Source organism: Balaenoptera ricei, chromosome 6, assembly GCF_028023285.1.
Source record: "Balaenoptera ricei isolate mBalRic1 chromosome 6, mBalRic1.hap2, whole genome shotgun sequence".
In the NCBI taxonomy this organism is placed as follows: Eukaryota; Metazoa; Chordata; class Mammalia; order Artiodactyla; family Balaenopteridae; genus Balaenoptera; species Balaenoptera ricei.
In genome coordinates, this window is record NC_082644.1 from 47,699,149 (window position 1) to 47,987,506 (window position 288,358).

General features: G+C 36.6%; 5 protein-coding genes, 1 long non-coding RNA gene and 1 pseudogene across 11 annotated transcripts; 3 read left to right on the top strand and 4 right to left on the bottom strand.

Annotated features, from left to right (window-relative positions):
* Positions 1-1,057: 1,057 nt before the first annotated feature.
* IFT74 (intraflagellar transport 74) lies at positions 1,058-79,843 on the bottom strand. Of its 5 annotated transcripts, none has more exons than XM_059926365.1 (20): positions 79,728-79,840; positions 74,826-74,964; positions 71,377-71,512; positions 69,137-69,185; positions 67,536-67,634; positions 67,309-67,369; positions 65,321-65,380; positions 64,081-64,142; positions 47,083-47,221; positions 45,604-45,666; positions 40,359-40,502; positions 38,991-39,031; positions 35,949-36,028; positions 18,689-18,742; positions 17,260-17,357; positions 16,314-16,440; positions 7,275-7,438; positions 6,234-6,359; positions 2,684-2,744; positions 1,058-1,335 (listed from the first exon to the last, which is right to left on the bottom strand). In XM_059926365.1, exons 2-20 carry the CDS (start codon positions 74,943-74,945, stop codon positions 1,217-1,219), a joined length of 1,803 nt encoding a protein of 600 aa, XP_059782348.1. In that variant the 5' UTR covers positions 74,946-74,964; positions 79,728-79,840; the 3' UTR covers positions 1,058-1,216. The 5 variants fall into 5 exon arrangements, with proteins under 5 accessions (XP_059782348.1, XP_059782349.1, XP_059782350.1 ...); XM_059926366.1 differs by having other exon boundaries at positions 74,826-75,120; XM_059926367.1 differs by lacking the exon at positions 79,728-79,840 and adding an exon at positions 79,556-79,721.
* LRRC19 (leucine rich repeat containing 19) lies at positions 49,581-60,344 on the top strand. Its single transcript, XM_059926364.1, has 5 exons — positions 49,581-49,639; positions 55,264-55,353; positions 56,377-56,890; positions 57,559-57,747; positions 58,271-60,344. The coding sequence occupies exons 2-5, from the start codon at positions 55,273-55,275 to the stop codon at positions 58,597-58,599; spliced, it is 1,113 nt and encodes a 370-aa protein (XP_059782347.1). The 5' UTR covers positions 49,581-49,639; positions 55,264-55,272; the 3' UTR covers positions 58,600-60,344.
* A 2,009-nt stretch (positions 79,844-81,852) lies between the features above and the next one.
* PLAA (phospholipase A2 activating protein) lies at positions 81,853-119,499 on the top strand. Its single transcript, XM_059924636.1, has 14 exons — positions 81,853-82,372; positions 88,653-88,846; positions 96,751-96,851; positions 96,939-97,059; positions 99,318-99,485; positions 100,253-100,388; positions 102,455-102,624; positions 106,206-106,363; positions 107,050-107,269; positions 109,126-109,197; positions 112,066-112,134; positions 114,666-114,767; positions 116,320-116,484; positions 117,524-119,499. Exons 1-14 carry the CDS (start codon positions 82,035-82,037, stop codon positions 118,087-118,089), a joined length of 2,580 nt encoding a protein of 859 aa, XP_059780619.1. The 5' UTR covers positions 81,853-82,034; the 3' UTR covers positions 118,090-119,499.
* A 6,905-nt stretch (positions 119,500-126,404) lies between these two features.
* LOC132367030 (uncharacterized) lies at positions 126,405-128,739 on the bottom strand. Its single transcript, XR_009503644.1, has 3 exons — positions 128,628-128,739; positions 127,516-127,722; positions 126,405-126,713 (listed from the first exon to the last, which is right to left on the bottom strand). It is a non-coding gene; the product is annotated as an uncharacterized LOC132367030 (long non-coding RNA).
* A 7-nt stretch (positions 128,740-128,746) lies between these two features.
* Positions 128,747-182,746, top strand: CAAP1 (caspase activity and apoptosis inhibitor 1). 2 transcript variants are annotated; one of them, XM_059924637.1, is made up of 6 exons: positions 128,747-129,141; positions 134,248-134,448; positions 135,290-135,374; positions 136,275-136,350; positions 163,703-163,776; positions 181,320-182,746. In XM_059924637.1, the coding sequence occupies exons 1-6, from the start codon at positions 128,836-128,838 to the stop codon at positions 181,664-181,666; spliced, it is 1,089 nt and encodes a 362-aa protein (XP_059780620.1). In that variant the 5' UTR covers positions 128,747-128,835; the 3' UTR covers positions 181,667-182,746. The 2 variants fall into 2 exon arrangements, with proteins under 2 accessions (XP_059780620.1, XP_059780621.1); XM_059924638.1 differs by lacking the exon at positions 128,747-129,141 and adding an exon at positions 129,165-129,238.
* Positions 132,342-132,909, bottom strand: LOC132367780 (large ribosomal subunit protein eL21). Its single transcript, XM_059926371.1, has one exon. The coding sequence runs from the start codon at positions 132,870-132,872 to the stop codon at positions 132,390-132,392; it is 483 nt and encodes a 160-aa protein (XP_059782354.1). The 5' UTR covers positions 132,873-132,909; the 3' UTR covers positions 132,342-132,389.
* LOC132367029 (MICOS complex subunit MIC26-like) lies at positions 156,668-157,394 on the bottom strand (annotated as a pseudogene).
* Positions 182,747-288,358: the final 105,612 nt, after the last annotated feature.

Below are 288,358 nucleotides of genomic sequence, written 5' to 3' on the forward strand. Positions count from 1 at the left end.
AGGAACTCAGGATCTGAAGGACACACTTTATAAATGCCACCTAAATGAATTTATCACTGTTCAAGATCTTCAGCCATACTAGTAACTCAGAATTAATCAAACTCAAAAATGTTCACCCCTCTACCTAAACTCACACAGAACTAAAGTTGAATAATTTAATGATAAATATTTACTTCAAGAAAGCAACATGCATGGGTATTTTTATCGTATATAAATTGTATCTCAATAAAGCCTTTTAAAAAAGAAACTAATAGGCTTGTGTTTCATGAATACTGAGAAGAAGAATAACTTGATGAACATGAGATCAGAGCAAAGGAAGGATAGTTTTAAGGAATATTTTATGCCGGCCAAGGTGACTCATTCCTGCCCAAAAGAGAGGATACATCTTTAGTTACCATAATGTCTCCCAGATTCCTATAACACAATTCTACTTCTTCCACCTTTTCCTTTCAAATGTTCTGGCAATGCTTATAAATTAATCTACTTAAGTCCTCCTATAGTACTAAAGAGTGAATGCATACTCCACGGTGGAAATGAACAGCAGTAGCCATAGTCCAAAAGAGCCGACCATAAGTACAACATTTCTTTAAAATTTCATGTTTTTCCTAGCAAATATTTACATGTGAGAAAGTATTTTAAAAATGCAAAGATTAAAAGTCTTAATTCGAAATCTTTAGGAATAACTGATATATAAAAAATGTTATATATTTACATGTGACTTATGTCTTAAAACACATCAAATATACCCTATTTGAGAAGTAAAGCTCAAAACTAAATACCTCCCTTCTATTCTTACTTTTTCTAGAAGCAAAAATTGGCAAGGTTGATAAGTGTTAAATCAGAATCATACTCCATACACCCCTCCTAGGCTTGACATATGAAAAGATGATCTCATGTGCTGCCATAAATGTATTATACCAACTAAATGAGTAACAATGGCCACTTTTAGTTTGTTTATCTCCTGGTTCTTTGAGACATTTTATCACCCATGCAAAACAAATACAAATATAAAAGGAGACGATACTTTTTTATAAGTAAACTATTTATTAAACTATTATACTATTTAAAATTTCACACTTCAAAGAGGCCACAAAAATTGTAACATTCAAAAATTTTAGGTAAAACTCTTCAAGGGTAAGCTATTATTTTTCATCCGGCATGTATGAAGTTTGGCAGCAAGAGGATATTTCTATAGAGACGTGTAGTTGGTTCAGACTCAGTTTCTGCTCATGCTATGTAGAGCATCCATGATGGTTTTATTATACTCTGCAATCTGCTTGGTCACATTCTTCATAATTGGCCGGTAATCACTCTCTTGACTCTTGGTTGCTATGACTAATTACATGAGTTAAGGGGAAACATTATCAAAACAAATATTAATCTAATTTTGTGATTCAGGAAGGACCCAAACTGTACTAGTATTTTTCTTATTGAAAACTGAAGATGGCACAAAAAAGCACAATTAGAATAGTTATTAAAAAAAACAGATTAAGCATCAATTGAAACCCAAAAGGTCAGGCAAAACTTGTTTCAAAAAAGTTCACCTATGGTATAAAATCTTTTTTAGAGTTAACATGTTATTCATCTCAATCTTAATCTGGTCGTAGAACAATTCAACGTTCAGAAGAACTATGTCCTTTAGAGTACCACACAGAATTTCAGGCAAGTCTCTAGACTTCACTCTGTTTCAAAATCACCTACTTTATGTTGCACAAAACCAGAATTCTGGACTTTATCATACTGTGAATGGGAATCTTCTGCGTTTAAAATAAGTTGCACAACCACTGGGAATAAAGCCCTTAAAGCATCTCATCTGGAGGTAAGCTGGGGTCCATGCTGCCCTGAGCTGATGTTCAGTAGTGTCCTAGAGGAGAACCTATGCAACCAGTGAGTCAGGATCTAGTTCTCTAAGCAGAGATGTCCGTAAATAGGTCAAAAAGGGACTAGGAAACAACCTTTGGGGAAATGTTTCTTACAACTCCACAATACTTGTCCTCAGCAGCTGCTTCCTTCTACGTCCATACAAAAAGACAAGCAAGAAGATTGAATATAAGAACCATCTTGATAGAAATAAGATGGGACATAGTACTATCTTGGTAGATGAAGCTGAATTGGCTGAAACACAGATGAGCTTGAAGGTCAAATTTCTCATGACACTACTTGGTTTATCTCTCCCTTTGCTGCCCAGATATCCAAGGTACAGCATTAAAAATAACAACAAATGACTATACATACATATATACGTATATACATATATATGGTTATATGTAATTCTCCCAACAATTCCATGAGAAGGAAGTATTAACTGTATCTGAGATGATAAAATTGAGGTTTAAACAATTAAACTGTCCAAAGTCCATAACCTATAAGTAGTAGAGTCAATATTTAAAATTAGATCTCCTGACTCTAAAACCTGTGCACTTAGTCACTATGCCACACTATGGCTCTGTACAGTCTCCTTTCTATTAGTTTGGTGTACACACAAACACACACACACACACACACACACACTATCATAGAATGGAAACTAAGTCTTATTCATTTATTTCCCACAAAGTTTAGCCAGTGTTTTGTACATATTAGGTATTTGATGTTGAACTGAATTTCATTTCAGTCTTTAAAGAAATTCCTAAAAAAAAAAAAATCACTCAGTCAAGCTCATTCGCAGTTTTTTAAAGGATACATTCTTTCATCACAAAATTATTTTGCTCATGGTGTTGCCACTTCCTCTCCAAATTTGTAAGCTAAAAACACAAAAGAAAAATGTTAACCAGTGCCCATATTCAAAACAATTATACACCCCTTTGAGACAATAAGAAAAAAAACACCCCCAATTTTAAATCTTTTCAACTCCCTGCATTTTATTGAGATAAAGCCATGATAGACAAAAAAGAAATTAAAAAAAAATTAAATAACAGTAAATACAATAATACAATGCTGAATTTGACAACAGGTTTACTCTGTTTACTTAAATTGGAAATTATTTATTATACCAATGAACATACCAACTGAAAGACAATTTATGATTTTTCCCTTTCCTAAAAGAACTTAAAAAAGAAGAATGGGACATGATAGGAATCTCTCCTTGAAACCTGAAGGTCTAATGCCACAAAAGTACTATATATTCTAATACTGCAAAGGTTCAGCTATATAGGAGAAACTTCCTTATTTCCAGGGCTAAATTTCCTGTCTAATTCCACAGGCTGTGATAAGAGCAGAGCTGCAGTGTGAAGATTATAAGAGGGCTGGTAAAAAGCTGGCACTGTTACAATAATTTCTGCATCAACAGGAAGCTAATGTGGATATTATATTGATGGTTGCTTCCTCCAAAGACAATTTTACTGTTATAGAATTAAATTGTTTTTCTGATTTAATTAACCTTGTAACTCTGGGTTATGGTCTTTCTTTTTTAAGATGCACATAGTTTTTTTCCTAAACAAAGGACAGTCTGAAAAATGAAACATTAAAATAATGTTGTGCCTGGACATTTCCAAGAAGTAATAATCATTTTAAAAAATCTGATAATTGAAACAGCATTATTAATATTTCTTTCTAATCTCATGTTAAAATTATTTTCAGGGCGTTAAGTTCAGTCTTAATGTAGCATCCATCCCATTGTTTCCTCCAAAGAGATAAATCTAGATATTAGGATGAATCATAACTAATTAATTATATGAACTGTATGTGCTGTGACTTAATGCTACTAAATCAGATCTAGCTTCCCCTGATAGAGCCTTGAAGTTAAGATGGACTTAAGGAAGCAGTCAGCACTTTTTGACAATAAATCTCTAATAACCTTTTGCAAAGTCAAGTACCAAATTTTTCCTCTTTGTTTCATACAAAGGGGTGGCCTTATAATGCAGCAGACCCCTTAAGTGCTACATGAATAATGATATAAAAGCAACAGTGTCAGATGGTCAAATTCCTTCTATATTATACATCTATTTCAGTTACTTGCCTTTAAAGCTCCAAGGATGTCATGAAGCACACATCTGTCTTTTATTTCCTGCAACTTATTTTAAAAGTCTGTTATGAGTTCTTTATATGTTTTGGATATTAACCCCTTATGAGACGTATGACTTGCAAATATTTACTCCCATCCTGCTTTTTCATTTTGTTGTTTCATTTGCTGTGTAGAAACTTTTTAGTTTGATGTGGACCCACTTATTTATTTTTGCCTCCGTTGCTTGTGCTTTTCATGTTATAATAAAAAACTTGTTGCCAAGACTAATGTCAAGGAGCTTTTCCCCTATGTTTTCTAGGAGTTTTACAGTTTCTTCCAATATAAATGTGTTTAAATGATTTCAAATCAATAACCACTCAAAAAAAAAGGTCTATTGTAAAAATTACAGATCTCAAAAGCCAGTTTTTGAGTAAATAACTGCAAAAGATAGAGAGACCAGGATGTGATTCAAACAGTTGGGATTCACAAAAAGCAACAAATAATACAGAGAAGCATTGTAAATTGTGGTTTATGTTACAAATTCCTGTACGTGGGGTTACGAATAAGATTAGCACTTAATGTGGGAATAAATGAGGTAGCCACTGACTGGCTCTAAGAAATTGTGTTTGTCAAATGTTTTCCTCTTTAAATCATCCATTCAGTGGAAGAGGAGGGCCAAAAATCCATATGAAATATCAGTATTTTTTCCTATGAACCATAAAACAATGGCCTCATAAACTTTTTCTTATGTTTCTTCTCCAGTATCCATTCCCACTCTAAACAGACTAGGATAATTTTGCTATTCACAAGTTTATATCCAGGCCTGTATATTACATAGTAGAGACAGAGTAACTGACGAATAAATTTGAAATATGTAAATTAGTGACTTCTAAGCTTTTAGTAGTTGTGGCAAACTTTGATGAGAGTCCACCCCTTTCAAGAAGAATATAAGGTTTATCTTATTTTTAAATGGTACATCCACACAATGAAATAGCTGATGCCATAAAAATATCATCAAAAAAAGCGCTTGAAAACACTTAAGAAAACAAATGCTTAAAGAGCATATGCATAGAATGATTTCATTATTTGTAAAAACAATATAATTAAGGGTGTATAACTGCAAAGGAAAAAAAATTTACAAGGATATTATACCAAAATGTTAATGATGGTTGTCTATCATCATCATATTAGTACACGAAGGAAGAAAAAATTTAATGCATTTAGCATTAATAAATCATAGTTGCAAATTGCTAACGTAGATAATTAGATGTGAGAATGACCAGCCTTTATCAGACCATAATTTCTGATTTTGTATATGACACGCATGCTTCATTTAATCCTCCAACAAATACTTATTGAACACCTATTACTTGCCAACCACTAGCACCGTGCTGGGGAGAAAGTGAGGGAAAGAGACATCATTTCTGCCCTTAGAGAGAGCTCTCAATGTAGAAGACCTTGGACCTTGTTCAGGTAATTATCAACAGGATGAGTGATATGAAAAGGGGGCTTGTCTATGCATCCTGTGTAATAATCAGAGATGTAAATAAAGAAATTCAGGAACAGTACTGCTCTTTATAGCATTATTTGAATAGTTTGAAAATGAGAAATAACCTAAATGTCCAACAATTTGGAATTGACTCAGTAAATTATGCTATATCCATATAGTCAAATATTATATAGAATCATATTTTAAAAAAATCTGCTGACAAGGTAAAGTATTTATGATGTATAGTTAATAATGAAAAACAAGTTTCCAAAGAATAGGTACAACATGGTACCATTTCTATAAATATACAGAAATAAATGTGTATGTATGTATATGTATAAACTAAGTGTACACATAACATAGTAATATAGACTAGAAATATCTGTCTTCATATCCACAGAATCATCTCCTGGGTGGTGGGATATTAGTCATTACGGCTCATTTTTGTTATCTGCAGCATTTATGTACTAAAGTTTCTGCATTAAAAACACTTTACTTTTGAAATTTTTAAAAGCCATTACCATAATGGCTGTGCCCAGAACAGTGCCTAGCACAGAGCTGGCCTTCGATATAGGTTTATAGAAGTCAGGAAAGCAGGAGTAAATTCATTCTGAGTGGAGACTATACAGAATCTAGTTATCTTCAAAGCCAGAAAATCTGGAAGGTAAATAAAGCAGGTGAAAAAAAAAAAAAAAAAAAAAAAAGGAATGGATTACTTTGGGAGTGAAAATATAGATCAAGAGAACAGGCCAGATAGCCTAAAAATAGAAATGAATTTCAGTCTTTTCTTTTTCTTTTTACCTGAGAATGTGTCTCGTTTTCTTGCAATTGTGTTTTTAGTGTCTCATATTCTGTGTCTAGTCTCTGAATTATTTTTTTAAAGGCATTTCTGCGGGTTGATAATACTGTTCTCTCCTGATGCAATTTCTAGATAGATCCAAACAGAAGTAAATAACAGGCTTTAGCAGATACCTAGTAAACCGATATAAACAGCATTTGACTTAAACAATTTCAATAATATTCTGATAAAATTCTACCAAGGCTATAATTACTCTAAAATCTGTTTGTAAAAATATCCTTTTAATTATAATAAACTAAATTATTATTAACTATATTAATAATAACTCATTAGGGCTGTCATATGTGTTTGTACTCCACCACCAGATTTACTTTATTTTTTAATTTTTTTGTAAATTTTTAAATTAAATTTATTTATTTTTGGCTGCATTGGGTCTTCGTTGCTGTGCGCGGGCTTTCTCTAGTTGCAGAGAGCCGGGGCTACTCTTCGTTGCGGTGCACGGGCTTCTCATTGCGGTGGCTTCTCTTGTGGCAGAGCACGGGCTCTAGGTGCGCGGGCTTCAGTAGTGGTGGCTTGCGGGCTCTAGAGCGCAGGCTCAGTAGTTGTGGCGCACGGGCTTAGGTGCTCCGCGGCATGTGCGATCTTCCCCGATCAGGGCTCAAACCTGTGTCCCCTGTATTGGCAGGTGGATTCTTAACCACTGCACCACCAGGGAAGCCCCAGATTTACTTTAAATTAATGTAAATGGCAATGAAAAGCCACTGAGAAGTCTTAAGTAGAGAAATATCGTAATCAAATTTGCATTTAACAAAGTTTATATTTGAAGTACCCTATTGCTTGCTTTTCAATGTTTGTCTTTTGTTTTGAAACTTAAATCACTCTATATTCCTACTATATATGTAAACTTCTTTATTTTTTCTTAGATTATATATCAGTCAACTGAAAATAATAAATTTTATAAATTAAAAAAATACATATATTATTAAAATTAATCAAGAAAAAACCAACTTGAATTACAATTTCATAGAACTGTTACCATTTACCTTTTTCTTTTCTTCACCTGATGATTTTAAAGCTGGCAAATCATTATATGTTTCCAGATCAGTTATCATTTGCTTAATTTTGCTTTTTAGAGACTGTTGTTCCTCAGTCATTTTACTTTCCAGTAGCTCCATTTTTTGTAGATCCAACTGTAGACGCTGACTATCTGAAACGCAGGAAGATTCAAGGCCATAATTAGTCGAAATTTTATTCCTTACACAAAAGGAAATGCAATCATTAAAAATCATGTTTTACAAGAGTATCTGCACAAGAAACATGCGTTCACTGCAACTAGTGAGACAATACAAAGATAAATTTTTAAAAAATTACTCACCCCCCAGGTAACCAACATAACCTGTTGTATATTAATCACATTTGTCTCCATTCTCATACAAACATGTAAGAACACACATAGTTCTTTTTCTTACTTAATAATACATGAGATAAAGATTCATCATTTTTAATATGTGCATACATATACACACAGTTATGTGGGGAAAAATTCAAGTTATGAAACGTTATGAGCAAAATTTTATAAGTACATATACAGTCAGTTCTCATTATTTGTGGTAGTTATATTCTGTAAAGTTATTGTAAACATTGAGTTAGCAAATACTGAACTCCTATGGGAAATACAGGATTAGGTTTCTGTGAGTCTCTGGTCACGATACTTTTATCAACTTTGATGATACTTTTATCATCAAACTAATACATAACCTTGTTTTATGTATGTTTCTCTTTAAATATCTTATTTAATATATTATTGATTTGTTAACATTGAACTCAAGGCCAACTTACGCCTCAGTGAAGCTTACCTAACTGACATATTTTCTCTGTAAGGCACATCACAGCCTTGCGCTGAGGAACACTAGCCAACACTTTAGCACTATACTTGGGAGCCATTTTAAATAGCAAAAGCACTAGCAAAAACACACAGAAGTGTGGTTAAAAAAAAAAAGTGACATTAAATAATATACCATGAAAAGGATTCTTGTTTATAGTATGAGAACTAATGCAGGAAGGCATAGTGCTGCCTTAATCAACCTCCACTGGGAACTCGAGCATTCAAATTTTTCAAATTTGAATTCCAATTTTTCACCTCTGCGTGTGTTCACAAATGACCGTGAAAGTGCTGCAAATATGAATTTGGGGTTACAAATTAATTTCAGTGAGAGAGCAAGTTTACAAATACACAATCCATAAATAATGAAGATTGCCTGTGTGTATGTGTATGTGTGTGTGTGTTTCTTTCTTTCAAAAGTATTGAGCATCTACTATGTGCCAGGTGCTGAGGATATAATGGAAATCAACAGAGACATCATTGTTTTCACTCGAGGAGCTATATTCTAGAGGTTAAATTAGGAAATTGAATAAGCATTGACAGTAAACTGCATAACTACTATGAAAAGAGTAATACAGGGTACCACAGAACATGTGGTATTGGTCAGAAGAATTCTCTGAAGACATGCCTTTTAACTAAGGCATTAAGGATTAGGAATCAACCATACAAAGGAAAAAGTGAGTGTTCCAGAGAAAATAATCAACATGTGCAAAAAAGTCTACAGGTAAGAAAGCATGGTACCTTTGCGCAAATAAGAGAAGTTCAGTATGACTAGAACCCAAAGTTCAAAGTGGATGGTGGTAGGAGAGAAAACTGAAAAATTGAAGGATTTCAGTTCATGAAGGGCTTAAGTCAAGATAGGGAGTTGGGACTTTATGCTAAGGGCTATGGCAAGTCATCAATGAGTTTCAAATCAGAGTAACATAATTAAATTTTAGAAAGTTCTCTCTAGTTGCCATGTGGACAATTAATTGAAATAGCATAACTATGTGCAGGAAGACCAGTTAAGTGTTGATTCAGTGATCTAGGCAAGAAATCTTAGACTGGTGGGGATTTTTTTTCATTAAACAATATTTAGGGACTTCCCTGGCGGTCCAGTGGTTAAGACTTCACCTTCCAGTGCGGGGGGCGCAGGTTCGATCCCTGGTAATGGAGCTAAGATCCCACATGTATCATGGCCAAAAAACCAAAACATAAAACAGAAGCAATATTGTAACAAATTCAATAAAGACTTTAAAAATGGTCCACATCAAAAAAAATCTTTTAAAAAACCCAATATTTATTAAATAAATGCTTTCTATGTGCCAGGCAAATAGAAAGGCATGGGGAATACAGCAACGAACAAAGAACTTATACTCCAGTGGAAGAAGACTATATATATAAAATATACAGTTATGTCAGATAAAAATAAATGAAGAAACAGTGCAGAAGAGATCTGAAGGGACTCAAGAAATATTAGGGATTTGGGATTAACAAAACAGGCAATTGACCGGATACAGTAGTTGAATGAGAGAAAATGTGGAATCCTGTTTCCAACTTGAATAAATGAGTGTATGGGAGGGTAGGCAGAGGGACATACAAATTTTATCTGTTGGAGGGATTTATGATACACTGAAGTCGATTTAGGATTTATTGAGTTTGAGATACCTCAGAAACATCCAAACAGAGATAAGTAAAGATGTCCATATATAGAAATATGGGTCTAAAACCCAGAGGGAAAAATGTGAGCTCTGAAGATACAGATTCTGAAACCACCAGCATAGAGATGGCACCTGAAGCCATGGGAGTGGTTCAGATCATCAACAGAAAAGGATTCATGACTGCACCTATAAGAATACCAAATTTTTAAAATAAATTAACATGAAGGATCCATATAGAATAAGAAATGACCAAAGAAATAAGAGAAAAATCAGAAGTCATGGGGAAAAGATATTTCAAGAATAAAGAAGTGGTCTGTAGTACAGAATATTACTTAGAGATTTAAAAAAAAAGATGGCAAAATATGTGTTGAATTTACTGACCAGGAGAACCTGGATGTATCTGCTGAGAACAGATTTCACAGAAAGAAATGGAATCAAGAGTGATATGAAGGTTTCAAGAAATTTGACTGTGAAACCTTTGAACGAGAGGGATAATAGCTGGGCAGAGAATATTCGGAAAAGGCTTTTTATTTTTTTCCAAGATGTGATAAAATATGGAAAAAAGACTAAAAAGATACCAAAATTTTAATAGTAATAAACTTTTGATAGTGGGATTGTATTTCTAGTTTTTATTTATGCTTGCTTATATCTCCTAAATCCTCTATAATGAATATGAATTGCATTTATAATCAGAAAACAGTATTTTAAAAAATATTCCATTCTGGTAGGATTATATAATACCTACCTTCTCTATTTCAAAGACTTCTTAACTTTGTGATGCTGGCTTTAAAAGTCTCTGTTTTAAAGGGAAAGAAAGGTTTAAGAGGAAACCAATATTACTGAGAACCTGGAATGTGCCTGGCTTTATATATTATCTGATTTACTTTTCGTAATAGCCCTGGGCGAGGGTAAATTTTATTATATGAGGAAACTAAAGCTTAGAAAGGTAATTATTGCCCAAGGTCAACAGCCAGTCAAGCTTTGGTGCTGAGTGATATTGTTATCACCTTTATGAAAGGTTCATTTTTTACAATAGCAAATGTTACTTTATGATCCAAAGATGCCTCAATGAGCAACAGTGAGTTGTGGGAAGAGGAACAGTAACACTTGGTCAATTTTGCTACTTCAGGCTTCTTTCCCCAGGCATCATCCTTTGTTCTGCTTTCCTTATAGCTACCAAAATAAAATCTGATTTCAGCTAACTCAAAAACAGATACTAAAATGGAATTGAAATATATATCCTGTATATTTAGACGAAGAAATCTGGATTCAAACCTGCCTTGGCCAGTTTCTTCTCTTCTGTGTTCCCAGGGATAGGCATGGGAATAATCCAATACATCCTGTAGTTACTTATTTGTAGAGGCATACAGTGATGCACTGTCATCTTAGAACATTTTACCTTCACTTTTCCTCTAGTTTAAAGTAGGAATATGAATACCCTCAAAAAAACAGTGGTATTTCAGAGTGTCAAAAGCCAAATATGAACATCTTCCTTAAATTACTTAGATTTAGGGGTAGAAGAGTTTTATATTAAAGTAACATATGTCAGAGTAAAATACAAAATTCAGAATGATTTTTATGATAAAATTTAATCTCATAGTGGGATATATTGTACCCTGTGTATACATATTATTTTTCTCTGGCTCCTTTCATTGTTTTCTCTTTATTGTTGCATTTCAGCAGTCTGACGATGATGTGCTTAGGTAAGGAATTGTTACATTAACCCTGTTTGGGGTTCAAAGAGCTTCTTAGATCTGTACAATTAAGTTTTTCATCAAATTTTCAGAAAATTTTCAGCCATTATTTCAACTATCTTTTCTCCCCCATTCTCTGTCCCTCCTCTCCTTCTGGGACTACAATTACATGTAAATTAGACTGCTTGAAACTGTCCCACAGGTCATTTAGGCTCTGTTCATTCTTTTTTCTTCTTCAGATTAGATAATTTCTATTTATTTATCTTTAAGTTCACTGATTCTTTTTTTCTGCTGTCCTCAATCTTCTATTAAGGTCAGTGAATTTTTCATTTTAGTTATATTTTCAACTCTAGAATTTTCACCTGGTTCTTTTTTGTAATTTCCATTTCTCTGTAGGATTCTCCAATCTGTTCATTTTTTATGATTTTATTTTCCCTCAAGCCCTTAAATATGTTTATAAACATTTAAAGTCCTTTTCTTTTCATTTCAACGTCTGTATTATCTCAGGTTCAGTGTGTAGTGACTGCCTTTCCCCTTCACTCACATTTTCTTCTTTTTTCATTTTTACTAAATGTAAATTTAGTAAATTTACTAAATGTGAATTTTTATGGTATAATGGACATTTTAAATGACATGTTGTAGAGACTTTGTATTTTGCTCCTTTGAAAAGTGCTGATATATATTATAAATAAGCAATTAACTTTGCTGAACTAAATAAATCTCTAAACTTTTCTCCTTTGGAGTGGGTAGCATCTTAAATCTCTGTACTCAGTTCTTTCAACTTCTAGCTGCTGCTTTTTCCTAGGTCCCATAAAGCCTACTCAATGCATACACATTTCAGTAGTCAGATTAGGATTTGGTTAGAGTTTATACATAGATTTTTGGCACTCCTTCTTACCAGGATGTCTCTCTTATACAGGGCAGGCAATGAGTAAGCAAGTTGGTTTCTTCACGTAAGCTTTAGCAAAATTTACTTGGACTTAATAAATTTAAGTTTTATTACCTATACAGATTTTCTAATGGAAAAATCAATACAAAGCTGCTATTAAACCTTCCTCTTCTACCTATGAAATCAGAAAGATTAAAATATACCTGGAAGGTGACATTATAATAAAAATATCATGTTCAAGAATCGAGCAACTCTCTACTTATGAATATAACATAGAGTATAAAATACCAAATAGTAAAAAAAAAAAAAAAAAAAAAAAAAAAAAAGCTTCAAAAGACATTGGTTTAAGAAAGGAGGTTGTTACCAACCAAATTTGTCCTAAGTTGGTATAATTAAATGTGAACATTTCCTTCAACCACATTGACTATATGTTATTTTAAAAGATGTATCAATATATGGACTGAAATGTTGTTAAGAGGGTTTTGTTTTGTTGGATTAATATTTCTACTAGGGTTGGAAATAGTTGAGAATCAAAGTGCTGAATCAAAGTCACTGAAGCTTATGGTGTTTCAATGCTCTAAATGGGAAATGTACTGAGTTTGTATATTTTGGCTGTTCGGTGAAAAGTTATATAAATCTAACTACAAGTTTAATTTAAAGATATATTAGGGAAATACATTTTTAAACTATGTATACTGCTTTTCCTAGAGAAAGGGAGAAAATGGTTGGTTGGTACAGGGTAAAGTTTATCTTCCTTTAACCGCAGGACCCCATGAAAAGCTAAAAGCTTCTCCAAGAGAAGAGACAGGAAGAGGATGCAGACTAGTTCCTTCTGATATGCTATGAAGTTGCAAAGTTTACTAAGTAGTGTGTACATAGTAGCAAAATCTCAGAAGGAACCACTTTGACCTGGGGAAATGTTCCTGAAATATTCTGCCATCAGCGCATTTGTTTATTCCCTGGAGTTTCCTTTCCAAAAATATAAATAAAAACTATTGCTGACAGGTTCCTTGTCTCTTTACTCATGCAGTTTATCAGTGTTTCTTAACCTTTTTTTTTTTTTCATTACTGTCCCCCTAAGGAGTCTTTTGTAGACTATTGTTTTCCCAGTCACCTCCCATGAATTGTTTATATTACAGATGTATATCTGTTTATGTACAGTGACCCTTTGGAGGGCCACACACCTTTATAGTTAGTATCTAAAATTTTTTTTACCCTCCCCCCAAGAAGTAATTTTGCCCCCTTGGGAGTGATATTGCTCCATTAAGAAGCATAGAGTACACTAAGAAAATCAGGTGAGTTCCAGTTATAACTTCAAGGGTCAAAGGGAGGCAGTTCACAAAAGGGGAATGTAAAATTCATTATCTCTGAAAGATGAACCAGAATATTATAAACCTCTTATGGTGATTTCCAGATAGAAAAAGTTTCTTGTGGGGGATGGTGTTAAGGAAAGAGAGGAAGAACAATTTATATGCTTGGCTTAAATTAACACTTAAAAATAACTGACTAAGTGAAATTAATTGTAGGGGTCAGATAATGCAAACTTCAAAAGGGAAATTTTCAGTAAAATCCTTATCAAAGTAACAAACCGGATTTTTATCTCCATTGAAGCCAGTTCTCATTCTTTTTTAATTCTACATCTCTGGAGAAAATACAATGACTAGGTTTTTAAAAGAAATGTAAACACAAAGTATAAAAGTATGAAAGGAATACAAAGTCCTGATTATTGAATTCATTTCCTGGTATTGATATTTACCCTTTTAAAAAAATGTATGTTTCTCGACAGCCATTATACAAAGATAGCTTAAAGGAGGCAAAAACTTGTTGAATTAATATTGACCTTAGAAAATGAAAAATTTTAAACTATGGTCTAAAACACAAAACAGAAGTTTCTTAGATGAAATAATTAAACATAAAATTCTTCAGCTTATAGAAAAAAGAAAATAAAGATGTAAAAACACTCATAGTTGTATACATCCAAAATAATTGAAAATGGGATCTTGAAGAGATATTTGCACACTTACATTCACTGCAGCAGGATTTCACAATAGCCTAGAGGTGGAAATAACCTAAATGTCCACCAACAAATGAATGAATAATGAAAATGTGGTATGTACATACTACAGAGTATTATTCAGCCTTAAAAAGAAATCCTGTCACGTGTCACAACACAGATGAACCTTGAGGATATTATGATGTGAACTAAAGTGGTCACAAAAAGGCAAATATTGCATGATCCCACTTATATGAGGTATCTAAAATAGTCAAACTTTTAGAAACGTAAAGTAGAGTGTGGTTAGCAGGAGCTCAAGAGGAGGACATGGGGAGCTGTTGTTCAATGGTATAAGTTTTTCAGTTTTGCAAGATGAATATGTTCTAGAGATCTGCTGCATAACAATGTGTAGATAGTTAACACTACCATACTGTACACTTACAGATAGTTAGGATGGTAAATTGTGTGTGTTTTTTATCACAATTAAAAAAATACTCATAGTTAAACCAACAGTAGGTATAAATCAAATTTAGAATGCACCTCTCTACTTACGTGGAATATAATTCAGATATACAAATAAAACTATGGCAAACAAACTTTAAGCAAATCTGGGCAGATAAAATAAATGTACAGTTTTCCACCTATATCATCAATTTAAATTCAACTGCATATTAATTGCGTTCAATATGCATTTATGGATTCACAATCCTTTATATAAAACTCCTAGGCCGTTGTGTTTTAGAATGCAGAATTCTTTGAATTTTAGAAAAGTAATATAGTGTATATACTGATTATTATATAACTTTCATGACAGGGTCTGAGGCAGCAACCCGACATCAGGTAGATGAATATACTTCTGCAGCAAAAAGTATGAACAGTCACACTAGCTAAGGTAATTAAATAGCCTCATGTCAGTTCAGGTCAGGTTAGGTTTTGCTGTAAAGAGCTTTTTTAGATTTGGGGATTCCAGATAAAGGGATATTATGGAAACTATTCCATTTTGGGAATCTTTCAACATCTTTAAGTTAGCAAATAGCGTCTTCCTTCTCCATGATCTCACAAACTGCCAGAGTAATTTCAAGTAGATAAATAAAACATAGCTAATTCAAAGTCACCATACACCGTCATAGTTAGAATCCGCCACTTCAAAAAACCAAAGATGCTATACAAATTTTGACTTGACTTTATCCTAGGCTCTTTAAGCTCAATTATGTATATTTGTTTCTAATCCCTGCCTGCACTATCCAAATGGCAGCCACTAGCCACATATGACTTTTGAGCACTGGAATGTGTCCAGTCCAAATTGAGATGGGCTGTAACTGTAAAATCTCATTGATCATTTTATATTGACTAAATGTTGAAATAATATTTTGAATACACTGGGTTAAATAAAATATATTATTAAAATTCACCTGTCTCTTTTTACTTTTTTAATGTGGCTACTAGGAAATTCAAAATATATATGTGGCTGGCATTACATTTCTTTTGGACAATGCTGCTCTAGTCTCATGTTAGTCATAATGGCTGAAACTATAATTAAAACATTACCACCTCTAGGATACCTCTCCTAACTACCCAAGACCACAGTGGATACGAGCCCTGTGCACGTACATTGCTCCTTATCCTTCTATCATAACACTGTTTCATTACACTTCAGTTGTTTGTTTGTCATTCCACCAGATTGCAAGTTTCTTGAGGAAACAGAGTGGATTTTTTTTTTTAATCCCTGTATACCCAAATTACAGCAAAGGCATAAAGCAAATACTCAATAAATGTTAAATGAGTGAGAATATGCCAGTGAATTACTATTAAGTTGATATGAAAAGTCACACAAAATTCTGAGCCTATGAATGACTGCAGCAATAGGCAATCATAAATTATATCCTCAGTCTTTCAAAAAAAATCAAAGAGAATAACATTAGATTTTAAAAGTTCCAGTTTGTTACAGAAAAAAAGGATATTAAAATCTAGATTGTTTCCTCACCTGAAGTCAGATTCCTAGCCGTACTTTGTGATTTCTGCATTTCAGAGGATTTAAAATTGAGATCATCCTGCATCATCTTCAGCTCTTGATTGGTGATAGAGGATATCTGTTTCATACGATTTATATTCTGTATTTGCAGAGACATAAAAGTGGAAAAAATTCCACTGATTTAACTTTCCAATAAAACTCTTGAAAATGCTGCCAAAGGACTGGATGTTTTGAAAGGGTATTCTTTTTTGAAATACATCATTCATTATATATATATTTTATAAAAGAATACAGTGAGATTCAAAGTCAGGTTTTCTCAATAAGGAGAGGTTAAATTAAAATTCAGAATTGTTTCTTTTACATTTGCTTTATTTTACTGCAGAAAAAATTCAACTATTCTATTTTAGGAACTGACTGGATTTTTAAAACACTTAGAATATTGAAAAGAGACCATGCATTTTTCCTCCTATGGTACCACACAATAGTAGCTGCTCAATAAACATTTTTTTAAAAAATTAATTAATTAATTAATTTATTTATTTATTTTTGGTTGTGTCGGGTCTTCATTTCTGTGCGAGGGCTTTCTCTAGTTGCAGCGAGCAGGGGCCACTCTTCATCGCGGTGCGCGGGCCTCTCACTATCACGGCCTCTTTTGTTGCGGAGCACAGGCTCCAGATGCGCAGGTTCAGTAGCTGTGGCTCACGGACCTAGTTGCTCCGTGGCATGTGGCATCTTCCCAGACCAGGGCTCGAACCTGGGTCCCCTGCATTGGCAGGCAGATTCTCAACCACTGCGCCACCAGGGAAGCCCTCAATAAACATTTTTTGAGGAAGCAAGATACTCATTAGGTATCCTGTACTCTTACATAATAGTGAACCACTGCAGTTTTTGAGTTGTATTTAGAAATGTAATCACAGTAAAAATAATGAAGACACTAAGACAGGCACATGGTACTTACTCGACTACAGTGCTCCAAGAGTGCAACAATGTTGGCTTCTATCTGTGCCTTCCTTTCCAGTTCCTGGTTCTTAGTTTCCTCAAAAGTCTCAATAAAGGCTGCCAATTGAAAAATATGATGAGATGCTACTGCTGATATAGCTAAATACTACATAAGCTCTGATTTGTAGGTCTGAAAAGTACTTTTTAGAAATTCAAGGCAAATTTTAAACTATCACTGTTTAATTTTTTATTAACCCAAGGGTAATTAAATTACTCAATAAGAACATTTCTACATACTTTCAGACTTTTAAAGTTTGTTATGACCTTAATACAAATAAACTAAAAATTTATAAATTCAGGCCCAGAAGTAACAGTTGATAAAATGGAGATGAGAATAAATCCTATGTTTTTACGCTAGGATCTCATTGATACATCTACAATTAACATCTAGAAATAGCCACTAAGTTTACTTTGGAAAATATTACTAACTACATTTTTAACCTGAAAATTGAGTATTTTATAATGCCAAATTAGTCTCAACTAAGTAAGTTTAGTAATTTATTGTTACAAATAAATATTCTAAGAAATCCTCCTTTTTCTTCTCTAACATAGAATAAGTACATAATTTGCTCTTATTTACATTCTTAAAATATTTCTATGGATCTTCCAAAAATTAACTTAAAATAATTTTACTATTAGCATGAAACAACAAATTAATTTTGAGATAATTTTTGGTACTTGCTGAGATTTTAAAGAAATCTTGGGACATCGTTAAGCCAGAGTTGGTAATTACTGCTTTATAACATGTTTCTATGAAGGTAACAATTGACCTCAGACCTATAAAAATGTCAGATTTTAGAAAAATTTAATTTAAAAAGGAAACCAGTAATCGTTAATATAGTCAATTTTGATAAACTTATGAATGTACAACATAAGTTTAAGTGAAGATCTATTTACAAAGTCAAATTCAGATTTTTTAAAAAAGTGAATGAGAAGCTACAATAGAAGGCTACTAAAGCTTCAGTTAGTGATAGAACCAAGAAACAAAATCAGAGGTGAGGGCTAATAAATAATGAGATAAGTACTATGAAAAGCTTAAAAAAAGGTGAAAGATATTAAAGGTGAAGCATGTAAAAGAGAACATTCAACAATCAATGAGTGGTCTATAGACTCTCTATACAGACTATAAATGTGCGTATTAGCTTTAGAATCTATCCCTAACATACAGTCATACACATACATACACATGTACAAAATCTTTCTAGAATTCTCTACCCATCTAAACTATGCTAGATATTTAGTAATACTTCAAGGCAAATGCTTTGAATGTCCACACTTCTGCACTTCTATTATTAGTCATTATATCTTCTCAAAATGAGATCTCTGATTCAGTATAAATGAACAACTGTCTGAGAATATATTTTCACATCTATAAGATTATCACTTACTATCCATATTTTCCTCCCTTTTTTTTAGCTCCTTGTACTTCTGATTCATTTCACCTATAAGAGATAAAAAATTTAACATTAGTTTCAAGAACTCAAGATATAGTACTCTAAATTAGAAATATCTCTTAGGTTCTCTATATGCCATTAGTCATTAAATATTCAGTATTTTCAATTAGGTGAAATTCATTTACATTGACTTACAGGGTCTTTCAAAACAGCTATATATATATATATATATATGTATGTTTGACTATTTGGAAAGAACAATCCCCTGACTGGAAAGGACTGAAAGACTCTCCAATGGTTCTCTATTTCACTTCCAACTTGGAGCTATTCAACCTACGCATGAACACACTGGTGACGGGAAACATAAGCTCCCATGAAATTTCATTTTTCTCTGAATAGCTCATAACAGCAAACAAGATAGCAGGGTTACTTCCCTCACAGAGCTTAAAGTCTAGAGATTTAACAATTAAAATGTACTAAGTGCTATCACATGAAAGTAAAGGGTGCTATAGCAGCACACAGCAAGGACAATTAATCTAGTTCAGGGATTCAGGAAATTTTCCTCTAAAGAAGTAATATTTAAGCTGCATTATAAAGAATGGATGAATAGGAGTTACTTGGTCAAAATATAGAAGGAGTTGAAAGTCAAAGCATTATAAGTACAGAAATATGAAAGTGAGGATGAATATGGTAGCACAAAAAACCGAAAGAGTTCAGAGGCAGAGAATGTGAAGTGAAAAAGTGGCACAAAGATGAGGCAGGTTATGAGAGACCTTACAAGACACATGTTATAAAAGTTTGGATTCTCTCCTAAGGGCAAAGATTACTGAAGGATTTTAAGCAGAGGAATAAAATTATCAACTTGCATTTCTGATCTGGAGAATAAAAGAGAAGTAAGAGTGGAGGCAATAAGACCAGTTAGGAGGTTGTCAAAGTAATCCAAATGAAAGATGAAGACTGCCTGGTGGCAATTAGGATGTAAGGGAGAGGATTTTCATTTGAGACGTTTAAGAGCCAGAGTGAGGTGAGGATTTTGGTGTGGGTCAGAGAGGGAGAAGTCAAGTATGACTCCCAGGTTTCTGGCTTGGGCAATCGAGGACATTGTGGTACTGAAAAATAAATAAATAAAAAGCAAATTGAGGAAGAAACTGCTTGCAGCAGTTTTAGACATGTTGCATTTAATATATGTGAAAGACATGATTAAAAGGGCAAAAATCCATGGCCCGTACAGATGGATGAAATCGGACACTTTAGCTGCATAAAGGGACCATTAGTAGAGGTGGATCATGATTATTTTAGAAAAACAGGATTTTCAGTGTAACAGAAATTGAGATTTGGAGGCCCAGGGCTATCTTCCTGAACTAGTGAGATGGCTGCAGTCCTGTGCTCCCCGGGCCCCAGGTAGAGAAAGCAGAATAAATTTGTGCTTGCTCCAATCTGTACAGTTGCTTCATTAAAGTCAGTTAGAGCTTAGCATTCTGGAGAAACGAAGGAAGCTTACTAAGACAATGCCCAGCAAAGATGGAGAGAATAAGAGATTCCTAAGGGTGTTCCTGGTAAGAAGCTGGCATTTAGAAGGACTTTAGGAAGAAGAGTTCTAAGAAAATGCGGGAGCCAATAGTTAAGAGTCCAGAGGCTAAAACCCATTGGTCAGCCTGTGTTCTATATATCCTCCTATAAGCTCTACGGTTTTGCCAAGTACCGGCTAGAGCAGCAATAACATTAGGGAGTGTAGGCAGATAGTCAGAATAGAGCCCCTAATTACATGGAGGCTATGGACTTCCAATCGTATACTTGCTTGGGTGGGAAGTGAGTTACGAGTACACAAAGGTGATGGCAAAGTCAGAGACCCAGGTCAGCAGATAGCTTTTCTGCTTTCTGGTCTGAAAACATTTTTCCCAAATTCACTGAGGACAATCCTTATACAGAGAAAACCTTGTCAAGGCCCCCACCACCAGTACTCGTAGTAAAAAGCTGAAAGCTACTGTATAAGGATAGTAAATACCCAGAGGTCATGAATTCCCAGCCAGTGAACACTCAGAATGAATGGGAAACATTTGGTTCACTCTAAGACTTTGGATGCATTAACAACTTTACTGATCAGTTCAGATGATCAACAATGGTCTCAGAGCATACTGACGCAGCATGATTAGTTGTAAGGGGAAGGGGAGAGATGTTTTTGTTTTACTAATAACAAAGTTTGTATATGATTAAGTTTTTTTGAAAAGTACACTATAGACAGATTAAGATTAGCCCTATAATGATGTTACCATTCAGTAATTTATGGCAATAGTTTTTGGGTGGGAAACAAAGAGAAAGAATATGAGCTTGCAGCATACATGATCTGGAATATCCTCATAGGAGGCTGATATGCTCGTAAATATTATATAACATATGTGAAGTAGCAGAAAAGCTAGTATCTGCTGAATCTGCCATGGCCTAGGTTTCTAAAAAAGTCCTAGTTCCTTGTGTGGCTGTCTGAGAAGTTGTCCTCCTGGGAGACTGGTCAGGCATTAAGGGATTAAGAAGAAGGCCTGCATCTTAGGCTTTATAGGCATTTAACTACCATCTTATCTTTCTTCTTCTAAACTTAAGAGAATTTCCTACACATGCTGTTTCCAGCTCCTCATCTTGCTATTAGACCTTACGACACTGCAATGAGGCTTCTCCTCCTGACATTCCAATGAAATTGTTCACAGTAAGATTATATGACTCCTTAATTATTAAATCCAAGGGGCAGTTTCAAGTTATCTTACTCTGTAATATTTGACACTATTGATACATCCTTTCTTCTTCCAATTTTTTTTCCGCTTATGTTTTTTGTTGCTTGGGGGTTGGGCTTTTCTGGTTTTTCTTACTCTCAGATCATTCCTTCTTTGTCTTCTCTTCATAACTTTCCCTTTCTTCATTTAAATTCTGGATTCTGCTCTTCGTTGACTTCTAATGCTACATTATATCCAAGGAAATCCCTCTCATTCTTGTGGTTTAAAAACTCTTAAATTTGACCTTTTTCCTAATTTTCAGATTGTTTTATCCAATTGTTTACTACATATATTCATGTGGGCACGTTTCATGACATCCTAATACACAGCATATCCATAATTAAATGCATCAGTCTTCCCCCTCAAAGTCTGTACCCCTCTGTATTGCCTATTATGTTTGAAAGCCCTTCACCATACATTTATCATCCAAGTCAGAAACCTGGGAGATTCCTCCCTCCTTCTCCTCTCAAATCCATGCTCCAAGTTGCCATCAGATTGAGCTGGAAGACATATCTGGTCAATGTCTCCCAGCTATACAGCTGGCCAGCTGGATTAGTTAGGACAGAGCTCCCATATATCTTAGCAAATTCCGAAGCTTCATAAAACCTCCTCCCATATCACTGTTGCTAAAAAGAGAAGAGATCAGGGCCCTAGTGAACTCCTCTATTTTGTGATTTCTCAGTTAGTGGATTAATATCTGAGCTTCTCAAGAGAGGCAATGTACAGATGTGGGCAGTCCTAAAGTAGGGTAAAAAATAGGGCTTGTTACCAAATCTATCCTTAGATTTAATATTATAGGAGAGGACAAGATCATAGCCCGGGGAAGCTAATCAGCTATCACACTGGAGGTGCAAAGCAGGCCAGAAAAAGGGTCTAATCATTGTAGAAAGATCAACAATGAAGAGACCAAAGGAGAAGGAAAAGGACATGTTCATAAAATGAGGGTTATTTTAGAGCTATCCTCAAACTCTGAGTATTTGCTGTGATCATAGTTCTACATAATTTATTTCTTCCAAATTTAGTGAGTACCTATTATGTGCCAGATACTATAATAGGTGTTGGGGATATCAAAATGAACAAGACAGTTGCCACTCTATCCTAGAAGGGTGTACAATCTGTTAGGTGAACAAAAGCAAAAAGTTACAATGCAACATAAGTACTGTAACTAAGCTATATATGAAGTACTACGATAACTAGATGGGTGAAAAGAGTTCAGGAGGCTTTTACATAGAAAGTATCATATCAGCAAGGCACTTTAACAGGTAACGGAGGAATTACAGAGATGAATAAGATATTTTCCTTCAAGAAATTTATGCTCTAGTAAGACAAGAACCCAAAAATTTCCACTATAAATTCAGGCCTCTTTCCCCTTATAAGGGGGAAAGAAGAAATGAGTACGGACTGTTACAAAAGACTTGGGCTATTGCAGAAAGGACACTATTGCTTTTTGATACTCTCAGCTATAGCCAGCCAGTGGAGTAAGGGAACTAGGTTCTTCTTCCAGCACTAAAGGGCTGAGTACCACCATAACCACCTTTCTCCTCACTTGTCAGTAAGGTCATCTGACTCTTTTACCTCTCTATCATAAAATGTTCTCTTGAATCAAGGCTTACAGAGCAATCTTGGCTTTTATACTCTGAGAAGGAGTTCTGACCCTGGAGAAGGGTCTGATCACCATTTTCCAGAACAGGTAGCTACCTCAATCTTCTCTCATGATCAGTGTACAACAAGGAACATGCTAGTGACTCCCCTGGCTGCAAGGCCCCCAAGTCAGCAGACCTACTGATTTTAGAGGTGAAAAAGTAGCAGATAGCAAATAAAATTAGAGAGGAGGGGCAAAAATAAACACCGAGGTACTTTTGCTGGAAGGTAGGATTCTTTCCTTTCTAGCACTTGGGGTCCTTCTGAGGCAAGCTAAATATCCCGGTACCTTCGAGCGTTCAGTACCTTCAAGTGTTCCTTATGTGGCATAGTTTCAGTCTTGTTATCATTCTGTTCATTCTACTCTTACTCCAGTTCTTCTTCATTCCTTTTAAAGTATGATGCCAAGAAACAGGATTCCAAGCAGACTATCACTTCTCATAGTCCACATATTCATCTTTTGTTAATGCAATCTAGGATTCCAGCTGTTCTGGAGGCTCTATCACATGAATTCACACTGAGCAGTTATCTAAACCCCCTCTAACATTTTCACATATTTTAGTAAGCTACAGCACTTTCTCCTCCCCCACTCCTGCTTCAATTTTAATTAGTTTTGGAGTCCTATTAAACTTCATCTTTTTACATTCAGTCTCTCTCTCACCTACTTTTCGCACATCACTATAGCAGTAAGTGATAAACTAATATATCAAATAATGCTAAACTGGTACGCTAAAATGAGTACATCTAAGTTTAATGTTTTAAACTAACTTTTAGCTTCAAGCTTCACCCAATTTATCAATTATACATTCAACAAAATGTTTTAAATTTTGGCAGGAAAGTTTCTTTACAGCTATGCAGACAAGGTCTGATTATTCTATCTACTAGAGACATTTAAAATATATACAATAAAAATTCTCTAAATATGTAAAAGTTAAATTATTGCCTAAAGCCTCACCATTTCTAAAGAAAATAAAAAGGACTATGAAGAAGTTTGTTTCAACAGAGTAATGTCCATAAAATCAGATGGTATAATGAGTAATACTTGGCATGTATACTAAACACAATGTAAGTTCTTAATTATTTCCTAAAGCAGTGGTTATCAAACTTTAGCATGCGTTGGAATCATCAGGAGGGTTTGTTGAAACACAATCTGCTAAGCCCTATTCCCAAGGTTTCATGTTTAGTAGGTCTGGGGTAGAGTCCAAGAAGTTTTATTTCTAACAAGTTTCAGATGGTGCTGAAGTGCCTGGTCTGAAGATAATACCACCATACTAATGAATAGTTTAACCAATCCCCAAATTGAACAATAAGCAATGATTCATTCTTCTTCATTGTATGTATATTGAGAAACTACAAAACAGCAATGTAAAGATGCCATTTGAAACTCAGATACCAGATGATAAACTGAATATATTATCTTGTACATCCTGGGGAAAATACTTTCCAAATATGTTTTGGGAAAATCTCCAGGAAAGTTATTGAAGTTTCAGTTTATAAATTAATAGCATTACATATGGTCACCTTATCTTTGATAAAGGAGGCAAGAATATACAATGGAGAAAAGAAAGCCTCTTCAATAAGTGGTGCTGGGAAAACTGGACAGCTACATGTAAAAGAATGAAATTAGAACACTCCCTAACACCATACACAAAAATAAACTCAAAATGAATTAAGTACCTAAATGTAAGGCCAGACACCATCAAACTCTTAGAGGAAAACATAGGCAGAACACTCTATGATATAAATCACAGCAAGATCCTTTTTGACTCACCTCCTAGAGAAATGGAAATAAAAACAAAAATAAACAAATGGGACCGAATGAAACTTAAAAGCTTTTGCACAGCAAAGGAAACCATAAAGACGAAAAGACAACCCTCAGAATGGGAGAAAATATTTGCAAATGAAGCAAGGGACAAAGGATTAATCTCCAAAACTTACAAGCAGCTCAGGCAGCTCAATATCAAAACAACAAAAAACCCAATCCAGAAATGGGCAGAAGACCTAAATAGACATTTCTCCAAAGAAGATATACAGATTGCCAACAAACACATGAAAGATTGCTCAACATCATTCATCATTAGAGAAATGCAAATCAAAACTACAATGAGATATCATCTCACACTGGTCAGAATGGCCATCATCAAAAAATCTACAAACAATAAATGCTGGAGAGGGTGTGGAGAAAAGGGAACCCTCTTGCACTGTTGGTGGGAATGTAAATTGATACAGCCACTATGGAGAACAGTATGGAGGTTCCTTAAAAAACTAAAAATAGAACTACCATACGACCCAGCAATCCCACTACTGGACATATACCCTGAGAAAACCATAATTCAAAAAGAGTCATGTACCAAAATGTTCATTGCAGCTCTATTTACAATAGCCAGGACATGGAAGCAACCTAAGTGTCCGTCGACAGATGAATGGATAAAGAAGATGTGGCACATATATACAATGGAATATTACTCAGCCATAAAAAGCAACGAACCTGAGTTATTTGTAGTGAGGTGGATGGACCTAGAGACTGTCATACAGAGTGGAGTAAGTCAGAAAGAGAAAAACAAATACCGTATGCTAACACATAGATATGGAATAAAAAAAAAAAATGGTCATGAAGAACCTAGGGGCAAGACGGGAATAAAGACGCAGACCTACTAGAGAATGGACTTGAGGACACAGGGAGGGGGAAGGGTAAGCTGGGACAAAGTGAGAGAGTGGTAGTGTATTTATGGACATATATACCCTACCCAATGTAAAATAGATAGCTAGTGGGAAGCAGTTGCATAGCACAGGGAGGTCAGCTCGGTGCTTTGTGACCAGCTAGAAGGGTGGGATACGGAGGGTGGGAGGGAGGGAGACACAAGAGGGAAGAGATATGGGGATAAATGTATATGTATAACTGATTCACTTTGTTATAAAGCAGAAACTAACACACCATTGTAAAGCAATTATACTCCAATAAAAATGTTAAAAAAAAAAAAAGGAGATTTCTAATCAGAAACAATGTAAGTGAGAAGACAGTGGAACAACATCTTTAAAGTACTGAAAGATAAAATCTGTCAACCTTGACTATACCCAGCAAAAATATCCTTTGAAAATGAAGGCAAATAGGCATTTTCAGACCTACAAAAGCTGAAAGCATTCATCACCAGAAGACCATAACTACAAGAAATGTTTAACGTCCTTCAAGCAGAAAGAGAAAGATCCCAGATGGAAATCTGGATCTACACTAAGGACTGAAGAACAGCAGAAATGGTAACTACATGGGTAAATAGTAAGATTTTGCTCCTTATTAGTAATCTTTTAAAAATATAATTGACTGTCAAAAATAATAGCTATGTAGTTATTACCTTATAAAATATGTAAAAGGAAAATGTGTGATGACAATACCACAAAGATCAGGAAGGGAGAAGTAGAAGTATGCCATTGTCAAGGTTCTTATACTATACATAATGAGGTATAATATAACATGAAGGTAGACTGTGATACGTTAAAGATATACGCAATATCCTAAAGCAACCACTAAAATAACAAAACAAAGAATTATAACTGAAAGACCAATAAAGAAGATAAAATAGAATCATTAAAAATAATTAATCCAAGTCAGGCAAAGAAGAATGAATAAATAAATTGTGGTTTATCTTCACAGTGGAATACTACTCAGCAATGAACAGGAGCAAACTGGTGACACATGCAATTATATGGATAAATCTTAAAATAATTATGCTGAGTGAAGGACCAGAGAAAAATGTGTACATAGTTATGATTCTGTTTATATAAAATTCTAGAAAATGTAAATTAATCAACAGTGACAGAAACCAGATCATCGGTTACTTGGGGAGGCAGGTAGGAGTGGGAGGGAGAGGCTGCAAAAGCATATTAGGAGATTTTGGGGACCGTTGGGTATGTTTACTCTCTTGATTGTGGTGATGGTTTCACAGGTGGATGCATATGTCAAAACTTATCAAATTATGTACTTTAAATATGTGCACTTTATTGTATGTCAATTAAACCTTTGTAAAGCTGTTTAAAAAAAACTAAAAATAAATAAATAAATAAATAGCATTAATAATAACAGCCAATCACTAACATTTATGTGCAATTTTTAAATTGCATGCTATTCTGAGTCATACACACACACACACATGCTCCATTCATCTAGTCCTCACAGTAACCCTAAAAGGAAGGTAGGTACTGTTATTATCCCCACGTTAAAGATGAGGAAACTAAGGTACAGAAAGGTCAAGTAGCACGTCTGAGATCAGCCAGTAAAACAGCACAGCCCAGATTTGAATCCTGGCATTCGGGTTGCAGAACCCGTGCTCTAAAACAAAACTATTCTGTCTTTATAAATTCTATTTTACCTGACATAATCAGAGAATAAAAGCTTCTAAGCTGGGCCTTGGAACTATGAGTAGGAAGAAGTATCCTACAGACAAACCAAAGAAAAGGGTTGTATTTTATGTTTTTACTACTCTTGAAAGCAGCATATAAATTATAGAGTAAATTGCAATGAATGCATTTGAAGTTTAGGACAGTAATCCAATGATCCTGTAGCATTTTATGCATACTTCTATTATGATACATATTTATCACACTGTAGCTGTTAGATATTTAGATGTCTGTGATATGCTGTATTAATAACCACATGATATTCTGTGGTTTTATCAATGCCATTTTATCAAAGATTTTATCAATCTTTGGGAAGATACTGTACTCTAAAATTGAAGGAATAATTTGTAGTGAGCAATAATGCCCAAAAATCCTTCTTGGTGAGAAATGTGACTGTACTTTGTTAACTGTGTTCCTTAAGCCTTGTCTGAGCATGCAGATATCCAGAAAATTAGCTCCACCTCGTGGATCATGGTAGTACTACAAATTCAGGCCTTTGAGAACAGTGAACCGTCAGAGAAGTAACTAGCACTGGTGAGGAAGCACTTTCACATACTGCTGCTGGATGTATAAACTGGTACAACCATTTCTGGAAAGAAATTTTCAGAAATAATCATAATTGTATACATAAGTAACTTTCTATTCAAAATTTTACTTCTAGAAATTTAGCCTATAGAAATATACAAATTAACAAACATGTATGTATCAAGGTTATTTACTGCAGCATTGTTCTTGGTAGTGAAAAACTGAAACAACCTAATGTCAATGTGGATACAGCTAATACTATTTAACAAGAATATCAACATGACTATAGCTAATAGTTTTTGTAAGTACTTAAATATATGCCAGGGACCATTCTTAGTCTGGCTTTAAAGCCCTGACATTGGCTACTATGCTATACTTCTTAGAATGAAGTATATACATCCTCATATGGAAGAATGTTCATTATATACAGTTAAAAGAGAAGACTCAGCTCAGAAGAACTGTATCACTCAATTAAATATATATACATTAAATATATATATATATATGCCATGTATAGAAAAAAGTCTAAAAGGCTATACATATCAAACTGTAAACAATGATTACCTCTGAAGAATGGGATGAGTATGAGGAGAAAGGAGATGATTTTTACTTTATACACTTTTGTATTGCTTGAATTTTCCACATTAAGCACACACCAGATTTGTATATAAAAAGTACACAATTAAAAAAATAAGTTAATTGGAGTCTTTAAAATAACTTTAACTACTTTAAGGAAAATTTTTAAAAAGTAGGAAGGGGTAACCTCTTAGATGCTGACTGATAATTTGCACAGTTAATGACAATACACGAGAATGGTCATTTGAGGCAACACACACACACACCCACACCCACCCATAAAATGAAGTATATTCAAGGTGATTAAAACTCTTCAGAAATTCTGGGTATCTTAACAATATAAACCAAAATTCCCTTAAGAATGTTTTATCCATGGCTTAAACACAGTCACTTTTCTAACAGAGCATCCCTGGCTCTTCCTTGAAAGATAACAAAAATTTACAAGTTTGAATTTTTCCAGGGCTTACAACCTAACTTGGGGTGAAAAACAATATGGTATTTAATATTGTCAAGTGGAAAAATTCTCAATTTATAGCTTCCTAACTGGTGGCAGCTCTGGCAATACCGGCAGGGCACCTGGTCTGTGTACAGAAAATCTAATAGTGTGTTGGGTTTTGGGTCAGTCTGACTGAAAGGGGTTATGTTGCATTTTTGACTGTCCAAAGCTTCCAAGCAATTATACTAGTTTTCCATTGAAATTTACCATCAAAGTACAAAAGTCAGTTTGTGAGATCAGAGAAAAGATAGAACAATGACGATAACAGAGCCTGAAGAATATACAGTGGACAAAAGACAGCCTCTTAAATAAGTGGTGCTGGGAAAACTGGACAGCTACATGTAAAAGAATGAAATTAGAACACTCCCTAACACCATACACAAAAATAAACTCAAAATGGATTAAAGACCTAAATGTAAGGCCAGACACCATAAAACTCTTAGAGGAAAACATAGGCAGAACACTCTATGACATAAATCACAGCAAGATCCTTTTTGACCCACCTCCTAGAGAAATGGAAATAAAAACAAAAATAAACAAATGGGACCGAATGAAACTTAAAAGCTTTTGCACAGCAAAGGAAACCATAAAGACGAAAAGACAACCCTCAGAATGGGAGAAAATATTTGCAAATGAAGCAAGGGACAAAGGATTAATCTCCAAAACTTACAAGCAGCTCAGGCAGCTCAATATCAAAACAACAAAAAACCCAATCCAGAAATGGGCAGAAGACCTAAATAGACATTTCTCCAAAGAAGATATACAGATTGCCAACAAACACATGAAAGATTGCTCAACATCATTCATCATTAGAGAAATGCAAATCAAAACTACAATGAGATATCATCTCACACTGGTCAGAATGGCCATCATCAAAAAATCTACAAACAATAAATGCTGGAGAGGGTGTGGAGAAAAGGGAACCCTCTTGCACTGTTGGTGGGAATGTAAATTGATACAGCCACTATGGAGAACAGTATGGAGGTTCCTTAAAAAACTAAAAATAGAACTACCATACGACCCAGCAATCCCACTACTGGACATATACCCTGAGAAAACCATAATTCAAAAAGAGTCATGTACCAAAATGTTCATTGCAGCTCTATTTACAATAGCCAGGACATGGAAGCAACCTAAGTGTCCGTCGACAGATGAATGGATAAAGAAGATGTGGCACATATATACAATGGAATATTACTCAGCCATAAACAGAAATGAACCTGAGTTATTTGTAGTGAGGTGGATGGACCTAGAGACTGTCATACAGAGTGAAGTAAGTCAGAAAGAGAAAAACAAATACCGTATGCTAATAACACATATATGTGGAATCTAAAAAAAAAAAGAAAATGGTCAGAATAACCTAGGGGCAAGATGGGAATAAAGATGCAGACCTACAAGAGAATGGACTTGAGGATATGGGGAGGGGGAAGGGTAAGCTGGGACAAAGTGAGAGAGTGGCATGGACATATATACACTACCAAACGTAAAATAGATAGCTAGTGAGAAGCAGCCGCATAGCACAGGGAGATCAGCTCGGTGTTTTGTGACCACCTAGAGGGGTGGGATAGGGAGGGTGGGAGGGAGGGAGACGCAAGAGGGAAGAGATATGGGGACACATGTATATGTATAACTGATTCACTTTGTTATAAAGCAGAAACTGACACACCATTGTAAAGCAATTATACTCTAATAAAGATGTTTAAAAAAAAAAAAAGAAATTCTGGGTAAGTTTATAACTGGTAATTTTTTGACAAAGATGGTAGGTTGAACATGCACATCTAACCCTAACCTGCCCTACCCCCCAAACTCCACTAAAATTATAGTAAAAAGAATTTTTAAAGGTCAAACTCCCAGCAATGAGGAAAATAGGAGAGGAAACAATAGTAATAAAATTTTGGAAGCTGGAAGCAGATGGACAAATGGTAACTAATTTAGCAGACCTGAGAAAGTCTAAACCTAAGCTGCACTGGGTAAAGCTGAGAATTAACCAAATTTCAAAAGGCTCAGGAGTTCTGCATAGACAATCACTTATTTTGTGTTCCTACACCATGAAAGGTTTTGTCGTGTCTTAAAATAGTAACATTGCTCTTTTTAGAATTTAACGGAATATAGTGAAGAGTACAGTAGAGGCCTGAGTTAAGTGGACCAATAAACACCATTTACTTTGAGGGACCTTCAATATGAAATATACAAAAATTAATTTGTGGTGAGAATAAATTTTCTTAGTCAACAATTACCTTATCAAAAACTAATTACTCAACTATATGTTAGAAGTAAATCTTTAGGTAAAAGAATAATAAAAATAATATCTTATGTTGAATGAGAATATAGGCTACTATTATCTTGTTGCCTTCACCTAGAGCTACAACGCCTTTTCCATTACTTTCCCTTTCTCATACAGAAGGAGCATTTTAAAAAGCAACAATTAAGTAAATATTTAATGGTTGGCACTTCAGCTGAGAAAGGAGAAATCAGGATGGATTCCAGGAGAAATCAGGCTTTTCTGAAAAGTAGCATGGCATCTGCCAATAGTGCTCTGCTTTAATAATGATGCAGATTGTAGCTGAATTCTGACCATATAACAACTTTCAATAGAGCTATTTCTCACTGCTTCTAGTTAGCAAAAATAGTAACAATTCCTTTCCTGCTAAAATATAGGATAGTACACATATTTAAACCTAAATATTTTTAGAACCCATATAACAAAATTACCTGATCCAGCAATAAAGTAAAAACTACTGTAGGGGTGAAGTCTAACAAATACTTAACATAATAGGATTAAATCCCCCAGCAGTTTAAAAAAGTAAAGACATCTTATTATAATGAAAATTCTCTGTTATGAGATTATTTCACCTTTAAAAATTACTTACAAAGACTAAATAAAGATTTGAGAGCAAAGAAGCCCACCTAGAATTGGTCAAAAGTGTAAGTGTATTATGAGGATTTTTTCTGCATTATCCAGATTGTCACAGAAACTGATAATCTAGGAATAATGAAGATTTTTGTAGAATAGCCAAATAACTGTTAATTGATTTTATCTAGTTAACTTTGAGACAATGTAACTTTTAGCAAATTATAACTTTAAGGACTTAAAAAGTGCAAAAATATGATGAACTTGAAGAAGCTGTTGGATTACAGGACCACCATTAATATCTAGCAGAGAACATAACTGTACCTAAACCAGTATCAAAGGATGCCTTTAAATTTAGAATGAATTATACAAACCTTTTAAAAGTTTATTTGAAAACTGAAGGGTTGGAGCAAGTGCTAACAAAGTCAGACATGTACAAACACATTTATGGTTTAAATGTTATGTTAACCAGAACCCCTACAAGGCAAAAGGTGGCCTAGCTGGATTACACACAGGTGCCATAAATGGAAGAAACCAGGTAACATCTAAGAAATTAATAAAATGGGCCAAAAGGAATAAAGCTGGGGGCAGAGATAAGTATGGACCAGAAAGTCAAAATAACTTGATAATCCTCCACATCTTAAGGAGCAGATTATCCACAATCTTGAGTCAAGGGACTGCTGAGAATGCAGATGTAGATAAGAATCCACCTCTTTACTGGAAATCATAAATCGAAGGTAGGAATCCTCTAAAAAGTAATAAAACTGTTGCTAACTAATCAAGCTCTCTCTGTAGATAAGAGTGCATTTGTATATCTTAAGAACTAGAGGGTCCAAAGAAGTGACTAGAGCCCAACTCTCACCTTTAATTCATTCTACAAATCTTTCCCTTCTAAAATACAGGACTGGGAATTCCCTGGCTGTCCAGCTGTTAGGACTCCATGCTCTCACTGCTGAGGGCCTGGGTTCAGTCCCTGGATGGGGAACTAAAATCCCACAAGCTGCACGGTGCAGCCAAAAAAAATAATAATTATTAAAAAAATATATAAATAAAATACAGGACTGTTTAATTCATTCCACAAAGACTTATTGAATGTTTATTTTCCCAGGCAGTGTTGATGAAAGAGGTTACCAAAGTGAACAAGACACAGTCCCTGCCCTGGAGGATGTATAGCCTAAGGGAAAAGACAAACACCTAAGTAGAAAGTGGTAAAGTAAAGTGGTCAATACATTTACGCCGTGTGTTCTGATAACGGAGGGGATCACTCACTTAGCCCAGCCCAGAAATAGGTCAGGGAGAGAAGTTAGGGTTACTATGTTGGATATGAAAGGAAACCTGAGCTAGATCTTAAAAAATGAGAAGTTAGTAAAGTAAGTAACAGGGAAAAGAACATTCAAGAAAAGGGAACAAATAATAGGAGCAAAGGATTGAGCATGAAACAATCCTTTGATGTATGATAAAGAGGGTGAGGTGTGAGGTACCACTGGTAGATTATTATTATTATTATTCTTAGAATGTAAGGATAGAGATGCTGAGGGGTAGGAGAGGAGGCTGACAATGTACAGGCCAGATTATGGAGGGACTAGAATGCCATACAGAGATTCTTAAACTTTATCTTGTAGGTCATGGGGAACCACTGTTAAGTGGAGAATGATACAGAATCACATTTCACATAAGTCACTCTGGCAACACTGTGGTGGATGAATCTGAGAGGGAGCAAGATTGGACATCGGGGGACCAGTTAGTCGACTATTGAAATAGTTCAGGAAAGAAATAATGAGGTCCTGAACTAACAAGTGACCTTCTAATAAAAACCCCTGTGCTGCTGAACCAATAATCCAGGATGATCAAAGTGTAGTAGAAGAACAAAAAACTAATGCATTGATATATATGTGAACATACAATACATAATATTTATATATCACATATATTTTTATATGTACATATATATATGCTTTTTTGCTACTATTACATTACATTATAGATTGTGTCTTTCTACATTAATCAAAAAGGACAGGGAATTCCCTGGTGGTCCAGTGGTTAGGGCTCCTCAATTCCACTGCAGGAGGAACCGATTCGATCCCTGGTTGGGGAACTGAGAGCCCACAAGCTGTGGTGCGGCCAGAAAAAAAGAAAAAAAAAAAAAAGGACAAAGAATTTACGAAAACAAAAAGGAAAAGGGAAGCTACAATTCAAAGCATTCTATTTATCGTAGAACTAGCAATTAATAATAAATTGTTACCCCCAAATGAGTTATTTTACAGGAAAAATAAATAGAATTCTGCTAGAAATTTAAATTTAGAAGGAGGAATATTATTTACACTGTATCCCATAAAGCATCTGAAATCAAGAACATTATCAGATTTCTCAGAATAATTTATTAACAAAGAAAATCTATATACTAGATCTACATAAATTAAAAGCAATAAAATAATTTAATAAAGAAAACAACATGACCTTAGTAACAATTTATTGTGAACCTACCTTTCCATGTGTACCATTTACTATTCGTAAATCTTAGTGAGGTAGGACCACTATATTTATTTTGCAGATGAGAAAATGAAAGCTCAGATAAGTTTACTTACCTAATAACCAGGACTTAAAAAGTTTGTCTGATTTTAGATGTCTTGTTTACATGTAGCCACATGTAAATAAGACTGTAAGCATTTCACAAGAATATTTTTATTTCACAAATAAAGCACTTCATATCAGAAAGCCAAGAGTAGGTTTGGGCAATAGAACTAACACTTTGGGGTCAAAGAGAACTTGGTTTATATCTAGACTTTACCCCTTACTAGCTGTAAGAATTTGAGTTAACTTCTCTGAGTTTCAACAAGCATAAAAGAGGTCAGAAGCCTTCAAAGTGTTCCTGCAAAGATCACAATGTAACCAGTCCAGGTAAGTAATCAATTAATAGTAGCTAATGCTATTATTCATAAATCAATAAAATGTATAAATAAAACTAATACACTGCATTAAAATTGAAATAAAAAATTAATTTAGGAAAAGAACACCCTTTTCCCCTGCTATGAATGTTTCTTTAGCCATAATAGGCATATTATTTACAATAGAATATCTAACTCATAAGAATATATAGTCATCTCTTGATAATTCAATAGCATGTTAACTGGTTTGCAGTTAATCTGTGATTAAAGTGCCATAGTAACCCAGCTTTTCCTCCCTTGTTAGAGACAAGCTGGTTAGGAACCTGTGATGCCCAAACTCTTCCCTCAACCACACATACTCTGTAGCTCCCAAATCCCCACCCCAGCATTTCCACCGCAAGTGCTCTGGTCCCTGCCTTGGCTCTTCAAATCCCACTGCTGGGGAAAGCTGAGAGAGGACTGGAATAATCAGTACTTGCCACCACATTAGTGGGTCCCCTAGCGAATAATTCTTCCTGCATTTTTTGTGATATTTGTGACTTGATCCTCACTCCCCTGTAACTCTACCACTTACCCCAGTTAATAGCTGACAATACTGAAGAAGTATAACTTAGAAATCTGTGAGCAACTTTAAACCATTTTACTTGATTAAAAAAAAAATTTCTTGCTGTATAGCCCAGGGAACTCTACTTCACTTCGCTGTACAGTAGAAACTAACACAACATTGTAAAACAACTATATCCCAATTAACAAAAAAATTTCTTTGCAAAACAAAATAAACTCTTGCCATTATATAACCATTTTAAGTTATATAAGTTTTTAGTTGGCTTAAATAATTCAATACTAACTATAATATTTAGTTACTATTAAAATATTTAGTTACTATTAAAATTCAATACTAACTATAATATTTAAAATATTACTTAAATGATTCAATACTTACTATAATATTTAGTTACTACTACTAAATATTTTAATAGTTTAGTATTTTAATAGTTAAACTTAGTGATATCACAAAGAATTAAATAATAAACCCCAGGTAAACAGTCCCTGAGGCCCAAGTTAATACTGTATAAATACTGCTATGTATCTATATTATACATCATAAATATATTTTAAAAATTACCTTGGTGTTCTTCTAAATCCATGTCAAGTTGTCTAATTTCTTCATTAAGCTGATTTATTTTTTCTTTTATATCTGTTAACCTGTTGAAAATATTATTTAATGAATTTATGGCAGACAATTTAGATATTCAGTAAAAACATTTAGTGATGATGTTACGAAATCTTAAATCTTTTCGAATCTGCAGAAACAATATCAATAAATAGTATGCTTTATTCTGAGGACAATACTATAAATTTTGAGAGAAAAATCTTTTTTCATGATTCGTATTTAGAGTACAAGTGTGTTCTGAGAATGTTGGCTTGCCTGACTTCAACAGCAGACCCTTCCCCAGCCTTCTTTTGAGCTTTACTTGTGATATTAAGAGAATAAAAAATCTTTAGCAACCTTCTTTTTGTAGGTTTATATAAACTAAACTAAGTTAGCAAGTTTGTCTGAAAAGTTAGAAAATAAGAGAAAATTTACCACTGAGAGAAGATTATATGGGTTAAAATTTTAACAAAAGCAGTTGTACTTACTACAAAGCTATAGTAATCAAGACAGTATGATACTGGAATAAGGACAGACATATCCTTTTAAGGACAGACAATGGAATAGAATTGTGAGCCTAGGAATAAGACCCTGTATCTATATACAATTGATTTTTTTTTTTAATTTTTATTTATTTATTTATGGCTGTGTTGGGTCTTCGTTTCTGTGCGAAGGCTTTCTCTAGTTGTGGCAAGTGGGGGCCACTCTTCATTGCAGTGCGCGGGCCTCTCACTATCACGGCCTCTCTTGTTGTGGAGCACAGGCTCCAGACGCGCAGGCTCAGTAATTGTGGCTCACGGGCCCAGCTGCTCCGCGGCACGTGGGATCTTCCCAGACCAGGGCTCAAACCCGTGTCCTCTGCATTGGTAGGCAGATTCTCAACCACTGTGCCACCAGGGAAGCCCCTACAATTGATTTTTGACAAAGGTGCCAAAACAATTAAACAGAGAAAGAACATTAAATAATATTTGTTGAAAGAATATTTCAACAAATGGTGCTGGGATAACTGGATATGCACAAGCAAAGAATAAAACTGGACTCCTACCTCATACCACACACAAAAGTTAACTAAAAGTGGGTCATAGATCTAAACATAAGAACTAAACTATAAAACACTTAAATAAAAAAACATAAGCATAAATCTTCATGAAATTGAACTAGGCATTGGTTTCTTACATATGACACCAAAAGCACAAACGACAAAAGAAAAAAATAAATAAACCAGATATAATCAAAATTTAAAACTACTGGGACCTGGTGGCACAGTGGTTAAGAATCCGCCTGCCAATGCAGAGGGTACAGGTTCGACCCCTGGTATGGGAAGATCCCACATGCCGCAGAACAAATAAGCCTGTGCACCACAACTATTGAAGCCTGCACACCTAGAGCCCGTGCTCCGCAACAGGAGAAGCCACTGCAATGAGGAGCCCGGGCACCGCAACAAAGAGTAGCCCCCGCTTGCTGCAACTAGAGAAAGCCTGTGCGCAGCAATGAAGACTCAATGCAGCCAAAAATAAATAAATAAAATAAATAAATTTATTAAAAAAATAAAGTCTTAAAAAATTAAAACTTCTGTGCTTCAAAGGACACCATAAAGAAAGTGAAAAGAAAACCCAAATAATGGAAGAAAAATTTTGCAAATCATTTATCTGATAAGAGACTTTATTTAGAATACATAAAGAGCTCTTACAACTCAATAATAAAACAATAAATAACCCAATTTAAAAATGGGCAAAAGCACAGGGAGATCAGTTTGGTGCTTTGCGATGACCTAGAGGGGTGGGATAAGGAGGGTGGGAGGGAGGCTCAAGAGGGAGGGGATGTGGGGATATATGTATGCATATGGCTGATTCACTTTTTTGTACAACAGAAACTAACACAGTATTGTGAAGCAATTATACTCCAATAATGATCTATAAAAAATAAATAACTAACTAAATAAAACAAAAAAAAAAGGGCAAAGAATGTGAATAGACATTTCTCCAAAGAATATATATATATGACCAATAAGTACAGGAAAAAAAGTTCAACATCATTCATTAATCATCAGGAAAATGCAAATCAATGATACCACTTCACACCTACTATGACGGCTACACAGTAATCAAAAATGACAGATAATAACAAGTGTTGATGAGGTCATGGAGAAACTGGAACACTTATACACTGCTGGTGAAAATGTAAAATGGTGCAGCTGCATTGGAAAATAGTCTGGCACCTCCTCAAAAAGTTAAATATAGAGTTACCGTAAGAACCAGCACTCCTAGGTAAATTCCACTCCTAGGTAAATACCCAAGAGAAGCGAAAATATATGTCCACACAAAAACATGTACACGATTGTTCATACCAGCATGATCCATCACAGCCAAAAAATAAAAACAATCCAAATGTCCATCAATTAATGAACGGATAAATTAATATGGTATAGCCACACAATGGGATTATTATTTGGGAATAAAAAGAAATGAAATACTGATACATGCTACAACACAGATGAACCCTGAAAACATTATGCTAAGTGTAAGAATCCAGCCACATAGGACCATATATTGTATGCTTTCATTTATATAAAATGTCCAGAACAGGCCAATCTACAGAGACATAAGGTACAGTGGTTGCTTAGGGCTGGGAATGGGGGATGAGAGGTGTGATGGTTAAGGGATATGGGTTTCTATTGGGGTGACTGAACTGTTCTGAAATTGACTGAGGTGGTGGTTGCACAACTCTGTGAATATACTAAAAAACTCTGAATTGTACACTTTAAATATGTGAATTGTATGGTATGTATTATAACACAATAAAGCTGTTTTTAAAAAGCAATTATACTATGTAATGGCTCTTAACTAAACATTCAAAGAATTATTTAAAGCTATAAATCAAACTGAAAGCTGCATCAATATTGTCAATGTGAATCACAGAAAAAATGACTGTAACAATATGCACCTCTTACACATTTAGAATGCAATTTAAAAGATGAGAAATGAATGTAAAATGTCCTAGTGTAGAAGTACTTACTGTCGCTCCATGCTGGCTATTTCCTGATTATCTTCTTTAACCTATAAAGGCATAAAGAGAAAACAGAATTTAAAGAATTACTCATTGTTAGGCTATCTTAAAGATTTTCCTTCTAGGGTGTGTACTAAAATATCAAATCTAGTCGCTTTGAACTTATTTCTTGAAATTCAACCGTTGAAGTTAAAAGGAACATCATTAGGGAACTATTCACAGATTTTTCTTTCCTCCTCAAAGGAAGAGTGGTGACTGATAAATATCCATACCTATCCACATGGCACCAAGAAGTTAACACAACTTCAGGCCTGGATCAATTTACATAAATATCTAGGATTTTTGAGCCTGTCTCCCCACCCCTGCTCCCCCTGCTCCCCACCCCCAACCCACGCACACGGTAGGGCTGCCAGATTTAGCAATCCCCATTACATTTGAATTTCAGAAAAACAATGAATAACTTTTGTGGTATGTATTTGGAATACACTTATTATCTTTACGTATATATTTATTCTAAAAGATTATTCACTGCTTATCTGAAATTCAAATTTAACTAGTCATTCTGTATTCTATCTAGAAATTCTATCCCAAGATCACTCTTCATCCCCTGCCTTCAATGATCTCTTTCCAAGGAACTTCAGAGATTCTAGATTTTGATATCTTTCTAGAATGATTCTAACACTTAAATAGCTCCTGAGTTGATCCCTAAGGTTCCTGCAAACCCACTGGATTCAATCTAAGACCACAAAGGAGTCCCATTTGTAGGTTCCTGACTAGAGGTGCTCCCAAATATATAGGCTCCTAAGGGCTGTATATTTAGGGTGTCTCAGGATAAACAATAGGCTAAATTAAAGCCAGCCTTGGGATAGTAAGAAAGCTACTGAACACATGTGACATAACATGGTGACATACTGTGATTTCACAGGACATTTTAATTCCATTCACTTCATGGTGGCACTGATAGAAATAACCACACAAAGTCGTCAGCCTTGGGGCACTTCATTTTCTAAATATGAGGCCCAAAACAAATAATGGAATACATCTTCAATAAGATTAATTATTTACTGACCAATAAGAAGAGTTTCAAGTTTTTTTTATAAGGATCCAAAACATGAAAAAATGACCAAAATATGCATGAAGACCATATAAAATAAGGATTTAAGTAAAAAAAAAAAAAAAAGTTTATTTGAGAAATGACTTTTACCTAGATCTTCTTGGTCAAGCAGTTCATATTAATTTAGATGGAGTTCACTTTTCACTGTTTTTTAAGAAAATAAGCTTATTAGCTTTCTGTTCAATTCATATGCCTTAAATAAAACATACTGATATATTTACCAAATCCTGACATATTAAAATAAGTATGTTTGTTTTTCCTACCTGCTTAAGTAATCTCTCTCTCTCTTCCATTGGGGATCCCATGCTTTTGTCTTCTGCAATCATCTGATCTCGATGGGACTCCAACTCATAAAGTTTTTCATGCAACAATACAGCCTCCTGTTTTACCTGGGAGTGTGCTATTTCCTGAAGAGAATTAAAATAATTTTAGTATTTTATCAAAAACTATTCAAATAGTTTTCAGTTTATAAGACTAAGGACAAATTTAAACTACCAGCATCTTTAAATAGAGATATCAAGAACCTAGAGTACTCAATAATGCTACAAAGCACGTTTCTAAACATGGAAGAATAAAAATAAATCCCTATATACTTTCATAAGCAATTTTCAGTCTAAGATTCACAAGAAGGTGGTAGCTTTAGTTTATTTTATTTTCTAAATATAAGACCTAAACAAAGATAAAGACATCTTTACCAATGGGAAGATAATAAAGAAAATGTAACGATGTATGTATAACTTTAACCACAAAACCCAATCCAAAGTCCAAGGAACTGATCTCTAGAGGGAAGATATTTTCCCCTGAATAGATCATATATATGCTTTCCTACAATGTTATGGGTTGAATTATGTCCCCCCAAAATGTATGCTGAAGTCCTAATCTCCAGCACCTGTGAACATGACCTAATTTGAAATGGAGTCTGTGCAGATTTAATCAAGTTAAGATTATCTTGAGGTCATTAAAGTGGACCTTAATCCAGTATTAACTGCTCTTTATTAGAAGAGAAGAGATAAAAACAGAGACACCTGAGGAGAATGCCATTTGATGATATAGGCAAAGAATGGAGTGTTGTAGCTACAAGTCAAGGAACAAATGCCAAGGATTGACAGCCAGCACCAGAAGCTAGGAAGAGGCAAGGAAGGATTCTACCTAGTGTCCCAGAAGAAGCAAGTCTCTGCTGATGCTTTGATTTTAGACTTTTAGCCTCCAGAACTACAAGAAAATTTGTTGTTTTATATCACCCAGTTTGTGATACTTTATTACAGCAGCACTAGGAAACTAATAGACATGAGTAGTAAAATTATCATGTATTCACCACTGTTCTACTGTTCACAAAGAGAAAATAAGGGATGTGATCATTTTAAATGATAACCAAAAGAGCGAGGGATGTTGGTGGTAGTGGTGATTATGATGATGAAAATGACATTTGAAGCTGTTATTTATTGAGCACGTATTCTGTGCCAGGCACTATACTTCATATTTTTTATACACTATCTCTAACACTCAAAGCAACTCTGTAAGATAGTACTATCATCTCTATTTTACAGATGAGAAAACTGATGATCTGATATCTAAATAATTTTTCTAAGTTAACAAAAATAAAAGTTAATCATGAAAAAAAAAAAAGTTAATGATATCTGAAACCAGGCCCACAGTATGAACAAGATTTTTAAGAGGGGAGACCTCCTCCTTTTTGAAAGCAAAAGAGAAGGAATCTTAAAAAAAGGAAAAAGTGAACAAAAGGAAATGTTTGAAAGTCCATAGGCAAAGGGTTATATACACAGCTTAAGTAATGTATTAGCTTCAGGTGAAAAGGCATGGTAATAAAATACCGACAGAAAAAATGCAGACATTTTGATGTATCCCTTTTCATAGTACCTTCCCCTTCCCTTTTGCTTAACCACCTATAGACATGTTCATTATTGCATCTTGATAAAACCACCCCTGAAGACTCAAGCTCATGTTGACCTTTCACCTGATTTTTTTCACACTCCTATGAACTGAATCAGCAATACTTAGCACAGTAGGGAGCATACAGCAGATATGCAATAAACACTACTTGATTGATACTTGACATGATGTTATCTTGAAGAACAAATCTCCCCCCGCACCAAAAAGACCTACAAAGGAATCCAGCTAAAGTTAAACAGAATTAGGATCTATATTTTCTTCATTTGAGAATACTGTAAATTTCTTTAAATTCATGTAATTTTAGGCATACATGTACTAATGCCAAAGTAGAGTGGCATCAATAGAAACACTAACTCCAAGGTTATACCCTACACCTCTTCCTGTGGAAACTAAATCTGCCAATGAAATAAGACCTAACTCTCTCCTACACACCCTAAAAAGATAGTGAGGAATTCTGAAAGCTGGCTGTATTAATACTATATAAATGCAGTCCTTATTCCTTGAAGCATATTTTTATTACCACAGAGATCAAAGAAAATAAAAATTCTGTGTACCCACATGTAGACAACTGGATATAGAAAATCGTCTTAATATTTTTAAGCAAACTAGTTTTTTCAATAGCAAATTTCCAAAAGAATGATTACAAAATACTCATGGTTTATTTCTTTTGCAAGCTAGGTGAAAGCAATCATGTCAATTTACAATTGTTACTAATCCTCTCATCGTTATAGCTACCTGAATACATAGGAAATCAAGAAAGGCAGGCAAGATTTGATGTACAGACAGTGGGAAGGTAGTTTGCAGAAAAAGAATACATTGGCCAACAAATATATAAAGAGATACTCAACTTTTTGTATAAATAAATGAAAATTAAAACAAGATACTAATTTTAAACTATTAAACAAGTAAAAATGGAAAAGGTGCATGGATAATGCAGCTGTTAATGAGTACAGGGGGAAATACGCACTCTCATACATTGAGATTAGGAGTAGAAAATGGAACATTTTTGGAAGGCAATTTGTCAATGTTACAACGTTTTAGAAGTTTGTACCTTCTGACCCAATGCAAGAAATTTATCTTAAGATACACTCGTAGTAACTTTGCATAAAATGTGTGTTTTCACTACAGCGTTGTTTTATAATCTCAAAAAACTATCAATATAAACAACCTAGTCATCTACAAGGCTGTGCTATATATAGTCATACAATGTAATACAATGCAGTAATTTCAAATAATGAGAAAGATATCTTAAGAGCTGACATGAATAGACATTCAAGAGAGAATGTTAGGTTAAAAAAAAAAAAAAGCTGCAGACAGCATATCCAGTGTACATCCCACTTAAGGTTTTTCTCAACAGTAAAATGAAGGTAGGATTATAGGATTGCTGTGAAGATAAAATGACAATGCTGGTGACATATGTAAAGAGCTCAAAAACAGCACATAGTAATCACTCAATAAATGTGAGAGCAGTTCTGTCTGGAAAGAGGGAAAAGAAATAGGCATTTTTACTTTCATCTTATTCAATTTTTTCATAAAAAACATGTTTTGTGAATTTAAAAACGCTTTAAATAAACAAATAATAAAACAAACGCAAGCTTTTACATCTTTAAAGTAATGAACTGACTTCTCCCTCTTCATTTGTTTTTAGTCTCTTGTTTGTATGTTTTTTTTTTAACATCTTTATTGGAGTATAATTGCTTTACAATGTTGTGTTAGTTTCTGCTATATAGCAAAGTGAATCAGTTATATGTATATATATATCCCCATATCCCTTCCCTCTTGCGTCTCCTTCCCACTCTCCCTATCCCACCCGTCTAGGTGGTCACAAAGCACCGAGCTGATCTCCCTGTGCTATGTGGCTGCTTTCCACTAGCTACCTGTTTTACATTGGCTAGTGTATATATGCCAGTGCTACTCTCTCACTTCATCCCAACTTACTCTTCCCTCTCCTTGTGTCCTCAAGTCCATTCTCTAGTCTGCGTCTTTATTCCTGTCCTGACCCTAGGTGCATCAGAACCATTTTTTTTTTTTTAGATTCCATATATATGTGTTAGCATACGGTATTTGTTTTTCTCTTTCTGACTTACTTCACTCTGTATGACAGACTGTAGGTCCATCTACCTCACTACAAATAACTCAATTTCGTTTCTTTTTACGGCTGAGTAATATTCCATTGTATATATGTGCCACATCTTCTTTATCCATTCGTCTGTCAATGGACACTTAGGTTGCTTCCATGACCTGGCTATTATAAATAGTGCTACAATGAACATTGTGGTACATGTCTCTTTTTGAATTATGGTTTTCTCAGGGTATATGTCCAGTAGTGGGATTGCTGGGTCATATGGTAGTTCTGTTTTTTGTTTTTTAAGGAACCTCCATACTGTTCTCCATAGTGGCTGTATCAATTTACATTCCCACCAACAGTGCAAGAGGGTGTCCTTTTCTCCACACCCTCTCCAGCATTTACTGTTTGTAGGTTTTTTGATGATGGTCATTCTGACCGGTGTGAGGTGATACCTCACTGCAGTTCTGATTTGCATTTCTCTAATGATTAGTGATGTTGAGCATCCTTTCATGTGTTTGTCGGCAATCTGTATATCTTCTTTGGAGAAATGTCTATTTAGGTCCTCTGCCCATTTTTGGATTGGGTTGTTTGTTTTTTTGATATTGAGCTGCATGAGCTGCTTGTAAATCTTGGAGATTAATCCTTTGTCAGTTGCTTCGTTTGCAAATATTTTCTCCCATTCTGAGGGTTGTCTTTTTGTCTTGTTTATGGTTTCCTTTGCTGTGCAAAAGCTTTTAAGTTTCATTAGGTCCCATTTGTTTATTTTTGTTTTTATTTCCATTTCTCTAGGAGATGGGTCAAAAAGGATCTTGCTGTGATTTATGTCATAGAGTGTTCTGCCTATGTTTTCCTCTAAGAGTTTTATGGTGTCTGGCCTTACATTTAGGTCTTTAATCCATTTTGAGTTTATCTTTGTGTATGGTGTTAGGAAGTGTTCTAATTTCATTCTTTTACATGTAGCTGTCCAGTTTTCCCAGCACCACTTATTGAAGAGGATGTCTTTTCTCCATTGTATATTCTTGCCTCCTTTATCAAAGATAAGGTGACCATATGTGCATGGATTTATCTCTGGGCTTTCTACCCTGTTCCATTGATCTATATTTCTGTTTTTGTGCCAGTACCATACTGTCTTGATTACTGTAGCTTTGTAGTATAGTCTGAAGTCAGGGAGCCTGATTCCTCCAGCTCTGTTTTTCTTTCTCAAGATTGCTTTGGCTATTCGGGGTCTTTTGTGTTTCCATACATTGTGAAATTTTTTGTTCTAGTTCTGTGAAAAATGCCATTGGTAGTTTTAAATTACCATTAGGTTTTGTGTGCCTCAGCAAGGCAGAATGATTTTTGTACAATAACTGAATCTGTTTTCTTACTAAACTAAGATATTTGCGGTCCTGAACAGGAAAAAAAATTATTACATTCCTATTAGTAAACTACTAGATAAATATGTACCTGAATGAGTTCCATTAATATATTTAACTAAATTTTCTTTTGTAGCTGAGTAATATGAAAACTTTTACTTGATTTTTACTTACAGATTCCAAGCTCTCTTTTTTCATGTTCAGTGAATCTAGCTGTTGCTGAAGTGTATCTAATTCCTAAGAAGAAGGAAAAAAAAGCAAATATATATGCGAATTACATTAAGAATAATTTCTTTCTCAACATTTCAAATACAGATGTGACAAAGTAAATTTTGTAAATGTTTTCAACCCATATCTTAAAATCTGACTAGAATTTACTAACATTCATTATTTCTATTTTTGCCAATTTATTTCATTATTACTAAAAACCTTGCCATGATCTACCTTTTAAAATACTTATGAGCTTTTTAAAGGGAGCCAGAAGTTTTCACAGTGAACCATCACTGTGTTCTGAGAATATCAAATATCAGAAGACTTCAAATTAATGATGGTACTGTTTAAAGTTATAATTTTTATTTGTCTTTTTAACCATATTTCCATATCTTTTGCCTATTTTCTTTTAAGGCCAAGACCTGTAGCCATTTATATGGCTCACTCTTAGGGATAAGACCCTTGAACTGTTTATAGTTGACCCCTGAATAAGACAAGTTTGAGCTGCATGGGTCCACTGACATGTGGATTTTTTTCAAGAAATACATACTACAGTACTACTCAATCCATGGATGGTTGAATCCGTGGATGTGGATCCTTCGATACTGAGGGCCAACTATAAATTATACACAGATTTAAACTGCACAGGGGTCAGTGTGCCTAACACCCAAGTTGTTCAAGGGCCAACTGACCCATTCAAACACCCCTGTGTGACATTAGCTATATTTTGATAATATTTTGGCATTTTTATAATATTCTTTCAACAATGTTTCATTATATGTTATAAATTCTGTCTAAAATAAAAAGTTATATTAAATTGTCAATAAAGGATTATCTGAGAAACTAGAACTACATTCATTATTGGCATTTGTGGGGACTAATTCTCTGTTAACTGGTTAAGGGATATCTGGGCATCAAAGGGCACTACCTTGCAAAGCGGAGTCACCACCATGACTGAATGTTGAGAGGATTCTCAATAATCCCTCAGCAGGCATCCAAATTGCTTATTTAAACACCATAATTAGGGGACAATAGCTGTTCAAATTAAGGACATAGCAAGTAAACGACTTGCTGTTTATTAGGCAGGAAGAAAAGGAAAGTAAATATCCATGTGGCTCTGGTGTAAGAGGACTTTTAATGTTTTCATTAAAAGTTCATTAAACAACAAGTGTTTCATGTATCTTTATGACCTGCAAAAATGAATGATGCATAGAGCTGAATAATAGAGTAAAAGCTAGGTCGTTATGCAACATAAGAAAACAAAATTTTCTAGATCAGTGCTTCCTAAATTCAAATGTCCATATGAATCATCTTGTTAAAATGAAGACTCTGATCAGTAGGTTTAGTCAAGCTCTCAGGGGATGCCAATGCTGCCCACCTTCAGATCACATTTTTAGTAGTAAGACTGCTATATGCCCAGCACAGAGTAGTAATTAGTATTACCTGCAACAATTTCTCATTCATGGTTTTCATTTCTATATACTTGACTTGTTTTTCAGGAGGCATATTTTTGATAATGCCCTCTGCTGCCTGTTTTTCCTGTTCAGTTTCTTCTTCTACACTTCTAATTTGTTTTTCCTTCCTGAAATCAAAAGTATACAATATTCCTCTTACAATATTGAGGGGAAAAATCAATTAACTTTTACTCAGTCTCAATTAAATAGGATACTTAAAAGTTATTTAACCATAGTTTGTGATCTAAAAGTCCTTATAAATGTACACAAAAATTTTATTTGACCTGTACAAAATTTGGCCCCATCAACACAGACTTATTGGGACTTCCCTGGTGGTGCAGTGGTTAAGAATCCGCCTGCCAATGCAGGGTACATGGGTTCAATCCCTGGTCCAGGAAGATCCCACATGCTGCGGAGCAACTAAGCCCGTGTGCCACAACTACTGAGCCCGTGTGCCACAACTACTGAAGCCCGTGTGCCTAGAGCCCATGCTCCGCAACAAGAGAAGCCACCACAATGAGAAGCCCGCTCACCGCAACAAAGAGTAGCCCCCACTCGCCGCAACTAGAGAAAGCCCGTGCGCAGCAATGAAGACCCAACGCAGCCAAAAACAAATAAATTTATAATAAAACAAAACACAGACTTATTTTACATCCTTCTCTTCTCAATCCCCAAATCCATGTATTTCCTTATTCTCCACTTTACTTTCTTATAAAAAAACACAAAGATTATCACAGAAAATCCTTAAAGTCTTATACATATGAGAAAGTATTTGCACTTTTTGTTATCATACCCTCAAGACAAACAAGAGAGTTAAATTTTAGAATAGTGGTTTTCAAGTATCTTTTAGCTATAGAATTCTTTGACCAAATGAAATCTTGTATGGAAGTTTACCACGTAAATCATCTCAAGTAACACAGCTCTGACTGCACTGGGGAGTAGGAAGACCAACAGTGCAATTTGATTAAAAAATTCATAGCTTTAGATTAATATATTTTGCTTAAATTCCCTTTTATCTACTGCTTTAATTAAAATTGGTATTGATATTTCACAAATTATCAACTGTACTTTAGCACTGCAAAATAATAAGCTAATTTCCTTGAAAATATAACAGGAACATTACAAGTCTAATCATGTAAGTAGTAGTAATGAAATTAATTACAAACAATAACCATCTTTATCATATAATCACAAGAAATACCAGTGATGTGCCACTTATTACCTATGCAAGATCAATTATAAATAGGGTAGAGAAAAATTCTGAAAAAAATAGAGGTAAGATGCTAGTTGTCATGTAAATACTTCAAGATTTACATATAAAAAGCTTGCTTGATGATAAATTCTCAGTCTCAATATTATAAATTTCTACTTTGAGTTTCAAAATATAATTATTCTATTCAATCTCTTTCAATTGTAGATATCGTTAACAGTTTTCACAATCACTAACTAAGCCTCATAGATCCACATATCTATCCTCCACACACTTTACACATTCATACCCTAGTACCAGAATAAGATAATCTAAACTCAGAAATTTTCCTACAGACAGCATCTCATAATAACCAAATAAAAGATGAACATAATGAAACAGACAACCTGGAATTTCTATTTATTTTTGTCTCATTATTGAACAGGAAGTGATGTCTTCACTTTGAGCCTCAATTACTATAGCATAAAAAAATGTGTCTGCTGCTGCTACAATTTATACGGGTATATGCGCTCATAGAAATTTCAAATAGAAAAGATCATCTATTTCAATCTCTTTGTTTCACAGATTAAGGATACTGAAGCCCAGAGAAGTTTGTTGGATCTAACTCACTCTGAACTCCATGGTTATTTACTACCAACAATGAATCTTAACCATGTTTTTGCCTGATATATCTACTACAGTTAGATGGGAACTAATGCTGTAAAGTAGTCCATTTTACAGAGGGGAAGTTACACAAGGAAGCACAAGGAAGGTAACTGATTTTTTGAAGCCCACATAATGGCCAAGGGTCGGGTCTTTTGATGCTTTGAGCAGTCTGCTCCTGTTATAACTTGGCAGTAAAACTACCAATGATGGTGTCATAAAAATGAGTAAACAACAAAGTTGAAACTCAGTGGAATACAAAACTTGGTGGAATCTTTTCAACTTGAATCTTTCAAAACACAAAATACCTTTAGGATCAACACTTAAATCACTTCAGCAATGTATCTTTCAAATTATGCATTCTCAATATTATATACTTTAACTCACAAAGTAAATTTGTTAATATGTAAATTTTTTAAGAGTAATTAAGAATCACAAAGGTTAAGCAAGCCACCTTAGTTGTTACACTAAAAAAGTCAAAGATGACTTTAAGAAATTATTCTTCTAGTCAATCTTTTGCTAAGGAAGTCTAGTTTCTTTCTTTCTTTTTTTTTTCCCACCTGTTCACTGGGTACAAAGGTTAAAACAAAGTGAAATAAAATCATATGACATACTTTTTTTTTTTTTTAATGCTGTGGAAGAAAGAGAGTAGACTCCTTACACACCAGTCTCAGAGACAAAAGAAAAAGGAAAGGTAAGATCTTATATATTTATAGGTTTGGTGATTATTGTTGAATTTTTTAAAATCATATTCAAACTTGTTAAGTCTATACAAAAATCTTTGTCTCTAATAACTGATGAAAGAGCAGAAAACATGATTGTATTTTTCACAAGATCTACCTTAGAAATATAAACCTGGGACATGGCCAAAAAATCTTTCCCAAATAAATTGATAATGTAATAAAAAGTAATTATTTTTCTTTTGGAAAAAAAAAGGTTTCATCTAGCCAATCAAATTTATAAGATCTTTTTATTTTGAAATATGTTAATCACAGAGCATTTTGAAGTGATATTAACTTAAAAACAACTTTGTAAGATGAAAAAAGACTGACTACCAGGTGATAATTGTTGAAACTGGGCAATGACTATCCTACTTAGAGGTTTTTTCTTGATAGTTTCCATTATAAAAGTTTTTAAATTTGAAAAAAAAAGTTCTATAAAATTGCAAGAGAGAAGTTAATTGTGAATTATTAATACCTTACTCCAAATACATTGAATTCTGGTATAAATATCTAAAATATTTAATGACAAAACTGTATTACAGTATACACATTTTATTTAACAAAACCAAAATAATTGCAGTATCTTTTTATTTCATGGTATATAATAGTCATATAAAGTACACGACCAAAAACTTCTCAGAAACTTGTACTTGAAACTGCACTAAGAAGAACACTGTTTCTTTTTCAATATCTACCATTTCCTTTTGTGAAAATCTTTTTTTCTGTAATATAGGTTATAGGCTATATAAAAGGGCACTTAATTTTGTAAGATAGTTTTTAAAAAAACCTGATATTCCATTTTTTCTCTATTTTTTAATCACTAAACTCAAGCCCACATATCATTTCAAAATAAATATCAAATTGAGAAAAAAATCCAAAGGGAGAAAAAGGCAATAATAACTGTTTCCTTTTAAATCAACTTTTTAAATAGGGTAAACTGACTCAAGAACAATTTCTGCATAATCTACCGGCTAGTTATTCTGCCAATCTGATGTCTTCAAGATAGCCAATAAAGCTAGCAAATGTTGCTGTCTAAGGATTTGTCTATTTAGTGTTGTGACGGTCAACATCCATCTACCCCGTCTTTCAATCTTTCCCCTCTCAAAACATGTACAAATATATGAAAAGCCCCATGGACCTTGCAGCTCAATCAATGCATTTCATAGCTTTAGACCTAATAATGGTTTAAATCTGTTGACTGCTTTCTTGTACAGAATCTACCTTAAGCTCTAAGTATATATAGTTTCTAACTCTAAAATTTATCAAATAGAAGGAAAAAAAAGATTCCTTTTCTAACCCTTACAATTTTATTCACTTTAGCACACTGGAGAAGACAATTATTAGTATAACGCAAATGATAAAGATAATAAATACAAGACAATCCTCTGTCTCCATTTTCACAAAGTCTCACAGTCCCATCTGACCTCCATTACCTTCTCCGGCTGCTTCTATTCCACATAAACTCTTTAGTTTAGTTAATTTTCTTTGTAGCCTATCTGCTTCCTTTATTCATCCTTATCCTATTTATTCCTGGGGAAAAAAAAAAGAAGCACTTTTCCCTTACCACTGCCCTACCCACATGGGCATCCTACAAAAACATCAGGAAGAATTTCACTACACCATTGAGAAATATTGAAACAAGCCACTGGGGAGGTTGCATACTTATTCCTAGAAATCACTAAATACGGGTAAACTACCTTTTATATATGATTTAGGGATCCCCTTTTGTGGGCAGTGGTCTGGAATAAGTGATAGCTTGAATTCATTTCTGACTCTAAAAGGGATTCTATTATGATCTACATTCAAACTGTAAAATCTAGGAGAACAGTGGCTTTTTCTTCAAACTTTGATTTAGCCATGGAAAGAAAGAAAGTGGAAAAGGAATAAACATAAACAGATCATCAGATGGAAGGCAATGAGGAAGTTAACTAGAATAGACCAGTACTGGCATAACAATAAATTCCTCATTGCTAATGCAGCAACAGACTTTAGTAACTTGAAATGAATCTTGCTCACCGAGTAGTTTCTTACCTCCTGCTCTCGTGGAATAAATTTTCCTAAAAAATCATAAGCAACTAATTGTAACAAGTGCTATAAGAAGGCTCAAAAGACTAAATTTTAACCACTAAGGATTTTAACCACTAATTGTAACAAGTGCTATAAGAAGGCTCAAAAGACTAAATTTTAACTACTAAGGATGATAGTAACAGGACATATTCATATCATTTCAAACAGATCATTTGTTTGCAGCAGTTTCTTATTTATTTATTTTATTTTTTAATTTTTTTTGATGTGGACCATTTTTTAAAGTCTTTATTGAATTTGTTACAATACTGCTTCTGTTTTCTGTTTTGGTTTTTTGGCCGCAAGGCATGTGGAATCTTAGCTCCCCGACCAGGGATTGAACCTGCACCCCCCTGCATTGGAAGGTGAAGTCTTAACCACTGGACCGCCAGGGAAGTCCCTATTTATTTATTTTTTAATAGATCTTTTTAAAATTAATTTTTATTGGAATATAGTTGCTTTATGCAGCAGTCTCTAATGTTGACTTTAAGAAAACAGAACTAAAAATAAGAAATATCAAGGTCATGAATAAAATGACTAAATGGAAAGTATTTAGTAAGAAGAATTACTGAAATAAATGGCAATTTCCAGTTAAACATGGCATGTTGAATGTACCCACTAACTTTGAATCCTGTCCAAAACCCTACTAAAATGAAAATAAAAGGTAATTTGAAGTATATAAACTCATAACGACAAAAAGAATGGAAGAGGAAACAACAGCAATAAAATCTAGAAACTAGAAAGCGAAAAGTTAAGTGCAAACTGACTGGGAAAGCAAAATTCTCCCAAGCCAGCAGTGGGGAAAGCTGAGAAGCCACTTAATTTACGCTGCAGAATCCCTAGATGGCCCACAGATTGGCAGTACCAGATATTCTGGAAGTAGAAAAGGAGGGGCTGAAACATAGTTGAAAGTCTTTCTCCCTGACACTGCCCAGCCAGGTAAAGGTCTTCTCCTACCTAAGCAGAAAAATAAGGCTTTTGTTTTTTTGCTCTGGGGAAAATAAAACAAATGGAATCTAGGCACTAGGCACAAGTGACTGCAGGGACGTTATGCCAAAAGCAGGGAGAGTAAGTTAAAGTTTACATACTAATTACTGAGATAAACCCACCTTTTCCACCATTGAGCTCTCAGAATGCTGGCTACTTGGCCTCACCTTTTCAGGCAGCAGATTAAAAATGTCATTTTGGGGAATCCAAGCAGCCCAAGAGGAACAATCTAAAGATAATGACATTTAGGGATTCCCCCCAAAAACAGTCCATTAGGGTCACTCTACAGTAAGATCTAAAGTTAATAAGAACCGGGAGTTCCCTGGTGGTCCAGTGGTTAGGACTCCACGCTTCCACTGCAGGAGGCACAGGTTCGATCCCTGGTCAGGGAACTAAGATCCCAAAGGCCATGCGGCATGGCCAAAAAATAATAACAAAGTTAATAAGAACCACACAAATGCACAGTTTCCCATCAGGTTTTTCATTTCCCACTCTTATATGTAAGTCCTAAACCAAATATTAACAGATACACAAAGTTCAAAAGAAAACCTCTAACATAAAGGATACTTACAAAAATAAACTGGAAAAGCACAACTTGAGGGTACAAAGGCTATTCAAGGAAAAAGAAAACAAGAGATACAACAAGAAAAAACAAGGAAAAAAATATATTCATACCACAGTATACTACAAAAGAAATTTTCAGAGAACAAAAAGAGCTTAGAATTAAGAAGATGACAGGAAAAAGAAAACTTTAATAGAAGAGTTTGACGATAAAGTTCCAGAAAGCAGAGCAAAAACACACAGAGATGAAATGTGGAAGAGTAAACATAAAAAATTAGAAAATCATACCAGGAGATCCAACACCTAATTAAAGGGGTTCTAGAAAGAGAAGTGAGATTTTTTTTTTAATGAGGAAGAAAATTATCAATTCCATCAATCAATTAATTTAGAAAATTTCCCATTGTTTCCAGATTGAAAGTGCCCACCAACTGCCCAGTTTCGTGAATGAAAACAGACTCTCACAAAGGATCATGAAATTTCAGAATATCCATATTAAGGCTATATTGTACAACTCAGAGAATATAGCCAATGTTTTATAATAACTATAAATGGAGTATAACCTTTAAAAATTGTGACTCACTATACTGTACACCTCTAACTATATATTATTGTAGAGCAAAGAAAAAGCTTTGGGGTTAAGAAACGGCAAGTTACATAAAAGGATAAAGAATTAGAACGGTATAGCATCACAGTTCTTAACAGTAATACAGTCATGGTTGGTTGAATCCACAGTTGTAAAACCCGTGGATACGAAGGGTCCACTGTATTCATTATATTGTACCATTTTATGTAAGGGACTTGAACATCTACAGATTTGGTATCTACAGGGACTCCTGAAACCAATCCCCTGCTGATACTGAGGGATGACTATACCAGAAACCCAAAGACAATGGGGCAACGCCATCAACCTTTTGAGGGAAAATTATTTCCTACTTAGAGTTCTATTTCTAGCCAAAATATTTTTCACGGTCTAAAAAAAATTCTCGTCTATGGACCTTCTCAGGAAGCTCCTACAGGAAGCTCCATGGAAAAAAGGCAGTAATCCAAGACAGGGCATTCTAGAAAACAGGAATCCAGTAACAAGGGCAAAAGGGAGTCTCTACAATGAGGGTGGAAGGAGAGTGGAAGTCAACGGCTGTGTAGAGGGCCTAGTGATCAGCTCATCTAGATCAGAGCATGGCAGCAGGCTCTGGGAGAGACGTCTTCAAGCAAATGAAACAGATTAAACTATCTAATATACATAAACTATTGAGTGATTTGCTAGCGAGAGTTTGGGTATAAATTAATGAGAAAAAAAAAAAAAACCCTAAGCGCATGAAAAGAAAACCAGGACAATTAATTAGAGAAAATAAGTGTGCAGGAACAGAATAATAATCCTGTTAACAGGGCTCAGTCATTGACAGCTTTATACATTCCTGACAGTATAAACACTGAGTACTCATCTAACCAAAATTACAAATGACTATGCTCGGAGAGTAAAGAGACAGTAAGTATATATTTGATGCATTGAAGATGAAGGTAGGGAGTGTTTAAAAGAAAGCTGAGAACTCTCATCTCCCAAACTGTTAAGTCAAAGGATAATATCAATAGATAATGCCTAAAATTGAAAAATCAAGAAGTAGCAATATAAGCATATACTTAAACGTGTATATATACATAAATATATATCCTTCTGGACTTTCTTTTGTGCACATATATTAAAATTTTAAAATGTACAACCACTTCAATTGTTTTAAAGTTCCTTTCAATAGATCTAGGAACTAAAGAGACACCCTGAAAATTACTGTCTTTCATTCTCCCCAAGAGCTCTCCAGTTTTTTAAGATTAGAGTGCAGGGAGGGTGAAGGGATATTTACTTGTTTCATATTTTATATATTTTAAGAAAAAATAGATTTAAAAGGAGAAAAAAGGAAATCAAAATGTCCTAAAAAATCTCTAATGTTCTAGTCTCCTAATGAGATATAAATACTCTCTTTTCTGTCAGGCTTGCAATATGAAAATCACAAGCATCACAATCTTGTTTTGGCCGCTCTCCATGCTATTGTTATCAGACGAAAGCCAGACGTCTAAAACCGTAAGTTTTTACAATCAAGCTAGTGAAAATATTTTCAAAGGTACACTTTGTGTAGATTGAGTAAAATATTGAAGGCAATAAAAGAAAGAAGAAAAAAATCAAGCTATCAAAACAAACTCTTTAGTTAGCTGTGTATATTCAAAACATGTGATCTCTGAGCCAGATTCTAATTTGACAAAAGCAGTCTTCATTTTTTAAAAAACTGAGTTCTTTAAAAGCTGACTAAAGGCGAAATACGTAAAATTTCACTACAAAACCGGAGATTAGTTAAGACATAAAAAACACACTTTAAAATGTAGGAAACTTTTTAAAAAACCACATATTTATGAGGGAAATTGCTGTTGTTACATTATTATTATTATTATTGGGGGACATTTCAACTGCAAAACCAGTCAAAACAAGAACGATTTCTTTGGATTTATATCCACATAAGGAAAGCACTTCTTCCTGTTGCCTGACTCTTTAAATTCAACACATGGCTCAATTTCTGTTACAAGATATTTTCTTTTAAAACACCAAATTTTGAGCTGTTAACCCTATAGAGGTATATATTGAATATTGTTTCTTAATTACTTAATAGTCCTAGATGTAGTGCTGGTAACTCCGATTTTTAAAAATTACATTTTTACATTATTTTCTCATTATAAATGTCAATCTTGCACACTGAAATACTAAATAAGTTAACAGAATTATTATTTACCATTTATTTCCACATATATAAATGGCAATATACCAATATTTTCTTTCTGTAATGATTATTTAATAACAGTTGGAAGATACTTGTATGACAAACTAGGATCTCCTTCCTCAATTATATATATCAGAATTCCTTAATCTTCAACATTCCATCCTAATAAAAAAAAAGTATTTGCTTTACCTTTTCCATATTTTAACATCAAAAGATTAGATAGTAGATTTTTTTCTAAAAGTATTTCCTTCTAATGTGTAATTGCCTGCATATGAAAATTTGGGAAATTCTGCTAGCATTTTTCCTTATTAATGCATTTCTAATTTTCTTTTTAGGAAGTCAAATGTGATTTCACTGCAAAGAATTATGCTTTGATTCCAGCAAATATCAATAAAAATGTTACTATACTTGACCTCAGTTATAACCAAATTACTCTGAATGTTACAGATACAAGAGTTCTACAGACATATTTTTTACTCACCGAGCTCTATTTGATTGAGAACAATGTCATTATCCTACATAATAATAGTTTTGGTAACCTCTCCCATCTAGAAATTTTAAATATCTGTAGAAACTCCATCCACATAATTCAACAGGGTGCCTTTACAGGCTTAGATAAACTAAAACAGTTATATCTCTGCCAAAACAAAATAGTTCAACTGAATCCTGATGTATTTGTGCCTCTAAAACACCTGATACTATTGAATCTGCAAGGCAATTTGATAAGCTATCTTGATGTACCACAACTGTTTCATCTGGAATTCATAATTTTATACGGAAATCCATGGAACTGCTCTTGTAGTCTACTGAATTTGCAAAACTGGTTGAACACATCGAATGTGACACTAGGTAAGCAATCATAATTTAAATTAGTCAAAACCAAAATGTGATTGATTTTGGATTGTTCTACCCCTGAAAAGTCTCTTGTTTCATGTCTAAAAGAAAAGGAAACTATTCCTGTTTAAGGGAAACAAGAAGAAACACTGAAAAGCAATTGCTGAATACAAGCTCTCCCTCTGCCTGTCCAGAAAAAAAGAAAAAGAAGAAAAGAAACTTAAATGTTCTATATATACATGAGATGAAACTGTCACTTTGTATACTAAGTTTGCAATTCCAGTATATAAGACTAATTTTTAAAAGCACTTCCTTTTCTTAGGATATCTTGTCAGAGAGTAGGTGAAAACAGGTGCCCTGCTTTCTAAACTACATGCCATGTTCCAGATGTTCACCATAATCTAAGTCATAACATTTTTACTTTACTAACACAGACAAACTAAACAATAAACAGATACTGCACTTAAGCTACAGTTATAACATAATAAACAGAAATGGGCATTTCCCTCGTTGTGTTTCTAGGCAAATACAACAGTTTCTTTTTTACAATATCTTTAATGACAACAGATAAATATGTCAAAAAATTCTAGATAAAAAATTATAAAATGTTGTTAACCATAATAATTTATTAACCATAATAATATTATTTTCCATAATAAATCTTATTCTTTCTAATTTACTAGAAAATGAGAACATCACCATGTGCAGCTATCCGGATATACTGAAGTGCTACAATATCAAAACAGTACCTTACAAGGCTGAATGCTACTCAAAATTTCCTTCATCTATAACTGAAGATCTTTACATTCATTTTCAGTCCATTAGCAATTCAACATTTAATAGTTTTTTGAACAACTTAACAAGAAATTCAGGTAATGTACTGGTTTTGAATAATAATATTGCTGAGGATAGCATACCAAATAAACTGAGATAGTTCTCATTATTTTTTTGTATTTTAAATTTCTAGAAACAATGTAAAAGAACAATTCCTCCACCCAAAAAAAGACTGACAAAACACTGGGTTTCTAAAGTAGGCTCTGCTAGTTATCAGTCAAATGCCCTTATGCAGATTATTGATATTTAACTTCTCTGAGCCTTGGTATTAACTAGTTAAGTCACAATTCTTAACAGGTATAAATCAATAATGTCCCTAGGTGAATGGATAAACAATACCTGCAAAGACAGGTAGATATTTTGAAAAAAGGTATTCTTTCACCACACTATGAAATATCTTTATTTTTGGCAGTTTTAGTAACTTTTGCTTAAAGAAGATTATGTACATTTATTTCTAATACCAATATTGGGGAGTTATTAGGACATGTAATTATGATTATTTTATTTTTGTCAATTTAACAAAACTACCCCCACCCTCTCTTTCTCGGTATTCCATTTAAGAACGTGAATCTCAAGGAAAAAGCTGGGCTTTTCTTGTCAGTGTTGTAGTCACTGTACTGATGACTTCACTCCTCATTTCAATTGCTATCAAATGTCCAGTATGGTATAATTTTCTGCTTAGTTACAATCATCATCGCCTGGAAGAGCATGAAGCAGAAACCTATGAAGATAGTTTTACCGGAAATCCAAGTCCTCCTCCACAGATACCAGACACAAGCTACGCAGAAACTACAGTAATATTTGAACAACTACATCAATTTGTGGTAGATGATGATGGGTTTATTGAAGACAAATACATAGATACTCATGAATTACGTGAAGAAAGTTAATTTCTTTCAATGTTTGATTCTTTAAAAAATGTTAACAGCTCACTCACAGTTCAGACATGGAGATTTTGATATATGACATACTGAACTATAGCTAGTAGACCATCATATTAATTGCAACACACATAAATATCACAAAATTATGCTCTTCTCATTGGCATTGTGCAAGTAGGTCCAAATACAGTAACTGCCACTCCTTGTTAGCTAACAGTTAAAATACTAGCATTACTATTCTCAGCAGTATTCAGGGGACCATACATAACAGTAGGAAAAGGCCTAAGGTAAATTATTCATTAATTAAAATGAACAGATTTTCATATTAGTCAGATATGTGATGTAATACATATTAAAGTTTTACTGATTGGAATCAGTAAAGAAATAAAGATTTTGGAATTTTATCACAAGTCAAAGTGAAGAACAGAGATAGTTTAAACTGACAACACACTAAGGTTGATTTTATGCCCATAGAATGAATTCATGGAATTGGAAAATGCTTTTTAAATTTTTTTAAATGCTTCCTGAATTGGCACAACAAATTTCTGAAAATTTAGTAGTGATTTAAAGCACAGGTACAATGTCCAGGCACAATCTCTTGATTTTTGTTACAAAGAAAGACTGTCATCAAAATGCATGACTGTCACAATTGAATAATATGGTGGCTTCCAAAGTGGGAATCATCTATGAATCTTGTTTTTAAAAATACCTATTTCTGCCTCTCTTTAGGAGATTTTTATTCAAATGATTCTGTGCTGTGGCTGAGGAATCTTCAGTTGGTCCGTGGTCAGTTCTTTGGGATGCTGTAGATAGAGCAATGTTTCCCAAACTGTCTTCTAGAACATTAACTTCCAGAGAGACATTCAGAAGTATTTACAGGGTGGGGGATTAAAAGGTACATGGTCAAACTACTATAGAATTACTAGGAAATACTGGGTTTAAACAAAGTCAAACAAGTTTCTTTACTATAGGACTTACCCAAGGCTTTACTAAACTAAACTGCTCTCTGCTCTTCAAGAGCAAAATATTAAGAATTTGCCAAACTTCTTGACAACAAAACCTTTTCTTTGATGTATAGCTACTAATAGCTCATAGGACAATAATGGTCCAAAGAACACTGGCCTTGAGACTATTATAGGAAGAGTCTAAAGTGAATTATTTGCCAATTCCTTATAAACAATTGGCTACAATCATAATTTTAACAACTTACTGCAAATAGTGGCATTAAAAACTGTAACAAAATCTATCATTTTTACCTTCCATATGTGGGAAAATTTAGTATACAGTATTTATACCTTTTAGAGAAAGGAATATCTCTAAAACACTGAAATATATTTATGGATTAAATAATATGGGGTTTAAAATTTTCTTCATCATTATACAGGGAAGGGAACAGTGTCTAGTGGTGTGGATGGAGCAGGGTTGGATAAAAGCTGATGGAGATGGGTGCATAGGAGTAAAATACACTATTTAATTTTTGTGTATGTTCAAATTTCTCGGTAACATAAAGTTTTTAACACATGTACATACCTGATAATTTCTTAGAAAAAAGAGACTAAAAATAATGTAGATGTACATTATATCCTAAAAACAGTCATTTTTAAGGTTATATCAATAGTAAATTCAGTTCAAATGTCTACTGAGGAAAATAAAAACTGTTTTGGATGATACACCCTGTGAAATAAAAGAACTGACTCATTTGTCATGTGCATTGTATTTATAGGAACATGTTTTCAATAAAAGATATAAATGTCTTATGTGTAATATTTCCTAACAGATAATGTAAATTATATGTTATGGTTTTAAATCTCAATTATAAGAGTGAGATAACTTTAAAAATATAAGGCATCTTTTTCTAAATAACCTATCATTTTACCAAAATATCGTTTCTTAATTTGAGGCAAATATTCATATTTGAGAAATGTAGTAAAATGAAATATAATATGAATGAGCAAAAACTACCTTTCATCTCTTACATTCAAAAGCCTCTTATAATTAAATATTGGGTACTCAATAGATATCTGACTAAACAAAGAAAAATAAATGGGTTTAAAATTATAATTACATATATTTTTAAAGGATAAATGATTTTAGCTAACACCAAACTAGAAAAGTGTAGACATTAGAATTGGAAGAGAATCATTAGTTCAAGCAGGCACATGAAACTGAATTAAAGCCACAGGCGTCATAGTAACATATTGAGGCTATATACTATAACCAATTTATTAAAAATAGGTGTTCCATAATAAACTAGATGGTCTCATACCACGGTAAATGGTGGTACTAAAAGAGAAGAGAATAAAAACAAGATTTTTATACCTGCTTTCTCAAGGTATGACATTTCCTGCTCCCTTTGAATGTACAGAGTCAAGGTAAAGTCTCGTGTTATTAAGATGTTGGCTATCTGATTAACACATGAAATAAATCTATCATCCTGTGATATATAAAAATAAACTTTATAAAAATAACTTTGTTTTTAATTTAAATTTCCTCTTAAAGGGTCAGGAGAACCTATTTCACTCAGCCTTAGTTACAAACTACAGATATTAAGTTTTGAAACTGCTGACATTTTCAGGACAAAGTACTTTATTTTAAGAACATTTTCCTTAATCAAATGAACCAAATAGACATAAAAACCTATGAAATTCTTAAGTTTATAATCTGGGAGTTATCTTTTTGGATAAAATATCTATAAAACATGTACATATAATATTTATAAATCTGACCTGGGTATCATATAACTTTGCAGATAAATGATGAAATAAATGAGGACCTAAATGTTCTAAACTATATAAGGTCCTCAACAGGTTATACCTTATTATTTCTTATTCTTTAGGTACCTAGGAAAGTATTTTATATGTAGTAAATGATAAATATTTGCTAAATGGTCTAAAACCAGAACAACAACAACAAAAAGGAAGTTTTCAAGTAAGTGCTTGGTCACCATGAATACGGAATTTTCTTTGTAAAAGGGAAGAGACTTTCAGTATATTTGTAATTTTTAAGATAGCACTTTAGGGACTTCCCTGGTGGTCCAGTGGTTAATACTCCGTGCTACCAATGTAGGGGGCCTGAGTTCAATCCCTGGTCAGGGAACTAGATCCCGCATGCCGCAACTAATACCCAGTGTAGCCAAAAAAAAAAAAGATAGCACTTTATAGTAGCATCAAATGATAGATGGGGAAAATGAGATTCCTTTGTTTTTCATCAATAGAAAATTACATTTATCTTTCAAATAGTTCATCCTTATATTTAACATCCTATTCTTCATCAAATATTTACTGTACATGCAGATGTAATATGACAGTATGTTTGATGTTACATAATTTTGGTTAATTATTATCCTTGCTCTCAAGGAAATTAATATTGATAAGTTTATGGAACAAAATGTGTGCAGTATTAGTATGTACAAAATAGCTCATCTTCTGTTTGCACTGCTTTAGACAATAATTAAGGTCAAAAAGTCAATAAAGAATAATTATGTTAACTAAAGCTGTTGTCTGAATATTTGTGTCCCTCCAAAATTCATATGTTGAAATCCTAACCACCAAAGGTAATGGTATTAGCAGGTTGGGGCCTTTGGGAGGTGATAAGGTCATGAGGGTGGAATCCTCATGAATGGGATCAGTGCCCTTATAAAAGAGATCCCACAGAGCTCCCTAGCCCCTTCTACCATGTGATGATACCTTGAGAAGGCGCTAGGTATGAACCAGTAAGAGGGCCTTCACCAGAATAGGACTATACTGGTGCCTTGATCTTGGACTTTCCAGCCTCCAGAACCATGAGCAATAAATTCCTGTTGTTTATAAGTAACCAAGTCTATGGTATTTTGTTATAGCGGCCCAAATGGGCTAAGATAACTACACTACATCCATTTATTATCTTTGTAGGCATTACTGTCACTGCCACATTTACCTTATAGCCAAACTCAAAGTTACTTGGTATTTGGTCTTTAACCAGGTTATATATAAAGATGCACAGGGGGCTTCCCTGGTGGCGCAGTGGTTGAGAATCTGCCTGCCAATGCAGGGGACATGGGTTCGAGCCCTGGTCTGGGAAGATCCCACGTGCCGCGGAGCAACTAGGCCCGTGAGCCACAACTACTGAGCCTGCGCGTCTGGAGCCTGTGCTCCGCAACAAGAGAGGCCACGATAGTGAGAGGCCCGCGCACCGCGATGAAGAGTGGCCCCCACTTGCCACAACTAGAGAAAGCCCTCGCGCAGAAATTCGAATTAGTTAAAAAGCTCAGGTTAGGGACTTCCTTGGTGGTCCAGTGGTAAAGAATCCACCTTATAATGCAGGGGGGGGAGGGTTAGATCCCTGGTCGGGGAACTAAGATCCCACATGCCGCGGGGCAACTAAGCCTGCGTGCCACAACTACTGAGCTCACGTGCCTCAACTAAAGCCCACGTGCCGCAAACGAGAGAGCCCACGCGCTCTGGAACCCGTGTGCCACAACTAGAGAGAAGCCTGTGCACCACAATGAAGAGCCTGCATGCCGCAATGAAAGCTCCTGCATGCCTCAACAAAGATCCCGCGTGCCGCAACTAAGACCCGACGCATTAAGCTGGGACGAAGTGAGAGAGCGGCATGGACTTATATACACTAACAAATGTAAAATAGATAGCTAGTGGGAAGCAGCCACACAGCACAGGGAGATCAGCTCGGTGTTTTGTGACCACCTAGAGGGGTGGGATAGGGAGTGTGGGAGGGAGACGCATGAGGGAGGAGATATCAGGATATATGTATATGTATAGCTGATTCACTTTGTTATAAAGCAGAAACTAACACACCATCGTAAAGCAATTATACTCCAATAAAGATGTTAAAAAAAAAAAGACCTGACGCAGCCAAAAATAAAAAATAAATAAGTAATAAACAAATCTTTAAAAAAAAAAAGAGCTCAAGTTAAAATTGCAAATGGTAGAGATGAAGATGTTCTTATCCATCTTAGATTTTAAACTCCAAGACATAGAAATTTTATTTCTCTGAATGAAGATAAGATACATAAACAAGGGGGCTTCCCTGGTGGCGCAGTGGTTGAGAATCTGCCTGCCAATGCAGGGGACACGGGTTCGAGCCCTGGTCTGGGAAGATCCCACATGCCGCGGAGCAACTAGGCCCGTGAGCCACAACTACTGAGCCTGCGCGTCTGGAGCCTGTGCTCCGCAACAAGAGAGGCCACGATAGTGAGAGGCCCAGGCACCGCGATGAAGAGTGGCTCCCGCTTGCCACAACTAGAGAAAGCCCTCGCACAGAAACGAAGACCCAACATAGCCAAAAAAATAAAATACTAGATGAAAATTAAAAAAAAAAAAAAGATACATAAACAATACAATTTGTATTGCAAATATTCAATTTTTTTAAATAAAAAAATACATCAGGGAAAACCAATTAACAAAATTGTAAAGAAATAAATGGCTCAGAAGTTAAACTACCTTATACAAGTCACTTATAAATCTGTTTGATTTCTAAATGGACTGTACTCACGCTTGTCTTTCAGTAAATATAATATCCATACTTTGTGTTTCTCGATCATTTTGAGCTTTAAGCTGAATAAAGAGTTAACACAAAAGTTATTGATAAAAAATTACCATTAGACCAAACTATCTCTTTAAAGGTTGTTCTGATTATGAACCAATTAGAGATTATTATAATAATCATAATGGCACAGGCAAAGTTTTAAAAAATACAGTATGCTTCATTTAACAAACCACTACAAACACCAAATACAAAGAAACGGTCTTTTTCACAGGCATTGTAATCTCACACCAAAAATATTCATTGTTTACTGATCTGTCAAGTAATCTAATGTAAACTTCATTAATGTAAACAGAATTTCAAGATTGTATTAAGTATTCAATAGTTGATTAGTAATATGTTAAATTTACACCCAATGCAAGTTGTGTTCTTAAATCATTTAGGATTTTACCTGAGTACTCCTAGTTGACACTACCTGTGCATATTCAGCCTAGAATTTGGACCCATCTCAAAAAACTAAAAAAACACAAAGATTTTACCTTTTTACATTTGGCATTAAAAATACAGTTTTTAAATTGGGAATTCTCCTGTGTTCTAAAGCTAAGAATAATTTCACTACATTATCATTGCTTTTATTAATAGAATCCCAATTTAGAAAAGTCATTTTATAAATCCTATGCTTTTATAAAATAGTCTTTGATTGTATAAATTATAAACTATGCTATAAGTTGTATGTTACTTTCTTCCAAATGTTTATAATCAATTAAGCTGGCAATTATCATTTTACTGTTTTCTACCAAATAATCCAAGACCACAGCACACAAATTCTCATTTACTAATCAAAAGTAGTATTATGTCTGGCATCATATGGTAACTATTCATTTTCTCCCTTTCTAATAAAACTCTTCATTGAGTACTCAGCTCCATTTGCACAAATATTAAACCAGAAGTATTGCAAACTAATTTATATACAAGGATATGTAGACGGGACTCCTTAACTAATGCTTAGTGAGAGACCAGTTCAAACACAGCCTTGTAGAAAGACACTGAAGCATCCACTTGGGAGAGCCAACCAACAGGAAGAAATTTTAAAAGAGCAACTAAAGGAACTCAACTATAACAGTAGTATTTAGGATCAGAGTAATACCTATCTCCAAGGTACATAAGGTTTATCAAATTATTTCTAGAGAAAAATGCTTTGTTTTGGAGGCTATGTAGATCTATTGCTTATACTTATAAATTTTCTTACCATGTTGTAATCGTTCATTACTTCTTCCATTTCAGTATTGGTATTAAGTTTATCTACCAACTAAAAACAAAAGTATAAAAAAAAACATATTATATTAGTCTTCATAAATTTTCTCTGTAATCCATAATATAGGTATTCAACCTTACAACTAATGAGTAGTCATTTAAGTATTAATACTTCCAAGTACTTTACATTCTAAGACAAAAACAAATATTGAGCTAAGTAAGCATATACTATGAATTACGGCAATCAATAAACTACATCTTTAGGGTGGAAAAGTAGGCAATAATGAACTACTCTTCCTGCCGATCGTACCTCAAAGAGCTTTGCCTGCTCTGAAAAGATGTCTGAGCTTATAAAGAAGGATGTTGAGAAGACAAAATCTGGGGGAAGATCTCTCACTCTCTCTCTTTTTTTTTCTTTTCAGTGGGGAGGAGTGTTAACAGATTTACAAATTTACACCAGTGTAAATGTAAAATGATTTTCTTGGTCTTCTAAAAATTAAAAAAAAAATTAAAAAAAAAACAACAGGGCAAGGCACAAACAGAACACTAGTTAGCCTACTTCAAAGAGTTAGGCAATGACAGGAATAGCAAACATATTTACCTATTTACCTTGTACCAAACCCTGTTCTGAACTTATTAGATGTATTATTTCACTTAATTTTCACAATTACTCTATGAAGTAGATATTTTGTCCACATTTTGCAGATACAGAAATTTAGCAAGTTGTAGAGCCAGAATCTGAACAGGAGGCTATTAAAAGCAAACTATTTGGATGTAATTGATTTTAAAAGACTAAGCTTTCCTAATGTAATATATATTACTATGTATCACATTTTCAATTGTGGTATGAATAATAAGTGCTAATGAGCTCTAATATTTATTGAGACCTTACTATATGTTAGATACCTGGCTAACTAACTGCTTTCTCTGTATCAGAGAAAAACTTACAAACAGCATATTTTACATGTTATTAATATTTTTATATTAAGTAACTTACCTAATGCATTCTAGTACAACTAAAAATCCCTTTCATCTAATGTCTTTTTATATTTTATAAAAAACTATTCTTCTCATATTTAGAACAGAACATCATTTACAGAATATTATGGATTATAAAGTCCAACAAATGTGAGAATTACAATATACTATAATCAGAGAAATTTTGTTTATGAGTACAATGTAACAATATCAAGTAGGTATATCATAATTTATCTAACCGTTATGGTGGCATGTTTCTTATTTTGTGTAACACTATTTTTTAGTTGGAGAAGTGAGATAAAAGTTTTCAATAAGTCCAGAGACCACTGCTGCCTAAAGTACCTACAGAGTAGGAAGGAAGAAAATTTTGCCACTAGAAATTTTCATGGGGCCAAGATTACCCCAAAGATTGAGGCAGTAATCAACACTGCCAACAGGATCATTTCTTTTGGAAATCCACATTAGGAAGCATCTTCTGGAAGTCCACATTAGGAAGCAAAACTATGTTTATGTTAGATACTCTATTTTGACAGAAGGCAAACACTGTATTTTGAATGAAACATACTGATGAAGGTAATTTGTGGACTAAGTAATTAAATTTTTAAAATTTCGTGATGACAACACTCCATAGAAAGACAAAAACATTTTTAAAGTAATGACATTGCTAGTACCCAATAAATTTTATCTACTTTAAAAATTATGATTTTAACATTGTTAGGGAAAAAAAGTGTGCATGTTTCTGTATTTTTAAGTATTGATAAATTCTTTTTTTTTTTTTTTTTTTTAAAGGCTTGAAGAATACTTATCAATCTGTTAAGCCAAATTATTTCTGGGGAGGGAAAGGAGGGAGAAAGCAAAGGGAAACTTTAATATCTACACTTTCTATGGTTTCAATCATTCTCACTACGCATGTATTCATGTATTATTTGGTATTTAAAATAACATTTTTTAAATTGGTAAAAAACAATGAAAATATTCAAAAGAAATTCAGAAAAGAACAAATACCATGTTGTAGTCTGCTAGGTGTCCTTGAAACTCTTTGATTTCAACAGCTAAAGTCTCAGCTCTGGAAACATAAAATAAAAACATTCATAAATACATAAATAGGCAGATGAACATTATGAATATTATGTATAATTACAAATTCAGTATTAAACTCCTGATACATACTACATTAAATGTTACTCATAATAAAAACATACCTTGCATACTTTAACTGCAAAATTACTCACCTCTTTTCATATGACAAATATACTGAATTATCTTGATTGTACATTTCTATTTCTTTCTGAAGTTTATTGATTTCTGTTGTAAGTTCACTTATTTTACTTCTAAATGAAAAGAAATAAAAAAGTCAGTAATATTTCCAATCCAGAAAACAGTCTCTCTAGTTAAACGAAACAAACTTTTCATAAATGTGTAACAATAATATAAATGGTTTTGTGAAATTTCACTAAAAAAAGAAAAACAATTTAAGTGGCTTATTTGATTAAGGAGGTATATCCCAACTGATAAACTGATAATAGGTTCTCTATTCGTTAAAAAAGATGAAACAGGACTGGAATGGAAACCTGGGCAAACTGGTACAATCTAAGACAGAAGTAGATACCTAATTGTCACCCTTACAGCTCTTGCTACCCTCTAGGACAGGGCTTCTCAAGAGCAGCACTATTGACATTTTAGGTCTTTGAATAATACTTTGGTAGGGGGGTGGTATTCTGTGCACTGTAGGATGTTTAACAGCATCTCTGGTCTGGATGACAGTGGCACACCCCCCAAACCTAATTATGACAACTAAAAATGTGCCTAAAAATTGCCAAATGTTCCTTGGGGGACAAAATCACTACCAATTGAGAACCACTGCTCTACAGTCAACTACACAAATAGGTAAAACTATATTTTAATACAGAAGCACAAATCCTGGAGAAGAGAGGCAATAATGCATTGATGAGAAATAGCTCTATCACCTTCCCTTCTTTTGATTAAAAAGTGGCTGGATATCAAAAGATGCTATTCAACTGATGGCCTCACTGTCTTTCTTACTGATGGCAGCTTTGAGGACAGATGGAGAAAACCTACCCTTCTCCTATTGCCTTCTGGAGTTTGAGAATCAAAAGGATTCAGGTAATTGAACAACAAAAGAATTAAGGACTAAGAAAGAAAACAGAGCTTTCAGGACACGATAGAAGGATGCATTAAATGGAATGCAAGTCAGAGAGAAAGAAGATATAGAGGATGAGCCAACAAGAAAACAAAGTGTAATGGAAAAATGGAGATAAGAAAGTAGGACACCTGAGCAGAGAAAAAGGTAGGTATAGAAGGAGAAAAGAGTTCTTAATTTAGAGCTGCATACTTAGAGATATATAACAAAGCTTATGAATTAATTAAAATTAGGCCACATTTATAGCAACTGACCAAATACATACTTACTTAAAACTCTGTACTAAATATATTATAAATAAGCATATATATTTTATCATTAATACATATATGTATGAACAATATATTTCAGAATAACTAGTGAAAAAAGCATAAAAGATTACTATTAAATGAAAAACAGTGAACTTGAAATATATAGTTCACATACATTCAAATACATAAAATTTAAAACCTCAGCCTAACTGTATCACCACATTTTGTGATGACATCTGTTTACAGCCAAATTAACCAAAAATGATGTTAGAATACAAAATTCTTAGGAATTAACAGACACCGAATTATCTTTTTTTTTTCACCTTTATTGGAGTATAATTGCTTTACAACCTAATTATCTCAATAAGTACCGTAGTTAAAACTTCATGATCATGCATAGAAAAAAAGTATTTTAACATACCGAAGAAGCCCAAGATAATAAGATTTGTCTAAAATTTGCCTCTGGGGACCTAAAAAACATTTTTTTAAGTATTAGTGTTCAGTTTGAAAATGCCACCAAAATAGCAAATCAAAAGCACAACCAGAATTACACTCAACAGTTCTCTAATAGTGCTCACAAATGCCCCAGTAAATCTGAAAACAAGGAAGAAGCACTGAAATAGAAAAGAGAATATCTTAGCATCATGACATAATGGAAGCTTGAATTAAGACCACAAATAGTGTTAGGACAGCGGGCTCAAAAAAACAAAAACAAAAACAGTGGACTCTACAGGTCAGGTTGGCTGAATGGAAACTGGGTCTAAGGGGGTCTAGAACAGGGCTAACCAAAAGAACTTTCTGCAACAATGGAAATATTCTATAGCAGCACTGTCCAATAAAGTAGCTGCATGGGAATACTGACCACTTGAAATATGGCTGGTGCTACTGGGAAATGAATTTTTATTTTACCTAATTTTAATTAATTTAAATTTAAATAGCCACATATAGCTATTGGCTATCATAATGGACAGTGCAGATTTAGACTACAAATTTCTCAATGTAGGCAAGATATTATGATTTTACATAATTTTTTCAGAGACTTTTTAGAAAGAAACATAATCTTACGTTTCAGTAGGACTTAAAAAGTATTCCTAGGTTAAATGTCCCAAACCTTGAGAGAGGTGAAGTGCCCTGCAAGGCATGAGAGAAATGGCTAGGGAGTACTGACTGAGGTCTATGCTGAGAAGAGGGAGAGAATGTCTCACTAGAATGGGAAATGAGAAACTGGAACAAGTAAGAACAAAAGTCACAGCAGATAGTGGTGCATGATGGTAACAATTAGAACTCTTTCGCACAAGGCTTTGAAGTAGAAAATGACTATCTTAAATGATACTGGTTCTGTTTTAAAGGAGAAATTAATACAGTAATAAAATTTGATGAATTCTCTATAGAATTGCAGTATGTTTCTACCCTTGTTTTTAAATAAGTAATATTAAACATAAACACTTCTATGAAGACATTTTTAAAGACTAAACAACTACAAAATTTTGACTCATTTTCCTTCACAGTATTGATAATTATTAAGCAAGCATTTCTAAATAATCAAATTTTTTTTTTTTCATCTTTTGGCCACGCCACACAGCTTGTAGGATCTTATTCCCCAACCAGGGATTGAGCCCACACCCCATGCATCGGAAGCATGGAGTCTTAACCACTGGACTACTAGGGAAGTCCAGTAATCAATTGGTTTTTAATATTTAGTGAGCTAAGGGTATTATAATACAAGTAAGAAAATTTAAGTCTCCTGAAAGGCATGATATACTGTATTACAGAAGGTAGTATGATATCTTATAATTAACTTTGTACCAGTAGAGTATCTTCATCCCTGATAAGTCATTTGCACAAATACAGAAAATAAAAAACTCATTATAAAACAGTTCACCATGCTTTGAATTATATATATATTATAGACCAACTTTCTGAATCATAACATATAGTGTTATTATTATGCCTTTCTAAACATAGAGAGGCATAATGAGAGATGTAGTATAAATCTATGTGCTAGCCTCACTTCCTTACTTAAGCATTATAATGGAATATTAATTATTACCAAAAGTAACACTTCTTGACTCATTTCTCATACATACACAAATGCCTTACCAGTGTCATTTTGGTATAGAAACCAAAAAAAAAAAAAAAAAAAAGTATTTCAGAATATTTCTATATAGTACTAGAAATCTAATTTTTATTCCTGAGCTTTTCTTTTCTTCAAATTATTTCAAATTTCTTCAAGTTATAGCAAAGTTTACCAACAAGAACCTACTGTATAGCACAAGAAACTACTCAATATTTTGTAATAACCTATAAGGGAAAAGAATCTGAAAAGGAGTATATATATACATATATATGTATATATAACTGAATCACTGTGCTGTACACCTGAAATTAACATGATATTGTAAATCAACTATACTTCAATTTAGGAAAAGTTATAGCAAACTTCTATGTTCAGAAAAATGAAGATTAAAATAGCCAATATATGTATATAACTCCCTAGTTCACAATGAATTTTCACATTCATTCTTTTATTTAACCCTTACAATTTTGTGAATCAAGGAATAAGAATTGAGTAAAATAGCCTCTTTCAGTCTATAATTCTGATTTAGTAATATGATACTGTAATACTTGTACAAAATATACTCATCTTCTTAAAATAGATACCTTTCATCCCAGTTTTCATTCCACTCAAACCTTGTTGTGTCACAGGACGATCAGCAACTTTGATTTGAGAGGACAGAACTCCTACTGTCCCTATGGGACCACCACGAGAGCCCAGTCTTGCTGTTCCAGGTGGCATCTAAATGACAAACAAGATTCAGTTTTAATAAACAAGAAAAGGACTGTGCCTCTAATATTGTTAAGACTGCAAAGAGAATATTAAAAAAAACTAAGATTATATATAATTTGTAAAATTTTCCTTACATTTTTAAATGTCTGAAATATTAAATAAAATTAACATCTAAAATTCTATGATAATTAAATAATACATTTCTTTAAAATTTAAAATTCTATGTGTAGATGTATTTATAGTACTCCCAAACTGGAAAGGAGCAAAATGTCCACCTATTTGTTCTTATTTAACCATAGGAAATGGTTATAATTCCATTTTTGTAAAATAAAGTCTGGAGGATTACATTTAAAAATAGTAACAAAGTTTATCCCTATATAATAGTTCATTTTTATTTTATGTTTTATATAATTTCATATTTTCAACATTATTACAGTAAGTATATATTACCATTAAAATCAGAAAAAAATAAAGAAATTTTCATCTTGAGAAAAAAAGATATAATTACATCACAAGATAGCCATATAAGTATTAAAGAGTTTCCATCATTCAGCAAGCATTCATATTATTACTCTACATGATTCTCTACTTCAGGTCTGCAGAATCTAGTGTAATATTATACACCCTGAGGAAAGGTCAAAAGACTCCCTTCTTGTCAGTTCATATAGTATGTACAGGCATGGGAAGGTATAAAGGACAGCCTGAAACTGTTCCAAGATACCCTTCTTTTGTTTATCTTCCTTTCCCTCTTTTCTTTTTTCTCACTCTCTGCCAAAGAATAAAGTAGTAGATTTAAATATGTAGTAGAAATTTTAGATAGAGGTTAGATACAACCATTCTGGTTGATCTTGATTGTTTTTAATTCTTTTAGCTGGTAGCCTCAAATTCTATCAGCTAACATAGTTCTCAAGTGACTCTGAGAAGTACTTGGTAATTAATTTGAGTATGGGGGCCAGGAACAGTAACACATTCCAAAGAATACACTGTATACAGGAATACTGTCAACTACAAATTCAAAAGAAATGAGTTCAGGATTATCCTGAGTGATCTTTGGGAAAGAATGCTCAATCTCTCCTTGGATAAACCTTCTGAATAATTTCCTCTTTGGCTCTATGCAAGCATAATTATGACAGCTACTCAAATAACTATATCACTTTAAAAAAAATTTACCAGATGAAAGTATAGAGAAGAAAGCATAAATTAAAACTGCACACATTAAAAAGAATGTAGTAGATATTCATGTATTCACACAGAAATATATTTATAATACATTATTGAAAGAAAAGGACAAGATAAATAAGAATGTATACATATAGCACTGTCCTCATTTTGGAAAATACTAAAACCATACAATTATATATGGATGTGTGTTAGTGTTTGTAAATGGATAGAAAAAGGTCTAGAAGGATACACATCACACCTTAGACAATGGTTATACCTGGGGTAAAAGGAGGGAACTCTGACACTTTTCCTTTGCATGTTTTACAACAAGCATTACTATTTTAGTAATTGCAAAAATTAGTTAAAGAACCTGGCAAACAGTAGGTGGCCAATATATTTCAGATTCCTTTTATAAATATTTAATAAGCATAAATTCTTACTATTAGAATAATAGAAAAAGATACCCTAGCTCAGTACCATATATATGAAGACTTTAGAAAAATCATTTCAGTATAAGTTGATGATGATGTTGATAATATTACCTAAAACTCTAGAAAAATCTTAAAACTTTAAGAAAACCTAACTTTAACAAAATTATTCCCTCCAAAAATTGCTGCTCTTCTTATGAATTAAACACGGCACCCAACATTATCTCTAGCTTGCAATTAGTCTACCGTCCGAGCTTGAGTACCTCACACGCACCTTATGAGACAGGCAAAACCATCTCTTGTGAGCATCAGAGAAATAACTATGAATATTTTGGAGTATTCATTTCTTTCTATGTAAATATAAATATATATATATCTTTATGTTAAACTGATACCACAGTGCTTTTTTCACTTAATACTGTACTATAAAGATATATTATTTCCAGAAATATTTTTTGAAAATAATTTTTAAAGGCTACTTAATAGCCGATTATAGGGATAGACATATAATTTATTTAAGATTAACCTGTTGTAAGGCCATTTAGGCTGTTTTCAAATTTTCACTATTATAATTATAATGAAAATGTAATAAATATCCTTACAGGATATTATTCTGCTTAGAATTATCAGCTTATAAAGTTTACCAATTCTTTCTAATGTGGTGTGTTTCTCTTACTGATTCACTGATTTATGACACTCTCTATCTTACGTTAAGCTCTTAACATTCACTAGAGTTTGTTTCTAGGCTGCTGTAGCAACCAGAACACTGTTTTACTTATTACTTATATTTTTATATTAGAGTATTGTACTTTTTCTTATTTTTGCCTTTGTACCGTTCTAGGTGAATGTTAGAATAGTTTTACAATGATATTCCTTCCCCTACCCCAAGAGAAATCTCAAGGAATTTTGATTGGACATAGGATTTATAGCTTTAATACAGAAAGAGCTTTTACAAATGACTAAACTTTCTTTTTTCATTTTAAGAGTCTGAACTCTATGTATGACATATATGTTGCAAATACTTTTTTTTTTTAACCAGTTTGTCATTTTTCTTTTAACTTTTATGATGTTTTCAATTTTTGTAAATTCAAATATATAAATATAAAAATACTTTCCTTTTCAGTACTTGATGTTTCCTTTTATTTTTACAAAGGCCTAGCCTATGCCAAGTTTATACAAAATACTTACCTATATTTTCCTCTAATACATTTATGGTTTCATTTTTTAAATATAAAATTTCTAAAATATCTAGAATTCTGTGTGAGGGAAGGATTTGGTTTTTTAAAACAAATGGTTTACCAGTTATTTGAGTGCACTACTGAATACTCCATGTTTTTCCAACTAATTTGAAATGCACTACTGAATACTCCATGTTTTTCCAACTAATTTGAAATGCCACCTTAATCATTAATTAAATTCTTACATGCTTGATTCCATTTCTGGTCTTTTCCATTTCACTTGGTTTTGGCACCAATACACTATACCACTTAAATTATTGTAACTTTAAAATAAATTTGAATATCAGCATGAGCAGGCCTCTTTCTCTTAACAGTGTCTTTCAAACATTCTCCCACATTTATACTTCTAGATGTTTTCCAAAAAACATACTTATATAATAGTATGTTTTCTTTATAGAATAAAGAAAAACAAAGAAGAATCTCTTATTATAGACAAGCTTTCCAAATTCTACCAGGATATACGCATAATAATTCAATAATTTGTTTTAAACTTACTCCAGTTGCCACTCGAATATTTCCTGATGGGGGTCGTATTCCAGAAGGAGGCCTTCCTGTCAATCCAATCCCACCTCGAGAAACAGGGCGAGCTGCTGAAGGTTTGTGATTACTGGCCATTGCTTGCTCACTTTAACCACTGTTTGGAAACAAGGAATAGGTCTCCTTTGGTATCTTCTGTAGCAAGATAGTAGTGACTTGCATACCCTTCCTTCAAACATTTAATCCATGATGACTTTTCTTGCCAATTGCCATTCCAGGTATCACTACATACAAGGTTGAGCTCGCTTTAATTCTGTTCAGATTTGACAATAATGTTCGATTTAGAACCATGAAATCATTTATTACAACATGCCCTCCTCATTTCCCTGTTATCTTATCAAAATGCAAGCCCCTCTAGATATCTTTCTCTCTTGGATTCTCATCCCATACTCTAGTAAGCTTTCTCTCTCCCGGCAAAACCAGTATCCTTCTTCTCTGCCGATGTTTTCTCTGTGATTTCTGGTCTATAATAAACTCCTTTATATTCTCAATCTTATTATAAATAGTTCCTTTTACACTTTGCCTTAACAGGTTCCCGTCTTCTCCTGAAAATGCTTTTGGTAGTGAAGGCTGTTTTAGCTTCCTGTCCCACAATTCCAAAGCAAAGGAGTACACCGCATTCTCCTTGCTCCACAATGTCACTGTCAAAACATTATTCTTCCAAGTTTTTAAAAAAATAAACAGGATTCTCTTCCCTTGAGGACCAAATAATGCAACTATATTGCCTTGGATCTTTCTTGGTTGCTTCTATCTAGGGACCTCCTAATCTCTCCCCCATGTTTACTAAAATCTTTTGTTCACAGTCCTCTATTCCAGTACCACCAACATCCTGGATGACTTCCACATGGACACTGGATTCAATATGTAACATTCTAGCTTCACAGTTCCCTGACCTAAATTTCAGAATCATTTCAACTCTATTTTAGTCATTCATAGCCATGGCCAGAGCTGGAGCTTGTCATCATCTGGAATTGCTTCATCTCAAATATCTTAATTGAAATACTTTATTCTCTGGCCTTAATTTCCTCTCCTTCTACCTTTTTTCTCACCTTTATTCTCACTACACCTCCCCTTAAACTATTTCCTTTATTCACTCATTCTCTCCCAGTTTACCAGCCCCCTCCTTTACTCATCAGAATATATTATTATTTAAAGTTTTGGCTAATAATTTAAAATAGCATTTTAAAATTATGGGTCACAACCTATTAGTAGCTTATGAAAACAATTTAGCAGGTTATGACCAATATGGTTTAAATATGAAATAAAATAGAAAATACAAGAGAGTTCACTGCACATAGGAAGAGTACTGTTTCATTAAATTTTTTTTCATTTATATTTATATAAATTTACACACATGTGTATACTGGTCTATAATGTAAAATATATGTCCTATTATAGGTCATGTTCAAAAGAGTTTTAAAGATACTGAACTAGAGACAGAATATGGAGAAAAAGAGTGCCCAAGACTCTGGCCTCAGGAATGTCAATACCTAGAGATTGCACAGAAGAGGAGAAACTAGTATAAGAGACTGAAAACGAAGACTCAGAAAGCAAACAAAAAACCAGGAGTGTGTGTCAGAGATGCCAAGAAAAGGCAGGAATGGTCAATGCCATTTTCTGCTGGGAATTCAAGTAAGATGAATACTGAAATGTCCATTGGAATCCCCATCCAAGAAACCATTAGTGACCTTGAGGAGGTCAGTTTCAAGGACTCCTTTCCTTCTCAATATTAAATTATTGTCTCATGAGCACCATCAACAAATTTGCATCCTCGAACTCTTCTTCAACCCTTCTGGCAAAATCAGAAACCATTCTCTACATTCAACCTGGACTGCTGAACACTGTTGATGGAAATCCCAAGACTGTACAGACTGGAGAACTGCAAAGCCATAGTCACCAAATTTAGATGGACCCTCATCTCAGAAATTATTTTATTTTTCCTTTATAAGCTACTCTGTCCTTGATGATTCCAATTCTTAACCACTTTTCCAATTAAGTCTGTCCCTGCCACTCTCAGCAGATGACTCAATTTCATAATTGAGAAAATTAAGACATGAAATCTATCACATTTGGAGCACACACTTACCTATAAACACCCTGACCTCCAATCTCAATAGCCATCCTTTCTCTCATTCAAGATCAGTCTCTATTCTGATTTATCCTCTTGATCCCATACCTCTGGGACATTAGCTTCCCTCTCCTTGCCAACCTCCTTCTCCCTCACCCCTGCCCCAATCGCCTTTGGGGCATTATCCAGCTCTTACGTATGTCTTTAAACTGTCTCCTTTCTTTCAGTCTGTTATCATGTTCCATTCTTTCCTAACCTTAAAAACTAATTTCTTGATCCTGAAACCACCTTTAATACAGTCTTACATGTCCTTTTTCTACACAGGCAAACTCTAAAAAATAGCTTATATCCATTATTCTCTACTTTTTCCACTTCCTCTATCTCCTGGATTCCTACTCTTCCATTCAAATGGTTCCTGCCAATGCAGTTAGGAATGTAAATGTCATCTCTCTGTTACTGGTGTCCACTCCTACATGAAACCATCTCCGTGACACTCCCCCCTTCTGTTTCTCCTTTTTCAGTCTCCATCTTATTCTACCTGCCTTTATTAGCAGCATTTCCCAAGATATCATCCACAGTCTATTTTTCTTTTTCCTTTTTAAGCTCTCATTGTGCCACCTCATCTACACTCAGGGTTTTAACAATTAATAAGCTAATGACTCACAACACCGTTATCTCCAGTCCTGACTTCTCACACTCCTAGGTGTTTATATCCAAATAATTACTCGACATTTCCACTTCAATATATCATCAGGATTTCAAAATAAATATATCTAAATGTAAACTCATTGTCATCGCCCCCAGATTTGCTCTTCCTCTTGGTACCAACTCCTAGCCATCCATACAAGCCAGAAACGTAGTCCTTGATTTCTGCCTCTTCCTCATTTCCCATAGCTAATGAAATACTACTACTGATTTTATGCCTAAATGTTTAAAATCTAACTTCCTCTCCATTCCTATAGTACTGTTCATGGCCTCATGGACTCCAGTGGATTATTATACTGGCCTCCTGAGTGGTCCCCTTGCATAACACACATCTTGCCTGTTATCCTCCCTAGGAATCCTTCAAAGACCAGACCATAACCACCCTCACCTTTTTCAATTTGAATTTACAGGGCTGACCTAAATGCTACGATGGATCCATACACATCTCTATCCCAGGACCTATCACACCAATTGAAATAATCTGCTTAAGTATTTCTCTACCTTGAAGGCAAGAGCTGGATCTTATTTATCTTTATACCCCCAGCATATATCTCAGTGCCAGGCAAAAACTTTCTGTTCTTTTGTACCGTCTGAATTTCCTCCCACATGAAGGCATTGACAGTTACAAAAATTTACTAAATTATTAAAAAGGAAACAAATCATTTCTCGAACTAAAATGGGTTCTCAGTTTCTATAGCCCATGCCCAGTACTTCTTCCCTGGCTTTCCTTAGCATCATTCATGATCAGTCCTTGGATTACTTCTCGTCTCTACATAATATTTCATCCTTTTCTTATAACTTGAACTAGGCTGATTACTCATAAATCAGTATCTCCTGTTCTGTCCTTTAAACTGGGCACCAATGCTAAGTGTTCAACTGTTTACTGGGAATTTCTATTCAGATATCCCATTATCACTTTATATTTAATATGTTCACGCCAAACTTACAACCTTCCCATTCCAACTAGCTCCGTGATTCTATTTTCTTGCCGTTTTGAACTCTTCGGACAAAGTAGTGGAATTACTACTATTATTATTTCAAATAGAAAAGTGAGTTTCATGAAACAACTTTTTGAAAGGCAGACAAGGTCTGTGGTCAAAACGGTTTCCCCCAGAGAAAGCTAATACAATAAACCTGTTTCCAGCAGAATTCGTCAGTGTTAATCCAGCTTTCCTGAGGAACTTTAAGAAAATGTACGATATATAGACTTTCCACCTGATTTTCTTTGCCACTGCTTTACTATCGTGGAAAAAGTTTAGTTAGCATTAGATCAGTTCCACCGGGTAAAATAAAAGGGAGGGGCACTAATAATAAATATGCCACTAACTCCGGGGTTAGTCCTTCAAATGTTCACACAATAGCTGGGGTTATTCACACAACCAGAGAGGTTCCAGAAAGTTTAGAGATGCTAACGGAGCTCCGTCAGTTACCAGCCATATTATCCCCTCTGGACGTGTTTCCTCATCTGCAGTGTGGCAGCGAGCTCTAGCTTGCACAGCCGTTGTGACGATTCCAGATACTTTACATGAAACATCTGGCTCCTAATTATTACAATCATTATCCTCCCCGAATCAACCATTTTAACATATATGAAGAAGTGGAAAGTTGCTAAGTCCCTTCCGCTCTGACCAACAGACAGAAATCTATTATTACTTCGAGTAAAATCCCACAGCCCACAGTGAACTCTCTCTTTGAGGCGCTCGGATCTTTCCCTCTGGTTTCGCCTTGGCAGGTCTCCTCAGGGGACTGTTTGAGGTCTCTCCTCACGCTCTGCCGGACTAGAAATGGGACTTCCTTGGCGGAGGAGAACACCTAAGAGCTGGATTTATTTTGTTTGAAACGCATCAGCATCTCCAAGGCGAAGATAATCGGCAAGGGAGGCAAAGAGGGAGAGTTTGGACCCGGGATTTCTCACCTCCGCCGGCGCTGAGGGCGCGGAAGGAGGGAGGTCGCTCCGCGGAGGGTCGCGGAAGGAGCGAAGTCGCACGACTCAAGGGCACTCGCACTTCTTTCCGAGCCCTCCACCACCGCGTAGCCCTCCAGTCGGGCCCGCGAACCCGTTAGCTCACCCGAGACGCCCCGCTCACCTGCGCGCAGCTTTCCTGGGCCCTCAAGGCCTAACCCCTAGTGGCCGCGTGCCTTCGCGTCTCCCGGCAACGGGGGCTGGTTGCCGTGAAGCCCCCTCCTCCTGATTGGCCAATCCTCGGCCTTCGCTCAGCGAAGCGAGAGTGAAATGATCTCGCGAGGTTTGAGGACTAACTTTTGTTACCTCGATACCTCTGGAAGACAGGGAGAACGGCGAGTTGGCTAGGGAAGAGTATTTTATTTAAAAACCTTGGTTTTCTTTGTAATCAGAGTAACCTCTCTTGATTATGTGCATGACCTGAACTCACTCCAGCGAGTTTTATCATATCGCTGTGTAACATCAGTTGTAATACATCAGACTTTTTAATAAGAATTATTTGAAGTTATTCCGTGGTAGGCAGCATTCATTGTACAGTCTTTTTGTTTCTCATAAGTAGTAGTTTCCTTCCTGTTAGAAGGAAGGAACACAACATACACGATACAGCATTAAGTATTGATGCGATTCTGGTACCATATGTTTCATGTCATTGAAAGCTTTATACCTTTAGGCTTCCTTTCAGAGTTATTTTGTGAGGAGGGCTGAATTAAAAGCAAAGTGGTCTTAAAATAATTATTTTAAAATCAAATGTTTTTTAAACATGGTTTTTAAAAAAATGAGAATTATGTCGTCTCAAATCCTACTTCTCTAATAAAAGTAACTTGCAGTTTGTTTTTTTTCCCAGTCTTCCTATAGACAGCTTAAATATGATGGGAGTTCAAAAAAAAAATGTGATGGGAGCTCTAAACCTACATACATATTGGATTTTTAACATTTTCACATTATTCCCATCTTGCATACATTTTTTATGCCCAGATTTATTCTCTTGTATGCCTGCCTTCAAGTAGGTTAAAATCAGTGCAATACAAAATGAAATAATGTCATGTGACTGAGTTCTCAAAGTTTGTAAAACATTTTCATGTAATTATTCCATTTGAGACCAACATATTTGTAGTGGTCATTTGTTATCCTTATGGTCGCTGTAGTGAAGGGTGGTAGAATTTGCCATCCCAAAATATGCCACTTTGGTATTATAAGGATTATTTGGAGGGGAAGGCAATTGAAAAGCAGGTACAGGAAAAGTTCTCTACTATTCTGCTATTTGCTTAAAAGCAGAATATAAATTTTCAAAGTGCCCCTCCTTGCTTCTTAACCAGGAAGGACAAAAGTTAATCACTGGAGACAAACTTTAGACCTTTACCATCCTGGAGACTGCACCAGAAGAATCTACATAAAAACTTTAGTAATTAACCTTTAACTACTGTTAGTTTCCCATATAGTCGGCTTCCCATAATTTGCTGCCTCTAAAGATTTAAAAGTTCTTTTCTTTTATCGCTTGTGTAAAAACTTATTGTTCCTTTGTTAAGATGCTATATAAGCCCAAGCTCTCGTCACCTCTTTGAGTTATTTATCTCTGAATTTCTCCCTTGTATATATGAGGTACACGTTAAAACACCTGTTTTTCTCTTGTTACTCTGTCTTTTGCTCCAGAGCCCCAGCAGAAAACTTTTCTGCTAGAAGAGTAGCAAGAAAAAGATACATCCTCTCATACAACCTCTAACTGTCCAACTATTCCGTATGTTGTCTCACAAAGAAGCTACTGACATTTCTCCCTTAGTGTTTTCAGACATTTAAGTTAGCCCCAGCATTTTCCATTTGTATAGAGATGTGACAGTTTGAGAGAAAATTTTAAATCTTTGAGTTAACGCGTAAAATAAAACTTTTTTTTAAGTACCAAAAACCCGGTTTAGTATTCACAGAATTCAAGGAAAGTGATTTGTTTCCAACTTGGCCCCAAGCTCTCTCGTTTTAATTTTAAAAAGTTTAGATTGAAAAAAAAAAAAAATCTCGGGAAACTACGCAGAGAAGGTTTGGGGAAATCGGCGGCGTAAGCCAGTCCCCAACACTACAAGCGACGCAAACTCACTCAGCCAGAAAACAATCCTCAGCACAGCCGACCAAGATTTAAAATACCCGGATTGGCGCGCCTACGACTCACGCCCCGCTGGCGCGTGGCATTGTGGGATTTGTAGTCCGGCCCACATCCGGTATTACAATAAAAAGCTCAGCCGGGGCTCGGCGAGGACGCGGGCTCGGAAAGGACCGGGATTCAGGCGCCCACTCCGAGGGGCCGGACGGTGGTATCTCTTTCTCCGCTGGTGGTCCAGCGCGCATGAGGGAATCGAGCCTCGGCTCCTCAACGGCCTCAGCAGTCGGGACGCACACACTCTGCGTCATGGCGGGCTAAGGCCGATGATGAATTCCGGTGTGCATGTCAGGGTTGCTGTGTCACTCGGCCCGCTGGGCGCGCCCCTTCCCGGCCGCCCTTCCGCACCGGCCTTCGGGCTCTTCCGGTCCCGACACCCCTAACTTTCAGGCCCTCTCGCACTGCACGCCCGGCCTCCCCGGCGGACTGATCTCGCGCGGTGCCAGGGCACCGGGCGCCGGACCTACTAGGGCCATGGCGAGCGGCGCCGCCAGGTACCGGCTGAGCTGCTCGCTTCCGGGCCACGAGTTGGACGTGCGGGGCCTGGTATGCTGCCTCTATCCACCGGGGGCTTTTGTGTCCGTGTCCCGAGACCGCACCACCCGCCTCTGGGTCCCAGACAGGTAAGCGCTACGAGTCCCGCTGTTACGCGGCTGTGCTGCAAGCTTCCTTCGGCGTCTGGGAAGAGAGTGACCCTTCCCTGCCCTATCCTGCTCTCTTCCTCTCTTCCCGGCCTTTCCGACGGTCCACGCTCCCTCCTAGTTCTTAGAGCACTGGCAGTCTGGGCACGCAGTGTAAGAAACTAGTGAGGTTTACGTGGAAAGAACACCGGGTTGGGGGAACAGAGACCTACTTTCTTGTCCTAACTTGACCACTAAACGACTGAGTGACCTTGGACGAACTTCTTATTTTTTGTGGCTTCAGTTTGTGGACGATGATTTCCTGTGTTTCTTTTCGATTTGAAAAACTTTTGACGCCAGATGCACCCTCCTTAATGAGGCCATGTGGAAGCATCTGGCATGTGTAATTAAGTTAAGTCCTCTTCTTTCCCTGGAATTTGTTCTGTAGTCTTCTCTCAAATTTGAGAATTAAGGTTCTCAAAAATTGCATTGCAAAAAGTTGCCTTGGCTCCTCTCCACGTTGTCCAACTCAGACTTTCTTAGTCTGGGGTATGTGATGGACTTGGGCGGAGGGGATGAAACCCCTCAAATGTTTTCTGGATGTGGGGGAGTGGTTTTCTTGAGGAGAGAAAGCCCACTGCCTTCAAAAGATTTTCAGAGAGATTAATCAAAAAAATATTAGGAAACAGAAGGTTAAGCTCCAGTCCAAATCAAGTTCAAGTGTTTAGCCCTGATTTAGTTGTTGTAACAGGAAATTTAAGACCTGGAAGACAGATTTCAGTTCAGACAGGGAAAAATTGAGGTAAGTTACTTCAGGTAGTAACTCTCCCGTCAGAGGTTTCACTCATTGAAACCATACATTTTCATCCATAAATTCAGATGATAACTGCTTATTGAGTGGCTCCTATTTGTGATCCTGAAGAAGAATAAAAGGACAGACAAGTTTCCTGTGTTTATAGATCTTGCCTACAGTCTGGGAGGGAAGATGGATGAAGAAACAACCAAATAAATAATTGCACATTGGCATGTGTACTATGAAGAAAACAAATATAGATATAAGATATAGAATTGAGTGGAGAGCGATGTTAAAGAAAGAAACCTCTCTGAGGAAGGTGTTTTTGGCATTTGTTTTTTTTTCTTAAATGATACTGAGTTTGAGGTGGTCAAGGGAGTGAGGAACCAGAAGGGTTGAATTGGAAGAGCACTGTAGACAGTAGGAGGTGCAAACACAGTGGCCCTGGATTGAGAAGGAGGAAATTCCCAATGTGCAGGAGGGAATGAACGGTGAGGTGACGGCAGGTCTTAGAGGCTGGCGGGAGCCAGATCATGCCCTGGGAAGAGGGCTGAGGAAAGAAGTTAGTAGGTGGAAGCCTTCAGAGTTTCAAGCAGAGGACAACATGATTTGATTTACCTGTGGAGAAGTTTCTGCTAGTTTCAGGTGGAGAATGAATCGCAGAGGGATAAATGTGGAAGGAGACCTGTTTAGAGGCTTTTGCAGTAGTGCAGCCAAAATAGGACAGACTAAACTAGGGATATTGTAGAGGAAACTCCTATATTGAATTAGATAAGGGCTTCTCTAATGCTTAAGATTCTGTGATATTCCAAACCACTTGGTAACACTGATACATAACTTCTGTGTATTTGAGTACAAATTACTGATTAAGCTTGTACATTTAAAATTTTGTTCAGTAGAAGCACATGCCCAGTAGGATATGAACATTGCAGTAAAGAGTAGCTAAAGGATGCTTGTTGTAATAGTTGAATTCTGTTGAACAGCTAAATCCTCAAACTTTTGCGTTGTAGGACTGTGTTAGGTTGACAGGAGCTTAAATCACTGGATCACAGGAACTTGACAAACTTTGAGCTGCAATGACCCTCTCTTTGAAAACTGGTTCTTTTCACTTAGTTCACGTTGTCTTTCGGTTTTGTTTTTTAGAATTCATGTGGTATTCAATTAACACTGATTGAGAGCCTGCATTGTAGCAGGCACAGGGCTCCATAGTGAGTGATTGGTGAGATAAGGTTGTTTTCCTCTCATTTCCAAGTGCTGTGGTAGAGCATCTCATAGCCACTCTTAGGCATCCTAACTAGTGTCTCAGCCGTACCTTTAGTGTGATAAAAAGTGTCCTCAAGGCTGACATCCTGACAATTTCTATTTATTTCATGGTATATTAATAAAATGAATGAAGTGCAGTAAAATGTTTGGAGCCAAGTAGTAAACATTTTTATTTTCTCATGTACATTGTTGATAGGGCTCTGGATTGGGGTGGATAATGTAGGGATGGACTGATAATGATGGGGGGATTTAATTTAGTTTCAAGGAGGCAAAATAGTTCTATTCTAGGGTGGACTAAACCAGATATTTCATCTTTCACAAGAGCCCACTGAAAACCGAGGAAGCCTCCGGGTCTTCTGAAGGCGCTTCAGCATGGAGATGCCATTTTTTGGTTGTACATTGAACTGAACCAGTCAACATGCCATTGTTGCAGACGGCTTCAAGCCTCTAGAAGCCCACCTCATAGTAAACTGGATTTCCCAAGTCTGTCACCAACGATTGCTTTGCCTTTTGAAAACTACCCATATTTGAAAGATGCCAACTTCAGATTCAACATCATGTGTTAATTTTCCCTGACCATGCCAAGGCTGGAGTGACTTCTCCCTCATGTAAACACTCAGCACCTTGGGTCCTTAGTCAAGTAGTTCTGCAGAGTTTAAGAAATTAGAGCCATTCCCTTCCTACCCTCCAACCCACTATTCCCTTTTCTTGGAGGCAAAATTTTCATCTCTTTTAATGGCTTATTTTTGAATTTTGCTTCCATATCTGTATATAAAGTGCTATACTGCTATTACTTTTCATTTAAAATTTCTTTTAGTTTTCTGTTTTAGCATTTTCTGTTCTTATTATGGAATATGAAAATTTAGCTCTCATTTCTACCCTCTACCAACCCCCATCACATATGCATCCTTTCTATGTCCTGATCCTTATAACATAGTTTAATTTAATGTAGACTAAATCAGTGTTTTGTGACTGTACAGAGTCTATCTACACGTGAGCTGTGGAATAAACTATGATAACTTTTCCTGAACAATTTTATGATCTCCCTATAGCTAATAATTGTCTTATTTTTGGTTTTCATTTGCTTAACTTTCTATGTATTTATCACGAATTCAACTTCATATTGTTTGTTAGTTGTCTAACTCTCCTCTCAAGACCTCTAGACACATTGGATATATAACAGTTTCATTTTCCTGATGATGAAAACTTTCTGACCTGGTCTGTCTGCCTCTGGTGCACAGCTAATCCTGGGATCTCCCTTCGCTGTCTTCTCGAGAATCCCTTTTTGGACCTCTTGTGTTAGATTTCTATTATCAATATCCTTTAACTTTCTTGGTTTTCTTCCTTGACACCTTATTGGAGCACATCCTCCAGGAGCTTCCTGAAATACAGTGCAGTGATAATAAATGTATTAAGACCTTGCAATTGGAACATGATTTTAGCCTGCCTAGCTACTTGAATAATAATTTAAATGTTTGTAGCATTGTAGTTTCCTAATTTTCTTCAGAATTTTGAAGCCATTGCTCCACTGTGTTACAGTTGAGAAGTCTGAAGCCATTCTTATTCTTGACCTATTATTTTTTTTCTCTCTGGGAGGTGGTCTATATTCATTCATTTTTCACATTCATTAAGTGTGGTCCTTTTTAATGTCCATAAGTCATGTCCATAAGTTCTGGGACGTTTTCTTAAATTCTTTGGTTTCATCTTATTTTCTCTGTCCTCTTTTCTGGAACTTTTTATTCATATATTGAATTTGTTTCTAAATTGCTTTTTAATTTCTCTCTATAAATTTCTTTCTTTCTCTCTCTACTATACTTCCTCAGAAGTTGCCTTAACTTCTTGTGAAATTATGTTTTTGTTTCATGGTTGCAGTATCTTGTATCTAAGGATGGCAATGCTGAATTTTTTAAAGTTATTTTCTCCTTAGTGGTATGTTTCCTCCAAATTGGTTATTTCCCCTCCCTGTTTGTTTTGGTCACTATTTTACCCCAAATGTCTGGTAATTCTTATTCTGTGCTTTCCATTAAGGGGGGAGAACTAAAAAACTCCTGGGAAGATCTGTGTATCGGTGGAGCTTCATGGTTATGAGCTTCACTGTAGGGTTATCTGGCTGGACTGTTTCATAGGGCTGATCTCCTGCCTAGAGGATGATTGCCTGGCTTCTAGGTTTTGTCTTTGGTGGTCTTGGCCTCCATGGTGAATGTACATGTTTCTCATACCCCAAGGCTCAACTGTGCCTTGTGTCTACCCCCAGCCAAAGACTTTCACCTTTTCTAAAGAAAAAACTTCAGACTTTTGCTGGGTACAAGAGGGGCAGTTGTCTGGCTGGAGTGTCTGTCTTTTTTTTTTTTTTTCCTTGATGCTTAAAGCATTTTTTCACTGATTCAAGAAGTACTTAATGATTACCATGTACAACATTGTGCTACAAACTTGGGAAGAACCAGGTCTGGATTCTGCCATTAAGAGCTTCACAGATCACTACGGTAGATACACACAAGCATCCATCTGTACTGGGGAGTGCTAAGGGACACATTTAGGTAGATTTAGTGGTTTATATAATATAGATTTTTAAACATGTCCTATCTTTTACATTTCTTTGGGCTTATTGATAAAATGGTTTCTAGGGCTTTCCTGGTGGCGCAGTGGTTAAGAATCCGCCTGCCAATGCAGGGGACACGGGTTCGAGCCCTGGTCCGGGAAGATCCTACATGCCGTGGAGCAGCTAAGCCTGTGTGCCACAACTACTGAGCCTGCGCTCTAGAGCCCGCGAGCCGCAACTACTGAAGCCCGCACGCCTAGAGCCCGTGCTCTGCAACAGGAGAAGCCATCGCAATGAGAAGCCCGTGCACTGCAATGAAGGGTAGCCCCCGCTCGCCGCAACTAGAGAAAGCCCGTGCCCAGCAACGAAGACCCAACTCAACCAAAAATAAATAAATAAATTAATTAATTTTAAAAAAAAAGGTTTCTAAGACCACACTTAAAAAAAAAAACACCAAAATAAAGTAAACAAGTTAAAAATAGCTACTACCAAATACCTTACTTTGAAGATTTTTTGATATGATTCTGTGTCTGATTCCAAAGACTTTCAACTAGTCTTCCTAATTCTAGTTTTTTGTTCCCATTTCCTAGAGATACATAGTGCTGCTAATTCTTGAGCCTTCTGCAGATTCATTTGTAAATTGGGCCTCTTACTTTTCCTGATGCCTGCTTAGAACTCATTTTTCTCAAGTATCCTAAGGCCTTTACTACTTTTCTGTCAGCTTTCAGTATTCGATTATATTTCTGTTCTTTTTTTTCTTATTCTCTCTGGCCTTGTGGGTTTATGCCTTTCTTAAAATATACATAGATGGTTAGAGAGATATAAAATATACATTATACATATTGTTGTGGTGTTTGGGAAGGGAGTGAATATAGATAAGCATGTGTGCAGTCTTTATCTGGGAGTCTTCTCTTTTATGTACAGTTGTTTTATCTCCTTCAGCTAGATCACAAACTCCTTGATTTAGCTTGAATCAGGGATATAATTCTTTTATCCCCCTCTACAGCTAACTTACTGCCTTCCACATATAGTATATCATAATCTGTTGTTTGACTTGTTATGTAAGGGAGTGGTGCTAAGTGAAGGATGTGTATAACAAATTGGTAATCATTCTAATTCCCAGGCAGTTATTAATATGCTGTGTCCCTAGAGCAGTCATTTATATGTCCCTGTATTAGTTCCTTTAGTTTGCATATTGGAAGTGATTGATAGTCTAGCTATTTAGATACACACGCTATACTAATGAGTACTAAGTTAATGTTTCAGTGTGCAAATGTCCTCAGTGTGTTTACGGCTTATTGATAGTAGATTCCATTATCCTAATTGCATGAATGTTTCACTTCACCAGAGATTTCTTACGGTAACAATCACTGATAAGTACAAATGCAGATGGAGGGAAAATAAAACCACTTATGATATTTGTCTCCTTTCCTTTCCTTCCTTGTTCTTTCTGTTAATTAACATACTCTTAACAGTGAAACACTAATTAAACTTCTCCTAATCTGATTAAGCCTCTGTAGTAGCTAAGACAAATTAGGTATTTAATATTTAATTTAAAACAATAGATTCTTAAAGTAGTATATAAAGTTCAACCTAGATACTAAAAGAAAATTAGTACTTTGACAACGTCTGTCCCAGGCTAAGTCAGAGGACAAATGTATATCTTATTAATTCTCATGTCTTTCCAGTCCTAACAGGGGCTTTACAGAAATGCACTGTATGAGTGGCCACTCCAATTTTGTCTCTTGTGTATGCGTCATACCTTCAAGTGACATGTACCCTCATGGACTAATCGCCACTGGAGGAAATGACCACAATATTTGCATTTTCTCACTGGAGAGTCCAGCGCCACTTTATGTACTAAAAGGTCACAAAAATACTGGTGAGTATAATGCTTTGGTATTTTTCTGTTTGAATAAGTTTCATCCTTTTGAAGATAAAATTCTTATATCTGCTTTCCCTTGTTTTTATTATTATTATTTTTTACCTATAGCTGTGGCTTAATAGTGAAAACCTTTTGGATCATCATTGTTCTGCAAATTCTCTGTTACAGACTTATTGTCATCAGTAAAGGCTGACATGATTATATATGTAAAAAGGAAGAGTTTATGGTTTTATATACTTTGTAATTTTGATTTTTCAGCTATCTTGTGCAAGAAATTCATTTACTCAGGAAAACTGAGAGCACTTCTTTATCTTTGGGCTGTTATGTCTGTATTTATGCAGCAAATTGAAGCCCCAGAAGGAATGTATTTAGGGTTCTGGTATCATTATTTGAGAGTATTTAATACTTTTGAACAGCATTTTCTGTGATTTGTATGTCTGATTCTTTTATATTCCTGGATTTGTGTTTGCTTAACAGCTCTTTGTTATAAAATGATACGCTTAATCAATGCAGTATGTGTACTACTTTTTTTTTATGTATCTGGAATAGTTTGGGACATCTGTAAGCAAATAGTATGGCCCATAAGCACTCTAAACTTAATTTTTTTAAGGAGTTTGTAAAATGTTTTGTGTGTAGGTATGGGAAATCTTCAATACAGGGTGATACAGATTTTTTTAAACTTTTTGAAGGAAATCTTCAAATGTATATAAAAGTAGAGACATAGTATTTTATAATAAGTTATATATAAACAAACATAAAAGAGAATAGTGTAATGATCTTTTCTACTCATGTATTTACATAGCTTCAAGGATTATCAACACAAGGCCTATCTTGCTTCATCTTCTGCTTCTTCCAAAATATTATTTTAAAGGAAATTTCCAATATACTATCTCATTTGTAAATACTTCAATATATAGCACTACAGTAGGGTTTGGCAAACTTTCTGTAAAGGGCCAGGTAGTAAATATTTTAGGCTATGCAGGCCATACAGTCACTTTCACAACTGCTCAGCTCTCCATTGTGTGCAAAAGCAGCCACTGACAATAAATAAGCGAGTGAACATGTCTGTGTTTCAATAAACCTTTATTTATGGACACTGAAATTTGAATGTCATATAATTTTCACATGTCAGCAAGTACCATTTTTTTTTTTTCTCTCAACCACTTGAAAATATAAAAACCATTCTTAGTTTGTGCACTGTACAAGAACAGATGGCCCACAGGCCACAGTTTGCTGACCCCTCAAAAAGATAAGGAGTCTCTTTTTTTAAAATTAATTAATTAATTAATTTATTTATTTTTGGCTGCGTTGGGTCTTCATTGCTGTGTGCGGGCTGTTTCTAGTTGCGGCGAGCGGGGGCTACTCTTCGTTGGGGTGCACGGGCTTCTCACTGCGGTGGCTTCTCTTGTTGCAGACAACAGGCTCTAGGCGCATGGGCTTCAGTAGTTGTGGCAGGCAGGCTCTAGAGCGCAGGCTCAGCAGTTGTTGCGCATAGGCTTAGTTGCTCCACGGCATGTAGGATCTTCCCAGACCAGGGCTCGAACCCTTGTTCCCTGCACTGGCAGGCGGATTCTTAACCACTGCGCCACCAGGGAAGTCCCTCTCTCTTTTTTAAAAACAATATCATTATCACACCTAAAACAAAACAAAACCTAATTTCTCGTTACCAAATATCCAGTGAATGTTCAAATTTACCCAGTTGTCTCAAATGTTTCTTTTTACAGTTTGTTTGAATTGTGACCCAAACAAGGTCTACATGTCTTTCGATCTGTTAGTTTCTTTCTTTTTTTTAAATCCCCTCTCTATTTGAAACCAGCTTATTTTACCTATAGAATTTCCTGTAATCTGAACTCTGCTGGTTAAAGCCTCATTTCTCTAGCCTCATGTTCCTCAGTCCTGTAGTCTTGTAAGCTATTAGATCTAGAAGTTTGATCAGATTCAGATTCAAGTTTTGAGCAAGAATTGTATACTTTCTGTTGTAGCACAACAGGAGGGATGTAATATTTCTTTTCATGATGTTAAGATTCATCCATTCTTTATAAAATTCTCATCAGCCTTTGAAAATAAGTCTTTAACATCTACTGATGATCATTGCATAGATCCAATATTTCATTAAAATTTGCAAATTATACTCTAGTTCTACCATTATTTCTGGATTTAATAGCTAGCATTTTTCTGTAAAGAACTTTTCACATCAACTCTTTGGTTACAGTGTGAGACATTTACACAGAGAAGACAGGATAAGCGCTTTTCTTGCCCCTTCTGTCACCTGTTTTACTGGGTTTCAGAATGAGTTGATTCCCTAACATCTTTTTTTTTTCTTTTTTGATTCTCAAATTGTCCCATATTTGATCATTGGAAACCTCTTTAAAAAATTGGCTCCTGTGGCCTCTTGATAAGACCTTCAGTAGTCTTCCTTGCTTTTGGTAGTACAAAATGTTCTAGACCTGAAATCAGCCATTTTGCCAAGAAGCCTGATGTTTTTCTTTTCGTGGGAGATAGTATTTAGAAACCTCAATTTGAGTTGTAGTGGTGCTCACCAGGATTTGTTTTTAACTTAATTTTGTTTTGTAGTTATATAAAGCATACATAATTGCAAAGAAAAAACTATTCAACATGGTGCATTCAGAGAAATCTGGATTCTGTCTATATTGCCTTCTCCTGCCATCCTTATAAGTAACTAATTGTTTATTTTATTTTTATTTTTTTACTAATTGTTTATTAACTCTGTTCTTTCTGGAAAAAAAATTAGCAAATATGTATGTATATTTATGTTGCCCCTTTCTTAGATAGAAGGTATCTTACTGCAGTTTTCTGCCCTGGCTACTTTTGCTTGATAATATTGTCCTAGGGATTACTTCATTTCAGTATATAGAAATCATCATTCATTTTTACTGTGGCATTGTATTTCATTGTGTAGCTGTATAGCTATTTTAACTTATTTAGCCAGTCCCCTATTGATGGATATCTAAGTTTCCAAATTTTTGCTAGTGCAAGTGTCTTTGTGCATCTGTCATTTTGTTCTTTTGTGAGTGTAACTTAGGTATGATATCTAGTTCTGGATCAAGGGGTAAATGCATATTTAATTTTGTTATTGCCAAATCCCCACATTAGGTGTTAAAAACTTTTTTTGCTTTTCCAACAGCAGTATATACGTCCCTATTTCCCTTATCAACAAAGTATGTTGTCAGATTTTTAGATTGTTGCCAAAATAAGTGAAAAATGATATTTTAGTATGGGGCAATTTTCATCTCTCATTATGGAGGGGTCATTTTTTCATATACAGAAGGGCTGTTGGCATTTTCTTTCCTGAGAACTATATTCTTGTCCATATAATGTGGGGTTATTGGCCATTTTAAAAGTCCTTTATAAGTTAGAGTTATTAATCCTTTGATACAAATTACAAATATTTTTTCATTTCATTATTTTTTTTAACTTTATATATGTTCTTGTTTTTCTTTTTTTCTTTTTGTAATGCAAAAGTTTATTTTATGTAATCATATTTATCTTGCTTTTTTTTTTAAGGTGTTTCTCATAGAAACCTGTGCAGTAAAAATAGTGCTTCACATTTTAGGGTATTTTTTCTGGCTGGTTTGTTTCTATTTTATCATAAGGTCATCTTTTGTTATTTTGTTAAGTTACTTGATGGTTTGAGGCCAAATGTCATTTCTTCCTTTCTTCCTTCCTCCCTCCCTCCCTTCCTCCCTTCTTTCCTTTCTTTCTTTCCTTTTTAAATTCAAAACCTACCACATTAGTGAGTAGGAGATGAAAAAATTAATGATTGACATCCTTATGTCATGTCATTTTTTTGTTAGCTTTCTAGCCCAAATTTTATTTTCTAAATGGTAGAGTGGTACTGTTTTTTAGTCAATATATATATATAACAGTTTCCAGTTACTTTACAAGTTGCGGTTTTAGGTAATGGAGGAGGAAAGTGCCATCCCACACTTCGGGGCAAGTGCCAGGGCCCAAAAAGAGAGAGCTACCACAGTTTACCTCTGGTCACTAGTTATTCAGCTTGCTCTCTCTTCTGCAGGCAAAATATACCCACTTCTCTCTTAATGTCAGAGAAGCCAAAAGTCCCATCCAGTTGCAGCATCAAGTTCAAAATTAAGAATTTCTGGATGATACTTAGTATTCTAAACATCAGGGAAATGATGCTTAGGTGTTTCTACATCAGGTCCAGACATAGTTCCTCTTAAATTTGGAGATCCGTGGACCAAAAGACACAAGTTACCTGTCACCCATTCATTCAGTATACAACTGTGGAATATTGAGGGTAATCAGAGGAAGCACTCCCATTCAGAAAAGGGAACAATGCAAGAGAGCAGTTTCTAATCTGTAGTCATCTGAAATTCAGATGGGTGGCTGTTTCAAGGACCCCCTACTCTGGGAGTGATAGGTTTTTGTGATCAGTTCCCTCTGGTCTCCAAAAGGGGTTTCCCAATCCATTTTTCTTCATGGCTCTCCTTTAACCCTCTGGGATTCTTTTCTATTATTCTCCTTGGTCACATTAACCCTCCTTGGGGACTAACCAGCTTTTTCAACTTGGCTTTCTGCCTGTGGGAGCTAGGTGCACAAGGGTCGTGTTAAGTCTTGAACAGTCACGGACATTTTTAGTTATTGGCAGCATAACTCTCTGAAAAACTTATATTTTTTACCTGTTTGATTTCCAGTCAGATCTCTTTGTCAGTAGTCATACCTCAGCTGTAGTCTAGATTTGCTGTATTACTCCCCATCTCTCCTTCTTTCTTTCCCTGTGTGCCTCTTCAGATTTAGCTACTGAAACCTTGTGCCTTTCAGACTTTAGTTGGAAAGCTGAACCTTTAGGTTCTTTTCCCTGAGCTATTTTCCCAGGTGAAAGCATTTATTTTCAGGGCAACAACCTTAATTTTCTTTGCTTTGAAAATGCTTTAAATCCATTTGGAAGTTTTGGCAGGATGGATGGCCATGTTTTTGATTTGTTCCTGTTGCATGGCTGGGTTTCAATTGTCCTTTGCTGCTGAAAGGACTTCTCGGGTTTCCATTTTTCATTTGGGCTTGAGAAGCAATTGGCTCTTCCAACTCTGCAAATCCCTAAGTTTGGACTCTTCATTTCTGGCTGGGAACCAGCCAGTTCTTGATCTCATTCCATTCTTTTAGTACCTAGCCAAATGTGGCCAATAGTAAGCGACACCCATCACTGAAGTCCTGGTTTCCAGCCTCTTTCTTTAGACTACAAGGTTGTCATGTCCTGAGTTATTGCTGGTAACAGCTTTACCAAATGTTCCTTACTACATGATAAGGAGCACCAGCCTTCTGTTCTGTGGTAATAATCTCCTCATTACCTGCCTGTTAAGCCACTGCCATATATTTCAGCTTTTTGCTTCAGCAGTGCCTCACCTTTGCTACTAATTATGAATCAGTCAGGTAGGCTAGGTGACATTGTGGTAACAGACATCTCCAGAATCACAGTGGCTTAATGCAGTAAGTTTGCTTTGCTTCTTATAGATCCAGTGCAGCAGGGGGCTCTGCTCCTGTAATCACTCAGGGATCTGGATGACAGAAGCTTCACTGCGACATGTGCTTTCATAGATATTGGAGTAGTGGGGAGGGAGCATGGCTTCATTGTGCACCTGTCCTTAAAGCTTCCACCTGGAAGTAACATTATTTCTGCTCATTTTTCAATGCCAGAACAAGTCATGTAGCATGCCTAAAGCCAAAGGAACTGGGGAGTTCAGTCTTACCATTTGCTTAGAAGGTGAAGAGCAGAAAATATTTGATGAATATCACTAATGGCTACCACACACATTAAAATATTTATATGTTCCATGTATTTCCTGGAAACTTCCTCTTGTAACCTTCTAGCCTTCTGTTGAATTGGTACTACCCGGGCTAATGTCATCCTGGATTTCCCTGTTTCCTAGATCCCATGTTTTTGTCATTCTTAACTTACTCTTTCATTTTAGTGTAATAGAGCTGTTGCAGCTTCCTAAGAAAGCTGTGACATGGGGGTTAAATATATTGTATTTGCATATTGGAAAATAGCTTTATTCTAGTCTTATTGAATATTTGATTTTTTGGCTAGACGTAGAATCCTGTGTTAAAACCATTTAACCTCAGAATTTTGAAGGCATTGCTCTATTGTCTTTTAGTGTATAGTGTTATTTAGAAGTTTGATGCTATTTTGATTCCCCATCTTTTCTATGGGACACTTTTCTGGTCCCCTCCCAAACTTTTGGAGTCTTCTCTATTTCTAATGTTATAAAATTTCACAATGCATGTCTATCTCTGTTTCTCAAAGTGCCTTTCATTGGGCACTTTTGTGGGTTCATTCAATCTAGATATCATGACCTTCATTTTTAGGAATCTTTCTTGTACTATTTCTGTGTTCTTTGCCTCATCTTTCTCCTCCCCCTCCCCAATTATCTCTTTCTGGAATCCCTGTTAGATGTTGGACCTTCTGAAATTACTTTCTAACATTCTTAATTATCCTTTCCTATTTTTCATATATTTGCCTTTTGGGTCTAATTCTCAGGAGACTTTTCTCCCCCTAGTTTTATTATTATTTTTTCAGTTTGGTTCTTTTATTTTTAGCATTTAGTTTTCTTGTTCTCTCATTAGTTCTTTTTTTATATATCTGTTTGCAAATAATATTGTATTGGAGATTTTTCTTCTGCTTCCTGAAATTGAATTTGTTTCTTATGGGTCCCCCAAACCCCTTGCCCCTTATTTTTCTGTTTCTTTGTTTTGGTTTTTCTCTTTCGTGTAGGTGGAGCTTGATGATTGGTGGGCTTCATTAGAGGGTGAGCTGATGGTCTGACTTTTTAGATGGAAACCCTCTCAAATGTCTGCATCTGGAGTTCTTTAACATTATTCAGTCCTCCTGCCTCTTACTTTGAGAGCAGGGGGACTGTAGGTACCACATTTCAGGATGGAGACTTTCTGCTTATTCCCCTTGTGTTTCTTAGGGTTCCTTATTCCAGCCCTTTATTATGCCTGGTGACTAGAGTCTAGAAACACTGCTTCAGTTCCTCCAGAGAATAAACCTCCAGTCTCCTTCCTGCAGTGGATAAGGAAGTACTCTCCTGACACTGTAGGCTGAGAGGAGAGGTCTGGTGTTTCACTCTGTTGTGTGCAGCCTTTGAATCAGTGTTCTCATTTTTCATTTCCTCTGCTTAGCCCCATCCTCTATGGAACCTAGTGGCTGGATACTTAGTCTCAGTTCTGTGGGGCCAGTTACTCTGCTTCTCACCGCTTTCTGTGTAACCTCCTCCATTTTGCTAAGTTAGTTATGTTGTTTTCTGTTTTTTTTGTCCTTGTAGATTAATACCATTTATAGCATTACTGTGGATAATCTGCCATTTTTAATCAGAACTCTGTCTTTTTTGTTTCCATGTTTTTAGATAATTTTTCGTATTTATAATTTTTAGCTTGTACAGTGTTACATCAAGATCATAAGGCATTAAATTAACCATTTCATTACTGTTGAGTAATGAAATGAGTCAGCTTAACTCTAGTTTTTTCTGTCATGTTAACTAAAGTGACCCTAAATAACTATATAAATAGCGTTTGAAAATCATTTGCATTATTTTCCTGTGTAGTTTCTTAGAACTGAAGGGATTGTGCAACCCACTTAATCCTGCTCCCTCATTTTACAGTCTAGGAATCTGATGTTAAGTAATATCCCTGAGGTCAGACAGCTCCTAAGTGGTATAGCTAGGACTTGGACCCAGGCAGCCTGGCACCAGAGTCTGTGCTCTTGACCGCTGCACTCTTCTGCATTTCCATTGAGTTGAGCCTTAATTAGCTAATACTGTCACTTCATAAAGTGTTTTTAAAATTGTAGTATTTTAATAACTAGCAAGGTTGAGCATTTTTCTCTATGAAAATGTGTTAATTAATGCCTTTTTTCCCTTTAGTTTGTAGTCTTTCATCTGGAAAATTTGGGACATTACTTAGTGGCTCATGGGACACTACTGCTAAAGTCTGGCTGAATGACAAATGCATGATGACCTTACAGGTACAGTAGTTCTATGTGAATATTCGAGAAAATAATTAAAGATGATGATTCTGTAGCAATTTAACTTAATACCCATTTTTCTCACAGGGTCATACAGCTGCAGTATGGGCAGTAAAGATATTACCTGAGCAGGGCTTAATGTTAACTGGATCAGCAGACAAGACCATTAAACTGTGGAAGGCTGGAAGATGCGAGAGGACTTTTTCTGGTAAGATCAGAGTAGACAGATTTTGTAATCTCTTTGCTTCCTATTTGCACAGGTGATTTTTTTCAAAAATTTAGAATTTTTAAAGTGGTATTTGAAAAACATCAGTGTATTTTAGCCATTTAACTTGTGTGGATGTAAATTTTCTGACAGTTAATATGTAATATCTTTTTTTTTTTTAATTATTTATTTATTTTTGGCTGTGTTGCGTCTTCGTTGCGGTGCTCGGGCTTCTCATTGAGGTGGCTTCTCTTGTCGCGGAGCACAGGCTCTAGGTGCGCGGGCTTCAGTAGTTGTGGCTCGCGGGCTTTTAGAGCGCAGGCTCAGTAGTTGTGGCGCATGGCCTTAGTTGCTCCGCGGCATGTGGGATCTTCCCAGACCAGGGCTCGAACCCGTGTCCCCTGCATTGGCAGGCGGATTCTTAACCACTGCACCACCAGGGAAGCCCTGTAATATCTTTTTAAAAGATGTACTGAGACCTCTCATAAAACGACCAGATATGGACTAACAAATAGCTACAATATGGGTATGTGCTTCTGTGTATTTTATATATGTAATTTTTGGTACTCAGTTATGTTTTGGTTGTCATTTGAACAAGTTCAGCCTGAAACTTCCAAGCATAAGTCTTATTGAGGGTGGGTCAGTAGTGTTATCTTCATATATGAGGAAAACATCAGTCGTGCTTTTATTAATATTGAAGTACATTGTTTAATAATAACAACTTTCAGGCTTTGTTTATGTTGTGGTTTCAGATGGGTAGTCTTTTAAAACCTCAGCTATTAAATAACTCCTAAAACGAGGCATCTGCTGTCGAATATTAGAACTGATGATTTATTTGTGGGGCACTTAACGTTTTTGGTATGATTTTGTTTGTTTGTTTGTTTTTCCTTGTATTTATTCCTTAAAAGTTGATCAGCATCCTGGATAATACTTCAAGAAGTCCCTTTGTGCAGATAAAACTATCTGTAGGTGGAAAATGGGCAGTGAGTTATAACTAAACATCCCTTTGTTTCTGCTTCCATATACAACATATATACATATGTATTAAGTTTTTATTAATCTGTTATAGCTAATCTGAATCAGCATAGGAAATACTGAGCATGGGAAAGGTTTTGACTTCTGGTCTCCTTTATTAGATCACAAACTTCTGAGAATGTTTTGTCTTTTAAAAAAAATTGTAGTGGCATCTACAGTGCCTCAATATTGAAAAAAATGGAATCTTATCAAGTTTTTAAAAACATTTAATATCCTTTGATGAGAGGAATAAATACGCACACACGTATGTATATATACAATCAGCATAACACAAGCAGTTTTCATTCCATAAATTCTTGCCCTTTTAAAAAATCAATAGTCATTAATTTTTATTTTATCATTTTAATGCCTGCATTTATATAAATTATGAAATATTTCCCTTGGTAAAGCAACAATGTTTGGCTTTATATTTATGTTTTGGTTGAATTAAAAGAAGTAGGAATAAGAGGCAGGAAACTTGAATTCTTGCTTTAGCTCTGCCACTGATTGTGTGGTTTTAGATAAATTAATCTCTCTCAACCTATTTCACATTTTAATAAAGTTTACTTTTCTGTGATAAAGATTTTATTTCAAACTCTTAAATAATTGTAATCTTTTTTGTAATCTTAGTTTTTCTTTTCTTGGTGCTTTATAAATATTAATCTCAGTATTATGTGGTGAGAAATTTAGGGGATATTTACTCTTTGTTATATATCTGTTTATATTTTAATATTGTGTATGTTATGAATTACTCTTGTTATTGGGGAAGAAAAGTTGAAATGAATTGTCAAGTAAAAATTGGGGGACTTCGCTGGTGGTCCGGTGGTTAAGACTCCAAGCTTCCACTTCAGGGGGCACGTGTTTGATCCCTGGTCGGGAACTAAGATCCCGCATGCCGTGAAGCCAATCAATCAATCAATAAATAAAGGATTTTCTTTAAAAAAAATTGTGGGGATCAGAATCCTATTTCTGGAGGGGTTTAAGAAAGTTTTAAGAAATAATTTAGAGAAGATATGATAAATATAGAATAACTTCCCAAGACTGGTGATAAAAAATACTGCCAAGCCTACAATACAAATTTTGGCTATCAGGTTTTTCTACCGGGAAAAATAAAAGTATTTCTCTAACTTGAAAATCGGTTTTTAATATTCACTGGTATGTGTTTTATAATGTTAATAAAATACATAGAGCCATCAACCAAATGATCCATTTTTATTGATTAATCTTGTTCTTATTTTTTAATACAGGGCATGAAGACTGTGTAAGAGGCTTGGCAATTTTGAGTGAAACAGAATTTCTCTCCTGTGCAAATGATGCTAGTATTAGAAGGTGGCAAATCACTGGCGAGTGTCTTGAAGTATTTTATGGTCATACAAATTATATTTATAGCATATCTGTCTTTCCAAATTGTAAAGGTAAGACTGTCTTATACTACATATTTTAAAATTTATTTATTTATTTATTTTTGGCTGTGTTGGGTCTTCGTTTCTGTGCGAGGGCTTTCTCCAGTTGCGGCGAGCGGGGGCCACTCTTCATTGCGGTGCGCGGGCCTCACACTGTCGCACCCTCTCCCGTTGCAGAGCACAGGCTCCAGACGCGCAGGCTCAGTAGTCGTGGCTCACGGGCCTAGCCGCTCCGCGGCATGTGGGATCTTCCCAGACCAGGGCTTGAACCCCTGTCCCCTGCATTGGCAGGCAGATTCTTAACCACTGTGCCACCAGGGAAGCCCCATATTTTAAATTTTGTATTGAGCATTGAGCATTGTTCTATTCCATCTTGAGGTGGGGGGCGGAGGGCTAATGATTTAAATCAATTTACTAACTGTAACTTGAATAATTTAGTAACTTTATTTCATAAGTATCTTTTTCCTAAAGGAGAAAACTGTATGATCATCTTCATATTAATTCAGACTTGATGGTGTGTTGTAAAAAGTTCTTGGGCATCTGAGGAAAGACTTCTTATAATTTATTGGTTTAAAGTATAGTGTGTAAGATGTGAAATATATAAAAATGTGATTTTTTGATGTTGTATATTGTATGTGACAAATACATAAAATTTAAAGCTATAATTTATAAATACTTTGGGGTTTAAAAATCAGTATGCCTATTTAGAAAGGTGGTATATATAAATGTACTTAATTTTATTTATTCAAACTAATTTTTCCTGTATTCATTAATTTTAGATTTTGTGACAACAGCAGAAGACAGATCTCTGAGAATCTGGAAACACGGGGAATGTGCTCAAACAATCCGACTTCCAGCTCAGTCTATATGGTGCTGCTGTGTGCTAGACAATGGTGACATTGTGGTTGGTGCGAGGTATTCATGTTCTAGTCAATCAATAATATGTGTCTAGGCCTTAGGTAAGTGTTAGAGTGCACAGAGATAAGCCATAGGAATTTCAGGTGAATTGGGGAGACCACAGGCACATTTGTGTTACTAAACAAAACAGTAGTAGGTATAACAGCTTTTGCACTAATGATACACGATATATTACAATAGTATTGCACTGTAAGTTGTGCAGTCGAAACATGAAATTAGAGAAGTTAGAGATTGGTGTGGGCAAACTTTCTGGAGAAAAAATTTGAATTGGGTTTTGAAAGATAATGAAGGAAAATGGTGGAGGAACAATGCTGGGGAACAGTGGATGACAGGGGAAGATGGTAGGGTGGGGCTTAATTATGGAGAACCTGGAATGCCCGGCATTTGTTAGATTCAGTGCTTGGGGTTAAAGGGTTGTAGCTCTTGAGCAAGAAGTGCTGTGATTAAAGCAGAACTTATGAATTATTAAATACGTAGGTTAGATTTAACTAATGGTGACAATGGGCAGGAAACCAAGTTGGCAGCAATTGCAGTAGTAGGTGTAAAGTTATGAAATATTGACCCTGCAATGCTAATGGATAAAAGACCAGAAAATGAGATAATGCGGAGGGAAAATGATCAGAAGGGGGGGATGTCAGAAAAGGATAGAGTTTCAAACTTCGGATGATTAGAAGTCCACATTAATAAAAATGCACAAGAGTGAGAATTGGTTTGGTGAAGAAGGTGATAACTTCCTGGGATCCAAGTGGTGATAAGCCACTCTCATGCAGATTGGTCATGGGCATTTGGACTGGGTCCTAGTGTAGCAACTGAGACTGAAAATCAAAATTGGCACAGAACTTCCAGAGTCAAGCAATAGGGCATCTTTCTTTGAGGGAAGAAACATAGAAGGGGAGGAACAGAACTAAAGACTGAACTTGTGATACACTGTGGGTAGAAAAAGAGAAGCCAGTAGCCTAAACAAAAAGCAATCCAGATGTTGAAATTCAGAGATTGGAAAAGAGATTTTGGAGGGAGATTGTGATCAGTGTCAATAAGTACATGAGGGGTTAAGGAGTGGAAAGTTAGGAAAGCTTTTGGATTTGCTTTGAAAGATGTTAGTAGTGACTTTTTTGACATCACATTTTCATAGAAAATGATAGAAAAAGGTAAATGAGAGGAGACAGATAAAGAGTTTTTTGAAGAAATGGATGAGGGAAAGGATTATAGACTACTGTGGCACTGAAGGCAAGAGGAAAAAGGGCGACAGCCATAAGGGATACAGTGTCTAATAAAACGGATGTATTTTATTCCTTGGCTGGGCCACAGGTTGATTTGTTGGTTTAGTTATTTTCACCCTAAAGTCATTTAAAGTTGAAGAAAATAAAGGGGTAACACTGCTGTTAGTAGAAGGTTAAGTAAGAAAGTTTTTCTGTAGAGTTGAGTAGGATTAGTACAGTTGAAAGTGGCTAACTTGCCTCCCCTACCCCAAAATTTCACAAAGAGAAATTATGGAAATGAAGTCATTTTTCTGAGAATAGAGGCTGAGACTGCCATCTAGTCCAGAGGTGAAACTGTCTTTTTTCTTGATTTGGGTTACATTGCTAGTTAATGGCATAGTAAGGACAGGCTCCATGCGTTTCTAATGAACGGATATCGAGCATCTAGTATTTTCTAAGCCCTATGCTGGGTATTTGAGCCCTTTATAAATTAAACAGTTTACTACCCTTCTTTATACCATAATACCTATGTGTGTAATATTCACTTTAAAAGTGTATGCTATGTCTATAGATTTTTATGATGGTAAATATTTAATTTGGAATTGAAAATTGTGTTAAGTACATATTTCTTTGTTCTTTGCCAGTAACTTTTTCCTTAAATAGTCTTTTTCCACCCTTTCCATTGCTTTAGAAAGTAATAGAGGGTAGTGTGCTGAAATCAGCATAGTTCTATACTCAGCAATAAATACATAGTAACATTTTTCATATTCACAAATGCAGATTATTTTTGCTTTGGATCATTGAAGTGTGATAATGTTAACCTACTGTGGCAGTGACTTAAAATCAGTTTCTGTTTCCTTATAGTGATGGTATTATTAGAGTGTTTACAGAATCAGAGGATCGGACAGCAAGTGCTGAGGAAATCAAGGCTTTTGAAAGAGAACTCTCTCAGGCAACCATTGATTCCAAAACTGGTGATTTAGGGGACATTAATGCTGAGCAGCTTCCTGGGAGGGAACATCTGAATGAACCTGGTAAATATTTCAATGTATCTAGTAGTAAAAAATGCTACCATGTTTGCCTTTTGGAATAATGAGTGACAAGAAAAAAAGATTGTTTTGTTAAGTCATTCGGTATTAGTCTCATTGCCAGGTACTGATCTTTGAGACTTTTTATTATGCATAACCACCGTGAAAAATCATGTTCTTTTTGCCTCTGCCTCACAGTTTTAAAGACTTTGAGCTAAGTTCCCCATAAACAGGAATCTTTTTTTCTTTAAATAAATCACCTGATACTTAGCTCATATATAGTAGGTGTTCGGAAGTCACTCATTTAATACCTTTTGGTTGATTGGATTCTCTGAGAGGTTGTACAGACTAAAAATAAAAATGAGTTTAAATAAAGCAGTGTCTCCTTAATGAGTTAGGGATTATTTGAGTTTAAAATCAGAGGACAGTAGTTGTCTCAAATGAAATCTTAGGTTGGATAAATCCATGATCCCTTGGTCTGTGGACCCCTGGGGATTCTGAGATCCTTTCAGGATATCCATGTGGTCAAAGCTAGTTTTATAATACTAAGATGCTATTTGCCTTTTACACTGTGTTATCATCTACATTTATGGTATAAAAGCGGTGGTGGGTAAAACTGCTGGCTCCTTAGTACATAGATCAAGGCAGTGGCACCAAACTATTCAGGTAGTCATGGTGTTCTTCACTGCTATGCAGTCGTCATTTAAAAAAAAAAAATGCCATCTGCCCTTAAGAGTGTCCCTGATGAAGCATTAAAAAATAATTTTGTTACATTTTGGCCCTTTAGTACATGTCATTTTTAACATTCTGGATGACAAAGTGTAAAGTACACATACAGTTTACCGTAGGACCATGTGCCTCAGGGATAAGTACTTCTGCAGTCATTTGAGTTGCAGGCTGAACTCTCCCTTTTTTCAGGGAATGCCATTTTTATTTCAAAGAACGACTACGGTTATTCAGGCTTAGGTATTTGGCAGATATTTTTTTGAAAATGAACAAAGCAAGAATGTCACTTTAAGGAAAACAACTGACAGCATTTGTTGCCAAAGATAAAATTCAGACTTCCAAATGAAAATTGAAATTTTGGAAAACTTGTGACATTAGTGGTAATAGTAACAAATGCAGTTTTTTTATATTGAATAATAAAATGTGTAATCATATGGAAGATCTGCATAGCTCAGTGAATCAGTATTTTCCAAATGACCAGTTCATGGTCTTACAAAATCATACATGGGTAAAAGAACAGTTCAAAGTATAAGATAGACCAATGGATTTTAGTATAATAGAGCATGAAAAATTCATTGATATAGTTTCAGATTCTAAATTTGTAACCTTTAGGATCTACTACTTGTAGAATATCCACATTTTTCTGAAAAGGCTTTTAAACTAGTCCTCTGTTTCTCAACTGTATTATCCGTGTGACGCTGGATTTTCTTTGTATACATCAACCAAGCAACAGATTGCAACAGGTTAAATGCAGGGGCAGGTATGATAATCCAGCTGTCTTCTATTAAGAGAGACAGTAAAGAGATTTACAAAAATGTACAACAATGCCAGACTTCTCACTAAATTTTTAAAACTATACTTATTTTTCATTGAACTATTATTTATTCAATATGTAATGGATCTATTACGGTTTTCCATGAAGTAAATATATTTTTTGCTCTTCTCATTTTTAATTTCAAATTCAGTAAATCAACTGACAAAACCTACATTAAAAAAAAGCTGTTTGGACTTCTGAATAACATTTCTGACTGTAAGAAATATTGAAACCAAAAGTTTGAACACCACTGTATTATTTCATGTTTTTAATATTCTTACAGTTCTTTGCAAAAATGTAATGTTTTTGTCTCTATATATACACAGTCAATAAATATTTACTAGGTACCTACTGTCTGCCCTGCATTGGTCTAAGCTCTGGGGAATACAGATAACAAAAGGGACAGAAATCTCTGTTCTCACAAATTTATGTTCTACAGGAGGAGACAGATAATTAAAAAGTTAATACGTAAATATACAAGTATGTCAGATAAGTACTATGGGAAAAGTAAAGCAGGCGTTGAGTTTTAATAAAATAAAACAGGAGTTTTAAATTCAGTGGTCAGGAAATGTATAATACTTAGGATAGCACTGGTTGCTGTAACAGATAAATCCTAAAATGTCAGTGGCTTAACACAAGAGAAGGTTATTTGTTGCACATTTAAAGTTCAGTTGACAGCAGGGTATGCTGGAACATGTTCGTAGAATAATTTTACTCCTCTAGGTCATTCAGGGACCCATGCTGAAATCACCATCTTCATCATGTGCTTGCAGGGTCCCCTTGGTTATAGATATTCAGCCACCAGACAGCATAAGAGGGGAGGGTAGAAGATGATGGACTAGGCCTAGAACTGGCATTTATCACACCCACCCAGATTCCACTGACCATTACTCTGTGTAACCTAGGGACTACAGACTGTAAGGGGGCGGAATAAGGTAGTCTTCGACTAGACAGCTACAGCTGTACCCGTTGGAATAGGAGCAGGAATCTCTGGAGGACAGCTAGCAGTCTCTGCCACTGAAGGCCTTGTTGAGAATGTGGCTTTCAGGTAAAGTCCTTAAGGAGACAAGGGAGCAAATCTTGCTAACATCTGTGTGGAGAATGTCATAGGCAGAATAAACAGCCAGTGTTATAGGCTCTAGGGGGCTCCAGGGCCTATAGTAGGAGGCCATTCAATCAGTCCAACTGAGAAATAATGGTGGCTTGTACCAACCGGTAGCAATGGAGGTGGTGAGAAGAGGTAGTGTTTTAGCTATAGTTTAAAGATAGAGCTGATGGAATTTGCTGAAGGATTAGAATTGAGAGAAAGGAATCACACTCTTCTACTCTTTTTGGCCTGATCAGCTAGAAGAATGGAGAATCATCTACTGAAATGAAGTATTGTCAGAAGATACTCGTTAATAAAACTTGTTTTATTCTCGATCAGCCAGCTACTTTTTAGTAGAATCACATCTTTTTAACCATCCTTTATTTAATAGAGTTTTTTTAAAAAATAAATTTATTTATGGCTGTGTCGGGTCTTCATTGCCGCGCACGGGCTTTCTCTAGTTGCGGCGAGAGGGGGCTACTCTTCATTGCAGTGCGTGGGCTTCTCACTTCTCATTGCGGTGGCTTCTCTTGTTGCGGAGCACGGGCTCTAGGTGTGCGGGCTTCAGTAGTTGTGGCACGTGGGCTCAGTAGTTGTGGCTCGCGGGCTTTAGAGTGCAGGCTCAGTAGTTGTGGCACACGGGCTTAGTTGCTCCGCGGCATGTGGGATCTTCCCGGACCAGGGCTCGAACCCGTGTCCCCTGCATTGGCAGGCGGGTGGATTCTTAACCACTGCGCCACCAGGGAAGTCGCAATAGAGTTTCTTTTAAACCATTATTTTCTTTTTGGCCAGTTTCCAGTAGAATTACATTTTAAAATATTTTGTTTCATAAAATTTTCTATTAAACCAAAATACATATTCTCTTTTATATATAAACTTTAATGTTAAAACTTTTCTATCTAATGTTTGTAAATTTTACTCTGCCATTCTCTCTTTGATTCTTAAAATTTTTATTTTAAGGTACTAGAGAAGGACAGACTCGCCTAATCAGAGATGGGGAGAAAGTCGAAGCCTATCAGTGGAGTGTTAGTGAAGGGAGGTGGATAAAAATTGGTGATGTTGTTGGCTCATCTGGTGCTAATCAGCAAACATCTGGAAAAGTTTTATATGAAGGGAAAGTATGTCGACTTCTTTCTAATTGCTATTATCTTAAAGCATTAGACAAATTAAAAGTTTTCGTTTCCCTTTCCCCATGCTAATAAAATTTTCTTTGGTGTTTTGATATTTAAAAATAGATTTCAATGAGGAGATTCTCAGTCTTGAAGTAGATTTTTTTTTTTTTTTTTTTTAATATCTTTGCATGTAGAGAGAGCTGCATTTGTGATGGACACAGCCATTATTTGCCTTCTGGTAGTTACATAGATAAGCTGTTCCCAACCATTTTGGATTAGGCTCTTCTGTGTCACCTTTCATCTATTGCTTTGTGCCTAGCTATACTTAACTTGACAGGTCATGAGGGACCCTGCAGGGCTGTGCTTATAATGCCAGCATGTTTTCATGAGTAGGGTAAGGTAACAGCTAATACTTTTGGCCTTGAGATCAACTAATTGGAAACCATCCTTTGGTCTTACAATTAATATGTAGTAATAATCCATCCCCCACATCTACCTGCCAGTGAACTACTATTCTTGCACCACATGCATATGGTTGCTATTAAACATTATTTGCCAAGTGGAAGATTTTAAAATTGTGCTTTGGAGAAAGTTTAGCACTATAAGTATTAAAATAAATCTGTGTTATGTATGTCATTAATTTATGTGAACAGATAGTAATCACTTATCTCCTTTTTATATTCCTATTAAAGGAGTTTGATTATGTTTTCTCAATTGATGTCAACGAAGGTGGACCATCATATAAACTGCCATATAACATCACTGATGATCCCTGGTTAACTGCATACAACTTCTTGCAGAAGAATGATTTGAATCCTATGTTTTTGGATCAGGTGGCTAAATTTATTATTGATAACACAAAAGGTCAAATGTTGGGACTTGGGAACCCCAGTTTTTCAGATCCGTTTACAGGTAAGTTAGGGTTTGTATTAAGTCTTATATACTTCCACCAATGTTGATTATTTTTTTTCTTTATTTGTTGTATTTAAACACCTATTATGATTAGCTGTTTAAATAAAAACCAAGATCTACAGCAGGTTTTTGCTGCAGATATATATTTTTGAGGCTCAAATTATATAGTAATTTCGTATTTATGGAAACAATTGTAAATCGTTCTCTTTCAAAAATACAGCCACACTATAAACTAAATAAAATTAAACTGAAACTAATTCAGTCATTTGAAATGAAAAGAAACCTGTAAGTTCCTTCACGTTATTGCTTCTTTTTAAAATATATATTTTGGTGAAATTTAGTAAATAGAAATTCTGTTTTCACATGAGGCTAAACTAGTTAGTTATGTATCAGATCTAGAACTGAACTATGGGTAGTTTTAGTTTACATGTTATTTGTATTCCACATGTTCATTTTAAGTCAGTTGTTTATAACATAGTATACAGCGTCTAAAATGTTATTAATGGTATTAGGTTCTCATGCCAGTAGTATTATAATCCCAGTAGTATTAGTCTGAGTCTGGGATCCTTGGAAATGGAGTTTAATTCTAGAGGTATTAGCCTGAGCTCTGGGCCCTGGGAACTGAGGCCGTGGTATGGGATAGATATAGAGCTGGCCCTATATCTATCTTTTCTTAGATATAGGGCTAGCTCTAAATAAAAATTTGAAATTGACACTTTATTGTTAATGGGTTCCTATTATTTCTGACTCTATCTTTCATGTGCTAGTGCTCTTCCTTGTTTTGCAAGGATCCCATATCCTCTTCTAGTCTCAGGTGTTTTTTTTTTCTTCTTCCCTCACAGATGCTTCATGCTCCTAAATTATCTCCTCTCCTTCTAGTTCAAAATTCCATTGTTCGTTCACATAATAAAGTTAATCTCACCTGCATGTTGACTTAAACAGATTATCAGACTGATTCACCACGAACTATAAATGATAGGACCCTCCCAGCAGATGCACTTGACAGAACAAGAAAAAAAAAAGTTTATTACCTGGATATTTCTGTTGGTTGGAATATCAGTCTACAGTACAAAAGAGTACTGTATTGTATAAGCTATCTTGTGGGATGGAGGACAGATATTAAAGCAGCTGGCTCTGTCTGGAAATCTAACAACGATTTGGCTTTTTTGCTCTTCTGAAACTCTATCAGCATCCTTAGATGTATCTTTTTGTAGACGCCTCTGATTATTTCCTTAGAGATACTAACAAAACGTACTCACACACACCACACATTTGTAAATGTATACATGGGAAGTCTGTTTCCTTTGAACCACTCATCCCCTTTGTAATTTTCTCCAGTAGGTTGTAAGCTTCAGTGGATACAAGCAATCTTGTTCCCTGCTGGATCTCAGCACTGAATGCACTGTTTGACACATGAATTAATGAACCCAGGGGTTCTCTAAAAGATTCACATTTGGTGCCTGTGGTTTAATAGCAACAACAGCAGCAGGAATTCTAGTGAATTCGTATAGGAACAGGAACTGATTGTATGTGTATATTATTTAGGTCAGAGACCAACTACAATTTATCTTTTTATGTTTGAATTCCTAGTTATTTTAATATTTAAGTGCAGAAGCTAAGATACAATAAAGGATTAAAGTTAACAAAAACAAAACTTGGAGAATCGCTGAAATTTTAGTTTCTTACTAACCTTTCCAACTATAAGACTTCTGACTATAACTCCTCTTATTCTGTCATGGGACAGCCTTGCTCTTTTATTTCTCCCCACATTTAGAGTCTTCTGATGTAAGCATTGTGCCGTTTATGAAATTCAGGATTCTGGCGTACTTCAGATTTTTCTTTGTTTGCATGCACAGGTGGTGGTCGGTATGTTCCAGGCTCTTCATCAGGATCTTCTAACACACTGCCTGCAGCAGATCCTTTTACAGGTGGGAAGCAGTTTTGATCAATATGTCTTTCTTCACTAAATGTATAACATTTTGTATTATATAGCTTTACATTTTGAAGATATTATCCATAACTGATAATTCCCTTATTTTCTGTGTTTCCAATTTTGATGGATCTCCTTTTCTTTAACTTCTAATTTTTTCTTTTTCCTCGAGTACTTCTGTAGCTTTCCTCATGACTTTTAATAACATATTATTAAAATTCATCATTTTCTCCAGCGGTCCTTCCTGAAAGGAGAGCAGAGTCATTAAGAGCATAGATTTTAGAGTCAGACAGACCTTGGTTCAAAATCTGGCTCTACCGCTTACTTGCTATGAGAAGTTGGCAAGTTACTTAACCTGTCTGAGCCTATTTTTTTTATCTGTGAAATTAGATAATAGGGGAATCCACCAACCAAGACACAGCCTGAGTGCTGTCACTGGCGAGATGCTACTGATCACGAGCAGAGAAGGAGCCGTGTGAGTCCCTGAGACTGGATGGAGCAGTGCAGTCAAGAAGTTTGCCCAGGCATAATTTGCCTTTAGCATGGAAGGAGACAGTCCACCCAGCTACCCAAGATTAGTCTTCCTAATCTAAGTTATTAATGGCCTTCATGAAGCCCTGGAAGTGTTGGTGTCTCTTCAAAGTGACTTTATTTACCAAAGGTATGCATGCCTCAGCATCAACACTACTGGAAAAAAATTGGACTTTAATGCAACTGAAGAAATCTCTGTTTTCAGAATAGCATTTGATGTATTTTATGATGCTGTTGTTGGATCTTCAGCCGGAGTTCCTGGACAATATACCAAATTTGGGAAGAAATTCGTAGTATTTATGGTATCTATTGGCCTTGCAGACTTAGTACTGTGAGCTCTAAAAGTGACCGTATAGTCCTTTCTAAACCATAGATGGGACCAACACACAAGCTTGGGTCAGTATCATGAAGTTGTGAACTGCTCTCAGTGAGCTTCCCTTCTCCTGAGAATGCATTGGTGGCCCAGATGCAAATAAATAGCCATACCCTGTGCAGTGTACCAGTGTACTACAGAAACCAACTATCAAGCTAAATGTTGTGATAGCATGATGGCTATTAAGGAAGTCTTTGGTGACCCTGAAAAGGCAGTAAAGATCTGAAGAGTAGATAAGATGATAACTTTCTCTATCAGCATATTCAGGCACAGTGATGCTCTGAAACTTAGAACGACAGAGTTCCTGAATCTCATTAGCAGCTGTTTTTTGGAACAGAAAGAATATACCAAGCTTCAAACAGTACCAACAAAGTCAAGAGAACAACTGGGGCCATCGTAACTGGAGCATGTCTCACTGTTGCACAGTGTCAGTAACTCAGAAGATGCACTGATTATGGAGATATGCAAGATAGCATACTAAAGTCCAAGAGAATTATGGAATTAATAGGTTAACTGAACCACACTGTTATAAAAGATAGGTAAAAACGTTTGCCGTATTGAGATATTATAAAAATTAAGTGGTATAGTACATATAAAATGTTTAGCAAAATGCCTGGAATATATTTAAGCCCTCAATATATGTTAGCTATTACTATTGTTGATGTTGTTCCTCCAGTTTTACCAACAGCTCTGGGGCCAAAACATTCCCTGTCTTGCTTCTAACTTAAGGTTAATCTTAATTCTTTTTTCTTTTCCTCCTTTATATGATTCTCAAACATTTAATGTCAGTTAGAATCATATGGGATGCTTGTTTAAGTTAGTTATTGCAAGGTCCCACCCAGAGATTCTGATACACTAGATTAGTGAGGAGGTTAAAAATACTCAGCGTCGGATCCCTTCCCCAGGAATTCTGATTATATGGTCTTGGATGTGGTTTGCTGTTTAGGTAGTTTTAAAAGCTCCCTATTGGTTTCTAAAGTGAAGCTAATTTGGAGAACTATTAGGCTATTATGGGCAGGCCCTGGGAGTCTGCATATTGAACCAGTGACTCTCATTCAAGTGGTCAGAGAACCACATTTGGAACAGTGTAGGACTACCTTCTGCCTCATAATAATGCCTTGGGCAAATTATTCAGCCTTCCTCTTCTAAAATATTATATAATAATGATCTCTCATTAATATTTAAATGAGTCATGCATATAAGATGCTTAGCATGCTAGCCAGCATATGGTAAAAACTCAGCAAATCCACTTACTCTGTGTTCTTCATTATTTTAATGAATCCTGTTCACATCTGTTCTGTTGTTTAGTTTTGTTTGCTTTTTCTGTATCTGTTGCAGTGGTTATACCAACTCCTGAATATTAAGCTTAGAGGGGCTAGAACAATAGCTCATCTTTCTTCTTCCCACAAAGGCTGATCCAGGACTCCGAACATCTCCACATCCTGCTGATTCTCTCTCTGCACTTGTTTTTCCTGTTTCTTTCTTTCTTTCCATTTTCAATAAAGCAGCTACAAGTATTCTCAAATGTGAGACTGGGCTATTATCATAGCATCCCTAACTCTTACCTAGCTTCTTTTCTATTTGTCTTATGTGCCAACTAATCCCGTCTCTATTTCAATAAAATAGTGTTCACATTTCATTATGGAAACTTTTGACTTTCTTTCTCTCCAATCTATTAATGCTTTTGTAATTCATTAAACTTCTATAATTATAGTATATAAGGCATGTAATGTTTATTTTATAACTTGCGAATTACTTTTCCGGGTAATTTTATTGAGGTCTTACTGCATGCCAGATACTGTTCTAAGCATTTTGCTGTATTAAATTTACAACTGTTTTATTAAGATGTCATTCTGAAGTGTGACTAATAATGAAAATAAGTCATTCTGTGTAAAGAAGGAGCAGTTTGAACTTTATCATTTGCCGTTACCTGTGCTTACTAGGAGTATTATTGCATTTTAGGTGGTGGTCGGTATGTACCAGTGTCTGCAAGTATGGGAACTACCGTGGCTGGAGTTGATCCATTTACAGGTGCACATTTTTCATTTCCTCTTTTTTTTTAAATTCATTAGTACTTTTATGTAATGAAAGTTTAAGGAAATTGGCATCTTCTTCTTGCTGGAAAACTTTTTATACAGTAAATCAAGACCAAACTTTTGACCTGGCTTTTAGAGTGTTCTCAGAATTGTGTCATTACTGCACATTAGAATCGTCTGGGGAGCTTAGAAAAACTACTTCAACCTCATCCCCAGCGATGCTCACTTGATCTAACGTTGCTCTGGGTTGGGGTCTTAGCAAGAGTAGTTTTATAATTTTCTTATGTGCAGCCAGGATTGAAAACTGCTGTTCTACTGTGTTAAGGCTAGTTTCCTCACTATCCTTACAAAATCTGAGTTACTCCCATCTCTTCCGCTTCATTCTTATATACTTAATGTGTTTAGAATATTATTTACTACATTACACATTGAGAGGACTCAGGAAAGAATTTGCTTTTACTATTTAGGCCTGGAATATTTGGCTTTCCCCTGAGCAACTAACTTTTTTTATTCTTAGTATCCAGCCTAGACCCTGACACATCTTACTTGTTTAGCATTGTTGAACATATGCAGGCATACTTTTTTACTCTGTATAGGCTGCCGTAAAACGCAGAACTGAATTTGTGGTTCACCTCTTGTAAGCTTGACAGATATCTTGGCATATATATTTCCCTATTTATTATTTTAGACAAGAGAATATGTGTGACATATGTTATTGAGCATAATAAAATATTCATAAACCCACCACTCTACTTGAGAACTAAGTTGGTATATGATTTTTAAGCTATTTTTTTCATTGTGAAAGTAACATGGGTTGGCAGTATTGAAGTTTAATGTAGTAAGTAATTAAGATTAAGGACTCTGGAGTGAGAATGCTTAGATTCAAATCTCAGTTCCACTACTTTTTATGTGTTTTACCTTGAGCAAGTCATTGTGTTTCTGTGCCTCTCTTTTTCTCATTTGTAAAGTTATATCTACTTCCTAGAAATAAGAGTTTAAAATTACGAAATATATGTAAATCATTTTATACGGAATAAATTCTTAGTAATGTTATACCTGTTGTATTACAAAAGAGTCTTAAAGTTAACAGTGCTTCCTCTCATTTTTAAGAAATTAAAGTTTTTAACAGTTTGGTGTATGTAATGGACCTTTGTATACCTTATCTAAGCCACTGTCATCTCTCACCTAGACCAATGAAATAATGGCCTCCAAATTGGTCTCTCAGTCGTCCTCTGTTTATGCCCCTCCCTTGATTAAAACCCTGTAATAGCTTCCCATTGACTCTTTCTCTTGCCTTGCATCACATTCCTCTCTGCCTTTTTTCTTCCATACTGGCTTGCATCAGTGTCTTGAGCATGGCATGCAGTTTTCTACCTCAGGAGTTTGGTACCGCTGTTCTCTTTGGGAATATTTGTGCCCTCTACTTTGCTATTTTGACCACTAATTATTGTTTGGCTTTTTCCCTCCTTTTTCTTTTTTATTTAATTTTGCAGTATAGTATTTATTAAATGAATTCAGTGAAACTTCCTGGGTATGCACATACACCTCTTGCTAGATCCTCTAGTCTATCATAAGCTCTCAATGCATCCTATACTTTTCCTTCAGAGAACTTTTCATTATACTTAATTGTTTGGACGATATTTGATTTGCAATCTCCTTACCACAACTAGACTCTAACAACCAGGAGTACAGGCAGTGTCTTTGATCATGTCAATAAATATTTTAATGCTTTGTAGGCAATTAGAATTAATTTTGTGCACTTACCTCATTCTTCATTTATCTACCTTCCCCCTTTCTATTCCTAATATACTCAGAAGATTAAAATGTTTTATTCATATTTTTTGCAAAATACCTTCATTTTACGTCAGAACAAAAATGTTGTATAAATTAAGATTTGAAATGAATGTAAGACATACATTAGATTTAAATTATGCTTTAGTTGAAGCAGCTTTTATTCACTGAGTATTGTTGAATTTTCATCTTGTGGCAGTTTGTTATTCATCATCAGATACTGAGTTAGTGTTGCTATAATGGGGACTTAAGAAGTAAATACATATGCCCTTCAGGAGCTTACAACTTGGGAGGGATTTATAAAAATGATGTAGAAAATTATTGGAGAAAATGACAATGCCTACTACATGATTTGGAATGAGAAAAGAGAGATCAGTATGCCTGGAGAAGAAGGAAATGGAAAGTTTCATAATTGTTTTGTGTTCTTTGATCTTTTAAAAACTTTCAATTTACATTTAACCTTAAAAATATGAGAGAAGTAGAAAATATGAAATGGAAAGGCTTTGTTTTACATTGAAGCTCCCATTCCAAAAACTGAAATTTATTATATTAACAAATATATACAGTATATAAAATCTTATGGATTTATTTTCTTTTTTTCTGAAGTTGGTTGTTATTTTATTGCATGCACTGAATAGTTATGTATCTCAGTAATTTTGAAAACAAAAGTCAGTTAGAAAAATCTTGCTTTTGACCACTCTGAATGATTTTCACCTTCTTCTGTTCTGTAAATAGGGAACAGTGCCTACCAATCAGCTGCATCTAAGACAGTGAATATTTATTTTCCTAAAAAAGAGGCTGTCACTTTTGACCAAGCAAACCCTACACAAATATTAGGTAAGTGTATTTTAATTAAATAGTTTTCTCACATATCCACAGACTCCTTGAGTTGCTCTCAAGGCTGTTTCTCTCCTAAGCATGTGCTGGGAATCAGGTGCTTACATGATAGAGACTTGTATTTTGGTATTACACAACTGAGTCAACTAAAAATACACGATCTGATAATGGACATTAATACTTTATAAGAAACCTTACACAAATATAAGTAAATGCTTTCTGATGACTTTAATGAGAAAAAAAAATTAAAGGGGAAAAATATCAGTCGCATTCCCTAAGCTCTTAACTGATTTCAGAAAAAAAATAATGAAAACGAACGAGTGAAGCATTTAAAAAACAAAGATCTTGTCTGTAAAAATGAAACTGCTCAGTTGGCTTTCATTGCTTTTTCTGTTAATGTTTTCCTCAGAACAAAATGACTAGGTTTTGTTTTGTTTTTTGTTTGTTTGTTTATTTTTGACTGAGAGTATTACTAGCTCTGTTTTCCTCAAAGATTATGGTGAGAGTCTATTGAGATAAGATAACATACATACCTGAATATATGACAGGGGTGTTATTGTTTTGGGGGGGTTTGTTTTGTTTTGTTTCTCAACATCCTTCATACTATCTTTATAAAAATCATTCATAGGTCTTTTCTTAATTGCTTTATTTTTGAACAATAAAGAAGTGTATACACACTTTTAGACAACTTGACATTTTTAAACTCTTGTACAAATATAAAAGATCTCTTGCTTTTTGCATTCCCTTAATAAACTGTTTTAATATTTTGTTAGTGTTAAGCAATTTTTAGTGCCAAAGAATAATGAAATAGATCCAAGTTTCCAGTTATGATTGATAAAAATTCGTAAATTTGGACATTGTATCTTCTTAAACCTTTTGTGATGGAAATTTGGGCTTTTTTATTCTTGGAGATGAAAATTTTTGAGGAAATAGTGTTAGATGACTCAAAGTAACATTAATGATGACAAAGATGCTGATATTGAAGATGCATGTGAAGAGTTTTAAAGAAATAGTTTCATGAAATGTCAGTATGGTGGGAAGCAAATTAAATATGTTTTTTTAAAAATGTGATGTCAAATGTACAGATGAAACTAAGTCAATAAATTAAATATAAATACACATTTAGCTTTTTGACTATTTCATTGGCAGTCATAGAAGTTGCCATAAGTTGGCTAAAAGTTGTTATAAATTTTCTATCTGAGAAAGTAGGGGATTGACTTATATATGACATAACATTACTTTGAAAAGCATTCAAAATGATAACAAATATGGTATACTTAAAAACTTATTCAAAGCAAAAAGCTTTAGAAGATCTTAGAAGACAACAGGTAAAATAAAAATCATCACAGTAATCTTTCTTTTTCTATACTGTACTCAGCTTAAAATTACTCCCAGGCCTTATTCTTGTTTTATGGTCTTTGATAATTGCTGTGAAAAGTCTTACCTCCTCATGGTGTGTGGTAGAGTACTCTTATTGAAAATGTTGGCATTTATGTGATATATCTGCCTAATTACAGTTAGAGAATATTGAAGGTTTGGATTTGGGTTCTAGGTAAACTGAAGGAACTTAATGGAACTGCATCGGAAGAGAAGAAGTTAACTGAGGATGACTTGGTACTTCTTGAAAAGATACTATCTCTAATATGTAATAATTCTTCAGAAAAACCCACAGCCCAGCAACTTCAGATTTTATGGAAAGCTGTTAACTGGCCTGAAGGTACAGAAACACTCTTTAAAATGTAACTAGAAAGCAGAAAGTATATCTTTTAATTTCTATCCATACTACCGGTGTTTTTAGATTAAATAAAAGTTGACATGTTAGTCGAAATTCGCATTGGGAAAAACTTCACAAAAAGGATTCACTATACCACTGTAACTCATAGTCTTGCTTTGGTCACATACCTTAAGAGAATCTGAAGGTAATGTAATGATCCCATACATGGACCATTTTGTATACTCTTTCAGAGCATTTGTGGATTCCCTGCAAGCCATCCACGAAACTCTATCTGACCTGTTAAACATAGGCTACAAACATTTGCTATAAGTATGTTTTCTTTTATTTAGTTAATTAATTCTTTTTATTCCAAAAGTGTCCTCTTCCCCATTATTTTTCCATGTAATTGATTTATTGGAGAAAAAAATCATTTTTCCTGCAAAATGTCCCATATTTTGAATTTGGCTGATCACTTAATGTGTTCCTCTATCTCTGTTTTTCCTGCTAGACATAATTAGATTCTGGTTCAGTAGTTTTTTTCAGGTGAATATCCTTTATAAATGATGTTGAATACTACCTTTATATCACAGGGCCCGTAATTTCTGCTTTCCTCAGTTTTAATGATGTTAAGATTGTTTAGTGCATTCATTTACATGGTGTCTACCCAGTCCCTTAAATATAAATCCTTCCACCAGTGTGTATAATAAGCATCCTATTGGCATTTGTGAACTGGAATTCTCCTATAAAGAACTTTCCCTCAATTCTTTGGTCTTGTTTTAGGATTTTTTAAAAGCAAGGTCCCAATCCTGTTCTTTGCACAAAGATTTATTGAATACTCACTGTATGTCAAGCTATTTTAATAACCCAGGAGAGTTACCATATTTTTAAAGTAATGTGATCTTGTAGCAATAAATACAGTCTCTATAAATATGAAAAATTAGTTAACACAAGTTTCAGAAGTATACACATTTTGTAAAGCAGGCATATGATTTTTAATGTTTAAAATGCTTTTTTAACATTAATGAATTTTTCTTTTCAATAGATATTGTCTTTCCTGCACTTGACATTCTTCGGTTGTCAATTAAACATCCCAGTGTGAATGAGAACTTCTGCAATGAAAAAGAAGGAGCTCGGTTCAGCAGCCATCTCATCAGTCTTCTGAACCCTAAAGGAAAGCCAGCAAACCAGCTGCTTGCTCTCAGGACTTTTTGCAATTGTTTTGTTGGCCAGGCAGGACAAAAGCTCATGATGTCCCAGAGGGAATCACTACTATCCCATGCAATAGAACTGAAATCAGGGAGCAATAAGAACATTCACATTGCTCTGGCTACATTAACCCTGAACTATTCTGTTTGTTTTCATAAAGACCATAACATTGAAGGGAAAGCTCAGTGCTTGTCAGTAATTAGCACAGTCTTGGAAGTTGTACAAGACCTGGAAGCCACTTTTAGACTTCTTGTGGCTCTTGGGACACTTATCAGTGATGATTCAAACGCTGTACAATTAGCCAAATCTTTAGGCGTTGATTCTCAAATAAAAAAGTATGCCTCGGTATCAGAACCAGCTAAAGTAAGTGAATGCTGTAGACTTATCCTAAATTTACTGTAACAGTGGGCTAGGGGACTGAGATTTTAAATTGTTAAGTATTTTTTTTTCTCACATTTCACATGACATTACAGATGATGAAAAGAATGCTGTGGATTAAGTAAAATTTCAGATCTTGTAAAGTGGGGGCGGGGAAGGGGAAACAAAGAAGAAATAAAATTTTTGCACTGATGAACTGTGAAATTTTCCTGGGTAATGGGGATAGGTTTTTTAATAGTTCAGAGATAAATGAAGAATGATCTATGACCAACAGCAACACAACTACAGTGGTGTAGTTCCCTTACCTTAGCCAACTAGGAGAAGACAAGGGCTTTTATTTATGTAATCTGCTTTACTGCTTATATACCCCAGACTGTTAATTGTTGGTGGTTGTCTTTTATTTAATTTCTGCTCTACTCATTTTCATTGCTGGATTCTTTCAACAGCACTGATTGATTTCAAGGTCTTGTTTTAGGACAACTACTTTAGAATTTTTAAAATTAAGTTTGTTATAAATTATTCCATATATTGAAAAGATATAATTTCTTCATTTAAGTCCTTTGTAAATAGAAAGTTTGTTTGATGGCTCATTTTTAGTTGAAGTAAAAGCAAATTACTAAGCTGTGTTATGTGTATCAGTTCAGACGGATGAAGCCCCAAATTGACTACAGGCTTATGATCCAGTTTCTTTTCCCCTTCACTATTTGAGGTAACTTCATTATTCATTCCAATTTCGATATCTGATTGTCTATTTTTGGTCATTTCCATTATATCAAAGGGAATTTGGAATGTGTTGAATATTATCAGGCAATTGAGCGAGCAAGAATACATCAAACTGTTATTTGCAAGTCCAGAGACTGTCATGGGAAATTAGTATTTTTGAGCCTCTAACATGGTCCCGGTATAGTGCTAAACACTTTGATATTTAATTCCCAAATCCTGTTAAATGTAGGGTGATGTTACCTCTATTTTCAGAAGTAAAGATAGTGGGATGAATCATGATGGAAAAAAGGAAAAGTACAAACCATGCCATACTTCCTAGAGAGGGAGGGGGTCACAAATTTGTCTATGAACATCCTAGCAACTAACACCAAGAGGGAACCAACCCATTAATTATATAAATTATTGTGTCTAAGAGAAACTTAATTTCTTAAGAGAAGTGAAACTATTCTTAATCTAAAATAGTGAGCATCATTCCCAACATTTATGATATATAGAACCATGAATTTCCTGGCTTGCCAGATTTGGAATGCCAAATTGCAGTCTAAGAAGAACAGTTCTTCCCCAATAAGAGAGGAATGGTTTGATTGTCTAGATTAATCCAAGGAAAAACACTTGGAATATCAAAAGAGAATGGGTAAAATGTAAATTGAGGGGATATGTATTTTGCTAAGTATTAAATTGCGATTTTCTGGTGTGTACCCAGATGTTAAATATTGTTTGCTGGTTCCATTAGTTACCCGTGCTTTGCTTTTTGTTGAATTGGGATCTAGGGGGTTAAGTCAAAGTTAAATGACTGCATTAAGAGTATAACTGGGTCAGCCTGGTTCAGTGCTTACAATACAGTGCTTTCTTTTTAACATGTCATGTTTAGCATGCAATTGTAAGTACAATTTATCTGCAATATTTTGAAATACTTGGTACCTTTGAATAATGGTAGGATGTAAAGTCTTCGTTAAGAATAGGAGTTTACTCTTCAAAATGTAAGGGGTGGCAAATGGTAAACACTGTTTGCTTCCCATTAGTGTACAAGTATTTTTATAACCACTTTTATTATACTGTTATGTCATGTTTATTGAAGAAAAATTACAAAATACAGTTTAGCAAAAAGGAAAAAAAATCCCACTTGAAAGATAAGTGATAAGTGGCGATCTAATTGTTTTAAAGATTTTTTTTAAGTTACTTTTTTCCATGATTCCCTTATTATTTTTTTCTGAATAGAAAAATACACATTCATTGAATAAAACACACACACATTAAATAAAAATTGCCTATAATTCCACTACCCAGAGAGAATCATTCTTGACATCTTGTGCCATATCAATTGGTATGTAAACGTTTTATTTTTTTAAAAAAGGATTGTATGATACACGTTGTTCAATAACCTGATTTTTAAACTTGACATATAGTACACATATTTCCACCTTAATAAATATAATATTATATCGATGTGCCCATTTCCTATTATCTGACATTGTTTCCTATTTTCAGCTATCAAGCAATGCTATGGCAAATCTCACAAGTTTCTTACTAATTCCTTAGGATACATTTTATACTTGGAATTGGTGGGTCAAGTTAATGCACATTTTTAAACTTTGATAAATGTTGCCAAATCACCTCCAGTGGTAAAAGTCTTGGAGTTAATGTCCCTCATATTGCATTAGAAATAGTTGCCTGCAAAAGAGCTAAGTTATCATTGTCTCTAATTCATTAACTATTATAGTCCCTCTGGCACTACATTTTTAAAAATGAGCATTTTAGGGAATTCCCTGGCTGTCCAGTGGTTAGGATTCCACGCTTCCACTGCAGGGGGGCAGGGTTCAATCGCTGGTTAGAGAACTAAGATCCCCCATGCCACACGATGTGGCCAAAAAATAAATAAATAAATAAAATGAGCATGTTATGATATTTTTTTCATGACTAGCTGAATTTATAACAATGTGACAAATTTTTTTTATCTACCTCATAATCTTAAAGTAATGGAAGAAGCATAGCTAAAAACCTTCACAAAGATAATTCTGGGGATAAGACTGGGTTATGGCTTCCTTAGCACTTAATCACTGTATATTATGGTTATTTTGTGAAAAAATAATAAAATGTATAGAGGATCATTTGTGACGTATCATCCTTCCTAGAGGTCTTGAGATATAAATTACCCACCTGAGAATAGGAGATGTTATTCAATCATTTAAAAAAATAATTTATAATTACTCTAATTTCTAGTGCATTTTTCTGTAGAAAATTATACACAGTATCTCAGTGTTTCGGCTGCTACAACAAAAATACCATAGATTTCGTGGCTTAAACAACAAACATTTACTTCTCACAGTTCCAGAGACTGGAAGGTCCAAGATAAAGGTGCTGGCATATTTGGTGTTTGGTAAGGGCCCACTTTCTGGCTCTTAGATGCTGTCTTCCTGTGTCCTTGCATGGCAGAAGGGAGGGGGGAGCTCTCTGGGGACCCCTCAATCATGAGGGCTCCACTCTCATGATCTAATCACCTCCCAAAGGCTCCACCTCCAAATACCATCACGTAGGAGATTAGGTTTCAACATATTTTGAGGAGGCACATTCAGTCTGTAGCACACAGTGTAGTTGTCATTATAAATACAATTTTGAAGACTTTCATTTAACTTCATTTTTCCATGTGTTTCGTTTCAACTTTTTAATGAAAATGTTCATACATACAATGAACACTCATGGACTTGCCAACTAGGTTCTGCAGTTAACATTTTGCCATATTTGCTTTATCTCTATTGTTAATACTTCCATTTGAAATTATTTAAAAATAAGTTACAAATAACACACTTATCAACTAAATACTTCATTATGCATCTTTTAAGAAAAAAACATTTTAAAGAATATTCTTATTAATAACCACATACTAAAAGAATTAGTAATTTCATAACATCCAATATCCAGTGTATATTCAAATTTCCTCATTGTCCTAAGAATGTTTTTTATAACTTTTGTTCTAAAGGATCTAATCTAAAAAATCAAGGTTTATGTATTGAATTTAGTTATTTGGTTATATGGCTGTTTGGTCTCTTAATCTACAACAGTTCCTCCATCTCCTTTTTTTTTTTTTATCATTGACTTTGAAGTGTGTTGGCCAATCCAGAATGTTAACTACTCCTGTTTTGTATTGTAAAAAATATTCTTATAACCCTACTGTATTACCTACTGTTGCTTAATAAATTACCTCAATACTTAGTGACTTAAAATAACACACATTTATTATCTCAAATTTTCTGTGAGTGAGGAATCCTGCCACAACTTAGCTGGTTCCTCTGCTTCTTTGTTTCACATGAGGCTGCAATCAAGGTGCCCACCAAGGCTGGGGTCTCATCTGAAGGCTTGACTGGGGAAGGATGCATTTTTTTAAGCTCACTTACGTAGTTAGTGTTCAGTTGTTTTTGATTGCTGAATTAAGGACCTCAGTTCCTAGCTGGCTGTTGGCCAGAGGCTGCCATCAGTTTTGCCTGGTGGGCCTCCTTGACATGGCTAGTTGCTTCATCAAAGCCAGGAAGAGAGAGTCTGCTAGCAGGACCAACAAGAATCTTTATAATTTAATCACAAACATGACATCCCCTCAAAATCAAGATACTCTGTTGCTTGGAAGTTAATTACTCAAGAAAAGTGGATTACACAAGGTTATGAATACCAGGGAGAGGGATCTTTGGTGGCCCTCTTAGAATTTGCCTGCCACACCTATTTCCTATAAACCGAAAGCTAAATCCAAAGGCTTGGTTAGATTGAAATTTGACTATTGTGGCTAGAATATTCACAGGTGATTAGTACCTGTTTTTTGTTTGATTTTTTTTTTTTACTTGATTGCATCATATCTGAGCTTCCTTAATGATGTTTTCCTTCCCTTAACTAAAGGAGGTTAGGAGAATAAAAATGGTATAATTGGCATTCTAGTTACCATCTCAACAAAGATGGGGGAACATTTTTTTTAAAGTTTTCTTGTTCTTAAATATTTTTCCACCTGTCTGCTTTCCAAAGTGGTTATCAGGTTTTATTTGTTTAATATTTGAAATTAGGATGCTTGTTTTCCAGGGATACTAAGAAAGGCAGGATCTTGACTTTGAGGGCAAAAGTAAACCACTCGTGCCTGTCATGGAGGAAAATAGCCTTCAGAATAAGGTGGGTAATGGAAGTTTTAGAGGAGAAGGTTGACCAACATACTTCTGTAAAGTAGGTAGGCTGATATTGATCCTAGGCCTAAGATGAATTCCTGGGACTTAAAACTTGACCCTAGGTTTCCTGGACACTTTATAATAAATCAGAAAAGTATAATGTCCAAGTGGCAATGATATTTTCATTAGATATGATGTGATAGAGATAACATCACTCTACATTTAAGGCATATGATATAGCAATGTTTACTCAATGGTTTGCAATTGTATTTAAAACCAACCAGTTGAGCAGCATTGCAAAGAACAGATGAATTTAAGTAAACTAAATAGCATGCATTAAGCAAGTACATTATGCTATTTCCTATGTTTACCATTATTTCCATGGGGCAAGTACTGCTAGTAATCTTACTTTTACAGGTGAAGAAACTGAAAGAGGTCAAGTAAATTTTTTTCACAGTCAGTAGTAACAAAACAAAATTACATTTAAAAAATGATGTTGGCAAAACTGGATATCCATATGGAGAAAAATCTCGATTTGTAGTAGCCACTTCACTTTATCATAATAGCAACTATGATGGTTGGTAGTGGCATGTAAGGTTGATACATAGAGCAGAAAAAGGTGGCCTGAAACAAGTCCTCAAACCACATTTCTTTCATTCTTGTGTCCTCAAAGGAACTAATAAATTCAAGAAATGTTTGCTTACATCTACATCATTTAAAATTTCAATAGTAAGAGCAACCAGAGATGCAGTGTAATATAGCAAAAGATTACTGGCTTTGGAGTTAAAAAGCCATATAGTTCAGTGATATTTCCACCACTTACTAATGAGTTAAGGCAAGTTGCTTAACCTCAGTCCCAGTTTACACATCTCTACATTGAGATTTCATAAAATAGAAGAATAAGATATTTGTGTAAAAGCCTAGCAAAATACAGGCTTCCCTGGTGGCGCAGTGGTTAAGAATCCACCTGTCAATGCAGGGGACACAGGTTCGAGCCCTGGTCCGGGAAGATCCCACATGCCGCGGAGCAACAAAGCCCCTGCGCCACAACTACTGAGCCTGCGCTCTAGAGCCTGCGAGCTCAACTACTGAAGCCTGTGCACCTAGAGCCCATGCTCTGCAACAAGAAAAGCCACAGCAAAGAGAAGCCCGCGCACCGCAACGAAGAGCAGCCCCCGCTCGCCGCATCTAGAGAAAGCCCGTGCATAGCAATGAAGACCCAACGCAGCCAAAAAAAAAAAAAAAAAAAAAGCCTAGCAAAATATCTGCCACATAATGTGTTTATCAAGCATTACTTTCAAAGTTAACCAAGTCTAACATCTTCTTTAACAATGAAAGTGACTGCTGTGTACAAAGAATATTTAAAAGGAAAAGAAAAATGCTAGATTTTATTGCTATGGGGGGAAAAAGTGCCCATGTAGGTGGTAGGGGGTGGTGGTGTCCTGATGAGTTTTTTAAACTTTTTTTTTTTTTAATTTTATTTATTTATTTATTTTTAATTTATTTATGGCTGTGTTGGGTCTTCGTTTCTGTGCGAGGGCTTTCTCTAGTTGTGGCAAGCGGGGGCCACTCTTCATCGCGGTGCGCAGGCCTCTCACTATCGCGGCCTCTCTTGTTGCGGAGCACAGGCTCCAGACGCGCAGGCTCAGCAATTGTGGCTCACGGGCCCAGTCACTCCGCGGCATGTGGGATCCTCCCAGACCAGGGCTCGAACCCGTGTCCCCTGCATTGGCAGGCAGACTCTCAACCACTGCGCCACCAGGGAAGCCCTGATGATTTTTTAATAAAAGCAGTTGGTTGGAACTCTAAACACAAATATCCTTACACTTCTTTATAATGCCACAGAACCTCACCATGAAATATAAAGGCATTTCTGTTAGAATATAAGAATCACATCTACCCATCCTACAGCTGTAGCATTGAACAGTGACTCATTTGATATCAAACAGCGTTGAAGGTCCTTCTCATAACTAGCAGAGAAATACAAGGAAAGAGGGGGCAAGGGGAGTCTAGAAAGTATGCATATAAGTTAACTATAGCCACAGTAATACTGCACAGAAAACAATAACAAAAACGATAGCATTTATTTAGCTCAGGAGTTACAAGTTTGGGGTTTGGCTGATCCTGGCGAGGCTCATTTGTGACTCTACTCTGGACTTGACTGGATAGCTTAGCTGGGGCAGCTGAGCCCTATTTGTCTCCTCTTTCTCCTGGGACTAATGGGCTAGTCTGAGTATATAATTTTCATGGTGATGGTGGAAGCACAAGAGTGGACCATCCTAACTGCACAAGCTTTTTTTGAGACTGCTTGCTGCACATCTGCTAATATCCCCTTGGCTTCATCAAGTCATATGGCTGACTCCACTTTGCAGGAATTATGTCTCTAGTCAGTGGAAGAAGGACATTATCAAATTACATGGCAAAGGGCATGAATACAGAGAGGTGAAGACCTGGAGCCATTAATGCCATTTACCACAGTGGCGACATAGAAAGAAGCTCTGTGTGGATCTGCAACTTCTCAGTACAGAGTTTAACAAGCATTGAGTTTCTAGCATGTGCCAGATACTGTATTATATGTTGAGACTACAAAGATATGTAATACACAGCCTCTGTTCCTGAGAACTAACAGTATTTTGAAGAAGATATTAGCAAGTGCCTGCAGTAGACAGTTTTGGTTGCTCTGTAGGGAGAACAGTAGGTTACAAAGGAAAAAGCGGCTAATCTTAGCAGGGTTCAGAATGCAAGTGATTTGGAAGGGTTTTAAATAAGAAGTGAAACCTTAGATGTAGTTAAGATGAGTGGAGGTGGGGTTTTTGAATAGTCTCGGAGGGTATATTTCTAGGAAAGATATGGGGCAGCAGAAAAAAATGCTGTTCATGGAACATCTTACGTGTTGTAAGTTGTATTAATTAGGACTCTACATTGCAAGTGACAGAAAGTAACAGATCAGCTTAAAAAAAAAAAAAAAAAAGAATTATTGGCTCACTGATGAAAAATGACACCATTAGGACTTTCTGTGTCTTGTTCCAGCAAGTGTCTCTTGTTGGTCTCATTCTCGTAGCATCCTTCCCAGGTCAGGGAACATGACAACTAGCAGCTATGAGGTAACTTCCTTATAGTTCATCATTTAAGATGAAAGAGCAAAATTCTCATCTAATGTCTCTTTATAAGATTCCAGAGAAGTACTGATTGGCCCCAGCATTAATGCATCCTGTCCCTAGTCAATCACTGTGATTAATGCTCACTGGGTTGCTGAAGAGTAGTTATGAAAATGGCATATAAATCCCAATCTCTGTCTACCCTCCCGTATATTTGTTCCAGGGCAGAAAAGCAGTCCTGCATCTGCTTGCAGAGCTTTTAAGTTCATAACAATATTTAGTGCTGGGCCTCTTAAGCTCTATAATATTGGGTTGAACCATATGAAACTGTCACCATTCAACCAGTTTTGTTTTTTTTTTTTTTTATAACTACTTTTTTTAATTTTTATTTATTTTATTTTTATTTTTGGCTGTGCTGGGTCTTCGGTTCGTGCGAGGGCTTTCTCTAGTTGCGGCAAGTGGGGGCCACTCTTCATCGCGGTGCGCGGGCCTTTCACTATCGCGGCCCCTCCCGTTGCGGGGCACAGGCTCCAGACGCGCAGGCTCAGTAGTTGTGGCTCACGGGCCCAGCCGCTCCGTGGCATGTGGGATCTTCCCAGACCAGGGCTCGAACCCGTGTCCCCTGCATTAGCAGGCAGATTCTCAACCACTGCGCCACCAGGGAAGCCCCCATTCAACCAGTTTTGACCTACAAAAAAGGCAATTTCATATGGTTCAACCTAAATAGACAATGGCATCTCACTGACTCTAAGCCAACCTGTGATGTCTCTGACATATTCACACCATGAGTCAAAGCCCTTTCCCTGTCCTCATGACCTCATTTAAGCTTAATTACCTCCTTAAACTCCCTACCCCAAATATAGTTATATTGGGTTAGTTAGGGTTTCTACATATAAATTTTGGAGGAACATAATTCAGTTCGTAACAAGGTCACAACCATTACATGTTATTGATTTTATGTATTTATTCTGTCTGTGAATATACTGTAATACTCCCATTCCTTTCAGGCATGAGACTTAATGAGGCCAATATGGAACTCCTGAGGGCACAGGGGGCCTGGCCTCAGCATTGACTTTAGAAGACAAATATATGGGTGGAATGGGGAGTGGAGACAGCTATTTTCCCAGACCTGGGATTGCCCCTGCAACCTGGTTTGTTTTAGGCACTTACTAAGTAGTTGCTGAGTGACTGAGACACATAGGGAATGTGGTCAAAGGGAGGTTTCTTTTTTCAACTGCTTTCTATCACCTCAATGAAAGTTAGAAAATTACTACCACCCAGCTAGTGTTGCCCTATCCTTACCTTTTTCCTTCCGTGGCTAAAGGCCTCAGCTGAGACCACCCAAGCCAAACGGTGACACATTTTTTTATGTGTTCTTGATCTCTGATTTTAAAACCTGGTTTGTGTTTAGATCCAAAAATCCCACACAGCAGCCCACAAAAGCTAACATTCATAAAACTATGACCCATAATCTATTTTCAAAAACTCACTCGTCTTTTTCTTGTCCCTCTTGCACTCTGTGCAGGAAATACATAATCTCCGGAAATAGTCCTTAAATTCTCTTCTATTCTTTTCCATTGCTGCCCTCACACACTGCTCCTTTTCTTTTGCATTTCTTGCCTCAAATCCCTTTAAAAAATGGTCTGGGATCTCCTTATTGGTCACCTCCACTACTAAACTCTTCTTGTTTTCCTCTCCTTCAAAAAAACAAGAACTAGTGTGAAACGGCAGTTTATGAGGAAAGAAGGAACAGAGAAAAGGTAGCAACACTAATATGCCAATAGTATTTTATTCCTGCTCCTCTTTCCCCAACATAAAGAATTAATTTACATTTAGCAGGTCGCTATACTTATTCTGGTAGATAAATGGTTAAACAATACCGGACTACTTGATGATGAGGAAACAGTGTTCCAATCAGTGGAAAAGTATTCAACATTGTAAGTCAAGAATACAAGTTAAAACTACTATTATCATGTGTTAGAACAAATTCTTAAAAAGATTTCAGTATATGCATGACATTCTAAGTTGGTTCAGCCCTTCTTTTTCAAAGGAACTCGATTAAATAGAAGAAAAATAAGATGCTGATATCCTTTGATCAATTTCTTTTTTTTGAGTACAAAATAATGTAAATTTTTTCTTAAGTTATTTATAGCAGCATTTTTCTGACAATGTGCCAGGCTGTCAACAACCTAAGCGCCAGTATTTGAATATTAAATAAATTGAGAAAGAATAAATACAAGCGTCAAGCGCCTTTAGAGCGAAAAGGAATCATGCCCAGAGAGTAGTGTTAATGGGAAAAACAAAGAAGCAGAAGACCCTACTCTTGTACAACTCCCTAAAATACATTAAAAAAAATCTATCCACGTGATGAGGATAATGAGATTTCCCTTAAATTTTCTTTATTGTTGTTAGTGTCAAACAAAAATTGAAAGACAAATGACATTAGAGAATCAAACAATATACCTTTTACCTTACTATGTATTGTATATAGACAAAGATTGAAAAACAGTGTCAATAAGGCAAAGAGCTGTTGTAATGCTCCGCCTTGGGCCCTTTGTAGGGGTATGAAAACAAACAACAAAAGACCACCCACGCCGCTCACCTGCCGCAAACTGAAGCTTACCTCCTCGGCTGGTGGAGGCAGCGCTATTGGCCCCGGCCCCGCCTCCAGAAACGACTCCTGACGTTAGCGATGCGGCCGGAAGTGACGTCAAAGCTGCGACGCCCGTGCCCGTCGCTAGCTGCTGCGGCAGGCTTTCGGTCGATCCAGAAGCGGCGGGATTTCCCCGGATGGTTGCAGCGGCGGGATCATGACTGGGAAGAAGTCTTCCCGGGAGAAGCGGCGCAAACGAAGCGGTCAGGAGGCGGCGGCGGCGCTCGCGGCGCCGGACCCGGTTCCCGCCGTCGCCAGCGGCGGCAGTGGAAGCACCAGCGGTTGCGGGAGCGCCAGCGGCTGCGGGAGCGTCACCTGCTGTGGGAACACCAGCTTGAGTGGAAGTGTCACTGGCGGTGGGAGCGGCGGCAGCTGCTGGGGTGGGAGCAGCGTGGAGCGCAGTGAGCGCCGTAAGCGGAGGAGCACTGACTCATCTGCCAGCGTCTCCGGCTCCTTGCAGCAGGTGCGTGCGTGCTCTTCCCGCCGCTTCTCGAAGCGGCTGCGTTTCCGGAAGAAGGTGGGCGAGGAGCGGAATGTGGCAGCGGGATGCGGAGCCGGAGGTATCTCATGTTAGCGCTGCGATCCTAAGGGGTCCCGTGTTTGAAGTTCATGCTCCTGAGTTCCCTTGAACCCCACACTCCCACGTCTAGAACTTAAAGTTTCCGAATTTACCGATCGTCTGACTCATACTGCTTTTGGCTTCTTCCACTCCTGTGGTCTCCTCAGTCTCCTTGAAAAGTATGGGTCAGGAACTACCCTTCAGTGCCCTTGCGAGCCGCGCTTTATTTCTCTCTTCCTCCACGTTACAAGATGAGAAAATTGAGGCTCAAAGAGGTTAAGGAAGTCTACCCACAGTCACAGTTTGTTAATAACGCCTACATTCGAATGCAATATCTGATTATAAAAGCCATGTTCTTTATGCTCCATCGACCTAGCAAGATAGTAACGTTTTTTAAAAAAAGTTTGCTTACATTATAAAACAAATGCATGAATACATACTTTAAATGTATACAACACAGAAATGAAGGGAAAATCATGGAAGTCTCTATGCTTCCCCATTAATCGTTTGATATGCAGCCTCTTTATTAACTCTTGTCAGCCCTGAATTCTTTTTTTTATTTAAAAATTTTTTTTAATTTTAATTTTTTATTGGAGTATAGTTGATTTACAGTGTTGTGTTAGTTTCAGGTGTACAGCAAAGTGCTTCAGTTATACATATACATATATATATTCTTTTTCATCCCTGATATTTCTTATTTTTTGTTCTTTTTAAATTTTAATTTATTTATTTTTGGCTGTGTTGGGTCTTCGTTGCTGCGCACAGGCTTTCTCTAGTTGCAGTGAGTGGGGGCTGCTCTTCATTGCGGTGCACGGGCCTCTCATTGCAGTGGCTTCTCTTGAGCACGGGCTCTAGGCGCGCGGGCTTCAGTAGTTGTGGCACGCAGGCTCAGTAGTTGTGGCTCACGGGCTCTAGAGCGCAGGCTCAGTAGTTGTGGCACACGGGCTTAGTTGCTCCGCGGCATGTGGGATCTTCCCAGGCCAGGGCTCGAACCCATGTCCCCTGCATTGGCAGGCGGATTCTTAACCACTGCGCCACCAGGGAAGTCCTTTTCTTTCTTTTTAATCTAAGGCTTTTAGTATAGTGTTGAACACAAGCGTTCATAGTGGGCATTCTTTTCCCATTCTTTTTTGTAGTGGAAACATTTCTAATTTTACACCAGTAAGTGTATTTGCCATAGGTTCTGAAAGATACCTTTGATCAAGTTAAGGAAATTTTCTTTAATTAGTGGTTTTCTGAGGGTTGTAGAGTTCTTATCAGATGCCTTTAGGGCATTCTGTTGAGGTGATCAGTAGTTTTGCTTCTTAATCTGATTATGTAATTTTATTGATAAGTTAACTTATATTGAATTGTCCTCAGCATTCTTGGGATAAATACTATTTGATTTGTTGATTTGGTTGTTGTACTCCGCTGAAATTCAGTATTTTTACTTTTGTACCTATGTTCTTAAGTTAAATCAGCTTATTGTTTTTATTTTTGTAGTTATCCTGTCTTGTTTTGGTATCAGGGTTATGGTAGCCTTATGGATTGAGTTGGGAAAGCTTTGCATTTTTTTTGGTGTGTTCCAGAGTAGTTTATATCTTTTTCTCAAAGATATGTTGGAACTTGACTGTTGGACCATACAGCTATCGGGGTCTGGTGGATTTTTCTAGGGGTAGTGTTTTTTCCCTTAACCGCCATCTTTTTTTCCCCAAATTCTTCAATAGTTATAGATCTATGCATTTTTTCCACCCCTTTTAGATTCAGTTTTGGATATCACCATTCTTATCTTAAATAGTGTACATGTCTTTAGTACTCTTTATTATTATGGGGAGACCAATAATAAGGATTCTATAAGCATTTGCATACAGAACTAAACTGTACTTCTCATGAGAAGTAACTGTATTTGTAAAAGAAAAAAAGAAGTCATTATATATTAGGCATGTAGAGAACATCGCAAAACTCCAATAGTGCCATAATATTTGTTGTGTATTGCATTCCCTATTGTTGTTGTTAACAGCTTTATAGAGATATAATTCACATACCGTACAATTTACTAATTTCAAGTATACAGTTCACTGGTTTTTGAGTATAGTCACAGAGTGGTGCAACCATCACTGTGGTCAATTTTAAAATATTTTCATCATCCCCAGAAGAAACCCTATGTGTAATTTTTAGCTGTCATCCCTACTACCCCTACACCCCTACACCCATTCCATCCCTAGGCAATCACTAATCTACTTTCTATCTCTGTAGATTTTTTTTTTTTGGCTGCGTTGGGTCTTCGTGGCTGCGCGCGGGCTTTCTCTAGTTGTGGCGAGCGGGGCTACTCTTTGTTGCGATGTGTGGGCGTCTCATTGTGGTGGCTTCTCGTTGCGGAGCACGGGCTCTAGGGCGTGCCGGCTTCAGTAGTTGTGGCTGCGGTTCTAGAACGCAGGCTCCGTAGTTGTGGCACACGGGCTTAGTTGCTCTGCGGCATGCGGGATCTTCCCAGACCAGGGCTCGAACCCGTGTTCCCTGCATTGGCAGGCAGATTCTTAACCACTGAGCCACCAGGGAAGTCCCCTCTATAGACTTATAAATTTCCCTGTTCTGGGCATTTTATATGAATAGAATCATATGTGATCTTTTGTGTCTGGCTTCTCTCACCTAGCATATTTTTATTTCAGAGTCTGCCCATGTTTTAACACATATCAGTACTTCATTTCTTTTTGTAGCTGAATAATATTTCATTGTGTGGCTAGTACCACATTTAATTTTTTCATTTATCAATTGATAGACATTTGGATTGTTTCCAACTTTTCGCTATTATGCATAATGCTGCTGTGAGCATTTGTGTGCCAGTTTCTGTGCAGTTTCTGTGTAATTATGGTTACATTTCTTTTGGATATATATCCAGGAATGAAATTTCTGCATCATATGGCAACTTTATAAGGAACTACAAACCGTTTTCCAAACCAGCTGCACTATTTTATATTCCTACTAGCACTCTATGGGAGTTCAGTTCCTTTACATCCTTGGTAACACCTGAATTGCTTTGTGAGCAGTTAGAACAAGAGCTAACCTTTGCTTTTTCAGTGTAATTATCATAGTATTCTTTAAAATTAGCCTGTTTTTTTTTTTTTTTTTTTTTTTTTTTTCACAGTCCAGGTCTTTTATTTTCTTTACACCCATCATGCCATGAATTCATAGGGAATGGGCTCCAACAGTTCAGGCTCCTTTCCATTGGTTCTCACGAAGTGTGCTTCTCTGGGTGGAGCAGGCTGGCGCTTCAGCTGAACCCAAGTACCTTTCTCTTTGGCTTCCTTCTTTTTCTGATCATTTTCCTTCACCCGTTTCAGGAAGCTATCTCGGCTCTTAGAGTGCTTAATATGCTCGATACGCACATTAATTCTCTTGGCAAGAATCTTGCCCTTAACTTGTTTGTTTACAATGATGCCAACAGCATGCTGGGTAACATTGTAGACTCTCCCAGTTTTGCCATGGTAACATTTGTGGGGCATTCCTTTTTGAACAGTGCCCATTCCCTTGATATCTACAATATCACCTTTCTTGTAGATTCGCATGTATGTGGCCAAAGGAACAACTCCATGTTTTCTAAAAGGCCTAGAGAACATGTAGCGGGTACCCCTCCTCTTTCCCTTTGTGTTGGTCATTTTGGCGAATTACTGGAAGATGGCGGTTCCGGCCGAAAAAAAGCAAAATTAGCCTGTTTTTAAACTGCATTTTAAACAATTGCATTAGAAAGTATAAAAAGGAAACCTACTTGAATAATATAGTTAGGGATTTTCCTGGGGAAATGACTTTTAAATTGATACCTGAGTTTGTTGATCTTGGGAGTATAGAGTGATGGGGAAGTGGGGAAGAAAGACTCTCCTAGACAGAAGAACAGTGTGTACAAAAGCCCTGCCTGTATGAAATGAAGGGAGAACACCTTATGTTTGAGTAGTTCAGACAAGGTCGTTGTGTTTGGAACACAATGAGTATGAAGGACCTAATAGACTATATTACCCTAAGAACAGTGGGAAGTCATTGACAGCTTATATCAGTAAATAGGAAGGATGAGTATATGTGCATTTTATAAAATCCATTTTGGTGACAGTATACAAAACAGATTGGCAAGACCTCAGATTAGATGTAGGGAGTCCAGTTAAGTGCTACAGATAATCTAGGCAAAAAGAGGATGGTACCTTGGATCAGGATTATGGCAGTAGATTTGGAGAGACTGGATAGATTTGGGAGATAGGAGGTAAAATTGATTGAAATGTCTTAAATTACTTGCCTGCTTTGAATATCATTAGATATATAACAGTTTTTAAAATGATAGAGACTTCCCTGGTGGCCCAGTGGCTGAGAATCCATCTTCCAATGCAGGGGACGCGGGTTCGATCCCTGGTTGAGGAACCAAGATCCCACATGCCGCGGGGCAACTAAGCCTGCAACTACTGAGCCCATGCGCCTCAACTAGAGAGCCTGCGCGCTGCAAACTACAGAGCCCGTGTGCTGTAACTAAGACCCAATGCCACCAAAAATAAATAAATAAATAAATAAATAAATATTTTTAAAAAAGAAATCTTTATTTTAAAAAATGACAATAGCTTCTGGTAAGCAATGATACTTTATTATATAATATTTGTGGTTTATAACATTTTTGCTGCTATCCCATTTCTTTTTATGAATTAAGAAGAATGACAACGCATACATAAAATTCTTGGGTGAATTGTCTACTGGAGGAATATCGTATTCCACAAGTCTAAAATTGTAGGAAATCATTCAGTATTGAGTATATTTTCATTTGTGTGTCCTAAGATATTATCTCTTCACTTTTTCTCAATTTATTGATAATTACAGAGTGGAGAGTAACTTCAAAGAATACTGAGCAATTAAATAATCTTTCCTATGGTTTTAAATAAATAATTTGTGCAAAAAAAGAATTTGGAAATGTTTAACGAAGATTTTATTAAATGAAAGTGTATGACATTATAGACATATTTCTATTGTTTAATGGTTCTTTATCTCTTTTAATTTTAGGAAGCCAAATATCTTTTGCCAACTCTGGAAAAAGAGTTATTCTTGGCAGAGCACAGTGACCTTGAAGAAGGTGGATTAGACCTGACTGTGGCATTAAAACCAGTTAGTTTCTATATATCAGACAAAAAAGAAATGCTTCAGCAGTGTTTCTGTATCATAGGAGAGAAGAAGTTACAGAAGATGCTTCCTGATGTGTTAAAGGTACTTCATTACATACATTATCAGGCTATCCACATATACAGAAATATACAAACACTTTTTTTATAGCAATCATTTTACTTAATGGAAATTATAATTGGATGTTTTCAACTAATATGAGCTACTTCAAAAAGATATAAAGAAGGGATTTTGTAGAACCGTAAATGGCTTTGTCTATTTAAAAATTTGCCAGGAAGAAATAGGGTACTTTACTATATTTAGGTAAGGAATTTTTTGACCTTCTGGAAATTATTCTATTAAATACAGGCAGTTTAAGTAACTAAGTTAGAGGTATACTGATTCTTTCTGGTGCTTTAAGAAGTAGTGTACTGCTGTGTAACAGTATGCAATGATAGTTGGTAATAGCCTATATTTCATTAAATTCATAAATGTTTTCATATATTTATCTCTGAAAATTATTCAGGGAAATACATGGTATTCTAATTTTACAGATGTGGAAAAAAGGCCGTGGACAAATTAAGCCCAACATCATATATATCTAAGATGTATGGAACTAGGACTTGAATATTTAAGCCTTTAGAGGTATTACCTAACATAAGTAGGCTGCTATTAAGAATATCTGGGCACCTACTTATTCTTCAGTTTGTTCTTTCATAATAAACATGACTTTATATATCCAAATCAAAACTCTATAAATTATAATGTTTACATGTTAACTGGCAGGTCTTCACATTTCATCCCAGAAAAAAATTTATGTGACTTTTAATTTGTTTTACTGTAGATTTTGCTTAGCAGACTTTCTTTTTTTAAATGGTTGCTGTTTTCTAGTTTACATTGGTGCTGTGTTATATAAATGCATTTTTTAAAATGTCATTTTCTTTAGAACTGTTCAATAGAAGAAATTAAAAAACTGTGCCAGGAACAGTTAGAGCTCCTGTCTGAAAAAAAAATCTTGAAGATTCTTGAGGGTAAGAATACGTATTTCTACCTTCTGGTAACTTAGTGCTTAATACTATACTTGGCATAAATCCTGAGGTATTCTTTTTTTTGTTGTTTTTTTTTTTTAACTTGACTGTTACTTTAATTTTATTATGGGGTAATCACTGAGTATTTTTACCTCTGTACAGAAATATAGTTTACATATCAGAATAGCATCTCAGGAATGGACTTTTTGATGTATGTATGGTTTCTCCAAATCAGTTGTGTAGGTAAGAACATTAAGTTTGTGCACAATAAAAAAATGAAATAAAAAATGTTTACCCAAAATGCTGTAAAAAAATTACTTATTGAGAAGGCAAAGCCTTCTCTTAAAATATTTTAAAATTTTCTGCTTTATATTCTTACTGCTTTTAATTATCTGTTGAATACCATTTCTGCTCTAATAAGTCCCAAATGCAGAGTTAGAAGAATTGCCAACATTTATCTGTCTGCCTGAAGTAAGACTCTTCTTTGTATATATTACCTGTAGAATTTTGGATTTTAAAGCTTTTCTTTTTGGACTCTACAAGGATATTAGCATTAGCATTACAAGAGAAGGAACAAAAAAATGGAGGATTTCAATTTCCAGAGATAACATCTTTTTTAAATGTAAAATGGTAATAGATGTATACATGTGTGTATAGTTTGTAAGTATTATATGTACACACATTCTTGCTTATATATATTTTGTACATTTATAAAATAGATAAAGGGAAGGCAATGACAAATACCTAATAAGGCATTTTAAATATAAGCAATTAAAAATGTCATCTTTCAGCAACTCTCAAGTTTTTTAATCGTCACTTTATACATGACACTTTCTGTATAATGATTAAATCACTCTGACATTCTATGAGCATGCTTTCTATTTTTTTTATGTCATTCATAAGGTGACAATGGTATGGACTCTGATATGGAAGAAGAGGCAGATGATGGCTCTAAGATGGGATCTGATTTAGTTAGTCAGTAAGTTAAAAACTTTCATTTTTATTTCAGAATTTCTTTGTTATCCCTTTGGTGATTTCTTACCTCAAGAATGTGATTGTTTTTCTGTGTTATATTTATATAAAGTGATTCAACAATGTTGGATTGATTTTTTTTACTTGTAGTGATTAGTCTTTTTGGTATATATGAGAATGAAGTTAATTGCTTTCAGGATTAAGATGATTTTCTTAAACTACTGCTCAGATATAGGACTGCAACAATGCTGACCTCAAGCAGAATCACATTTCTCATTTGGAATTTGAATATACGTATCACTAGTGATACCCACTGTTTATTAAGTATTATACTTACTCTACCAAACATTATGTTAGTAGTTTAGAAGACTTTATCTCGCTGAATATCTTCTACATACCTATTAATGTTTGGTGATAATAGCTTCTTTTCACAGCTGAGATAGTAAGGTGGTTCACTTTATATAGGTACCTAAAATTTGATTATTGTGATGATGAAAAATACCTGATGTTTTGGGATGCTGACTAATCAAGAAGCAACATGCTAATTTCTTTTTCTAGATTATTCTGCTCTGCCATGGGCTCATCAAACTTTCACCAACTGATTTTATTATCTATTGATGATTTTTGACTAAAACAATTTTTTTTTTTGGTAGTTGCCAAAGACTGACTTTTATCTCTGTTTGCAGAGTTTGGCTATAGGCAGTAGCACAAATAAAAACAGATAACCAGAGGCAGTCGCATAAATAAGTAGCACATATTTAACCTGAAACCTTGAGTATAATTTCATTTCTAATACAATGCTATTGGGTAAGTATCACTGAAAAAAGATAATTTAATGTCATGTTATAACTGTAGAGGGCATCAAATAATCTACTTATACTGAAGTATTGAAGAAATCATTGTATCTTGGTTGCCTCATAATCAGTAGATTTTTGGTCATCACATACATCTTGCCTAGGAGTGTCACAGGATGATTGATACTTACCCACAGAGTAGAAAATGTACACATTTCTAAAAAGTCTTGCTATTGATTTTCCTTCAAAATACTTAGCTTTAAATTGTCTGTGTAGTATGCTAATCTAGTTCAGATAGTTTAACCATTTACAAGGCTTGTCACTTTTTAGTACTTTTTAGTTTCTTTTTTTTTTCCTTTTTCTTTTTATTTATTTATTTATTCATTTATTTTTGGCTGCGTTGGGTCTTTGTTGCTGTGCACAAGCTTTCTCTAGTTGCAGTGAGCGGGGGCTACTCTTCATTGCAGTGCATGGGCTTCTCTTTGTAGTGGCTTCTGTTGTTGTGGAGCACAGGCTCTAGGCGCGTGGGCTTCAGTAGACGTGGCACATGGGCTCAGTAGTTGTGGCTCGCGGGCTCTAGAACGCAGCAGGCTCTGTAGTTGTGGTGCATGACGGGCTTAGTTGCTCTGCAGCATGTGGGATCTTCCTGAATCAGGGATCGAACCCGTGTCCCCTGCATTGGCAGGCAGATTCTTAACCACTGCGCCACCAGGGAAGTCCTTAGTTTCTTAAATTATCTAAATTAACCGTCTTGCTTCTTGATGTTTCTTACAGAGCATCAACTTCTGCTTGATTACATTTGTTTGCCTTTATTTAAGGCAAATATTTTGCCTCTTTGTTTCCCTCTGTTTATTTTTCCCAGTTTTTGAGGTGTTGTCAAGTTTAAGTCCTTTATTGTTCACACCTGAACATTAATGCTACCTTTTTTACTGTTAGAAGCCATTTGATGGATAGCCAATCAGATTAGAAACTTAATTCTCTTAAAAAACTTTTTTTTCTAATGAAAAAAATGGTGATTAGATTCAAAGTGACTATTGCGAAGAACCCACTTTTACAATGTTACTGTAAGACAGATCATGTTAGCTTTTAAATGCTGCAATGAGCAGGTTAAGCAATCACAAATATTACCCAAAACTGTCATAGTAGCCACTTGTGGACCTGATAAGTGCCAGATCATTGGGATTCTTTTGAGTTATTTGAGAATATAGGCTTTAAAAAAAAAAAGCTACAAGATGCCAAATAAATAATAATACTAAGCTAGAAGATGCCAAATAAGCTAAAGATGCCAGATAAATAATAATATTAAAGCTAACACTTACTGAGCCAGTAAGTGTTGTATGCCAGACACTGTTCTAATCACTTTATATGCCTTCATTCACTTATTGGGTTTGTACAACAACCTTGTGAGGTAGGTGGTATTAGCATCATCATTTTACAAATGGAAAGATAAAGCCCAGAAAGATTTGTGTGCCTGAGGTCACACAAATGAATGTGGAAGTAGGAGGAATGTTAGTTCTGAAGAGATTATATAAGCATTCATGTTAATGGACCTGGCTTTAAGACATTTAACCTTCCCTAAAATCACTTTATACATTTGTAAAATGTGGGTAATCCTTGCTTCAATAGGATTATTGGGATTAAATGAGCTAATGTGACTTGTTTGTTATTATTTGTTTACTATTTTATTATTAATAATCTTAGTTATGAATGGGGAGATATACTGCAGTGTGAAACAGTGAAGGTGGGACAGGGAGTTAATGTGAGAAGATGCTGGCTTTAGTGCATGTTCCTGACATTTGCTATGTGCTTTGTGCTTAAAGGGACAATTCAGTCCTGTTAATCTCTATAGAAGAGAACTGAACCTGGTGGGCAGACTTATAAAAACCTCGTTCCAGTGCTTCAACGGAGGGCTAAGTTAGTTAACATGTTTGGTCCTTGGTGCTGAAAATTTCCATGTTTTTTATTACCTGCTGGTTTTTTACTCTCTAATAAATAACAGTAGTCTGAGCTGTCCAGATGCTGAGGGAACAGTTACGAGTAGGCAAAGACCAATTAAAGGAATTCAATAATTTGAGAGAGGAAAATGACGCTGAATAAGTTGAATAGGTAGCTTCTGTGGAACACAGAATTAATAGACTATAGGAAAGAAAACTTTAACAAAATAATGAAAACTCTCAAAGAAGTACAATTAGAGCACAAGTGTAGTTTTTTTTTTAAAATAAATTTATTTATTTATTTATTTATCTTTTTATCTTTGGCTGCGTTGGGTCTTCGTCGCTGCACACAGGCTCTCTCTAGTTGCGGCGAGTGGGGGCTGGTGGCTTCTCTTGTTGCAGAGCACGGGCTCCAGGTGTGCGGGCTTCATTAGTTGTGGCACGTGGGCTCAGTAGTTGTGGCTTGGGCTCTAGAGCACAGGCTCATTAGTTGTGTCACGTGGGCTCAGTAGTTGTGGCTCGTGGGCTCTAGACCACAGGCTCAGTAGTTGTGGCACGCAGGCTTAGTTGTTCTGCGGCATGTGGGATCTTCCCGGACCAGGGCTTGAACCTGTGTCCCCTGCATTGTCAGGTGGACTCTTAACCACTGTGCCACCAGGGAAGTCCCCACAAATGTAGTTTTAGGAACTAAAAATAAATTCTGAATTCCTAAACTTAGGAGACAAACTGATAAAGAGGTTAGCTATGACTGGGGGCTACATCATTGTCCTAAGAAATCAAGTTGAATAAATAAATACAGAATAATAAAAAACCACACACAAAAAGTATAAATCCTTATGTGTAACTCATGGCTACCTGGAAGACAATTTTAGACCTATCCTGAACATAATAGAAATTATAGAAAGAGAAACAAATAGCTAGAAAAGTATTGAAGAAATGATAGAATTAAAATTTTTGGTTTAAAGACTTAAGACTGTAAGTGCAAGGATAAGGAGAAAACACCTGGTTATGGGCTGAATTATGTCCCTTCAAAATTCATATGTGGAAATCCCTAACCCCTACCACCTCTGAATGTAATCTCATTTGGAGATAAGGTCTTTAAAGAGGTAAATGGGACTTCCCTGGTGGTTCAGTGGTAAATAATCCACCTTACAATGCAGGGGATGTGGGTTCGATCCCTGGTCAGGGAACTGGGATCCCACATGCCGTGGGGCAGCTAAGCCCACGCACCACAACTACTGAGCTCGCACGCCTCAACTAGAGCCCGCGTACCTCAGACTACAGAGCTCATGTGCCCTGGAGCCTGTGCACCACAACTGGAGAAGAGAAAACCCGCACACCACAACTAGATAGAAGCCCGTGCACGGCAACAAAGAGCCCGAGTGCCGCAACTAAGACCTGACGCAGCCAAAAATAAAAATAAAATAAATAAACAAATAAATAAATCTTTTTTTTAAAAAAGAGGTGATTAAGTTAATCCTATCTGATTGTTGTCCTTATAAGAAAAGAAAATTTGAGTACACTGGAAGACTCCAGGGCTGGGTACACACAGAGAAGAGCCATGTGAGGACACAGCCAGAAGGCAGCCATCTGCAAGCCTCAGAAGAAACCAAACCTGCAGACACCTTGATCTTTGACTTCTACCTTGCGGAACTGTGAGAAACACATTTTTGTCGTTTAAGCCAGCCAGCCTTTGGTATTTTGTTATGGCAGCTTTAACAAACAAATACAAACTTACATGTATGTGTGTGTGTATAAATTTCCCAGTGAAATTTTTTCCCCCTAACTTTTTATTTTGAAAAACTTCAAACTTATATAAAAGTTGAAAGAATGATGTAATGAACATCCATATACCCTCTACCTAGATTCAGCAACATTAACATCTTGCCATTTTTGCTTTTGCTCTCTCCTTATATTTATCCTTTTTCCCCAAGAGCCATTTGTATTAGGTTGCTAGAGCTGCCATAGCAGAATACCACAGACTGCCTGGCTTAAACAACAGAAATTTATTTTCTCACAGTTCTGGAGGCTGAAAGTCCAGATCAGGGTACTGGCAGGGTTGTTTTCTCTGAGGCCTCTCTCCTTGGCTTGCAGATGGCCACCCTCTTGCTGCCTTTTCACTTGCTTGTCTTTCTCTGTGTGTGTCCCCCTGGTGTCTCTCCCTGTGTCTTAGTCTCCCCTTATAAGGACACTAGTCAGATTGGATTAGCACCTACCATAATGGCCTTATTTTAAGTTAATTAGCTTTATAAAGGCCCTATCTCCAAAACAGTCAACATTCTTAGGCACTCGGGTTAGGGTTTCACATATGAATTCTTTGTGGGGAAACAGTTCAGCTCATAACCTATTAAAAAATAAGTTACAGATGTCATAACATTTCATGCTTAAACAATTCAGTATGCACTTCCTAAAAATAAGAGTCTTACAGCCACAATGCCATCATCACTTTTCAGAAATAAACAGTAATTCAAATAATATCATCTAATATATTGCCCATATAAAATTTCCCCAATTACTAAAAAAATTTATAGTTTACTTATTTATTTTAATTAATTAACTGATTCTGATCCAGGATCCAGTTGGAATTCATGTGCTCTGTTTGACTGTTAGTATTTCAAAGCTAAATTTAAAGAGAAGATTTAGATATGAGAGAGAAAAGCTTAATGACTAGCCCAGGAACTTAGTTCACATCTTAAAGGAGTTTTAAAAATAACAAAATAAACCAAAAGAAAGTTGGAGAAATGAAACAACAAAGGTAAACATTAAAACTAAGAAACAGAAAACAAAAGGATAATTAAATTTAAATTTATTAACTTGATTTTTGTAAAGACAAGAAAATAAAATAAACTCTTCTTCGGTCTGATTAAGGAAATAAGTAGAGAGCAATTAAAATTGAGATTAGTGAGAAAGGAGGAGACAGAATCATAGGCATGTATGAGTTTAAAAGAATAATGAGAATCCACATGCAGCATTGTATAAACAAACTTGAAGCGAGCAAATGTATGGTATTCTATCAAAATACAAATTAACCAAATTCTCCCAAAAGTGGATAACTTGAAGAGATTAACGAAGAAGAAATTAGAAAGGTGAATAGAGATCTGTTGAAAAAGACAAGGTGAATTCACAACTGAATTATTATTTACATGAGTTGATACATGTAATGTGTTTACAGCTAATAAAGCATTCAATAATGCCATCTGTTAACTATTTTCAAACAGATTACACCTGTGTTATTTAAATTAGTCCAAGCCCTAGAAAAAGATGAAAAGATCTTCAGTTTACTTTATGATTTCTGCATAGCTTTAATATCCCAAATTTCATAAATAGTGCCAAAAAAGTGTGCGGGGGATTATAGGCCTTCTCACTTGTGAATATAGATGTAAAAATTATAAGTACAACATTAGCATATAGAATCCAGCAGTGTATCAGTGGGTAATTATGCTACTGACCAAGTAGGATTTACTCCAGGAATTTACGGGAGACTTGATTAGAAAGTCTATTAGCATAATTCATTTCAACAAATTAAAGGAGAAAAATTACATGGTCAGATAAGTAGATGCTAAAAAGGCCTTTGCTAGTATTCAGCAGTCATTTCTAATATAAGCTGTAGGTAAAAAAGATATAGTAGAAAACTATTCAGATATGATAATGACCATTTTACCAAGCTTAACTACCCACTTGGTGAATTTAAATGACGAATCAGACAGGATCATTCATTTTCAGTGTTTCTTGGAGGTTCTAGCAAATGCATTTAGACCAAAAACACACACACACACACACACGCATGCAACATTGGTGGTGGGGAGTAATTAACTGGTCAAAGGCAGCTAAAAGAGATGGAATGATGGAAGCAGAGATTGGAGTGATGTACTTTGAAGATGGAAAAAGGAGCCACAAGCTAAGGAATGCAGGTGATCTTGCAGAAGCTGGAAAAGACAAGGAAATGGATTCTCCAGAAGAAATGTAACACTACCTACACCTTGATTCTAGTGTCGTTAAGACTAATTTGGGATTTCTGACCTCCAGAACTGTAAGATAATAAATTCACATTGTTTTAAGCCACTAAATTTGTGGTGATTTTTGTTACAGTGGCAATAGAAAACTATGCAAGGCACTTGATTAAAACCTAGACATAAGCCAGAGTTTTAGATTGTTGCCTGTAACCATAGAGATATTTTGCTCAATTTAAATATTTTAACAATTTTCAAATAGTTCCAACATTTAAAAATCAAGTGATAACACACCAAAGTTTGGATTTCTGAGTTGCTTGAAAATCAGATCAAGCAACCTTTCCTGAGAGGGCAAAAAAAATTTGGAGCTGAGTGTAGGTACTCTCTTTTTGAGTGGCATATATATGTTTCACTTTGCCACATAGTACTTCATTTGCCTATATGCTTAATGTACAGAATGTCTAGAAAATGAAACTCTGATTCAAGGGAAAATACATAAAGGCCAAAGGTTTGCCTTGGAACCAGTTCTGTCAGTTTGTCAGTGTCTTATCAACTGAGACATACACCTTTACCTTTTTATCCCAATTTTGATGAACAAAAAGAATTTTAAATAGGTCTAGATAAAGCAGTCTATGGTATTAAAGACACGTGAAAATTTTGATATTTTCTTTTAACGGCAACCTGTGTGCTTTTATTGTGGTGTTTATGGGAAAGGACATAACATTAATAGCTTCTTAGAATTATCTAAGAAGCTGTAAAGTGACAACCTTCAGTATGAGGTATATGTATGCGTATGTGTATGTATATGGTATTTAATATGCCCTATGTAAATTACTTTTCTCGTAAACCATTAAAAGTTTGAAAATACAGAAGTACACACAAATGTTTATGCACAAGGGAAAAAAATCTAAATTTATATTTTCAGTTTTATATGATCTCCTCACATTGTTAGCTTTATATTTTTAAGTTATATTTATCTTCTAAGGTCAGCTTTCAAATACATGTTTTTTCCCCCAAGCTCTTTTGATCTCTACTGCTTTTTAAAATTTTGATTGCTTACTCATACTTACTTTACAATAGTTCTTTTTTACTACCTAAAGGAAAAAGAAAGTAGTAGTTATAAGAAATTTTTGACAGTGTACTACTTTGAAACTTGAAATTAGTGAGTGTTAACATAACAATTTTAATAGGAATGAGATGCAGGAACTATGAAGATGGAACATTCGTAGTTTCTAAATACCTTCATTTTTAAAAAGGTGAGGGATGGGATTGTCTGTCACTTTAGTTCACCTTAGGTAAGTAAATGAGCAACTTTGTATTGTACTGAGATAGTCTAAAAATTTTAGCATTTATAATTTTGCAGTGTTTTAAAACCTTAGATATTGTGACAAGATTTGCACATGTTACAGATTACAAGTTGCTTAACAAGAACAACAATTTTAAGTAAATAAGGTAATATGCCTGGAATCAGAGCGCTCTCTTCATTTGGAAAAGAAGCTTTATTAGAGCTAAAGTAGCACTAAAAATGAGAACAGGTATTAGCTTGGCCTATAATGTGAGATGATTACACCCTAAAGAATATGTTTGTAATGAAATTTAAGTCTTGAATAGTGCAATAAAATAATCAGGATTGAGGTTTTATATAAAAAGAATAAAAATACAAACACTTTAGGGAAATCTTAACAGTGTTTTAGAATTGATTTAATAAATACCTTTATGAATTTTAAATTAATATGCTTTTAGTGAATGATATTGAGGGAGACGTCAGTGGAAATGAAGTTGTATTTCTCTGTGGATAATAAGCAGTGATGAGATAATATCCCAGTTCTAGAAGGCAAAGAAATTTAAAAATCGAGATTCTCAAACTAAGGTATACTGCCAAGTAGGTTCTGTAGGAGTGTTCTGGAACTATTGATCCTAGTCACTGCTCCTTAGCAGAGGATGGGCATGTTCTAAATTAGTTATTATCAGATTCTAGTTTTGGATGATTAACTTCCTGAAAAAGTAAGATACTCCTGAACAGGCCTTAGAGCTTTTAGGTAATACATATAATTTGAACAACAACCCTAATAGTGATATGTGGTAGAACTCTGATGCCGTTTGTTAGTTGAATAAAAAGCGTTAGTTTTTCTTTTGTTTTTAGTAAGGGAGACACATTCATGTCCTTTTTGATGACTTAGAGCTGTCTTGTGGGTTCAGCTCAGCTGGCATTAGAGTACTGAGTTTGATTTGTTCCAATTCAAGCAACGCAGTCCTTGGATTACGTATGTATAAGTAACTTTCAAAGGGGCAATAGTACTCAGCCAAATGCTGAACTCTCAGTAAGTGTCAATAAAACTAAACTTGTTGGGAATAAAAGAGTCCTTCATAAACTGCTATTATTAAGCTTCAAAGGAATAAAGCATTTGAATAAAATTTACAGTGCTCCAGAGCATTGAATTAATGGGCAACATAAATCTACAGTACGTAATTAAGTAAATATTTTTATCAATAGATACAAAAATAAGCCTCAGGTAGACCCTAGACCCGGGCTCATTAGGAATAATACCTTCAGAAATTGACCTGTGATTCATCTAACTCATATAACCCACTCTGGAATGTATGAGGTTGTTTTGTAACAGTTACTTGTTTTAACTCTATTATGAAAAATTTCAGTGTACAATGAACGCTTGAATACCTATCACCCACTATGTTTCCTCCCATATTATTTTTAACCCCCTCCTTTCAACTTCTTTCAACTTGATAACTTTGAAGCAGATCTTGACCCAGTTCTTTTTATATATTTAGCAAATAGGCACCTCTCTAGAATCTTTAGAACATTCCTTGGAATGGGAGGGCCTGAGCTTCTCAGAGGTCTTAGATAGGCTCTTCATTTGAATTGCAACTCTGTTTTCCGTTGGGGAATTTTGAGGGTCTTGGGAAGGATTTTCTGGTTTTGTAACTGTCTACACACAAAAAAAATCTTTCTTTGTGTTACAGAAAGCTGATTTTTAAACTGTATCTGTTGTTTTCCCATCAGTCATTTTAATGCCTCATCTTGCTGCTCAAGCACTAGATTAGATGTAAGCAGGTAGTTTTCCTTTTCTCTGCTCTTCCCTTATCACTTTTTAAAAAAATTTAAGATTTTCTTAATCACTTATCTGATTCTTTGTATTAACTGTCTTTTCCATTTCACTTGAAAAATAAGTTCACTGATGTTAAGTGCACTAAACTGTTTGTTAATGATTATTCTTTAATACGCTGGTGCACTTCTCCCACTATTTGAAGTTTTTGCTTACCAAGAGTCACATGTGTTTGTTTCCAATGCAGTTACTGTAGTTTTACAATATAGTTATATGCAAAAACAGGTGAAATATCACTATAAAAAGATTATTTGATCACGCTGAATGCTTTGGAAAAACTCAAAGTGCAGTTGTTTTTAGCTGTGGGATAACAACAGTAAAAGTTTGGGCAGCACTGTATAAATAAAAAGGGTTATTTTTTTCTGCACTCAGATTTTTGTGTTTTAAATAAGCCAAAAGTAGAGATGTAGTCAATGGCTTATATGAGTAGGATGAGCCTGAACTCTTTTCCATGGATTCATATCAAAGATAAGGCTTCATATCCAAAGACTGATGAATGAAGATACATTTCTGTTTTAATTTAACCTAAAAAGCTTAAATTATATATGTAACTTTTTTTTTCTTTTTCTTTTTTAACATCTTTATTGGAGTATAATTGCTTTACAATGGTGTGTTAGTTTCTGCTTTATAACAAAGTGAATCAATTATACATATACATATATCCCCATATCTTTTCCCTCTTGCGGCTCCCTCCCTCCCACCCTCCCTATCCCACCCTTCTAGGTGGTCACAAAGCACCGAGCTAATCTCCCTGTGCTATGCGGCTGCTTCCCACTAGCTATCTATTTAACATTTGGTAATGTATATATGTCCATGCCACTCTCTCACTTTGTCACAGCTTACCCTTCCCCCTCCCCATATCCTCAAGTCCATTCTCTAGTAGGTCTGTGTCTTTATTTCCATCTTGCCCCTAGGTTCTTCATGACCATTTTTTTTCCCTTAGATTCCATATATATGTGTTAGCATACGGTATTTGTTTTTCTCTTTCTGACTTCACTCTGTATGACAGACTCTAGGTCCATCCACCTCACTACAAATAACTCAATTTCGTTTCTTTTTATGGCTGAGTAATATTCCATTTTATATATGTGCCACATCTTCTTTATCCATCCATCTATCGATGGACACTTAGGTTGCTTCCATGTCCTGGCTATTGTAAATAGAGCTGCAATGAACATTTTGGTACATGACTTTTTTTTTTTTTTTAAAAACATCTTTATTGAAGTATAATTGCCTTACAATGGTGTGTTAGCTTCTGCTTTATAACAAAGTGAATCAGTTATACATATACAATATGTTCCCATATCTCTTCCCTCTTGCATCTCCCTCCCTCCCACCCTCCCCATCCCACCCCTCTAGGTGGTCACAAAGCACCGAGCTGATCTCCCTGTGCTATGCGGCTGCTTCCCACTAGCTATCTATTTTACATTTGGTAGTGTATATATGTCCATGACACTCTCTCACCCTGTCACATCTCACCCCACCCCCTCCCCATATCCTCAAGTCCATTCTCTAGTAGGTCTGTGTCTTTATTCCCGTCTTGCCACTAGGTTCTTCATGGCCTTTTTTTTTTCCTTAGATTCCGTATATATGTGTTAGCATACTGTATTTGTTTTTCTCTTTCTGACTTACTTCACTCTGTATGACAGACTCTAACTCCATCCACCTCATTCCAAATACCTCCATTTCATTTCTTTTTATGGCTGAGTAATATTCCATTGTATATATGTGCCACATCTTCTTTATCCATTCATCTGTCGATGGACATTTAGGTTGCTTCCATGTCCTGGCTATTGTAAATAGAGCTGCAATGAACATTTTGGTACCTGACTCTTTTTGAACTATGGTTTTCTCAGGGTATATGCCCAGTAGTGGGATTGCTGGGTCGTATGGTAGTTCTATTTGTAGTTTTTTAAGGAACCTCCATACTGTTCTCCATAGTGGCTGTATCAATTTACATTCCCACCAACAGTGCAAGAGTGTTCCCTTTCCTCCACACCCTCTCCAGCATTTATTGTTTCTAGATTTTTTGATGATGGCCATTCTGACCGGTGTGAGATGATATCTCATTGTAGTTTTGATTTGCATTTCTCTAATGATTAATGATGTTGAGCATTCTTTCATGTGTCTGTTGGCAATCTGTATATCTTCTTTGGAGAAATGTCTGTTTAGGTCTTCTGGCCATTTTTGGATTGGGTTGTTTGTTTTGTTATTGAGCTGCATGAGCTGCTTGTAAATCTTGGAGATTAATCCTTTGTCAGTTGCTTCATTTGCAAATATTTTCTCCCATTCTGAGGGTTGTCTTTTGGTCTTGTTTATGGTTTCCTTTGCTGTGCAAAAGCTTTTAAGTTTCATTAGGTCCCATTTGTTTATTTGTGTTCTTATTTCCATTTCTCTGGGAGCTGGGTTAAAAAGAATCTTGCTGTGATGTATGTCATAGAGTGTTCTGCCTATGTTTTCCTCTAAGAGTTTGATAGTGTCTGGCCTTACACTTAGGTCTTTAATCCATTTTGAGTTTATTTTTGTGCATGATGTCAGGGAGTGTTCTAATTTCATACTTTTACATGTATCTGTCCAATTTTCCCAGCACCACTTATTGAAGAGACTGTCTTTTCTCCACTGTATATGCTTGCCTCCTTTATCAAAGATAAGGTGACCATATGTGCGTGGGTTTATCTCTGGGCTTTCTATCCTGTTCCATTGATCTATATTTCTGTTTTTGTGCCAGTACCATACTGTCTTGATTACTGTAGCTTTGTAGTATAGTCTGAAGTCAGGGAGCCTGATTCCTCCAGCTCCGTTTTTCTTTCTCAAGATTGCTTTGGCTATTCGGGGCCTTTTGTGTTTCCATACAAATTGTGAAATTTTTTGTTCTAGTTCTGTGAAAAATGCCAGTGGTAGTTTGATAGGGATTGCATTGAATCTGTAGATTGCTTTGGGTAGTAGAGTCATTTTCACAATGTTGATTCTTCCAATCCAAGAACATGGTATATCTCTCCATCTATTTGTATCATCTTTAATTTCTTTCATCAGTGTCTTGTAGCTTTCTGCATACAGGTCTTTTGTCTCCTTAGGTAGGTTTATTCCTAGATATTTTATTTTTATTGCAATGGTAAATGGGAATGTTTTCTTAATTTCACTTTCAGATTTTTCATCGTTAGTGTATAGGAATGCAAGAGATTTCTGTGCATTAATTTTGTATCCTGCAACTTTACCAAATTCATTGATTAGCTCTAGTAGTTTTCTGGTAGCATCTTTAGGATTCTGTATATATAGTATCATGTCATCTGCAAACAGTGACAGTTTTACTTCTTCTTTTCCGATTTGGGTTCCTTTTATTTCTTTGTCTTCTCTGATTGCCGTGGCTAAAACTTCTAAAACTATGTTGAATAATAGTGGTGAGAGTGGGCAACCTTGTATTCGTCCTGATCTTGGTGGAAATGGTTTCAGTTTTTCACCATTGAGAATGATGTTTGCTGTGGGTTTGTCGTATATGGCCTTTACTATGTTGAGGTAAGTTCCCTCTATGCCTGCTTTCTGGAGGGTTTTTATCATAAATTGGTGTTGAATTTTGTCGAAAGCTTTCTCTGCATCTATTGAGATGATCATATGGTTTTTCTCCTTCAATTTGTTAATATGGTGTATCACATTGATTGATTTGCATATATTGAAGAATCCTTGCATTCCTGGGATAAACCCCACCTGATCATGGTGTATGATCCTTTTAATGTGCTGTTAGATTCTGTTTGCTAGTATTTTGTTGAGGATTTTTGCATCTACGTTCATCAGTGATATTGGCCTGTAGTTTTCTTTCTTTGTGGCATCTTTCTCTAGTTTTGGTATCAGAGTGATGGTGGCCTCGTAGAATAAGTTTGGGAGTGTTCTTCCCCCTACTATATATTGGAAGAGTTTGAGAAGGATGGGTGTTAGCGCTTCTTTAAATGTTTGATAGAATTCACCTGTGAAGCTGTCTGGTCCTGTGCTTTTGTTTGTTGGAAGATTTTTAATCACAGTTTCAATTTCAGTGCTTGTGATTGGTCTATTCATATTTTCTATTTCTTCCTGGTTCTGTCTCGGGAGGTTGTGCGTTTCTAAGAATTTGTCCATTTCTTCCAGGTTGTCCATTTTATTGGCATAGAGTTGCTTGTAGTAATCTCTCATGATCCTTTGTATTTCTGCAGTGTAAGTTGTTACTTCTCCTTTTTCATTTCTAAGTGTATTGATTTGAGTCTTCTCCCTTTTTTTCTTGGTGAGTCTGCCTAATGGTTTATCAATTTTGTTTATCTTCTCAAAAAACCAGCTTTTAGTTTTATTGATCTTTGGTATCGTTTCCTTCATTGCTTTTTCATTTATTTCTGATCTGATCTTTATGATTTCTTTCCTTCTGCTAACTTTGGGGTATTTTTGTTCTTCTCTAATTGCTTTAGGTGTAAGTTTAGGTTGTTTGAGATGTTTCTTGTTTCTTAAGGTAGGATTGTATTGCTGTAAACTTCCCTCTTAATACTGCTTTTGCTGCATCCCATAGGTTTTGGGTCGTCGTGTTTTCATTGTCATTTGTTTCTAGGTATTTTTTGATTTCCTCTTTGATTTCTTCAGTGATCTCTTGGTTATTAAGTAGTGTATTGTTTAGCCTCCATGTGTTTGTATTTTTTACAGATTTTTTCCTGTAATGGATATCTAGTCTCATAGCATTGTGGTCGGAAAAGATACTTGATACGATTTCAGTTTTCTTAAATTTACCAAGGCTTGATTTGTGACCCAAGATATGATCTATCCTGGAGAATGTTCCATGAGCACTTGAGAAGAATGTGTATTCTGTTGTTTTTGGATGGAATGTCCTATAAATATCAATTTAGTCCATCTTGTTTAATGTGTCATTTAAAGCTTTTGTTTCCTTATTTATTTTCATTTTGGATTATCTGTCCATTGGTGAAAGTGGGGTGTTAAAGTTCCCTCCTATAATTGCGTTACTGTCGATTTCCCCTTTTATGGCTGTTAGTATTTGCCTTATGTATTGAGGTGCTCCTATGTTGGGTGCATAAATATTTACAATTGTTATATCTTCTTGGATCGATCCCTTGATCATTATGTAGTGTCCTTCTTTGTCTCTTGTAATAGTCTTTATTTTAAAGTCTATTTTGTCCGATATGAGAATTGCTACTCCAGCTTTCTTTAGATTTCCATTTGCATGGAATATCTTTTTCCATCCCCTCACTTTCAGTCTGTATGTGTCTCTAGGTCTGAAGTGGGTCTCTTGTAGACAGCATATATATGGATCTTGCTTTTGTATCCATTCAGCCAGTCTGTGTCTTTTGGTGGGAGCATTTAATCCATTTACATTTAAGGTAATTATTGATATGTATGTTCCTATTCCCATTTTCTTAGATATTTTGTGTTTGTTATTGTAGGTGTTTTCCTTCTCTTGTGTTTCTTGCCTAGAGAAGTTCCTTTAGCATTTGTTGTAAAGCTGGTTTGGTGGTGCTGACCTCTCTCAGCTTTTGCTTGTCTGTAAAGGTTTTAATTTCTCCATCAAATCTGAATGAGATCCTTGCTGGGTAGAGTAACCTTGGTTGTAGGTTTTTCTCCTTCAAGACTTTAAGTATATCCTGCCACTCCCTTCTGGATTGCAGAGTTTCTGCTGAAAGATCAGCTGTTAACCTTATGGGGATTCCCTTGTGTGTTATTTGTTGTTTTTCCCTTGCTGCTTTTAGTATGTTTTCTTTATATTTAATTTTTGATAGTTTGATTAATATGTGTCTTGGCGTATTTCTCCTTGGATTTATCCTGTATGGGACTCTCTGTGCTTCCAGGACTTGATTAACTATTTCCTTTCCCATATTAGGGAAGTTTTCAACTATAATCTCTTCAAATATTTTCTCAGTCCCTTTCTTTTTCTCTTCTTCTTCTGGGACCCCTATAATTCGAATGTTGGTGAGTTTAATGTTGTCCCAGAGGTCTCTGAGACTGTCCTCAGTTCTTTTCATTCTTTTTTCTTTATTCTGCTCTGCAGTAGTTATTTCCACCATTTTATCTTCCAGGTCACTTATCCGTTCTTCTGCCTCAGTTATTCTGCTATTGATCCCGTCTAGAGTATTTTTAATTTCATTTATTGTGTTTTTCATCGTTGCTTGGTTCCTCTTTAGTTCTTCTACATCCTTGTTAAATGTTTCTTGCATTTTGTCTATTCTATTTCCAAGATTTTGGATCATCTTTACTATCATTATTCTGAATTCTTTTTCAGGTAGACTGCCTATTTCCTCTTCATTTGTTTGGTATGGTGGGTTTTTACCTTGTTCCTTCATCTGCTGTGTGTTTTTCTGTCTTTTCATTTTGCTTAAGTTACTGTGTTTGGGGTCTCCTTTTCGCAGGCTGCAGGTTCATAGTTCCCGTTGTTTTTGGTGTCTGTCCCCAGTGTCTAAGGTTGGTTCAGTGGGTTGTGTAGGCTTCCTGGTGGAGGGGACTAGCGCCTGTGTCCTGGTGGATGAGGCTGGATCTTGTCTTTCTGGTGGGCACGTCCACGTCTGGTGGTGTCTTTTGGGGTGTCTGTGACCTTATGATTTTAGGCAACCTCTCTGCTAATGGATGAGGTTGTGTTCCTGTCTTGCTAGTTGTTTGGCATAGGGTGTCCAGCACTGTAGCTTGCTGGTCGTTGAGTGAGGCTGTGTCTTGGCGTGGAGATGGAGATCTCTGGGAGATTTTCGCCATTTGATATTACGTGGGGCTGGGAGGTCTCTTGTGGACAAGTGTCCTGAACTTGGGTCTCCCACCTCAGAGGCATAGCCCTGACGCCTGGCTGGAGCACCAAGAGCCTTTCATCCACACCGCTCAGAATAAAAGGGAGAAAAAATTGAAAGAAAGAAGATAAAATAAATTAAAATAAAATAATTAAAATAAAAAATAAAAAATAATTATTAAGAAAAAATTTTTAAAAAGTTAAAAAAAACAGACAGAACCCTAGGACAAATGGTAAAAGCAAAGCTATACAGACAAAATCACACACACAAGCATACACATACACAGTCACAAAAAGAAAAAAAGGGAAAAAGATATGTGTATCTTTGCTCTCAAAGTCCACTTCCTCAATTTGGGATGATTTGTTGTCTATTCAGGTATTCCACAGATGCAGGTACATCAAGTTGATTGTGGAGATTTAATCCTCTGCTCCTGAGGCTGCTTTGAGAAATTTCCCTTTCCCTTCTTTGTTTTGCACAGCTCCCAGGGTTCAGCTTTGGATTTGGACCTGCCTCTGCGTGTAGGTCACCTGCGGGCGTCTATTCTTTGCTCACACAGGACAGGGTTAAAGAAGCAGCTGCTTCGGGGGCTCTGGCTCACTCAGGCTGAGGGGAGGGAGGGGTACGGATTCCGGGCGAGCCTGTGGCGGCAGAGGCCCGTGTGACGTTGCACCAGCCTGAGGCGTGCCGTGTGTTCTCCCGGGGAAGTTGTCCCTGGCTCACGGGACCCTGGCACTGGCAGGCTGCACAGGCTCCCGGGGGGGAGGTGTGGAGAGTGACCTGTGCTTGCACACAGGCTTCTTGGTGGCGGCAGCAGCAATCTTAGCGTCCCATGCCTGTCTCTGGGGTCCCCGCTGATAACCGCAGCTCGCGCCCATCTCTGGAGCTCCTTTAAGGGGCGCTCTTAATCCCCTCTCCTTGCGCACCAGGAAACAAAGCGGCCAGAAAAAGTCTCTTGCCTCTTCGGCAGCTCCAGATGTTTTCCCGGACTCCATCCCGGCTAGCTGTGGTGCACTAGCCCCCTTCAGGCTGTGTTCGCGCAGCCAACCCCAGTCCTCTCCCTGGGATCCGATCTCTGAAGCCCGAGCCTCAGCTCCCAGCCCCCGCCTGCCCTGGCGGCTGAGCAGACAAGCCTCTCGGGCTGGTGCGTGCTTGTCGGCACCAATCCTCTGTGCGGGAATCTCTCCGCTTTGCCCTCCGCACCCCTGTGGCTGCGCTCTCCTCTGTGGCTCTGAAGCTTCCCCTCCATCACCTGCAGTCTCCGCCCGCGAAGGGGCTTCTAGTGTGTGGAAACCTTTCCTCCTTCACAGCTCCCTCCCACTGGTGCAGGTCCCGTCCCTATTCTTCTCTGTTTTTTCTTTTGCCCTACCCAGGTACGTGGAGAGTTTCTTGCCTTTTGGGAAGTCTGAGGTCTTCTGCCAGCGTGCAGTAGGTGTTCTGTAGGAGGTGTTCCACATGTAGATGTATTTCTGATGTATTTGTGGGGAGGAAGGTGATCTCCACGTCTTACTCTTCCGCCATCTTGAAGCTCCTCCTATATGTGACTTTTAAAAGTGTTTCCCTGTGTTAATAAAATATTTTTTTTTTCAGTTAAGTGATACCATCTGTCTGAGTTAGACAAAAGGGACTTCACTGTATTAGGTTGTTCTTATTTTTATTTTTTGATTACAAAAAGTGTCAAGTGTATAGAAAAGTAGAGAGAACAGTATAATGAAACCCTCAAATAACTGTTGCCTAGGCCTAACACTTATTACAATTTTCCATATTTGTTTTATCTATTTTCTTGAAGTACTGTAAGTTGATTCTAAATATTTATGTTTGAATTTTCAGTAAATAAGGACATTTTCTCACATAGCCATGTATCTTGTGTGTGTTATTTAACAGCTTATTTATTTGAATGGTAAATGCATGCACATAGTATAAAGTTTTTAAAAGTATATAGTGAAAATAAGTCTCACTGTTTTTTCTGTTCCCCATTCTGAATCCCTTCCTGTAGGCAACCACAGTAAACCAGTTTCTTCTGTATCCTCCCAGAGAAATTGTATACATTTACAAATGGATAAGTGTATGTATAGTTTTTCTCGTCACACAAATGGTAGCATACTGTGCAAACTGTTCCATACCTTTTTTTGTGTAATTTTTTCCATTTAATAGTATGACTTTTCTTGGATTTTGTTCTACCTAGTGCATATAAGGCTTCATACACACACACACACACACACACACCTGTATACTATTCCGTTGTTGAATATAGCAAAAGTCTATCTATGGACATTTAAGTGTTTACTCTCTTCTGTTACTGCATATGATATGAGTATCTCTGTATGTAAGTAATCTTGTTCTTCTGGACATTTAAGTGTTTACTGTCTTCTGTTACTGTATATGATATGAGTATCTCTGTATGTAAGTAATCTTGTTCTTCTGTGATTATATAAAGTCCTATAAGTTAATTGTTGGATCAGATGTTTGGGCATTTGAAATTTTAATAGGTACTGCCTAATTGACTTTCAAAGTTTAAACCAATTTATACCCCTCCCCCAAAATGTGGAATACATGTTTTCATATACTTTAGCTAATGTAATGTTATCTAACATTTTGATCTTTGTTCATCTGATAGGTAAAAAAGGATATCTCACTGGAATTTAATTTATATTCTCTGAGTGAAATTGACTGTCTTTCCATATATTACAAAGCTATTTGAATTTCCTTTATCTGTGAGCTTTGTTGTTTTTGTTTACCTTGTGTGTGTATGTAGGTAGAGGGCTTTGGTCTTTTTTTTTTAATTAATTAATTTTATTATTATTATTATTTGTTTTGGGCACACTGGGTCTTTGTTGGGGTGCACGGGCTTTCTCTAGTTGAGGCGAGCAGGAGCTACTCTTCATTGCGGTGCGCAGGCTTCTCTTTGCTGTGGCTTCTCTTGTTGCAGAGCATGGGCTCTAGGCGCACAGGCTTCAGTAGTTGCAGCATGCAGGCTCAGTAGTTGCGGCATGCGGACTCTAGAGTGCAGGCTCAGTAGTTGTGGCTCACGGACTCTAGAGCACAGGCTCAGTAGTTGTGGCACATGGGCTTAGTTACTCCACGGCGTGTGAGATCTTCCTGGACCAGGGATTGAACCCGTGTCACCTGCATTAGCAGGCGGATTCTTAACCACTGCGCCACCAGGGAAGTCCCCTCTGGTCTTTTTAATCCATTGTTTGTGATGTGGGTTGCAATTTTTTTTCTTTTTGCTTGTTTCTTTTTTTTTTTTTAACTTTGTTTATGGCTTTTATTGTTTTTTTGCACATGCATAAATATTTCATGTTTATGTAGTCTGATTTTATCAATCTTTTATGGTTTCTGTGTTTTATATTTACAAAAGTCCTTCTCTATTCTGAAATTATAAAAAGTATTTTTCATACTTTCTCTTAGTACTTTATGGTTTTTTTAAATGTTTAAATCTTTTATTCATTTGGAATTTATTTTGGTTACCAGTTGTATTTGCTCATGTCTGTCTTTTTTTTTTTTTTTTAACTTAGAATTTTAATTATGTACATAAATAGCAACATGAGAACGAGGAGTTCTAAGGCTTATACATTATCTCTAGGTGAAAGAACTTCAGATTAGTCCACTTGGAGTATGGCATCACCCAAGATAACAAAGAGGCCTAGTATAGTTTCTCCTGAAGAAGAATGCCAATTTACTACATTCAATACTAACTTCTCTGCCATTTTTCTGTAGAAATACTGGTTTACCATATGGAGTTTCCAATGTTTACCTATAACTGATTAAAATGGGCAGAGCATGGAGTATTCTACTTATTTCCGGGTTAATTCTTCACATTTTCCGACTTTTGAATATTCTCCTTCCACAAATCTTCAACGACTATGTATCCTCGTAAACCCCAGTCATATAATTTCTCCCCACTGACCTGGACAAATACGATGGCTTGTTGTGGATAATAAAGAGAGGCAGCTAATCCCATGAAACCAGGTGGATACACCAGCTTCTTTATTTTTGAACCTCTAGCCAAAAGGAGTCCAACAACTCCAGCAAAACCAATAACACCAAGTCTTGGAAAAAATCCAGGAGGTGCATTTTGGAGATATTCATAGCTGTCTAACCCCCACTGAACCAAACTTTGCATCTTGGGCTTAGTTTGGGAGTACATTTCTTGTGTATGGTTCGCAATAATGTCGGAGATGGGAGATGCTTTCTTCAAGTTGGGTCCTTGGCTCTTCCACATATTTAGACTGACCCTCAGGAACAGAGTAGAGTGAAAGCTCAGTAACCTTCACAGCAGCTTTGTGAGATGAGTCCTTTTTTGCTGATGCATAGACTTTTAAGGTGAGCAGGCTCAGGCTGGCCGGCCCCACAGACCTCTGAATTACCTTGAACATGTCGCTGGCAGCGGCGGCTCCGGCGGGGGTCACCCGGCCTTGACCCCGCTCACTACAGAGAGGTGGCTACGGCGGCCGGCTAGGGCCCGATTCCTCCGACTGCAAATGGGCCGCGGTGCAGGTGACGGCCGTACAGCCAATTCGATCCGACCAAGGCTTAGCTCGGAAGCCTCGGGGGGGGGGGGGGGGGGGGGGAAACCGCGACGTTGAGCTGCAGCACGTCGCGCCTCGAGCGGCGAGCCTCATGTCTGTCTTTTCATTGAAATTTTCCACCGTAAAATAATAATTCTGTCTTAATGATTTAATAGCATATCTTAGTTTTTCCAATAGAAAGCAGTATTTTCCTATGAGGTCTTGGGGTCAAATTTTGAATGAAAACTGACCTGATACTTTGAGATATAGATGATGGCTATGTATAATTTTTAATATTACCACTTGGAGAACTATTTCTTTAAGTAGGAGAAAGCCTGCATAAATGTAAAGAATGAAGGTTCTAGAGTTAAACTGCCTGCATTTTTAGCAGCAGAACTCCACAGCTTACTATCTCTCTGACCTTTGGCAAGTTAGTTAACCTCTCTGGGCCTCAATTTCCTTGTTTGTAGAATAGGAGTAATATCAGTATTTACTCATAGGATTGTGATGATGATTAAATGAGAAAAGACTGTAAAGTGCTTAGAATAGTACTTGTTGAAATGCATTGAAAAAATGTTGCTGTATTTGCTCTAGAATTTTTACTTTGAATCACTGAATTTTTACTTTGAATCACACAATCACTGTTCTTAAAATTCCACTTTACATTGATGAGTATTGGGGATTCCCTTCCCCAAATTCCTTTTATCAAAGCCTAAAGAAAGCAAAAGAATTCATTGTGATTTTTAATTATTATTCTTTACTGTTATTGCTTTTTAAAAACAATTTATTGCTTACAAGTGTCTAACTTTTTCATTTATTACAAACATAGTTTAAGAGAAAACTATTGTATACATATTTTAAAGCATAAAAGGATTTTTTTCACAAATGAGATCAATTTGTTAAATTGCCATTACTCTGTATGCTAAATTCTTTTAGACATAGTATATGTATTATAAAGGGCTTGACTGTGTGCTTTTTGGCTGGTAAAGGGTAATAAATTGGTTATCTGTACCCCACTTATGTTCTTGTGTCCTTCTAAATTAGCTGTAATACTTAGGCAGACTATTCTATATAATAAGTTTATCAGAAATAACAGGATACGTTTTTCAGAAAACCTTCACAGAAAGTACTACTAATCATTGACAGTATTGCGACTTAACGCTTAGATAGGGCTCCACATTCAAATTAGTAGGATATTTGCACATTCTACTTGTGCACCTTTAAATAAAGCACTTGTAAAGTGGTCTCATACAATTTTTAAAACTGGAAAAGGCTTGAAAGCAGTAATATAGGGATAGAACAAAGAGGAGAACCTCTGTGATTCCCTTTAGTCACTTTTATATAGATTAGAGCCCCCATTTAGAGAATTGACTTATTTACAAAAACTTGGAGTTGTGGGGGGCAATTTATAGGATGAACTCTTAGAGAATCATGGATCAGAGAAACTGGAGTATGGTAACTGAATTTTGGAATTCTGTTATTTGGGGAAAGGAAATGGAAACAAGGGTTCAGTTTTGCTATCTTGAGGAATAAGCTTGCTGAGGGAAACACTAGAGATGTGAATTTATTTGCTGTTTGGAAAGGCCCTTTGAGAAAGATTGTTTTGCTCCATTCCATAGTGTTTGAGGGTTACATTTGAGCACTAGGTGATTTCATTTTTCTGAACTTGTTCTAAGACTTTGTGGTACCCCAACTTAAAAAATATTAAAAGTGTAATTTAGATACAACAAGATTCATGTTTTGGTTTTTTTTTTTTTTTACTATATAGCTATGTGGGTTTGGACAAATTTATCTACCATCACAGCCACAATATAGACCCGTTCCATCATCCCCAGAATTTCCCCCATGGCTCTTTGTAGTCCACTCCTTCTCCTGTCTCCAGCCCTTGACAACCTGATTTATGTCCTCACACTTTTTCTTCTTCCAGAATGTCATATAGATAAGTACAGTATATAGGTTTCTTTCACTTAGCATAATGCATTTGAGATTCACTTATGTTGCTGTGTATATAAGTAGTTCCTTCCTTTTCCTTGCTGAGTAGTTGGTATTCCATTGCGTGGGTGAACCCCAGTTTGTTTATCCATTCTCCAGTTCAGGTAATATAGTAGGCAGAAAAATGACTCTCTCATCTCCAGAACTTAAGAATGTGTTACTTTATATATTGAGAAAAGGGATTTTGCAGATTTGGTTAAGGTTAAGGACTTTGAGATGGTGAGATTATCCCGGGTTATCCAGGTTATCCCAGTCTCATCACACTGAGTTATTAAAAGCGGAAGAGGAAGACAGAAGAAGAGGAGGTCAGAGAGATGTGACATGAGAAGACCTTGACTGGAAGCTGGGTAAGCAGCAAGGCAACAGGGATTTTGGCCCTACCATCTCAGGGAACAAATTTATGCCAACAACCCAAATGAGCAGGAAATGAATTCTCCCCTAGAGTCTCCAGAAAAGAGTGCAGCCTGTGGACACTTTGATTTTAGTCCAGTGAGACCCCTCCCAGACTTCTGACCTACAGAACTGTGATACACATTTATGTTGTTGTTTTAAACTATTGACCATATACGTGTTAGATCTGTTTCTGTACTCTCTTCTGTTTTATTAATCCAGATGTTTATCCTTTCTCTAATACCATTACTGTCTTGGTTACTGTAGCTTTTTACTCTTGAAATGTGATATCCTTAAATGTGTGCATCCTTAAACTTGGTTATTCTTTTTCAAAATTGTTTTGGCTACTCTAGTTTCTTGGCCTGTCTCTTATTTTTAATAGTAGAAAGCTCGTAAGATGATAAGCAGGCATCATTCAGCCTCTAGTTTTACTCCCAGGATAGTGGAGAGAACCAAGGGTTATATCTATTGTTAGGCCAGTTTGCCTGATTCTTTGTTAGCTGACTTTTTCCAAAATGGGAGGAATCCTTCTGGTTTGATTCTCTCTTTATCCTTCTGTTGAGGTCTCTTCCCAGTATTTTTCTTTTGGACAAGAAATTGATTTTTTTTTTTTTTTTCTGTTTAGCAATATATTTTAAACCTTAGTAATTCACATGTGTGGTTGTTCTTGATCAAGTCCTACAGATCTCCCAGTGTATTACTTTGATTTTAAAAAACAAATTCATTGGAGTTATAAGAAAGCATCAAGCGTAGAACCGTATTTGGAGTAAAAGAAAGAACGTTGGACTGATGTTGGTTTGAGAACTTAAATCCCAAGGATAGATACAGGGCTCTTTTATACTTCAAGGCCAAGATTGTAAATTAAGGTGCTTTAAGGAGCATTGCAGATGGGAGAAGAGAATTGGGGAAATAAAAACTGGCTTTTTTTTTTTCTTAATGGAAAAGACTACAAAAAGCATTGCAAGATTCTTAACCCAAGCCAGATTTTTAGTGTGTTCCTTCCCTCCCACCTTTTTTCTCTTCACCTCTTCTCTCTCCAGTTGTTATAAAATTCTTATATGGTTTTAAAGCGTTTGATAGAAATATTTAAATGTCATTTAAATATAAATTGGAATTCCTTTGGTTTTCCTAACTCTGACACTTAGTATGTTTTATTATGTTGGGGGAGACATAATTTTCTTACACTTTAAGACATTTCCTTTTTTGTTTCCATCTTGCCTTTTATGTTCTTTAGTGAAAATCTTTAAATTGCATTACAGAACTCTGAATGCGTATGATAATTTTAGTTGCAAATCTATGTCTTGGAAAAATTTAAATTCCAAACTATTTTCTGAAACATTTTTTCAGCTTCCGATGATACTGATGTAAAAGCATCTAGCTTTTCACTTTTCAGCCACAAGGCGGTGTACTACCTCTACTGTCTGAAGTTTTTTTTGGTGACTTTCTTCAACAGCCTGATCAAATCCAACTTAAGAGAAAACAGAACATTATAAACATTCACTTTGGGCAGTAAAAAAATTTGTTTATGACGGCAGATAGTCTTTATAGAGGGGTCCAGTTTTATTTGAAGGCGATTCAAGGAGCTTTCACAGAGAAAATCAAATAATGCATAAAATAATGCATTTCACTACATTATTATTAATTTAAAAAATTTATTTGGAAATAATTTCAGAATTATTAAAATGTTGCAGGAATAAGAATAGTACAAGAAACATACATATATCCTTTACCTGGATTTACCTATTATTAACATTTAGTCCCATTTGCACACCTTCTCTTTATATACTTGTATATTTTCTTCTGAAACATTTGAGGCTAGGTTACATACATCATGACACTTTACCTCTAAATACTACATTGTACTTTTCCTAAAATAGTGATATTCTTTTTCGTATAACCACAATACATTGTTAACTTCAGTAAATTCAGCTTTAGTAAATTTAACATTGATACTTTTATCCAATCTGCCATCAGTATTTTAGTTTGACTTGATTCAGTAATATCCTTTATAATGTTTTCCCCCTCCAGTTGAGCAGTCTCAAGTCAGTTATAACATTTAATTCTCATGACTCTTTAGCCTCCTTTAACCTGGAATATTTCCATAGCCTTTCTTTGTCTTTTATAACATTGACTTTAACTCCCCTCCCTCTTTTTAATAGAACATTACTCATTTCCACTTGCAGTTTGTCTGATGATTCCTCATGATATAGGTTATACACTCTCAGCTATAATATTGTGTGAGTGATGTTGTGTCTTTATTAGGTATTGCAAATGCCCATGGTCCTTTTAATGTTGATGTTACATTATGTTTTTGTTCAAGTCATTTTTTTAAAATGTTAGGTGTATGTGTTTAGAAGAGAAATAAGTGCCATTCAGGTATAAGAGCAAACAAACATTTTCTCTAAAGGAATATACTTAGAAATAGATTAATGTTCCCAGTAGGTAAAATCTAACTTGATGTAAGGCTTGAGGTGGCATATTTTAACTTTATTCTTTGCAAAGCTTTTTTTTTTTCTTTTTTTTTTTGGCTGCGTTGGGTCTTCGTTGCTGTGCGCGGGCTTTCTTTAGTGGCGGTGAGCGGGGGCTACTCTTCGTTGCGGTGGCTTCTCTTGCCATGGGCTCTAGGTGCACAGGCTTCAGTAGTTCTGGCTCGTGGACTCTAGAGCGCAGGCTCAGTAGTTGTGGCGCGCTGGCTTAGTTGCTCCGTGGCATGTGGGATCTTCCTGGACCAGGGATCGAACCCTTGTCCCCTGCATTGGTAGGCAGATTCTTAACCACTGTGCCACCAGGGAAGTCCCCTTTGCAAAGCTTTTAATGTGATATATTGGCATTTAATCTGCCCCTAGATTGCCAGGGGGTGTTGTTGATATCCTCCTTGGGATCTGCTAGTCATTCTGGTGAAAGAATAAAATCTGAGTAGGCGACATTAGACAGAAAGAAGGATAAAAAATGGAGCTATCTCAATTATAAATCTCTAAGATGTCATAATACCAAGTTAAATATTTTCAAAGTTTCTATTTGAGTTTGTACTTGTATTAGTAAAGTTTTAATACAGAACAAGTTTATAAGTGCCAAATGTGTTGACTGGAAAGAAAATTGTAAACTTCTCAAAGAAATGATCACAAGTCTTTATCCTTTAGTTATTTGAGGGATTTGTTATTAAGTGGATATAAAAAGTTTTGTGAATACGAAAATTTCCTAGATATTTCTAGTATGTTAGTCTTAGGGTGTGTATAAAAATTCTCAGAAGGTAATAGATGTGTATTTTAAAGAAAACAGTTATTTTGAATATTTACAATAATTAATGTCTTGACTTTTGCTGTAAAGTATTTGTAACATCAATATTATGATGGTATAATGCTCTCTAAGAAAGAGTATTAGTTTAGTTTACAGCTCTTTTGCAGAAATAGTGAATCAAGAGCTTTTTTTATGGCATGATCTTATACATAATCCATTTACTTTGGTTACATATGTATATTACAAATAAGATATGTATTTTCCACATCCTGTAGACACCAAAGCATTTGAGGTATGAAATTAGATGAATATAAAATAATTTGAATGCCAGAGTGCCCATTAAATTTAACAGTTGAACTTGAAAAATTACTAGATTCTTCTGTGAGTTATGATTTCTCCCATCAGCTACCCTGCAGAGTATTGGAAGGGAGAGAAAATTAACCTCGGTATTCATTCCAGGTTTGTCCCTTGATTTTACAAAGTATACTACTTAAATTGGTAGTAGTTTATAGCCGCTGCTTCTGACACTTGTATACATGTTTCTGAGTTTCCAGAATGTACTGAATGGTACCCTGGGGGCTGAGAAGAATTCAGTGTGTCTTCTCAAGTGTATAACTTAATTCTAGGAACCTCAGCAGTAAATATTACTTCATTGAATAATGTTTAAAAAATTGTTTTTATTTATTTTCATTCCTCAGACAAGACACCTGTATAGATTCTACTTCATCCCTGAGAGAGAACAAGCAACCTGAAGGTTTGGAATTAAAACAAGGTATGGATCACGTACTTAACTTTTTCTGTAACATTTTACCTGAAAATTATAAGCATTTTACCAATAATAAATTTTCACAGTCTTCCAGTTTGCCCCCATTTTATAGATAGGGAAACAAAATAGTTTATTTAGTCTAAGATCAAGAGTAAGATATACATCCTTTATTTCATGACTCCTTTAGCCGTTGGAGTGGTTCTGTCTTAGTGCTGTATGGTTACAGATGCCAACAGAAAGGTGTCATTTTTGAATAGTTTTAATTCCGTAATCTATTATGTATTCTCACCTCCAAGATAGTGTAGCTGTGTTAACTGGATAGCTTTGGGTTGTATATGGGGAAAAAAGTTTTATAGAGTAACTTTTTTCTGTTTTTTTTGCTAGATATTTTGTCCTTGTTTACTTTCTTCCTCATATATTATTTTCTATAAATCAGTAATTTTTGACATTACCAGCTAACAGAAGTAAAATGGTAGTTGTTATTTATTCAAGCCAGGTAGATGAATAGGGCTAATTTTTAGATGTCTTTTTTTGTTGTTGTTTTTTTCTCATGCCTAGTAGGGAAAACTGAATGTAAAAATAAATTTTTATTAGTTAGTCAAAGATTACGTCACATTTTTCCATTTTCCTGATAAAAATTACTTCAGAGCAGTGAGAATCTGTTGCAGCCAAGAGGGTTATGTTGTTTATTTTGTAGGCAACTAGTCTTTGATGGCTTAGAATAGTTTCTCTAAAACTTGAATCATAAGAACTTATTTGGTAGAGAGAAACAGGTCATCAGTTTACTTGGGCAGAATTTCTTTTTTTAAGCCGTGACCTGTACTACTAATGCTTAATTAAGAAAGGGAGGGACTTCCCTGGTGGCACAGTAGTTAAGAATCCACCTGCCAGTGCAGGGGACACGGGTACGATCCCTGGTCCCGGAAGATCCCACATGCTGCCGAGCAACTAAGCCCGTGCTACTGAGCCTGCTCTCTAGAGCCTGCAGGCCACAACTACTGAGCCCTTGTGCCACAACTACTGAAGCCCACGTGCCTAGAGCCCGTGCTCTGCAACAAGAGAAGCCACCATAATGAGAAGCCTGCGCACCGCAATGAAGAGTAGCCCCCGCTCGCCGCAACAAGAGAAAGCCCGCGTGCAGCAACAAAGACCCAATGCATCCAAAAATAAATAAATAAATAAATTAAAAACAAAAAACAAAAAAACAAAATATGTATTTTAAAAAAAAAAGAAAGGGAAAAAGTTGATTAATTAATTTTGTGATTCCTTCAGTTTATATGTAGTGAGAACAAAATGTAGATTTTCTGTAATTCTAACTTACGTACTCTGGTGTTTATAAATATTTCTGATGATTTTGAGAATTCCAGTGCCAGACAAAATTACATCTCTGTGCCCTTACTCCTTCTCAGCACCCCCACAGACAGAAACTCAGATGCATAGTTTTATTTACATTTGTTTGTCGTGTATCAATACATGCCAAGCACACATCGTTTCCATATAATGTAGTCATGGTCATTTAACTCTTATGCCCCATGTGTAATTTGACAGCACTGCTATTGTTTCTGCCTTTGTTCTGTTCTTTGCATTTAATGAGCAGGGGGTGTGGAGACTGTGCTATTAAATTATCTGTGGAGAGAAGAATGCCATATATGTATACATACAGCTGATTCACTTTGTTTTGCAGCAGAAACTAACACAACATTGTAAACCAATTATACTCCAATAAAGATGTTAAAAAAAAAACCTGAAAAATAAATTTTAAAAAAGAATGCCATATAAAGGATAGAAAAGTCTAGAATGGGCAAGTTGATTCCAGTTCCCCGGGAAAAAAGAATGGAGACCTCATTGTGCAAATTAGCCAGCGCTGCCCTCTAAGGGAAGGGGTTTTTCTGCTCCTGTGTTCAGGCACCTGGAGCTCTCTTCAGAATTCCCTTCCTGGTGGTAACAGCCTATTTTGCTGTGATTTTTTTTTTTTTTATGGTAACTTCAGTCATTGGAAAATTAGCGATGGAGGTGAAGAAGGAGAGAAAAATAACTCAGTAACCAGATATCACAAAGCCTAGTTTTCTATGCTCAGGAGCCTTTATAGACACTCTTGGGTTCTCACCTCAGCATCAGAAACATCAAGAACACACTGTCATCAGTAAGTGACAGCAAGCAGAGGAGAGGAAACAGGAGATCCAAGCACAGCAGTTACCATTGTGCAGTACAGTTCATGTTCATACTGTAACTAAATTTGTAGAAAATGGTTAAATTAAATTTCAGCTCTTTTTAGAAAGCAGAGAAATAAGTGAAGTCTTTTAGAAGAATGCCTATGAAATGGTTAAAATTTAACATTTTGTTGCATAATGGGATAAACGTAAGTTATTTAGAAGATTCAATTATATAGAACTTTTTACAGACAAATATTAGTATAGCTGAAATCTGAACCAGATAGTAACTAACTTGCTTGGAGTTAACCAAGAAGGTGAGGTACCCCAGGAAACAAATCCTGACAGGCTCAATAAAGATTATTGCCTTTATTTTAAATGAACTAATAACATTGTCTGTTTTTAATATGCAGAACTTTCAAAATTGATTTAATATTATCTGTAACTTTCTATTTTTGCTCACGGTTATTAGCTCAATAAAAACAGAGCATAATTCTCCTTGTGAATGCGTTGTCATTTTATTTAATGGCTTGACCATTTAAGAAAATTCATTGAAGCTTATTTAGTACTAAAGTAACCCTTTGCTCAGTAGACCAAAATATAAAGCAGCATTGAATTTTCTCTTTGGTCTTTCAGGATAAAATAAATCTTATATGCCTTATTAATGGTATATGATACTGACAAGTTATTTAAATTATATTTTCAGTTTTTTCAGCTTCTAAAATACTCAGTATTGAGAAACAGTGACTATGGATTAGGTAGATTGAAATTGGCATTTCTTTGTCTAGTACTGGTATTATTTATCTTATCAATAGGAAATTTATTTATGAAACTGGCTGTGCTGAAGGTGAGTATCAGATTGTACACTAACGTTCACCTTCACTGTGCAAACATTTAAATGTAAATATAATCTACTAGTTGATTGATTGGTCCTGTAGTAAACTAGGATTAGGATTAGTGTCCTGAGTCATTCATTTTTAGCAGGAGGGTAGTTGTATAAGAATGGTTTATATAAATTTTCTAAATTAGTCATTTGTGCTACAGTTAAGAAAAAATGAAACTGCTATTTGTCAAAGGTATTTAATGCATAGAAAATACTTTAAAAATATCAAACAAATCTTTGCTAATCTTAATGAATTCTCTTCTATATATTTATCTATAAATAAATAAATTTAAGACATTTAGTAATATTAAAACAATTAAAATTTTTGCTTTAAAGTTTACAACTGGGGTATGTGTAATTTTGCAAATTATTCTCCTTTGTAACTTCAAGAATTAAGCTCTTATGTTTGCATTCCTTCTTGGATATTGTTATGAGAAATTTTTTTTTTTACTATACATGATTAAATAGCTAAGTTAAAATTGTGTATTTAGGTTGACGAGAAGAGTTGAGGTTTATAGTAGTCCCTTTAAAATATTTGAAGGGCTATTAAGTAGAAGACTGATTAGACTTGTTCTGTATTGAGAATTTGAGAATAAAAGCAGGGCCAGTAGATAAGGTTATCATTAAACATGTTTGGATCGATATATTTATTTCAAATAATCAGATGTATCAGAAAATGCATTGGGCTGCCTTCTGAGATACATCCCTATTGCTGAAGGTGTTTGAACACAGGTTACACAAATGGCCACTTGGTGGTGCTGTTGTAGAGCAGATTCTCACAATGTTTAAATATTTGGATGTTTGGCCTTGATCTTGAAGTTCCTTTCTATCAGATTTTCTAACGAACAGGGCCTAGAGCAGTGTCTGCACTTGTGAAGAGTGCTTCTTAGTAACTGTTTTTTTTTTTTTTTTTTTTTTTTTTCACACACACACACACTGTATTTTATTTTTACAAGAGATAAATCGACTGACACCAAGCATTGTACATGGATGACCACAACAAAAGCAACAATGATTGCAATTACCAAACATGAAACACACTCATACTATGTCATAGTATTGACATTCAGTCCAGTAATCCTCCACTGTAACAGCTCCTTTACTTTGCAGTGAAAATTGATTTGTATATTCTTTGCCTCTGAGTCCTTGTGGAATTTTTTTTTTTTTTTTTAAATTCAGACAGAAAGTCACAAAAATTATACTCATCCTCATCAGTTCACTCAGTCCCATGTAATTAATTTTTTAGTAACTGTTTTATTAAATTGTTTAATGGAAGAAGAATGAGATATACAATTTTTTCTATCTCTACATTTTTCTATTAGAGAAAAAGATGCTTGATTTTTTAGTCTTTAAGCTGTATGATGGTTCCTTAAGATGCATTCATTTGAATACAGTTATAAAAATAAGTAATGTAACCACATGGTGTATAAAATGATTAAAATTAATAAGACATTGACTACATTTTACTCTGAATCTTTTACATTAACTTTCTCATGTGCAAATTATTCCTCTTTTCTATTAGAGAAAGATGTGCAAACACACACACAAAATGCACAGACTTTTGCTGTGGTTAGACTCAAATCTTGTCACTTTTTTTTTTTTTAAAGGAATGTAGTTGCCTCATGCAATTATATTTTGGCCTTCTAATTCAAGAGTTAATGAATGATAGGACTTCCCTGATGGCGCAGTGGTTAAGAATCCGCCTGCCAGTGCAGGGCACACGGGTTTGATCCCTGGTCCGGGAAGATCCCACATGCCGCAGAGCAACTAAGCCCATGTGCCACAACTACTGAGCCTGTGCTCTAGAGCCCGTGAGCCACAACTACTGGAGCCTGCGTGCCACAACTACTGAAGCCCACGTGCCTAGAGCCCGTGCTTTGCAACAGGAGAAGCCACTGCAATGAGAAGCCTGCACTCCGCAGCAAGAGTAGCCCCTGCTCACAGCAACTAGAGAAAGCCTGCGCACTGCAACGAAGACCCAACACAGCCAAAAATAAATAAATTAATTAATTAATTAATTAAAAAAAAACAGTTAATGAATGATAGACAGCTTTAAGAATTATCTTGTTGAGAGCTTCAAGAATTTGAAAAGTAGACTTTAACAGGGGAAAATTGTTTTCAGTCGTTAAACCATGTGATGAAAGTTTAGAATAGGTACTTTCTTTGGGCTTCTTTCAGCCTTTCAGACCACTGGTCACCACAGTGTAATTATACACACTCCCTGGGAATGCAAGATGAAAATACTAGAGCTTCTAAAGTAAATAAATACATATAAACTTATATATTTAAACCTCTCCCTTTTAAAATTTTCAGTTACATATATGTAATTGTAATGGTTCATATTAATTATGTATTAATTTATAAGGAAATAAAAAATATGTAGTTGGACAGGTACTTAAAAATGTTTTCACTGATAGGTTTATGTAAATAATGAAGTTGAGAGACCACTCTTTTAGACTATTATAAAGGATTGATGGTGGCCATAATGTATTCATTTATTACTTCAAAAAAATTAAATTTTATATGGGATATTTTCCATCATTTAGCAAAGATATTAAACAAAATTGTGTGAGACTATTTGAGTCCTTAAGGTGAGAGAGAAATGGAAAAACTCAATTTTTGTTCTTATTGCTTCTGTTGTTGTTCTGAGGTAGTACTGCACTAGGAGAAGGGAAGGTAGGTACAGAGAGGCACTAGAATAAAAAAGAATGAAGAAATCAGTTTGCAGTTACAAAGGGGTTGAGTTTTGCTGAAAAGAACTTTACAACCATGAAGGAATAAGTACAAGTTATAAAAAATTGAAAAGATAATGAGAAAAATGTCATCAGAGACTTTTATTGCACTGTAAAGGGAGAGAGAATGAAGATCATCAGTTAATTAAGTAGCATTTGTAGGCCAAAAGTTTTACATGAAGAAGTCTCTGGATTGGCAGATGAGCTCTGTGCTGCCTCTTCCTTTGAAAACCAAAATTGCAGGTAGGAGTGTTAGAGAGCTGAGGGGAGACTGAAAAGAAAGTGTTAGAAGGCTGTTCTGGAGTTGGAAGCAGAGAAGCATGTGTACTACTGATTTGTTTTCAAAGTTTGAGTCTAATTCCTTTCCTCCTTGCCCTTGATTATCTCCTTGATTGGCTCTAACAAATAAGTATTCACAGAATGCAGCTTTTCAACACGAGTTAACTTCTTTAAAAGATATTAAAAAACTTGTTCTGGGGAAATATTATCCAGTTCAGCAATTGGTGAAGTAAAAAGAGATTGTGGTGTAACCATCGGTGTGGCATAAGAATTTACATTTCTTTTCTCATTCCTTTGAGCTTTTTCACAAGTTATTACCGGCAATGACACCAATATGATCCTCCCTGCTTTTTAATTTGTCTCTTTCTATGAGTAGTAGTTGAATGAAAGGGTGAAAATTACATTTTATATGGCAAATTAGCCCATACTGTTCCTGTACCTTTGGAAGGCCCCTCTGTTGCATTTGAATGTGAGACTTTTCTGGATTAAAAAAAAAAGTAAACTGATAAGGTTTTTGGATGCATAATACTCTGTGTGTTTTTTATCAAGAATGAAATTATGAATTTGCTTCAGTATTCTGAGAGAAATGTTTATTTCCATGTTTCTTTAAATTGTACTCATTTTAAACATTCTATCTTGTGATACATTTCATAGGATCCTAGACACACTCTTAGGGGAGCTACTTTGGAGGTTGCATACTCCAAACCTTCCTCAGATGTTTGGATCCTCTGTGTTTTTCAGCCACTATGTTCTCATCCAGTTCATTGGGAAAAGCACCTCCTTATATAGAAGTGCTGCTATCAAAAGAAAGATGTAAATACTAGGCTTGAAATCAATTTTGTTAGCAGTTCCTGAACTTTTTATACACCTTACACCTAGCCTATGATTTAAACAGCCATTTTGGTTGCCACATCATATAGTTGATACATATTGAGCTTGTAGTTAACAAGCTTTATTTTTATTTTTAAAAACTAATACTTAAAATTTTTTTGAACAGCTTTAAATTAGGTTTACAAAAAATTTAGTGGAAAGTACAGAGCTCCTGTATACCCACTTAGCACCACTTCTCCTAGTTTCCCATATTATCATCTTGCATTAGTGTGGTAAATTTGTTAAAATTGATGAGGTACTGTTAATACATTATTACTAACTAAAGTCCATAGTTGCCTGTTTATTTACTTCTGTTATAACACTGCCCAATAATTAATAATTGTTTTCAATTCAAGAAGCATTTATGAGAACCTAAATTTAGGTACTGTAAGGTAAAGGATTATGTCTTAGGATTCTTTAAGTCTTCACTGCTTGTCTATAGTGGGTACTCATATTCTTTTGAATGAGTAAGTGGATGGATAGATGACTAAAAGAATTCCTTCTTTCTCTTCTGTCCTGTCCAGTATGTACAAGGTTCTTAAAAAGAAGATAGAAGTGAAATAGAATATTAGTTATATTTACCCATTAATATTCTACCACCTACCCCAAAGAGTGAGTTGCTCATAAGCTTGTTTTTCTTTCTGGTCTTAACAAAACTGAGCCATGTTTTGGTTTGTTTCCCTTAGCCTTTAGCTTTGTTTATATTGCTTGTATAGATTCATACCAGTCTTTTATATTAAGCATTGATCGTGTGCCCTTTATAAAATATGTGGTCATCATAGAGATTCTTCTGTAGCTTATATTTCTTTGGATATTTCCTCATTTGGATAATTAATGTTTGGATAGAGTTTTATTTTTGAGCATCTTTCTACACTCTTGAACTATCCTTCCCCATGAGATTATACCTTTTTTCCAACCATTCTGAAAACATACAGGACACTTTACTGCATTTTCTGCCTCAGTACCATATACTCTAAGGTGACATAGTTATTTTTTCCAAAGACTCTCACTACTTCCACATATTTTCTTTTATGGAAAGAATTAGGGTGAAACTGACAGTTTTCATTATTTTTCCTACTTCTTTAATGAAAGTGTTTTTAATTTTAGGGTAGGATTTCTATGTTTTATGAAATGTACTACCACTTTTTTGGCGTACTGATAATGACTGGCTGCTTTCTGCATGAGTATATAAAAGATACTTTTACATTATCTAAAATTAGCATCAAGTCTTTAGTATCTCTTTGTAAGCTTATATTTATATTTAAACAAACTAAAGCAGTGTCGCAGGAAACATGGCATATTGTGAAGTAGATGATGAGTTTAAGAACACCTTCCTTGGATGGGCAGATTGCAGAGCACTGAGATGTTACAAGCAGAGAATATTTGAGTGTGATGCCCTTTTAAATTCATAAGTTCCAACAAATCTTTGGGGAGAACAGTTGCCTGATTTTAAACAACAGTGCTTGTAAATACGCTACTCTGTCTTCATTTTTAACCCCTTTGTATGTTTTCATATTAGAATCCTGTTTAATCAAATGGTAGGAGAAATGATGAATGACATTTAAACATATGTTCTTCCTGTTTACTTTCAGATTACTAGAGGAAGGGTGGTAAGGAATCTCTCATGTGTTAGCCTGTTACTGTACCCCAGTGTGACCCCAAAATATTTACTTACCTGATCCATTGTAAAAGGCTGGCAGGAGGTTCCTATTGTGCTTTTTGTCCTGGTATGGTGATGTCTTCAGAGGCAGTAGTTTTGGGTACTACCCTCTTCTATATTCTCACGTCTGCGTTTTATTCTGTTAGGCTCACATATTGTACTGAGTTTAGATCTAACACTTTGCCTTTGTCCATTCTGTCCCTCACACTTGGGAGTTTCCTCCCCTGTCAGTATCACCTGTTAGATTCTAAGACCTACTTAATAATACATGTCTGTAAAGATCTCCTTGATTTTTCACTATTGCTTTATATACTGTGATATTCTATTATACTTTATATTGCACAATCTAGCACTTTAAAGTGTGATGTTCATATTTTAAGCATCCTCAAGCACCATGAAGGCAAAACCTGTGTCTTAAATCCTGCCACACATATTTAGTCTACACTACCTGTGGCATTTTGTAAGGCCTACTTCTGTGGCCTTTACAGCATCTATGTAAATAGATACTGAGTGAATATTTATTGATTCTTGGACTAATCTCTGGATTAGTGGTTCTTAAAAGTTAGGTTTACAGGCTAGCAGACAATCACTTATCCAGAAGTTTAATGGATAGTTCAAGGGGTTTGGTAGAATACTAGACAGTTTTTCTGTATTAAATTGTTTGCATTTTCTTTTTTATGAGTAATAGTTGGTTAATGTCATGATTAAGTTTTGAATATGATGGTTAACATGATGCACTTAAAGTTAAATCAATAGTTTAAAACACTGCATGAAAAAAAAATAGCCAAGATCTGTTAGTTTTGCTGAGAGGAAGATTGAAGGCTTATCCAGAAAAAAATTATTCTTATATATTAAAAGAACAGTTTTGTTTCTTTTTCAGAAAATAAAGTTTTGGCTTCTTGAAAAGGCTGGAACTCACTAAAAATGTTAAAAGTTATCAAGCTGACTTTCTACAGTTAGAATACATTAAAAGTGTGTTCTTCATAACTTAAAAATTTTTTAAACCGAAATTATCTGTAGTCTAAGAAAAGAAATCCATGGAGGCATAGCACTGCTGTCCAATATATCATACGCTTTGTTACTAATGAGATTCCAGCAGATTGATAACGCCGGAGGCCTTGGGGAGTTGAGATTCTAGAGGGAAGGATGGTGAAATGTGTTGTTCTAAATGGCATAACCACTGAACGTGAATAACTTCAAATCAGATGAGAAAAACTAATTAAAATAGAAAAAGTAAAATAGTTTAACCCTTCTAATAACCAACTCTATGTTTGTTTGATAGGAAAATTGGATTTTGATTTTTTCATTTTCTTCTCCATTGTGTGTGTGTGTGTGTGTGTGTGTGTGTGTATTAAAACCTGTTGTTACAGGTTTCTAAATAAAAATTTTAAAAACCTTTTTATTTTAGAAATTTTCAAGCAAAAATAGGAAAGAAAATAGGAATATTAATTCCCATGTACTCAGCTACATCTTCAACAGTTATCCACCTATGTCTAATCTTTTTTCATCTATATTCCTACCTGCTTCCTACCCGTTACGTTATTTTAAAGCAAATCCTACATCTTTTCAGTTCATTTGTAAATATTTTAGTATCAATGTATCTCTTAAAGAGGTGGGTTTTTAAACATAATCATAATACATTAAAAAGTAGCATTTCTTAAATCATCAGATAGTATTCAGAAAGTGTTCAAATTTAACCTAGTTGTTCATTGGTGGGTATTGTGATATTAAGATTTATCTATTGGGTCAGGTGTTGTCAGCCTAATGGTTTTAATAGCGATTTAGTATTGTCTAGTTCCATTATTTCATTAGGGATTACAGAACAGTCATAATGTAATTTTAATCCTGAAATATTCAGTGTTCAAACTTCTCTGATTGTCTTATAGTATTTTTTAAACTATATTTGTAAGAATCGGGATCCAAATAAGGTCCCTACATTGCAATTGGATGATACTGAGTCTCTTTTTAATCTACTCCCCTTTCTCTCCCTTTCTTCCTCTCTTTGCAGTTTATTTCTTGAAGAAGCTGGGTTGTCGGAGTTTCTCAGTTTGAATTTACTGATCACATCTCAATGTTTTATTTAACATTATTTTTCTGTAAATTGATAATTAGATATAGAGGCTTGATCAGATTCATGTTCAATCTTTTAACAAGAATATTTAGAAGCAGTGTTGTGTCCTCGAGACACAGAGTATGTCATTACTCCTCCTTTTTGTGAGCATGTCAGTAGCCATTGGAATGTATTGTCCACAGTGGCTGATAAGAATGCTCTTGATTTCTTGAGGCTATCTTTTCTTGGACATCATTTTTTCCCTCCTCTCGGAAATTTTAAGAACTTTTTTTTTTATCGTTGAGTTCTGATATTTCACAGGATGTGTCTTAGGTGTGATGCTCTTGGCAGACCCTTTCAGTGTTAAAGTCTTCTTTGTTTCATATCAGTTTTCTTCTCTTATTTCTTTATTTTTATTTTTTTATTTTTTGGGGGTATAGTTGCTTTACAATGTTGTGTTAGTTTCTGCTGTACAGTGAAGTGAATCAGCTATATGTATACATATATCCCCTCTTTTTTGGATTTCCTTCCCATTTAGGTCACCACAGAGCACTGAGTAGAGTTCCCTGTGCTATACAGTAGGTTTTTATTAGTTATCTATTTTATACATAGTATTTTCCTTCTCCACTCCCTCTCTTCTTGCTTTCTGACTTGTTCTGTTGCTTTAAGTCTCTGCTCAACTGTTACTGTATCAAATCACAGTGATCACTCTCTATGACAGCATTCTGCTACTATCTTCTATCCTGCTTTATTTTTTTCATAGCACCTGATGTTGATTTATTTATAGTGTCTGTCCTATGACTTAATGGTAAGGCGAGGACTTTTTAAAATTCACTGCTGTTTCCTCAGTGTTTAAAACAATGTCTTGTACATAGTAGGTGCTCAACAATATTTGTTGAATTAATTATATTAGGTTGTTGGACTTGTGAGTCATTCATCCTCATCTCTTAACTTTTATTGCATATTTTAAATATATTTTTATTTCTTTTCTACATTTTGAAAGGTTTTTTTTTTTTAAAACATTGTCTTTCAACAACCATTGAATGTTTGCTCTTGATAACTGTAATTGTAAACTATAATATTTCTTGTTCTCTGGTCCTTTTTCATTGCACCCTGTACTTGTTTTATGGCTACAGTGTCTACTTCAAACTCCATAAGGATACTAAGTAGACACCCCAACCCCTCATTCTCCTCCAGTAGAATATCTTCTGATCCCTAAATTTTCTTTATGTCCTCCTTTGTTCATCTTGGTCCTTCATTTATTGTTGTTTTTCTGGTAGCTGGTTTGGGTTTCTTCAATAGCTGTTTAGTTATATTTCTCTACCAGATCTCTTTAGTGTAAGTGAATGGGGTAGACCTCCCAATGGAGTGCTTGGGCATGTGGCAGGGAAGGGGAGGGAAGGAAGGAAGGGTTCAGTTGACTCAACTATTCTGAATGAGTTTAATTATCTTGCTGTATGTTTCAAAGCCAACTCTTTCTTGCTTCCAAGACTCTCTAAGAAAGAATTATCTGTGGTGTCTTTGGCAGTGATTTTGCTTTGCTTTTATTTTTCTGTCAATTTTATCCTGCCTACTTACATTTTGTAAAAATCCAGCAAAATTTCTTTTTAGATGATACCCTTTCTTCTTATCTAATATTATAACTTTTTTTTTTTTTTTTTTTTTCACACACACACACTGTATTTTATTTTTACAAGAGATAAATCGACTGACAATAACTTTTTTTTTTTAAACTTTCTACAAGGTTATATTCTTAGAAATGGTTGAAGAAATACATATGTTCATAGAGCAAAATTGGAAAACTCAATTTCTTCTCTTCCCCTTCTACTTTTACTCCCCTCCCCAGAAGTAAACCACTATTAATAACTTATGTTATTTTTAACATAGTATGATTATTACTCTTTAGCTTACTTTTTTGACTTAACAATGTGTCTTGATCATTTTTGCGTCTTGCCAATTTATTATTTTTTTCTCCAGATGGCTGAAATTCTTATTTTTTACTAATGAGTAAAAAGTAATATCTTAATGTTTTAATTTGTATTTCCCTGATTAAAAATTATGTTGATCATTTTTTATATATTTATTGATCCTTTGTATTTCATATTTTGTGAAATGCTTAACCCGTTTCTATCCTTTGCCCATGTTTTTAGTTATTTCTAACAATTCCCAGACGTCGTATATATTCTTACATTTGTCCTGTTAAAAAATGTATTTTGCTAATATTTTCTTATAGGTTTGCCCCGTCTTATAATTTTATTTGTAGTCTATTTTCTTTCTCAGAAGTCTTACATTTTTTTAGCTTTATTTGTTGATATTTTTCCTTTGTGGATTCTCCATTTTGTATTTTACTTAGGAAGGACTGATGTTTGTTATTTGCATCCTCACTTAATTTACAGGGTTTTTTTTCTTTCTTATAAATATTTATTTATTTGTTTGTTTGTTTGTTTATGGCTGCATTTGGTCTTCATTGCTGTGTGCAGGCTTTCTCTAGTTTGCGGCGAGCATGGGCTACTCTTCGTTGCGGTGCACGGGCTTCTCATTGGGTGGCTTCTCTTGTTGCAGAGCATGGACTCTAGGCACATGGGCTTCAGTAGTTGTGGCACTTGGGCTCAGTAGTTGTGGCTCACGAACTCTAGAGCTCAGGCTCAGTGATTGTGGTGCATGGTCTTAGTTGCTCCGCGGCATGTGGGATCTCGCCAGACCAGGGCTCAAACCCTTGTCCCCTGCATTGACAGGTGGATTCTTAACCACTGTGGCACAAGGGAAGTCCTAATTTACAGTTTTTATGCTATTATTTTTAAGTATCTCTCTTCTGTCACTTCAGTGGATTCTTGATAGGGAAAGGAATTAGATATGTGTGCTCAATTTGCCATCTTTATCAGGAATTCAGACAGATACTTAATTATTCCATGTACTAGGGTTTGTCTCTTGGCTTAATTTAATAACTCACTATCAAGAAGTTTCACAAGCATGTAGTCACTCATAACATTAGATATGCTTTCATTTTATGCCTTAAAAGTATTCTGATATGTTGAATTATTTGCAAGTGGAATAATATAGGCCCTATCAAGGTTTAAATGTTGCATAACTTAAAAGTCCTTTTTAATTTTTATTACTCAAAATATTTAATAATTCTTCTATGTTTGTTTACTTTGGATAATTAAAACTTTTACTTTAACAAAAAGCAAACATAAAACATAAAATGTTTTCCTTTATCTAGCTTAGGGGAATCTCTGTAGCTTTCAAGCATTGAGGTTTGGTATAGATGATAATAAAAATACAGGTATTGCATTTTAGCTTTTCTATTATGTAGTACACTCCCTTTTTTAAATACCGAAACTATATTAATTTTGAAGTTATTGAGTCTTTTGTAGTTGTAAATTTTCTCCTTGTCAGTAAAATATTTAAAGAGTGTTGGGTGTTCTATTTAGTTGTGAAATATTTTCCCTTTATGGTTTTATCCCATGTTTATAACTATGCCTCATTAAATAATATAAACAAATATTTTCTCTGATAAATTGTTCCATTTGTTCATCTGTGTTAGTGATGAACTTAGATAGTGATTGATTCATTTTGCTGTCTAGATACTGAATCTAGATGGATTGATTTGTTATTTAAAAAGCTTTGGTACTTGGGTAGAATTTGACTAGGGTATGAATCAAGTTGTTAGCACAGAAGATAGCAGGAAAACAAAAGAAAAGAGAAATTATGAATGTATACAAATCAGAGGAAAATGGAATAGAATGTATATTTGTGAGTAGTTGTCTAGGGGATCAACCATAAGAGATGAATGCTCAATAAATCCTTGAACTCTTTATTGCTTTTTCCCTGAAAAATATTTTAACTCTTACTCTGTGTTCCTATAACTATTGCTTAGCCAAATTCTTAAACTCCTTTAGTCCTTCCCCTTAAGTTATTTGGTTCATTTCTTTAGTTATACTGCTTTTCTCTGAAGTTCTCTAAATGGTATGTAGTATTTTAGCGGCGACCCATGTTACATTAATTCTGCTCTTTTATATAATCTAGTAAGGAATATATCATACCCTCTTATTTCTTTGTGTATATTTTAAAGTTACTTTATTTTATTTTTAAAATTTTAAATTTAATTTGTTTATTTTAATTTTAATTTTATTGGAGTGTAGTTGATTTACAATGTTGTGTTAGTTTCAGGTGTACAGCAGAGTGATTCAGTTATACATAAACATATACATATATTCATTCTTTTTTAGATTCTTTTCTCATATAGGTTATCACAGAATATTGAGTAGTTTCCTGCGCTATACAGTAGGTCCTTGTTGGTTATTTATCTTATATATAGTAGTATGTGTATGTTCATCCCAAGCTCCTGATTTATTACTCCCCCCACCTTTCTCCTTTGGTAACCATAAGTTTGTTTTCAATATCTGTAAGTCTATTTCTGTCTTGTAAATCTGTTCATTTGTATCTTTTTAAAAAAATTAGATTCCACATATGAGTGGTATTATATGATATTTGTCTTTCTCTCTCTGACTTACTTCACTTAGTATGATAATCTCTAGGTTCATCCATGTTGGTGCAAATGACATTACTTCATTCTTTTTTATGGCTGAGCAATATTCCATTGTATATATGTACCACATCTAGTTACTTTAGTTATTTTGCTGCTTTATGACATCAGTAATTTGGGTCTAATTTTATGCTTGCTCTCTTCCCTGAGCCATTTTTTATTGTAATGTCTTTAACAGTTAACAGTCTGAATTCTTATTCTTAATATTTTCAATTACATTTGTATTATTTTACCTCAGACCCACCTGTCTTTTATTTTTCTTGGTGTATTTCAATAGCCTTACTTTAACATCATGCATACAGTGAAACTGTTTTTATTTATTTTAGAGGAGTACAAATAATTTCCCTGAGATTGATTTGTTACTCTCAGACTCCTAAGCCCATGTAAAAACTTGAAGATGCTCTTTTGTAGAATTGTCTTATAATTTAAATGTGTGCTCACTTCCCTCTGAACACACACGTGCGTGCGCAAACACACACACACACACACACATTTTCACATATGCAGAATGGGGGTGTGGAAGGACAGAACGTGACCACACTGATATTTTGAGGGCTTAGAATAAGGCATTTTAGGTTAAAGTTACTTTTTTAGAAAGAGTGTACAAGTTATACCCCTTCTGATTTGAGGATCATAATTGACAACAAAAAAGCCTGCAATTTTTAATACTTAGGATGAGAGTAAATTATCTTTGAAAATGTATTCATATATTTGCAAGCTGTACTTTAAAAGTGAGTCAGTAGAATGAAGAAAATTAAGAAATAGTGAAAAGACTTGAAGTATGATCCTAGATCTTTACATAGTTTGTCAGATTACATTGTACAAATCATTTACCTTATTTTCACATTTGTGAAGTGAAGTGCTTATGCTAAATTATTTCAGGTACAGATTCTACAAAGCTTTGGCATCCATGGTGCAGGTATACTGGGCAGATGGAACTTGTAAATGCTTTTACCAATACTGTGGTACAGAGAACTCAATCACTTGGATTTGGATAATTTTTAATGTAAACAGAACACCAAATTTATAGAACCCCATTTCTTCAGTGAATAACATGTATAGCTGTTTCTGATTAAAAAAATAAAGCAAACCCCACCTCTGCCCTCTAAAAATGTTTGATACAAACCCATAGAAAATATAATTGAAAAAAGTTTTTTCATAAAGAGTTTTCTCCTTTGAAACATTGAGAGGGTGTGTAGGAGAATCAAGGTCACTAAATCATTTATTTTAAAATCCATGGAGTAGAATTGTTTATACATTCTATTATCAGAATTTTCCATCTGTCAATCTATGTTTTGTAAATAAGTTCTTCCTACTACAAGAAAACTAACAAAGCTAACAATTGGGGGATCATTACTTTCTTTTTAAAAGACATATTAGGAATTTAAAAGATAAATAAATTGGAGGTATAAGGGAGCACTCAAAGTTGTAAATAACTCATGGACTTTAGTAATGGTCCAAGGCCAAGGTGGTTGAGGGCTACAATCTGTGTTTATGTGCAAGTTCTTAGCATCAGTTATAGAAGTTTTATAACAAATGTATTTTTAAAATTTATGGCATCCTAACTTTATTAATTAAAATCCTCTTGGTGAAAAGTTATTTTACCTTAGAAAGTGGCCTTAGGCATTCTCCTTTAATTTATTGATTTAGAACAAAGTGTTTGAAAAAGTATATGAAAAGCTTTGGAATAATTGCAATGCACGTGGTGTCCAGCTTGCCAGTGATATTTTTCCTTTTTTGTAGTTTATAAGGCAAAGTATTTTAAACTCCTTCTCAAATGGAATTTTGCTTCTTCAGTAATAAGCGATACTCTATCCAAAGGGTGTCAACATTTTGTAATGTAGAGGCTTCACTGTGGTCTAAAGTGTTACGATATTTTAATTAGGAAACTTGATCAGGGACATCCATATGATGGTATACATTTCCCAGTGCTTCCATATTCTTCTAAATTGGAATGAAAAATACATTAAAATTTACATTAAATTAGATCTGTTTTCAAAGTTGAAGGGGGGATCCCTGGCCGTCCAGTGGTTAGGACTGAGCGCCTTCACTGCTGGGGCCCGTGTTCAATCCCCGGTCAGGGAACTAAAGTCCCACAGTCTATGCGGGGGCGGAAAAAAAAAGAAAGGGAGGAAGGGAGGGAGGAAGGAAGGAAGGAAGGAAAGGAGGGCGGGAGGGAGGGAGAGAGGGAGGAAGGGAAGAAGGGAGGAAGGAAGTTGAGTCAGGGGAAAAGGGGGTTGGGATGGGGTTTATGGAATGTATTTGGGACTCCATGATGGGAGGTGGGGGTCACAGCAGCCCTTTCATCATAAACAGAAAGGAAATTTTGATCAGGGCATTTAGGTTACATGGTTCTTTGCCTTTTTTTGTTTGTTACAGGCAAAGGGGAAGATAGTGATGTACTCAGTATAAATGCAGATGCTTATGACAGCGACATAGAAGGCCCATGCAATGAAGAAGCAGCTGCTCCTGAGGTCTCAGAAAATACAGTCCAAAGTGAAGCTGGTCAGATAGATGACCTGGAGAAAGACATTGAGAAAAGTGTGAATGAGATTCTGGGACTGGCAGAGTCTAGCCCAAAGGAACCGAAAGCCGCCACTCTGACTGTTCCTCCACCAGAAGATGTTCAGCCTTCTGCACAGCAGCTGGAGCTGCTAGAACTTGAGATGAGGGCAAGAGCTATTAAAGCCCTAATGAAAGCTGGTGATATAAAAAAGCCAGCCTAGTTTATTTAAATTGTATCTGAATATTAGATGTGTTTGAACAAAGCCACATCATATAATTTTGTATCTAAAGTTTATTTGGGGCCTTACATGATATTTCTCATGTAACTCTTATTAGATAAACTCATTTTAGGCCTAAAATACATGTTTTTGTTGTTGTTACTTTTGTATTATATATGTTATTGTTTTCTGAATTCATGGCAAATATCATTGGGTAACCTGGATACTTTGTTAGATGAGTATTTAGCTATATCTGCAAATTAATATCTGAAAAGTCATTAGCAAAGAGTCATGGTATTCTTTTCTTTATTTTGAAATGTTTTGGCATCAAACCAAAAAGTTTATGAAAGATTGACCAAGCATGTTGCCTTTAGGCTACCTATATTTTGCGATAGAATATTAAATTATTGCTCCTAGGTTTGTTAACAATTTAAGAAATTTAGTTATGCTTATATGCACTTTTAAAATATGTACTGCGTTGAAGATGCCTTCTATGGGTGTGGACTTGCTAGTAGAAACTGAGTGACATTTTTGTTACAAGACTTAGAGATCCAAAATGGCTTAGAAAAGCTTTCTTTATAAAAGAAAAAAAGGACTTAATTTAAAGCGTTTTTTAACAATGTAGAAGTAATTGCCCAACTTTAATTCCAGCAGACAAGTTATTCTAACAGGTATTTGATATTACTGGATGCTTAGTTCAGTTTTTTTCCTTCAATAAAAAGGGAACACATTTTAATTTACATTCCAAGCTATTAGGAAAAGGAGACTATTTTATCGTACAGGCTTTCATTCGATGTTTTTGCTTGAAGATCTGATGTGCTATAATTCCATGAATTAAAAATTATAAAGACTATCATTCTGGATCTGAGGACTTTTGATACATTTCCAAAAATGAAATTAATTTCAGGAAGCTTTGATAAGTTGATGTAATAATTAATCTAATTTTGTATAGTTTTTGTAAATAAATTAACATCCTGCCACAATTATGGATGCTTGCCCCATCACTAATTGTAGTTGTTTGATACCAAAATAAATTTAGGCAGAGACTCTTAAAATAAATTAATTTTTTTTCTAAAAGATAAATCTGGAACTGTTGTTTTTATATTTGCTAACAGAAACAGTATATTTTATTTATAAGCCATGTTCTGTTAATGTTGTATGAGGATTTTCCTTATACACAAAACTTACAGGGATTGTGTCTTATTAGCTGGCTTAATTATATGTAAATTTTGGAGGGTTTCTTATGAAAATAGTATTTATGAAACACTGGAGTTGCAGTTACAAATTCATTTTTGTTGTTCCTGAACTTGCCTTTAAATAATGCTGTCATTTTTTTTTCTTGTGGAATCTTTCTAATGAAGGACAGAGGCCTATATCATTTGAAATGCTTCTCTTAGGTTGATAAACATGGATATGATTTAAGTAGTTCTCATAGTTACTGCTTCAAAATGAAAAAATCAGTTTCTATTTCAACTTAAATTAAAAGTTAAAATAATAACAAAATAGTGTAGAATAAACTTTATTGCTGCTTATTAATTATAAAATGCAGTAGATGACTTTTGTGTGATCAAACATAGGAGTAGAAAAAGGTCTGAGTGCTTCGTAGCTGATTAAAATCACCACCTTCATGAAGCATTGTGTGCTATATTCACTGCAGAATTGTTTAGAGGACATTTGACTAGAGTGGGTGTGTGTGAGGTAGAAGGAACTGAAGAAATCAGAGGCTGCGTGGATTCTTACCTTGGAAAATCAACTTTCTCACTTTTTTTTTTTTGTAATGTTGAAAGACGAGAGGTTTTTGCAAATGAATGGCTTTAGAGAACAGGAATAAGGTTATTTTAGAAATGCTTGGATCAATATATGGGAAAATATATATTGATCTGATGCTGTCATTTAAATCATCAGCTCACAGGTATTTATTGACTACCTCAAAGGTGTTTTGTTTTTTGTTTTTTTTTTCACACACACACACACTGTATTTTATTTTTACAAGAGATAAATCTCAAAGGTGTTTAGTCTTGTTCAGAATCTTAAACTGTTATGGTGTAGGAATGTTGTGGTGTAGATTTTAGCATGGAATAGACTGATTAATAAACATATGAGCGCTGCTTCGTTTTATGCCTAATTCTTCCCTTTTGCCAAGGTAAAGAAAAATTTTAGGCAATGTTTAATTAGTGATTAAGAGGAAAAAAAAATTGGCAGCCTAACTTTCCATCCAAAGTCAGGTAATTCTGATATTTGACTAGGAACTTGACCCAAGACTTGAATGATAGGTGGCAACTGGTAATAATGGGTCCTCTGCATTAGGCCTTGGCCCACTTTTTGATGTTCCTATTAATCCACACACTCAAGGTATATCCTAAAAACCTATCACTAGGTTACCAGTGTGTAGCATAATAATTATGAAAATCACCTAACACTCTCAAATCCTTTTGTTGAACACCATCAGTTCCTTAAAACTATAGGGCAGTATATCTTTTCCTCGTAAATCTGGTTGTCAAAACCTACTTTCAGCAAATCGTTAGATCCTAGGGCATGATTAGCTATCTGAATAAAGGTGTTCTGAGTCATTTGAATAGTAATACAATTTGCAATATGTGTTTTCAATGCCATTTTCAAGGTAGATAAAGCAGGAGTGAACCCACAATTTGGGCAAAATATAGATGGCAGCCTGAAAGTTTTAAAAGTTCTTAGTTCCATTTCATCATAAAAAATAGGAAAAGAGTTTGGTTATAGATACTTTTCCTTTATTGTATAATATCTAATTATTTAAAAGTAAAAGACCAATATGATTTAACTTAAAACTAATAGATATTTTTACATTTTTTATATTCAAGTAGTCTCCCTTTTTAAATAAAAAGAAAAGTGCTAATGAATATATCAGTAGGAACTCAATTTCCTTGATATTTAATTATTATTTTAAAATGCATTGTGATAAAATGACAAGAGTGTGAGAGTTAAGAACAGAGGGTTCTGATTCTGCCCAAACCAGCTGTGTAACTTTGGTCAAGTAACTATAAAATGGGAGAGATGAATCATTAGCCAATATATAAGGTTTCTTTCTGCTGTAACATCCTGTGAGTCCAGTAAAAAATACCATAAAATTTGCAAAACTTAGGGAACTCTTTTGAGTTCAAGTATTTCTTAGGGCTTCCCCTCCTCTTCCCCCTATTCAAAATGAAACAGTCTAATCTTTCTTTGTCCCATAGGGTTGCTAGATATGAACAATAATCCAGTTTTTTTTTCTTTTACCTATTTTTTTTCAATATTTATTTATTTAATTTATTGTTGCTGCACGCGGGCTTTCTCTAGTTGTGGCGAGTGGGGGCTACTCTTCATTGTGGTGCGTGGGCTTCTCATTGCAGTGGCTTCTCTTGTTGTAGAGCATGGGCTCTAGGTGTGCGGGCTTCAGTAGTTGTGGTGCATGGGCTCAGTAGTTGTGGCACACGGGCTTAGTTGCTCCGTGGCATGTGGGATCTTCCTGGACCAGGGATCGAACCCCTGTCCCCTGCACTGGCAGGTGGATTCTTAACCACTGTACCACCAGGGAAGTCCTACCTATTAGTCTTTATTGTCAGGGTCACTTGGTAAGTATTATCTAGAATTATTCACTTTGGCCTGTAAACTTAGGTTGCTATCTTTAACTTATTGCTTTATTTATTTCAAAATATTTAGATAGTTTTAAGTCCAAAATTTTTTTTCCAAGGCTTATAATGAAAAACAGTACTCCCTTCCCTATTCTTTTTACACCAGCTCTTGCTACTGAGAGGTAACCACTTTCAAATCTTTTAGCCTTCTTAAAACTTTATCTTTGTATTTCTAAGTAACATGACTTTTTGCTCTTCCTTGATATTTCAGTCTTAGATTTTATTTATTGATCTATTTTGGAATATGAAAATTAAGCTCTATTCCTTCTCCCTGTTCCCTAAAAATGTAGCTTCCTCTCTCATCCTCCCAATTTAGTGCAGTTACATCACAGTTTTGGTTCAGTTAGCATTCAATATTTATACTATTTTGACTGTGTAAATGTTTTTCACAACTGGGTTGTGTGGTACCTGTAATTAGATTTCCTTTTTTGTTCCAATTTTTGTTTTAAGCTGTTTGGAATTAATTTATAATGACCTTATTCTTTCATTTGCTCAGTGTTCTCTGTAGTAGCAGTTAAATTGTACCCTAACTACCTTCCAGGAGTTTCAGTCTCTTAGTAGGTTCAAACACATCATGTAATCTAGCTTTTTTTTTTTCTTTCTTTAAAGACATTTCTCCTGGGGCTCTCTGTCCTATGCTAATCTGGATTGGTTGCTCTTCACCTCTTTCATGCTGAATATCCCATTTCCTGAATACTGTCTTCCTCTTTTCATTTATTCCCTCATTTCGGTGGTGTACCTCTTCCAACAGCTTCCTGTGAAAAACTGCATAAAGAATAAATAGTTTTGATTCATTGGTGTGACTCAGCATGGCTCAATTCTATCCATATGTTCAAGTGAAACATTATGTGAGTGTTGACATTAGGCTGGAAATCATTGTCCTTTTCAATTTTACAGCATTGCACCAGTGCCTTTTAACTTCCACTGAAACTACTGAGAAGTCATTTGTCATTTTGATTCTTGATACTTATGTGTGACCTGTTTGTTTCTCTTTGGAAGCTGTTAGTGTCTTATCTTTATTCCTAATATTCTGAAATTTCTTGATGATGTGTTAAAGGATGGATCTTTTTTCATCCTTGAGTTAATCATTGATGGACTCTTTAAAAGGGAAATTCACGTCATTGAGTTCTGGGAAGATTTTTAATATTACTTCTTGGATAAGTTCCTTCCCTCTAATTTTTTCTAATCTCTATTTCTAGAACTCCTTTTATTAAGATGTGGATATGTAGGCCTAATTTAAAATTTCTTATTTCTCACTGTCTCTTTTCCATCTTTTTCTTCTGCTTTCTTATATATTTTCTTAATATTCTCTTCCAGTTCTTCCACTGATTTTTTTCTCCTATCATATTTTTAATATCCAAAAGATTTTTTAATTCTCTGAATATTCCCTTTTAAAAGTAGCAGTATGTTGTGTCTGTAGGGCCATGGCTCCACTCCATGGTGTTCTGGTGACCTTGCACATATCCCCGTAGGCCATGCAGTCAGGGCTTGAACCTCCTGGCCTAAGTCTTGGTGCAATTCCCTGTTATCTTCCTAGGAACGTGGTCAGACAGTCAAATCTTGTGAGGAGCTGTCACAAGAACATTTTCTCATCGGCCTTTTCTTCTTGAGGGAAGCTCCCTATTTTGCAGAAGGATGTCTTGAGGCAATTTTCCCATCTGCCTCCCTGGTTCCTTGGAGACTTGAGACTTTCTATCTTGCCCCACTTTAGGGCACAGCTGTAGGCTATAAAATTTCTTAGCTGCAGCCTTGCGTTAGCGCCTCAGCAGCAGTGTCCCGTTAATCCTGTTGCGTCTGGTTCCTTTTACTGTGGTGTCACCCTACCCAAAGGTCATGGGGACTTGGCACCTTTGACTACTGTTTTTTCACTGAGTAAGTAAGAAGCTGCCTGCATCTAAAAAGAGCTTGTTGTTTTTCGTTAATGGCTAAGTCTGTTGGGCCTTGCTTGACCCTTGCCTTGGCCTTGTGCTTGATAGTTTCGTGGATGAAACATTTGTACCTGTCTGAGGATGTTAATTTTAGTGGTTGTTTTCAAGTTTTCTTCTGCTTTTTTGCCTTCTAGTTCCTTCAGTTTAATTTTTTTCTTGTTTGTTTTCCTCTCTAGCTAAGGTTTTCTCAAATTTCCTTAAATCTGTGGTGATGTTTAGCTGCTTTCATTAGTAAGACCCCAAAAAGCTGATTGGAAGCCCTGTTTATGGATGAGGCTGGTTAATTGGTACAATTCGCTTTTCTTTGGGGCTGCCTGAGGATATCCACGGTTTGCTCTGAAGGCTTTTTCCTGAATGCCCTTAGCTCTGCTTGGTATGCCTGAGTTTAGAATCTCATGCTTCAACTTTGCCAGAGTTTTCTGTGAAGTTGGTGAATGAAGGTTTGCCTGTTTGTGAAACCAACTTTCGTGTTTTCCCCTCTGCACTGTCTTTGGAGGAACCTAGGATCTTCATTACTTGGGTTTGTGTTTAGAAGCAAGTTGCTTCTTAGTTTCCTACAGCCCTTCAGGTTGCAAACTTCTTCACCTGCTAAGTCAATTCCACTCATTTGTGCTTCAGCTTCCAAAATTTTCTTATCATTTCGGTGGACTTTCATGAGAGAGCAGTGGCAAATGTGGTGTTTAGTATACGTTTAAGCAGATGTTGCTTGAATTTTTAACTTGTTTTTGCTTTGGTCAATTCTGAGTTTTTGTTTTTCTTAAATCCAAGCTTAGATTAATTGGTTTCAAGTGGAAAGGTGTGAAAGAGAGTAGACAAGGATGATGGTAGACTAGAATCTGTGATACCTGAGGCTGGCTTATCTAGGTCACCATGTGTTTTTCTTCTTTCACTCTAGTAATTTTTAAGAGAATATGTGTTGGCGTTAGTTATTGTGCCCGTATTTTCAAATATGCCGTGTGCTCTTTCATTATGTAATTTCACATTCTTTTTAATTTTACAAATATTTACTTGAATTCTTATTGTAGTATTTGTTCTTTTGCCCTTGCTTTGGTTTTCTTCCGGATTTCCTGTTATTTGCCATGTGTCTTTGCTTATCTTCAATATATGTCACTTTCTTGTGAACCTTTTTTATCCTCATTTTGAGTTAGATTTTTTTCCCTTTTCACCTATTTCTCTTAAGGCACTATCTGTTATGTTTATTCACTCCTATGTTTCTTCTAGTTTCGTTTTCATTTCTGGAGTGATATTTTTCTTTTATTTCCAATTTCTCCCTAAATTCTGTCCCCTCATTTCTAATTCTGATTCATATTTCATTTTATAATGGCTTGTATCATTTTCTTAATGACTTTAATCTCATTTTAAAATCCAAGGTAATAGTTTTGATATGTTCTGTGGGTCGTTCTGGTGTACTTTTATTGTCTGGAGGGATGTTATTCTGTTCCTTATTCTCTGTTTTATTTATAACAATATAGCATAGGATTTGATCTTGATATTTTTGTTTCTCATTTTTAGTGAAGCTCATTTTTCTGAACTTTTAAAAGGAACCCGGTTCAGATTAGCTTTTCTATCTTCATACTGCTTTTGGTTTTCTTTGTTTTTTTTTTAATATTTATTTATTTTATTTATTTATTTTTGGCTGCATTGGGTCTTCATTGCTGCATGTGGGCTTTCTCTAGTTGCAGCGAGCGGGGGCTACTCTTCGTTGCAGCGCATGGGCTTCTCATCGTGGTGGCTTCTCGTTGCGGAGCATGGACTCTAGGCACACGGGCTTCAGTAGTTGTGGCATGCAGTAGTTGTGGCATGCGGGCTCAGTAGTTGTGGCACACGGGGTTAGTTGCTCTGCGGCATGTAGGATCTTCCTGGACCAGAGATTGAACCCATGTGCCCTGCATTGGCAGGTGGATTCTTAACCACTGCGCCACCAGGGAAGTCCCTTCTTTGTTTTTTGTTCTCTAGTGTTCAAAATTATGCTGCCTTGCTTTCAGAGATTTCCTAGCTCTGTTCCCCTTTCCCACCTTTACTTGAACTTCTCTTTCCATCTGTTGATTTCCTCTATCCTGATCAGTTTTGATTCTACCACCAAGTGATTCTTCTTAGTGGGACTCTCTCCTAGAAGGGAGCCCTGGCTGGTCCGTTTCAGAAGTGCTTAGGCTCTAGAGTGCTCCTCCTCCTTTGAGACATTATTATCCTCACATTCACCTGCTATTATTAGAGGCAAAACCCATCCCACCTTCAGTTGCTGTCTCAAATTGCCTCACCTGATTTCTACTTATTTTGAGCGTCTCCTATTATCAGGTCTGTTAGATGCCCCGTTGGCTTCCCTTTGTTTTCTCCTACAGAAGTGCTGATATTATGAAGGTCATAGGACTTGTTAGTGGTTTGTTCTACCTACTTATATTTTGAGGTTGTAGCATACCTGTACTTAGCCTTGTTTTAAATGTTGTCCATGGTTTTCGGTTTTTCTTTCCATTGCTCTCCCTGGGTTTATGTAGAGATTCAAAAACTTTTGCTTTTGCTACCACTATCTTCCTAGGGTACCCCTGTGTTTTTGTTTTAAGATACGTAGCCAGTCTTCACTGTATACAAATAAAAATGTACTTTATATAAGGGAGAGCTGACATATATATGAGATATCTTACTGAATTATTTCAAAGAATTCTTAAAATTATTCTGTTAATTTTAACAAAGTTATATTTTTATTTTAAAACCAAAGCTTGATTGTTATCTGGTAGAAGCAGTTGTTACCCTGAATGTAAAACACGTTAGTACTGCTCCTTAATAGCAAGGGAATTAGCTTTATTAGGTATATTCTTATAATAGATATTGTCAGTTGTAAGATCTTTTTTATTCTCTTAAGATTAAAAGTCATTTGTACAAAAATAAAAAGATATGACATTATAGATTCAGAGAACCAATATTTTAATGTTTTAAAATTTGGGGGGAAGAGAATTGAATTTACTGTGTCACTTTTAAAAGATAAATTGTTTCTTATTCTTTGAATAACTTATATTTATTCATTAGTCTTCTGTTTTCGTATATCTTCTCTGCCTGGAACGTACTTCCTGGGGCCAAAAGAGAGCTACGAGTTTTCGTAACTGATTTTTTTCCCCTCTAAATACATTTGGTGTAGGATTTTAAATAAGATTCTATCTTTAGTGTGATATTTAAAATCACCATATTAATGAAAAATTGGTATTATCGTATGCCATGTTTATCAATCTATTATAACATGGTCACAAAAAACAAAAAAACTCTGCCTGAAAAGAGATTCAGAAGGTGTCAGTACCATTATTACATAAAGTTTTTCTCTGTCTTTTAGTTTAAAAGATAGCTTGATGTGGTTGATTACTGTAACACAATTGTTTTGGTATTAAATATCTGTGTAATAGCTTACTTGTGGAATTTTTCTATTAGTAAACATGGAGACTATATCAGGAACACTTAAGATATCAAATTAAAATCTGATTATGCCTTTGGCTTATTCACGATTATATAAATTTTCTTATTTACATCTATGTCAAATATGCAATATGTAAAAAGAGAAAAAATGTTTATTATGTATATTTTATTTACAGCCAGATTTGAAGGTTAAAATACTGCATATTTCAATCAGGTTTCATGTTTTATAGTTCTTGGTATTAACATTTAAATGCATAAATGGAATTCTTACGCATTCTGAAGTCTGCAAAAAGATTTTTGCTGCACACTAGTTGATCAAACTGCTGCTGTAGTCACATGAGAAAGAACCAAAGATGATAACTGTAAATACTGTATGTTTATGAAACTGTGGAGGACAAGTAATCATCCCTCTTTTTTTTTTTTTTAAGATTTATTTATTTTATTGATTGATTGATTGCTATGTTGGGTCTTCGTTTCTGTGTTAGGGCTTTCTCTAGTTGTGGCAAGCGGGGGCCACTCTTCATCGCGGTGCGCGGGCCTCTCACTATCGCGGCCTCTCTTGTTGCAGAGCACAGGCTCCAGACGCGCAGGCTCAGTAGTTGTGGCTCACGGGCCCAGTCGCTCCGCGGCATGTGGGATCTTCCCAGACCAGGGCTCGAACCTGTGTCCCCTGCATTAGCAGGCAGATTCTCAACCACTGCGCCACCAGGGAAGCCCCATCCCTCTTTTTTAAAAAAATATATGTTCATACAGTTGACTATTCTCTTTTCAATATACCTTCAGATATCATCTTTTTCCACTTAATCTTTAGACTCTTTTGTCAAAACTTAATGTGAATTTTAACCTATGGTAAAAATCAGTCTTATATAAATACTTACTGTTTTCTGTGTTGAGTAAATGAAATCAATCCCTCCCAGTTATGGAACATGTTTATATCGACACGTGACAACTATAAGAACTTGGTTTTCATATTTCCACTTATATATTAATTAAATGTTAATTGATTTTTTTTTTTTTTTTAGGAAAGCCTGCTAGTCTTTAGTGGAGGAGAGGCATTTCATTGGCAGTTTTTTTTTTCCTGAATCTCCAAAATGAACCTTTATTAGTGCATTGATTTGGAATTCAGAAACTTTTATTTATTTATTTATTTATATTATTTATTTATTTATTTATTTTTGGTTGCATTGGGTCTTCGTTGTTGCATGCGGGCTTTCTCTAGTTGCGGCGAGCGGGGGCTACTCTTCATTGCGGTGCACGGGCTTCTCATTGTGGTGGCTTCTCTTGTTGAGGAGCATGGGCTCTATGGTGTGCGGGATTCAGTAGTTGCGGCATGTGGGCTAAGTAGTTGTGGGTTGCGGGCTCTAGAGCGCAGGCTCAGTAGTTGTGGCACATAGGCTTAGTTGCTCCGCGGCATGTGGGATCTTCCCGCACCAGGGCTCAAACCTGTGTCCCCTGCATTAGCAGGGGGATTCTTAACCACTGTGCCACCAGGGAAGCCCTGGAATTCAGAAACTTTTAAATTGTAGCTCAATGTATTTAAACATTGTGAGTTGTCAATCTTAAGCACACTTTACTGTGAATTAGTTTGAAATTATTTGTCTTTATTAGCTAGATATTATCAGAAAATAGAGTTTTGATTGGTAAGAGAAGGAACTTTATATTTAGAGCTTATGGATCTAACAAATGGATAGGAGACCATGGGGTGCAGCTACCCACCTTAGCTTGGTTGGTGTGTCTGTTTTGAAACAGCCCTACTGACCAAAATTTTTAGTAAATCTTCTTTGTTTGCTTTTCTTCCCTTTTTTCTTCCACCTCGCTATAAATATTAACTCTTTCCTTCACTCTTTTTTCATTTTCCTGCTCTGCATTTTCTTCCTTAACTGATCATTATTTGAGAAAAATTTTTAAATTCTTTGTTGTATTCTCAACCTATATATTTAAAAAAATGTCAAAAACTTTATGTTTAGAAAATTCTTTTTCTTTAAAGTATATAATTGAGAATTTTATAATCATAGAGAATCAGAGAAACAGAATTTTTGATTGGATGAGATATCAAAGATCTAGTTCAAAATACCAACAAATTGAATGTCTATTTTTGTACATGATCTTCAAAAAACTTCATTTTTGAATTAGTGTTTTACCGTTACAGGAAAAGATTAAAGCTTTTGGTCATGCCACTTCCTTCCCCCATTCCCCACAATCATTTCAGTGCATATGTCACCCAAATATTAATTCTCTTCCTCCTGTTTTTCCCACAGCTTCAGTTTAAATTATCAAAAGTACATGAACATTAGGTGATTTTGCGTTCAAAGTTTTCTTTCTTTTTTTTTTAAAGCTCTGTTTTCTAATTTCTCATTTGCAGCATTAGAGCTTTATTGCAGATAACTTGGACAAAAGAGAAAAGTATAGAGAGGAGCCTCAATGTCTAGACGTAATCTATTGGGTATTTTGCCTTGTTCTCCAATGTTTAAAATCATTGTCTGTTGATCAAATTAGCAGTACAACACACACACACACACACAGTGTGTTGTTAAGATACTCAGTGTTGTCAAGAATACAGAGCTTCCTTGACTTACGATGGGGTTATGGCCTGATAAACCCATTATAAGCTGAAAATACTGTAAGCTGAAAGTGCATTTAATACGCCTAACCTACTGAACATCAGAGGTTAGCCTAGCCCACCTTAAACATGCTCAGAACACTTACCTTAGCCTACAGTTGGACAAAATCATCTCACACAAAGCCTATTTTATAACCAAGTGTTGAATATCTTACGTGATTTACTGAATACTGTACTGAAAGTAAAAAACAGAATGGCTGTCTGGGTACAGAATGGTTGTAAAGGTATCGGTTGTTTACCCTCATGATCGTGTAACTGATGGGAGCTGCAGCTCCCCACCACTGGCCGGCATCATGAGTATTATACTGCATGTCGCTAGCCTGGGAAAAGATCAAAATTCAAAGTACGGTCTCTACTGAACATGTATATTGCTTTCACACCATCATAAAGTGGAAAAATCCTAAGTCGAACCATCATAAGTTGGGGACCATCTGTATAAGGAGTAAAAACATAAAAGGCAAACAATCTGGAGGAAAAAGAGCGTGTGTACAAATGAAAGCCGTAGGGTTGATATTCTTAAGATATCAAGATTTAATACATATAATCGAGAAATTACAAAGTGTTAGTATCGTAGAATTGTGTGTTAACTGTGGTTGCTGATTCTTCAAGCTCAGAGAATATTGGAGGGGTAGGAGACAGCGCTGGGAGATGTGCGGAGTAAGCACATCCAGTAGGAGAGATGACAGCTCACAATGAAAGAAGTGAAAGAGCTCTGGTTCCGTGGTCCTTGGAGACCTTTTAGTGCAGGGGCAAATAGTTTCACACTCAGGAGGTTTTGTTTGCTCTAAGTATCACACTACAGTGTGATAACTGATGTGTCTAATGATGAATCTGAGTCTGTAAGAAATGGAGTTCGTGTGGAATTGTTTACAAATTTAAGTTTTGTTGTAAAGTGTAAAAAGCAGATGTTTGGGTATAAGAAGACTGTATATATGGGCAGCTTCTTTTCTTGATTTACTGGATAAATGAGACATCATCTTTAGGTAACTATTTGAAAACATCCTGTTATATTCTCTTATATCCGCTTTGAGTCCTAGCTGCAGTTAGAATATATGTAATTTCTGTTCACTGAAACAATAGAATAGAGAAAATGGACTTGAGTATTCCTTGGTAGTTGGCCACATAATGTCATTTGAAGCATAAAACATGTTCATCACTGAAAACTGAAATTAGCCCCAGAACTAGTGGGCTGTGTTTGACACTTTAAAGGTATAAACTCAGTGAGGAACATAATTAGGGATAACAGGTGTTAGTGCTTGGCAGGAGTAGGTGGCACATTTACTTAACATACAGTGCTTAATATTACTCTCTTGACAGATACTCCAAATATCATTTTTTTCCATAGCAACATGTTCCCCCATGTGTCTGATACTTGATATGAACAAGATTTTTAACAAATGTTTGGTTGCAGTTAAATGATGAGAACCCTGTGGTATGGTCAGAGTGAAGTATTGTATACTATGTATGTAACAAGTATGAATATTATAACTTACCTGAAAGTTAAGAAATCAAGTCAAGAAATCCAACTTTTTAATACCTATGAGTTTGCTGTCTCTAGCTTTCTCGCAGTTCAGTGTAGTGTTGCAATGAACACTCTGAGTGCCTTGTTTTAAATTTTTGTGTTTGTATTATGCTGAAAGGAGAGCTTCCAAATTTCCAAATTATGTTTCCATATCCAGTCCCTGTAAACATTTAATTTAACGAGTCAAAGCAATGAAAAAGTCTTTGCTTTGTTGCAGAATGTTTAATAAACAATGCCTAAGTAAAATAATAGAAACACAATAAATGTATTTTTATTTTTAAATTATTTTTTATTTTTATTTTTTTAACATCTTTATTGGAGTATAACTGATTTACAGTGGTGTGTTAGTTTCTGCTGTATAGCAAAGTGAATCAGCTATACATATACATACATCCCCATATCTCCTCCCTCTTGCGGCTCCCTCCCACCCTCCGTATCCCACCCCTCTAGATGGACATGAAGCACTGAGCTAATCTCCCTGTGCTATGTGGCTGCTTCCCACTAGCTATCTATTTTACATTTGGTAGTGTATATATGTCCATGCCACTCTCTCACTTCATCCCAGCTTACCCTTCCCCCTCCCCGTGTCCTCAAGTCCATTCTATACGTCTGCGTCTTTATTCCTATCCTGCCTCTAGGTTCTTCAGAATGATTTTTATTTTTTTACATTCCGTATATATGTGTTAGCATACGGTATTTGTTTTTCTCTTTCTCACTTACTTCACTCTGTAAGACAGTCTCAAGGTCCATCCACCTCACTACAAATAACTCAGTTTCGTTTCTTTTTATGGCTGAGTAATATTCCATTGTATATATGTGCCACATCTTCTTTATCCATCCATCTGTCGATGGACACTTAGGTTGCTTCCATGTCTTGGCTATTGTAAATAGAGCTGTAATGAACATTGTGGTACATGACTCTTTTTGAATTATGGTTTTCTCTGGGTATATGCCCAGTAGTGGGATTGCTGGGTCATATGGTAATTCTACTTTTAGTTTTTTGAGGAACCTCCATACTGTTCTCCATAGTGGCTGTATCAATTTACATTCCCACCAACAGTGCAGGAGTGTTCCCTTTCCTCCACACCCTCTCCAGCATTTATTGTTTCTAGATTTTTTGATGATGGCCATTCTGACCGGTGTGAGGTGCTACCATATTGTAGTTTTGATTTGCATTATTGTAATGATTAGTGATGTTGAGCATCCTTTCATGTGTTTGTTGGCAATCTGTATATCTTCTTTGGAGAAATGTCTGTTTAGGTCTTCTGCCCATTTTTGGAATGGGTTGTTTGTTTTTTTGATATTGAGCTGCATGAACTGCTTGTAAATTTTGGAGATCAATTCTTTGTCAGTTGCTTCATTTGCAAATATTTTCTCCCATTCTGAGGGTTGTCTTTTCGTCTTGTTTATGGTTTCCTTTGCTGTACAGAAGCTTTTAAGTTTCATTCGGTCCCATTTGTTTATTTTTGTTTGTATTTCCATTTCTCTAGGAGCTGGATCAAAAAGGATCTTGCTGTGATTTATGTCAAAGAGTGTTCTGCCTGTTTTCCTCTAAGAGTTTTATAGTGTGTGAGCTTACATTTACGTCTTTAATCCATTTTGAGTTTATTTTTGTGTATGGTGTTAGGGAGTGTTCTAATTTCATTCTTTTACATGTAGCTGTCCAGTTTTCCCAGCACCACTTATTGCAGAGGCTGTCTTTTCTCCACTGTATATTCTTGCCTCCTTTATCAAAGATAAGGTGACCATATGTGCGTGGGTTTATCTCTGGGCTTTCTATCCTGTTCCTTTGACCTATATTTCTGGTTTTTTGCCAGTACTATCCTGTCTTGATTACTGTAGCTTTGTAGTATAGTCTGAAGTCTGGGAGCCTGATTCCTCCAGCTCCGTTTTTCTTTCTCAAGATGGCTTTGGCTATTCGGGGTCAATTGTGTTTCCATACAAATTGTGCAACTTTTTGTTCTAGTTCTGTGAAAAATGCTAGTGGCAGTTTGATGGGGATTGCATTGAATCAGTAGATTGCTTTGGGTAGTATAGTCATTTTCACAGTGTTGATTCTTCCAATCCGAGAACATGGTATATCTCTCCATCTGTTTGTATCATCTTTAATTTCTTTCATCAGCGTCTTATAGTTGTCTGGATACAGGTCTTTTGTCTCCTTAGGTAGGTTTATTCCTAGATATTTTACTCTTTTTGTTGCAGTGGTAAATGGGAGTGTTTCCTTAATTTCTCTTTCAGATTTCTCATCATTAGTGTATAGGAATGCAAGAGATTTCTGTGCATTAATTTTGTATCCTGCAACTTTACCAAATTCGTTGATTAGCTCTAGTAGTTTTCTGGTGGCATCTTTAGGATTCTGTATATATAGTATCATGTCATCTGCAAACAGTGACTGTTTTACATCTTCTTTTCTGATTTGGGTTTTTTTATTTCTTTTTCTTCTCTGATTGCTGTGACTAAAACTTCCAAAACTATGTTGAATAATAGTGGTAAGAGTGGGCAACCTTGTCTTGTTCCTGATCTTAGTGGAAATGATTTCAGCTTTTCACCATTGAGAACGATGTTGGCTGTGGGCTTGTCGTATATGGCCTTTATTATGTTGAGGTAACTTCCCTCTATGCCTACTTTCTGGAGGGTTTTTATCATAAATTGTTGTTGAATTTTGTCAAAAGCTTTTTCTGCATCTATTGAGCTGATCATATGGCTTTTCTCCTTCAATTTGTTAATATGGTGTATCACATTGATTGATTTGCATATATTGAAGTATCCTTGCATTCCTGGGATAAACCCCACTTGATCATGGTGTATGATCCTTTTAAAGTGTTGTTGGATTCTGTTTGCTAGTATTTTATAGAGGATTTTTGCATCTATGTTCATCAGTGATATTGGCCTGTAGTTTTCTTTTTTTGTGGCTTTTTTGTCTGGTTTTGGTATCAGGGTGATGGTGCCTCATAGAATGAGTTTGGTAGTGTTCCTCCCTCTGCTATACTTTGGAAGAGTTTGGGAAGGATGGGTGTTAGCTCTTCTCTAAATATTTGGTAGAATTCGCCTTTGAAGCCATCTGGTCCTGGGCTTTTGTTTGTTGGAAGATTTTTAATCACAGTTTCAATTTCAGTGCTTGTGGTTGGTCTGTTTATATTTTCTATTTCTTCCTAGTTCAGTCTCTGAAGGTTGTGCTTTTCTAAGAATTTGTCCATTTCTTCTAGGTTGTCCATTTTATTGGCATATAGTTGCTTGTAGTAATCTCTCATGATCCTTTGTATCTCTGCAGTGTCAGTTGTTACTTCTCCTTTTTCATTTCTAATTCTATTGATTTGAGTTCTGTCCCTTTTTTTCATGATGAGTCTGTCTAATGGTTTATCAATTTTGTTTATCTTCTCAAAGAACCAGCTTTTAGTTTTATTGATCTTTGCTATTGTTTCCTCGTTTCTTTTTCATTTATTTCTGATCTGATCTTTATGATTTCTTTCCTTCTGCTAACTTTGGGGTTTTTTGTCCTTTCTCTAGTTGCTTTAGGTATAGGGTTAGGTTGTCTATTTGAGATGTTTCTTGTTCCTTGAGGTAGGACTTATTGCTATAAACTTCCCTCTTAGAACTGTTTTTGCTGCATCCCATAGGCTTTGGGTCGTCGTGGTTTCATTCTCATTTGTTTCTAGGTATGTTTTGATTTCCTCTTTAATTTCTTCAGTGATCTCTTGGTTATTTAGTTGTGTATTGTGTAGCCTCCATGTGTTTGTATTTTTTACAGATTTTTTCCTGTAATTGATATCTAGTCTCATAGCGTTGTGGTTGGAAAAGATACTTGATACAATTTCAATTTTCTTAAATTTACCAAGGCTTGATTTGTGACCCAAGATATGATCTATCCTGGAGAATGTTCCATGAGCACTTGTGAAGAAAGTGTAATCTGCTGTTTTTTGGATGGAATGTCCTATAAATATCAATTAAATCCATCTTGTTTAATGTATCATTTAAAGCTTTTGTTTCCTTATTTATTTTCATTTTGGATGATCTGTTCATTGGTGAAAGTGGGATGTTAAAGTCCCCTTCTATTATTGTGTTACTGTTGATTTCCCCTTTTATGGCTGTTAGCATTTGCCTTATGTATTGAGGTGCTCCTATGTTGGGTGCATAAATATTTACAATTGTTATATCTTCTTCTTGGATTGATCCCTTGATCATTATGTAGTGTCCTTCTTTGTCTCTTGTAATGGTCTTTATTTTAAAGTCTATTTTGTCTGATATGAGAATTGCTACTCCAGCTTTCTTTTGATTTGCATTTGTGTGGAACACCTTTTTCCATCCCCTCACTTTCAGTCTGTATGTGTCCCTAGGTCTGAAGTGGGTCTCTTGTAGACAGCATATGTACGGGTCTTGTTTTTGTATCCATTCAGCCAGTCTACGTCTTTTGGTTGGAGCATTTAATCCATTTACATTTAAGGTAGTTATCAATATGTATGTTCCTATTACCATTTTCTTAATTGTTTTGGGTTTGTTGTTGTAAGTCTTTTCCTTCTCTTGTGTTTCCTGCCTAGAGAAGTTCCTTTAGCATTTGTTTCAAAGCTGGTTTGGTGGTGCTGAATTCTCTTAGCTTTTGCTTTTCTCTAAAGGTTTTAATTTCTCCATCGAATCTGAATGTGATCCTTGCTGGGTAGCGTAATGTTGGTTTTAGGTTTTTCCCTTTCATCACTTTAAATATGTCGTGCCACTCCCTTCTGGCTTGCAGAGTTTCTGCTGAAAGATCAGCTGTTAACCTTATGGGGATTCCCTTGTGTGTTATTTGTTGTTTTTCCCTTGCTGCTTTCAATATTTCTTCTTTGTATTTAATTTTTGATAGTTTGATTAATATGTGTCTTTGTGTGTTTCTCCTTGGATTTATCCTGTATGGGACTCTCTGTGCTTCCTGGACTTGATTAACTATTTCCTTTCCCATATTAGTGAAGTTTTCAACTATAAACTCTTCAAATATTTTCTCAGTCCCTTTCTTTTTCTCTTCTTCTTCTGGGACTCCTATAATTAGAATGTTGGTGCATTTAATGTTGTCCCAGAAGTCTCTGAGACTGTCCCCAATTCTTTTCATTCTTTTTTCTTTATTCTGCTCTGCAGTAGTTATTTCCACTATTTTATCTTCCAGGTCATTTATCCGTTCTTCTGCCTCAGTTATTCTGCTATTGATTCCAATTTCATTTGCTGTGTTGTTCATCATTGTTTGTTTGCTCTTTAGTTCTTCTAGGTCCTTGTTAAACATTTCTTGTATTTTCTCCATTCTATTTCCAAGATTTTGGATCATCTTTACTATCATTATTCTGAATTCTTTTTCAGGTAGACTGCCTATTTCCTCTTCATTTGTTAGGTCTGGTGGGTTTTTACCTTGCTCCTTCATCTGCTGTGTGTTTCTCTGTCTTCTCATTTTGCTTAACTTACTGTGTTTGGGGTCTTCTTTTCGTGGCTGCACGTTCGTAGTTCCCGTTCTTTTTGGTGTCTGTCCCCAGTGGCTAAGGTTGTTTCAGTGTGTTGTGTAGGCTTCCTGGTGGAGGGGACTAGTGCCTGTGTTCTGGTGGATGAAGCTGGATCTTGTCTTTCTGGTAGGCTAGACCACGTCCGATGGTGTGTTTTGGGGTGTCTGTGAACTTATTATGATTTTATGCAGCCTCTCTGCTAATGGATGGGGTTGTGTTCCTGTATTGCTAGTTGTTTGGCATAGGGTGTCCAGCACTGTAGCTTGCTGGCCGTTGAGTGGAGGCGGGTCTTAGTGTTGAGATGGAGATCTCTGGGAGAGCTTTCACCATTTGATATTACATGGGGCTGGTAGGTCTCTGGTGGCAACGTCCTGAACTCAGCTCTCCCATCTCAGAGGCTCAGGCCTGACAGCCGGCCAGAGCACCAAGACCCTGTCAGCTTTTCGGAAGTCTGAGGTCTTCTGCCAGCGTTCAGTAGGTTTTCTTTAGGAGTTGTTCCACATGTAGATGTAGTTTTGATGTATTTTTTGGGAAGAAGGTGATCTCCTTGTCTTATTCCTCTGCCATCTTGAAGGTGCCCCCCTGAAACACAATAAATTTAAAATGTTCTTTTAATGTTTTAAATTTGTGTCTTTTTTTTTAAAGATGGAGGTGGGGAAAAAAAGAGAACTTAAAATTTTTGTTTTTAATTGAACTAACAGCATGTGCTGACAAGTAATAAATAACGGCAGTCCAAAGTGACTAAATAAATTGGTTTGCACAAGCAATGATTCATCTTCTGTCTTTTATTGCCGTCAGGCTAAGAGACAGTTTCTTTTTGTCAGCTTGTAGGAAAAATATTTGATAGTATAACAATCCTGTTTCTAGACCTGCAATAGAAGCTCATTGTCTTCTATAATAGTTGCATGTTAAAATATTTAAATACAATAATTAAGTGTACATTTGGTTATTCTGTTACCTAAAACTTTGTGATCCTATAACTGCTCGTTCTTTGCAGTGATTTGCAATATTCTGACAGCATCATTCCGTCTTAATTTTTTCTTTGACTCAGGGGTTACTTATCAATAGGAATGTGTTACTTAGTTTCCTAATATTGGGAGATTTTCTAAAATCTTTCTGTTACTGATTTTAAACTTAATTCTATTGTGGTCATAGAACATATTTTTTATGACTTGGATCCTTTTAAATTTATTGAGATTTGTAGTATGGTCTAAAATAGGCCATATTGGTAGGCTATGTTGGTAAGTATTCCTTGACCACTTAAAAAGAATGCATGTTCTGCTGTTGTCTGGTGAGTTGTTGTATAAATGTCAATTAGATCAGGTTGGTTAATAGTGTTGTTCAAATCTTCTATGTTCTTACTGATTTTCTGTGTATACTTTTTTACTTATTGAGAGAGAGCCATATTAGTTTTATACTGCCACATAACAAATTACTACAAATTGGGCTTAAGACAGCACACATTTATTATCTCACGGTTTCCATGAGTCAGAAATTTGTGGATGGCTTAGCTGGGTCCTCTGCTCAGGGTCTCAGAAGTCTGCAATGAGGTTGTCAGCTAGGGCTGCGATCTCATCTGAGGTTTGGTGGCCTCTTCTAAGCTCATGTGTTTGGCAACTTCCTTGCAGTTGTAGAACTCACAATGGCCTGTTTTTTTCTTAAAGCCAATAGGACAGAGTCCCTGACTTATTCCATCTCTAATCTCTACACCCTACTTTAAAGGGCCCACCTATGTAGGTCAGACCCACCCAGGATAATTCTCTTTTAATTAATTCAGAGTCAACTAATAAGTGACCTTGATTATATCTGCAAAATCCCTTTACTTTTGCCATATAGCATAACTTAGTCATGGGAGTGAAATTTCATCAGATTTACAGGTTCATGGGAGTGAAATTCCATCAGATTTACAGGTCTTGGTAAGGAATTATACAGGGCATTTATAGCAAGGGGGTGAGAATTTTGGGGGTGTTCTTAGAATTCTGCCCACTACAGAGGAGTTGTACAATCTCTAACAATAACTGTGGATTTGCCTATTTCTCCTTGTAATGCTGTCATTTTTATTTTAAGTATTTTGAAGCTCTGTTATTAGGTGCATAGATGTTTAGGATTATTATATCCTCTTCAAAAATTGATTTCTTTATCATATGGAATAACATTATTATCCCTGGTAATGTTCTTTGCTCTGAAATCTATTTTTTTCTTAGTATTATAACTACTTCTGCTTTCTTTTGATTAGCGTTGGTATGGTATATCCTATCCTACCTTTTAATCTATTTGTGTCTTTATATTTAAATTGTGATTCTTGTAGGTAACATATGGTTGGGTCTTACTTTTTTATCCAATATTACAATCTCTGACTTTATTTTTTTAAATTTCATTGCAGTTTATTTTTTATATGTATTTGCACATAGTGTATGATATGTAACACTATCTCTCACCTTTTAGATATCTTCCACACTATATTTCTATCATTTTTTTATTTTGACAGTCTTGTTGATATATAATTCACATAGCATAAAGTTTACCCTTTTTTTCTTTTTTTTTTTTGGCTTTGCCACTCGGCTTGTGGGATCTTAGTTCCCTGACCAGAGATCGAATCCAGGCCTCTCACAGTGAGAGCGCTGAGTTCTGGACCACCAGGGAATTCTAAAGATTACCCTTTTAAAGTGTACAGTTCAGAAACTTTATACCTATTAGCAGTCACTTCCCATGCACACCTTCTCCCAGCCCCTGGCAAACATTAATATACTTTTCTGTGTATGGATTTGCCTATTCTGGATATTTCACATAATTGGAATCTTACAATACGTGGCTTTTTATATCTGGCTTTGTTGTTTTCAAGATCCATCCATGTTGTAGCATATGTCAGTACTCCATTCCTTTTTTATGGCTAAATAATTTTCCATTGTATTAATATATCACATTTCATTTATCCATTCATTAGTTTGTTAATTATTGGGTTATTTCTACTTTTTGGCTACTGTGAATAATGCTGCTATGAACATTCATGTACAAGTTTTTGTGTGGACAAATGTTTTCATTTCTTTTGGATACATACCTAGGAGTGGAGTTACTAGGTCATATAGTAACTCTATGTTTAACTTTTTGAGGAATTCGCAAACTTTTTTCCAAATGACTGTACCATTTGACTTTCCTACCAACAATGTACTAAGGTTCCAGTTTCCTTGGCAATACATGTAATTGTCTGTCTTTTTTAGTATTTTAAAGATGTTGCTTCACTGTGGTCTCATTTGCTTGTTTCCAGTGAGATATCTCCTGTCATTATTATTCCTCTGTATATAACATGTCTTTCTCTGACTGCTTTTACAGTTTTCTTTATTACTAGTTTTGAGCAATTTGATTACAATGTGGCTTTATGTAGTTTTCTTCATATTTCTTGTGCTTGGGGTTCATTGGTATTCTGGGATTTGTGAGTTTATTATTTTTAACACATCTGGAAAATTTTCAGCCATTATTACTTCAAATAATTTTAATTGTCCTCTTTTTCTTTTGGGGACTCCCATTACACATATATAGAGTACTTTAAGTTTTTATTATAGCTCACTGCTGCTCTGTTCATTTTTTTGAAGTCTCTTTTCTCTTCGTCTCTCAAATTCACAATCTTTTATTCTGTAATATCTAACCTGCTGTTAATCCCATCTAATATTTTCTCATATTTTACATTGTAATTTTCAATTTAAGAAGTTTGATTTGCATCTTTTTTATATTTTTCATATCATTGTTTAACATTTTGAAAATATAAAAAATAGTTATAGTAACTTTTTAAAAAGTCCTTGTCTGCTTATTCTGTGTCAGTTCTCAGTTAGTCTCAATTGATGAATTTTTCTCCTAATGATGGGTCACATTTTCCAGTTTCTACATAGGCCTGGCAATTTTTGATTGAATGCCAGACAATATGACTTTTACTTTGTTGGGTGCTGGATATTTTTATTCATATAAATGGTCTTGAGCCTTTTTACTGGGACATAGTTAAGTTACTTGTAAACAATTTGATCCTTTCCATTCTTGCTTTTAAGATTTGTTAGGCCCAACTGGAACACGCTTATGCTAGGTGTAATTTGTCCTCATTACTGAAGAAAAGCCCTCTGTGTATTTAGCCTAGCGCTCTGTGAGTCATGAGGTTCCAGTCTGGCTGTTGTGAACAGGCACTGCTCCTAGCTTTGTGTGAATGCTGGGCATTATTACCTCCTGTCCTTATGGTGGTTCTTCTCCTGGCCTTGGCAGTTTCCTCACCTGCATTCCCTGTTCAATCTCAGCTGAGTACTTGAGAAGGCCTCTGCACTTCTGCAGAGTTCTTTCTGCGTTGCTCTCTTGTCTCTGGTTTAGAGTGCAAGTCAGAGTTTGTCTTCAGTGCAGATTTGTCTTTGGCTAGTTTATTCTGACTTCTGTTCCTTAGGGTGTTTCTCTAGTCTTAATAAATCTAGATTTATCATACTCCCTTCAGGTGATCTGAAGCCTTATCTCTCTGCCTCATTTTACCCCTATTTTCCTCTATTCCCTCACCCTACATAGCAAAGAACTGTCTTTCTATTTATCTTATACGATGTGTTGTCTGATTCTGGAGACATACTCATTTCTGTGTTTCATAGAAGTAGAGAACTAAAATGTTAATTGTTTATCCATGTTTTGTTATTATGCAATAGGATACTTGCCTATGTAAGAGTATTAGTTAGTGCAGCCGTCAACTGGTAGTTATTTGTGTTACCCTCGTTTCCTTTAACAGTGTGAGTTATAATTTAGATTGTCAGTTTTCCCTCTTAATTTTAGAGATAATTGATACTGCTAATAAATTTTTTAAAAATCTCTTTTAGGCCTTCTTCATTTGCAATGAAACAACTGTATTGCCATCTGTTTTTCTTAGTAATATAGGTAATGAATTTTAAAGAGAGTTGAAATGATGGTAACTTTAGGTCCTTATTAAAGTGGCAAAGAAGAATTATTGGGGAATAAATGTACAATTCTATGAATAACTGTTTTCTGGTTGTAAAATAATGTTTATTCGTATAATGTTTAAATAATACAAAGACAGATGGTTAATAACTCCTATCTGCAGCCATAAAAGTAAAATAAGTTTGTTTTTAAAAAATTTTTTTGTCAAATGGGCATGCGGGCAATTAATCTGTTGCCATCTTTCCATTGAGAACAAATTTAAAATGGTATAAAAATATTCAGAAACAATTTCTTAGTCATGGAACATAGTTTCTTATTTTGCTTCTCATTGGTACTTCTCTGTTCTTGTTGGAAATGCTGAAGTATTGAAATACTGCAATAAAAAGGGGGTGGACCTCCCTTTTATCCAGGAATAGATTTTGTGGCAGACCACTGAGCCAGCAGTTATTTCGACTTTCCCTGAAAGAGATGAAGTTCCTAAGAATTTATTATATATGTGTTTTGCCACTGAGTGAGCAAGAAAAATACATACCCATCAGTGCTGACTGGATGGTAATTTCTGAAATATGATGCCACCATCCTCATAAATAACAGCGTAACAGAATCACGGAGAATTTGGCAGAGATCTATCTCTAGATGGATGAGTTAGTCTGCAAGCAAAGAGCTACTCAACTTCTCTTGACTTTTAAGAATGCTCTGTGGGTTTTCTAATCCAGACCCTTGGATTTCAGTGAGTCTCTGGAGATCAAGAAATTTTTACAGACTAACAGAGACTAACTGGTCAACCACTGAGCATTGGTGTGTGGAGGTACATTGTAATTTCAGTGAGAGATGCCCCTGTGCTGCTTCTAGACACTCGACTCCGCTTGCTATCATGGAAATTTGCCATGACTGTTTCGTGAGTTGAATTTGACCCTGATGTCGTGAGATGAGAAAGTATAGATTTCATCAGTGAAAACCTCATCAGATCTGTGAAAACCTGCCAATAAAATATTTGTGTAGTTTCATTTTTGGCATATTTATGAGGCTGGGTTATGTGGTGTCTTTGAGATCATCTATCTATCTATATGTCAATTGCCTTGTATAAAAGTATAACCTTGGTTGCCAAAGACATTTCCTGCCCTTGCCGTGTTTCTCTATAAATATGCTGCAGGGACTCTAAACTTGTAGTTGTTTGATAGGTATGTTGCCTAACAGCCCCTGTTTCCCTGTTTGGAACCTAGCAACATTCCCTGGCTCTATAAATGAACAAAGAGATGTTCTAAAAGCAAGTGAATATGATTTGAATTTTCAAGTGAGATATGGACCCAAGCAGTCCTTTATGCATCTCTGCATATGAGGAACAAGGAACCAGGAGATGCCTGAAATGGTCCCTAAGGGTGCCATCAGCTATTATCTCAGGCTTTTGGCAGGTGTAGGCAGGCAGGGTGGTTAGAAGTTTGAAAACAGAGTTGAAAAAATTGTGTTACATTTTTAATAGCCTTCATACAGGGTTTGCCTCATCGCTCTGCTTTTTACTGCCTCTTTACATTTGGACAAGCTGAGGCATTTTTTTAAAAAGATTTTTATTTCAGTATGGCCCTTGGCAGGGGCAAAGCTACTGTATGGGGAATGTTAACTAATTTGGAATGGATGTCCTCAGACAGAGCTGTGAAATAGGCCAAGTGCCTTTCTGGCAACCCATTGCCTCTTTTGAAGTGTCCTTCCTGCTGAAGGGATTAGTGCCATCAGTGCTGCCTGGGCCCCAAAGAGGGAAGAAATCCCATCAAGCAAAGACAGTGGGGACTTAATACATTACACATACCAAGAGCAGTGACATTTTAAGAGAGAACCCAGGGAAATGGCAATGCTACCAGTAAAGGTAATGGTAATACTAATAATGATAATGAGTTACCTGTATCAGGCACTGTGCCAAGTACTTTACATACATTGTCCTCCACCATGAAACCAGTGGGGAGTGATTGTTCTCCCCATTTCTTAGATGCCATGCCCACAATAACACAGGAAAATAGCAGAGCCAAGGTTCGTTTGTCTGACTCCAAAGCCAGGCTCTTTCCTTTGTGTTACGATTTTCTACTATGAATGGCTGGTAACTGGAATTTTGGATATCACAAGGGGACATAATTTTAGGATAGGGACCTTCTTAACTTTCTCAGATTATGGAGACACAAAGTTAATTCTGGAACCAGAGACTTTTTCACACCCCATACAAATGGTTTCCTGGCTCCGAGGATCTGAATAGATTAAAATGTATGCTGGAGCTATGAGCCAAGAAAATAAACAAAGCGCCTTGATGGTGACAGGAGGTTTTGTCTGATCACTGGAATACCACCCTGGGGAAGCGTGGCGCCCACGGACCATCAACCACTTTGCCCCTGTTTGTTCCTGAATGCCATTGGTGACCGTCTGTGAATGTCAGGGGAAGCAGCGTCTCCCCACTTGAGTAGCTGCACACAGTGGGTAAGAGCATCATTAATCATTGATAGAGGCATTTTACATTTTCTAGCTGTGCTCCAATAACATAGAAGTCACTAATCATAGATGGTGCATGAGCAAGTGCCAAGTAGGTATTTTCATTTAATGGGAAAGTAAAGTAAGGGCAGACAATTGGTAGCTGTATATACGTCTTTTTTTCTGTCAGTGGTCTATCTTATGTGAGGGATAGTAGGTTTCTCACATGTCAACTCCAAATGACAGGAAGGCCTGCTCTGAGCTCTATGTTACAAAGGATTCTGAGAACCCACCTGGAGGCCATGATCTATTTTTTTTTTTTTAACATCTTTATTGGAGTATAATTGATTTACAATGGTGTGTTAGTTTCTGCTTTATAACAAAGTGAATCAGTTATACATATACATATGTTCCCATATCTCTTCCCTCTTGCATCTCCCTCCCTCCCACCCTCCCTATCCCACCCCTCTAGGTGGTCCATGATCTATTAATGATGTCTGCCAAAGGTGCAGGAAGAGCTAGTGAGTCATGAGTTTGCCACCACTTGTTAGATCAGTAAAATATATTCCAGAAAGACCCTCAAGTACCGGGTAGTTTTCTCAGAGTATAACCAAATACTAATTCTGCTCTGGTGTCAGACCTCTTGGTTCTAATCCTGGCACCTTTGTGACCTTTGGCCTCACATTTCTCTGTGCCTCAGTTTTCCTCATCTATGAGATGGGGCGTAATAATAGTATTTAGCTCAAAGAGTTGTTAGTTTAAATAAGTTAATATATGTAAATTTCTTAGAACAGTGCCTGGCACATTCAAAGTGTTCAATAAATGTTAATTATGATTAATACAAAAATGGTTTGAGTACCTATTACGTATAGGCACATTCTGAGTTTTGTGCAACACCTCTAACCTAACATCCTGCCCAATTTAGGCTAGTATTTATTGAAAGTGCATCTTGATTTTCACTTGGTATCACCCTTTCTAAGGACCAAGTGGATGAGAACCCTCTCCAAACCAATGAATCCTGTTTTGGTCTAATACCAAAATTTTATAACTGGAAGGTATCATAGAGATCATGGAATGTACTTCCTTATTTTATATAGCTGAAGAATCTGTAGCTCAGGAAGATTGAAAAAACATCTATTTTTGTGACTTAGGCATTTATCTTATTTGTTAATGAAAGAATCATAGGCTGTTATAGCAGATTAGGGTTTATGTTTCTTTCATGTATCACATGAAGTCGTTACGTGCACAGTGATGCCTCCTTAGAAGGAGATATTTAGGATAAAAGAGGAAAGTTGGGCACTAAAAAGGAATTGGACCCAGGAAGGCTTGATCTTCTCGGCAGTAGAGTGTGTCTGGCTAAGACAGTGCTCTTCTGAAAGGGATGAACAGCAGGATGTCTTGAGCCCCTGCAGGGAGAACAGTGCCAAGACTTAGAACACCTCTGCTGTGAAACCATATAATGAAGGATGGAGGTTTTAAATTTTCAACACCTGATTCCTGATCCCAACTGTCCCTGAGAAAAGACCCTGACTTATAATGTGCAACACAATATGGAATATGAAAATCTTAATAAAAACGTGTGTGTGTGTGTGTGTGTGTGTGAAGAGGTATTGTCTGTAATTAGATTGTCTTCAAACCTGGAAACAGCTTAAAAGAACTAAAGCCCAAACAGTCACTTCAGCAATCCAGGAAGGAGGTAGCAATTTACTGTTGACCTTGACCACAAATTCTTTATCCTAGCAGTGAGGCAGATGACAGTTTGCCTAAGATATGTTTAAACAGTGAAGAGCTAAATACTATTTTTTTGTGTGTGAGAGAGAGGAAAATGCAATATTTAATTTGGGACATTTATTTGGAGAACTCTGAGGAACTGAAGTAGAGCAATCTAGGTATAGAAAGAATTGAAGAATAAAGATCTAGAACTCTCTTTCTCCCCCCTCCCTCCAAAGCTCTTCTGGAAGCTGTATATAAAGGGTCACATTAGCTGCTCTTTTCCATTGATACTGGAACAAGGCAGAGGCTGAGATTATACCAACGGGCATTTAAGTAATAAATTAAGAACTTGCTGCATGATATCACAGTTGCTAATGCCAGATGAGAAACTAACTTTTCTAGGAACTTTTCCCCTTATCTTTTTTGAAAAGGTTAGTTCTAGGGTTGTAGCTTTGTAGACACATCTGGCTTCAAATCTTGGGTCCTCTACGGTTAGCTATAATGAATTGAGTCAAAGTTACTTAACATTGCCTAGTCTCAATTTTCCAAACTGTAAAGTGGAGTTAATCATACTCACCTGTAGGGGTCATTGTGCGATCTAAATGGGATAACATGAACAGTACCTAGTATGTGGAAGCAGCTAAATAAAAGTTACTTCTCTTGCCATTTATTTGGAAGATATATTTGAAGTAGTTGAAAAGAAATGAACAAGGTCATTGATTGGCACACCTAGATACGCTATGAAATTACATGAGGACTTTTTAAAAAACTACTGAACTACTGAATCAGAATCTCCAAAGTATAGCCTAGAAAACTGTAATTTTTATAAAACTCTCAGATAATTCTGATGCCAAACTCAGTTTTAGATCAATAAACTACAAGAACTCTTGAAATTCTTTGTATTTTATTATCTCCCATCATCATTTAAAAATCAATTTAGGGGCTTCCCTGGTGGCGCAGTGGTTGAGAATCTGCCTGCCAATGCAGGGCACACGGGTTCGAGCCCTGGTCTGGGAAGATCCCACATGCCGCGGAGCAACTGGGCCCGTGAGCCACAATTACTGAGCCTGCGCGTCTGGAGCCTGTGCTCCGCAACAAGAGAGGCCGCGATAGTGAGAGGCCCGCGCACCGCGATGAAGAGTGGCCCCTGCTTGCCACAATTAGAGAAAGCCCTCGCACAGAAACAAAGACCCAACACAGCCATAAATAAATAAATTAATTAATTAAAAAAAAAAACTTAAAAAAAAATCAATTTAGTTAGGCAACTAATATTAACCAGTGTAAGAATCATCTATACTGAGTTTAGGAATACTTCTGATCATGGGCTGAGCTGTAGAAGACACTTGAATTGCTTTGATCACATCTCACTTTCTGAAAGCCTTGAAATAGTCTGATTAAGAATTATATGTAAAAAAGTTCATTCCACAAATATTTATTTACCACCTCCTATATGCCAGACACCATGCTAGGTGCTTATAATTTGTTAAATAGGCAAAACTCCCTGCTTTGTGGAACTTAATAAAGTTAAGCTTGTTTGTTTGTTTTTAAGACCTGAGCAAATAAGCCTTTGCTACAATTGTAATTTGAACCTTAATAAATAGCCAGACTGGAAGTTTACTGCCATGCATATCATACTTCACATTTTTTTTTCATGTTTTCTGACATTTTATTATGAAAATTTTCAAACAAGTAGCAACACTGTAAGAATTTTACAGTGAACACCCACATACCCAGCACCTAGATTCTACTATTAACACTTTACTGGACTTGCCTTGTTACTTAGTTATCAATCCCATAAATAAACCCATCTTTGTATTTGTGATGTACTTCAAAGTAAATCTAAGACATCAGTATACTTCCCCTAAATACTTCAGAGGCATATCATTAGCATTAGAGTTTAATATTTGCTGACATTTTTCTTTTGATGTACATTTACAATGCAATGCACCATCTTAAGTGATCATTCGCTGCATTTTGGCAAACGTATATACACATATAAGCTATCAAGACACAGAACACAGAAAGTTTTCTCACTCCCCTTCCTAGTGAATCCTTCCTCCAAACCCCAGCGGCAACCCCTGTCCTGAAATTTTTCCACTGTAGATTCGTTCTGTATTTTCTGGCATCATGTCAATGAAATCATACAATATATACTCTTTTGTGTAAGACTTCTTTTGCTCTGCCTAATAATACTTGTGAGATTTATCCATGTTCTTTCATGTATCAGTCATTTGTTCTTTTGTGTTGCTAATTTCATTGCTTACCACCATGTATTTATCTGTTTTTCGGTTGATGGGCACTATGACTCTTTCTAGTTATTGGCTATATGAATAAAGCCACGATAAACATCGCAAGTATTTTTTGTGAACGTATGTTCATTTATATTGGGTAAATACCTCTGTGTGGAACTGCTGGTCATAGGGTACATGTATGTTTCATTTTAGAAGAAACTGCCAGGCCTTTTCCCAGCGTGGTTGTGTCATTTACCCCACCGTGGATAGCATTGCTCCAGGTGCTGTGTCCCTGCTTCCATGGGTGGCTGGTGTCAGTCTCTTTTGACTCTAGCCCTTCTGATGGGTGTGTAGTCCTGTCTCCTTGTGGTTTTAATTTGCATTTTTTGATAACAAGTGATGTTGAGCACTTCTTTCATGTGCTAATTGGCCATTCAGCTACATATATTTTTGATTCTTCAAATCTTTTGCCCATTTTTAATAGGTTGTTTGTCTTTCTATTGTTGAAGTGCCACAGTTCTTTGTATATCCTGGATAACAGTCCTTTGTGAGATATATGTTTTGCCAATGATTCCTCCAAGTCTGTTGGATTGACTATTCATTTTCTTAATGGAGTCTTTTGATGAGCAAAAGTTTTTCATTTTGATGAAGCCTGTTTTTGTTTTCTTTTGTGGTTATTGCTTTCTGTGACCTAAGAAATCTTGACTACTCATGAGTCATGAACATATTCTCCTATACTCTGCTGTAAAAGTCTTATAGTTTTAGCTTTTATGTTTAAGATATTTATTTCACTTTTTCACTAATTTTCACAATTTTTCAAGGATGGATCTCCTAAGCTATGTAAAATAATATCCAGTTAAATTTCTTATATATATATAAACAAATAAATGAATTTTATTCACTGTCAGGGAGGGGGAAACTTCCCCCTCTATCCCTTCTTGAGTTCTGTGGCTGGACTAGTAATAAAATTGGCACAAGACAGGTTAATAGGAGAAACAAATGTTAATTTTTGCACACAGAGACCTAAGAAGTGACCAAAGCAAGCAGCTTTTATACTTTTTAAACAAAGAAACAATAAATTTTTAAAATTGAAGTGTAGTTGATTTACAGTATTATGTTAGTTTCAATTATATAGCAAAGTGATTCAGGTATATATACATATATATTTTTTTTCAGGTTATTTTCCATTATAGGTTATTACAAGATATTGAGTATAGTTCCCCATGCTATACAGTAAATACTTATTGCTCATCTATTTCATATATAGTAGTGTGTATCTGTTAATCCCATATGCCTAATTTATCCCTCCCCCACTCTCTTTCCCTTTTGGTAACCATAAGTTTGTTTTCTATGTCTGTGAGTCTGTTTCTGTTTTATAAATAAATTCATTCGTATTATTCTTTACATTCCACATATAAGTGATATCATATAATATTTGTCTTTTTCTGTCTGACTTACTTTACTTAGTATGATATTCTCTAGGTCCATCCATGTTGCTACCATGGGCAATATTTTATTCTTTTTTAAGGCTGAGTAATATTCCATTGCATATATATACCACATCTTCTTTATCCACTCTTTTTTTTTAAATTAATTAATTAATTTTTGGCTGCATTAGGTCCTCGTTGCTGCACCTGGCCTTTCTCTAGTTGCAGCGAGTGGGGACTACTCTTCGTTGCGGTGCATGGGCTTCCTATTTTTTAAATTTTTTTATACAGCAGGTTCTTATTAGTTATCCATTTTATACACATCAGTGTATATATGTCAATCCCAATCTCCCAATTCATCACACCACCACCACCACCGCCCCCCCACTTGCCCCCTTGGTGTCCATACGTTTGTTCTCTACATCTGTGTCTCAATTTCTGCCTTGCAAACCGGTTCATCTGTACCATTTTTCTAGGTTCCACATATATGCATTAACATATGATATTTGTTTTTCTCTTTCTGACTTACTTCACTCTGTATGACAGTCTCTAGATTCATCCACGTCTCTACAAATGACCCAATTTCGTTGCTTTTTATGGCTGAGTAATATTCCATTGTATATATGTACCACATCTTCTTTATCCATTTGTCTGTCGATGGGCATTTAGGTGGCTTCCATGACCTGGCTATTGTAAATACTGCTGCAGTGAACATTGGGGGGCGTGTGTCTTCTTGAATTATGGTTTTCTCAGGGTATATGCCCAGTAGTGGGATTGCTGGGTCATATGGTAATTCTATTTTTAGTTTTTTGAGGAACCTCCATACTGTTCTCCATAGTGGCTGTATCAATTTACATTCCCACCAACAGTGCAAGAGGGTTCCCTTTTCTCCCCACCCTCTCCAGCATTTGTTGTTTGTAGGTTTTCTGATGATGGCCATTCTGACTGGTGTGAGATGATACCTCACTGTAGTTTTGATTTGCCTTTCTCGAATAATTAGTGATGTTGAGCAGCTTTTCATGTGCTTCTTGACTATCTGTATGTCTTCTTTGGAGAAATGTCTATTTAGGTCTTCTGCCCATTTTTGGATTGGGTTGTTTGTTTTTTTAATATTGAGCTGCATGAGCTGTTTATATATTTTGGAGATTAATCCTTTGTCCGTTGAGTCGTTTGCAAATATTTTCTCCCATTCTGAGGGTTGTCTTTTCATCTTGTTTGTAGTTCCCTTTGCTGTGCAAAAGCTTTTAAGTTTCATTAGATCCCATTTGTTTATTTTTGTTTTTATTTCCATTACTCTAGGAGGTGGATCAGAAAAGATCTTACTGTGATTTATGTCAGAGTGTTCTTCCTATGTTTTCCTTTAAGAGTTTTATAGTGTCCAGTCTTACATTTAGGTCTCTAATCCATTTTGAGTTTATTTTTGTGTATGGTGTTAGGGAGTGTTCTAATTTCATTCTTTTACATGTAGCTGTTCAGTTTTCCCAGCACAATTTATTAAAGAGACTGTCTTTTCTCCACTGTATACCCTTGCCTCCTTTGTCATAGATTGGTTGACTATAGGTGCGTGGGTTTTTCTCTGGGCTTTCTATTCTGTTCCATTGATCTATATTTCTGTGTTTGTGCCAGTACCATATTGTCTTGATGACTGTAGCTTTGTAGTATGGTCTAAAGTCAGGGAGTCTGATTCCTCCAGCTCCGTTTTTTTCCCTCAAGACTGCTTTGGCTATTCGGGGTCTTTTGTGTCTCCATACAAATTTTAAGATTTTTTGTTCTAGCTCTGTGAAAAATGCCATTGGTAATTTGATAGGGATTGCGTTGAATCTGTAGATTGCTTTGGGTAGTATAGTTATTTTCACAATATTGATTCTTCCAATCCAAGAACATGGTATATCTCTTCATCTGTTGGTATCATCTTTAATTACTTTCATCAGTGTCTTATAGTTTTCTGCATACAGGTCTTTGGTCTTCCTAGGTAGGTTTATTCCTAGGTATTTTATTCTTTTTGTTGCAATGGTAAATGGGAGTGTTTCCTTAATTTCTCTTTCAGATTTTTCATCATTAATGTATAGGAATGCAAGAGATTTCTGTATATTAATTTTGTATCCTGCAACTTTACCAAATTCATTGATTAGCTCTAGTAGTTTTCTGGTAGCATCTTTAGGATTCTCTATGTATAGTATTATGTCATCTGCAAACAGTGACAGTTTTAATTCTTCATTTCCGATTTGTATTCCTTTTATTTCTTTCTCTTCTCTGATTGCTGTGGCTAGGACTTCCAAAACTATGTTGAATAATACTGGCTAGAGTGGACATCCTTGTCTTGTTCCTAATCTTAGAGGAAATGCTTTCAGTTTTTCACCATTGAGAATGATGTTTGCTGTGGGTTTGTCATATATGGCCTTTATTATGTTGAGGTAGTTTCCCTCTATGCCCACTTTCTGGAGAGCTTTTATCATAAATGGGTGTTGAATTTTGTCAAAATCTTTTTCTGCATCTATTGAGATGATCGTATGGTTTTTATTCTTTAATTTGTTAATATGGTGTATCACATTGATTGATTTGCGTATATTGAAGATTCCTTGCATCCCTGGGATAAATCCCACTTGATCATGGTGTATGATCCTTTTAAAGTGTTGTTGGATTCTGTTTGCTAGTATTTTGTTGAGGTTTTTTTCATCTATATTCATCAGTGATATTGGTCTGTAATTTTCTTTTTTTGTAGTATCTTTGTCTGGTTTTGGTATCAGGGTGATGGTGGCCTCATAGAATGAGTTTGGGAGTGTTCCTTCCTCTGCAATTTTTTGGAAGATTTTGAGAAGGGTAGGTGTTAGCTCTTCTCTAAATGTTTGATAGAATTCACCTGTGAAGCCATCTGGTCCTGGACTTTTGTTTGTTGGAAGATTTTTAATGACAGTTTCAATTTCTTTACTTGTGATTGGTCTGTTCATATTCTCTGTTTCTTCCTGGTTCAGTCTTTTTTTTTTTTTTTTTAAGATTTTTAGAAATTTCATGTAATGTCTGAAACATTTATATTAACATATTTCCATACATATTTCCATACAAATACAAATATGATTTTTAGAAATTTCATGTAATGTCTGAAACATTTATATCAACATATTTCCATACATATTTCCATACAAATACAAATATAAGATTTTTAGAAATTTCATGTAATGTCTGAAACATTTATATTAACATGTTTCCATACAAATAACCCAATGAAAGTTTAGTATTAGTTGTTTTGTTTGTTTTTTTATACTGCAGGTTCTTATTAGGCATCAGTTTTATACACATCAGTGTATACATGTCAATCCCAATCGCCCAATTCAGCACACCACCATCCCCACCCCACCGCAGTTTTCCCCCCTTGGTGTCCATATGTCCATTCTCTACATCTGTGTCTCAACTTCTGCCCTGCAAACTGGCTCATCTGTACCATTTTTCTAGGTTCCGCATACATGCATTAATATACGATATTTGTTTTTCTCTTTCTGACTTACTTCACTCTGTATGACAGTCTCTAGATCCATCCACGTCTCAACAAATGACTCAATTTCGTTCCTTTTTATGGCTGAGTAATATTCCATTGTATATATGTACCACATCTTCTTTATCCATTCGTCTGTTGATGGGCATTTAGGTTGCTTCCATGACCTGGCTATTGTAAATAGTGCTGCAATGAACATTCGGGTGCATGTGTCTTTTTGAATTACGGTTTTCTCTGGGTATATGCCCAGTAGTGGGATTGCTGGGTCATATGGTAATTCTATTTTTAGTTTTTTAAGGAACCTCCATATTGTTCTCCATAGTGGCTGTATCAATTTACATTCCCACCAACAGTGCAAGAGGGTTCCCTTTTCACCACACCCTCTCCAGCATTTGTTGTTTGTAGATTTTCTGATGATGCCCATTCTAACAGGAGTGAGGTGATACCTCATTGCAGTTTTGATTTGCATTTCTCTAATAATTAGTGATGTTGAGCATCTTTTCATGTGCTTCGTGGCCATCTGTATGTCTTCTTTGGAGAAATGTCTATTTAGGTCTTCTGCCCATTTTTGGATTGGGTTGTTTGTTTCTTTGATATTGAGCTGAATGAGCTGTTTATATATTTTGGAGATTAATCCTTTGTCCGTTGATTCATTTGCAAATATTTTCTCCCATTCTGAGGGTTGTCTTTTCGTCTTGTTTATGGTTTCCTTTGCTGTGCAAAAGCTTTGAAGTTTCATTAGGTCCCATTTGTTTATTTTTGTTTTTATTTCCATTACTCTAGGAGGTGGATCAAAAAAGATCTTGCTGTGATTTATGTCAAAGAGTGTTCTTCCTATGTTTTCCTCTAAGAGTTTTATAGTGTCCAGTCTTATATTTAGGTCTCTAATCCATTTTGAGTTTATTTTTGTGTATGGTGTTAGGGAGTATTCTAATTTCATTCTTTTACATGTAGCTGTCCAGTTTTCCCAGCACCACTTATTGAAGAGACTGTCTTTTCTCCATTGTATATCTTTGCCTCCTTTGTCATAGATTAGTTGACCATAGGTGCGTGGGTTAATCTCTGGGCTTTCTATCTTGTTCCATTGATCTATGTTTCTGTTTTTGTGCCAGTACCATATTGTCTTGATTACTGTAGCTTTGTAGTATAGTCTGAAGTCAGGGAGTCTGATTCCTCCAGCTCCATTTTTTTGCCTCAAGACTGCTTTGCCTATTCGGGGTCTTTTGTGTCTCCATACAAATTTTAAGATGATTTGTTCTAGCTCCGTAAAAAATGCCATTGGTAATTTGATAGGGATTGCATTGAATCTGTAGATTGCTTTGGGTAGTATACTCATTTTCACAATGTTGATTCTTCCAATCCAAGAACATGGTATATCTCTCCATCTGTTGGTATCATCTTTAATTTCTTTCATCAGTGTCTTATAGTTTTCTGCATACAGGTCTTTTGTCTCCCTAGGTAGGTTTATTCCTAGGTATTTTATTCTTTTTGTTGCAATGGTAAATGGGAGTGTTTCCATAATTTCTCTTTCAGATTTTTCATCATTAGTGTATAAGAATGCAAGAGATTTCTGTGCATTAATTTTGTATCCTGCAACTTTACCATATTCATTAATTAGCTCTAGCAGTTTTCTGGTGGCAGTTTTAGGATTCTCTATGTATAGTATCATGTCATCCGCAAACAGTGACAGTTTTACTTCTTCTTTTCCAATTTGTATTCCTTTTATTTCTTTTTCTTCTCTGATTGCCGTGGCTAGGACTTCCAAAACTATGTTGAATAATAGTGGTGAGAGTGGACATCCTTGTCTCGTTCCTGATCTTAGAGGAAATGCTTTCAGTTTTTCACCATTGAGAATGATGTTTGCTGTGGGTTTGTCATATATGGCCTTTATTATGTTGAGGTAGGTTCCCTCTATGCCCACTTTCTGGAGAGTTTTTATCAGAAATGGGTGTTGAATTTTGTCAAAAGCTTTTTCTGCATCTATTGAGATGATCATATGGTTTTTATTCTTCAATTTGTTAATATGGTGTATCACATTGATTGATTTGCGTATATTGAAGAATCCTTGCATCCCTGGGATAAATCCCACTTGATCGTGGTGTATGATCCTTTTAATGTGTTGTTGGATTCTGTTTGCTAGTATTTTGTTGAGGATTTTTGCATCTATATTCATCAGTGATATTGGTCTGTAATTTTCTTTTTTTGTAGTGTCTTTGTCTGGTTTTGGTATCAGGGTGATGGTGGCCTCATAGAATGAGTTTGGGAGTGTTCCTTCCTCTGCAATTTTTTGGAAGAGTTTGAGAAGGATGGGTGTTAGCTCTTCTCTAAATGTTTGATAGAATTCACCTGTGAAGCCATCTGGTCCTGGACTTTTGTTTGTTGGAAGATTTTTAATCACAGTTTCAATTTCATTACTTGTGATTGGTCTGTTCATATTTTCTATTTCTTCCTGGTTCAGTCTTGGAAGGTTATACCTTTCTAAGAATTTGTCCATTTCTTCCAGGTTGTCCATTTTATTGGCATAAAGTTGCTTGTAGTAGTCTCTTAGGATGCTTTGTATTTCTGCAGTGTCTGTTGTAACTTCTCCTTTTTCATTTCTGATTTTATTGATTTGAGTCCTCTCCCTCTTTTTCTTGATGAGTCTGGCTAATGGTTTATCAATTTTGTTTATCTTCTCAAAGAACCAACTTTTAGTTTTATTGATCTTTGCTATTGTTTTCTTTGTTTCTATTTCATTTATTTCTGCTCTGATCTTTATGATTTCTTTCCTTCTGCTAACTTTGGGTTTTGTTTGTTCTTCTTTCTCTAGTTTCTTTAAGTGTAAGGTTAGATTGTTTACTTGAGCTTTTACTTGTTTCTTTAGGTAGGCTTGTATAGCTATAAACTTCCCTCTTAGAACTGCTTTTGCTGCATCCCATAGGTTTTGGGTCGTCGTGTTTTCATTGTCATTTGTCTCTAGGTATTTTTTGATTTCCTCTTTGATTTCTTCAGTGATCTCTTGGTTATTTAGTAACGTATTGTTTAGCCTCCATGTGTTTGTCCTTTTTACGTTTTTTTCCCTGTAATTCATTTCTAATCTCATAGCGTTGTGGTCAGAAAAGATGCTTGATATGATTTCAATTTTCTTAAATTTACTGAGGCTTGATTTGTGACCCAAGATGTGATCTATCTTGGAGAATGTTCCGTGCGCACTTGAGAAGAACGTGTAATCTGCTGTTTTTGGATGGAATGTCCGATATATATCAATTAAATCTATCTGGTCTATTGTGTCATTTAAAGCTTCTGTTTCCTTATTTATTTTCATTTTGGATGATCTGTCCATTGGTGTAAGTGAGGTGTTAAAGTCCCCCACTATTATTGTGTTACTGTCGATTTCCTCTTTTATAGCTGTTAGCAGTTGCCTTATGTATTGAGGTGCTCCTATGTTGGGTGCATATATATTTATAATTGTTATATCTTCTTCTTGGATTGATCCCTGGATCATTATGTAGTGTCCTTCCTTGTCTCTTGTAACATTCTTTAATTTAAAGTCTATTTTATCTGATATGAGTATAGCTACTCCAGCTTTCTTTTGATTTCCATTTGCATGGAATATCTTTTTCCATCCCATCACTTTCAGTCTGTATGTGTCCCTAGGTCTAAAGTGGGTCTCTTGTAGACAGCATATATATGGGTCTTGTTTTTGTATCCATTCAGCCAGTCTATGTCTTTTGGTTGGGGCATTTAATCCATTCACGTTTAAGGTAATTATCGATATGTATGTTCCTATGACCATTTTCTTAATTGTTTTGTGTTTGTTTTTGTAGGTCCTTTTCTTCTCTTGTGTTTCCCACTTAGAGAAGTTCCTTTAGCATTTGTTGTAGAGCTGGTTTGGTGGTGCTGAATTCTCTTAGCTTTTGCTTGTCTGTAAAGCTTTTGATTTCTCCATCAAATCTAAATGAGATCCTTGCCGGGTAGAGTAATCTTGGTTGTAGGTTCTTCCCTTTCATCACTTTAAGTATATCATGCCACTCCCTTCTGGCTTGCAGAGTTTCTGCTGAGAAATCAGCTGTTAACCTTATGGGAGTTCCCTTGTATGTTATTTGTCGTTTTTCCCTTGCTGCTTTCAATAATTTTTCTTTGTCTTTAATTTTTGCCACTTTGATTACTATGTGTCTCGGCGTGTTTCTCCTTGGGTTTATCCTGTATGGGACTCTCTGCGCTTCCTGGACTTGGGTGGCTATTTCCTTTCCCATGTTAGGGAAGTTTTCGACTATAATCTCTTCAAATATTTTCTCTGGTCCTTTCTCTCTTTCTTCTCCTTCTGGGACCCCTATAATGCGAATGTTGTTGCGTTTAATGTTATCCCAGAGGTCTCTTAGGCTGTCTTCATTTCTTTTCATTCTTTTTTCTTTAGTCTGTTCCGCAGCAGTGAATTCCATCATTCTGTCTTCCAGGTCACTTATCCGTTCTTCTGCCTCAGTTATTCTGCTATTGATTCCTTCTAGTGTAGTTTTCATTTCAGTTATTGTATTGGTCATCTCTGTTTGTTTGTTCTTTAATTCTTCTAGGTCTTTGTTAATCATTTCTTGCATCTTCTCAATCTTTGCCTCCATTCTTATTCCAAGGTCCTGGATCATCTTCACTATCATTATTCTGAATTCTTTTTCTGGAAGGTTGCCTATCTCCACTTCATTTAGTTGTTTTTCTGGGGTTTTTTCTTGTTCCTTCATCTGGTACATAGCCCTCTGCCTTTTCATCTTCTCTATCTTTCTGTAACTGTGGTTTTTGGTCCACAGGCTGCAGGATTATAGTTTTTCTTGCTTCTGTTGTCTGCCCTCTGGTGGTTGAGGCTATCTAAGAGGCTTGATGGGAGGCTCTGGTGGTGGGTAGAGCTGACTGTTGCTGTGGCGGTCAGAGCTCAGTAAAACCTTAATCCACTTGACTGTTGATGGGTGGGGCTGGGTTCCCTCCCTGTTGCTGTGGCGGTCAGAGCTCAGTAAAACCTTAATCCACTTGACTGTTGATGGGTGGGGCTGGGTTCCCTCCCTGTTGGCTGTTTTGCCTGAGGCAACCCAACACTGGAGCCTACCCGTGCTCTTTGGTGGGGTTAATGGCAGACTCTGGGAGGGCTCACGCCAAGGAGAACTTCCCAGAACCTCTGCTGCCAGTGTCCTTATCCCCACGGTGAAACAGAGCCACCACTCGCCTCTGCAGGAGACCCCCCAACACCAGCAGGTAGGTCTGGTTCAGTCTCCCCCAGGCTCACTGCTCTTTCCCCTGGGTCCTGATGCACACATTACTTTGTGTGTGCCCTCCAAGAGTGGGGTCTCTGTTTCCCCCAGTCCCGTCAAAGTCCTGCAATCCAATTCCCACTAGGCTTCAAAGTCTGATTCTCTAGGAATTCCTCCTCCCATTGCCTGACCCCCAGGTTGGGAAGCCTGACGTGGGGCTCAGAACCTTTACTCCAGTGGGTGGACTTCTGTGGTATAAGTGTTCGCCAGTCTGTGAGTCACCCACCCAGCAGTTACAGGGTTTGATTTTACTCTGCTTGCGCCCCTCCTACCGTCTCACTGTGGCTTCTCCTCTGTCCTTGGACGTGGGGTATCCTCCTTGGTGAAGTCCAGGGTCTTCCTGTCAATGATGGTCCAGCAGTCAGTTGTGATTCTGGTGCTCTCGCAAGAGGGAGTGACAGCACGTCCTTCTACTCCGCCATCTTGGTTAATCTCCCCTGGTTCAGTCTTGGAACGTTATACCTTTCTAAGAATTTGTCCATTTCTTCCAGGTTGTCCATTTTATTGGCATAGAGTTGTTTGTGGTAGTCTCTTAGGATGCTTTGTATTTCTGCAGTGTCTCTTGTAACTTCTTCTTTTTCATTTCTAATTTTAGTGATTTGAGTCCTCTCCCTCTTTTTCTTGATGAGTTTGGGTAATGGTTTATCAATTTTGTTTAACTTGTCAAAGAAGCAGCTTTTAGTTTTATTGATCTTTGCTATTGTTTTCTTTGTTTCTATTTCATTTATTTCTGCTCTGATCTTTATGATTTCTTTCCTTCTGCTAACTTTGGGTTTTGTTTGTTCTTCTTTCTCTAGTTCCTTTAGGTGTAAGGTTAGATTGTTTATTTGAGATTTTTCTTGTTTCTTCAGGTAGGATTGTATTGCTATAAACTTCTTTAGAACTGCTTTTGCTGCATCCCATAGGTTTTGGATCATCATGTTTTCATTGTCATTTGTCTCTAGGTATTTTTTGATTTCCTCTTTGATTTCTTCAGTGATCTCTTGGTTATTTAGTAACGTATTGTTTAGCCTCCATGTGTTTGTGTTTTTTACAGGTTTTTTTTCCCTGTAATTGATTTCTAATCTCATAGCATTGTGTTCAGAAAAGATGCTTGATATGATATGAGTTTTCTTAAGTTTACTGAGGCTTAATCTGTGACCCAAGATGTGATCTATCCTGCAGAATGTTCCATGTGCACTTGAGAAGAAAGTGTAATCTGCTGTTTTTGGATGGAATGTGCTATAAATATCAATTAAATCTATCTGGTCTATTGTGTCACTTAAACCTTGTGTTTCCTTATTAATTTTCTGTTTGGATGATCTGTCCATTGGTGTAAGTAAGGTGTTAAAGTCCTCCACTATTATTGTTTTAGTGTCGATTTCCTCTCTTATAGCTGTTAGCAGTTGTCTTATGTATTGAGGTGCTCCTATTTTGGGTGCATATATATTTATAATTGTTATATCTTCTTCTTGGATTGATCCCTTGATCATTATGTAGTGTCCTTCCTTGTCTCTTGTAACATTCTTTATTTTAAAGTCTATTTTGTCTCATATGAGTATTGCTACTCCAGCTTTCTTTTGATTTCTGTTTGCATAGAATATCTTTTTCCATCCCCTCACTTTCAGTTTGTATGTGCCCTAGGTCTGAAGTGGGTCTCTTGTAGACAGCATATGTATGGGTCTTGTTTTTGTATCCATTCAGGAAACCTGTGTCTTTTGATTTGAGCATTTAATCCATTCACATGTAAGGTAATTATCAATATGTATGTTCCTATTACCGTTTTCTTAATTGTTTTGTGTTTCTTTTTGTAGTTCCTTTTCTTCTCTTGTGTTTCCCACTTAGAGAAATTCCTTTAGCATTTGTTGTAGAGCTGGTTTGGTGGTGCTGAATTCTTTTAGCTTTTGCTTGTCTTTAAAGCTTTTGATTTCTCCATCGAATCTGAATGTGATCCTTGCCAGGTAGAGTAATCTTTGTTGTAGGTTCTTCCCTTTCATCACTTTAAATATGCCATACCATTGCCTTCTGGCTTGTAGAGTTTCTGCTGAGAAATCAGCTGTTAACCTTATGGGAGTTCCCTTGTGTGTTATTTGTCATTTTTCCCTTGCTGCTTTCAATAATTTTTCTTTGTAATTTTGCCAATTTCATTGCTGTGTTTCTCTGCATGTTTCTCCTTGGGTGTATCCTGTATGGGACTCTCTGCTCTTCCTGGACTTGGGTGAGTATTTCCTTTCCCATGTTAGGGAAGTTTTTGACTATAATCTCTTCAAATATTTTCTCGGGTCCTTTCTCTCTCTCTTCTCCTTCTGGGACACCTATAATGTGAATATTGTTGCTTTTAATGTTGTCCCAGAGGTCTCTTAGGCTGTCTTCGTTTCTTTTCATTCTTTTTTCTTTATTCTGTTCTGCAGCAATGAATTCCACCATTCTGTCTTCCAGGTCACTTGTCCGTTCTTCTGCCTCAGTTATTCTGCTATTGATTCCTTCTAGTGTATTTTTCATTTCAGTTATTGTATTGTTCATCTCTGTTCTTTAATTCTTCTATGTCTTTGTTAAACATTTCTTGTATCTTCTCGATATTTGCCTCCATCCTTTTTCTGAGGTCCTGGATCATCTTCACTACCATTATTCTGAATTCTTTTTCTGGAAGGTTGCCTATCTCTACTTCGTTTAGTTGTTTTCCTGGGGTTTTATCTTGTTCCTTCATCTGGTACGTAGCCATCTGCCTTTTCATCTTGTCTATCTTTCTGTGAATGTGGTTTTTGTTCCACAGCCTGCAGGATTGTAGTTCTTCTTGCTTCTGCTGTCTGCCCTCTGGTGGATTTGCGGTGCATGGGCTTCTCATTGCAGTGGCTTCTCTTGTTGCAGAGCACAGGCTCTAGGTGTGCGGGCTTCAGTAGTTGTGGCATGTGGGTTCAGTAGTTGTGGCTCATGGGCTCTAGAGTGCAGTCTCAGTAGTTGTGGCACACATGCTTAGTTGCTCCATGGCATGTGGGATCTTCCCGGACTAAGGATTGATCCCATGTCCCCTGCATTAGCAGGTGGATTCTTAACCACTGCACCACCAGGGAAGTCCCTCCATTCATTTATTCATGGACACTTAGGTTGCTTCCATGTCTTGGCTATTATAAACAATGTTGCTGTGAACATTGGGGTGCATGTATTCATATCTTTTCGAATTAGAGTTTTCATCTTTTCTAGATATATGCCCAGGAGTGGGATTGCTGGATCATATGGCAACTCTATTTTTAGTTTTTTTAAGGAAACTCGATACTGTTCTCCATAGTGGCTGCAGCAATTTACATTCCCACCAACAACGTAGGAGGGTTCCCTTTTCTCCACACCCTCTCCAGCATTTATTATTTGTAGACTTTTTAATGATGGCCATTCTGACCCATGTGAGGTGATACCTCATTGTGGTTTTGATTTGCATTTCTCTAGTAATTAGCAATGCTGAGCATCTTTTCATGTGCCTGTTGGCCATCTGTATGTCTTCTTTGGAGAAATGCTTATTTAGGTCTTCTGCCCATTTTTTGATTGCGTTGTTTGTTTTTTTGATATTGAGTTGTATAAACTGTCAAAGAAACAATTTGTGAGGAATTGACAGGACAAAGACACTTAGGCTTTGGGTGCTTAATTAGTGAAGAATCTAAACAGAGTTTGGTCTTGTGGTAGTAAATTAAAGAAGTAACAAGGTTAGTTTATAGAAGCTTCTCGGCCCAAACTCCCTGTCTCTGTGGTAAGGCTGTCTTACTTCCAAATGCAGGGGGTACACTTTTCACATGAGAGATTTATTTCCTGCTTTCAGGGAGACAGAGGAACATCAGAGTTTCCTCCTTTGGTCCTCTGCTTCTCAAGTAACTTCAATTCAAAATAATCAATACGTCATTGTGGCATATTTTGGGGTATCCTGCCCTGAGCCCCAACATCACATTACAAGAAACCCATTACAGTGTCTTTCCAGAGAAAATATGTGTAAACATGGGCTTATTGAAAAGATCAGACTATCTTCCATATTCATGCTTTGTTTTCAAGCATATCATTTAAGAATAATAAAGGATTCTCTGATTAAAGAGCAACCTTGACTTAAAGAGGTTTGAAACATATGTTTGTTTAGTTAAAAGAAAATGGACTGTTCTGTGCATTTATAAGTAACAGTGAGGGGCAGGGAGACAAGAATAGCATCCACACGCTGGGCTTCGTCTGCTCGCACGGAATTTGGGAGGAAAGTGAGAGCAGAAACCACATCCTCCTTGATGACACAGGAGAGACAAACTTACTCCTCCTGTTCCCAGTTGTCCTCATAACTTGTTCTTTTCTGTCTCGTATGTTCAGATCTGATAGTCAGATGATGACTCTGGCCACCCTGCTTCAGGCAGAGTGTCACCTGTGTTCCTTTCCAAGGCCTGGCTCCCAGCTGTTACATGGTGGAGGAACCTGACACTCTGATAAATGCACAGGCCATCGGATAGTCGTCTATCCAACAGAGGGCAGTGTCTCATTGAAACATTTGCTCTGAAAATGTATTTTCTGAAACTTTCCACTTAAATAGCTGTGGATTAACTTTTTAGTGAGGCCAACATAGTGGAAACTAAGCAGAGCGTATAACCCCAGACTGTTGGGCAGCCGCACGTGGTCACGGTTCTGCCTTAATTCGCTGCATATTACTTCCTTTGAAATTTGCAACCAGGTTCTAAACTATTCACCTTCTAACGTCTGGCAGTGCTGAAAGCATTTGGCCATTTGCTCACCTTGTTTAAGCTGAACAACCCAGGGAGGGTAAGACTGTATCTGCCAAAGCAGAGTATACATCTCTGAAAGTTTAGACTGGTACTCCCAAAATGTTCTTCTAACCTAGACAAGCCATAGAAGGTTAGTGATCATGTTTTTATGCAGTCCAATAGTGATAACATTCTATGTTATGATGCCTCCCCCCAAAGCTTTTTTTATGAAGTTAAAAAAGTTTCTAATATAAAGGTTGTATTATCAACAAATGCTGGTTTTGAAAGACCCAAATAGGGTTTTGAAGATTACCCTTCTTTAACAATGTCTTAAATTTTTATCTCCTTATCCATTCCTCGTTGCTTTCTTTCTCAAGACATTATGGTTTATTGTGTCTCCACTAGGTGCCTTGCGTGTGATTTATACAGTGAATGGCCCTGCTTTTGGAGCAAGTTAATGATATAATATCCCCATTTATATTCAGAGCAGTCAACACTTTCTAGCTCCCAGAATAATAAAAGCACCTGCATTTAATATACATGGAAGAATGGGAAGGCAAATAGCAGATAAGGCACAATCAGGTAAGTGTAATCAGATAAAATATCACAATATTATAGTAGATCAGCATCTGGTAATGACTTGAATTTTGAAAGACTGACAAACAGCATGGCCTAAAGCAGCCAGGAAAACCTCATTCAGAGCAACTCTTCCCAGAGCTGATTGCTCCTCTCATGTGTTTTCTGGCAGATTATGCAGGTACGGTTTCTTATTTTAATTCTTCTAGAACAGCATTGTGCCACTGGAAAAACACTGGCAATGTTCCTTTTTGAGCTCAGATCAGAAACAAAAACAAATGATGTCTCTAAAATAAAACCTGGCATCTCCCAGCAGTTATCTCAAATTGATCCAAATCAATTTTATTAAAAAAAATAAAGCTTGTGGTGATAGGCAGAGCTTTCATTTCCATCTCTGTAAACTTGCCTGCACAGCGTTGACATTTTATTCTTATTTTTTTTAAAGCAGGGAAAACTTAGTTTATTAGAAGCTTATTTGTCTCTGAGAGCTTCTTCACTTTTGATCCTTGGCAGCTAGTAAACCTAGCTATCTTGGCCTTGCACAAGTCCTAACGTAACAGAACCACAAGTAGTGAAATAGAATGCTTCAGATTTGCAAAAGTAAGAACTGAACAAACCTGGTTTGTATAGTGGAATTTAGTAGTTTTCCTCTCCTTTTAAGTTACTCTTTTTTTTTTTTTAGGTTTTTAAATTGAAGTATAGTTGATTTACAATGTTGTGTTAATTGCTGCTGTACAGCAAAGTGATTCAGTTATATATATATATATATATATACACATATATATATATATACTTTCTTTTTCATTTTATATTCTTTTCCTTAAGTTACTCTTTGATGGAGGCAGGTGAGCTCTTCAATTAATTCACTTCCCGGTACCACAGAGGCAAGGGAGGGTGGCGATGGGGTGCAGAAGGGCTCTTTGGCCCACAGTCTGCCCCAGTGCTGGCCTCTCCGGTGGGAGGATCAGGAAGTGTCTTTGCTTGTACCTGTTGCAATTGGACTAGACATCAAATGTAGAAAATGGCATCGACTGCTCCATCTCCTGAGAAGGGCTGTATCCACCCTCTTGTTCCTTAGTTCTTATCCTTTTGTTTCCTGTTCTAAGGGTGGTAGCCCTGGGTATGGCCAAGGGATGTCTATTTCAATGAAACTTACATAAATTTGAGTATGAAGGAGATGAAATAACTGTCCATTGCATTTAGAAAAACTATATCTTTATGGAGATCACTCTTCCCAGAATGTCTTTGTCTCTTCACCTGGTTTAGTCAGCTTGCGCTGTGATAACAAAATACCATAGACATAGAAATGAATTATCTTACAACTCTGGAGGCTGGTAGTCTGAGATCAAGGTGTCAGCATGGCTGGGTTCTGGGGAGGTCTCCCTTCTTGGCTTGCAGACCATGACCATCTCCAGTGGTGCTCACTTGACCTCTTCTTTGTACATCCACAGGGAGAGAAAGAGCAAGCTTTCTGATGGCTCTTCTTATAATGATACTAATCCCATCATGAGGGCCCCACCCTCATGACCTCACCTAAGCCTGTTTACTTCCCAAAGACCCCATCTCCAAATACCAGCACTTTGGGGGTTAGGGCTTCACCACATGAATCTGTGGGGGCGGTGGTACAGTTCATAGCATCATCCAGTTGTATTATTGTGGCAAAGTTACTAAGGCTGAGACAAAGAGAGCTACTGTGTGGCCAACAAGGCTGACATGAAGGATATTAGTAGTTCAGTCCACGATGGAGCAAATGTCAATGAACCAGAGCCCTTGATGGCCATATTCTTCATCCCTTCTTCGCACACACCCACACCCACACTCACTTTTCCCTGCCACACCCCCTTTCAAATCTTAGGAAAAAGATCACAAGAGAAAGCATTTGTGTCAGGAACAAAATGGGAAAGCCACGGCTTCAGGATACTTATGGTGTCAACATTCTCTTGTATTTTCTATCACACTTTTCACCCTTGCTGTAACATGGGCTGATCACTGATTTCAGAATGATAAATGAACCCACTTGGGAGGCTCACTCACCGAAGAGTTTTCAGTTATATTCTGAATATAAAGGATGGAAAAAGAACTAATTTTCAGATGTCTAATGACAGGAGTAGAAAGTAAGAAGGAGTTTGTGGAGAATCATGGGTTTATTATAACACCCTATTTCCAGAGCATCCCATTTTATATAATGGTTTTTTTCACAGAATTCATTATTCAATGCTTTGGGGAGGTGGGCTGAGATTTACACTGTGCAATTGAAAAATATGAGCTTCTCCAAGGTCATGAGAATAGATCTGGATTGTCAGTTTAAACATGAACTGTACAATATTGAAAATGGAAAACACCATCCTCAACGGTTCATTTGTTGTTTGGTTGGTTGGGTTGGTTGAGGTTTTTCTGCACTTTAGTTTTGGCTCAAGAGGACAAACAAAGCAGTCTGTTGTTATTTTTTAAAATATTTATTTATTTATTTTGGCTGTGCCGGGTCTTAGTTGTAGCACGAGGGATCTTCGTTGCAGCATACGGGATCTTTAGTTGTGGCATGCAGACTTCTTAGTTGTGGCATGCGGACTCTTAGTTGCAGTATGTGGGATCTAGTTACCCCGACCAGGGATCGAACACGAGCCCCCCGCATTGGGAGTGTGGAGTCTTATCCACTGGACCACCAGGGAAGTCCCTGTTGTTATTTTAACTTGTCATTTAATGAGTCTGGGCCATGAAGAGCCATGGCCATGTCAAAAAAGAGATATATCACTACCTGATTTGTGATAGAGACGACCTTAGGCAAAGCCCAATTGAGGCTACTTCAGCCTCCAAATTGAAAACATTTCTGTTTCTGCTTAAAGCCACATTAAGGGGTATTTTGTAAATAGTGATGGTGATATTGCAACCAGACAAATTCTTCTCTGGTTCCACCTGCGTTCCTCACCCTTTCATCAGAGCCCCTGTCCTGGAGAGCCAGGCTACTGCAGTAAGTAAGCAGTAACACAGTTGTTTGAAGTATAGTGTGAGCATTGAACCATCCTGGGTGTTTCAACATAGACTGTGCTATACATAATTGGGTATGAAGCATAAGCCTCTCTGACTTAAGACTGTGGCTTATGTGTTTTGCTACCACCATCTCTGTTTTGGGCAGATAAAGTACTGATCTTTTAGAAATGATCGTGGAAATAGATTGAGGAGAATAAAAAGACTGGGGAGATAGATGGGTGTGATGGCCTTCACCCACAAAAAAAACAAAACAATCATTACTTGAAGAGAGAATTTGTATTTTAGGTAACAGAAAAATATTTCTTACTTTTTCAATTATATTTGAGTTGTTTACCCTGACCCAGAAAAATACCTGAGTTTGCCTTTGTTAAATGCACACCCCAAATCTAAACTTGGTACCTTTCAAGCTTCTGGAATTAGAAGAGATTAGATCTTCATGCATGTTAGTTCTTAGGAATTCATCTAGCTTTATGCTTCAGCTTTCTCATTTCAAAAGCAGAAACATATTATTTTTATGCCACATTTCATAATCCACTCATTTCTTAGCTGAATTCTCCAGATACTTGTCAGAAGATTTTTTTTCCTTCCGTGACGAGGCACAAATGTTTAATAAATCATTGCTATCAAGACATTACAAAATATGTATATAAATAGATTTCTTTTTTAAAAATGTATTTTATTTATTTATTTTTTGGCTGCATTGGGTCTTCGTTGCTGCACACGGGCTTTCTCTAGTTGTGGGGAGCAGGGGCTACTCTTCGTTACGGTGCGCGGGCTTCTCATTGCGGTGGCTTCTTTTGTTGAGGAACATGGGGTCTAGGGCATGCGGGCTTCAGTAGTTGCAGCATGCGGGCTCAGTAATTGTGGCTCGCGGGTTCTAGAGCGCAGGCTCAGTAGTTGTGGTGTACGGGCTTAGTCGCTCTGCGGCATGTGGGATCTTCCCGGACCAGGACTCAAACCCGTGTCCCTTGCACTGGCAGGCAGATTCTTAACCACTGCACCACCAGGAAAGTCCCTATAAATAGATTTCTAGGGAACAAGTGTGCATAGTTGGAAATGACAAATTGTTAAATATCAAAAATGACTAGTGGAGAAAGCCCATCTGAAAAAAAATGGTAACTTAGCTGAGTAATGAGTGCTCTGATTAACATATTCTACAAATCTATCAATACTAGGGCTCAGCATGTCCTTGTTACTCTCTAAAATTAATAATGACAGATACCAAGACCCTTTTAATATTGTAATAGTCTAATAGGCCCAGGCAAGCATGCAACAGAGAAGAATGTAAATCATTTGTCAGGGTTGCTGGGTGGTCTCCAGAGAGTCTGCCAGGTGGGAGAGCTAAGTCCTCATAAAGCTTTCTTAACTTCTTCCTGGCTTCATTCTCATCTCAGCAACCAGTTTCAGAAAATGTACTCATTTTGAACAGAAGGATGTGCTAGTACAAGGCAAAACCCATAGAGTATTTAGCATTCTTTATGCCCACAATGTATTTTAAGAAATACTAATGTTCATGTCAGTGTATATCCTTAATGCTCTGTCATCTGAAAACTAGTAAGATCTCTTACAAAGAATATATGTACATGAGTTTGAAGAAATAGGTTTTCTCTGATTCTAGCACTGGCTGTCTCCTTGTTCTCATCATCTCCATTATCTTAGTAGAAATGGCATAATGTGTATAAACTACTGAGAGATACTTGAAAGAATAAAACTTAATGAAATGAGGAAAGGAGGGAAGAAAAACATTCAGTAACATGTGTAAAGTACCCATGGTGGTGCCCAGCACAAAGGGGGTACATATAAAGCAGTGTTCGTTTCCTGCTCTTTTTTGCTTCGATGAAGTGGTCCATTTCCTCAGGAACTTTCGCTTCGCCTTCCTGTGTGGCCCTCATGTATTTTGCAGCTCTCATAAAGTTTTCCTTGGAGTAGACTTTGGATTTGAGTATATATTGATAGTTCCCCCCTGTAATAGTATGTCCCTATAATTTGATGCTCATTGACGTTGTTCTTTAGAGAAGGAGCATCTGTGTATTGAGGGCTGTCATCATCAGGTAGTTTTGAAGGATCATTTGTTGAAAGTCATACAGGTCCAGGGAGGAGAGACCAAATATTTTTGGGTTGGAATATCTAATCTAAATACCACAACGGATCTATAGAGCAAGGGGGGGACAAGCCAGAAGAAGAGAGGCCAGATCCCAGAAAAAAAAGGGAATAAAGGAATTTTTGCCAGGAAGCCGGAATTTGTATATACACCCCAGGACTAGCACCCCCAGATGTAGGTTTGCTGGCAGCTGCTGGAATCTCTCCAAGACCGGAATTAGCTCTGTTCTTGGAGTCTTCTTATACCTCAGCTGGCAATGACTCATTTTTAATCACCTGATTATACTTAGAGCTCAGAGATAGGAAATACATTTCTTCTCTCTCCCTCTCTTTTATATTTCCTTACAACTTAAAAGAGGTTGGTTTTTATTTTGGTCTTGACTCTGCTGCCAGTTTGCCTGACTGATTTTTCTTACCACAAGTCCCACCCAACTCTCATTCCTGTATATGCTTGCTGTATTTTCTGTATTTTCCCTTACCACCTCTCACTAAGCTATTGTGCCAGGCATGTATTGGAACCAGCCACCTTCTTGTCCCTGCCTTTTGACCAACTATTCATCCTCAGGGTCTCCTCCAGCATCACCTGCCATGAAGTTTTCTCTTCCTTTCCCCCCATCTCAGGTCTAATGAGCTCCATTTTCTTCATTTCCACAGCACAACATTGTAACCTGTACCTGTAGGATTATGCTTCTATGCAGGCACGCTCGTCTTTTTCACTGGATTGTCAGCTCCTTGACGACAGGGTCTGTGCCATGCATTTTTATGTGCGTGGTACATAGTAGGTGCTGATGGCACATTTGATAAACAAACATTCAGTACATTCTCTTTTGTTTCATGCAAGAAAATAATTTGAAGTTAATAGGGAGCTTCTGACGTGCAAGATATTAATGAAGAGATTAACTGCTTGTATTGTATTGTTTGTTGAAGACATGGAAGGCTACATGTGTTTAATAAATATGGGAAAAAATGATTGACTTGGTGAGGTTATAGGCTGAACCATCCTGAAGGATGGCATGATGAGGTAGGACAAGGACCCTGGTCTCAGGTTCATAAGCCAGCATCCTAGGCAGAGCTTTGCCATAGAATCTTGTCACAGTTCCTGGAGTTTTCCCTTTTCTGGACCTAATTTTCTCATCTTGTAGAATGGAGAGACAGGATGAGATAATTTTATAAGAACTCCAGGTCATTCAAGCTCTGAAACTCTATCATCTATCATAATCATCCCGGTTAGGTATTGTCTGTTAGTGCCAAGAAGCCCCATCTCTCTAGCCCCCAAATAAGGTACTTAAATTTCTTGTACCTTATTCAGATTTGGGGTCCTGTAGGTACTTTTTCTTACTTCCCTCCATCTCCTTCCTCTAGAACTATAGTTTTTGCCTTGAAGCTGCAGGGTAGTTTGAATGTGGTGTTACATGCTGCTCCCGTTCTTCCTGTAGGGTGACCTTATTCTCTGCTCCGTGGCCTCTTTTGCCTCATTACACCAGCCCTCATCCAAGCCTTGGCCCCTCTCCAGCTCATCCTTACCTCCTACTGGCCCAGATAAGATTTTAAAACCTCCTTGCATTTTGCCCTATCTTCGTTTTTTGTGTAAAAGCCATACCACCATGAAAATCTGCGGCCATTTCACCATTAGCTCACCTACCTTTTATCTGGTTTTTTTTTTTTTTTTTTTTTCAAAACTCTCCCATTTTTAATATGATAATAGTAGTAAATACTGTTTACAGAATGTTTACTATATACATGCCAGGTATTGTGGTAGATATTTACTTACATCTCTAATCCTTGTAGCATCCCTAAAGGGCCAATATTTTACATTAATTTTAGAGACGAGGAAATTGATTCTCAGATTGTTTAAAGAAATCGCCCAGATTGTCTAACTCCAAAGCCAGTGCTGTTTCCATTGCATTAGGGTACATTTCAGCATATGTAGGTCCATGTCAATTTTTGTTGTTTTGTTCATATCAGTTTTTTATTTGTTTCAGAAACAGTATTATATCACCAAAAAGAAAAACATTTCACCACTTTATGACACATCAACTTGCTATTTTATATTTCTTATACACTAGTCTATTCTTTGTTTATATTCACACATATTTGAAAGAGTTGTGATTGTAATGTGAATGTAGGCCTTATTCTAAAAATAAGAATTCCATAACCATTTTCTTTGTTTCTCTCTTCTGTATTGTCATTTTAATGGCTGCCTAGTTTTCATCAGATTGGTTTATCAGAGATTAAAAATTTTTTTTCTCCTGTAGAACATTTAGATTATTTCCATTTTGTGCTGCAATAAATTGTTATAATAATGATACTTATGTAGTTTTTTAGATTAATGGTAATGCATTGTCTTTTAAAACCTTTTTTTATCATGAAAATTGTGAAATATTCATAAGAGTATAGAAGGGACCTGCATCTACCTATCACTAGGCTTCAACAATAATCAACATTTTGCCCATCTTGTTTAATCTATTCCCCCACTTTTTTCTTGAGGACATTAAAGAAAATTTCAAGTAGCTTGTCATTTCATGTGTAAATACTTCAGGATAGACTTATAACTGATAAAGGCTTTTCCCTAATATCATCTAATACTCAGTCTGGTTTCAATTGCCCTGATTATCATGAGTGACTTTTAATATTTGGTTTGTTCAAATTAGGATCCAATTATGGTCTACAAGTTGCAATTGGTTGTTACATCATTAAAATTTTATTCATTCTAAACAGTACACACACACACACACATTTTTTTTTTTTTAATGGCATCAATTTATTGGAGAAACCATGTCAGAAGTCCTGTAGAGTGTCCTACATTCTGAGGTTAAAGTTTCCTTAAGGTTCATTTAACTTGTTTCTCTATCTACTACAGAAGTCTCTTGATATCTGTAGGGTATTGGTTCCAGCCCTCCCCCCAGACACCAAAATGCACGGATGCTCAAGTCCTTTATATAAAAAGGCATAGTATTTGCATATAACCTACGCACATCATCCTGTATACTTTAAATCATCTCTAGATTACTTGTACTACCTAATACAATGTAAATGTTACACAAATAGTTGCTAGCCATGGCAAATTCAAGTTTTGTTCTTTGGAACTTTCTGAAAAAATGTTTTTTCAAATATTTTCCATCAGCGGTTGCTAGAATCCACAGATGGGGAACCTGCAGATGTGGAGCGCCGACTGTATATTGGTTTTAACTGGCATTTAGATGTTGAGAGCCTAATAAGATTGTGACTCAATTTCTAAGAAAGACTACTTTGTTAATAAGGTCCTTTTCAATTTGAGTTCAAACTTAGCACACTTCTCAGAACATTTTGCCAGATCATAAGCTTCTTTTCTTTCTTGCTCTGTTAGAAAGCCTCTTGTACAGGCAGTTTATTAAAATAAAAGGCCATTTGTGTCAGATGCAGGTAACTGGATCCCTGTTAATCCCAGCCTCTTCTGCGCTGGGTACTGGATCTGGTGTTAACATAAACCAAATTCATTCTAGCCCCTTCAACCTTGGTAGAAAACTAGGAATTGCCTGAAATACTTTTGAAAGCTGTTAGAGACCCAAGAAAAACCTGGATTTGAAAGAGGAATAATTGAGAAATGAAGAAGGATGCCTGAACCTTACACATTGAATGTTCTGTTCACAGGTTAAATTCAAGGAGATTGGGCAGGACCGTCACAATGATGCCTTTGCAGGTTAGGCAAAGGTTGAGATACACAACTGTTCCTGCTTCTATACTCTGAGCTTAGGGTATAAATAAGTTTTCTTTTCTTTAGAGTGTTAATGTTGAAGGTCATCATAAAGCAGTAAGTTCTCATGAGTCTGGTTCCATCATCCTGAATCCCTGGGTGCAATGAGGAAGCCATGGCTAGAGCAGGGGAGTAGGGCACTTCCCTATCTCGCGATAACACATTCCTCCTTATAGTTTATTTTATTTATTTATTTTTTTGGCTACACTGAGTCTTTGTTGCTGCGCGCTGGCTTTCTCTAGTTGCAGTGAGCAGGGGCTACTCTTCGTTGCGGTGCATGGGTTTCTCATTGCAGTGGCTTCTCTTGTTGCGGAGCATGGGCTCTATGGCTCGCGGGCTTCAGTAGTTGCAGCATGTAGGCTCAGTAGTTGTGGCTCACGGGCTCTAGAGCGCAGGCTCAGTAGTTGTGGCACATGGGCTTAGTTGCTCCATGGCATGTGGGATCTTCCCGGACCAGGGATTGAACCTGTGTCCCCTGCATTCTTAACCACTGTGCACCCAGGGAAGTCCCTCTCCTTATAGTTTAGATGTGGGATTTGAGGCTTCTCTTCAGGGCCACATGACACCTAATGTCCCACCAAACAGAGCAAAGGGATGTCCAGGAATTGGGAGAGGCAGACCAAGTCTCCTTTCTCTCTGCGCCCAGGAAATTGGAGGGCGTATGTGGCTTTCTCTTTAGGTCATTAGGCAAAGTCAGATCTTCCACGTCCTGGTTTGCTTGACTATTCCAACCCACTACATCTTCATACTCTACACACTCATACTCTACAGGTAAAACCTAGCATTACTGGGCAAGTAGACGTGTGTTCCCGCTGCAGCCTTCTCTGGATTCCCTGCAACTGGAAAGGCTAGATCGAGGTGCTATTACATTTTTCCCATATGTGCCAGAGGCAGTTATGCTATTGTGTTAATGGGAACAAGGATGGAAAGGGCTCATGACAATAGCTTCAGAGAGAGAAGGACTGCGAAGCACTTTATATAACAGGGCGATTTTGGGGACTAAATTCAAGTATCTGAATTTTTCTCTTTTATCTTATTGGACAGGCTCTGGAATGGTGACTCTGGATTTTAATTTTGAGGGCATAGGAATACAGAGACTTTCTTCATTCTTTTAGCTGCTGGTTGTTCATTTGTTTTTTTCATTACCATTGTATGGTATTGGCAACCTCACCGGAAAGAGTCACAGAAATTGTGAATTTGAAAATGGAAGAAATAAAAAAGACTCACTGTTAGGTTGTCTCGTCCTATAAAACTCTGTTTAAAATTATATTCTGCAACTTGATCTTTTCCCAGTTTAAGCTTAGTGCTAACCATTTTTCCTCTTTATTTTTCTTAAGAAATGGCTTTGGTGTGCATTAGGTATTACTGAGAATCCTTGTTACTCTTTTGTTTTTTTCCTAATTGTACCCAGGTATGCCTCTTTGGGCATAGTAAGCAATTCTTTCTCTTCCTTATTTAACCTTTACAATATTTAGAGGTTTTTAAATTGCCACTGTGGCAAACTGCACTATTTGTACCATTTGTTCTTTGACCATACGATTCTTTTTACTCTTTTGATAGTTCTATAATATGTGTGCAAGGTGTAGTGTGAATACAATGAATAATGTGTGTGCAATAGAGTATTGAATTCCTCTAAATGAGAGGAGAGAACAGTGTCTGACTTCTTTTGGTTTTGAACAAGTCATGTAAGGAATAGAAATGAAATTGAAAAGAGGATGTTACTTCAGGCTGGAGTTTATACAGATAACTAATTTTGAAGACCTCTTTCAATAGTATGGTCCAGTATTTCTCAGGCAAGACCTAAGCTTAAAAGTGTAGTATTTTATTAGACTATCCAGTAATTAGTTAAGCATACTTAGAAGGCAGAAACTAATGTATAAGATTCTATACTAAATGGAAGGCAACTCTATCATGGCTCTTAGATCAATCATAGAACTTTATAGGTAAAAGAGGTACTAAGAAGTCATACTGTTTCATACTCTTTCCTTGTCCACAGAGAAACTGAAGCTCCTGAGTTTTTCTAGGTCACCTGGCTACTTAGTTGCTGAGCCTAGTTAAATTCCTCCCCCCCCCCAACTCACTATGCTTTGTTTAGTCAACACCAAGTAAGAATGACCTTAAGAACTGCAAGCTTCTTTTTGCATTTTTAACCTTTATGTCATGAATTATTTATTACTTTTACACTAAATGTTACTTGGATGTTCAATATTGTTGCTTATTATTATTTGGCGAATACTAGACAAATCAATGTTAAGTTCTTCCAATATGATCCCAGACTATGAATCCTTTAGCTGTCCACTCTGAAATTGTAAAAGCAGTGACTAACTCCATCATGTTGTTTTGTCTGAGTGTTCATCAGCATCTAAAATATACATGTTCACCAGTGCAGGGAGGCCAAAAATGAGTCAAGTAGTAAATGAAGAATGTTGCTAATTATTTCCAAGGTCAACGACAAACCTTTTGTCCCTCGGACTCCCAGAGGGAAAATGTAAATAAGGCAGCACCTAAAATGGAGAATCAGCTTCTGACTTGAGATCTGTCATGGATCTAACTCTTTGCTAGAAAAGGAAAGTTTCCATTCCATTCCTCCTCTGTGTGCTTATCCGGATTTTGTCTTTTTGTTTCAGTGTCTTCCATTTGTTTAATTCTTTTGTTTGTTTTTTAAACCACTTTATTGAGGTGTTGACATACAAAAAGCTGTGCATATTTAATGTGTACAACTTGATGAGTTTGGAAATAAGTATACACTTGTGAAACCATCACTACAATCTGTGCTTTACTCCTTCCCATCACCTCCAAAAGTTTTCTGCTGCTCTTTTTACTTTTTTTTTCCATATATTTAAGTCTTATCTCCTGACACTCTACATTTGAAAAAGACCTCTCTGTAATCCATGGACACCATTTGCTTTTTGTTTTATAGTGTTAATTTGCTATATCCTAGGCATTCCCTGTAAATGTATACAATTTGTAAGCTGGGTAATTGGTATATGCTACCTAGCAGTGTTCAGTCTACATTCATTTCCTTCTATTGCATAAGTAGTTCTGGCTTTTATGCAAACAAAGGAGTAAATTTCTGTATACAGTATATGGATGAAGCTAAAATGAAAAAAAGCTTGGCTATCAGACGTGAATCCAATGTGCTATACAGACTAATCCATTATTTGAGTATATCTGGGATGGCATGAATTAATCTTAATCGTGTTTATTCTTTAAAAAATATCAACAGTTAAAAATTGCATATCTTATTATTAAAAATGGTTTTGGAGCTGAGATGTAATCTCCTAAATGAAGGAATAAAAATAAGAGCAGGATGATCCAGCTAACCATTTTTCTTCCTAAAACTTGAAATAAATGGAGATCAAGAATGTTAGACATCTTTAAATAAATCAGAGGTCTTATGACATATCTAATACTTTATTAACAAAATTTTGATTTGATTTATCTATCTAAAATAACTAGCAAGGTATTCCCTAAGTGCTGAAACATAAATTACAAACACGAAAACTTGATTTATGTTAATGGTGGATAATATGCGAGACATGGCAAGTTATCACGGACTTGGCAATATTCCTTTAGGCGGGGGATGGAATCACAGAAAAGTACTGAAGAAAGTGCTGCCTTAGGCTCCATTTGTTGATATATAGATGACAGCTGTCTTCTAAGAAATGGTATAATCCTGATGATGTGAACTTCACTTTTATTCCAGACACCTCCAGGTTTAGTGAAATCTGCTCGACAATTCTGAGTGTCTCCGTATCTCTGTGATGGATAAGAAACATTCAGACCTCTGGAAAGGCTGGCAGAGGAGTATTAAAAAAAGGTTCTGCATAGGTAAATATTGGATCTCTCTGGTCTCTTACCGAATGTTAACATTTGCATATTTCTCAAAACACCTTCATTTCTATCACATCTTAGACCTTTAGTGACGCTCACTGCCAATTCCCAATTCTGTGTCAATTCAAAATATGTCTTCTGTATCCTTGACCTTGGCTGCTAAGCAAGCATCAGTAGAGGGAAATCACATGGTTCTGCAAACTGGCACCAGTACACATTTTTATTTTCCAACCTCAGGGACTTCTGTTTTTCTCCTGCACCATCTCCCTGTTCTTTGCATGGCTGTCCTCTTCCGATTCTTAAGGTCTCACCTTCAACGTAACTGCGTCAAATAATCCTTCCCTAATCTCTCTGCCTAAGTGGGTCCCCCCCTCACCTGGGGCCTGTTCATTTATTTCATGACACTTTGACTCCTTATAATTCTTTATTTAGTGTTTGCCTGACTTTTTGTTTGTCTCTACAACTAATTTCTTGTGCAGAGGGACAGCATCTGTTTTATTAATTACTGTGGCACAGCACTTCCTAGCATGTAATAGGCACTCAGAAAGAATTTTTGTACAAATAAATAAACTGTAAGATTGCTTTTTTTTTTCTTTAAAGAAAAGTCATCCCTAATTTTAAAAAAGTTTAAAAAGCACTGCTTTAAATGATTGTCACCATAAGCCCAAGAGATATTCTTACAGATGTCAGGTTGCATATACCTTTCAAATCAACTTCTCATGTGTGGTTAAATAGTTAAACAGACTCTTGTATTCTGAATTCGGAACATGTAGCAGCTGCTAAGTCTTTACAACAGTGGTGTTCACCCTCCCTCCGTTTGCAGATGTGCACAGGCTGATGATGCTTTGTTGACACATGCCACGTGGACGCACTCAGGTGTGTATGGTTCCCAGAGCCCTGGCTGTTCTTGCACCTCTTTCTCCCCTGCTCGAGAAACCACATTGAGAGTGACTGAGTGTGAGTATAAGGCTATTAGAAGGATTACCTTGAATTTGTTCTAATTTATATGAAAAAGCACAAGACAAACCCATTGTACATTTTGGATTAAAAAATAATAATAATGAGTGATTTGCTACACACCTCACAACTAATCAAGACATATCAGTGTGTCATGACATGTGATCTTTTGAATTGGTGTTTCAGAAATTAGTTCCAAACCACTGGGGAGATTTTTACTGCTCATATAACTTTTGGAGAAGAAGAAAATGCCTGAGTTGAGAGTGAAAAATAGCAAACCCTGTAGAAGAGGAACTCATGGAAATAATAATGGCTGTAAAGTGTAGACTGTTGCTTATAAGGTATTGCCTCTGAAGGCCTCCCTCAATGATTAACACAAAATACTTGTTATTTAAGTTGCACCATATGGATGTAAATATCAGACATCTTTGGCCTAAAAATGCAATTTCATATGGCTCAAACTAATTAATTTGTTAATATTTTCTATCATTCATCTAAAATACACTTGGAAATGAGCCATAAGTACTTGAAAGAAAAGGAGAAAAGTGGCACAACAATGGATTTTTTTGCTGTCCCTTTTGGTGTCTTCTTTCTCAGGACAAGTCAACCAACCAATGAAGCTGTTGGTCTTGGTTGTACATCCTTAGCCCAGCACTGGTCTACGTGCTCTCTGGGGAACACCAGAGAAGCCCAAGATAGCTCTGACCCATAAGAAGTTACAGTCTAAGTGGAAGAACAAGATACATCTAGAAAATGAGACAGTTTATACATGCTAAATTATGCAGCCCTTACAAATAAAGAAGAACGGCTTTTCTGCCACTATGGTTCCACTGTGGCTTGCCATATATGTATTTAAAATTTTTTTTTATTTTGAAAAATAATTTTATATTTATAAATGAGTTGCGGTGATAGTACAGAGAGTTTCCATATAGCCTTATCCTCGGCTTCCCCCAGTGTTAATATCTTACATAACCATGGTACAGTTATCAAACTAAAGTACTACCATTGCTACCTTACTATTAACTAAGCAACAGACTTTATTCAGATTCCATGTTTTTCCATTAATATTCCTTTTCTGTTCCAGGATCCAATCTGCTGAGGTACCACATTACATTTAGCATATATGTATTTTAATAATGGATAAGATATAAAAGTAAGGCAGAAAGCATTTTATACATATTCAGATATCACTGCTGTTGGTATATTCTCTTCCTGACACACACACGTAAACACACACCACACGCATTTCAGGATCAGACTGAATATCTATTTTTGTACCCTATTTTTTTATCATGTAACGAATCATAAATATTACCCTATATTATTAAATTAGTATTTGAAATATGTTTGATGTGTGCATAGTTTTTATCACATGGATTACCAGATTATTTAAAAACTTTAAAAAATTGAATAAAATCAATTTGTAACATTGTATGTATCATTACCAGATTATTGAATGCTTGTTTCCATTTTTCCTCTTACAAATGACACTGTGATGATTTTCAGTGCACATGAGCTCTGGGCAGTTTTCGTATTTCTTCAGGCTGATCATAAGGAAAAATATATAAAGTGAAGGTCTGTGGAATTTCCCCTTTGATTATATTTTAAAATTCAACAGTAGCACGTTTAAACTATACTGAAATCTCTAAATTGAAAATGAAAATCTCCCCCTGCTCTGGTAGACTTACTTCCCTGAGGAAAAGAATGTACCATGAGGTCTCTGGCTTTAGCCTGAACCTGTGCAACTGAAATTATTAGGGGTGTTTCCAGCAACTGTGTAAAAATGCAGCTTCAATCCTCAGCTTTTCATAAGTGGTCAAAGTTCCAATGAGTTCTCAGGAAGACTATTTCAGTCCCATTATCTTTTGATTTGTGACCAAGGGTGGCACTGGTTGAGCATTTCCTGTGCTTGTGGTTGACTGGTTTTTTTTTTAGGATTTTGCTGCTCGTTTGTCACTGAGGAGTCAGTTTCATTACTAGGTAGACATCAACATCCGGAAAAAAGGTCCTCTGATTGTCCCTGCCTTCAAGAATAGATAATTCATCTGTTCCCAGGACACTAAGCCTTACAGGGGCAAACTCCTGACCTAACTCCTGTTGGTCATGAGAGCATCCAGGAAACATCTTGGCACCCCTAACTGCCAAAGCCGCCAGCCACAGTAGCTTGACTGGTCACTGAGAGCTCACTGCTCATGTTGGGGCTTACCACTACCAGCAGACAGAGCACGGGTAATGGAAAAAGTGTGGTTCTGAAGCTAGTCAGGCCTGGGCTCGAATCGTAGCAGGCAGGATCCAGTACCTATTAGGGACTCCAGCTTTAAGCAAGTAACTGAACCCCTCTAGCCTGAGCTCTCTCAGCTGTGAGCATGAGATTGTTACACAGGCAGTTGTATGATTTGAACAAGATTTGAAAATGTTTGGTACAGTGCCTGGCATAGAGTGTGTCATCGGATCAAAGTTTGTTAAATGAAGGGATGGATGAATGACTCACAGAGCCAATTGAACACCCTTTTTTTAAAAAATAGGGGTGTGCCCACTTGTGATAGAAAACATAAGAAATATCAATGCAATGAGTTAAATGTCAATTTCATTTCTTCCCCCGGGTGGCAGACAACATACACCACCTCCAACTAGCTAACATAGAAGGAATTTATTGACAGGACGCTCAGGTTCTGAAATCTAAGAGTTAAAGCGACCAGTCTTTGGTTGAGTTGGAGCCAGGCAATGTCAGGGACCTCAGAAGCAGGACATTATGGACCTTTTTTCTAGAATACTGACATCTATAATTCTCAGCTTTAGTGACCTGCCGTCAGATGGACCGACTCTGGCTAGGAAGGCAGGGTCATGTGGTCCAGGCATGACTGCGGGGGGTTCCTCCTTTGTAAAAGGGGCAATCCCCAGGACAAGGGGAATATTGGAAACTAACTAAACATGCACACATGTTTTCATTTCTCTTGGGTGAAAACCTAGGTATAGAAAGGCTGGGTCATATTGCAGGTGTATATTTAACTTTTTCAGAAACTGCCAAGCAGTTTTCCAAAGTGGTTCTACCATTTTACATTCTCACCAGCAATGCATGAGACTTCCAAATGCTACATATTCTCACCTACACTTGGTATGTATCCAGAATTTATTTTTTAAAAAACCTCTCAAAACTTAATACTAAGAAGACCAACAACCCAATTTTTTAAAAAATGTATAAAAGATTTCAACAGAGAATTTGGCAAAGAAGATGTAGTCCTTAGAGAAATTAGTCATTTGGGAAATGAAAACTAAAACCACAACTGACATGCTTATTTAAATGGCAAAGGTTAAAAGGGAGCAAAAATTTTACATTAGTATGATATCCATTTTATAGATGAGAAAAGTCATGTTCTGGGAATTACATAGCTTGACCGAGGTTGACCAGCTATTAAGCGGTAGAATTTGAATTTGAACCCAGGTCTGCTAACCCCTGCTTAAACCCGATGCTATTCAAACAGTAGTCCTTTGAAGGAGGTTTCAAAAGCCAAGGTTGGGGGCTTCCCTGGTAGCACAGTGGTTAAGAATCCGCCTGCCAATGCAGGGGACACAGGTTTGAGCCCTGGTCTGGGAAGATCCCATATGCTGCAGAGCAACTAGCCCGTGCTCCACAGCTACTGAGCCTGCGCTCTAGAGCCCGTGAGCCACAACTACTGAAGCCTGCGTGCCACAGCTACTGAAGCCCACATGCCACAACTACTGAAGCCCGTGCACCTAGTGCCCATGCCAAGAGAAGCCACCACAATGAGAAGCCCATACACTGTAGTGAAGAGTAGCCCCCACTCACCGCAACTAGAGAAAGCCTGCGCGCAGCAACGAAGACCCAAAAATAAATAAATAAAATAGATACAACATTAAAGAAATAAAAAATTAAAAAAAAAAAAAAAGCCAAGGTTGGAAACGGGGGAACTCACTTCTTACTGAGGAATACAGTTTGAATTTCCTCTCCTGATGGGGCAGCCTATCACCAGTCACAGTGGCTATCATGGAACTTCAAGTCTGGACATCTATTTTGCCTAAAGGATAAAATTTATGTTTTCCCAACATCCAGCTTTGTCTAGATGCCTCTTGAGAGAAGAATTCAAAGTGTAGCATACCCACCAAAACTTCATCAGTCCAACAAACATATAGGCCTGTTGAACCATGATGCTGAAGAATGTGAGTTTTTTGGCTCAGAGAGATAATGAGTTTGAATCACAGATCTGTTATTTCTTAACTACGCGATCCAGGACAAATTACCAAATGCTTTGGGCTTTGATTTCTTCATTTGTGAACTTGGAATGATACTGACCTTACAGTGTTTTAAGGGTTAGAGGAGCTGATGTATAATATATAGGTTACCACAATGTCCTACAGTTAATAAATTCTCAAAACACTGTTACCATGTCACAAATAATAATGTGCAACCACACTAAGAATAGGTGTATTAAGTGTCTCACTCACTACAAAGCCTAAATGAAACACTAACTCATCACTACCTAACATCTTACATCCCTCCAGGGACTTGCTCCTTTATTTAGGAAATGCTAAGCCACCACCAGATGATGGCATTAATTCTATAAGGATTATTAAGGAGTCAGTGAGATATTTATCCTTTAGTTGTCAACGTTAGACATAGTCTTTGGAGGGCATATCTATGGCTGCTCTTGGGCCACATCAGCTCAGTGTCTGTGTGGTGTTTTTAGAGTTCAATTATCGGATACGCAGGGATCCCACGGCATAAAGAAATCAAAGTCAATGTAATAAAAGAGCTCTACGCAGCCCCGTTACTTATGCTAAGATAACCAAAGCCTAGCTGCAGTTCCGTGTGGCTTATAAACCTTATCAGGTGTGCACACGCGGCATCCTTCCTTCATCCTTTACCGGTTCTAACTCTACCAGCTCTTTTTCCAGGCCCCTGGACATGCTACTTTAACTACCAATGAAGTGTTTTCCTGTGTCCTACTGACTTTTTTTTTGAAATACAATCGATGTTTTCAGTCAGTATTTAGGGACCACAGTGAAGCTTCCTCCAAGCACTTGGATGTCAGATGATGAGGAGGGACGAGCCAGTTTCTCTCTGGATGCCTCCAGCAACTTTCTCTCAGGTCGTCCAGTAATGAGCTGGCCCGGCAGAGAGAGCCAGAAGTTGTACTGGTTGGCACCAATTCTGATACACAAACTTCCCAGAAGATGGGCATTGAGAAGAGAATGTTTTTTCACACTGCAAGGTTGTGCCTCGTTTTCAGAGCAACAGGGTTGGGTGATCTCTGTCACCTCCCAGCTATAAATATATGAGGTGGCGGGTACCAGAAGATCTCTCTCCTGGAGCGCAATTTAAATTGTCTCCAGCTATGCCCGCTTAAGCAGGACGGACTCAACTTCAGCCATATGATGGTGGGAGACTAGGTAACTGCCTACATTCTGTTCCTTGAGCCCAAAGGAACCTAAGACAATTTCTTCTTAGTATGTCATTGTGGTGTTTGACCCTAGATCTTTTGCAAGAGAAAAATAATACTTTTTTTCTTTCGTAATTTGACTTAAAAACAAGCACATAACACTTTAGAGTGGAGATACTGAAATTCAACTCCAAGGCCTATAAGATATGCCCATAACTCATCCAATTAATCCATTTCTTCCTTTTTTAAAAATTATGGTAAAATACACAAAACATAAAATGTATCATCTTTACTATTTTTGAGAGTGCAGTTCTGGGGTATTGAGTACATTCATATTGTGCAACCATCACTATCACCTATCTCCAGAATTCTTTTCGTCTTGCAAAACTGAAGCTCTATACCCATTAAACAAAAACTCCACATCATGCCTCCACCACCCCACTTGCAGCCCCTGGCAACCACCATTCTACTTTCTGTCTCTATGTATTTGATTAACTCTAGGTAACTCATGTAAGTGGAATCACACAGTATTGGCCTTTTTTCCCCCTTTCATTCTTAAGGTATACTTATAGAAGTTAGCCAGTTACTTTCTAGAAACTTTGGCAATGGAATTCTTATGGAGTTGGGGGAATCCTGCTATTTATCTTAACGCCATTAAAATGTGTATTTCTGGATTTCTTCTGACCCCAGGTTTATAAAGCAACCCTCTTTACAGTATACCTTTGTACAGTAGAATCATGTAGCTGCCTCCCAAGCATTTATCCCATCCTGTTTACACTGTATAGATTGTATTGTAGTTTGGCCATCCCTTAACTCCAGAGATTGGCTGTAAACCAATTTTCACAAACCCGTACTCTTTGTCACAGTGATTGATTCAGGGATAAAAACTGACCTAGGCCTAAACTAATCCTCTGGCTATAGTGATTAGTTCATGGATAGGTACTTATCTCATTTATTCCAGTCAAAGTAAAGTTTAGGACCTTTATTTGATGGTTGGACAGAAAGAAGCCATCACTCTTTTACTGAAGTTGAATAGAAAAATGCATATCATCTTATTGCTGCTGACAACCATTTTGCCACCATGGAAAGGGTGCCAATATGATGGAAAATAGAGCCAATATATCAAAAGAAATTTAATTCTTGGTGACAGCCTTAAGCTGCTGGATCAAGCCTTGCCTGGAGTACTTCCTAGCACAGACCTTTTGGGTTATATAAATCAATCAATAAATTATTGTTTAACCCAATTTGAGCTGGATTTTCTATTACTTGTTTTTAAGTACATTCTAATGGCTTTCCATAGAGATCGGTGAACAGAACCAGAAAACAATGGTTAAATGGAATCCATGTATTCCCTTTGATACTAATTTCTCTTTGTGAAAAAATACATTGGTGTTCTGGTTTTACACATTAGTTTCTTTTGCTTGTTTAATATGAGATGTGGGTTCATTCTCAGGATCCTGAAAAAATTTAGTTTTTGACTTTGTCCTACTGGGAACCACGGTCTACTTTCAAGATAGTGAATATCATTCTGTGGAGGCATCTTGGGAAAAGACCTTAGCGACCATGCACAGTCTGCCTTGAAGGCACTCCTTGACCTTGAGCTTCTGTTTCATCTCTTTAAATTTCTGTAGCCACTGGGAATTCTTCTGGACATCAGTGAATGCTCTAAAAATAGCAGTGCTAGTCCCACCATTGGCCACTTGGTCTCTGACACTTGGCCTCACAATCCTGAAAGCCTCCTACTTAGGTGCTATTATATTCTCTGGCCAGCAAAGGGGAGCCAAGTCTTCCTGCAAAGGCCTGAGCCCTTTGCATGTGGCCCATGATGGAGGTGATATCATCTAGCACAGTGCCTAGCAAGTATGTCCTGCATTGACTCTGAATCTGAGAGGTCCCTCTAGTTCTGTCACTGGCAGCCCTGAGAAGGCTGGAAGACACCAAGTTAAGTTCAGTGAAGGCTCAGATTTTTCCTTGTCTTGTTAATCAGCTCTTCCGACTTATACAGATCCCTGGCTGAGACCTTTTTGGTAGTGTAGTTGTGTGTTCTCAGTATTTTCCCCCTTCCTGCTCCCCTTAGAGAAATCTATGCATCATTTCTCTTCTTCTGCTGGCCCTGGGTAAAAATATATTACACCCAGAATAGAAATAACACATTAGCAGTAGGGTTGTTTCCACATGGTGTGCTCATGAAGCATTTCTTTCTAATGCGACTCAAAATGCAAAAAGAAGATGCTAACAAAAGATTGCAATTACACCAAAAATCTGAGTGTTTATTGTTTTTAATTTTACCCTAGAAGTTGTGGACTCCTTGAATTCAGGGAAAGTTGTGGATGAAATTATGTCCAGCCATACTTAGGGGAATGTCCATGGACACATATTCTATTAGTTGTGGCTAAATGCAGAGCTATTTGCCCGGTCAGCATCAAGACAAGACATACTTGGAATTCCAGTCCATAAACATTTACATGCAGTCACTCTAAACCTTTTGGGGCAAAGACTTGTATTTTCTCTTTTCCAGTGACGGAACCATTTTTTAACAGAGCATGCTGTGTGAACTGGTTGAACAGAGCGCCATGAAAGTCTTTAATAAATTATAGATGGATTTATGGGTTCTGCTCAGGACCATTGTAGGTTGGCTGAGTTGAAATAAAATGGCACATATTCATCCAGAAGGTCCAGTGGGTCCTAGGTATTAGGGAAAGGAGATTCATGAGTGGAAGCTTTTTTTTTTTTTCACCTTATAGTCTTCTTACTCTACATGGACAATTGTCTCTAGGATTGAATAGTCCCATCACATTAAAGTGCCATATTATTAAGTTACTTAGGAAAACTTCTTCAGAGTAACTCAATTTACCTTTTGCAAAATCTTATCAGTGAACAAACTCTGAGAGTCAACCCCACAGTTCCAACAGGAAAGCATCACAGCAATCTAAGGTGGATGGACCTCGTTTATATGCATAACATCTCTAAGAACAGATATTCACAAGGTCTCTTGTGACTAGTGTTTTCCACCATGTATTACATTTCCTACTTCCTGTGCTTTCATTAAGAGGAGCAGAGGACTGCTGATGGAATGTCAAAGCTTCTGCTGACTTGGCCACTTCTAGGGATGTCGTTGGCTTTGTCGGTCCATTGTGACTTTCTGCACTCATTTATAAATAAACCTCTTGTGAGCTGTGCTCATGAGAAAAATGTGAAGATGAGTGGGAGTTAGGTTCTAAATTAAACAGGAGTGTTTCCTTAAATCGGGGCCAAAGTATTAGCAGAAGCAGTGGTGTTTGGAAATTATGGCTGAAATAACTGGGATTCTTGAGGGAAAGTTCAGAAACCTTGAAGGTTATCTATATTGAATATGTATATTGAAAGTTCCACCTCCTGCCATAAGCAGTTACATGGACCTAATTTCTAACTGCGTGATGCTGACGTGCTTTGTGCCTCTTCTTCCCTTGACGTGGTGTTTCTCTTCAGCTCTCTCTTCAGTACGGTTGATAACTAACATGGATATTCACCATCTGTCTTCATTGAACTTGTGTGTTCAGTTTATGCTGCTCAAGCTGGCGATGTAACCAGTCACACCACTCAACTAGTGACTAATCTTTGTGAAGCAAAACAAGGATAATTTTATCTAAAAGAAAACTTTCTTCCCCTTTTTTCCTCTTCCAGAAGATCACTGAGATGGCTAGAATTTATATGTTGTTTGTGCACTTGAAGAGCTCCCAGTAGATAGTGCAAAGGACAAGGAAAGAGTAAGGAAGAAAAGATAGTGAGCAAACTCTTTGTTGCCAAAAATAATATTGCTGTTTTTCTGCCTCCAAAGGTCTGTGTGATGTTTCCATTTACCTAGTAGCTTGTGTGCTTTCTGGTGAGTTTCCGTGAAGGTCCTACTCTGTGTAGGAAGGCCAACAAAAGGGCAATTTCCAATACATGGGGTGGAATTGTCTCTCTTTCCTATAGAATCAAGTTAGAAAATGAATCTCGACATTTGTCAGGGGGTGTCATAACACTGGAGACCATCTCATGCAACTATGCAGCATTGCTTTCAAGAGGCTCTTGTGAGTATATCACACAGGGAACTCTTTCCTTATAGAAGTGCTAGAAAAGTCATCTTCAAAGAGATGAGGATGTACACTGGCCCCTCTGCCTGGAATACCCTTCCTTTGCTTGACCACCTGCAAAATCCTGATCTTGTCAAGCAGAGCACAAGTGTCTCTGACCTCTCTTTCCTCTGTAGAATTGTGCCCTAGTATATTTAGTTCTTAGTTTGTTGAGTTCCTGCCTCTGTTATAACACCTTTTAGAGTAGAACAAATATCTGTTGCCTGCCTTATGTCGGGAACTGGCTATGTGCTTTAAGGGTGACTCTTCATAACCACCCAAGTATTATCTCCATTTTACAGATGAGGAAGTGAGGTAATGTATGAAAAATGGTTAGTATCTAGCATAAAGTAAAGATGTAAAATAAATTATTAGAAGTAATCAATATTATGTGTTTACATATTGACCTAATATTCCTTTGAGATAAGGGCAGAGTCAAATTCCTCTTTGTAGTCCTAGCACCTAACAGAGTGCTCGGGGCCTAGTAGGTGCTTAATAAATATTAGTTAAAGGTGTGAGTAATTGGCCAGTTGATCTGAATCTTCCGAAGAGTTTAGAGTAGAGCAAAAGTGATTCAGGTTAGATAGAAAGCAGAGCTTTATATCTCTTATAAGGTATTTGTCTAATTATAAAATTAATAGAAGGGCATTGAAGAAAATTAGGACAATACAGAAGAATATATACTTTTCACAGTCATCTATCACTTGGAGAAAATAATTTTCCTTCCATTCTTTTCTCTGTGCATTTTTACTCTGATATCATAATATATACGCAACATTGTATGTTGCTTTTGTACTATTCCAGTATTATAAGTATTTTCCATGTCATCAAAAACTTTCAGTAAACTTTACTTCTAATTGGTGTATAGATAAATATGTTTATTGTATGAATTTACTTATACATTCCCTTTACATTGAACATTTAGGGTGTTTGTAATTTTTTACCATAATAAATAACACTGTAATGAACATCTTTGGGCGTATATAAGTTTTTGTGCACATCTTTGATATTAACTGTTGGTATAGGGATTTCTACAAATTGAATTAGTTGTCAAAGTGTATCAATATTTTTAGGCTCTCGGTACATATTGCCGGTTTGCACCCAAGAGAGGTAATAACAGTTTATTCATACATTAGCTGTGTCTGAGCACACTCATGAACATTATTATTACCTTTTACATCTTTGCTACTTTGATAGACTAAAAAAAACATTGAACCAGGCTCCAAGGCTACTTAACTTTATGATTCTATTTATATGACATTCTGGACAATGAAAAACTATAGGGAAAAAAATTGGATCAGGGTCTGGGGAAGAGGGAAGGAATTGAAAAGAAAGGGGTCCAGGGGAACTTTTTGGCGGTGATGGAAATTTCCTATATCTTGATCTTGATGATGGTTTCGTGACTGTGCATATTTGTCAAAACTCATTGAACTATATACTTGAATGAATTTTCCTGTGTGTAAATTATACTTCAATAAACCTAACTTATAAAAAATGACATTGCTCATTTTTTAAAGTCACAGTTCTTTTGCTTTCCTGTGAAATTGAACGACTTTATATTGATTAGTCATTTAATGGAGAATTAGTTCCAATGGAATTCTTTGGAGACTTGTATTTAATCCCATTATAGAATTGTCTACTAAGTCTGAGAATTTTTTTCCTATTAATTTGGGTGATCTTTTGATAGTATCTGTCCTACTTGCTAAAAATAGTTTTCTAAAGTTCTTTTAACTTTATTTGTGAATATTTTATGTGGTTATTTGATCTAGCCAAATTTGCTGACATTACTTTCATGGTTTCTTTAATTTTTTAGCAGATCTTCCCGATAGAAACCTTTACAACATCGCATTGTTTCAGTAAATTGTACTTCAGTTTCTCTGGGGAATTTACCAGGTATGCTCTGGGAACACTTTTCAAATTAAAAGAAGACGACCTCTCTATGCATAAGTGTAGTTGTTTACCTTCCAAGATGCTTGTTGGGTTCATCCTCTCATCCTTTTCCTACTGCACCACTGGGCTGAGTGACTGGAGCCTGTGCCTGTGACCTAAGTCACCACGCTTTTCCCACAGGGGCAGCAATGCCCTGTAAAGTGATTTTAGCGATAGAAATGAACTAAAACCTCAGTTAATAGAGAACCTCATTTAACATTTCCTTCTGCTCTCCAGTTTTTGGAAGTTCTGTTTTGTCTTGATTTGCTCCGTAATGGGATTGAGGGAAAAGTATTACTTAACCTTGTACATTTCAGTAAATACCTACTGATTGCTTACTGTGTGCCTGGAGCATTGCTAGGTGCTAGACATACAAAGGTGAATAAGATAGGACTAAGTTTCCTGGCCTCATAGAACTTACAGCCTAGTTATGTGGATAGACAATGAATAAGTATCAGACAATGACATCAAATAATTGGAAATTATGATAAGTGCTATGAAAGGAACAAAGGTGATTTTGTCTGCCTGCTGCAAGTGGGGATGTGAAGAGTGACCCTGTTCTCACTCCAGTCTGAAAAGTTTTGTTTGGCCTCAAGCTTCCAATAAATTTTCCCTTCTTGGAAGACTTCAGCAAAAGAAAAATGGTTGCAAACCAATGCCCTATGGAATTATAAATAAATGTGAGAAGCTGAGTGAGCTTGGGCAAGGCCAAGTTTCCTCATCTATAAAACATAGATAATGTTATCTGTCCTAGGGGTTGCTGGGAGAATTACCAACTATAAATGTAAAAGAGGCAGAAGAGATACTGGCCGAAGACTCTGAAGGCAGACAGCCAGGGTTCTGGCTTCTCCACTTACTAGCTGCTGCTGTGTCAGGTATGTTATTTAGCCTCTCTGTGCCTCAGTTTCTTCATGTAGAGGGTGGTGATGGCAATTGTGCCTACCTCCTAGGGTTGATTAGAGAATTAAATAAGAAAAAATATACATTTGGCTTTTAAAATAGTGCTTGGTGCATGGTAAGTGATAAATCAAGGCTAGCTTCTCTCCTTGTCATCATATCATCGTCGTCGTCATCATCATCATCATCATCATCATCATCATCATCTTAGAATACAGGTCCTAACACAAGCACAGTGAATCCTCATGCATTGTAACCATGTAGTCAGATGACCTGGAGCAGTCAGGCCCTGGGTCTATGAGGAATAGGTACGTGCATAAAGAGAGAAATGCGAGCAGCACGGTGGCTGTAGACTTTCTGTGTAAAAGGGGTCAGAGATCTCATCTCAGTTCCAACCCCATTTCCTTATCCCTTTTATTAGGGAGAATGACCTTGAAGGAGGGAGAATTGCACTCTGAGTAGGTAGAACAGCCTTGGCTACAAGCCCAGCTTCACCAGCCAGGTGCAGAGGACAGCCCTCTGATATCTCTGCAATGATTTAGCTTTATTGCCTATTGTCTCTCTCTCCAAATTGCCTTCAGGATGAATGTCCCAGCCAGAACCCCTATAGAGGACACCAGCTCCCCAGGTACCTCCTGAGATGTGGATACTCTCCCTGTGTGAAACATCCTTCAAATTGACCATTAGTGGAGGCTGTATTTTGCACCTTACGAAGAGGAAATTACACTGCATTAGAAGTTTTGCCCTCTGGCTTAGGGAGTGAATTAGATGAGGGATGCAGGCTGGGGTGCTTTCCTACTGGGCATAATACCCAATTTATTTTCATTTACATTAATTTCTCTACATCAGTGACTGCATGAGGCGTTAAACTATTAAATGCAAACAATTCCCAATTGCTTGACACAAGTAGAAATGTTTAGTGAATAATAATTTTTAAAAAGTAGCCTATGGATCCTCCAAAACTCAAAATTGTGAGAACATGTTAATCAACTTTTCACATTGCATAGAGCTTGACTCTCTCTCTCTTTCTCCCTCCCTCTCTCCCTTCCGTGCTCCCTGCTTCTTTCCCTCTCCTCTTTTCTTTCTCCCTTTTTCTTTCCTTTCTAAGTTTCCTTTGAAAAGACAAAGCAAATACATTTAAGTGGAAAAAATTAAAGTAGTATGGCATTGGTAGCACAATGAATAGAATGCATGGACATGAAAGCCTTTATCTGGAGGATTCCAAAATGCAAAGAATTAAAAAAAAAAATCTCCCTTCAGCTGTATGAATGGAGCAGTTTGGCTGCTGGTATGAAAGGGGATTTTAATTTATGCATCTCATCTAAATATCAATTACATCTACCTAACGTCTTCCTGGCCTCACTGGCCTGTTAGAAGGAGAGTCAGTTTAGGAAAAAGGAAGATGTCTCTACTGGGGAGTCTCATCAGAACCTCATTCCCAAGCTTCCAGGAACCTTGGGACTTACTTGAGCAAGAGTGGAATCTTAAAGCCTCCATAAAAATTGATGGATCTTCCCCCCATGGTTTTACTCCCATCTCCTAACTTCATCGTATGCTGTGGTTAAAAGAGTTTTGTTGTTAAGAGAGATCTGGAATCCAGGCTCTGTCCTTCATGAGTAGTATGACTGGGCAAAATGACTTTCACCTCTCTGGTCCTCAAATTCCTTACCTACAAGATGGGCAACAAAGACCTGTCTTCCATAGATATTTCCAACACTCTGATAGTAAAAGCTCAAGTATATAAAAATAAACGTAGAAAAGAGACTGGAAGGAAAAAATAGAATGTTAAAAATGGTTGTTTGTTTTTCCTCTTTGTTTTGCACCTTTCAACTTTCTATATAGGCAAGCATTATATTTCAATAGGAAAATTACGGTTTATAAAAGCACATCTTCTTTTGTTCAAGATCACATGGATTATAATAATATCTATTGAATCTCCTTTTCCTTTTCTTCTGCTCCGTAAAATCTACCCTTCTCTCTTACTCTTTTGAAAGGAAAGCAGATATGGGGTGTATTTGTTTCCAATTGCTGCTGTAACAAATTACTGCATACTGAGTGACTTAAACAACACAAATTTATTCTCTTACGGTTTTGGAGATCAGGAATCTGCAATGACTCTTATGGGGCTAAAATCAAGGTGTGGGCAGGGCTGGTTCTTTTGGGGTCTGTGAAGGTAGAATCCATTTCTTTGCCTTTCTTGGCTTCTGGTGGGTGCCCGTATTCCTTGCCTTGTGGCTCCTTCCTTCATTTTTTTGTAGTAATAAAGTATTTCTATTTTTATTTTTTAAAAATGTATTTCATTTTTTAAATTTAATTTTTATTTTGTATTAAAATATAGTTGATTTATTCGGTTGGCTTTTTGGCCAACCCAGAACAATGTTACGTTAGTTTCAGATGTACAGTTATACATATACATACATCCATTCTTTTTCAGATTCTTTTCCCATATAGGTTATTACAGAATATTAGGTAGAGTTCCTTTTGCTATACAGTAGGTCCTTGTTGATTATTTTATATATAGTAGTGTGTATATGTTAATCCCAAACTCCTAATTTATCCCTCCTCCCACCTTTCCCCTTTGGTAACCTTAAGTTTGTTTTTGAAGTCTGTGAGTCTGTTTCTGTTTTGTAAATAAGTTCATTTGTATCATTTTTTTAGATTCCACATATAAGTGATAGTACATGATATTTGTCTTTCTCTGTCTGACATATATACAAGGGAATATTACTCAGCCATAAAAAAGAATGAAATAATGCCATTTGAAGCAGCATGGATGGACCTAGAGATTATCATGCTAAGTGAAGTAAGTCCTTCCCTCACTTTCAAAGCATATCACTCCAGTCTCTTCTTCTGCCATCACATCACCTTCTTCCCATGTAAGGACATTTGTAATTACATCAGACATAGCCGCATAATCCGGCACAGTCTCCCATCTCAAGAATCTTATTCACCTCTGCAAAGTTCTTTTTTGCCATATTAGGTAACATATGGAGATCTTTTAATGAGGGGACATCACTAAGCCCAGCACATGGGGCTTGTGTATAAGAGGTGATGAATCAAACAAAAACTGGGCAAGGAAAAGCCGCAACAAAGTTTCTGATAATGTAAAATAACAAGTACTTTACACAGAATATCTGTTCATGTCTTACAGATCATAGCTGTACTGGACCAAATGCACTGGCAGGAGATACAACGTGTTTGGGTCTGGTGTAAATGCAGAAGCTGATGTGTTCTATTAAAAAACCCAAATCATGACATACAACAGTGAAAAATGATCAAGTCGCTTCTCCCCAAATCTCTAAAAGGCTAGAAATTCAGTCTAAAATTATTCTTATTATTCTTTGAAATGTTAATTCTTACTGGTAAAAGGCACCAGAAAGACTCATATCAGAAAGACTCCTTGATTCAAAAGCAGACTGTTTTCTCTAGCTTGGTACCAAGATATGGCAAGGATGACTTTTTTAAAAAGCAAAAAGGTTCAAGTGATTATTTTTTGTTGAAAAAGTGCCACAGGTTATTAAACTAACATCAGGAATGGATATAATCAGATCTCATCTATTATTAATGAGGTTCTGCCTTAATGTGATCATTATAGGTGTGTGCCTTACACCTAGAAGCTATCATCTAACATAATAACAACCTGAAATAATGAGTTGCCAGCGTGATATTTTTCTTCTGTGAAGGGTTATACCTATAGGGCTGCTTTTTCCTTTTCCTGTAACAACAACAACAATAATAAACTGTAGCATTTTAGACAGAGACAGGTGTAAGTTTTATTTGTAATATAACAGTAACTGCTTATCATCTTTACAGTTAAGATTGGCTACAGAGCCAACACAAAAATGTTTTGAAAACCACATTATTATGACTTATAATAATGATCCCAGAGCCAAAAAAACTCATGTAACTTTCTTTAACATCTACTGTGTGGATGTGTGAAAGACAGAGACAGAGAAAGAGACCGAGAGAGAGAGTAACAGAGATCCAAGATATGATTATGCTTAGAGGTCAATTTACTAAGAAATTAAAAAATATTTTTTCTTGTACACAAGCTTTTTAACTGCAATCCCTTTCCTTCTCTAAGGCATAAAGCTCAGAAAAGACATAAATTAAGCCTCTATGAACAGAAGAAGAGACAGACCACATCCTGAATAGGTTAGCTTCCTTTATAGCTGGTTATTACGTATAGTTGTGCTGAGGCTTGCTCACAAAAATCCTATTTAATCCTTAATGCAGTTGAATTCTATGGGGTGCAGTTACCTGGAAACCAGATTAGGCAAACTTAAGTGTCAGGAGTGAGAGTGAATGAAGAAATAAGGCAATAAGACCCAAGTACCCGAGCATGTGACAACAGCAAAATCAGTGGAGAAAAGCTCAAGGTTGGCCAATTAGAACCTTCATCTCCCCAGTGGTTATTCCACTAATTCCCCCGCTCCCTCCCTTCCTGGCTGGACTCCACTTCCTTACAATCTGCTGGATTCCAGCTCTGCAGTGTGACTTTTGTTCTCCTGGCCTGGTTTCGGGGCAGGGTGTCTTGGAAGTATTGGTGACTTGATCTCCGTCAAGTTAGTGCTATGGCGTCTAGAGGCTCTCCCCTCCTCCGCCTTCCTCAGCACCAGGCTTTCCTTGCTCTTTTCTTTTCTTTTCTTTCTTTTCCTTTAAAAATTTTTTTATTGGAGTATAATTGCTTTACAATCTTAGTGTTAGTTTCTGCTGGACAGTGAAGTGAATCAGCTATATGTATACATATACCTCCTCCCTCTTGGACCTCCCTCCCACCACCCCATCCCACCCATCTAGGTCACCACAGAGCACCGAGCTGAGCTCCCTGTGCTGTACAGCAGGTTCCCACTAGCCATCTATTTTACACATGGTAGTGTATTTATGTCAAACCTGATCTCCCAATTCATCCCACCCTCTCCTTCCCCCCTGTGTCCACACGTCCATTCTCTACATCTGTGTTTCTATTCCTGCCCTGCAAATAGGTTCATCTGTACCATTTTTCTAGATTCCACATATATGCATTAATATACGATATTTGTTTTTCTCTTTCTGACTTATTTCACTCTGTATGACAGACTCTAGGTCCATCCATGTCTCTACAAATGACCCAATTTTGTTCCTTTTTATGGCGGAGTGATATTCCATTGTATATATGTATATAAATCCCACTTGATCATGGTGTATGATCCCTTTAATGTGTTGTTGCATTCTGTTTGCTAGTATTTGGTTGAGGATTTTTACCCCTATGTTCATCAGTGATATTGGTCTGTAATTTTCTTTTATTGTGATATCTTTATCTGGTTTTGGTATCTGAGTTATGGTGGCCTCATAGAACGAGGTTGGGGGTGTTCCTCCCTCTGCAATTTTTTGGAAGAGTTTGAAAAGGATAGGTGTTAGCTCTTCTCTAAATGTTTGATAAAATTCTCCTGTAAAGCCATCTGGTCTTGGACTTTTGTTTGTTGGAAGATTTTTAATTACAGGTTCAATTTCATTACTTGTTATAGGTCTGTTTATATTTTCTACTTCTTCCTTGTTCAGTCTTGGAAAGTTGTACCTTTCCAAGAATTTGTCCATTTCTTCCTGGTTGTCCATTTTATCATATATTTGCTTGTAGTAGTCTCATATGATCCTTTGTATTTCTGTGGTGTCAGTTGTAATTTCTCCTTTTTCATTTCTAATGTTATTGGTTTGAGTCCTCTCCCTGTTTTTCTGGCTAAAGATTTATCAATTTTGTTCATCTTCTCAAAGAACCAAATTTTAGTTTTATTGATCTTTGCTATTGTTTTCTTCATTTGTATTTCATTTATCTGCTCTGATCTTTATGATTTCTTTCTGTCTACTGACTTTGGGTTTTCTTTGTTCTTATTTTTATAGTTGCTTTAGGTGTAAGGTTGGATTGTTTATTTGAGATTTTTCTTGTTTCTTGAGGTGAGCTTGAATTGCTATAAACTTCCCTCTTAGTAGTGCTCTTGCTGTGTCCCATAGGTTTTGGATCATTGTGTTTTCATTGTCATTTGTTTCTATGTATTTTTTAATTTCTTCTTCGATTTTTTCAGTGATCTCTTGGTTTTTTAGCAGTGCACTGTTTAGCCTCCATGTGTTTGTGTTTTTTACAGGGTTTTTTTTCCTGTAATTGATTTCTAATCTCATAGCGTTGTGTTGGAAAAGATGCTTGATATGATTTCAATTTTCTTAAATTTTCCAAGGCTTGATTTGTGACCCAAGATGTGTTCTATCCTGGAGAACATTCAGTGTGTATTTGAGAAGAAAGTGTATTCTTCTGCTTTCGGTGGAATGTCCTATAAATATCAATTAAATCTATCTTGTCTATTGTGTCATTTAAACCTTGTGTTTCCTTATTTAGTTTCTGTCTGGATGATCTGTCTATTGGTATAAGTGGGGTGTTAAATTCCCCCACTATTACTGTGTTACTGTCGATTTCCCTTTTATGGCTGTTAGCATTTGCCTTATGTATTGAGGTGCTCCTATGTTGGGTGCATAAATATTTATAATTGTTATGTTTTCTTCTTGGGTTGATCCCTTGATCATTATGTAGTGTCCTTCCTTATCTCTTGTAACAGTCTTTATTTTAAAGTCTATTTTATCTGATATGAGTATTGCTACTACAGCTTTCTTTTGATTTCCATTTGCATGGAATATCTTTTTCCATCCCCTCACTTTCAATCTGTATGTGTCCCTAGGTCTGAAGTGGGTCTCTTGTAGACAGCATATATATGGGTCTTCTTTTTATATCCATTCAGCCAGACTGTGTCTTTTGGTGGGAGCATTTAATCCATTTACATTCATGGTGATTATTGATATGTATGTTTTTATTACTATTTTCTTAATTGATTTGGGTTTGTTTTTGTGTGTGTTTCTCTTTTTCTTGTGTTTCCTGCCTAGAGAAGATCCTTTAGCATTTGTTGTAAAGGTGGTTTGGTGGTGCTGAATTCTCTTAACTTTTGCTTGTCTGTAAAGCTTTTGATTTCTCCATCGAATCTGAATGAGATCCTCACTGGGTAGAGTAATCTGGATTGTAGGTTTTTCCCTTTTATCACTTTAAATATGTTCTGCCACTCCCTTCTAGCCTGCAGAGTTTCTGCTGAAAAATAAGCTGATAACTTTATGGGGATTCCATTGTATATTATTTGTTGCTTTTCCCTTGCTGCTTTTAATATTTTTCTTTGAATTTAATTTTTGTTAGTTTTGTTAATATGTGTCTTGGTGTGTTTCTCCTAGGTTTTATCCTGTATGGAACTCTTTGCACTTCCTGGACTTGTGTGGCTATTTTCTTTCCCACTTAGGGAAGTTTTTGACTATAATCTATTCAAATATTTTCTCAGTCCCTTTCTCTTTCTCTTCTTCTTCTGGGACCCCTATAATTCAAATGTTTGTGTGTTTAATGTTGTCCCAGAGGTCTCTGAGACTGTCCTCAATTCTTTTTATTCTTTTTTCTTTATTCTGCTCCTCAGCAGTTATTTCCACCATTCTATCTTCCAGCTTACTTATTCGATCTGCCTCAGTTATTCTACTATTGATTCCTTCTAGTGTATTTTTCATTTCAGTTCTTTGGATCATCTTTACTATCATTATTCTGAATTCTTTTTCAGGTAGGTTGCCTTTTTAATTTCCATTTATTTGGTCTTGTAGGTTTTTATCTTGCTCCTTCGTCTGTAACATATTTTTTTTGTCATTTCATTTTTTTTGTTTTGATGGGTGGGGCTGTGTTCCTGTCTCACTGGTTGTTTGGCCTGAGGCGTCCAGCACTGGAGTGTGCAGGCAGTTGGGTAGATCCAGGTCTTGATGCCAAGATGAGGACCTCCAGGAGGCCTCACTCTGATTAATATTCCCTGGGGTCTGAGGTCCTCTGTTAGTCCAGTAGGTTTTTTTTTTTTTTTTTTTTTTTATTTATGGCTCTGTTGGGTCTTCATTTCTGTGTGAGGGCTTTCTCCAGTTGTGGCGAGCGGGGGCCACTCTTCATTGCGGTGCGCGGGCCTCTCACTATCGCAGGCTCTCTTGCTGCAGAGCACAGGCTCCAGACGCGCAGGCTCAGTAGTTGTGGCTCACGGGCCTAGTTGCTCCACGGCATGTGGGATCTTCCCAGACCAGGGCTCAAACCCGTGTCCCCTGCATTGGCAGGCGGATTCTCAACCACTGCACCACCAGGGAAGCCCAGTCTAGTGGTTTTGACTCGGCGTTCCCACCACAGGAGCTCAGGCCCAACCCCTGGTCTGGGAGCCAAGATCCTGCAAGCCACATGGTGCAGCAAAAGAAAAGAAAAAAAAAAAAGGAGCGTACAATAACAAAGAATAAAAAATAAAATAAAATTAGAAAAATAAAAAATATATTAGGAAAAATATAAGTGAAATAACTACAACAAGGTAAAACAGAACCACAGCAGAAAAAAGAAGAAAAACAACAAAAAAAAGGGGAAGAAGCCAAAAAGAGCAGAATAATAACAAATTATAAAGAATAAAATAAAATTAGAAAAATAAAAAATTTATTAGAATAAGTAAAAATATAAATGAATCAACAACAACAAGGTAAGACAGAATCACAACCTAAAAAAAAAAAAAAAAGAGTCCGGAAAAGGCCTTGGCTGTGGGGGGCGGAGCTTAGGCGGGAGGAGGGAACTTAGGTGGGGGCGGGGCTTGGGGTGATGTTTAAGCAGGGGGCGGGGCCTATGCTTAGGACCTGGGGAAAGGCAGCACGGCCTGAGGGGGGGGCCCGGAGTTCAGGAGGTAAGGCCCTGGGTAGGGGCGTAGGGGCAGGGCTTAGGCTCAGTGCCGCTGGAGGGAGCCTCCGAAGCCAAAGGATTAGGCTCAGGACCTCAGCAGGCTCCCTGGAGCCCAAGTGGGCAGGGGAAACACCGGCCACGCTCTCTTCTGTTCCTCCGGGCTCCCTTCTGTTCCTCCGCTCTCCCGAGGGTCTCCCCTGTTCCCCCTCTGGGTGTGGGAACCCCTCCCCTCCCCCAGCCGCCCCTCAGGGGCACCGGTCCCGTCCCACCTCCACTTCTCCTCCCCGCTCACTTCCCCACCATGTTCCACCCGGTTGCTCGGAGGTTCCTCCCGTCCGTGTCCATGGTCCCCAACCAGTGCCTGGTAGGTGCCCTAGTTGTGCGGAGATGTGAACTCTGCATTCTCCTCGTCTGCCATGTTGACTCCGCCCTGCCTGGTTCTTTTCTTGCCCCTTTTCCCCACTGTGCTCAGCTGGGTACTGTGCCTCCATCCACTCTCCAAACACTGTCATCTTCCGGGTCCTTTTTCACATCTGTACTGATGACTCCTGAGTCTGTTTCTCTAGCCTTGTCCTTGCTAATGAGATTCAGGGTTGAATTGTCATCCCCTCTCTGGCTGGGTCCACATGAAAGTTCCAGCAGCCTCTCAAACCGTACAAGTCTGGTTTTGCTCAGCAGCGTCTGTTCTCTCTCCATCTTCTGCCCTCACCTACTCTGTCCTTACTGACTCTTGGATAAAGGGCTCATCTTCTCTGACTCCTTCAGTCTGGAAACATCTTTGTCTTTTTTTGCCAGTTTCTCTAATTTCTACGTTCAGCACTTTCTTGTTTGACCAGGGGATGTGTGTCTCCCCTTGTTCCTAGTCCTGCTATCATTGCCCCAGCAATTATAATGACCTCTTAACTGACCTGTGTGCCTCCAAAGTAGCCTTTGTTGTGCTGCTAGAACTAGCTTCTCAAAACACCTGTGAACTCGTGATACTGCTTGTCGTATTGCTTCGTGTAATATTTGCTCAATAAATGCTAGTTTATTACTTCCACAGCTTCAGTGACTTTATCTGATAAATTGAAAGATTCAGACTAGATAGCTCTATAATCCAGCCTTCATCTGATATTTTATATGCCTCTAAGAAATAAAGGATGGGGTTTCCATTTGACCTCTGCCTGAAAATCTTACCATTGATGAATTTGGGCCCAGGCCTAAAGAATGATCCCGACATTTGAGGCTCACTTTTGACTCTGAAACTCTTTTTCTCTGCCCTGTGGATTTAACCGATGTCAGAAAATCTCAAGTTCTCAAATCAGTGTTGCTCAGAATATAAAATATACTCTTGAAAAATAGGACATTAGACATTTTCTAAAGGGTGAACTATTTGAAATACCTTATTATCTGTAAACACCTTGAATTAGTGAGTTCTGTGGTCCATTCTGCTTCCAAAATGTCAGTATCTTTTTGGAATCTCATTTATATGCTTCTTTGGGGTTTTAAAATGATTTGTTTCATAGAGTCACGCACTTTTTTTTTTTAACATTTTTTTTTAATTCAAACAGAAAGTCACAAAAATTATAATCATCCTCATCAGTTCACTCAGTCCCATGTCATTAATTTTTTTTTTCATCTTGATCTTCTGTTAGCACTTTTATGAATTCATCAGTTTTCCATTAGAGTTCTGAAAATGCTTATTCATTCAGTTCAGCAGTATAGTCAGTTACCAGAAACCTGTACTTGTCAGAGTCTTTTCCATGAATTCCTTGAAGATGAAACCCTTCTATAGGAACATTTTTGCAAAAGCATCAGAGTACGCCCAGAACTGTCTGTAAATGACAAAAGACTTAAAAATGACCACGGTTAAAGATTTGATGAAAGTGCATAATAATGCAATTGACAAGGAAATTTAGTTATTTCTGAGATATACATTTTAAAGTAATAACTAGAATTATGACTTATAACATTATACCAGAGCATTTAAGATTTTTAGGAATTTCATGTAATGTCTGAAACATTTATATTAACATATTTCCATACAAATAACCCAAAGAAAGTTTAGTATTAGGTTGTTTTTTTTTTTTATACAGCAGGTTCTTATTAGTCATCAATTTTATACACATCAGTGTATGCATGTCCATCCCAATTGCCCAATTCAGCACACCACCATCCCCACTCCGCCGTGGTTTTCCCCCCTTGGTGTCCATACGTTTGTTCTCTACATCTGTGTCTCAACTTCTGCCCTGCAAACCGGTTCATCTGTACCATTTTTCTAGGTTCCACATATATGCGTTAATATACGATATTTGTTTTTCTCTTTCCGACTTACTTCACTCTGTATGACAGTCTCTAGATCCATCCACGTCTCAACAAATGACTCAATTTCGTTCCTTTTTATGGCTGAGTAATATTTCATTGTATATATTTACCACAACTTCTTTATCCATTCGTCTGTCAATGGGCATTTAGGTTGCTTCCATGACCTGGCTATTGTAAATAGTGCTGCAATGAACATTCGGGTGCATGTGTCTTTTTGAATTATGGATTTCTCTGGGTACATGCCCAGTAGTGGGATTGCTGGGTCATATGGTAATTCTATTTTTAGGTTTTTAAGGAACTTCCATACTGTCTCCATAGTGGCTTTATCAATTTACATTCCCACCAACAGTGCAAGAGGGTTCCCTTTTCTCCCCACCCTCTCCAGCATTTGTTGTTTGTAGATTTTCTGATGATGCCCATTCTAACTGGTGTGGGGTGATACCTCATTGTAGTTTTGATTTGCATTTCTCTAATAATTAGTGATGTTGAGCAGCTTTTCATGTGCTTCTTGGCCATTAGTATGTCTTCTTTGGAGAAATGTCTATTTAGGTCTTCTGCCCATTTTTGGATTGGGTTGTTTGTTTCTTTAATATTGAGCTGAATGAGCTGTTTATATATTTTGGAGATTAATCCTTTGTCCGTTGATTCGTTTGCAAATATTTTCTCCCATTCTGAGGGTTGTCTTTTCGTCTTGTCTATGGTTTCCTTTGCTGGAGTCACGTAGTTTTGTGTGTGTGTTCTCTATGGTTTTCTTTGAGCTGACCGTGACAGTGCATCTCTCAGATCTCTGACTGTAAGGAGTGTAGTTGCTCAAGGTCCCAGCTCCTGGCCTAAAAATCCATTCCGGCAATTCCGTGAGGCCACGTTTCCTGCCAGCTGCTGTCAGTCAGTGACCTGAGCTAGGCTAGGATATGAAGCTCGCCCATCACTGGGAGAGACGGGCCTCCACTGACAGATGGTTTCGGCTCAAGAACTCCTTGACAGTCCTGAACTTTTCTTAGAACTGTACCATATTCTCAGACGCTGCCACCCAATCTTCCTTTTCTTTCTCTTTCACTTGGGGTCCGACCAGCGTTACACAGGCTCCCGGCTCCTCCTCATTTTCTCTCACAGGCATTTCCCCTAGAAAGTTCTTCCGTGTCTTGGGTACTGCTTCTTGGGTGACCTGGACTCATATACAACCTATATTTGGTATGATAAGAAATTCACCTTTCTCCATGGAAGGAGATGGAAAATTTGGTCTGGTTTTAGCATCATTTGTACAACTGCAACCAGGCCCACAGGTTCTTTTTTCCATAGCAAAGGCATCCATTCGTCTTTTTCTTAAAAATGTTTTTTTTCCTATTAATAATTAAGAATACATAACATTTGTGGAAAAAAACCACATCTGTAAAAAGAAGGAAATAAAACTCTCCATAATCCCTCCATCCCTGAATAACCACTGTTTTCATGTCTTTTCTAAAATATATCAGAAAAATTTTTAAATAACAATGACTAATAGAAGTTGATCCGTATAGTGGTTTAGTAGACGAGTTGGCAAACTTTATCTATAAAGGGTCAGATTCGTGAATATTTTTGAATTTATTGGCTCTGCAGACTTTTGCAACTTTACAACTCTGCCCAGTGGGGTGAAAGTAAAAGCAACCCTAGAGGACGTGTAAATAGGAATGTGGCTGTATTCTAGTTAAACTTTACAGTAGGGCTTCCCTGGTGGCGCAGTGGTTGAGAATCCGCCTGCCAATGCAGGGGACACGGGTTCGAGCCCTGGTCTGGGAGGATCCCACGTGCCGCGGAGCAACTGGGCCCGTGAGCCACAACTGCTGAGCCTGTGCGTCTGGAGCCTGTGCTCTGCAACAAGAGAGGCCATGATAGTGAGAGGCCCGCGCGCCGCGATGAAGAGTGGCCCCCGCTTGGCACAACTAGAGAAAGCTCTCGCACAGAAACGAAGACCCAACACAGCCAAAAATTAAAAATAAACAAATAAATAAATAAAAATTAAAAAAAATAAACTTTACAGTATTTAAAAATCAAGTAGGAGACTGGATTTGACCTGGGGGCCGTGATTTGCTGACTCAGGATTTAATAAAAAGAGGAGATCTTGTTGAAAGGCCTAATCTGTGGCTGAATGGGAATTTTCAGACCCTATTTAAAATGACCCATTGGAGCCTGTAGAATCAGCCTGAGCCTTTTGGCCAAGTGGCTGCTGGAGCAGGGGCCCCAGCAGTGTCCTGTAAGGGCGCGACTGCTACAGGCAGGGCTCGCTTACCTCTGTGGAGTGGGTCCCAGGCCACAGGGGGCAGGCCCTAGGATGTGTGAGAGGCTCCAGTTTGCTTGGAACTTCCCAAAAGGAGTAGCCATGATTTAGATTGGGAAGCAGAACCACTAAGTTGACAGCTACGCTCTGCTCTTTTGCTGTTGTCAGGCATGAGTTAAGTAGGTTTCAAACCCTTCCTAATGGGCTTTTCTCATTTAATTTTGTGGCTACATAAACTTTCATAGCAAATAATGAGTTAGGGCTGCAGCCCAAATGTTATGGACTCTTTATGTATCTGGAGAGCCTTGCGTGTGCAGCTCTGCATTCTAATGGCCGCTTAACCAGGCTCTGCCTGGGCTGAGCAAGCTTGTTTTGGCTTGAAGATGGATTCTGCAGAATGCGAGGGGAACCCACCAGAGAGCTCCTTGGCCTCACTGCCGCCCTCCCCTCTCCACGGAAGCATTTTTTCCCCAAGACTTGACAGCTGTTCCTCTTGGGTCAGAGTGAATTTTTCCCTCAGCTAGAATTCTGACTGTGTCTGTCAGGATTTGAGTGCTGAAGGATAAATTCTTACCTAGGAGTCCTGTTTTCAACACCTACACTTGATACTCCTATTTGTCCCAGGAAATCAACATTGACTACCTATTCTCTGGCCCATCTGCTGGGGTGGCACGGTGCCTGATTCCTGGCAGGGCGGGTGTAGTCCAAAGGGCTGAAGTTTCAGTGAGTGGTATTTGGAGGGATGGCTGTGAGGGGTGGGGAGAGCAGTGGGCTTTGGAAGGGCAGGAGGTGCAGGAAACTCCTTTTTCTTGCATCGTCCTCAACCTCAGGCTCCTGGCCCCATGTAGCAGCAGACCTTGCTTTACTCCTCTAGGGATCCTGCCGTTTAGAAAACCTGGGCATGAGAACTGCATGTCTGCATGGGGGGTGGTGAATGTTGGAATCTTGTTTCAGTGCTCTCCCCATCCACAAATCTAGAGGCGTCGTCACCTGAGATAAAACAGAGTGAAGTGGGCAAAGCAGGTTAAAAATGATAATGTATAGTGTTACCCCATTCATGTAAAATGTGTGTGTGTGTTTGTGTGTGCGGTGTGTGTGTGCACATTAGTATTTCCGGAGGTAGGTAGGTGGTGGGATTATTGGTGACTTTTATTTTTCATTTCTTTTTTATTATCTGCTTTTACAAATTTCTACAATAGATATGTGGATGGTAATAATAAGAAAGCAAAGCAGAACAAAAATAGCTGCAGAATAATAGGTATAAGAGACTTTCCTAAAGGACCTGACCTCTGACTGAGGAAGAATTTCTCAGCCCTCTGTAAAATGTTAATCAGCTGGTGCTCGTGAAGTTCAAGCTGGGACTTCAGGACATGAGACAAAGGACCTGGAAACAGAGGAGATGGGGCAGTGGCTGGAGGAGAGGAGGACGCAACGCTGGCTCTGAAATTGCTGGGGAGGCGAGTAAGAGCAGAGCTGGAGCTACGGAGGAGACTCACCATCTATGTTATTTTCCTGAGAAGCCTTCAACTGTCCCTCACCACGCCCACCCCATCCTTCCCTGGACGAGTTGATGGCTCCCTTTTCTGACTCCACAGGCTGCTATCAGAGAAGTTTTCCACTGTAGGTCCAATTCATTGAAACAATCCAGTTCCTCTCTGTAGAGGTACACGGGTTCTTTGAGAAAAGGAACCATCTCCCCAGTGCTTACAAGGGAACCTGGTTTATGGCAGATGCTCAAAATAAATCTCTCCCTTCCCCCAGCCAGAAAACTTTTTTTTTTTACCTCTCTAGTTTATTTTTATTTTTTATTTTTTGTGGTAAAATACATAGAACATAAAATTTCCCATCTTAACCATTTTTCAGGTGTACAGTTTATTGGCATTAAGTACATTCACATTGTTGTGCAGCCGTCACCACCATCTATCTCCAGAACGTTTTCACCTTCCCCACCTGAAACTCCATCCCCCGCCTCCCAGCCTCTGGCAACTACCATCACCATTCTACCTTCTGTTCCTGTGAGTCTGACTTCTCTAGATACCTCGTCTAAGTGTAACTGACAATATTTGTCCTTTTGCGACTGGCTTATTTCACTTTGCATAATGTCCTCAAGGTTCATCCATGTTATAACGTGTCAGAATGTCTTTCCTTTTTAAGGCTGAATAATACCCCATTGTATGCATTTACCACATTTTGTTTATTCACTCCTCTGTCGATAGACACTTGCGTTGCTTCCCCTTTTTGGCTATTGTGAATAATGCTGCTATGAACATGGATGTATAAATACCTGTTCAAGTGACTGGTTTCGTTTCTTTTGGGGTATATACCTAGAAGTGGAATTGCTTGGAAAACTACTCTTTAAAGGATGCCTGTAGCCTGGCATGAGGTTGAAGCCAGATGTAAAAAGGGTCGTAGGTGGAGGAATCAGATTCCAGGTATAGTTGAAGAGCTACCCACCACAGCTATACCTACTGAATCAGAATCCTTCTGGGTGCTGGGCTAGGAATCCATATTTTTAATAAGTACTCTGGATGATTTGATGACCAGCTAGGTTTGAGGAATCATGGAATTCTATGATTTCAAGGTTTCTTTCCACTCTGTGATTGGATAAAAGAAAGAATGGTAAACCAAATTATATTTAATAGGGTTATTTTGTTTCCAGGGGAAACAAAAGTTCCCATACCTCACCTGAAGCCCATTGCTATATCACTATCTTTACCCTGCAAAGTTGTTGATTTGATAAATCTACCTGAAGATCTATCGTAATTCTAGCTACCATTTATTGTACCAAAGAGTATTCCTGACTGTCTTTTGGAAGTATTGCTTTTAATTTCCTCCAGATCTTACAAGGCATATATCCAACCTTCCATTTTACAAATAAGGACACAAAGACATTGAGGGCTTAAGCAAGTTGCCTTCAGCCACGTGTAATATACACCTGTTTGTATATATGCAATGACATATCAGAAATTTAGGGTCTAAAGGAATTTCAATCCAATGCCCTCATATTCCAGATTCATATTAAGACTGAGAGGTGAATTGTCCAGCAGAGGATGCACGGTGGATGGCACTGGATCAGAATTCATGTGCCCTGATTGACACCCTAATGTGTCTGTAGAGACGCACTCCCTTGAAATTCTTTCATGCTTTCTCCCAGCTAGGCTGTGAGTTTCTTATAGGTATAACCTCATCGTATCCCTCAGTATCCCATTGTGCATAGGATAGGGCTAGACACATAACAGCGGGTGACTGAGGGGATGGGAGTGGCAGTGCAGATGAAATGAAGAAACATTTGACAAGCGGAATGACCCCCCTGAAATGGTATGATATATTTCTGTGAATGTAAGTGGGAAAAGTTGTTCCTATTAATTATCAATGTAGTGGGGAAAGTACATGGGATATAGAGCCCAAAAGACTTGGAATTTAATCTCATTTCACTTTTTACTACTGAAGGGGATCAGGATATGCCACCCCCAAATATACCACTTTGGCATAGGATTATTTTGAGTCGAAGGCAATGGAGGATCAACAGATGCAGGAAGAGTCTCTGCCCTCTCGTTAACTGCCTACAAGCAGGTCATAAATGTCCCTTTGTGAAAGTGTCCTCCTCTACCAGGAAGAGAAGGACCCTCTTATTACCAGAGATGGAGAGTCAACACTGAGACAAGTGTGCATAAACAGCCTTTACTAAAATAACCCTTATTTTCCATTAATTCCCCCATATATTTCCTAGTCACTTCCACAACATTAATGTCCCTTAAAGCCTAAACTGCCTTTCCTTTGTTAAAATATTATACAAACCCCAGAGACTAACCTCTTCTTTGAGTTTTACTTCTTTTCTGTGAACTTTTGTGCATGTAAATGTTAATAAAAATTGTGTGTCTTCTGTTAATCAAGCTTTTGTTAGTTTAATTTGCAGGCCCCCATACAATCACCTAAGAGGATAGTGGAAAATATTTTTTTCCTGACACCACTTTGAGATCTTGGGGAAATTGTTAAACTCTTAGCCTGAGGATCCTCATCTGTAAAATAAAGAGATTAATATCTACTTCAAAGGTTTATTAGGAATAGAAAGTAAAAGCACCATTCACAGAGACTGACACATACTGGGCATAATAAATATTAGATCTTTTCCAAATTCCCTCCTAGGAAAAAGCACACCAATCTCAAGGAAAAGACTGGTTCACCAGTTGCAGGGGGGATGCATTGCCAATGCAACTGGGGCAACTGGAGGTTGAAGTTAGGGTCAAATTTTTGGACCAGAAAAATGTGTCTGTTTATATCAAATCAAGAGAAGAGTCCAGTTGTACACCCATGTTCACAGCAGCATTATTCACAATAGCCAAAGGTGGAAGCAACACAAATGTCTACCCACAGATGAATGGATGAACAAAATGTGGTATATACATACAATAGAACATTATTTATCCTTAAAAAGGAAGAAAATTCTGACACAGATTATAACATGGATGAACCTTGAGGACATTATGCTAAGTGAAATAAGCTAGTCACAAAAGACAAATACTGTATGATCCCACTTAAATGAGGTATCTATAGACTACCTAGAGTAGTCAAACTCATAGAGACAGAAAGTAGAATGGTTTGCCAGAGGCTGGGGTGGCGGTGGGGGGGAATGCAGAGTTGTTTAGTGAGTATAATTTCAGTTTTGCAAGGTGAAAAACTTCTGGAGATTGGTTGCACAACAGTATGAATATATTTAACACTACTGAACTATACATTTAAAAATAAAGATGGTAAATTTTGTTATATGTATTTTACTACAATTAAAAATTTAAAAACCTATAAAAGAAAAGAGTACAGGAGCAATGAATAATATTTTATTCCAGCAGCATGTAAAACCACATCTTTCCTTTCTGAGTCCAACCTGAGAACCTGAGGCCATTTCTTTGCAGGCAGATCTCCATCCATGCTGCAACAGGTAAGAAATAGCTTCATAATTTTCAGATTAGCAGACTTTCTCTGCTTATGTCTTACTAATTATCATGTAGACTTAGCATTGAACCATACTTATCAGTTAATTAGACCTTAAAATATATCTTTGATAACACCTCTGGCATTTAATTACGTAACTGGTAACTTATGAATGTTATTATTATTTTTTTTAGTTACAAATTGAAATTTTTTATTATCTCTTATTTGATTGTATTTTCAGTTTAGTATTGCTAAATACACTATCTTTAAATATAAAATCCCCATGGAATTTTTACTAATTAATTCTTTTTTTTAAACACCTTTATTGGAGTATAATTGCTTTACAATGGTGTGTTTCTGCTTTATAACAAAGTGAATCAGCTATACATATACATATATCCCCATATCTCCTCCCTCTTGCGTCTGCCTCCCACCCTCCCTATCCCACCCGTCTAGCTGGTCACAAAGCACTGAGCTGAACTCCCTGTGCTATGCAGCTGCTTCCCACTAGTTATTGGTTTTACATTTGGTAGTGTATATATGTACATGGCACTCTCTCACTTTGGCCCAGCTTACCATTCCCCCTCCCCATGTCCTCAAGTCCATTCTCTAGTAGGTCTGCGTCTTTATTCCCATCCTGCCCCTAGGTTCTTCATGACCACTTTTTTTTTTTTTTTTTTAGATTCCATATATATGTGTTACCATACAGTATTTGTTTTTCTCTTTCTGACTTACTTCACTCTGTATGACAGACTCTAACTCCATCCACCTCACTACAAATAACTCCATTTCGTTTCTTTTTATGGCTGAGTAATATTCCATTGTATATATGTGCCACATCTCCTTTATCCATTCATCCGATGATGGACACTTAGGTTGCTTCCATGTCCTGGCTATTGTAAATAGAGCTGCAATGAACATTGTGGTACATGTCTCTTTTTGAATTATGGTTTTCTCAGGGTATATGCCCAGTAGTGGGATTGCTGGGTCATATGGTAGTTCTATTTGTAGTTTTTTAAGGAACCTCCATACTGTTCTCCATAGTGGCTGTATCAACTTACATTCCCACCAACAGTGCAAGAGTGTTCCTTTTTCTCCACACCCTCTCCAGCATTTATTGTTTCTAGATTTTTTGATGATGGCCATTCTGACCAGTGTGAAATGGTATCTCATTGTAGTTTTGATTTGCATTTCTCTAATGATTAATGATGTTGAGCATTCTTTCATGTGTTTGTTGGCAATCTGTATATCTTTGGAGAAATGTCTATTTAGGTCTTCTGCCCATTTTTGGATTGGGTTGTTTGTTTTTTTGATATTGAGCTGCATGAGCTGCTTGTAAATTTTGGAGATTAATCCTTTGTCAGTTGCTTCATTTGCAAATATTTTCTCCCATTCTGAGGGTTGTCTTTTTATCTTGTTTATGGTTTCCTTTGCTGTGCAAAAGCTTTTACGTTTCACTAGGTCCCATTTGTTTATTTTTGTTTTTATTTCCATTTCTCTAGGAGGTGGGTCAAAAAGGATCTTGCTGTGATTTATGTCATAGAATGTTCTGCCTATGTTTTCCTCTAAGAGTTTTATAGTGTCTGGCCTTACATATAGTGTCTGGCCTCTTTAATCCATTTTGAGTTTATTTTGGTGTACAGTGTTAGGGAGTGTTCTAATTTCATTCTTTTACATGTAGCTGTCCAGTTTTCCCAGCACCACTTATTGAAGAGGCTGTCTTTTCTCCATTGTATATTCTTGCCTCCTTTATCAAAAAGAAGGTGACCATATGTGAGTGGGTTTATCTCTGAGCTTTCTACCCTGTTCCATTGATCTATATTTCTGATTTTGTGCCAGTACCATATTGTCTTGATTACTGTAGCTTTGTAGTATAGTCTGAAGTCAGGGAGCCTGATTCCTCCAGCTCCATCTTTCTTTCTCAAGATGGTTTGGGCTATTCGGGGTCTTTTGTGTTTCCATACAAATTGTGAAATTTTTTGTTCTAGTTCTGTGAAAAATGCCAGTGGTAGTTTGATAGCAATTGCACTGAATCTGTAGATTGCTTTGGGTAGTATAGTCATTTTCACAGTACTGATTCTTCCAATCCAAGAACATGGTATATCTCTCCATCTGTTTGTATCATCTTTAATTTCTTTCATCAGTGTCTTATAGTTTTCTGCATACAGGTCTTTTGTCTCCTTAGGTAGGTTTATTCCTAGGTATTTTATTCTTTTTGTTGCAATGGTAAATGGGAGTGTTTCCTTAATTTCACTTTCAGATTTTTCATCATTAGTGTATAGGAATGCAAGAGATTTCTGTGCATTAATTTTGTATCCTGCTACTTTGCCAAATTCATTGATTAGCACTAGTAGTTTTCTGGTAGCATCTTTAGGATTCTCTATGTATGGTATCATGCCATCTGCAAACAGTGACAGCTTTCCTTCTTCTTTCCCGATTTGGATTCCTTTTATTTCTTTTTCTTCTCTGATTGCTGTGGCTAAAACTTCCAAAACAATGTTGAATAATAGTGGTGAGACTGGGCAACCTTGTCTTATTCCTGACCTTAGTGGAAATGGCTTCAGTTTTTCACCATTGAGGACGATGTTGGCTGTGGGTTTGTCATATATGGCCTTTATTATGTTGAGGTAAGTTGCCTCTTTGCCTACATTCTGGAGGGTTTCTATCATAAATGGGCGTTGAATTTTGTCGAAAGCTTTTTCTGTATCTATTGAGATGATCATATGGGTTTTATTCTTCAATTTGTTAATATGGTGTATCACATTGATTGATTTGCGTATATTGAAGAATCCTTGCATTCCTGGGATAAACCCCACTTGATCATGGTGTATGATCCTTTTAATGTGCTGTTGGATTGTCTTTGCTAGTATTTTGTTGAGGATTTTTGCATCTATGTTCATCAGTGATATTGGCCTGTAGTTTTCTTTCTTTGTGACATGTTTGTCTAGTTTTGGTATCAGCGTGATGGTGGCCTCATAGAATGAGTTTGGGAGTGTTCCTCCCTCTGCTACATTTTGGAAGAGTTTGAGAAGGATAGGTGTTAGCTCTTCTCTAAATGTTTGATAGAATTCGCCTGTGAAGCCATCTGATCCTGGGCTTTTGTTTGTTGGAATATTTTTAATCACAGTTTCAATTTCAGTGCTTGTGATTGGTCTGTGTATATTTTCTATTTCCTCCTGGTTCAGTCTCGGAAGGTTGTGCTTTTCTAAGAATTTTTCCATTTCTTCCAGGTTGTCCATTTTTTTGGCATATAGCTGCTTGTAGTAATCCCTCATGATTCTTTGTATTTCTACAGTGTCAGTTGTTACTTCTTCTTTTTCATTTCTAATTCTATTGATTTAAGTCTTCTCCCTTTTTTTCTTGATGAGTCTCGCTAATGGTTTATCAATTTTGTTTATCTTCTCAAAGAACCAGCTTTTAGATTTATTGATCTTTGCTACTGTTTCCTTCATTTCTTTTTCATTTATTTCTGATCTGATCTTTAGAATTTCTTTCCTTCTGCTAACTTTGGGGTTTTTTTTTTTGTTCTTCTCTTTCTAATTGCTTTAGGTGTAAGGTTAGGTTTTTTATTTGAGATGTTTCTTGTTTCTTAAGGTAGGATTGTATTGCTATAAACTTCCCTCTTAGAACTGCTTTTGCTGCATCCCATAGGCTTTGGGTCATCGTGTTTTCATTGTCATTTGTTTCTAGGTATTTTTTGATTTCCTCTTTGATTTCTTCAGTAATCACTTGGTTATTAAGTAGTGTATTGTTTAGCCTCCATGTGTTTGTATTTTTTACAGATTTTTTCCTGTAATTGATATCTAGTCTCATAGCATTGTGGTCAGAAAAGATACTTGATACAATTTCAATTTTCTTAAATTTACCAAGGCTTGATTTGTGACCCAAGATATGATCTATCCTGGAGAATATTCCATGAGCACTTGAGAAGAAAGCGTATCCTGTTGTTTTTGGAGGGAAGGTCCTATAAATATCAATTAAGTCCATCTTGTTTAATGTGTTATTTAAAGCTTGTGTTTATTTATGTGTTTTCATTTTGGATGATCTGTCCATTGGTGAAAGTGGGGTGTTAAAGTCCCCTACTATGATTGTGTTACTGTTGATTTCGCCTTTTATGGCTGTTAGCATTTGCCTTATGTATTGAGGTGCTCCTATGTTGGGTGCATAAATATTTACAATTGTTATATCTTCTTCTTGGATTGATCCCTTGATCGCTCTGTAGTGTCCTTCTTTGTCTCTTGTAATAGTCTTTGTTTTAAAGTCTGTTTTGTCTGATATGAGAATTGCTACTCCAGCTTTCTTTTGATTTCCATTTGCATGGAATATCTTTTTCCATCCCCTCACTTTCAGTCTGTATGTGTCCCTAGGTCTGAAGTGGGTCTCTTGTAGAGAACATGTATACAGGTCTTGTTTTTGTATCCATTCAGCCAGTCTATGTCTTTTGTTTGGAACACTTAATCCATTTACATTTAAGGTAATTATCGATATGTATGTTCCTATTACCATTTTCTTAATTGTTTTGGGTGTGTTATTGTAGGTCTTTTCCTTCTCTTGGGTTTCCTGCCTATAGAAGTGCCTTTAGCATTTGTTGTAAAGCTGGTTTGGTGGTGCTGAATTCTCTTAGCTTTTGCTTATCTGTAAAGGTCTTAATTTCTCCATCGAATCTGAATGAGATCCTTGCTGGGTAGAGTAATCTTGGTTATAGGTTTTTCCCTTTCATCACTTTAAATATGTCCTGCCACTCCCTTCTGGCTTGCAGAGTTTCTGCTGAAAGATCAGCTGTTAACCTTATGGGGATTCCCTTGTATGTTATTTGTCGTTTTTCCCTTGCTGCTTTCAATATTTTTTCTTTGTATTTAATTTTTGATAGTTTAATATGTGTCTTGGTGTGTTTCTCCTTGGATTTATCCTGTATGGGACTCTCTGCTTCCTGGACTTGAGTAAGTAGTTCCTTTCCCACGTTAGGGAAGTTTTCAACTATAATCGCTTCAAATATTTTCTCAGTCCCTTTCTTTTTCTCTTCTTCTTCTGGGACCGCTATGATTCTAATGTTGGTGTGTTTAATTTTGTCCCAGAGGTCTCTGAGACTGTCCTCAATTCTTTTCATTCTTTTTTCTTTATTATGCTCTGCAGTAGTTATTTCCCCTATTTTACCTTCCAGGTCACTTATACGTTCCTCTGCCTCAGTTATTCTGCTATTGATTCCAATTTCATTTATTGTGTTGTTCATCATTGTTTGTTTGGTCTTTAGTTCTTCTAGGTCTTTGTTAAACATTTTTTGTATTTTCTCCATTCTATTTCCAAGATTTTGGATCATCTTTACTATCATTATTCTGAATTCTTTTTCAGGTAAACTGCCTATTTCCTCTTCATTTGTTTGGTCTGGTGGATTTTTACCTTGCTCCTTCATCTGCTGTGTGTTTCTCTGTCTTCTCATTTTGCTTAACTTACTGTGTTTGGGGTCTCCCTTTCCCAAGCTGCAGGTTCGTAATTCCCATTGTTTTTGGTGTCTGTCCCCAGTGGGTAAGTTTGGTTCCGTGGGTTGTGTAGGCTTTCTGGTGCAGGGGACTGATGCCTATGTTCTGGTGCGTGGGGCTGGATCTTGTCTTTCTGGTGGGCAGGTCCGCGTACGGTGGTGTGTTTTGGGGTGTCTGTGACCTTATTATAATTTTAGGCAGCCTCTCTGCTAATGGGTGGGGTTGTGTTCCTGTCTTGCTAGTTGTTTGGTATAGGGTGTCCAGCACTGTAGCTTGCTGGTCATTGAGTGGAGCTGGGTTTTGGCGTTGAGATGGAGATCTCTGGGAGATTTTCGCTGTTTGATATTACATGGAGCTGGGAGGTCTCTGGTGGACCAGTGTCCTGAACTTGGCTCTCCCACCTCAGAGGCACAGCCCTGATGCCTGGCTGGAGCACCAAGAGCCTGTCATCCACACGGCTCAGAATAAAAGGGAGAAAGAAAGAAAGAAAGAAAGAAAGAAAGAAAGAAAGAAAGAAAGAAAGAAAGAAGAAAGGAAGAAAAGAAGAAGGAAAGAAGGAAGGATGCAAGGAAGGAAGGAAGGAAGGAAAGAAAGAAAGAAAGAATAAAATAAAATAAAGTTATTAAAATAAAAAATAATTATTAAAAATTAAAAAAATTTAAAAAGTGATTAAAAAAGAAAGAAAGAAAGAAAAGAACAACCAAACCAAAAAACAAATCCACCAATGATAACAAGCGCTAAAAAGTATAGTTAAAAAAAAAAAAAAAAGGACAGACAGAACCCTAGGACAAATGGTAAAAGCAAAGCTATACAGACAAAATCACACACAGAAGCACACACATACACACTCACAAAAAAAGGAAAAGGAGAAAAATTAATAAATCCTGCTCCCAAAGTCCACCTCCTGAATTTGGGATGATTCGTTGTCTATTCAGGTATTCAGCAGATGCAGGTACATCAAGTTGTTTGTGGAGCTTTAATCCGCTGCTTCTGAGGCTGCTGGGAGAAATTTCCCTTTCTCTTCTTTGTTCTCACAGCTCCCGGCGTTCAGCTTTGGATTTGGACCCGCTTCTGCGCGTAGGTCGCCTGAGGGCATCTGTTCTTCGCTCAGACAGGACGGGGTTAAAGGAGCAGCTGCTTCGGGGGCTCTGGCTCACTCAGGCGGGGGGAGGGAGCGGTACGGAGGAGGCGGGGCGAGCCTGCGGCGGCAGAGGCTGGCGTGACGTTGCAGCAGCCTGAGGCGCACCGTGCGTTCTCCCGGGGAAGTTGTCCCCGGATCACGGGAGCCTGGTAGTGGCGGGCTGCACAGGCTCCCGGGAGGGGAGGTGTGGAGAGTGACCTGTGCTCGCACACAGGCTTCTTGGTGGCGGCAGCAGCAGCCTTCGCGTCTCATGCCCGTCTCTGGGGTCCGCGCTGATAGCTGCGGCTCGCACCTGTCTCTGGAGCTCCTTTAAGCGGCGCTCTTAATCTCTCCTCGCACACCAGGAAACGAAGAGGCAAGAAAAAGTCTCTTGTCTCTTCGGCAGCTCCAGACTTTTTCCCGGACTCCCTCCCGGCTAGCTGTGGTGCACTAGCCCCTTCAGGCTGTGTTCACTCCGCCAACCCCAGTCCTCTCCCTGCGATCCGAGATCCGACTGAAGCCCGAGCCTCAGCTCCCAGCCCCCGCCCGCCCCAGCGGGTGAGCAGACAAGCCTCTTGGGATGGTGAGTGCTGCTCGGCGCCGAGCCTCCGTGCGGGAATCTCTCCGCTTTGCCCTCCGCACCCCTGTGGCTGCGCTCTCCTCCGTGGCTCCGAAGCTTACCCGCCGCCACCCGCAGTCTCCACCCGCGAAGGGCCTTCCTAGTGCGTGGAAACATTTCCTCCTTCACGGCTCCCTCCCACTGGCGCAGGTCCCGTCCCTATTCTTTTGTCTCTGTTTTTTCTTTTTTTCTTTTGCCCTACCCAAGTACGTGGGGAGTTTCTTGCCTTTTGGGAGGTCTGAGGTCTTCTGCCAGCGTTCAGTAGGTGTTCTGTAGGAGCTGTTCCACATGTAGATGTATTTCTGATGTATTTGTGGGGAGGAAGGTGATCTCCACGTCCTATTCTTCCGCCATCTTGAAGCTTCTCCTGTGAATGTTATTAAGGGGATATATGAGTATAGTAAAGTATGATTAGATCTCATTTTTGTTTCTTGATATCGTATTGATTGTGATAACAGTTTTGTAGTTTTTACAGCTTATATGGAAATGGTCACATTAAATTGATAGTCTATAAAACAAACGCACATTTTAACACATATTTAAGAAGCATATTACAAAGAGAGAGACTTTGGGAAAAGGAAAAGTAGCTATCATTCTTGATACTATTTGGCAAAAGTTCACAATAAATAAATTGCCTGTTTTCAGGGTCACTTTTTGCCTAAAAACAAATAACATTTAAGAATTTATGTCATAAAAATTAACTCCTACTGTTGGAAAACAGAAAAACACTACTCATCTTTTTCCAGTGTTGTGAAAGTCACAAATATGTTCTCCCAAAAGCTGTATGCACATCTACTCATATTTTATTTTATTTTTAAAAAATATTTATTTATTTATTTTTTGGCTGTGTTGGGTCTTAGTTGTGGCGTGCAGGCTTCTCTTTAGCTGTGTTGCATGCGTGGGCTCCAGAGCACGCGGGCTCAGTAGTTGCAGCATGCAGTGTCCCTCGTTGTGGTGCACAGGCTCCAGAGTGCATGGGCTTTGTAGTTGTGGCGCATGGGTTCCAGAGCATGTGGGCTCTGTAGTTGCAGCAAGTGGGCTCTCTAGTTATGGCACGCAGGCCCAGTAGTTGTGGCATGCGGGCTTAGTTGCCCTGTGGCATGTGGGATCTTAGTTCCCTGACCAGGGATTGAACTCGCATCCCCTATATTGGAAGGTGGATTCTTAACCGGTGGACCACGAGGGAAGTCCCATGTACTCATATTTTAAATGTCCTACTGTACATTAGGAAATGTGCAGTGAATCTTTCTGTAAAATGAAGAATCCCCTTTTAGAATAATGTGATCAATTTCCTCTCTGTAGGAGAACTCTAGGTCAGTTAGAAACTAGATCATCTAGTCAGATTGGCTGGTAGATTCTAAGCCCCTTGAGTGCAACATTCTATCTTTTTAAAATCTTAACATCATTTATAATTCCTCATGTGGTAGTTCACATATAGCAGGTGTTTGTTCAGCTTTCTTGGGGTATAATTAACAAATAAAATTATAAGATGTTTAAAGTGTACATCATGTGATATGATATACATATACATTGTGAAAGATATCTTCCCATCTAGTTAATTAACACATGCATCACCTCACATACTTATCTTTTATTGTGTGTATGTGAGAACTCTTAAGTTTTACTTTCAGCAAATTTCAATTATACAATACAGTGTTATTAGCTAGAGTCACCATGTTACACATTAGCTCCTCAGAACTTATTCATCTTATAGCTGAAAGTCTGTACACTTTTACCATCCTCTCCCTATTTCCCCCACTCCCCAGCCCCCAGCAACCACTTTTCTACTGTGTTTCCCATGAGTTTGACTTTTTATTTAGATTTCACATATAAGTGATACCATGCAATATTTGTCCTTCTTTGTCTGGCTTACTTCACTTAGCATAATGTCCTCAATTTCCATCCATGTTGTCTCAAACAGCAGGATTTCCTTCTTTCTCATGGCTGAATAATACTCCATTGAATACATATACCACATCTTTTTTATCCTTTCATCCATTGATGGATACTTAGGTTGTTTCTATATCTTAGCTGTTGTGAATAATGCTGCAATGAATGTGGGAGTGCAGATTTATCTTTGATATCCTGTTTTCATTTCCTTTGGATATATACCCAGTAGTAGGATTGCTGAATCATACGGTTTGAATATTCATTGCCTGTTGAGTGAGAGAGCTTGGAGAAAATTAAAGAAACTCTGCTTTTTGTGCTTTCTCTCCAAAATGGAGACGATGAAACATGCCTTAGGAAAACAAGATTGTGATGTGGAAAGGATACCCAGAGCCTGAAGAATTGGTGGATACTTGGTCACAGAGGAGACTGTGGGATATATAAGGAATAATGATGCAAAATAGATAAGGAAACTCTGGTAGTAGGGTCAGGTGTAGGTGTGAAATCTAAGCTATGTGAAACATATTCAGGTGTGAATTTCTACAACTAATCTTAGACAAATAGATGGATTGATTTATATAGTTTTCACTCCATGTCCTGATTTGTAATGAAAATGTAATAAATTAGCTGGAATTTCGGGTACCATTTGAAGTGTAGCATAGATGAAGAAGCTCTTTGCTCAAAGCCACAAAGAATAAAAAGAAATCATTGTTTAAAATCACAGGAGTATGATGCATCAGTCATTAACTGAAAGTTTTTGTAAACATAATTCTCATTTTTCAATTCAGATTAAATGGGAAGATTTTAAAAACAAATTTTGATAACTTAGTTTTGCTCTTCACAAAATAGCAACTGCTCTGTTGTCTTCCTTTTGCTAAACAGCAGATCATTGGTCATATACAATCTAAGGAACAGAGTGTGAAAACACTAGCCTTCTTTTCTAAACATGAGCTTTCTTATCAAATCCAAACAGCTCTGATTTGAATATTTGTGTAAACTAATTTACAGTTTCTTTCCCTGAAATGAGTGATCCTTGTATAGAAGGAAAGTATGTAGATGTCAACATGCTTTCTCAAACAGCTGTGTCATAGGTTATAGGGCTTAGTGGGGAAAAAAAGATAGACTAGTCGAGAGAGAGAGTTACACAGACATAGAAAACAAACTTATGGTTAGCAAAGGAGACAGAGAAGGGGAGGGATAAATTAGGAATTTGCGATTAACAGATACACACTACTATGTATAAAATAGATAAACAACAAGGACCTACTGTATAGCACAGGGAACTATATTCAATATCTTGTAATAATCTATAATAGAAAAGAATCTGAAAAAATATATATATGTATAAGTGAATCATTTTGCTGTACACTTGAATCATTTTAAGTCAAGTATACTTCAAAAAAAAAAAAAGGAGAGAGAACGCCTCACTGTGTGGTCTTGGACAGCCTATTAAACATCTCTGAGACTATATCTTGACTTGTAAAATGGGGCAATGGGTCGTTGTTAGGATAAGAGAAAATATTTGGAAAGCATATGCCATTTGATTGGTGCTTAATAAGTGCTAGCTAATTTCCTCTTATGATTGTAAGGAGCTGAGATGCAAATTGCAATGCCACTGAAAGGGAAACCAATCAATTAACCAAAGAGGAACCCAAAAATGGAAGTAAAACCAGAAAAAGAAAACTGTTTAACACACAGAAGCTGTAGATGAGCTTTGGGGAGAGAGCAGTTGTGTTTACCCAAAGCAGCTTCAGTGTATTTTGTTTGGGGAAGAATGGAGTGAGATCGTGTAAGGGACCTTGGACAAGAGTGGGGCTAATAACAGTACTCATCTCATAGAGTTATTGTAGGGGATTAAATGAGATACTATTTGTAATGCACCATGCATAGTACTTAGAACAAAATAAATGCTTAATGAACAGAAATAAAAGGGTCTTTTCAGACCAAACACATATTTTATTGATGAAGAAAGTGAGGCTCAGGAGAATTAGGTAACTCTAAGCTTACACCAAAGGAAAAATAGGCCCTTGGTCACCTGATTCCCAAGTCCAGGACTCTTTCTATTTTACCATCCTTCTGAAGTTATTTAAGAATCATTGCAATATACTCCATAACTTCCTACATTTATTCAATAACTAAATCACATTTCTGAGGAATTATTCTGTTCACAATGCTTAGTGTCTGGGAACCCTGAATAATAATGGAATAATAATGCTTTAGATGGTATTTAAGAGTTTATCAAGGTACAGGTAATGCATTTAGAATGTATTACTATCATTGTCCTCTTATGAAGCCTGGCTTCTGCCCCCTGGTGCTGGCAGTGTGGAAGTCCTGAACTTCATGGAAGTTCTGCCCAATGTCTAGGTTTGAGTCAAATGTTGATAAGAAATTAAACAAGCAGTCCTTCAAACCAAACATCCGTACTCATGATCTGGATGTGAAGTTACAAGCCAGAGACCACCTAAGCATACCAATGGGTAGCAGAATGACTTCACCTTACTCAGAAAGTAATCCATTTCTGAGAAACCATTGCAGGCAATTTGGCACAGCTGAACTTCATCTTTAACCTTTTACTGTGATTTATGTGATTAGGCTACTGGAGGATGTGGTTTTCAACAGCATGATTAAAGCACTTTGGGGAAATAATTTCTGTCTCAAGCACCTTGCATACATTTTTGTTTTCAAGTGTTTGTCCTTTCTCATTAAAAGGAGAGACAGGAAATGGAGAAATATTGACTTTTAAACATTGTCTTGGACAGAAAAGAGAGATGACAAAACAACAGAGTCAAAGCCAGGGTGCTGGTCTTTTGCAGACCTGTACAGTATGGTTTCTTGCCTCAGCATTCCCCAGATTTGCGAATTTCATCCATCTGCCAGGGATTTGTGTTTTTCCTAAACTTAGGAGACCCATCAACTTTTAAATGTTACCAAGCAAGGACTTATTTAAAAACAAACAAACACACATGACTATCTAAGAACTAATTTTATAAAAGAAAGGACATTTTATTACCAGAAAAGTAAGGCAAACATAACTGTATAATAATGGTCAATTTTATCCAAGGAAATACAATTTTTGTATTAGTCTTTTGTTTTCTCATTTTGCCAGGAAGTAGGTTTAGAGTTCCCTATTCGGAGGACCTGCTCAAATCCAGTTCAGACTAATTTTAGGCCAGAAATATTAAACTCTGCTTCTGCATTTGCCTCTGTGCCTCAAGTTATGTTTAGAGCTTCCCAAAGAGTCTTCAAAATCAATGAAATTTATAGACAATATATGTTGTTCCACATTTATGGGACTAGGGAGGAATGCTTTAAGAATTCAGCTGAGTAGTGAGATTTGCAAATCCCAGATTCTGAGTCATCATTCTGAACTCTACTTGTCCTTTGCCATTTTCTTTTGAGAAATAAGATCTTGTGCTCTTGCACCATGGTACTTTACATCTCAACAAAATGGAAAAGAGTATATGTTCTTTCTGGAGACAGTAGGTTGTGGGTGACCTATCTGAGTTCACTGGCTCACTGAACATTGATTAACATTTAAAATGTATGCAAACTCGACTCCTAATTAAAGTCCAATAATGTAAGACTTTGAACCTGTTCACTGCCTTTGGAAATAATCACAGATGCTGGCTGCTTATCCTGAAAAAGTCATTATGGTAAATGACCAACTCCCCCACCTTCTCCCATCAGCTGCAGAAGTGATTCTCCATTGTAGGGATCTGCAAATGGTGCATGTTGCAGAGTCCAATGTCTCCTGGTAGCTGGAATTATTATGCAAATTATCTTGGTTATAGGAAGAATAAACTTTATAGAGCTCCTGTCATATGTGAATTTGCAAGCAAGTACCAAATTTGGAGATGGAGAACCCTAGCATTGATCTGAAGGGTCATCAAGAGCTCTTGATGGCAATTTGAGCATGGTGGTGATAAAGGATGAGAGACCCTTCTTCCCATTCTTTATTCTTACTCCCTTGCTTTGCTCAATCTTTGTGGGAGTGTTTATATGAAGCACAGAGGGAGTCAGAAAAAAGTGATGAAATCCAAAAGACGTCAGAGGACAGAAATATTTAGGCACCAGGTATTAGTTGCATGTTGAAGAATTAGTCAATTTGTTTGCCAGAGATGGGGAGAGAATCCAAGTAAGAATGAAAGACTCAGCCTCAGAAGAAAAAAAGAGGAAAAAGTGAGAACCAACATTAATTGTGTACTTGCTGTGTGCCAGAGATTCCAGTACGTATATTACCCATTTTCTCATCTGACCTGTATGATAGCCTGATGAACCAGGTTGTGTTATTTTACAGGTGAAGAATCTGGGGTTCAGAAAGGTTGGTGTACGTGTGGAAGGGTCTAATGACTCAAAGCCAAATTTCAACTCTAAATCTGATTTGAAAATTCATGGCCTTTGCCCCCTCAAAATTGCTGCCTCTTAAAATGACTCAAAAATGCACCCTTGGAAATGAACCTCAGAAACATGATTTCAGAGCTGTAGTTTCAATTCTATGTTCGCCTGGACTTTAGTGCCGCAGAGGCAATGTGGTTACTATAGCTGTTTTTCTCAGAAGCAATTCTGGCAAGACCAGGGCACCACGGTCCTGGAATGGAACATGATAGAACAGGTAGCTACAGAAGAAGCTTTGGGGAGCTCTTCTGTGTGCTTCATCAAGCCCTCTCCCCATACTCTGTGTGGTAGATGTGGGGTGGGTAAGTTAACTGTGACTTGCTCTAAGCAAATATTGAAATGTAGTCAGCAAAGGAAATCATTTTCAACTTTTGGAAGTCGTTCATTTGATGGGGACATTTAAGGAATGCAAGTTATTTCTTTGAAGATTTATGAACAGAAAAAGTGATGATGAGCTCTGAGGGAATAAACTGTCCCCTCTATTTTTATCCCCCTCTCTGGTCTGGCAGGATTTGCCAAATATTTGTGAGACTCAGGACACAAGTACAAATGGAGGGCCTAGATACCACATGTCTACATATTTAAAATTTTAAGTCCAACTAAAAAACTATTACAAATGTTCTATCATTCTACTTTATAAATATACCCTTATTATTATGACATGGAAGACCAGGTTCGCGTCTAGACTCCTTGACTCCGTGGAGCTCCGCTCTGGAATGTGTGAGTACAGGAAGAGCAGGCCCGGTTCCCGGACTGCAGCCCGCCTCCTTCTCTTCCCCCGCCTCCCATATTCCTGCATTGTAAGAGGCCCCAGACGCGCTCCTGTGTACACCCCAGGCTATCTGTCCAAGCTCCATCCCCAGGCTCCACAAAGAGTTACCCTCTCTCTCTTCACCCCTTGGCACTAGGGCTGTGCACCCTGGCAGTGCAGTCTGGGCTTTGGAGAACAGGTCTGAGGAAGGTAATCATACTGGTCCTAGTAGCAGTTTGGGGGAAATTTGGGAAGGGGATTCTAGGGTCTCCAGAACCCAGAGGTAGTCTAGAAGAGGGAGGTATGGGTTTTGGGTGGGCATATCTTCTTGGCCATACAGACTTCTCACCCGATGGGAAGGGTTGTAGCTGGAGAAGATGCTGGAGAGGGGCCTTTTGGCCTGGGATCCAGGGCAGGCCCCTCTTGCTGGTTTGAGTGGCACTGCTGTCACTATTGTTCATGGTTATATGGGAGAGAAGGGCAGCCTGTAAGTGGGAGATGAGAGTGCAATTTGTTGCAGGGCAAATATTCTTCAATATTAGAATACATTTTAATTCATTTTTATTGTACCAATTCTTCAATATTAAAAACATTTCAGTTTACAGGTTTCTTACAAAATGAAACTAGCCAGTATTACTCTAACTAATACAACTACAGAGTTCTTTGCACTTTCCTGATGTGGAAAGGTCATCAACTAGCTTTTGCAGACCTTATATTTTGTTTGTAGAAGAGTCTGTCAGGGAAAAAATTGTTGATGCATGTAATCAACAACTTTAATCTTGAAGTTATTGGAAGAAAATGAGCACAGAATTCATAAAGACCATTTTCAGAAAGTCACTTTTCTGATTCCAGTTGCATTCTAATTAATATCATGAAGTGTTAGCACACTAAGTAAGGAGCAATTATTAGCTATCAGATTCTGGGTTTGGGAGAGAAATGATGGTATATCGTGCATAATTTTTGCATCATTAAAAATTAAATCCCATAAGCATAATGATTCAAACATCAGGCCCTGACAGCATCTGCAGATGATAAACTATGGTATGTAAAAAAACAGTTTACTAGGTAATGGTGCAATATTTTCTATATTTAGACAGCAGTTCTCAAAAAAGGCAAAATGATACTTTATATCAAATTATTTCTAGGCAGAAGTTAGCAAAAGAATAAGGATATATAAGATAGGCTATTGTATAGAAAACTCACAGTTTTTGTATTTTATAGAAGGTGATTTAACTAGAAGAACATGGATTTTGTTGTCAAATAGACCCAGGTTTGAATCTTAGGTTCACAATCTTTCTAGCCTTGTGAACTTGAGCAGGTTTCTTTATCTCACACTTCAGTGAAACTGAAGGTGAAATCTTCAGTTTCACCAACTGTCAAAACAGACACTCACCTTACCTTATAGAGTTTTTGTGCAGATTAGATAACATAGTTAAAGTACTCTACAAGGGTCTGGGGCATAGTAGACACTTAATAAACATTAGTTCATTTCTCCTTTCTTTTTCCCATGTTGTTGAGCTCTTTCTATGAGGAGAGTACCTTAAAATAAGAATCTGTTGCTCCAGTAGATAGTCAAGCTCATGGGATGAATCACAGTAGAGATCAAAAATTGCTGATTGTGTCATTTATTTTGTATCTAGTAGTTTGTACTTCTTAATCCTCTTTCCCCATCTTGTCTCTGCCCCCACCCCTTTCCCTGCTGGTCACCACTAGTTGTTCTTTGTGTCTGTGAGCACAGCACTGGAAATATAGCCAATATTTTATAATAACTTCAAATGGAGTATAATCTATAAAAATATTGAATCACTGTTACATGCCTGAAACTAACAGAAAATTGTCAATCAACTATACATCAATTAAAAAAAAAACCCACTGCTGATTGAAATTTCCCAGGAACTCTTGAAGACACAACTGTGAGATCTCTGAACTCTTAAGCCAATGATGCACACACAGCCCACCTCTGTGGAAGCTGCTAAGATTTCCATGGGTGGGAGAGTGACTGGCATTTGTTCCTCTTGGTTTGCTTTTCCGGGGGGACTTGCCATAGTTACCTCAGTGATGATTTTAAGCTTTCAAGGGAATAAAATGTAGCTGATGTCTGAGACCACCCAGGATGTTAGGACAATGAGCTAATGAGAACAAGACCACAGATTTGATCTTGTTTCAGTCCTCGAGCCATATATAGCCTGCCATTGTACTCTCTGACTGGTCGTCTCACAAATGTGCCCTCTGGGTCCAAGTTGGGACTAGAAGAGAGACTTTAGGTGGTGACCATTAACTGGTGAGATGATTTCCATTCTTGAATGGCATTTGTGACTTCTGAGACCCTAAGCAACTGATGTATCTGCATTCCTCAGGTTTTCTTACTATAAATGAGATTAGCCACCTTTGTCTTACATTCTCCCTTGAGAATCCTTAAGCAAACAAAATTACCTGCACAGTGCAGTGTCAGTGATAATTTTGCATCTGGTTCCATGCCTGTCGTATGGTAGGGTGTAATAAGTGCTTGTCCTTCCAATATGTGGGGAGATGTCGGTGTAGTGGAAATTGCTCAGGCTTTAGAACCAGAAATACCCTGTTCCTCCTCTATCACTTATTAGCTACGAGGCCTTAGTGTGGTTACTTTACTTCTCTAGAACTCAACTTCCTCACCTGCAAAATGGGGATAATAACACCAAATTATAGAGTTATTTTGAGGATTAAATGAAATGATACATATTGTTTCCTTTCCTCTTTCAGCTCCAAGCTAAAAGTCAAATAACACAAAGGAGTGTGCTGTGGCTTAGTCATGAGGTAATTAATGGAGTATTGTAATAGGTATTCAGAATTTATTTGTAGCTTCCCAGAAGCTTTATATATATTTCAGGGATTTCCTACACCTTTTGTGGTCTGTTGAAAGTTCCCCTCTTGTTTTCAAGCATCCTATATGCATCCATTCTAT

What these genes read in the sequence shown, in the direction of transcription:
- LRRC19 (XM_059926364.1), top strand. Translation starts at nt 55,273, where the DNA reads ATGAAAATCACAAGCATCACAATCTTGTTTTGGCCGCTCTCCATGCTA. An exon ending in AAAGCCAGACGTCTAAAACC is followed by an intron (nt 55,354 to 56,376) that starts GTAAGTTTTTAC and finishes TTTTCTTTTTAG; the next exon opens with GAAGTCAAATGTGATTTCAC. An exon ending in CAACTTAACAAGAAATTCAG is followed by an intron (nt 57,748 to 58,270) that starts GTAATGTACTGG and finishes ATTCCATTTAAG; the next exon opens with AACGTGAATCTCAAGGAAAA.
- IFT74 (XM_059926365.1), bottom strand. Translation starts at nt 74,945, where the DNA reads ATGGCCAGTAATCACAAACCTTCAGCAGCTCGCCCTGTTTCTCGAGGT. An exon ending in GAGAGAGATTACTTAAGCAG is followed by an intron (nt 39,032 to 40,358) that starts GTAGGAAAAACA and finishes ATGCCTTTATAG; the next exon opens with GTTAAAGAAGATAATCAGGA. An exon ending in TCTTGGAGCACTGTAGTCGA is followed by an intron (nt 16,441 to 17,259) that starts GTAAGTACCATG and finishes CTGCAAATACAG; the next exon opens with AATATAAATCGTATGAAACA.
- PLAA (XM_059924636.1), top strand. Translation starts at nt 82,035, where the DNA reads ATGTCAGGGTTGCTGTGTCACTCGGCCCGCTGGGCGCGCCCCTTCCCG. An exon ending in GGAACATCTGAATGAACCTG is followed by an intron (nt 102,625 to 106,205) that starts GTAAATATTTCA and finishes TTTTATTTTAAG; the next exon opens with GTACTAGAGAAGGACAGACT. An exon ending in TGGAGTTGATCCATTTACAG is followed by an intron (nt 112,135 to 114,665) that starts GTGCACATTTTT and finishes TTCTGTAAATAG; the next exon opens with GGAACAGTGCCTACCAATCA.
- CAAP1 (XM_059924637.1), top strand. Translation starts at nt 128,836, where the DNA reads ATGACTGGGAAGAAGTCTTCCCGGGAGAAGCGGCGCAAACGAAGCGGT. An exon ending in AATCTTGAAGATTCTTGAGG is followed by an intron (nt 135,375 to 136,274) that starts GTAAGAATACGT and finishes GTCATTCATAAG; the next exon opens with GTGACAATGGTATGGACTCT. An exon ending in AGGTTTGGAATTAAAACAAG is followed by an intron (nt 163,777 to 181,319) that starts GTATGGATCACG and finishes TGTTTGTTACAG; the next exon opens with GCAAAGGGGAAGATAGTGAT.
- LOC132367780 (XM_059926371.1), bottom strand. Translation starts at nt 132,872, where the DNA reads ATGACCAACACAAAGGGAAAGAGGAGGGGTACCCGCTACATGTTCTCT.